Source organism: Python bivittatus, unplaced genomic scaffold (genome assembly GCF_059951505.1).
Source record: "Python bivittatus isolate LINGU-HERP-01145 unplaced genomic scaffold, Pbiv_v1 ctg000850_np1212, whole genome shotgun sequence".
In the NCBI taxonomy this organism is placed as follows: domain Eukaryota; kingdom Metazoa; phylum Chordata; class Lepidosauria; order Squamata; family Pythonidae; genus Python; species Python bivittatus.
In genome coordinates, this window is record NW_028277112.1 from 66,234,603 (window position 1) to 66,500,267 (window position 265,665).

Here is a 265,665-nt window from a genome sequence, read left to right on the forward strand (position 1 = left end):
GGCAGCACTATCAAGCTGGAGGAAGACAGCACACACTTGCAGCCTGCCACACAGTTGACTGAGGGTGCTGCTGGGTGTCCTTATGATACCCTCATGTCAGACTGATGCACTGCTTCTGCAGTCCTAAGGCTGCTCCTGGCAGATAATTGGTGGATTCCCAAAAGCACCCTACTGCTACATGGTCATGTACCATACCACTAAAGACATTTGAATGCCTAGGTGGGCAGTAGTTCCTGGCTGCTCTACCTGTGCATTATGGAACTGCTGGAAGCCCTACCCACTTTTCCCAAATACCCATCAGTGGAAACTGGTGAATGTCCCTGCTGCTAATGACACAGAAACTAGCAATACTAAGCAGAATTACTGGGGAGGAAGTCTTCTTGTTTCCCTACCCTCCCTTCCCAGGGATCCTGCTCCAGAACATCAGCAGTTGCTAAGAGGGTTGGGCAGACAATGAGGCTAATACCTTTAGTCTGTGTGGTAGAGAAATGAGGGAGATGTATATGGTGTGATTGTACCTGGTGTGAGACCATTGGAGCCAAGGTTCTTAGAGATCACTCAAGGTCACCTAGTGGCATTTACAGCTTAGTATACCCCACCCACAAGTGGGGAACCCAGATGCAGCAGCTGAGATGCTGCCTGTCAAAGAAGAGGGGATTAGTAAACTTTCATTTCTTCTGGCCCACCTGAACCCAGGTCCATCAACTCCCCTCCCCCAAAAAAATATGTTGGGGGGTTTGGTAAGCAGAAATGGTAGACAGGCTCACAGTTCTTCCCAGCCTTCCAGCAGTGCCTAGGCTACTTAGGAACTTTGGGAGAAAAATGTAACATTTATAGGACAGGGGGATGGGTTGGAGGCAGTTTTTACAACATATAATTCAAATATACAGTTCTCAATCCTGGGCAAGCTCTGAAAAAACTGGTTCTACATCTTTTTCAGGGCGACTCACTGGCACAGAGGAAGATTACATAGAGATTGCTCTAATTTGCTAGCACCTTACACCATCACCCCTTGTCAGCTGGTTTGCAATTCAGTCTGAACAATCTGCATTTTTAGGGTGAAGGATAAAGGCTGCAAACCTATGCTGCTTTCTTTGGAGTAAGCCTTTTTGAACATAATGAGGCTTATTTCTGAATAGACCAATGTAGATTTGTATTGTAAATAATTAAATGCATGAATTTAGTACCTTAAATAGAAGGGGAAGGAAGGGAGAGGCCAAGGGCCGATTGGAAGCCCAGAGAAAGGGAGACAGGGTGACCTATACGATGAGAGCATTGAAGCAGGAAAAGAAAAGCACGTTACAAGGCCGGATTAAATGCTTCTTCCAATTTTCTCATCAATGCTTTCTGAGGAATGAAAACATGGCCTGAAATCCGGGGTTACTGTTGTCCTTTCCTGAAAGATACAATTGGTTGGGGTTAGCATATGTGAATCCAGTCATTGTGGTGTACAGACCATGGCTGATGGGTCACCATTACATGTGAGGAGAGCCCGTTGGTTTGCTGAACAAATCGCAGTTTAGCACAAAATATCCTATCCGTTTCCAACTCAAGAGATACCGTAATGGATGAGTAGGAGTTTTTCTTCTCTCCAGACCAAAGGCGAGGTGAAAACCACTTCCTATAAGCCCTGCTTTTGCCACCAGTTAATTATAAACATGCTTCAAATTCTCCAGTAAACCTGGGAGGTTCTGAGACGCCACTCCCCATGCTGCGTAATATACCACAAAGTGATACTTATTAAAACTGGGGTGTATCCTCTTTAAATTAGCTCCTGGCCCCATTAAAACAAATACATGCTACGGAAACTGACTTGAGAACAAGAAACTTTTTTTTAACCTTCTTTTATTGTTGTCAGAAGCTTGGAAGGCAAATGCTTTTTAAATTATACCTCTTGGCCCCCACAGTCATATCTGATCTTGGATGGCTGGAATATTGGCAATGCTGCTGCCAGGAATAGCAAAACAAGAACTTTGCCACTGAAATGCAAAAGGGCAGATAAGTCGAAGGAAGGTTGAGACCTGCTTTAGGAAGGAGAGCAGATAAGGAGAGGGGAAGAATGGAAGGAATCTTTTCAGCACTGGATTTGCATCTGAATGCAACCTGGCTTTACTTTAAACAATGCACTGGGGCATTAGGGTTGGGTTCATGCATCATGCTAAGCCATGGTTGAATTATCTACATTTGTCTGGCTTCACATATCTAGCTAAGCCACTTGGCTTAGTGTGGTGTGATGTCATGGGCTGTAAGAGTAACCCTGAGGAACTGGAGGAAAAGCCGCAACCAAGACAACGGTCAGACAAAAGAAATTTGAGTCTAGGGCAGAAATGTAATTTGAGAAAGCATTTCAGGCCTGACCCTCCCTAGTTCTCTTATAGATACAAGTAGTCCTCAACTCATGACCACAATTGGGACTGGAACTTCTGTTGCTAAGCGATGCAGTCATTAAATGACTTGTGCCCAATTTTACAACCTTTTTTGCTGTGGTTGTTAAGTGAACCTGGCTTCCCCCATTGATTTTGCTTGTTGGAAGCTCCCTGGGAAGGTTGCAGATGGTGATTTATTTATTTATTTATTTATTTATTTATTTATTTATTTATTAAATTTATATGCACCCATCTCCCCCAGATCATGTGACCCCGGGATGCTGCAACCATCATAAATACCTGCTGGTTGCCAAGCTCCCAAATTTTGATCTTGTGACTATGGGGGTGCTGTGATGGATTAAGTGGCGGGCTGGTCATAAGTCACTTTTTTCAGCACTGTCGTAACTTTGAATGGTCATTAAATGAATGGTCATAAGTTGAGGACTACCTGTAAAGGGAGGGAGGGAAGAGGCACATTCAGAGTTGCAAGTTTCTGTTACTGTAACCTTATAATAAAAGTAGTATTAGCATTCATACCTTTGGTTTCCTAGTCTGGTCTACCTCAAAGGGCTGACAAGTGACTGCCAGTTTTGGGTCTTCCATTCTGATCCAAATGAGCTCTGTAGCCTCTGGTGATGGACCATGAAAGGCAGCATAAAATAACTGAAAAGCAGGTTCTATGAGCCACAGATCCTGTTCTTCTCCTTGCAAACACAACTTACTTTCATGTAAGGAAAGGATACTCATTAAGGGTTCCATCTTGGAGTTTTATGCAATCCATTCCTAAATGCTCTGAGAGACCTTTCCTCATTTTTATGTGTCTGCTTGGCTTTTAACAATCTTGAGATGCCACATTTGCCAGGGATTCACTATGAAGCCAACAAGGGAATACGATTTTTGAGTCCCCACCTGCACAGTAGGGAGGGCTGATACTCTGTTTTTAGCCCAAGACAAAATCTCTTTGCTCAGCCAAGATTATAATAAACTGTAATTGGGCTGCTGTGTCTTTTGTTGCTCTTGTTCTTCTGTTGCCCTAGTTTTAAAATGCTGCAAATTGTGGGGTGTTATGGTTTTAATCCTATTGAGTATCCCCACTTGGGAATTTGTAACCTGATAAAGAGCTAGAAAACAGTTGCTTAAGTGAGTGTACTTTACTTGTATTTTCCACAAGAAGAGGACTAGCCTCAGAGGGATAAAAAGGCAATTCCAAAAGTCTAAGATCCAGGATGGCATCGAAGCCTGTGAGAATAAGCCTTGCTCCAAGACAATTATGTATTTGTTGGGAGGAAAATAAAGAGCTAAGCGAAGCCTCATCATCATCTTCATCACAGTTTTTTTTTTAAATTTTAATTTTTACCTGTCTTTATCATTTTTATAAATAACTCAAGGTGGCAAATATGCCTAAGACTCCTTCCTCCTCCTCCTGTTTTCCCCACAACAACCCTGTGAGGTGAGTTGGGCTGAGAGAGAGTGACTGGCCCAAAGTCACCCAGCTATTTCAAGTCACTCCGTTATTGTCATTGTCATAATCACAAACGGCTACATTAGAAGGTTTTCCCCCCAATGCCTCTGGAGACGGCACCTGACAAAGCATCCTTCTGTAACACTCTGGACCAGTGTTCCTCAACCTTAGCAGCTTTAAGATGTATGGACCAACTCCCAGAATTCCCCAGCCAGCATGAAGTCCACACATCTTAAAGCTGCTAAGGTTGAGGAACACTGCTGTGGACCATATCTTCATGATGTGGGCTAAGTTTGAGAAGCCAGTGCTGTATCTTAAAGACGTCTTCTGCTGAACGGCTTTCTACCTCATGCTCCATTTAAAGAGAAAGGGAACTCCCTCTCTCTCAGTCCTGGGAAGAAGGCCATGGCAAGCCACTTCCAAAATCTTGCCAAGGAAACTCTAGGGACTTGTCCAGGCAGGAGGCAAGACTGATTCGAAGACGTGTGTGTGTGTGTGCGTGAGAAATGTTCTGCTTCTATTTAAATGCAAATGATCATTTTTAAATATGTTTCATACAAACCTTTTTTTTAAATGCACACTTTACATGACTGTGCACTCACATGCTTTGCCTCATATTTGGTCATTCATTTCTTCCTTTTTTTCATCAGGAATAAGTCATCCTCTAAAATAGTCTCTTTTTAAAAAAAAAAAGCATTGACATCAGCATTGCTATCTTCCACCAGCTAAGCACGTCAGATTGGGGCTGGCATCACGGTGTTTCTGGGAGGCAGAGGGAAGAGGAGCTGCCTTGCTTGGGACTTCCTCAAGTCTACCATCAGTCTTCCTTGATTCAACTGCATTTGCCTTTGAAAGGACATCTGTCACCCTCTTCAAAGAACTTGGTCCAAAGACAAATTCTCTTCTACAGAATGTAACATCGTTGGTTCCGTTCCTATTTCTAAACAGTATCCCCAATCTCTCCGTATAAATACATCTTTCAGTACATTTGACTAAGGAGAGAATATAGCTCAACACGTAGACTTTAATCATTCTATCTGCTTTATAGCATTGCCAGGAAATGATCTGCCAGGTGCTAAATTTAGTTAATGAGTTAATTAATCAAGTTAGATATCCTTTAGGTTTGAGACAATCTATATCCTGGCCTGTATTTCAGGCTCAGAAACAAAATTATTAGAATATTTAAGGGAAGACTAAAATAAATATGTTAAAAAAAAATAAAGAAAAGGGCTAACCAACAGTGGATGTTTTCAGTCCAATGGCTTCCACGGAGAGATTTATGTGTGTGTTCAATAAACTTGAACACATACTTAATCATACAATGAAATCAATGGAACTTTTTTAAACTGTGCCAATTCCCTGTAGATTTATAGCTCTTAAATATATAAATTCTGAAGTAAACAAACTCAGGCTCACCTAACTTGGGTTAGATTATATCAAATACTTAACATTTTAAAGCATCCTTAACCCCATCATTCTCACATTCTCTGAATCAAAAATGAAGTAAAATACTGGGAAGAACAGTTTGCATCTGAAGTTCTTCAAGATTTTGGAAGTTGGGGAGCCAGTAGGAAGAATAACACTCAGCTGTTTCTGTTGGGTTTTGCTACTATATGATACATCATATCTCATATGGGGTAACAATGCAAATGGAAAGGGGATTAAACACACAAATCCCTATTCCAATAACCAAATACGATTTATTACATTTTATCTCGGCCTTTCTCCCAAGAAATTTTAGGAAGCGTAATAGCACTTCTCCCAGCCCACAGATTCCAGTTCTGTCTAGTCAAGTAAATGGCAAGGGAGTAGCCAAAGGATATTCAGTGAGCTTCATAGCAAGTGGCACTTTGATTCTGGATTTCATTGACCCCCAGATTTCCTAAGGTGATGCTATTACTTGATTACATATCCCATCATTCCAAACCAACTTGGTTAAATTAATGAGCAACGATGGAAGCAGTTGTGCAACATTTCAGTGGATGATTCCTTGACGAAATCGATTGAAATCATTGTGCTTCCTGGCATCAAATTAATGGAACATCTATTTCAGCTAAATATTGACTCTTCCAGTCAAAAGGCCTGCCAATGACAATGAGCTGATGAGGGACCCTGCAAGTTGCCCAACAGTCATCTTCCCATCTTCAACTATCCTTATTGTCATAAGCAGTATTTCTCTATGATGCCTAGCTATTGCTTAGGGTTAAGATCAGGGCTAGCAGCCCTTTGTATTGTTTGAATGGAAATTACTAGCCTATTCAGGCCTTATGGATGAACAAGGTAAAAGAACACATAAATCCACCCTTAATACCCTTGAAGGTACCCTTTATGTCCCCAGCCTCCAGATTGTGAAGGAAGACATCTCCAAGAAATTCTGTTTGGCTTCACTCAAGTGGACCCTGGTTTATCCAAGCTCCTCACTATGCAAAAGATTCTATTTGTGCTTTTCCAGTAGCCAACTAAGGCTACTGCTAATTTTTATCCATAGCTATGGCTTATAGAAGTCGTTTGGTGTCTTCTTCACATTATTGTTTAGGGATGTCTTTTAACTGTTTATCCTTTATTTTTAAAAAAAATTGTGCCATTTGATGTATTTTTTATCATTGGTCCTATAAATAAACTAACTATGCTTTCTAGAAAGAAGAGGGTTATATATTTGTAATTGATATTAAATTTGGTTTCTTCATCCCTTCTAATAGTCTATATAAAGGGGTTTTCCCCATACCCTTATGAGGAAGCTTGCAATCTCCAGTTTGAAGTCTGTCTTTACATTCCAGGAAAAGCCTCAAGTCTGCTGAAGGCAAGCATACCATCTGGGCTTATGGCTTAATCAGTATGTTTTATAAAGGGAATTATCTTTTCAATGCAGATTACCCTGTAAATATTCATCTTTCGACATGGAAAATAACATCTCAGCCACGTTCTTCTTTGAAGAGGACGAGATGTAAAAACAACCTAAAACTGTATGCAAGCATTTTTATTGATGAGCCACATTGTTCCTTTTCTGGGAGAAAGAGAGAGTTTAATTTGAAAATGGCTCATTCAGCACCTCGCCTTTCCACATGAGTAACTTCACACTTTATCTTTCCTTTGTGTATGAGCTTCCAGATTTCCAAAGGCTAAAGCAGAAGACAAGCCACCGAGAAAATCAAATTGTTGTCTCCAAGAAAAGTGCATGTATAATAGCTTGGAGTCTTCATTGATAGCGAGTGCAATCTGTGTCTTGCTTCAAATTTTCGAGCCTTCTCGGATAATTTATTGGGCCTCTTTTCTTTGCAGATGAGAAATATATTAATGCCTTCCAAAAACAATCTTTTCAAATAATCTCGCAGAACAGGAAAAGGAAGGGGCTGAATCTTTACTGGCTGCACAGGAAAGGACCACAGTGATCTGTATCCAAGTTAAGAAAGACAGACTTCATTCATTGTCCTTTTCCTCTCCAAATAAGCCATGGGAGACAGAAGCAGAGAAATTGTCCAGCTGAAGGTGCAAAACTGGTAGGGAAGTTAGATGAATTTCCTGTTGATCCCTTGATATCATAATCCAATGGCAGTGATATTGTACAGTATCTGCAACTGATAAAATCCCTTTTCCAGGCAATGAAGGGACACTAAATGACCATAATCAAATGTAGAACTTGAATTAAAAAAAAAAGTTTATGTTCATAAACTGAGACCAATGATGAGCAGGATCCCATGGTGAGAGAAGTCAATGGGAAAAGGAGCTCAAGATGTGTGAGAATTCCTAAGAAAGAGATATTAAAATCACAGTTGTGAACAATTCCAGTGAGGAGAAAAAATGGAGGGCACAGACACTAATGTGGTTACACAAAAAACTAAAGGAGGATCTGAGAAGCAGAAAAGAGACATACAGGAAATGAAAAGAAGGCCGGGTCACAAAGGAAGAGTAGAGATAGGTAGTTCAGAATTGTAGAATTGATGCCAATATCTCCAGGGCCAGAAGAATTGTCAGTACTGAAGGAACTAGTGGAAATTCTTTCCAAACCATTCTATATTATTATAAGAAATCCTGCAGAAATAGTCAATACCAAAAGGCCTGGAAGAGAACAAATTTAAGAACACCCGGTTTACAGACAGTCCTTGGGAACAGAACTTGTTCTTAAATTCAGGACTACATGTCTTGTCCTATCTTTGAATAAGGAGGCAGTGGCATCTATGAGCCGGGAGAGGAGTCAAAACAGAAAAAATGTCAGATACAACATCTTCATCCAAGCCCCACCCCCACAATGATACTATGTCTGCCATCTTGCCTGTTTTGCCCCCTCCCGCCATGAACATTACTCCAGGTTGAAAGGGAAGATATAGAGAATCAGAGGGATGATCCTGAGGGAAATAGGCAAGAACCATTAAATAAGCAAAGAGGGCTGAAGCATTCCTTAAGTCCTGGGAAGCAAGATAATATTTGGAAGCCACTCAGGCAAATGCCTCCTGATTCACTGGGATATAAGAGGGAGGAGAAGCAGAGCCACAATCAGATTCTGCTACTATACTTATCACAATAAATGATAGCTCTATTCTTCCTGTGTAGTCAGTTTGCTGATCTGGTCTACCTTGTAAGGCTAACAGATGATTGAAGGGGAAAATGATAGCATCTTAAAATATGTAAAGGAATATTACACAGATAATTGTCAAGACACATAACAAGAGATAACAGATAATAAGAGAGCCAGTTTGGTTTAGTGGTTGAGGCACCGGGCTAGAAAGTAGGAGATGGTGAGTTCTAGTCCCGCCTTAGGCATGAAAGCCGGCTGGGGGACTTTGGGCCAGTCCCTCTTTCTCAGCTCACCTCACCTCACAGGGTTGTTGTTATGGGGAAAATAAAGAGGAGGAAGGATATTAGGTATGTTTGCCACTCTGAGTAATTTATTAAGAAAAATAAAGGCAGGATAAAAAATCTAAAAAAAAAAGTTGTGTTTTCTCACTCATGCAGAACTGCAGATCATAGAATAACAGATTTAAGTCATAGGAAGGTATATTCCAATTGAATGTTAGAAAAAAGTTCTAACAGGAATTAGGTATATATTTTAATATTTTTTACATTTTTTATTAATTAATTGAACAGTGCATCATTGTATTTTAGTCAGTATTTTAACCAGAATTATTTTGGTCTTTACTGTAAAATGGCCCGAGTCGCTCACTGAGTGAGATGGGCGGTGATTAAATTTGAAATATAAATAATAAATATAAATATTAGCCCAAAAATGGTTGGATGTCTCTAGAAGACATTGCACGTCACAGGTGAGGATTTGCCTTAGTTTTCTAGGCAAGGCGAGATGTTCCAATCCCTCCCCAATGCATTTGATCTCTAGCGTGATCTTGCTCTTGATAGCATTCCCCATCCAGTCTGCTACTGGACTTTTATATCCATTTATGCAACCACAGTGAGACATTTTGTGCCTTAAGTAGTTTGGTGCTCAAACCCTTAGATTTCTGGTTCAAAAGCTGGAGCCTTTTCATACTTGAGATTTTTTTGCAGCTACTTTCAGGCTTACATTCTGTCTTCATGCCTAGGGCTTTGTTCCTTGGGCCTAATTGTCCACAACTTGTCTTCAGCTGCTAATATTGAGTGAAATCTCTTTTTCAGCTTGGATGGCTGTGCCACGCTGAAAGAAAGAAAGAAAGAAAGAAAGAAAGAAAGAAAGAAAGAAAGAAAGAAAGAAAGAAAGAAAGAAAGAAAGAAAGAAAGAGACTCCAAAGCAGCAAATGTTTCCTATTGCATGCTAAAAGCAGCACAGTTAACAAGTCTAACATCAGTCTTGAACACACCCACACAACTATCCATTGTTGAGTAAGAAAAGTGCCATGTTCTCACCAGTACCAAGTCTCAGCAGGAAGGGAAGGAACAGGAATATAACCCACGCAATCTCCTTTGAAACAGTAACATCCTCTGCTGAAAGCGGTGTGACTAGTTATCATTTTCTGACCTCATAGCTGAACACTCCTCTTCCAGGATGGTAGTGTTCTTCCCTAATACTATTAATCAGATTTGACAAGTTAATTTCCAGGCGATGACAGACTGCAACACAAGCTTAGCCTCCCTAGAAAATGAGCTGGCTTCTCCTTCAGATATTAATTGAGACTCCCCTCTTTTAAATGAACACTGCTTTGATCAAGTGGCTGATATTAACCCCGATCCATGTTTAGACCCAGTTGGGAAATATTTCAAGCAATGGGACCTGCCAAGCATTCTGGGCTACAACAACAGGAGAGGAATTCACAATTGTGCACTCTCTTTCTCTCACTCATTCTCTCATTTCTCTACCCTTCTAAACGTCAAGGGTAGTCTTCCCTTCAGCCAGCTAGAATTGTCTTGCAATTCTGTAAACTAGCTGAACATGGAGCATTGCTTTTCGTAAAAATCCTAAACATTCAAGGCTTGGCTCTGCTGGGTAAGAGCTATAGGGCTAAGCCAGATGTTATATGCCAGTGCATCTAATATCGCTGCCCCAATGTCATTTCCAAAATCAGAAAAACTGATTAAGGCTCGAGGAAACACCGGAGCAGAGTCCATGTAAACATCATGGTTTTACCCCTTCTCTTCATCCTTTGTCCCACACTCCAGGTTGACTGGCCTATGGGGTAAGATGGGAAGTATGCTTAACCTTTAAAAAAGATTTTAAAAAGACACAATTTATGTCCATAAGAAATGGTTTTAAAATATCATTTTTTATCTAAAAGCTCAAACTTTTCATCAGCTTCCTTTGTCTCAATTTCGGCTTTTGAGATAATGATGTAATCAGCATAGTATAGATGTCAAGTTATGCTACTTCGGTTGCAATCTGATACATCCTTACTGAGAGTAAGTCCTACTGAACTCAACAGCATTTGCTTCCTAAGTACGCATTTCCAGAATTGCATAAGAAATGGAGAAAGGAGAGGAGAAACAGGCATCTTCTTTTTGCTAGTCAGGGAACCTGAATCTTTGGCACACAGTAAAGTGGAGGATGGATAGAAATACCAAGAAAATGACAAAACAGTAGTGGAAACTCCATGATTTCATAAGGAGGTAAACATGATAGTTTTTAACCAGAATCGTTTTGTTTTGTTTTAAATTTCTACTGATAATGAAAGTGAAAGTACTAATTTTCTTTTATCAGAAATCAGTTTATCAGATGTTACCTAGCCAGGTAATGAAACGTTTGCAAGAAAAGGACCAAGCTCAGAGAACCCCAAGGACTCCACAGTTCAACCCTGAGCTACACATATTCGCTTCTATTGGAAACATGAGAACTCTCCAGCAGTATCCTGGATGGATGATCAAAATCCACAAGATGGTGGACAGATCCAATGGAAGCCCTGTCCCTTTTGTATATGTGTTGTCATGGCATGCATGTTCAAAAGGGATGGTGCCTGCATTGCAATACACCCCCCCCACCCCCCCACCCACACACACACAGACCATGGGCACCATTGGAATTTTTTGTTCTCATTCCTCATAGGACTATAATCTGAAGATTCTCCGAGTTACAGAAACGATTTATGCTTGTTGATGTTCTTTCCATGTGAACATGCCAAGCTTTACTAGTTCTTCCTCTAACAGATTACAAAGTAAATGCTTTGGGAACATTTGGCCTGTACCATTGTTACTGTTTGCCACTTTATATCTTGATGGGTTTAAACTAACCAAACTGGTTAATCCATGAAAATCCTTGACTCCCTCAAAGATTGCAAGATGAAAATGTACCCATGCACACCCCCAGTTTTTAAAGGAAGAGCAGGGCTTTGAAAAAGATTTGAGGAATGAGGAGAGTGTGTACTATACAGTAGGGTTCCTCAACCTTGGCAACTTTAAGATGGGTGGACTTCAACTCCCAGAATTCCCCAGCCAGAAAGTTGAAGTCCACCCGTCTTAAAGTTACCAAGGTTGAGGAACCCTGCTATACAGGAACCCCCTAGAAAGCTTATAAAAGCAAGTACTCTTCTCTGCCTCACTGACCAGCAGCACTTAGTAATCAGAGCAAAACTTGCTTATGGGGGAGAGTCTATTGCCTCTTCAAAACAAGACCTTTGAAAGGGGTGGAGGAAGAGTAAAATCATCTTACCTAGCATAATAAATTATCTTCTGGGCTGTTGACTTCCATTCAGTTCACCCCACACAATCTTAGATCTCCAACAGTCTGAACACCTGCAGAAGCCTAGTATGATTCTTGTGTCTTTTCTGTTTCCAAACATAGTTTTTCACCTCTTGTCCTTTGAGATAATTAATTCCATCCTATGTGTCATATCTGTTTCGTTAAGAGTTCTACTAGTTTCCTGGTTCCATTTCAAAGCTCCTTTTACCTGCTAATGCAATTTCTCTATTTAACCATTAAAAGTTATTTTTCATTAGATTCCATTTTCTACATACAGATGCAATTCAACAAATTACCATAGCTGAAAACTTCCGGTCCCCCTCCCCCGGAAGTGCTTGTCCTCTTTGTCCACCCTAGAAACTGAATGTCAAGATAACATTCTGATATTTGTCAGGATCTAAGTTTGACTTTTCAGCCAAAAACAGTCCAGAACAAATATCTTACAAAATCCAAACTGTACTGTGATTAAGTACTGGATTTAGAAGTTCATAGTAAAATCCAGGTAACAAGTAGCAACAGAATTCCTAAAGCTGGGTTTTACAAAAAGGTGGAGGAGAATATGACAGCCAAAGAGGAAATTGGAATGTAACATTTTTGGAGTAATATTAAGACCCTTCTTGCTCCTTTCAGCACATATGTTACTTTCCCCCTCCCTCTTGATCTCAGACTCTTTCTTTTTGATTAAAACATGTTTATTCTGCCTTTAGAGGCAAAGCCATCCTAAGGCACTTTACAAGTTTAAAGTGTTGGACAATAAAACAAAAAGATATGGAGAAACTAAAACTAAGGGGCAGAAACATTAAAATAACAGCGGTAGTAAAATCTTCAAATACAAAATAAAATACTCATCCATTCATTTAAAAACAGGTTAGTATCTGGATCTTTATGCCCCATTTTAAAACAGCCAGGGAGGGAACAGTACATACATCCCATGGAAAACATTCCACAGAAGTAGGGCCATGACAGAAGAGGCCTATAGCTCTTACTGGCAGATAGGTTCACGTATGTACAACTGGTAGTGTAAGTTGGCTGCAAGCTGTATACAACTGGAACATATACTCTGTTTCAGGCTTAAAAAGTCTCATTTGGCTTTGAGTGGCTAGCGGGAGGCCACACTCCAAAAAACTCAGTTATATCACATTAATTCAACAGAGTTTACATAATCATTCCTCGTGTGTTTAATAATTTCTCCCCTTCTATCCTATTGGAAATGACTATTTGATGGGAACTTTCAGAGGGCCTTCAGAGACCATGCACTGTGTATCCCTGGACTAACGGTCTTAAACTGAAACTCTGGTGCGTTCAGTTAAGGTTATAAATTAAAAGCACACTTGCATGTGTGCAGTGTGTATTAAATTAATAGGCTGTGTTCACCTAGGCTTGGAAATTAATTGGCAGCTGCCATGCATTCATAAGCCACTTTTGCAACACTGCTTGGCAGTCCCGCAAGGCCCCTCTCATCCATTGGCACAAAGGCTCTAGAAGGCCTAGTTGACATCAACAGAGTCCTTTCCCCATCTCCAGGGTCATTCAAAGCTGGCTCATCCTTGGATAGGGTATCTTGTCAAAATGCTCTTAAATCAGAAATAGGCAACTTCTGTTGGGCCAAGACTCACCCTTGGGCTGTCCTCAAAAAAAGGAAATAGCATTAAGTGAAAAATGATTGAAGGATAAAACAGAAATGCTCCTTACTTTCCCCCAGAAAGCAGTGGCACTTTGAAAAAAACAAAAAAGTGGGGGGACATTAAAGCTGCACTTCATCAATTCTCAATGATGTGATAAGAAGGAAGTTCTTAGGGCCACATATATCTCACATCTCCATGACTGACCTCCCTTCTATGGACTAAGGCTAGTTCACCACCCCTGGCTTAAGGCACAGCTTAATGCTACACCACAGATGGGGTGGCCATATCTGGGGAAAACTGCCACTTCTTCCTCCCATCCACTGTGATTCAACTACATTTGTCAGGTTAACACACCCTCCCAAGATGAGGTCACACATTGTTATCCCCTTTTCATGGTTTGATATGACAACCATCACAGCACCTTAAGGCCTGTGGGAAATACAGCTTGTGATAAGAGTTACTAAGGCCGGTGATGGATTTAAAGTAGAGGTGATGCCTAGATATTAAATCTTGTCTTTCCACTCTTAACTTTGCCTCCTACTGCCATAACTCCGTTGCTCCTTTACAACCGCCTTCCTCCCGACTCAGTTTATTTCTTACATGGACAAATTCGTTATGTGCCATCAAGTTGCAGTCAACTCTTAGCAACCAGAAGGAGAGATTTTCTCCATGATGATCTGTCCTTAACTGGGTATTTTAGGCCTTAACAATGGTGCACCCATTGCCACTGAAACGGAGTCCATTCACCTTGCTGTTGGTCATCCTCTTCTTCTCTTTCCTTTCACTTTTCCCAGCATTACAGCCTTTTCCAGAGTGCTAGGTCTTCACATCATGTGTCCAAAGTAGGATAATTTGAGCCTCATCATTTGTGCCTTGAATGAGAACTCTGGGTTGATTTGTTCCATGATCCATTTGTTTGTTTTCTTGGATGTCCACAGTATTCTCAGGAGTCTTCTCCAACAGCAAAGTTCAAAAGCATCAATACTCTTTCCATCCTGCTTCTTCAAAGTCCAACTTCCACTTTCATAGCCCCGGCATCAACCAAACCAGCAATGTAATAAGGAGACAGCCAGTCTTTGAGAACTGAGCTTATTCTCATAGTTCCTCTACAAGGGATTAGCTTCTTTCTTTCTTTCTTTCTTTCTTTCTTTCTTTCTTTCTTTCTTTCTTTCTTTCTTTCTTTCTTTCTTTCTTTCTATCTATCTATCTATCTATCTATCTATCTATCTATCTATCTATCTATCCTGTTTGTATAGCTGCCCATCTCACAAAAAAGTAACTCTGGGCAGCGAACAACACCGTTTGCCATCTCAGCCAATAATCTCTAATGTTCTTCAGAGACTCACAACCACATAAACTTCCCAGTGCTCAAGGCTGCATGTTTGCAAGTAGGGTCACATGTACATCCATGTAGTGACTTTGTTTTGGGGGTGAATGACAATTAGAAGCATTTAGAGATATCCTAGTTTAAACTTTATCCCACAGTTCAGGAAAGAGTCAGGCCATTTCCCCATCAGTGACTTAGCAGCATAACCCAACCACTGCTGAAATGATATAAAGCCAGTCCTCATTACTGTTATTTTGGCAAATTGATGGTTGGATGACCCTAGCAAACACTGTAAGTCGCTAGCGTGAATATGACCACAGAACAAAGCCCTTTTTCCACACACCTGACCAGCCATCTCTACAAATATTGGTGTCTTCCAAAGTGCTTCTGTTACCATCTAAAATAGTCCCAGTATCACCTGGTCTACCGTGTCTGGTCCTTTTGATTGCAGCATCATTTTCTTCTTCTTGAAAAAAAACTTTAGGAATACTGTAATCCTATAACACATCAGGACCAAAGGTGGCAAAAGGATGTTCTTGCCATTGCGCTGTGCCAGACTGGGCCTTCAGGTTATCCCGGCATACAATTTGTGAGTTGCCAGCCTTAGATTTTGCTTTGGGGGCGAATGACAATTGACAGCATTTAATGATATCTTAGTTTAAATCTGACCTATTTGTATTATGTGGCTGGAGAAAGTTTTGCTCTTTTTTCCCCCCCATTTTGTTTTGAATTTCTGCCTGCAGTGTTTAAAGCCAGACCCATTCCAGAGTATAAGAGGAAAAGTTCCACTTTACCAAGTAAAATGTTTTTTCTTACGTGTTGTGGGGTTTCTGCCTGTAAATATTCATAGCACATGAACCAGTTCTGGGAAATCCATGGCAAGTGTCTTTATCCCAGAACCATAAACCATCCATCCTATGAGCTAAACATGCTACATGTAAATATTCCAGCTTTGTGATTATTTTTTTTCTGGGGAAAAAAACAGAGTTGAATCAGTGCAAAAATGAATACACACTGCAGAGAAGTAAAACAATCAATTTCCATTAGTAACACTTGTCACTAAGAATGAAGTCTTTGCCATGAGAATGATGATAAATTGCATTATTATTGTGGTTCTCACCACCAGAGTGCCATTTTCTCTTCACATCACATAGCTACAAAAACCATTTTGCCAATGTGTCATAGTTAATGCCATATTGCGTTCCCCCTGTTCGACTCTATTGTATCTGGAAGGCAGGATTTCCCTAGGCAGGGCCATAATGGTTCATTTTTAAGGCCAAGGCACCAAGAAGGCAACTTAAAAATGGTTATGGCATTGTAAGTTTTCATAGGGCTTGTTCACACCTCACAGTATGCCATGATATCTTTAAGTACGTTCTATATAATAAACCCCAGTCAGCTGGGATTCTACAATTCAGCAAACCTTATTTTACTAAGTCAAGCAGTTGGGGTTTACCTAACATGCCATCAAAACCAAACAACCACGTCATATCTCAGAGCAACAAGTAGTCAGTCAGCCGTTTCACAGATAGATGAAAGTGATTTGGAAGAATGCCCTAACTCAGTCCTACAAGTCATTTTCAGAGCAACTCTCACACCTGTTGCAAGTTATTATTTCCTGGGTGGCCTTATACACTTTGCCAAAGAAGAAGGCTAAAGGGTTAATTAGTCTATGCCTATGAAATAGATATAATTAATGTCCATCAATGCAATCTGTAAATAATTACTCTCATTTAAATAAAAGTGCAGCACATCTCTGCATGATGAATATGACTATGCCCGGATGACCTGAGGGCTTCCTGCTATATCTGATGCTGTTGGTAGACAACGTCATCCCTTTTTCTCTTGTTGTATATATGTACTTTTAAATCTGACTTTGGCCAGACAGATATTCAAGGAGAGGGTATTTTCAAAGAGAGATTGTCCTTTGTGAAGTAGGACACCTTTCACAATTCAGATGTTTATGGTCATCTATCTGTTGATTGGCAGTTTACTCTAAGTATTAAAACTACCAAAACAAAAAAATTAAAAAATGTTTAAAAACCTACCCCTAAATCAAAAGGTCAAGTACAATTAGCTTAGTGGAGTAAGCTAGTCAGTGGAATGAAATCCACTCTACCATGGAATTAGAAGTCCTACAATAACTTCTAAAAGCCATTTGTGGGGAAGGTTATGCATCTCAGTGACAAAATGGTTCTACAAGCTGAGGAATATATAAACTCAACTAATTGTAAACCATAATTAATGGTTAAGAACAATGTGTAAGGCCACAACTACTTTATGCCATGAGAGTTTTTATGGAACAGAAACTTAAAGTGGCAGAGATAGAGGCACCAGGACTAGTATGTGGGAGAAAATGTGGTCATGTGACCTCCCAGATGTACATTTCAGGAGGAGCTGGGAACTTCTTCCACTTCAGGCCCATGGCTTCAATGTCCTCTTCTTTCTAAAATATACTCTGCATCTCGGAAAGAATTAAGTGTAGTAGATTAAATAGAACCTGCAGGTATAATTTATTTAGACGTTTGATCAAGTTCCTTGCACGTGGCCATTAAAGGAAATGAAGTAACTCTGAAGTGGGAGTTTAAAAGTCCTCGGAGGGATTAGAGATGGGTTAAGAGATTGGAAGGAAAGGCTAGAAATAAATGGCTCAAACTACTCAGAAAGGAAGGAGACCCATAATGAGCAAGGCGGCTTGTGGGATCAAATTGAGGAATGCTGATACTTGGTAACAGTAATAACCTCTTAGACAGAATGAATAGTGAGCTGGCCAACTTTTTGCTGATCATGTGAAATTATCTAGGTTACTTTAATAGGGGGAGATTTTGAGGAAATCCCAGAAGAGCCAGCAAAACTAGGCAACCTGGAAAAGAGAAAGGAAAGAAAATTTTGGCAAAGGAAATCTATATCCTGGTTCTGAATGTCAGCAGGATTTAGTTATTTTCCCTGTGGGCACCAGGCGGTGGAGGAGAAGAGAGCTTGTCAATCTTTTGGGCAGAGCAGGGTTGAACCTAAACTATTCATTCTGGTTTGCCATTGAAAATCTCTAACTAAGAGGAGGTGAAGAGAGAGAGAAACTGTTTCTACTTCTTGTGAGAAGGGTGGGAACTTTTTCTTTCTTTCTTTCTTTCTTTCTTTCTTTCTTTCTTTCTTTCTTTCTTTCTTTCTTTCTTTCTCTCTTTCTTCTTTCTTTCTTGCACCTTTTATTCTTTTTCTCTTTCTCTTAGTTTATATTATCTTTTATTATTGTCGTTTAAACTTTTAATAAAAATATTGTTAAATAAAAAAAGAAAAGCTCTTGATCGTTTACAACGTTTCCCTGGACGTGTGTGGTGCCTAAATGTGGGGGTGTGATTATTAGGATATGTAGTTTCTCAGTGCAAATCTATTCCATTTTTGATGCTCTGCAACTCAAGTATATCAGAAAACTAGTCTTCAAGCTACAGAGATCATGTCAAGACAGAACAGTAATTGTTGTTAGGATTATTGGAGAAAATGAGATGTCAAAAACTGGCAACCAATCTCTTTGTCATGGCTAAAACTGTTTCAGCATGATGTTGAAGGGTAAACCAATACCAGGCTAAAAAATGGATTATAACATTTTCCATATAACTATACAGAACCATGGGTATGTGAATATTAATAGCTGTAACAAAAAACAGAGAAAAGTGACTGGTTTTTAAAATAACCTTTCTCGTTCTGTACAATAACCAAGTGACATGCTTGACCTTTCTCATTATTTGTATCTCTTATTGCTTTTACACACTGTATGCTTTGTAAAACTACAAATATCATTTTTAAAAAGAAAAAAAGGAAGCACGATATTTCAACAGCCTTCTTGCTTGCTTGAGATATATAAAATAATTCCCCTCTCACCCCTATGGGTGATACGTGTCTTCCTCAATCTCGGGTCCTCTACCAGGGGCCTGGGAGTTTGGGGGTTCTGCGCAGGATCTGAGCTGTTCCTAGCACTTCACTCCTCTGGACAGAGAGCTCTGAGGTTGTTCCTGGGATCTGTTGGAGCCCCTCTCCCAGCTTAGGGGTCACGGCCCCACGTGCTCCCACCACCACTGGGACCACTTTGGCCTTGACTTTCCACATATATTAGTTTTCTACAGGCCTTTTCAAAGATATATTAGTTCACATATATTACTTTCCACATATATTAGTTGTCATCCCAGTTGTCATTCAAACACGTCACACAGGGCTTGAACGGATTCTTAATAGAACTCCAGGCAGAGCCCGCACCAATTAAGTGAGCAGGAGGAAGAGAATAAAAATGTGGGCTATATTTACATACGTATATGAATACGAGGGAACCAAGGAGAAGCAGCTGAAAGGGACTTTTGTAAGGTTCAGCTGAAGCAACTTCCTCCTGCCTTGAATTTATCCACTATAAATCAAATCAAATCACGCTTTCCTTTTTGCCCAAATTTGTCAGGAGTGGGCAAATACAGAAGCTAAGCTTCTTAGAAACCAAATACAGAAGCTAAGCTCACTTCATTTTGTAAAGAAATTGAATATTCTGAAATAGCGCTACTTATATGTACCATTGACAAAGTACCTATGTTAGTGTTTTGCAGAAAAATCCTTTTTTTTTTTTTTGCCAGTCTGAGATGGAACCAGGAGAGATGTTTGGCCTTGGACTCTGGCTGAAAAGGGACAGTATATTTTTTTTTACTTTAAAATATAATTGTAAAACATACTTTAGAATATAACTTTATAAGTGTTCAAAACAAGTCTCAGGGCTTTTTTATATGTTGTAATTTTTAATTGTTCTTATGGTTGGGAGCGACAAAAGCTTGATGTGACCCAGCCATCTCATAATCTTTGAAAAGGCTGGTAAAGGACTCTGTTTTTTCAATTCATGTACAAATATTGTTTTAAGTAATTCTCATGTGGCCTTCTATGTGCTGGAGCTGAAAGCCCAACTGTCTGGGAGGGTGTGAAATTGGAGGAGGTGTTCCATGCATACTACCTCACTACAAGAGAAAGGAAGTATTTGCAGTATAATACAATATATAATTAACAGGTTTTGTTATTGGCTGCCCATAATAAGTGGGCTGTGCTCTAATTGGTGTGCTATCTCCTTAAGCAGTCATCACAAGCCAATACATTATAATGATACATTTATATTCAGGGATATTTCCTTATCGCACCTAGGACAGATAGCATCTTGTCATTATATGTGCTAATGTTGGAACAGATCAACCTTGCATTTGTGGTCTCTGTCACACTGTTCTTGCAGCAGAGACAATTTGTGGGAGGCAGACGGGTTGTTTTCCAATTTTATTTTCAGTAGGAGTGTCATGACTTACTCAGAAAATAGTCATCTATCATTACATTCTTTAGCTTCGATGGAAAATGAGGCAATCACAGTTTCCTCCTACCCATTTCTTTCTGAGTCTTGTGGATCTGTTGCCCTGTGCCGCTTTCAGCAAACAACAAGGAACCAGATAAAGAGAAGGTGGATAAAGAGAGATGAAAGATGAGAAACAGATTAAAAACAGATTAAAAACTTTAAAGATGTGTGCACATTTAAGGGGCTATAATCTGGTATTCTAAAATGTGAAACAGGCTGTGTAGCAGTCTTGTTCAACTCAGAACCCTCCAGATGACTTCAGCTATAGTCCCCATCATCCACAGCCAATGGCTGTGCTGACTAAAGATTATGGAGATCGTAGTCCATGCATCTGAAAGCTGCTGAATTGGAGAAGGCTGTAGGGCAATATAGCATATTCCTATAACATTATGACTCACAAAAATATTTTGCTTTCAATTTAAAATTCACACACTGCAAACCGAGCAACTAACAAAATGTCCCATATAAAAATTCATTTATTTATTTTATTCAATTTGTATAGCCGCCCATCTCCAACCAGTGACTGCATGGCAAGCAATCATAAAAAGAATTAAAACAGTTAAAACACAATACAAAAAAGAAATTAAATACAGATAGCAGCCAAGAGATGTTATAATCCATTGGTGTCAACATAACCAGGAAACTGAGCCCTTCACACACTCGGGAACCCAGGCCTGGGCACATAACCGCGTCTTCAAGGCCTTTCAAAAGGCCAGCAAGGTGGGGGCCATCCTAATCTCAGGAGGGAGGAGAGTCCAGAGGGCAGGCACTACGGCAGAAAAGGTACGTCTCCTGGTCCCCACCAGCCAACATTCCTTGGCTGACGGGACTCGGAGCATGCTCATCCTGCCAAAACAGATTGGACAGGGAGAAACAACTGGGAGAACCCAGGGAACCCAGTCCCAAGCCATGAAAGGCTTTAAAGGTGACAACCGGCACCTTGAATTGCACCTGGAAACCAGTGCAGCCCCCGAAGCAGTGGTGTTACGTGTGCCAAATAGCTGACACTGTTTACAACCCGTGCAGCTGCATTCTGTACCAGCTGAAGCTTCCGAATGCTTTTCAAGGGCAGCCTCATGTACAGTGTGTTGCAGTAGTGCAAACGGGAGGTCATGAAGGCATGAGTGACAGTGAGGAGAGCCTCCCGGCATAAGGTACAAACTTATACAAACAAAGATAGGGTGCTTGCAAGTTGCAAGCGAAACTTCATGATTGCCCAGAACATTTATTCAGTTTATAAATAGACCAATCCATAGGGCTTAACTAATATGGAATGGTCAGATTAGAACTGGGGAGACTCAGGTTCAAAACGCCATAAAACTCAGTGGATCTTTGAGTCAGTTAATATCTCCCACACCCACCGAACTGTTCTGAGGAGAAAACCAGAAAGGAAGCAGTGCTGAACATGCCATCTTAAGCTCCTGAAGAAATCACAAGTAAAGATACCCTTGAATCGAGCTCAACATCTGGTGGCTACAGGAAGATCCTCATGCAGCTTTCTTGGTAGCAATATGGTTGGCTATTACTTTCTTCAAGGGTTTGTTTTTTTTTAAATTTCCCAATCTAGTTTATAGCCCTGAGATTTCCCAACAGTCTCCATCCAAATGCTAACTAATCCAAGCTTGCTTAGCCTTTGTGGAGTCTGTTAGGCCATACATTGGCTATAGATGCTTGAAGAATAGGAGGTTATACATGGAAACAATGAACTTCAGGTAAAATGAATCAATCTTTCTCTTCATAAACATTTGAAGACCATTCCTAACTGTCAGTAGCTATGTTCACACAAATCAGATTCTTTGAGGTCAAGAAGTGTAGCCTCCTTTGCATGGGGTTCTGCTGGCAGGCAGCAGACTTATGAGTAGTTCCTTGGATACAGATTTGTCAGCCCTTCAGGTTAGACCAGACTGGGAAACCAATGACACGTAGGTCAGTATTACTTTTATTGTAAAGCAATAGTTATGGAATCTTGCAAGTCTGAATGAGCCCTCTCCTTCCCTTTGTGTGAACTAGGGAGGGTCTTGTCTGAGACGTTTACTCACATTACTTTCTTGGCCTGGGCTCAGGCCCCTTTTATCTGACTGTTGCCTTGGTAGCAGCTCTTCCTCCTGTCCTCTGCCCTCTACAAGATTGGTCGGCCTGCTGCTGTAATGACTGAAGTGATTTATGCATGCAAGCTGGAAGCCTGGTAAAAATCTCACTTTTGCTATGAAGTAATTAGGTGCTCTAACAGCAGCCATCCTTCTTCTAGCATCAGTTTCTCTGCCAGCCACATGGGAATAATGGCAGAAGCCAACTGTATATTGTCCTTCTAAGATTAGTGGGATTATGTGATTAAATCTACTATTACTGATGGATTTGATTCAGAGAGGGTCTTTTCTGCAACAGAAGGATTCTTCCCATTGGTGGCATTTTTGGAAAGTCCCCTCAAGTCTTTGGGACAGCTTTTCAGGAGATTCAGAGCAGAAAGAATGATCTAAAACTGACTCTCTTTTTTACCCCATTTCATTGAGCTGTGGCCCGTAAGCCAAACTTCACAAGTGGGAACTAGATTTAAGCCAAACAAAAAACGATATTGCCTTCATTTATTCCCAATTTTTATTCTTGACTGTATGCCACAAATCCAGGACAAAAAACATTTCTTCACATTGTGTATGAGGATCTCCAAAATACTGGCTTAGTGGGGAAGGTAAGAAAGATTACAAAACTTCCCTGTCATTTAAACCCTGATATTTCTGCATAACTACCACTGGTTTTTTAAAATCCAAACAGCATGATATTTCAGAGAATAAGTCAAAATATTTTGATGTGCTGTCTCAGTGTGTGCAATTAGTTATATTCTCTCTGCATTCTGTATTGAGTAAAGATAGCCTTGGCTCAGACTGATTAACACTGAGTGTAGTCTGTGAACCTAGCTCCTTTCTTCAACAGCTAGGTCAATTATGCATTGGATGTTGACATCTACAAACCATTCCCAAACTTTTCCTCTGTCTTCTCCCATTTCTGATGCTGATAAACAATGGAAAACCCAAGGAACATTTGACAGCAAGCATCTAAGAATTAGTTTACATCAGGAGCTCATTTTGAACAATGGAGGGGATAAATATGAAATGGCTAACAATGAGAAAAAGGATGAAAGAATGCAGTTCTAAAGATAAAAATGGGCAAACAGGCTGTTTCAGAATGAGATTTAATGGCAATACTGGGAGTATTGTTAGTGGTATACTTAACAAATTGGATTGCATCAACAGAAATTATAGTGATTGTGCTCTCTCCTTTCTCTCTGTATGTCCAACATACTCACAGCATTGTTGTTGTGAGGAATGCTATGTACACTTTTCTATGTACATAAAATGTCAGGGTACAGATCTAACAAAGAAAAAATATATTAATAATGTTTAGAGATAGAGGTCTATAGAAGAACTCGGGCTCTTCATTCAAAAGCATGGTGAAAAGCTACAAGTGTGAGAACAAAATATTTGGTACATATTCAAACAACTTTTATTAGACCATATCCATAGAGGTAAAATGTTCATATCTGAACTTTGCCAGGGTGGGAATTCCTAAAAAAAAAAAAAAAAAAACCCTAAAAGAGCCATTCCAAACAATTCCAAGGAGGCGAAAAAAGCATAAGCAGCAATATGATTACACAAAGAGTAAAGATATGAAAACAAATAAAAACACTTAGACAGGAAATGAAAATAGGGACAGGCCACCCAAACTGAAATAGATAGGCAACCCGATCATTTGGCAAACAAAGAGAAGATCAACAAAAAGGACTTCTTCAGATATGTTTAAAATACAATACAGAAGATCCATGCACCAGCTGCTCAGTGAAGACCACAAGATGTTGATGGGCAGCATAGAAAAATCAGAAATAGTCAACCCAATTTTGGCTGGAAAAGGATCCCCCCACCCCTTTGTGACCTACAGTGTCTTCTAGAGTCATCCAAACATCATTATGCCAGGAAAGAAAACACACTAACAAAAACAAGCTCATACTACCTCAAGAATGGTTGCATGATGCTGGAAGACACTGTAAATCATTAGCTGGGATTCAGTGTGAAGACAGTTGTGGACATGTGAAGATAATTGTGAGGAGTGCAGTGAAGGGCAGGATTGAAGTCTGAGATTAATAGAACTGTGGTCAGGGAATAACTAGGGCTCAATGAATTGCACCCCTCCCATTTGTTCATACCATGGCCAGAAGGCTGGTGGCAATAAGAAATCAATTGGGTGGGCAAGATCCTTAAAGCTGTAGTATGATTGCTGACTAGTTTGAACTGTACAGTAGTTCCCAAGAAGGAAAGCAACAGAAATTTCAAAACATAATAATTTGCTGCTTCATATGGCAATCATTTATCCAGAACTCCAGACTTGATTATTTACAAGTTGTTGCTGTAGAAGTCGTATAACGGGAAAGGAAAAAAATTGCTAATCCCAAATAGGATTGAGGGTCTTCTACTTTCTCCATGCTCGACTTATACATTGGTAACTGAATAAATGCTGCCAAAATAATTTGCCATGGATCCTCAAAATACTTGGTTCACAAGAATAACAAAAGAGCTTCTACATCAGGAAAGATTTGTGATGGCAGCAAAGCCAGCAGAGCCTTTAGAGAAATCCTTGGATTAATGGGATTACATTTAATGTTGAAGAAAGAAATTTAAGAAAAGGACCCCCACAACAGGAAGAGTTACACAACAAGATGTCACCCCAGCGCGTCTCCAGTCATAGATCATTTACCCATGGAGAGCCTGTTGCGTGGTCACATTAATTGGTGGTGTTAGTTGGTTTTTTCCCTGGCTGCTATTTTTGTTCTTTATAATTTGGTTATATTGTTTTTATTGTTTTTAACTATTGTTAGCCACCCATGGTTTTGAGATGGGTGGCCATATAAATTCAATAAATAAATAAATAGATACATTCTGTTTTTAAGCATTGTTAGCCACCCAGAGTCATGTATTTGAGATGGGCGGCCACATACATTCAATAAATAAATAAATAAATAAATAAATAAATAAATAACGTTTGTATCTAACCTCCCCGCAGGGTCTGCCATTCCATCCTCAAATCTCTTCAAGCCTATGAATACCTTCCATATATATGTAATTAAAAAGCAAACACCAAACCCACCTATATTTGCAGCAGCTCTTATGGAGCACTCACTGGATCTCCACTGGCTTCTTGATTTGATTGATGCTGGGTCTTCGATTCAAAATGGGCATGTCTAAATAGAAACACTTGGTTTGCAAGCGTCACCCACGCAGGGAGGCTTGTACATTTATCCTCTGTGAAGGATTTGTTAGTGCAAGCAGGTCTTTTTTGTCCACATTCAGGATGGCTCTGAAGAAATGGCATGGAGACTCCCTCCAGAATTTCAATCTGGGATGGAAGGAAATGATCCTTTGTCATGCAGAATTGGATGTTTCTGTGCTTACTTTTCTACTTCTTTCTGCTGCATTACCCTTCACTCTCTCTGCTTTCTCCTCCTCCATGGGTCTGATGTCCCCTTCCCCCCACTTTTCCTTTGATACGTGCCATACAGGATCTAAGGTTTTTGTAACTTTGTCACCAATGCAATTTGCCCCGTGGGGACAACAATCTGAACACCTGCGTTCACAAAGCATCTTCACTATATTATAGCTTCAGGGTGTTTCCTGGGATGTTAGCTTTCTTGGAAAGGGAGCAGTAGCAACTTGATTTGCATCTCACATAAAAAGAGACAGCCCCTGCTTTACATGATGACCATTTCCTTTGTGCAGTAAAGGTAGCAGTAAACCTTCTTGTCCAGAGCACTGAGGCTATGGATCCAACATATATGCAACAACATAAATAAATGCCCTGAGAAATTATACTTTGGCTGATTTGCTTTTTCTCTCCCGGATGCTTGTGCGGCCACTGCCCCTCAGTCTCAGTGTCTCTTCTTCAAATGCTGGGCCTACCGGAGCTGCTGCCACCCTAACCACATCGTCTTTCTCAGCCTCAAAGCCCAGGCTGTCCAGGACTGTTTTGGGGAAGAAGAAAGTTGTGGTCATCAAGAGCCAGAGCTGCCACTGCCATATACTGGAGGTTTTTCCATAATTTACAAAGGCAGCTGGATGGGGATTTAATGCCCCAAATGTAGGATATGTCCAGGAAGTACTGAACATGTGGTGGCCCTACATAGATGCAGCCAGTATGCTTATTAGGCCATCAGATACGCTTTACAAAAGACACACAACTTTCTGACTTTCCAAGAATTCTTCATCTGGTGAGATGACTAAAAGGGGAGGGAGGGAGGGAGGGAGGGAAGGAAGGAAGGAGCTGTATTTGGAGCCAGGTCTGCACCAGTTTCAGTTCTGAGGTGGAGTGAGGGAGAAGTTCCAAACATGGAACCAGATATACTATACATTAGGCTACTCTAGGGGCTTTTCCAAATCTTGCTGGGAAGTCAAGCAAAAGAGTCACTATGTCCCATTCTCGGCAACAAAAATTTCAGAGAAATTGTCATGAGCTGGGTCTTACTGTGAAGCTCTTCTTCCAAGGATTTCTTAGCAAAAGATGCTTATGAGAGGCTACCACCAATCAGGGTGAACTTCCTGACAAGCCTTAGCTGATCCAGCAGGGGAGTTTTTAGCTCTTCTGCCCAGAACTCTCCCTCCAGCCCAGCCCCAGGAAAAACACAGTGATATCCTCCCATTTGGATCAAGGGAAAGCCAGCCCCTAAGGAGATAGACAGCTGCTTTGCCCACTGAAGTGAAATATTCCACCTCTGAGGGGATGGGTCCGGGCATAAATTACCTGAGAGCAGAACCCACTTTCCTAATGACCTTTTGGATGAGTCATAAAAGTGCTGACTACTTTAAAAACAGTTATGCTGTTGTTTAAAAGAATTATATTCAAGAAGCTTTTGAAGGAGCATATTTACATAACATAAATAGCCATCATACAACTCCTTTTGGGAGGGGTAAACAGCATTATAGAAAGTGCAGCAAATTATTTACGGTCCCAGACTAATAAAACACAAGTACAAAATTTAAATAAAGAAAAACCAAACCTGAAACAATTAATAATGAGAAAAGGGTATCAGCCAGCTTCTGCTTACACCAGCATCCTACATCATACTTCTCCATGCTTTCTATTGTTGCAAATCATTCTTGCTTCCAGTCTGGCCATACACCACATTGTGCATTGCCTTTTGTTGTTTAATCTTCCCACTTCTCTCTTTTTGAGGATCTCTTTAACACTGCCCAATCGTTTCTTCCTTGGTCTTCCCCTTCTGCTCATTCTTCTTTCATATATTTGCTTTGCAATTTAATCTTAGTTCATTCTTCCTGTGTGACCAAGCTACCTCCATGTACTTCTTTTGTATTGGTCACTCACTTTCATATTTTATCCACCTTCATATGGCACCCATTCTATTCTTTTTTATCATATCTTTTCCTGTTTTACACACAAAGAAGTACTGTATTTTTCCATTAATAAGATGCCCCCATGTATAAGACGCCCCCCACTTTTCCAACCCAAAATTAAGAAATCAATATTTTAAAGATAAAGCAGAACACATTTTTATTTAGTAATTAGGTAACATTTACCTGATACACTCAGTGGGAGGAGGTCCAAACTGTCTCTCTGCAGCTCTATTTCCATGTTCTTTTGCGTAACTGATTACATTCAGTTTGAATTTTGCAGAGTAAGACATTCGTTTATTTTTTTTTTAATTTTCCGACATCTTTATGGGCTCAGAATGCTCTGACATTACCGGTCCCTGTCGCATCTGTGCGCTGCCTGCACGCGCTCCACTTCCAATGGGATGTGTTCCAATTGGTTCGTTCAGCATCAGCTGACATAAATTACATAAGGCTCCTGATTGGAGGAAGCCTGTTTGCAGAGACAAAGCATGGGCAGTTTCGCAACCATGTGGTTCTCTCCTCGGCTTACTTCCTTGCATAAGACGACCTTCAATTTTTAGTGTAACGATTTTAGAAAAAAGTATCGTCTTATACTCGGAAAAATATGGTAGGTACCCCATTCTCTCTCCATTTGGCTCCTGTGTGTCCCCTGATATATCCAACTTTCATTTCTGTATAACTAAGTGGGCAAAAGCATGGATGGATGGATGGATGGATGGATGGATGGATGGATGGATGGATGGATGGATGGATAGATGGATAGATGGATAGATGGATAGATGGATAGATGGATAGATGGATAGATGGATAGATGGATAGATCCATTTTCACTTCTTTGGAGTAGCATGCTTTCCTCACAACAGACCACATACTACCCACTATCTTTCTCCCAGCATTTACATGACTTGAAATGTTTCCACCCATCTATTCCACTCCATCCTCCCTGTTGAAATCTAAGATTAAAAAAAGATGGGATTAAAACAGAAGGGCCTTAGAAATAGTAGGAGCTTGCTGACAGCATCTGTTCAGCCAGACCTACACTGGGATAGTTGTTACTGAATTACACAACTAGATCCTTCCATTCCAAATGTTGGCAGGAATTACTCTATAATTAAATGCATCACTGTCAAATTCAAGCTACACCTTTTAAATTTCAATTGGTGCAATCACTACATATGGGGGGTGGGGGAGTTGCTTTGCAAAGAGCTTTTAAAGAAGAATCAGATTGAAGATCTATTTCTTCAATCAGCATAGAAGCAAGTCTTCTGACAGACAACAAGCTTCAACTGATACCCTGCAGATGTGGAAACTACAATTTCCAGAATTCCCATACAGCATGTATTTGGAGAGCATTGCACATAGGGAAGTGCCAGTTCTGAGAAAGCTATGGAAATTTTAGCAATATTAAAATATTTCAGGTAATAAAGGTAGCCTTGCTGAGTAACTTGTAATCTTAACCAGCAGTTTTCCTGCCAATATACCATCCAACTGAGTTGACCACATGTGTAAGCAGTTATTTACAAAGACAAGCTGGGGTGGGGGGAGGGAAAACACTGAGATCAGCAATCTGTGTTTCAGGAATTCAGTCTCTGCAAATTCTTATACAAACCAAGCTGATTCTTACCTTCAGGATTAATAGGTACCCACATAATTCTCAGGTGTAATAAAACTTACACAAAATATTTTTAAAGCAGGCATTTTGAGGGGAATAATATGCTGAGAGAGCTTATTTTGTGATATGCACACTTGGAAATGCATATTCTGGAGATGGGTAGGTAAAAAAAGATGTATTTAAATAGGAATTTAAAAGTAAATGTTTGATTTCAAAAGTGGCAATGGGGCCGAAAGCCAGGGACTGGAAATACACTGATTTGGTTTTGATCCCTACAGGAGTTCCTGAATACAGGAGCTCCTGTAGCTCCTTCACAGTTGCTGTATTGCAAACTGCAGCTCACGTATGCCACTTGATGTAGCTGTGGCCTGGCATCTTCTCCCGTGTATTGGCTGAAGCGCTGCAGCAGCGGCACCAGTTCTGTCCAGCCAAACATTGTGATTTTGAATGGAGTCAGTTCACATGGCCAGCTGCCAGTTACCTAGAATGTAGTAATCAACTCGAGAAATGAAGTGATGTACAATGCTTGTATTGTGAATCAACCAAACCTACGTGACGGAGCAATATGAGAAGCCCTCAACCACAGCTGATTTCCAAAAACGCCCGCAATTCTCCAATAGCACGTACAGCAAAACATGAGTGTCTGAATGGGGGAAAGGTGGGTGCCCAGGTAACCAGCTGTGGAATTATCCTGACTTCCAGAACTTACAAGTGGCTCCCAAGGCTATTGTAAGAAACGACATTCTTAACTTACTGTTGGTTTGAAGATCCATACATTGGAGAATGGATGACCTTTAATACCCGAACTCATGCCATCCACACAATAGGTGGCTTCACATCCTATGCTAAGCTACAGATTACAGAATACAGTGGTACCTTGGTTCACGAACTTAATTCGTTTCACGACTCAGGTTGCGAACCGAATTGGTCATGAACCGAATCAAATTTTCCCATAAGGTTCAATGTAAATACGGCTAATCCGTTCTGACCGCTACGAATTTGGTCGCCAACCAATTTTGGTCGCCAACCGAATGAAATTTTCCCATAAGGTTCAATGTAAATACGGTTAATCCGTTCTGAACCATATGTATTTTTTTAAAAAACCACAAAAATATGACACAAAGTACTGTACAGTACAGTATGAAGAGAGAGAACACCAAGTTGCTTGATGCGACTTCTGGCGTGGAGGACAGGAAGGCGGGTGGGGAGGCGGTTATTATTTGGAGGGAGAGTCCCCCTCCCTACAGGAAGCCACGGCCACGTGTCACAGCAGGGAAAATGGCCGCAGGTCATGTTCATCACCCGATGCGGACTTCACGAATGGAAGCAAAATTTTGCAAACGGAGCTGTTCGTGACCCGAATTGGTCGTGAACAGAAGCGTTCGTGAACTGAGGTATTACTGTACAGAATACTTTACCAGAGCCTGTAGAATAAACCACAGTTAACTAGATCAAACCATGGTTTACAAGCCCCAATATTTTTATTGCGCACAATACATTAAACCAAACCCAGACATTACGGCTCAATGCATATTCATATATTGAAATCTCTATTGAAATTCATGGGGTTTCAATTCACTCTTTGCACCATGGGCGTATACAGTTTTTCTTAACCTCTTGTGTTGCTATCAGTCCTAAGTTATTACACTACAGGGATTTTAAAGTACCTTCATTATTAGCCTAGTTGTAAAGAGGCCGATTCCATGTAAGCGAGTATAGTAGCCAAAGCGTTCCATTCTGCTGATTTACGCTTGACAGCCATTTTTATATCTGTCCAACTAGACATAAAAATGCACATCGGTGATGATGAGAGGAGGAGCAAGAACCTATTGGAGGACAGTTAGGACATCCAGAAGCAAAGAACAACTGCAAAATGCCCAAGCTGCTTTGAGGGAAAGTTTGAATTGGATTTCTTAATGGAAAACAGAGCAGGCCATTCAAACTTGCTTGTCTTTTGACAGGGATTTTAAAGGAGAATTTTAAGCCACAAAGAAGAGCAAATGGTAGTTTCAACTAAAGTGCAAGAACAGATTTAAGGAAAATTGTTGTCAGAGTCACCTCCTTTTTTTTCTGTTAGTGGCATCACTACTTTAGTTCTGAAAGAGCTCACCCAAGCAAGCCACAGCCTTCTCAACTGGCAGAGGAAAAATGGGAGGAAGTTGGCTTTGGCAGGGATTAGTAGTAAGCTCCATAGCTGCAATGGACAGGTGGTACTCCTTACAAGCATAACAAAGTGCAGGTTGCGGGAATTGCCTAACAGAAAACAAAACACCCTTTCAGAACCCACAGCTTCCTTGAGGGAAGGTGTGGCCAGAGGCAGTTTAGCCATACAAAAGAACATCAAGAGCACAATATACCTACTCATCTTTCATCTCAAAGTTTGAAATATGGCTCCCAGACATGGAGTAAGAAAGTCTTCCATTGTAATCTAACAGACAGCTTCCAAATACTGCACAGTTCTAGCTTGCTGAACCTAATCTGGCCTCCTAGTTTTCTGCAGTGGCTCACCAGGGTCCTAATAAGCCACCTGCCTTTGCTAGATGATGGAATTAACAAAATGGAGGCAAGAGGAGGATTGCCAGTGAGCAGTAGGTGATGAGCAGTGAGCTACAATTGGCTTGATGGGTTTCAGAGCAAGCTGTCTTGACTTATTGTTATATTAGCTGAGCTCAAAGCACCATAGCCACAGCCCTTATGTGCACTAAGGACAGACTGATGTCTTTACATGTCCCTCCTGGCAGATCTTCAGAGCCCATTCAGGCCCAGTATTCAACTCTGCTCTGGATTGCCTTTACTGAAACTCCTAAGAAATATCCCATGAAAATCAATAATATCACAGAATTGGCCATGAGACAACGAAACAAAGACATGAAAAAATATAACAGTGTTGACAGCTGGGGCTGGGTGCTACTAATACTTTAATTTTTCACAAGGCCTCTGCATGATGCTATCTTGGGGGGAATTTAAATGTTGGTGGTCCCTAGACTCAGTTCCTGAATGTTCCTGAGACCATGATGGCTGCTGCTTTCATCGGTCAGGAGGGAAGGCCATCAGCCTTCCAGGAGGCTGCCAAAGGCCCTTGTGATCCTTAAGCCAGTCCTAAACATGATGTTGACTCATCCGGACTGTAAGAATATCTGAGATGGTTTCTGAAGTGTCATCTGATGGCAAAAAATATATATAAATAAAAGGAAGGCCCTAAAGGACACAGAATAACCCCCAGGTTTCTTTCATCTGAGAAAAAAGAAACCCAGGCAGCTCTGTCAGACCTTTAAAGTGCAAAAGAGATTAACTCTTGCTTCTTTGGGTGTGAACAAGGGAACCTTTAAGCAAGCTCTGACTTAATCCCATTGATACCCATGGGAGTAAGTTCCTCTTAAATCTCTCCCATTGTTACCTGTGAGGTTGTCCTTTGTGATTTGGCAACATTTTTGTTGGTATTACAGTAACAGCTATAAATTTTAGTGGAGCCAAGCTGTCATTGCTCTGCAGTGGCACAGAGCAAGCCATTCTTAATGGTCCCTCTATTCTTAATTGAAATGCAGCTCAAGTTAAATGGAGATTATGGGCGGATACAAAAAAGAATTGTCTTCCCCTTGGTGCTAGAGCAATGGTTTTGATGTTCACACTTTTCACACTTCAGCAGTTGTTTGGATTAAGTGTTATGTTCCTGTTTAACACCCTAGCCGAAGGGAATGGTGTAGGGCAAAAGATTCATTCTTTAGATGCCTTAGTTCTCACTTTGTGAACTTCTGAAAAAAAGAAGACCCTTTTGCAACAAAGTTGAATTAGCACATTCAGGATCAATACATTATTGCAGAATATGTTGTCATAAACTAAAAAAAAAATAAAGAGCACATTAATTTGTTCATCATCTGTTGTACTCACATATTTTAAGTAGATGTCTGAATATAAAAGTATGCATAAGTCACCCCCTTTCTTGATTTGCTAGCTATCTTAGGCTTTTCCACATTTGTTAAACCACAGTTCTATTAATTCCAAGATAACATAGACAAACACTGGGAATTTGGGACTAACAAAACTAGATGACCTCAGGCTGGCAATGGCTGATATATTGCTCGATGATAAGCAATGCAGTCCTGTGCAGTACAAGAAAGTTCTAAGAACAGCTTCTCAAATGTGATATTTCCTGATGCTGGGATGATGAAAGTTGTAGTTCAATGTACCTAGAGGCCATCAGGGTTGGGAGGCTGGTTTAAAAAGACTGAACATGTACCTTACTATTTGATCTACAAGTCCACAAAGCCGTGAATGACAAATTATTTACAATGGTAAAAATTAATACTAATTTAAAACAGTAGACCAATGAAATGAGTGAAAGATAAATATAAGAGTATAGTTCCTACCTCTAACAAGAAAAACCAGGAATGGTGACTCAGGTAGAAAAACAATATGTAGCATCCTCTCTAGGCAGTTAATTCTGCAGCATCATTTTAGTCAAATGATTTAGTCCAATGTTGCAGAGTTGTAACAGATTTATGAAGCCCCAGTGGAAGATGATTTGTATCCCCAGCACTAAATCACGCAGAGTCAGAGCATGGGACACAGGTCTTTGTCCTTTTGATTATTTAACCTTTATTTTTTTTAGCATCTTTAATTATCCTCCGTTCACAGATTAATATGCTAAGGCGCATTACGGTAATCAAATACAGAATCAGGTTTATGGTGAGAAATATTTGGCAGCCTAGACCATTGCAGACTTGATACAGTTTCTTCACCTAGGGCTAATACTAAAACAACGAACAACTTCCAAATTGTAATTAGCCTTTAAATAACACATTCTACATGTCCTGAAAGGAGGGATCTAGATAAATCGTGGCAAGAACAAGAATAAAATGTTGAAGATAAGCATACTGAAGATACTATCCAACAAGACGGACAGCCCCTTTGGTGGCCAAGGGCTGAACTGAGCAGTTTTGGGGGACCCAAATGCTGCAAAATGTATGATTTATATCCTCCCTGGGGGGTGAGGCTTGGTCGTAGGGCTGGTCTTTAGGTGGTAAGCCTATTTTAGGCCTTTTATTATAATTTACATGCTGCCCTGAGTTGTTGGGAGTCAGTCAGCGTATACGTATAAGTTTCCTGGGCCAGAACAGTGGGAAACGAGGGGTTAGCTTTGCAGTCATGGCCCAAGGGGCTCCGAGATCCACTAAATGGAGATTTTGTGGACCACAGTTGCAACCCCCTATTGTACAGTATTGGGTTTTCTGTCTTTTATATATTGAGTCAAGAGATTAAAAAAAAACCCTACCTACATAAAACTACCACAAGATATTATGATCAGCTAAGTCGTTAAAAACTGATATTGCCATTTGCCCCATTTGTATTTTAAAAGCCCTCTGAGTTTATTATACATGAATATATAAACATAAATATATGTACATAAATAGAGAGCCAGTTTGGTGTAGTGGTGAAGGTGGTGGCCTAGAAAGCAGGAGACGGTGAGTTCCAGGCCTTCCTTCGGCATGAAAGTCAGCTGGGTGGCTTTGGGCCAGTCACTCTCCCTCAGCCCAACCCACCTCACAGGGTTGTTGTTGTGGGGAAAAGAGGTGGCAGAAGTATTAGGTACGTTCACCACCTTGAGATATATATCAAAAGGCGGGTAAAAATATCAGCATCAGCCTCATTGGTACAAATTATAAAGGCACATTAATGCAATGCAAATTGGGGGTCCCAAAAAAACTAAGACTGTAGTTCTGTATGCACTTATTATGTGGAGTAAGTTCAGTGGAACAGTGAAGCTTATTTCTGAGTAGGTACACACAGAAACACACCGTCACATTGTTTTTCATGCAACTTATGTTTTTATACAGCTTCTGTTAGGTTGTGTCCTCTGTCAGCCTGCAATAAAATACATTGAAAGTCAGTAAATTAGACTATTCCATCATTTAATAACTGAGAGAAAACGAGCATGACAAGTTGCAACCCCTTTTCAGAACTGTAGATAAAATTAGAGTAATTTTAAATTGTTCTGTCTGGGGAAATTGATGCAGCAGGTCTTATGTCAATGTTCATTCCCATGTAAATCTATGTAGCAATGAATGGCTTCATTTTATCTACAGTTCTGATTTGTGAAAGAGTATTGTTTTATTGCATTCAGGATTATGCATCTGGAGGTGGAGAGACATGAGGAAAAACAATTTGGATTACGCTATGAGCTTTTGAAGGAATGCGGTTAAGAAAATGTCCCTTGTTTACTGGAACAACGGACTTGAGAAAATGGAACTTCTACCAACATGAATTACAATATGTTTCTAGATCCAGTTCAAGATAATGGTTATTACCTTTAGGCAGTTTTCCACAATCTCCAGCTGGTGCCCTAACAGCTGTTCCTATAATCCCAGGCCAACTACCTGCATACTTTATAGCAAACATAGACATGAATAAATCATGATCTGCTGGTCAATTCCTGAATGGCCTGGAATGTGAGGATTTCTGATTTCCAGTTTAAAGCTATCTTTAAAACATGTAGATTTTCTGCTCTGTAATAACTCACATTGATTCAATGCTGGGTGTCCCATTGTATAACTTAGTCTTAGGCAACCATTGGCCATGCTGGCTTGGAATTCTGGGAGCCCATCTTACATATCTGGAGGGCACCATGTTGGGGAAGACTGGAATAGCTCAAGGACTGCAATGAATAATTGTCTCCGTTCCTGTGGTGCTGGTATCATCATCTTCACCATCACCATCACCATGCATCTAACTCTACACCTGTAATGACCTTCCAGGTTCTAGCACAATTCCTGCCAGTCGGAAGTCTGTCCTTGCCTTTTTTATGGAATGCTTCATTTTCTTTTGTCTATCCCATCATCTTTCGTGAGAAAGTGAAGTTTTATTCCATATTCCGTTTTTCTCAGAAAAAACAATTTGCTGAAATTTGGGACTGGACCATCTCTTTTCTTTGGTAGCTGTCATGGACGGCATGAACGGGGAAGATTCTGGCATGGAAGTTCAAGGTTGTCAGGAGGGGGGAAAGACATTCCGGGGCAAGCCCCTCCTCAGCCCGCGAGAGTGTGGGAAGACAAAGAGGATGAGGCTTGCCCCTCCCTAGAGTCTCATGGGTTATAGCATAGGTTTAGTCTGGTGAGATTCTGTCTATTAGGTGCGAGCTAATAAAGGAACTGAACTGTACTGGATGGCCTCATTGCTGTTTTTGGGCTGAACCTGACAGTAGCTCCCATCTAGGGAAATTTACAAGTTACCATTCCACTTGTGATCAGTAATGACTGGGTCTGTATTTCCTAGAATATCCCTAACTGTTCATGTTGATGATATTACCATACTTCAATTTGAATTGTGTTAATTAATGAAGTTTTATTATGCTGAACAAAGGGAGCGAACTTTATTTCTTTCCTTCCTGAGAAAAGCACCTCATAAAATAAAATCATAACAAATAAATGAAAGGGATTCCTTTCTCTTCTCTTTTAAAATGGCACACTGATTTCTTTTTAACTATTCCAAAACTAAGTAACTTCAGATACTTCAAAGGAGAGATTGCAGAACGGAATGTACCTCCAAATTCATCTAGTGGCCAATATAAACATGACAGTGTTAAGAGAATGCTACTCAGCTACAAATGAGCAAGCAATCTTCCCTCCAAAGGCATTTGGAACAAACCACAATGATATCATGTTCCAGACAGGAGATGCAATGGAGGATGACCTGATGCCTGGAGGTTCTCAGGGTCTGAATGACCTTGAAATGAAAAATAAGCTTAGGCTGCATCATAGCAAGTCAAAGTGGCTACGGATTAGAAAACTGATTCCAGAAGCAGTTCATCATTAGCTCTGGATGGAGTTGCAGTCCCCCAAACTGAGCTAACATCCAATTTTGGGGGTCCTGGACCCTTGGCTCCTGCTTAAGAAGCAGGGGGAGGCCTTGGCCAGAAAGACCTTTGCATAGTTACATTTTGTGCATCAGTTGTGGCCTTTTCTGGGACAGGACGCTTTGTCCTATCTTTGTCACCTTGTGTCTGGAGTATTAGAATTCTCTCTATGTAGGGCTACCCTTGAAGACCACTCAGAAGCTGGTTCGTGACCATCCAAGCAGCCACATCACAAGAGCTGCACTGGCTGCCAGTTAATCTTGGGATGCAGTTCAAGGTGCTGGTTATTATATGGTTCAGGGCCTGGATATTCCAAAGCTACCTTCTCCAGGCTGAAACTGCTCATCTAGTAAATTCAGGGCGAGATAACTTGCTAAGGATCCCTCCATCAGTGGAATGTCATCTACAGAAACTCTGTTGCCCAGCCTTCTCAGTGGCAGTCCACATCTTATGGAATAGCCAACCCCAATATATTTGGACTATCCCCTATTTAGTCTTCTGATGAGCAGAGCAAATAAGACTTTTCAGGAGGGCCTTTGTGGGTAAATGAACATTATTCTGTCCCAGGGTGATGTATCTAGTTGTGTTTCTCAGTGCTTAAAAGGTTTCGTTCTGTTTTTAATCCTATGTAACCTGCTTTGAACCTGGCAGGACTGAGCAGCACAGAAAGCAAAGTAAATAAATACATAAATAATAAGCTTTTCCAGTGACAGTATTATAACCAGTGAGGTTTATCCGAGGTGTGATTATTGGTAATTGAATACATAAATAATGATGTCATTGCACAAATGACATAAATTATGTCATCTGTAATTACAAATTATGGAATTCATATCACTTGCCCAAAGATATGTGATGCCCCTTCTTGCCACCCATGCTTCCCTCCCTTTCTATTCTTAGCTGAACTTACTGGGGCAACCAGGAATAAGGGAAGCTGCCTTACTTTCAGTCAATTCATTGGCTCGCGTGGCTCAAAATTATTGGCAATGGCAACCACTCTCCAGATTTGGGGGCCAGAATTTTCTCAGCATCACCTTAGGGATTTCCAAGATTGGTCCCGGCACCTTTGGCATGCAAATCATGTGTTCTGTGGTCCTCCCGATAAATAGAGCTACGTAGATATAGAAATCTTATTCTCTGATACTATCTCATGCAGTGTTTCTCAACCTTAGGAACTTTTAGATGTGTGGACTTCAACTCCCAGAATTCCCTAGCCAGCATGGGGAATTCCCTAGCTGGCTAGTGAATTCTGGGAGTTGAAGTCCACATCTAAAAGTTCCCAAGGCTGAGACACACTGATCTAGTGGCTGTCTGAATTTTTCCACCCTGTTTGTTGTAGCCCTACAAATAAATGATTTCACATGCTATACTTTGTGATAATGGTTACAGTTAGGTCTTTCCACAAGCATCAGAGCTAGCAAGCCATATCTTGGTTTGTTTACGGTCATGCAGAGTCTTCCAGCTAGAACTAGAATAAGCTGGAGAAAGTAGCAGCAAGCAAACCAACAGAAGCTAAGAGCTATATTGCATGTTTAGGCTTGGGTAAATGCATCATCCTGCATTTGGAACACTTCTGTGTTGGAGGACAAGAGGAAGCAATGTTGATTTCTTCATATGGAAATAAAATCTGAGCTGGAAGGGTTGTATTGATATTTACCATGAAAGTGACTATTACGAGCCAATGACAAAACTTTGTACCTCAAACCTGGAAATTAAGAACTTCAGCAACAAAATACCCTTTAACTTCATGTTATACCTTTCATATGTGTGAAAACCTTATTCCTACATAGAGACCATCAACATGTGTTATCATACAGGCCTACTGTATTGTTCAATCAAAACTTTAAAAAGCATTTCCCCCATTCTTGGTCAAAACATTGGTACATTCTTAAATAGGTCTATTTCTTCAGATCAATCTGGGCTTATTCCTAAAAGAAATTCAATGGACCCAATTAGGAGAGCATTAAATATAATATATTACATTAAATATAATAAAACTCCATTAGCTTTGCTACCATTAGATAGCTAAAGTATTTGAAAGAATGGAAAGTATATTTCTCAAAAATGTTATTAGAACTAACTTTATTTCTATAATCAATCATTTATGCTCACTTGCAAAAGCAGTAATTAGCATAAATGAATTGGATATGGAATCTATTTCAAATAAATAGGGGTTACCAAATAATGTTCATTCTCAAATATTTTGTTCAATCTCATAATTGGAGTATAAGCAAAGAATATTAGGAAAAATAAGCATATTCAACATCTTACTATAAAAACAGGACATTGCTTAATTAACTTGTTTGCAGATGATATACTTATTTTTCTTAGGAATCCAGAGACATACAGTATTTCATGTTCAGTTTGAATTAGGTACATTTCAAGCAATGACAGGTTTAGAAGTTATGTTGACTAGCATTGATAAAAAATCACAGAAACAACTTCAACATGTGGATTTTGTTATCTAGGGCTAAACTTTGCAAAAGATTAAAAATGGAATTATAATCCTCTTCTGTGCAAAATTATAGTATGGAACATACTATAAGGCAAGGCTTATACTATATTTCATTATCATTGCTTGGCAGAATAGCAGCAGTTAAAATGACTGTTCAACAAAAAAATCCATTTTTATTTCAGCCACTTGCTCTGTTGCCTATCGTTTGGTTTTGTGTATGGCAAATGTATACTTTATTATGAAAAGCATTGGATCAGACTAGGTCTACAACATAAACAAAAGCATGACAGCAAACATTATTTTAAACATTATTTTGTTATTTTTCAATTAAGACCATTCATATCATTAAAAACTTGAGGAGTAGTACAAATTGAGTTAGCACTGGATTCTTCTTTGGTTACAACAATATAATTCCTTCCTGAAAGTAAGAAATGAATGGCTACTATCTGAAATATATATTTAAAATATTAGAAGTTTGGAAAAGGTAGAATAACTTTTGTGTCCTGATCCATCTCCTCTTCTCACAGTCCTTGGACATTCATAAGAATCAGAATCAATTTGTTCAATACAGAAAGTAAGAAGTAGGACATTTTATAGAATTAGAATTAGAACCATCAATGGCAATTCTGTGACTTCTGAATATACTTTGGAAATTGAATGGATGTTAGTGCCAACCAAAGTTTATTATTGTACACTGCCCAGAGTCACTTTGTGTGAGATTGGTGGCTATATATATTTAATAAATAAATAAATAAATAAACAAGCATCAACTAGCAGTCAGAAGACACCATGAAAACTCCTTAATCTCGCCACACATGGACAAACTGTGAGCATCCTAGACCTAGCTAAATCCAAAAATGCTAGGAAATTCCTGGAAGCTTAACATTCAGACAAATCAGCCATCAAACATAGAAATAAACTATATTTACACACCATTCAAAAGAAACAATAAAAAAGCGAAGAAGGAAACAAAACAAAAAAAAAACAGAACACACCCTCTCCAGCAGCCAACACCCAGATAAGCAGGCATTAACACCAGACAAATCAAGCAGAAAACAATAAGCTAATCAAGGAACTAAGTACCAAGGAGAAAACCACACCCTCACCAGTACTGGCAGGGCAAGCTACTGTATATAAACAGAGAGGAAACCCCACGCTCACTCGCACTGATGATGTTACCTAGTTGGGTAATGAAATGTCTGCAAGCAAACAACCAAGTTCAGACAGCATCAAAGACTCTACTTGGAAAATCACCCAACAATCTTTTAAAATGAATCTTGAAGTAGGCTTATTGTTTGTGTTTTCTAATGCAAACAGATCTATCCAGAATAAGAAATGAATTCATCTTTATAGTTAGTTGTTAGATTTGTTGTTGCTGATCACTGGAAAATTAAAGTATATTTTTGTTGGATTAAAAATGTGTGAAATTACATTGGCCAAAAAATTAAATGAACAACAAGGGACTTTGAAAAGGTTTATAGTAACAGACAAATTCAGTCAAACGTAATATTAGATAAATTATAGCATTTTTATTTCTGTACAAATATCATTTTGAACATAACGTTGGATATAGATAATTAAAATGTGTTATTTCTACTGAAGAATATATGTATTTATATATGTCGATGTATGTGTGAATGTATGTGTATGTATGTTTTTTCAATATGCTACTGGGCTTCATTATTTTTTAAAATTCTGTATTGTTATTGATAGTTTTTATTCCAGTTTGCTGGGGGAATTGCCTTGCAAAATGGTCATTTCAACAACATTTTTCTAAAACAGAAGAGACTCTATATTGAATTGTGGTGATCTGCTGACAGTATATCTAACCCTGTATTGCAGATACCGGCGTGTACCAGCTCTTCAGGCTGTCTTGTAGGACTCTCACATCCTTACCTGGAGATGCTGGGGATTGAAAGTGACTTTCCTTTATGTAAAACATCTGACTGATACAATTAAAGGGGGAAAAAGGCTGGCAACATGGCAAACCTCCAGGCCAGTATTGGTCAAACGATACTAAATGATCAAGGTTCCTTCTGCTGCCTGCAGAATCGCCCTATCTTTCTAAATCATTAATAACATAAGCGGCATGGCTGCAAAAAATGGCATGCCTTTCATATATAAATGCTATCCTGTAATATCTAGAAATCTTATCTTGTGATGTGATTAGGCCATGTATATCTCCCTGTTTCTGCTCCATGTTGGTTACTCTGGGCTGGGACAGCGAAGCTCAGTGACTGGGCTCACACATCACGCTAAATCAGTCTGTTTAATGCTAGATTACTGAGTAAGTCATAATGGCTGGGGTCTCACGATACATTAAAGCAAAACCAAGCCCATATCATAGTGTGGCTTAGCACTGTGGGTGAATAAAACCACACTGTGGCTCAGTTCTAGCCATATACGAATGCCACTCACACAGTATCTAGGAACTGGTTTTGGCTATAGTCCTACATCAGTTTCTTAACTCAATCCTTCCCCAAGTTGGGGGTTTGGGGGGGTTAAATTTCATGTTCGATCCCAGCAGTGCTTATTTTTTATTTATATTCCTCTGTAATTAGAACTCAGCTCTGACATTCAGTGGGAATTACTCTTGATGCAGGTGGTTACCAAATTTACAAATTAGCATGGTCTGATCTTGACTGCCACAAGTTCAGCATTCTGACTGCACCAATGCTTATTCTGCACATAGGGAATTCATCTAAATCCCCCCAGGGTAAGTACCCAGTTTCATGAGCAACTAGGATCTTGAATATGTGGAGATTAATTATGGAGTTGGCATATGTAATTCAAATTCAAGTTCCCTTTTTCACAAGGGTTCAAGAGTCTACTATTTTATATCCCCCTAATAAAACAGCCTGGCACCTTTCATTTCCCAGACCATCACCTATTTCCACATCTGCTTTGTACACAAGTCTGGTTGCTCACTGTTTTGTCTCTGTGCTGCTTTCACTTTGACTTTCAATCTGCATTCATTCTGGCTTTTCATTTCTGTTTCATGAAATCTAATGGTGCTTTGGCAGACAATTAAAGGATATATTCTCAGTGGCATTAGATTTAGTCCATCAAAACTAGATTAATTTTCAGGCCTGAGAAATCCCAGGAATGATAAGCAGGAAAAGAGGCACAGCCAATCCAAAGAACATGAGCTCTAGAAAGCAAACTGTATTAGTGTATAAGCTACAGCATATTGCATTTGAGATAAATAGTTGAAAGGGTACATGTGAACCTGAATAACAGAGGAACAAGCGTCTATGAGAAGTATCCAGATATGGAAATACAATTGGTTGAAACTCTGTAAACTTCTCTGCCGTGTGTAAAAGGTGTCACTTTGAGAACTGATTAACAACGTCCACCAGATGCATTCCAGTTTTTCTGCTGGACATAAAAAGTCTGTGGTTAAGTACAGGTGATCCCCAGTTTAAGAATGAGTTCTGTTCCCAAGGTCTGTCCTTAGGTCGAATTTGCATGTAAGTCGAAACAGTATTATTGTATAATACTGTGTAAGTAGCATTGTGTAATGAACTCGAACCATTGTGTATTGAACTCGAATCATTGTGTATTTAACTTGAAATTTGCTACAATAGGCTCCGGTTTTAATTATGGGTCATCTGTAGCCCGGGCGTTCTTAACCCTGGGACTATCTGTACAGAGAGCTACACACAGGATCACAGAGAAGTGGGCAGGTGTCAGTTATGTGTTTACATATTTCCTTGCTCCTTCCTGCTTTACAAATGCTACACACTAGTATAGATCTGCAACAGGTTCTGTTGCTTGCTTGTTTCTCTGCTGCCATGCTAATTTTAAAAAAGAAATCTGTGGAGCTAGATAGACAGAGCTCTGCCTTCATATAAAACAGCTTGCTTCATTCTAGAACATTTTGCTGGCTGCCAATTTTTGTCAAAAAATTGTGTTAGTATCTCATGCTAGTACAGGACACTTCTTTAGGTCTTCCACTTGTAGCTTGTCTGTGTGTTAGGCAGTTAGTGGAATCTCTAGATTCCCTTTATCACTAACCTGCTTTAATGATGGAGTACTGAAGAAGCTGTAGGGTACAAAGTTACCCACCAATGCTCACTGAGTGACTTGGGCCAGTCTCCCTTTCTCAGACCAACCTACCTCATAGGGTTGTTGTTTTGAAGAAAAATAGTGCGCTACACATGCCTTGACTTCCAGGATGAAAGGCACAATAGAAATCTAAGAACAACAAAAATGCTAAGCTATAAACCATGCCACGATAGGTTCAAATGTTGCATTAAGCCAACACCAAATAAAACAGGTTATTCAGTGTGTGAACCCACTTAGCATGATATGAGTTCATGCTAACCTGCTTTTTGTGCACTTCCTCCAAAAGTGCACTCTATCTTTCCATGCAGGAGCTTCACACTGCCGTGGCAGATGTCCTTGGCACCCTGGCATTTCAGGTTGGGCAATTGCTTTGGCGGCTGCAGCAGCCTTTGCCTGCCCAGAAAAAGGAGGTAAGACTTCCTTGCGAAGACCACTTGTCATCGCAGTCCCTTCTATATTTCTATAACTATCCTGCAACCCCGTTTTACAGATTGGAGGTAGATTGATGAAAGGCTGACTGGCCTAAAGCTCTTAACAGTAGAAGACCTAAAAGTGACATTCTGGCCATGTGGACTTCATGCTTTTAGTAATGTCTTGTCTGTTTATATTGCCTTCCTTCCTCCTCCAACCTTTAATTAAGAGATTTGAAGATCCTGAAAGTGTATTTTTGTACACCCGGCTGGATAAAGTTATGGCTAATAGCGGTTCAGTTCTGTGTACCATTTTTCATAGCAGGCTTTGTGCTCCTCTTGCTAATTTCAAGGGGCGTGCGCCTCGCCTGTGTGTCTGCAAAGAACAGAAATCAGCCATGGAGCAGCTGCCCCCAATGAGGGAAAAGGAGAGGAATTAACGTGAAGGAACAGAGCAACACCTGTTACTGTGGTCCTAAAACAGGAAAGATTGAATATGGGCAAAGTATTCCCAAACATGTTCAGTTCTGGACTGAAAACCGGAAAGTGTCGCTTAGACAGATGCCTCTGTTCGCTGGTGGCTGAAAACCGCACGGAGCAAACGTTTGAGTGCGGGATTGCGCTTGTGCATCCACCTTCCAGCAGGTCCATCATCCCCTGGTTTAAAAATCTGTTCCTGTTACAGGTGCTTCGCCAACTGCAGGACCGCCTTTCGCGTACGCACACCGACAGCAGAAGACTGGGAAGCATAATCGCGCAAGGTGTAGCAAATCAACTTCGCAACCGCAGATGGCCCTCGGGCTGGGAGCGTCTCCGCCACGACCTTCGTCCCGGGGACCTCTCACCAGCGCAACGAGGGAGTCGCGGTCTTGGGCTCGCGCCCGCTTTCGCAGCCAGAATCGCCCGCTTACAATAGCAACGAAGCAGAGCGACAGCCAGCAGGAAAACGCACCCAGCCCTCCTCACCCTCACCGCCGAGAAGAAGGCGGGGGAACCTCGGTGCGCAGGCCCCTCCCCACCGGTGCGTGCTGAGCGCAGGCCCAGCTGGCTTCAGCAGGCGGGCAGGAGCCGAGACCAGTGCGAGGGGACGCGCGAGGCAGCCGGCCGCGACCGCGACCGCGGAAGGGAGCCTTTTCTGGAGCTGGATACGGCCGTCCGGGCAGGGCCGCGAGGGAAGGGCGCCGGGGAGGAGCCGGAGCGCGGAGGAGGAGCCGCTGCAGCCCCAGCCTGCGTGCGTCAGGTCCTGCAGGCAACTCGGCAAAGTTCAGGGAAGACAGGAAAGCGGCGCCTTTGAGGCGACAGAACAGGCGAGCCCAGCCCACCCGGAGCGAGGTGGGGGGCTTTCCCAGTCCTCGCCGGGGAGCGTGCGAAGGCATCTCCCGGGGAAAAGTTTCTGGCGTGGCCGGGAGCGAGCGGCTGAGCTGAAGAAGCGGGTCCCATGGAGGGACGGGAGCTGCAGGAACAGCCGCCCGAGCCGGAGGGACGCCAAGGCGTGCAGCCCTGAGCGGTGGCGCACGGCTCCTCGGTCTCCATGGGCGCGGGCGGCGTGCCTTAGGAGGCAGGCGGGTGCCCGCCTCGGCGCCGTCATGGCCAAATGGCTGAACAAGTACTTTAGCCTGGGCAACAACAAGACCAAGAGCCCTCCGCAGCCGCCCCGGCCGGACTATCGGGACAAGCGGAACGGAACGGCGGTAGCGGGCGGCGGAGGGCATCACAACCACAACCACCATCACCACCACCACCACCACCACCACACGTCGCCGTGCTTCCCACGCCACGACACCAGCGACCTGCTTCGCGCCTACCGCGCGCAGAAGGAACGCGACTTCGAGGACCCTTACAGCGGGCCGGGCTCGTCGCTGCGCAAACTAAGGGCGCTCTGCCGCGCCGAGTATTGCGCGCCCGAGGAGCTGCTGGTCGAGTCGGCCGGTCCCAAGCCCTTCTCGTCCTCGTCCTGCTGCGGCGGCAGCGGGGTGGGTAGCGGCGGCAGCAGCAGCGCCGCCGTCGCCTCCGCCCCCACCCCCTCGGTGGCCTCCGCTTCGCCTCAGCTCTTCCGCAGTCACAGCGAGCGCCGAGCCGCCACCCCGCCCGACTCCGCGGCGGTCAAGTACATTTCCCCCAAGCACCGGCTAATCAAAATAGAGAGCAATGAAGGTTGTAAGGGCGGCAGCGGCGTTCCCATCACCTGGAGCCCGCCGGGAATTGGCGGAGCCGGGCAGAAGAAGCTCAACAAGTGTGGCGAACAAGTGGAGGGCGGCGGTGGCGGCGTCTCCTGCGCCAAGAAGGAAAAAGTAAGTGCCCCTCTCCCTACTCCTGTATTTTTGCGGAGGAGTGAAAACGAAGAGAGCGAGCGAGCGAGCCTTTTCGTTCTCACGTTTGGTTCTCACGTGCACGATGAATTGCTGATTTTGCTACCTCTGAGGTTCCTTCCCAGGGGCATATGTAGGATTTCTTCCGACGCGCTGGATTGCAGTGCAATTGTTGGTTGATGTCTGGATGCATGGACTTTAATTATATTTGAGGATGCTAGGATTTTCGTATTTTGCTTACACTAGTGGCTAATTTACACTTGCCTGATCTTCACTTTCAGACTGTAACATCTCCCGGCTGAAGTGTTTATAATGCAGCCCTTTATGACTAGTGTTTGGATGAGCAAACCGCTGTTCAGAAGCATTATTTTTAAGGTGGTATGAAAGTTTATTCTGTGTCATTAAATCTTCTCAGGCTTGTTTGATCTCCCTTTTCCCATCATTACATTGTTGGCATATTTGTGTGAGAGCCAGTTTGGTGTAGTGGCTAAGGCACCAGTTAGAAACCGGGAGACGGTGAGTTCTAGTCCCACCTTGGGCACAAAGCCAGCTGGGTGACCTTGGGCCAGTCCCCCTCTCTCAGCCCTAGGAAGCAGGCAATGGCAAACTACTTCTGAAATTCTTGCCAAGAAAACTGCAGGGTCTTGTCCAGGCAGCCTCCAGGAGACAACACTGACTCAAAGGGACCCCACAAAAAAAAAAAAATCAAAAAAAATTGTGTGAATCATCCTGTGCATCCGACTTTCAGGTTTAACCCAAACTACAGCATGCATATTTGGTCTGGTAGGCAGTATGCTGGGAAATAGTGATACGGTTCAGCAGACTGGATGGAAAAGACAGATGGAGAATAAGGCTGAGGACGGGAGTGAGTGTGAACTGGTTAGGGCCAGCTATTGCAACACTGGTAGTTGCTTGAACCAACTGTGTCTCCTGCATGCAAAACGAGCCTATAACAGTCCTTTCTTGGTGGAGGTGTGGATTCCTGAAAAGTGTTTGTGTGGGTGTGTATGTTTGGACTTAGCCCTTATTGCATTCAAGGAGTGGAGTGCATGATGCTATGTATGTGCTTATCCCATGGTATTCACACACACACACACACACACGTTGCCTAAGTTATGTCAAGAGACGGTGACTTTTCCAAGGGCATCCTCTGAGCTTCATGGCTGAATCACGGTGTGAACCCTGGCCTTCCGAAGCAAATCTCTGCTATGCTGGGCCTACTTCTGTCTAGAGATAAATACATGCAGGGTGTGTGTGTGTGAACTTTGCCAGCTTACAGGTGTTGGACAGAGGTTTGTGCTTCTCTTACAAAGCCTGAATAAGAACCAATTCTTAACGGAGACCCACTGATTAAGCCAAATTTTGTGCCCCCACATATCCTCCTTTAGTATGCATTACACAGTTACCTGAACTAATAATTGTTAAATGTTAATATAGGTCTATTGAAGAAGTCCTCTTTCTGATGTAGATGCTACCTTCATTTGTTCCTCACAGGAGAGAATACTTTCAAGTATTTCTTTTTCTCTGCTGGGGAAACAGTTAACAACAGAGCTTCTGAGAGGCAGGTACCGAAGTGAACTCTTGAACCAAACTCCAAATATTTTAGACTCACAACTCCTTCCCTTTTTTTTGATGGACGCACTCTGTGTTGCTGTATCTGTCTTTAGACATGCCAGTTATGATTGGTTAGACTTGGATTTGGAACTTTCTATCCATTCTCATATCCCATGAGATGCTGGATTCTAATGTTCCTATTTGAAACCTTAAAAGTGGGCACCATTCAAATTTTTAGACTTTTCTGTTATACAAGAACAAATTGCTTGGTGACTCAGCTGCTTTATATCTGGCCAACTGAGAGTCCACATGACTTGCTGCAATTGTGGCAAGAGTATGCAACAGATAGTGGTTGTATTTTCAGATCTCTAAAAGAGAAAAGATGCTTTAATCCCTCAGATAAAGCACTAGGGAAACAGGGTTTGTTTATACTGCAATAACCTGAGTCATATGCAAAATAGTTCTAACTGCTTGAGTCAGTATAGATGCTACGTTAAGGGATTTTCTTTTTTTAAGGAGTAAACATCCAAGCATTTTCAGAGTCAATCTGCTGTTGCATGGTTTTTAATTTTTATATAAAATGTTTGTGTCAGCAGTTTGTCGGAAAGGTAAAAACATGTTTTAATCCATGCGGGTTTTAATTTTAACTCTTATATGTAATACATTATACTGTCGACAAATATTTTAGAATTAGCAGTTTGTTCAGGTGGAATGTTCATCTGTTCCCAGGTTTTTGACATTCTTCAGATTCGACATTTTTGAGAAATGCTTGTGTTCCAACAGGGGGAGATTCATGGCCTATCAGATGCTTTTGGAGCAGATCATCTTGTAGATAATTCTGAAGTTAAAACAGATTTCATCACTGCTTGACCAAGATCCAAAGAGCAGTTTTAAGCCATGGCTTCTGCATATCCATTCTTTTACAACATTTATTTCTTCAAAAACAGATATTCTGCCTTCAGGGGAACACTTTCCACATAGGCCTAAATGGAGAGATGTTGCTGCTGCATGTCTGCTGTGGGTTACTGGAGTGCTGCCCTGAGGATTTTGGAGAAGGTTCTTTGACTTGTGCTCCATTCTTTCCAGCTGCTGGCCAACCTGTTGAGCAAGAGAAGACCTCATATTGGGCCCTCTTGTGATTTTTCTTAAGGGGCACTCTAACAAGGATAAATATAGTTTTATTTTTAATTTAATAATTAAGTTAATTTTAATTTGGTGAGAATATAGAAAATTAGAACAAAATTCCTTTTTAAATTAATTTTATTAAAAGTTTTTACATAGCTAAAAGACAAATACAGAAGTATATAAAGAAAAGAGAGAAAAGAGAAAAGAATACAGTTAAAGAAAGAAAAAGATAGTTAAAGAAGTGACTTTGCCCTTCTTTACAGCAATTACAAATTCATTATCCCTCCTCCCTCCTTAACATTACAGTAATCCCTTCAGTCCCTTATTCAATCTTTTTTCAATCATCAAATCCAGAAATCACCATTTCACTTTTTTCCATTTTCAGAAAATTAGAACAGAATTCCTAACCAGTTACCCAGGAAAGTGGTGAGCTCCCCTTTGCTGGATATATTCAAGTGGGGGCTAGGTAGTTATCCATCAAAGAGATTTTAATTTGGATTCTTGCACAGAGAAGACATTGGATTTAGTGACCTCAAGCCATATCTATGTTATGTTGGATGTTAAGGTACAGCTAAAGTTTTTAAGGTATTTGATTTTCATGTACTTGGTAGATTTATCTTCAGCCTTTCTTCCAGAAGCTTAAGTACATAGTACTCCCTTCTCCAATTTTTTTTCCCCCAGAAGACTAATCCTGTAAGGTAATTTGGGCTGGAATACTATAGAGAGAGAGAAATTCAAAGTCTCCTAACAACCTATCTTGGTGCAGGTTGCCCCCTTTGCTTTGTTAATCTGACCTATCTAAAATATAGAGCACATGTGTGAAAATAATCCTCCTCCTCCTTGATGTTGCTGAGTTAACGGAGCAAGAAAATTTGTTTGGATCTGGATGCATGTAATATTTTTGTTGTGGCCTTATTTGCAATTATTTATACTTGCCTAAATGAATGAAATCAGCAGATTGTATGAGTATCCAAAAGAAGTAATTAAGCTGAATGAAATATTGCCAGAAGATGTCTAACTCTTCCCCCTGTTCCTGCATTGGTGTCCTCTTTTTTCTTTCTTACTACTCCCTCAGAATGTAACCACTGGTTTCCAAAATACCCTCTTCTGTAGCTGACCACTGCAAAGGATATTTTAGAATGGATGAACAAGTTATCCTTCACTTATGTATATTTGTCTTTTTTGGACCTCTTACAAACTAATTCCTGCTATACTTCTGTGGAATTCTGTATAGCACCACTTGAAAAAAAAAACATGAGACCATCAAAGAATAGAAAAGACCTATTCTTTAAAAAAAAAAAAAAAAGGAAAAGAAAACCTTGTCATGTAATCCCAGTGTGGGCTTTTTTCAAGGAATGGTACTAATCTGTGTAGGTCTCTGTATTCTGGTCCTCATAGGCAACCAAGGCAGTTCTCTGGGACAGTACTGATATTTCATGATCCTACTTTTGATCAGGACAGGTACATAGACACTCTGAAAGTAGGTTATGCTAAGATGCATGTATGAAGCTGTGTTATTTAGAATGAGGTGATGGTCCGGGCTAATCCTGGTTCTGACTTCTCTGGTTTCTAATAGGCAGTTGGAAACTGGTCGTCTGCACAGCCGTGTGAGACTCTTCTGCAAGGGATGAATTGGAGTCCTTTGGCAGAGGCAGCTGCTATTTTCCATCACTTTGATTTTTTTTTTAAATATAGGAATAAAGGACACTTAGCCTCTTACATTTTTCAGAAAGATTCAGGTAGATGTAAACATGTGGACTGTGTACATAGTCCCTTAATTATATCCAGAATAGGAGACAGAATAAAGTGCAGAGAAGCAGATCGTGATAAGTCTGGTAGAAATACATGGAAATAGGAGAAGGGGGAAAAATTCACAGAGGTAAGGTAGAGATCAAAGTTTAAAGGGCTATTAGCAGTTGCAACATATTTATGCTTCTGAGCTTTTCAGTGCAAAGGGACAGTATCAGAGCAAGTTAGTGCTAGAGGCATAAATAGAAAAACGTCTGCTTTGCTCAGAAGTATTTTTACATAATTACCAAATGTTGAAATCACCTCTAGATCTATGACTTTGGTGTCTGCCCTGTACTCAGTAGGGTTGGAGACCTCGCCGAAGCTGTGAGTTGGCTACCCTTGGTATATTAAGAAAGAAAGGTAGAGTGAGAAGCTATTTCCCTACATAGGAACTGTCAATCTAAAACAGTGGTTTTGATCCCTAGAAACACTAGTGTTCTGTAGGAGACTGTGGTGAATTATTCAATAAGGTTTTTTTCTTTTAAAATCAAACGTTGCAATTCTTATTTCATCTCATTGCCGTCAACATTTTTTTTTTCATGGAGCTTTCCATTGGCCTGTCTCATATTCTCAGATATCCTGTAAATTCCACAGCAGATTACCTAACCATATGTATCAGGACTACAGTTTTCAGAAACTCTTCACCCTGAATTTTTTGTGTTTTAGATACTGGAAATGGCAATTGGATCTGGGACTGTTGGCAGAAACTATATTTTTTAGGGGATGCATATATTGATATATATTTAAGTGTACCTTCTTTCTTATATTCTCTGACCCTTAAACTGAAAATAGCTGCATATTTTTCAGTATCATGATGCCACACACCACTTACCAGCTTAGTTCTGTATTCTGCCAAAGTTCTGAATATTTTTCAAGGGTAGCCTCACACAGAACACATTGCAGTAGGTTAGTTGTGATGCAGCCCAGGCTTGGAAAACTGTTTCCAGATTATATCAGCTCTGTAATCCTGTACTGGAGTACCTAAACCTGTGCTTTTTGCTACCACTGGAAATTTAGTGACAGAAGTATTTGCAGATTGCAAAGTTATATTTTCTTCAGAGAGGGAGCAACTCTTACTAGAGCAAGTTAATTCCAGTCTGCAAATCTACTGACCAATGGCACAAGTTTGAGGTGGATTGGGGGGTGAGGGGGTGCTGCTGTGTGAATATACAGTATGAATATATTTTCAGCTTGTTCATCTTTATCTAGTCTGTGCCTTGGTATTTGGCGACATGCAGCAGTAGAGTTAAATGATGACAGCATTATGAAGTACTTCATTGCAAAACACCATATAACTCTCTCAGTGGCTTCACGGAAATGGGGAAAAAAAAATATAAGAGTCAGAAATAGAACTCTGTGAGATGCATTTAGGCTCCTCAAATCAACAGTCATCCCCTGGCCCTTCTTCTGGACTCGGTCAACAGAAAGAACTAGAACTCCAGTGCCAGCATCACCAGACAATCTGGGAGTGTAACAGTGTCATGGTTATAGATATTAAAAGCTGCTGAGAAAGTTAGAAGTACTAATCAGGCTCAAGCAGTCATCCCTCACCTAAAGCCAAATTGATCCCACTGTCTTGCTGAAATCCCAAACTGAAATAGGACCAGATAATGAGTATCCTCTAGATGTATCTTCAGAAGTCAGCAAACAACTGAACTAACACATTTAGTTCAAATCCTGTGTGATCCAGTAGTTAAAAGTAACCCTTTAATTAGTAAGAAGCAGTCGGTAATAAGAAATCTATTACTACCACTATTAGCATCACTGCTTGTCATTTATGAGCATATGTTAAGTTTTCCTTACAACAACCCTATACAAGATCACTGATATTTCTTGTGTATTCAGTCTGAAGAGTCAGACTGAGAGAAAGAAGCTTATCTAAGACCAGGTCATGAGTTCATATTCATTCCTATACAGTATGCCAGTCTAGTATTGGATTATAATTCCCATTGTTCCCACCCAGCATGGCCATACTGTAGTCCAGAGGGGATCTGTTGGGGTAAGGCTGCACTGTACAGCTCAAAAATGAGGAAAACTCTGCTATTGACTCGTCAGTCAGGCACCCATTAAAAAGTGTTGGGCTACCATTTTCATCATCCCAAAGGAAAAAGTAAAGATTGTGCATGACAGTAAGGATTCTGAAAGAATCTAACAAAATGTACTGGGATCTTTTGCACTAACCACCCTCCAAGGAAGTCTGCTGAGGATGGTGGGAATAGTAGGTTGAGGAAAAAACGTATCTTTCACAAACTTCCCAGCTTTGGGCATTGAAGGACAAAGAAGTCTATTCTGTATAATCTTTCCTGAAACAAACGGAAGTAAAGAAGAATATACTTTCATGCATATGTCTGTTCTTTCCAGTGAAACCTGAGTGCCCATAGTAAATGGCATAAACTCTGGCATGCAAGGGCGTATAACACAGTTGACTTGGAGGATGACACATTTCTCTGATAATTCTGAGTTGATTACTTCCTGTTCACATGCAATTTCACCCTGCCACTATGAAAGAAAATTAAATAACTGATTAAATATTTATTGCTGTTTTAGTCATGCACCTTTGAATCACTGAATGGAAACAGTTCTTTTTGGGGAAGTGAGTGATTATGCTGGAAGAATTCATTCATATTGCAGTTTTTTTTTTAAAAAAATAGGCTGCATAGATTTTATTTGTATTTTAAAGTACAGCGCATTGATTATGATGCAGAGCTGTGTCTGCCTTGATATAAATCATGAACAATGTCAGTCTGGGTCATTTCGGAATGATGATCATTGACAGAGTCTCAGAGGTGAATCCTCCTGTTTTTTGAAATTGTCGTTCAACTCCTAAAATTTGTTTTGAAGTCAAGCTTGGGATTGCTGCAGTATCACCACCAGGGATTAGCCCAAATGCAGGAACCTGGGGCTGGTTCAAGCATATTGTGAACAAGCATCATGAACTTCACATGATTCTGAGCCAAGTGTATTGCACCTGAAGATATAAACTAAGTACTTCAAAAGCATTATGCTGAGATATTAACATGCAGGCTGGGGGGCGGAGAGGGAGCTGGGAAGGCCTTCCCCCTTTATTTATTTATTTTTAATAACAAGCCTGGCACCTGCAGATTGCATTAAAAGACAAGCTCAAACAGTGCCCCACCAAACTTTTAAGTTCATGTAACCTGTTAACGTGATGATGACAATCAATTTATCTGCACATGTATGTAATTTCTAGAACATTTAACACTTGTGTTCTGTTAATAAAAAATGTTATTGTTGATTTCTATGCTTGTTTTGCTGAAAATCCTTTTATAAACAATTCTGGGTGACCCTTGAGTGATGAACAGCAGTGTTAAATATATCTGTTATTATTACTACTAGCCTGTTACGTAAGGTATGTTTTACTTTTTCTGTGGGAGTTGTCATTGTTAATATCCTTTGTGGATCCTCTTGACTTGGTTGGATAGTTTACTACTCCTTGCTCAACGTTTACTGGGGAAATATGTAAAGTAAATTTCTTCCATTCGAATTAGGTACTTTGAAGTTTGAATGGCACAAGGGCTAAAATATTCTTTTTTAAAAAAATACTGAAATTGTTGTAGGTAAAGGCCTGTTTAATTATCACAGTTGGAATATATATTAACATTTTGATTAAGTCAAGCTTGGAGTATTTTAAAAAACATAAATCTGAATTTGTTGCTGACTACTTGTATCTGCAGCAAGAATTCTCTGAACTTTAAAGACACAGAACTTACAATGGAACTTTCCTTATTTTCCTGTTTAGAGAGATATTCCTCCAAACTTTTGTAGGAGTTGACTTCCTGAGCATTAGCATTCACAAAGGAGAATTACAAACTGTTCCTGCAAATTTTTTCTGTTTCCTCCTTAGTTATGGCAAGGAGATCTCTGTAGATTTTCTAATGCATAGAAGGGGTAGGGAAATTCTGAGATGTGATACTGATTAGCAGATTATGATAAAATGTTCTAGAAATACTTGAGAAAGGTCAAGTGCAAACTTAGTATTTCCTTAGCCACACTTAAGATCAAGAGTGCTTCTTAAGTGATAGAACAACAAGATATACAATAGTTCACACAATACATTCAGTGTTAATTTGTTACTAACCCTTAGGGACTATTCCAATAAATGCTAGGTCTGTACAAGGCAGCTTGGCTTTGCCTTGATGAGTCTCAGTTTCATCTTAAAGCCTGAGTTGGCAATTTTAAGAGTCTTCAGTAGATCTGTAGAAGTTTCTTCCAGCTCTTGGATCTTCCAGGAGCACTAGTCAGATTAAGTGTAGTGCAATAACATAGCCATTTCACTTTGCTCCTAGGAGCAATAGTGCCATGTTGCTTTGTGGGTAGTTCAGTTGAGTCTTTGTGGAAGCAAAGCAACCTTTTCATATTTTGTATGTACTATATTATTTCCGTAATGCAAGCCTGGTTATATTCTGTGAGTTCTGTAATGTAAAAATCATTCATAAATTCCAAATAAATCACTGAATGTTGTCATCCCTTCAAGGAATTATACACATTTTATCTTTATCAGTAATTCTGTTGGATAAATTTGTGTGAGAATTAATACTTGACCATATGGTTACTCTGTGAACTTCATGGTTGCAAGGACTCAACCCACCTCTCTCTCCAATTTTAAATCTGTCACTTTATTCATTGCCCCATATTTCCTAAATATTCTTTGTATGATCAGATGAGAGTTCGTTTTCAGGAATATAACTGTATCCTATCAACTGTGTTAATTTATTACATACTTCTTCCCCTTTACTTGAAAGATAAACCTTTAAAATGCTGAGACATATGATTCCTGATATAGCAATGAGAAAATTCATACCGATTCACTGTCAAGCAAACAGTCTCCATAAGTTTATGTGATGGCTTTGAATAACCTCTTCCTTTTCTAAGCAGCTCAAGAATGCAAACTTGTTGGGTAATGAAGTGGTATTAGAGTAACAGATATTAGATAAGTATGTAGGTCAGCTCAGCTGAGTCATTCAGAAGAGACATTCCAAAGGTGCACATTTCCATGATCCCAACACTGGTCTTCCAACTCTAATCTAAATAGAAAGGGTTAAGGAGAACAGCAATGTCTCCATTAGTTGTTGTTGTTTTTTTGATAAAGATAGTAGAAATGTATCATGCTAGGCCATAACTTAGTTAATGTGATTGATTTAGTATGATATGAAAACTCAGCCATTGTGCCTTGTAAACCATAATTTCCATTGTTGCTTATTCCACAAACCATGGTTAAACCAGCACTTGGCTTAGTGTAATGTACAGACCCAGTTCTTGTATCTGATTCAGTGCTGCCTTACACTCTGGCAACTTGTCTTAGAGGCCTTCAGAGAACCTTAAAGCTCAATTCCCATTGGGGAAATTGTTTACTTCCTGCAAAGACAAGCTACAGCAAGCTTCATGTACATGCATCTTCTCATCTATGTAAGGACAAGGAATTTAAAGTTTATAAACAGTGCAAACAAATTGGGATTTCAGCCTCATTTTTCCTTGTACTGCAAAACTGACGTTACCCTGAAGTGCAAATCAAACCTACTAGAGCTTTTTTCCTTCACGCATACTGTACATGCAAGTGAGTTGGTTTCTATTTTTTTTTCAACCTTGTGCCATCCAAATATCATACACTGAATCTTCTGTCATCCCTAATGATGATCATACTGATTGAAGCTGATGGGAGTTGTAGTTTGGAGGGAATCAAATTGTGGAAGGCTAATCTACATATCAGCGTATGATTGGTTTTGTGGCATATACAGAAGTAAGAATCCATGCCTGGAGAGTTTAGAGGCAGAATAAAATGTATTTAATTTTAAAATATGCATATTGTAATTTGAGTTATCGTAGTTTTTCTCTTCTCTACCTTAAACTCAAAAATCTTGGTTCTTGAAAAAAGCACTTATTAAAGGAAATTCCTTGCCTGTTTCTGTGGTATTGCCTAAATGTGCCATGGGCTTGAGAGGTGCTCTTTTACCTGCTAAATAATTCCACTAATATCTGAGTGCTTGGCAAATCCAAATGTGAAAGATTCTCATCAAATGACAGCTGTTGCTCGAGAGTCTCCACATTTGACTATTATAACCCATTGACTGTAGAATCAGCCTACTCCTCTCCCTGCCTTTAAAGTTTGTGATATGTGCATATTTTCATTTATCTATTTAGTGTCTAGACCCTATATTGTCAGCTGATATTGCAACTTCCTAAAGAGACATAAGCACAGAACAGTAGTTAGGCTGAACCACACCGATTATGTTTCTCCTGTTTTGACCAAATTTTGGTCTTTGGCTGTTGGAACTAGAAATTCTAAGGGATGCAGTTCCAGCATAGATGGAGGAAGGTCTGGTTGGGGAAGGCTGGTCTTAGCTGGTCTTCTCCAGAAAATGCTAGGTTTTTGACATGCAGTTGTGTTGAATGCACACAGAAAACCTTGTCTTTGTTGATGTGGATTTATTTTTCCAACATCCCAGAATAGCTTACAGATGCTCCCCTGACATTCTTTCATCGACCCAGGAGCATACAGGGTCAAGAAATATAATTGTATCATGTGCCTGCAGGCCAAGATGTTGCAAGGTATTATGAAGTAATCACTTGCTATGTTCTCTCTCAGCATGAATATGGAAGGTTGTGACATGTAAGAGTTATTTATGAGTAAATAAGAGTGTGACACTTTCCTTGCTAATACTAGCCTTAGCCAATTCTAGGCAGAAAGACAGGATATAAATTGAGGAGATTGTCATTGCTAACATGTGCTTTCTTCAGATGGGGAAAACCCTGTCTAGTTGAGGGCCTTCAGGGAGATGTTTTCCAGAAGAATGTTGGCTAGCAGGAAGGGAATTTAGCACCCCTGTTCACTTATCCTCAGTGTCCCATTGATGGTGAATATTCCACTCCTTTTTGGGCTTTTCAATTTCTTTATGAAGTCTATGTAATAAAATAATGTAAGAAATCAGTCTATTTTTAGGGCTGGTCACTCATTCTCTTCAAAACTTGTCTCTGGGCTTTCAGATTCCTTTATTAGTTCTGACACCTAGTCTTTATTAAAAATAGCATGTGTGTGTGTGTATGTATGTATGTGTATACATACACACACACACACATTATAAAAATAGTATAAAAATAGGAAGGTTTTAAATTCCCTCCTAAAAGATTCTTTTCTAGAGGCCTCTAGTTTCAGTGACCCCATGCTAGTAAAGTCAGAAGTGGAGGGGTAAGACTAAATTTAATTTACAGTGGCGGTGAAGACAGGTATGAAGTAGCCAGCTAACCAACCTAGGAAAAGGAACCTCAAAATCATATATGGAAGAAGACAGTGGTAAACTAGTTCTGTATTGTTGCCAGGAAAATTACGGCCATGGCTGAAATGCTTAGACAAGTTTAGATGCCAGATGCTGAGTCCCCCAAGTTGGAAGGCACTCCTTTAGTCACTGGGGAAGAACACTAAGCTTTCATGAGTAGATCTGGAGATAATGAAGTGGTCAAATGAAAGCCATAAGGAATTATGGTGGTAATAAGTATACTTAAGTGGATTGGAATCAACCACTTTCAATCAGAAGGTTACGTGATAATTCAGGGTATAACTCCATATAAAGGAATGGAGTGGCAGTGATGTTCAAAAGGGACATTACAGTATCTTCTTAGCTCTAACCCAATAAATGACATGTTCACTCAATACCCATTATTTATTTTAATAGATATGAACATCAGTATTAGCACAGATGGATGAGCCGTGAACAATTTAAAGTTGTTGAAGAAAAGACTGTTATAGTGCTAACAGCTCTATGTTAACAAATATGGAACAATATTATATGGCACAGAAATTAGAAAAGTTGATGTATATATCCATACCAAAGAAAGGAGATGAAAGAGAACATGCAAATTGCTAAACTACAGCACTAATTCCTGACCCAAGCAAAGTTTTATGTAAGATCTTACAAAGAATAGAGCCATTCGCAGAGAGAGAAATGCCAAATGAATACACATATTTCATTAAAGGCAGAGGGACATGAAATCAGACAGCTAGTGTAAGATGGATAATAGAAAGAGCAAGAGAATATAGGTTTATCGTTTTGTTTTTGTTTGTTTGTTTTTGTTTTGTTTTACTATAGCAGGGCCTTTGATAGTGTAAAAATCATGCCAGAATGTTAAATACTTTAGGACTAACCTGTGTGCCAATATGCTTGATTACTGAGGATTCTTTTGAGGTACCTTTATAATGATCCAGAAACCACTGTAAGGACTGAAATTAGAAAAGCAGAGGGGTTCAGAACAAGGAATGGAATGGGGCAAAAGTACATAACTGTCCTCATATATTTTTAAGACATAGTGAATATGGCAACATTGGAAGAGATAACAGGTGGAATCACAATAGAAGGCCAAAATGCTGAAGCTTTGAGACCCAGAGATGAAACCATTTCATTTGTTCAAAGAAACTGGAAAGGGGAAAATGAGTTCATGTTATTAAGAAGGCAGAAAAATGTCAGTCAACATACTTGGTGAATTGACAGTTGATGGAGAAGCGAAGGAGGTGAACAGTTAGGATGTGTATATTTCATACAAAAAATATTTCATACAAAAACCCTTCCATGCATGGAACAGCTGGCTTCAGGTTGTATGTGCCCGAATGCAAACATTAGTATTTTGGTTGTTCTGGTCTGCACAAAGAATAAATGGAGCTTCTTAAATTTTTGATATGGACCAAAACGTGGTTCTTACAGGCAAAAGTGTTTTCAGTTTAAAAAAAAAAAATCCAAGTGACCAAGAAGAGGCTGGGAAGGGAAGATGCTGCAAAGATTGGAGGCAAGATGGGTCAGTGCAATATGCTGGACTGAGATCTGTAAAGGGTAAGGGGGTGACACACACCAGCTTTGTCCTAATTGCTGCGTAAAACCATGCTGGGACCCCTCTGGATTTTGTTTCATACAAACCCAGAACAACCAGAATGTTCCAACTTTGTACTGAATTATGGTTGACTCCAGCAGAACTTGCAATGTAATGATTTGTCTGAGACTGGAAACTAAACATATAAACTAATGATAAAGCAGAATGTCTGTTCAGTCCTAATGGATAACTCAGCTTTATATTGCTACATATATAATTATATGTATGCATTATTTAAAAAACAGAAGATGATATTTAAAAGAATGACATTTGACATTGGCAATACGTTGTAAATAAGGATGTAAAGAAAACTGACAGATTTACTGTGGGAATACACTTTCAAAAAATATCACAAAGAACTCTACTAGGGCATGGACAACAGTATTGAACAGAGCCAGAAATTGGCACAGAAGGTTGTTTGTTAGAGATTTGTCTGATAAAGAGTGCATGTTTTTGGATTGTCCCTTCTCACCAGTCAAAGCATATTTCTCCTGCTGGTTTTGTCAAAAGCCCCCGAGGTTGTGAAAAGGTATGATCAAAACAAAGGCAGCTTTTAAAGAGGCAGATTTTTAAAAATGTTTGAAAAATTAAATGGGAAGTGGTTCTTGTAATACAGAAAGTAAAACAAAATGGATTCTTAATGTTCTGCACATCCTTAATTATAAGAATGTGAAATTTTGAATGTTTGTTAATTCAGTTGTCTTGACTATAGCTCTTTAAAAAGACAGTATTATGAAGTAGGCAAATGGGAACCTTCTCCAAGTTGATATATGCTCCTTTGGAGAAATACTGTTTTTTTTTAAATAGTAATAAACTGAGCTTTTCTTTGTTGATAAAGCACTGATGGGTGCCCCATAGCTGTTTTCTTGACTTTCCCCAGATAACTCTGGGGATATAAAAAATTATATTTCCACTAAAATCTCCCCCAGAGTATATAGGGTTGCTCATGCAGTGGAACACTTTGCTGTCAGTCTCCCTTTTCCAAAATTTGTCCTCTGTAAAGGTTTACTACAGAGGCAAAAATCTTATGTTTAAGGCCTAGATCCAGCTACTAGAAACTGCATTTTCCACGCTCCCAGCATTATTAGAAGCACAGGGATCCAGATATTTAAATACAAGACCTCTACTGCAAGCCTTTCCCATAAGAATAAACTTAGGAGAAAATGAGGCTACAGCAGATGATATTGGCAACTGAAGCATGCCCATAATGAGTTGACCCAAACTTCACTGGACTTGTGGCAACGTCTTATAGTGCCCTCTGGGAAGAGAGTCTTTGTATTATACAAATATTGTTGCCAGCACAGTGACAGTTAATATGACCTTAGGTATATTATCTAAGCTTTAGGTATAACTGTAGTGGCCAGATATGTATTCAGTTTATACTGCATAAAAGGCTGAGGTATTCATGGTTGCCCCCTACTGTGAAAGTGATTTTAAGATGTGCTGGTGGAAGACATTGCTTGTAGAGTAAAGAAAGCATGCAAGCAATTCCCCCGCAGGTAAGATTGACTCATACCATAGTGATTGCCTTCCAAAGATCAAGCTTTGGCATATGAAATACAGTTGTCTGGATTTCTCATATACTCAAGAACTTGTGGGCCCCTTGGGTAAGTTGTCCTTTGATCAGTTGTATTGATCTGTTGATAGTGTTCTGTTTGGGATTTTAAGGAAAGATGGGTAGACTTCTATTGGCTAGCACACTTTTTGGCTAACAATATGCAAAGAGGGGGGTGGACTTAAAAGTGCCTACCACATCCTCTGCCAGGATAAAAGAAACAATTTGCTTTCTCTTTGCTACGGCAGCCGTGGCTAAAACAAATGATGAACAGGTTGGTCTACCTATATAAGGCTTTATTCTTTTCTCTTCTGAGAGCTGAAGAGGGGGTTGTTTTCCTGTCTCTTTATTTGCTGCTCCCCCTAAAACCCTAAGAGCCAGGGAAATTGTGGGAAGACATTTTAAACTGGATTATACTTAATTTGTTCTGCTTGTTATAATACCACTGGTTTGTGTTTCTATTGCAATATTATCCATAGTTTTAATGTAGCACAGAGATGGACAACTACATATAACCATTGGTTGCACTCAGCCTCTAGCATGCATCTGTAGTTCCAAAAACAACAGGAATGGTGGTGATGATGATGTTGATGTCAATGTATAAGCCACTTGTGTTGCCAAATGTATGATATCTGTACAATAGCTCTAGGCAACATACAATATTAATAAATGACAAGACTGCAGCTTCAAAATTCAGAAGCAAGGTTGTTGATTTTGGTGGTACAGTTTTGCTCGGTTTGGGGCTACTTTAAGATGGGAATGCAAGCCCCAGACCTCTGAGAGGCCAGACGTCTTCTCAGTACCCTAAAATCTATCAAAAAGACCAAGGCTTAACTTTTTCAGCTCCACCCTTTCTCTTGCTACAGTAACATCGGTGGAAGGCATCCTGCAGTTTGCCAACAGGTCAGGAGGCAGCTCCTGTCACAGAAAATGTTGCCTAGCCTTCATTTAGGTAAAGAGCAGATACATATAATTTTAATGTGAATGGGGACTTGGTTATCTTATAAAACATAGTATGAGCCTTAATGAATCACATGATAATTGCTAGGAAAATTTAATAACCCAAATGTGGTGATTATGTTGACAAATCAAGGGCACATCTTACTTTATCCCAGCTCCAGCCCATTCCCTAACAATAGAATCAGGTTAGGCTTGTCTCATAAATTTGGCTATTGCAGATTATTGAGATGGTTCTCTCTGGAGTTGAAATAATGTGTTTTCTCTAAATTGTGGAGATAGAATTCCCTTAGATATAAAAACATTTTGTATGAAATACAATTACTCTGGTTTCACTATTTTATCACTTGCATGGGCAAACCTGTTCATTCAGCTTTCCGTAAGATGCTGAACAAATTAAGTAATATTTGTTTGTAGTGGATGAGTAAATTAATACTTCTTTCCTTACAAGTGCTGGGAACATTAAACTTTTCATAGCTTGAGAGGAACATCAACTAGTTGAACTGGAGTTGGCAACAGACAGGCTATTAGAAATGTTGGGGCAAGGGTGATTGGTGCATTTCCTTAATGGTGTGTTGCTTGGATAGAAAGGAGGAGGTTTGGCTCATAGTTATTGCCTGATTCCCAGACCTTGTTGCAGGATTTTGGTGTGTGGGATTGGTATTCTAGGGAACATCTGACCAGAATCTTAGTGGGGGACAGAATGGTGCTTGACCTAGAGAACTACTAGTTTGAACTCTGTAGTCCTTGGCAGGGCCGTCTGTCCCAATGTCATCTGCCAGCTGTTTTGTTCTGTATCCTTTTCTCTTAGCTCTTTCAGTTTCATCTTAAACATTCTTGACCATATTGCTTTCAGAGGCAGTGATGGCCGTACATTGTATGCAAGACTCAAGGTCTAAATTCTTGTGTTGTTGATTTAAGATTTGAGAAATGAAACTTTTAATTTGTAGTTATTGAAACTTACACATTTTTAATCACATGATGCGGCAATCTGAGAAATAATTGATGTTTTCCTCTCATAGGCACCTATAAATAAGTCAGGCGATAAAACCCTAAGAGAGGGATCTGCTGATTCAGACTGAGTCCATGTAGAGGAGGATTTTATTTTGTACAATGATTGGTCAGATAACCTGTGGGGAGCCCTGAGGCAGGGCATACTGCCTCCCCATATGGAAGTACGTACACTTAGCCTACATAGCCAATTAACTTTTGCCAGGCATCTGAGCTGTGCAGATTGGAAGGCAAAAAGGTGCTACAAGGGTACATTCCATAGCACCTGTCTGTAACTTCTTAAAGCAGCCTGCAGCACCTTTAACCAGGATTGGATGGCTCCCACCAACATCTGCTATATGATACCAGGATACACATTCAGCTTAGGGCCTTGTAGACAGAGTGCCGTGTGCATACTTCCATGTGCTCCAAAACAGCTTTTTGCCTTCAAATCTGAAATGCTGAACAATCTGCCAGGTCTATTCTCCACCAGCACTACTAATGTTTTCTAAAAGCCTTCCAATATAGTGGCCATAACTTTATTTTGTGGTAGTGAACTTCATAGTTCTGTAACAGTAGCTTTGTTGAATATTGCTTCCTTTGGTATGAATCTCTTATCAGGACCATGTGGCTGTGGATGAGGGACCACCTGAGTTGAAGGATTTCCATTTTTACTTCTGGATGGGGTTACACTTCCCCATTCAGGAGTGGTACACAATCTGGGGGTCCTCTTGGATTCAGCATCTGTTCAAAGAGCAGGTGGCAGCTGTGGCCAAGAAGGCCTTTGCACAGCTCCATCGGTGGTACCAATTGTGCCCCTTCCTGGATTGGGTGGGTCTCTAGATAGTCACTCATGCCTTGTCACCTAATTGCTCAACATTTGCAATGTGCTCTACATGGGGCCCTTGATGACCACTTGGAAGCTTCAACTGATCTAGAAGACAGTGACATGAGCAAAGGTGGGCTTGCCTTGGCAGGCCACATGACAGCCTTGTTTCATGAGCTGCCCTGGTTGCGAGTATGTTTCCAGATGTGATTCAAGGTGCTGGTTGTCACCTATAAAGCTCTACATAGTAGGGCTGCTATTTGAGGGACCAACTATCTTCCATAGTTTCTGCCCAGCCAGTACAAGCCAACAGAGTGGGCATTCTCCAGGGTCCCTTGATTAAACAGTGCCATCTTTCAGGATTCAGGAAGCACACCTCTTCTGTTGTGGCACCAGCCCTCTGGAATGAGGTCCCCACTGAGGTCCAGATGGTTCCAGCTCTAATGATGTTCTGGAAGACCTTGAAAAATAAGCTGTTCTCCCAGCCAGGGAAGGTAGGGTGGAAAGGGTACCATCCTCCCTACCCATTGGGGTAGGGTGGAAGGTGGATGGTACTCCTTGTTAGATGTATTTAACATATATTGCACATGTTTTTGGTGTTAGTTGTCCAGATTTTCCATCTTCTTATTTTTTTATTGTACTTATTTACCTTACTGTATTTGTATTTTGCTTTTTATACTGTGAGCCACCCAGAGTCAGGTGGAATCAGGCAGTGCTGAAATTTAAATAATTTATTATTTTGTTGTTGTTGTTGTTCAGTCGTTGTCATGTCCAACTCTTCGTGACCCCATTGCCATATTATTTAAGGGAAAGAAATCTCTTTCCTGCCTTCACCCTTCATTTTCCACACCTTTTATTATTTTGTACACCTCTCCGATTATGTGTTGTAGCCATCTGATCTCAAAACAGAACTAAGCCTTCTTGGATGAGAGACTATGAGGAAATCTTGTGAGCTAGATTGGGAACTGGGAAGTCAAAAAACCAACTGGAAGAAGCTGGTGGAAAACTACACCATCATGTCCACATAGTAATCAGGAGACAAATTCAGTTTGAGGTAGTATTTACCTTAGTCAGTAATGGCAGCTGCTATCAGGATCTGACCTGGTTCATCTACAGATTGGAGGCAATCAGGAAATTGCCAGGCTGTAGGCTACATTGGGAAATTAAAAACACTTTCCAGATAAAGACAATAGTTGCCAAAGAACTACATGATAGCGTTTGAGTGGAACAAACTCACGGACATCTTTAAAATAAGGTACTTTAACCCTTGATCATCAGTTGATAAGGACCAGTTCAGAACTGTATACTTACTCCATGTGCAGCTGCACTACAGATTCACATAAAGGCATGTAAAGGATATTTTAAATAGTGATTCAGTTTTTGGCCTGCATTTGAATGGTTAGTGAACCATTCTAGATCAGCTGAAGCTTATAATACAAGGATGATATAAGTTGTATGTCATGGAATCTTCCTTATTTCAGCCATTTTCAGAACTGAATCTAGAAGCCATAGCGTTGCAGTGGTGAACAAATGATTAAGGAAAGCAGAATGGTATTTAATCATGGTTTGTTCTTGTAGTCTTTAGAACTCAAAACATATATTAAAGCAACCCATGACTTAGTGTGGTACCTGAACTGAGCCTCTAACTATGCAATTGAGTTTGTTGAATATTTCTGGAAATTATAGTGTGAGATAGATAGGCAGAAGCACTAGTATGATAATTGGACAGCTGTTGTTTTGCAAATGTGTTATATTTTCTTCATGGTGTTGCATTTTTATCTGTCAATTTGGATAAACAATCGCAATCTCATGTTTGTGTTGGAGGGCACACCACCTTATTTTCTTAAAGACAGACTTTTCATGCATACCTGTAGTGTCTACAATTTTCGTACTGAAGTTGTCTTCAAATATAAATTTCTACTAAAATTGTTTCTGGCACTTGCTATTTTTTTCCTTTCCTCCATCTTATAGAGCCTGCTAAGAACATTTTTTTAAAAAATGGAATAATGCCAATCATAGAGAATGAATTTAACTTCTAGTAGAAGAAGGTAACAACAGCATCCTTAAAAATACTTTTCCATGTAGATTTCCACATGGCCACTGTTACCTCCAGATTAACACTGGGAAAGATATTCTTTGGCAGAATACATTTGAAATGCTAGGTATAATTTTCTACATACATGCCCATTATATTATTTCCTTTCAAGGTAAGCAGTGTAGGAGTAAGGAATAAGAAATAATATGTCATAGAAATTAAAGGTATGAGAAAAGAAAAGGAAATATTGTTCAATCTAACTTTCTCACCAGATGAGTTCATTGATATTTACTTCTCCTGTTCATCATGATCAGTCAAGACTTTCAGATAATATCTTGTACTAAGAGAAGATTACTAGCCCTTGTCATACCCATGCCATATGCAGGATCCCCTACTAATGGTAAGGAAGGTACCAGTCAGTTTTAGCATATTTTTGCCAGTATGCCAGAAACACAACCAGTGCCCCATTCTATCCTAAGCATATGTTCACCATTTTGTGCAAGCTTGGATCTCTAATCGAGAGACACAGTGTTGCCTACAACCTAGCAACTCAGAGCTACATGCAGAACTGACACACACTCCATTTTTCTTCTTCTTTTAAAAAACTGCCAAAGAAAAGACCTGACTTCAGTTATGTTTCCAAATTCCAGAGGCAGTTAAATAGTCTGATGCTATCTGGGAACATTTTAAAAAATCTGGTCAAGCAATAAATACGTATTTTCTATCAATCTGCTTAGCAGGCCCATACTGAGATTAAAGATTTCTTCTTGGCACTTTTTATCTAAGTTGTAAAAATGCTAGCAAGATCAGGTAAGTTAAGGCTGCAGTCCACCACCAGTTGAAGGTGCTTAAATCCATTAAAATAATGGGCTTAAAGACCACAAACTAATATAGAACTGGGTATAAATAGTGCTCAAAACCTTCCAGAAGTGAAAACTGGTAGACTTTGGGCACTTAGTAATTCTTCAAGACCTCAGAAATTAAATGTATTTTTGGTAGGCAATATTTGTGCAGCATATAATAACTAAAAAATGTAGATTTAAATCTACTTTTTATTAAAGAAAATTCATTTCTATTCATCAGGCTCTGTACTGTAAATATTTCTAATAAAAATTTGGAATGCAGTGGATTTTGGTAATTCATTCCTCTCCTTTTAAATTTTCTCCTTCCTGCTTTCTAACAATGTCTTCCAAACATGCAAGGGAGAGTGTTCTGCTACTTGCTCAGTTTCTTAAGAACATCAAAAGCTATTACAAACTTTATATACCATCCAAGTTTGTTTATGAGACCCTTGGGCTATAACAAGTTTATACATATAAGAAATAAATAAAATCCTTCCACTGCTGAATGTGGAAAGTTAAGTTTGTGTCATACAGAATGACATAGCAAGAGTTGCCAGAACAAAAGCTGAAGGAAATCTGTAATTTATTTGAAAATCAAAGGGGCGCCATCTTTTCTCTTTTGAAATGTCTACGCTTGAAGCTGCATGTACCAGAAATCTGTGTTTCCTAGGGTTTGCTGTGGCCATAAGCTAGATTTTTAGGAAGTTCCCATCAGTACATGGTTTTATGTGGATATTTGTTGTGACACAGAATAAACAACCTTAGGTTTTGCCAAGACTGAGATCTGTAGATCAGATGGCTAAAAATGTGAAAATGATAGGCGACAACTTTTTCCCTTTTAAATAATGCCTGAATCACAGCAGCGCAGCTCTGGTTAGAGAGTTTCTGAGCAAATGTGAACATTCCTTTCTGGATGTGTGTGCCCACAGAGTCCTGTGTCTCTAAAACTGATTCTGCAGTTGGTGTAAAACTTGGAGCTATGCTCTGGTGCATTTGGAACAGCAGTGGGAATTAACATTAGCCTATTTTTCTTTGAAGTATGGCTTAACTTTTGGGGGGGATAAAGATCAAAAGCATCAAGGCTTATTCACTCAGGGATTGCAGCCTGGCAAGAGAGCCGCTTCTTATGGCCTTTGAATTTGCCTTAATTACCCTGGGTTGGTTCCCTACAATAAACATATAACATTAACAGGCCCAGGAGGCCATTTGGGATAATGGGAGTTGTCCTCTTGCACATATAGATTGCAACAAATTTGGAAAGGATCTTGTATGTCTTCAGTAGATGTATATGGAAGCCCCTTGCGCCAGCATACTAGAGCTTCCTGGAAGACATCTCGGTGTGTTTAAGATGGATCTCTACAGTTTAAGATATGCCAGAAATTACTTGTGTCTTGCCAGATGCTCAACACATTCATTTGCATCAATTTTGCATTTTCAAGTAAGAAAGCAAAACAGAAATGAACCAGCAGCTATAAAGCAACATGAGACTTCATTTAACTACTGAAGCACATCTAACCTTTTGCAATTACAGGGTTTGCTATGGGAATTGTTGGTGAAGTAGAAATGGTTCTTATTGCTGCTTCTGTCACAGTGAGACCAGGGATAGCCCACTAGGATAGCAAATGGCTATTGTACTGTACTCCTGCTTGAGCTCTGACTGTGGCCACAGGTCACCAGCCATGCTCAAAATGTAAAAAGTGTGTCCTTAATGAGGCGAAGGATTCATGATGCCCTGCATACCACCTCCTACAGCAGATTTCTCTAGGAAGCTCATAAGAAGGGGAGGAAGGTGGTTGACACTCTCCTGTTGAACCAAGCACCCAGTAGACCAGGGTCCCTCAACCTTGGCAACGTTAAGACGGGTGGACTTCAACTCCCAGAATTCCCCAGCCAGCTGGCTGGGGAATTCTGGGAGTTGAAGTCCACCCGTCCTAACGTTGCCAAGGTTAAGGGACCCTGTGGTAGAGAAGACACAATGCCTTTGAATATGGAACCTCCATTTTAGCTAACACGGCTTACAGCGCTGATATCACTCTGTGATTTTGTAGTACAGCATAACTTGTTCCATGAGTAGTAATGCATTGGGTTTGTATTTAAAATTTTATAATTCCTTCATGTTCCCAACTAGCATCCTCCTCCTCTTTTTTGTCTAAAGTAACACCTCTTAAACTTTTCCTCATTAGAAGAGTAGTGCCATATCCCTGATCATGTTGGTTGTCCATTTCTGCACTTTTTCCAGCCTGATTTAAGTTATATCAAATATAGCAGCACTACAGAGCTGTATAATATTGTTGCAATGGTTGCTGTTTTCTTTTTGGTTCCTATATGTTTCAGACTTCTGATCATTACACAAACTCTCTTAACCTCAGTGCTTTCCAGCCATCCGCTCTCAGCTACATAAACACAGGATGCAAATGCTGTTGCATCTTTCTAGATGGGCCTGCAAAAGCCACACCCACAATTAGGAGTGCTCTGTATTTTGCAGTTTTCTTTGCAACCCTGTTTCTGCATGGTTCAAAACATCTCTGAATATAGACTGAATGAAAGCAGATGGCCAGTGAAAGTTTCTGAAATTCATCTTTCTCCCCTTCCCCCATTTCCCTTTTAATGTATCTACTAAAGTAATGAGCTGGCTAGGACTTACATTGAACTGACTGTCTGCAATTTGAGCCAAAAATCTCCCACATCAGATCTCTCAGAAATGCAGACTCTCCCTTTGCAGGGAGCTTAAAGCCTGAAACTCATCTAAGGGGATTTGCTGCACCTGGCAGCTCCGTATCTCTGGCCAAAGACGTGCAAAGCTTTAGCAGTCTCCTTAGAAGTTAACACCAACAAATCCAGCTGAGACAATTTCTCTGCCAAAACACTGTATGTCATCCAGTGATGCTGTGCCTGCTTTTGCTTCAGGAAGAAAGAAAGTGGGGAGAGGGGAGAGAGATCCTTTTCAAGTTTGTCTCAGTATATTGGCTGCCTCCTAAAATCTGCCTTGAAGTTTGAGAGGAGTTTGCAGAGGACCATAAAAGGAGTATTAGTAGGCTCACCTGTCATCTTCAAAACCAGCTTAAGTTGTAAATGTTGGTTTTTCCCTCTTGGACAAACCACTTCAAAGATAAAAGGTTACTGTAGTTTTGCCATAACTTTAAAAAATAAATTCTTATTATTTGGCTGTATACTAGAAAGGCTAGTAAACAGTGCTAGTCTCGCTGTACCAATTCATTATTGTGTACACTAACTTGGTGATACTTTAGATGCTAACTTTGGGACATATTTAATGCAAAATGTAAACAATTTCATGTTGCTGACATGTCTTTTCTACCAATGTAAATTAAAGATACTTTTTAAATTGAGTCTCCATTTCCTAAGTAGAGGAATAAGGCCTGTGTCAAGTGTTAGAAGAAACCTCTTAATACTAAGGTCCCTTTATTGATAGATATAATTTTCTCTGACATGGAAACGGGTCAAGACAAAAACAAAACAAACCCAAAAACCAAAAAACCAGGATGCCTTTGGTTTAAAGTGATGTGATTGATAGAGAAAATTGTAAACCTAAAGAGATGACTTTTGCTTTGCTGTCATGTCACTTGTCAACTTATTTATTTCTTTTGCATCTTGGGGCTAGAGTAACATTTTATCCACACAACAGTTGGTAAAGAAGGTTACATTTAGAGATAAAACCTATTAAGGGCTTTTCAAGTGAATTTTGTGGAAGAGTAGAGTAAAAACTGGATCCTCTATATTCAGATTTAACACCCTAGCTGCTACATAATATATGAATTATACATTTTCCGTCATTATACACAGAAGCACGAACCAAATAGAAATAAAATGAAGCAAACAGGGTAATAAGCTCATCTATAACATGCACAAATTCTTTGTCTCCACAAAGGTAAAAACATCTCCCACATACTTATTCAGCTTGACTTCCCATTTAGGTATTGCTGTGCTAAAGCACCGTTGATGTTATGTTAGTTACAAATCCATAGAGCATAATTTTCTTGTTTGTATCATTGCCTTAATATCTATTGAGTGAATTTACAGATGCATGCTAATTTTTGTGGCACAACGTGTCTCTGCTCTGGTGCATTTAAATATTTAATCTTCTGGATCCAGGTATAGCTAACAATGTTTCTTTACTGGGTTTTCTTCCAGATTTTGTGAAAGAGAAAGGATGAATATTACATGACCGAAGCAGTTGTGTAAAGCAGTGAGGCCAAGTTGGAAGCCATTTCAATCTTATTTATTTCAGATTAATCTGTTATTTAAAATGCATAATTTTCCATTAAAGTATGAGACGATAATTGAGTAGATAAACAGCTAACGTATGCATGGATTGATAGCTTGCTGTCTGGGAATGAATAAGGGCATCTGAGCTTGGGAGGGGTGGAGGAATCAGATGGCAAAGTGTTCATTTGGTTTGCTGGAAGGTGTGGAGTTGAGAGGGGGGTGACTCATTCCATGGCTAAGGAACATGGTGTGAACTCTGCTTTTATCTCTGTTCTTTCTAAATTCTTGAAGGGAATATCTGCAATTGGAATGCCCTTCCAATCACAAGCATCTCTTTTTCTGATTGTTGGGATTAAATTAGGTTCGTTTTCATGTTTTCCTTTTTTTAGCTAACAAACCTGTCAGGCAACAAGGGACATTTTGCGAAAATGTTAAAGGTCTGTTAGGCTTCAAAGTATATTAAAACAAAAGATTCGGTCAGGGCCTTACCTCCAAGAGAAATTCAAAACTTGCTGCTCTTGTTTGTCTAATAGGCACGTTAGTCCATATTCAAAGGCAGAAGTGGCTTATGCTCACAGAGGGGAGTTTCCATGCTGCCTGAACTCTCTCCTGGTTGATAGACCTTCCAGAACAAAGGATGGCTACAGTATTGGCTCATAGCTGATATTTACTGATACCAGTCAGCATTTTTCTGTCAGGTTTATTTGAATAGCCCTTCTAGCTGTGGGGTTCAAGGGGACAAGGGGAAGAGTTCTTCTCCAAGCTTCATGCTGGTTGGGAATTTTCTAACCAGAACTGTCAGAAAACAGTGAACTATCTATTTTGTATACAGGAGATTACATAGCATGGGGGAATGTATCTGCCTAAAGCTGTGTTTCTGTAATCCTGAAAGTATCAAGAGAACATACTGGAATTAGAGTTACGGACTGTACGCCCTTAGATTCCAAGTGGTGACTTGGGCTTCCCTTCTTCCAAGTCTAAAGTTCTTTTCATAGGTTAGTCTGATATTTATACTCCATTTTTCTGTTTCTGAAAAGCCGGAGCAAGCTGAACCTAGAGAAACACCAATCAGTCAAAACAAAAAAAGATCAATAATAAAAGGAGAAAAACTAGCAGAGTGGATGAAAAAGTTTCAGCATGTTATTCTCCCAGCAGGTTTGGAAAGAATTTTATCATCTCATGCTTCACAGTCTATCTAGAACCATTTTTCATTCATTTTTGCAAATCCAATTAGAAACTAAATATTTGAAATTTAAAATCTAGGGCAAGTAAACTTTCATCCCAACACAACATAATATACAAAAGGCTGCTAATAAGACTTTCTTTACAAAGTAAATGATCCTAAATAGCAATGAATACATTTTGTTTATCAGTGTTGATAATTCATTAGTCACTGAACATGGATGAAGTCAGCTGTTAGGATGGCCGCTTACAACTTGTATCATATGAAACACTTGATATATATATATAGTTCTTGCTAAAAATTGGAGAACAGAGAGGCCTCACTCTTGTCTTTGCAATTAAAAAGACTGGCTGTTGTATAAACGGAGATATTTTAGGCTTCGTGGAATATTTCAATTGCAGTTGGATATTGTCAAGCGTGGTTCACAAAAACCTGTTCAAACTCCGTTACTGTTCTTCTGCCTTTTCAATATTTGCCCCCTGCTTCTTTTGGAGCTAAAATGTGATTGTATGTACCCCTATTCAACAAATCTAGATTCATAACCAAGTCTATTGATTTACTAGTGTAGTCTTGCACTTATCTCAACATGTTACTTTGGCTCTTTGGCAAATTGTTCTTTCTCATTTTGTCAGCTTATATGAAGAGCCGATACATCTCTCCGTTTAATGATTTTTAGACACTTAGCTTTTTACCATTGGTAATATTGAAGACCAGTGACTGATTGACTTCCATATTCAGTGTGTTGCAAGTGAGAAGGCAAGAGACTGCCCATCACATCCAATTTGGAATTACTTTCATTGATTTTTTAAACTGGTTTAGAAAACCTGTAACAAGTTTTTGATTTTGATTTTTAATATTGCTGCCATTACCAAGTAAACCCACCAGTGCATACTGGTGGAAGAAAGGCAATAAAAACCCTGTTCACAGGCATCATCCTCACATCTAACACATCAGAGCATCCCATGGTTACAGTTGTTTCCTTACAGCTCAATTCAAATTTGTTGCACCGCCCATCACTACTTTTTCTTCCTGTGTCATCCACACCTTGCAAAAATCCATTCAAATGCATTTCTTCCCTGCTTTTACTGTCTCTTCAAATTAGTTGAGTTTTACCCCCCTGCCTGTCTCCATCCCCACTAAATACCTTTTAATTCCCTTCACAGCCCATCATAAAATTGGAAGCTGTGAGCAAATCCTCAATAAAGCATGAAGGCTGCAATTTAAAGCCCAACGCTTGCAAATGTAGCAACTAGAATGTAAAGTTGGTACTTTGGAAAATACCTGGGGAGTGTGATTGCACAAACAAACTGCAGAAAGAGAATAGCTATTTATGATTCCAAGGTTCACAGAAGCACAATTTTAAAAACCAAAGCCACCCACTGAAAAGGCAATAGCATCAGCTTTGCAATCCATCTCTTTAATCACTGGCAGCCCACTCCTGGATTGTGACACACACACACATAAACACAGAGAGACTAAGCTCCTCTATTCTAGGCCAAAGGTGTTCCCCTCAGTATACTTAGCCATCATATTCCTAGTTATAGAAAAGAAGAAAAGGCATTTTTTTTCCAGACATCCTAATGTATATTTATAGTAACTTTTGTTACAAATGTTTTTCTTTCCTTTAATTTGTTTTAATTAATCTGCATTAGCTCACTCCAATATTCTCATTGTCACTAATACAAATGGAAATCCATCTGTTGTCCTCTAAAGCAGTGTTTCTCCCTTGGTGGGATGGAGAAGGATCCTCTGTAGGAGTTGATTTACCCACACCCCCAGCTGTACACAAGAGAAGGAAAGTTCTGAACCCTCAAGTTGGCTTCTTGAATGTGCCTGGTGTAGTGGTGTTGCAGGGAGCAGGAGGAATGAAGGCAGTGAATGGCCAGTGAGCACATAAGAAAGTCCACAGTTGCTGGTACAGTTTGAGGAATATTCAGATCAGAGGTGGGAAGAGATGCTTTGATTCATTATGGGGAACCTGTTGTCTCTTGTCTGCTCCTTATGGAGCCATGCTTTCCCTGAGCTCTAGAAACTCATTTAGCGTGAAGGCAGCTTTCAACTTCACCAGCAAGCAAGGAAAAAACTAGTTTTCCCCAAGCTAACATATTGAGTATTGCACATTTTTCTAAAGTTAACAGTTTAAAAAATGGACCAATGTTGAACATATAAAAAAACATTAGATAGCATTTTAAAATGTTGGGGGCAATTGACTTCCTGCAGCATTTAAAATTGTATCATATTCACTAGACAAAAGACTACTTCAGTTAAATCAATATTTCTGTGATAAATTTCTCAGAAAGACAACTCTTTGCATTTCATTGGGATGAGAACAAGTAGGAAGTGCTATTGAAGTATCTTGAAGCGCAACATGGACAAGACTCTACTTTGTTAGATCAGCAAATAACCTTTCTTGATCTCAAAACTGAAAAAAGAGGGAGGGGGATAAAAGGTGTGTGGGGGGGATTTCCAACTATTCACTAGGGAATTTTTTTTTCTCAGCTGGCTAAGCCAGCCTTCCCCAACCTGAGCATCTTCCAGATAGCTGGACTTGACTCTACCTTTTATAGAGAGTAAGGAAGATGACCTTGATAGAGTTCTGAAGGAACCATTACCTAGGCAAAAGGAGCTGAAGCAGTATCTGAAGAAGATAACATTTGGAAGTGACTTAGGCAGAGGCCTCTCCAATTCACTGAACTATAGGAAGGGGGAGGAGGTGCCACACAATCAGACTTGCAAGATCCTCTTATTATAGCCACTCTCAGTAAAAGTAGTTTTAGCCTTCCTGTGGAGTTGATTTCCTGGTCTGGTCTTCCTAGTGGAGCTGATACTTTTGCTGAGAAATCTGGGAATTGAATTCCATATATCTGAAGGGTGCTCTGGTTGAAGAAGGAACTGAACTGGAAAAATAGGACAAATTCCCAGTTTAATGGAAGGGAAAATAGCTTTATGACATCAGCATTCATTAGACCAGTACCAATTTTCAATTCAGTTATATCTGCAAATGACACAGCTAAGTGAGGAGATTAAAAAAGATCATGTGTTTAGACTGATGGCTGGTGTCACAGAGGCACTGCTTTTTCATGGCTATCATGTCTACAGGAATTAGCTAAAATTGACAAGTTCGGAAAAATTTACGAAAGGGAGGAAATGAGAGTCGGAGATAGGAAGAAAGAGAAATAGATGGGGCAACAGGCATAGCGGTCTTAAGATACAGCATGAGGAAGAAAATGGGGAAGAGGGCAAGGGAAAGAAAAAGAGGTGAAAAGCAGCTCATCTTTATGGTTTGCCATACTGTTTTGAACATTTCAGTAGCTAAGAATGATTACCGGGACTTGGAATATTTCCATACATGTTGGAAAATATAATTTTCTAATGTCATTGTTCGCAGCATATCAGGTAAGTAAAATAAGTCATGCTTAAATTAATGAATTTCATGCACTAAAATAAACGTTTACATTTCCGGTAATCCTTCACTATTTGCAGTTTCAAAAGCTGACTATACCATATATGTTGTAGCTCCCCATTTGCCCGGAATAGACATAAGGCATCAGAGTTTTGGATATGTAGTCTAAACTCCCCACTTGACCTTCACTGAAGTCTATGGGTAAGCAAAACAGGCTTTTTTTAAAAAAATGAATTGGTTTGGCATCGGCTTCCTGGAACATGACACTCATTCATTCAATATATGGGGAAACTTTTTATGTGGAAAGATTTTGTGGATCTGTAGCAGCAGTCAAAGAAGTACTATTAGCTTAATGAGCAGTTGTGATTTGGGTTTGACCCAGTTTTCCAACAGAATAATGATCATTGAGCTGAACAGCGGTTTTCAGTCTTTTGTACCATCAGGGAAGTCTTTCTGCACAACCTTGCATGCTGAAGAACATCAGCACGTTGCAAAGGGTTCTGGGATATATTGTAAGCTGCACGCTGAGTTTATATGGGCTGCTTGCCAAACCAGTGGGGTCTTACTTTCATTCTGTGGGAATCGACAGACAACTTTCCCCAGCCTGGGGGGATAGGAATCCTGGGAGCTGCAACCCCAGCATATTTGGAGAGCATCAGGTTGGAAAAGGACGCTGTACAAGAAGATTAGACTGATGCTTCGGGTAGCACAGTTGCACTTTTCGTTAGTGATTGGGGTCTCCATAAGTGGCTTTTTAGTGTGAACATTCTTCAGGTTTGCCAAGAGCGTTTTATTTTAAAACTTCTTTAATTCAGCTCCTGTGAATGTGTTTTGAACATTTATATTATTAGCTGGCATGTGTAACATCACAGATTTATTTTAGAAATGTTTATTCATGTCGGTTGCCAAAGCATCTGCAAGTTGTGCAGAAAATTACAAAACAGAATGATCATGTAGCTCATTTGAAGCCACCTTAGCTATCAGTTACATGGCATTGTGGCATCATTAAAGATGTGTCAACACAGTTGCTCAAGCAAAGTGTTTTGGTTTGTTTTTTAACCTCCATTCTGAGGAAATATGCCTATTTGCTCAGGCTTTTTTGGAATAAGTTGATTTTTCATACTGATTCCCACTGAGCATGGTGAGCCCTGAGCTCCCTCCCTCCCACCTGGAGCTATAAGAGAAGATGATCCTTCCCTCCTCCACCCCCCGTCCCCAAAGATTTATTTTGGCTCCATGCTTGCCAGGAGTTTGGATTTGGCAGAAACTGGAAACTTTATCAGTTTGCTGGGCTCCTGAGCCTCCAGCAAGGTGAATGTCAAAGGCAACGGAAAATCTCCTCTGTCCCCTTTAAGTCAGCTTCAGAGGGGAGAAAGGGTTTGTTCAGGCGCAACCTTTGTTGCAGGGTTTGTTTCTGTGGGGATTATAGAGTCTTCTGTTACATGCAACGCAGTGGTGATGTTCATTTATTTAATAGTAATACGTATTTAATAGTAATACTGTACATATTTTCAGTCCCTTCTTGAAGATGGTCTGAAGTGCAAAATGATACTGACTTCACATGATTTGAATGGGAATCAGACTGGAAATGCTAGATAACCCATTTCAAATTTTAGAGAAAGTACAGGGAGTTAACCCCGGGGGGGTTAAGAATGCCCCATTTACGGATGACCCATAGTTAGAACAGAGCCTGTTGTAGCAAAATTCAAGCTAAATACACAGTGATTTGAGTTAAATACACAATGGTTCGAGTTCATTACACAGTGCTACTTATAGAGTATTATACAATAATACTGTTCCAGCTTACATACAAATTTGACTTAAGGACAGACTTTAGGGGCAGAACTTGTTCTTAAACTGGGGACTACCTGTAAAAGGTTGGTTATAAATGAATAAAGGGCCATTGCCTGAAATAAACCAAGGAGAAATTCATGCTCAACTGCCCCCTCCCCATTTGTTGTTGTTGTTGTTTGTATGTTTACAGGGCTTTTGAAAAGGTTCCTTATGAAAAAAGATATGTGAAGCAGACGGAGTACTTGAAGTTGTGCTAGATTTAATATTCGTTACTTCTCCAACCTAGTGCCCTACAAAGTTGGCTAGGGAAGCTGTGGTCTGACCTTGCCTGTGTTCAGAAGGTAAGATGGGTTGGGTCTAGTTCAGCGATGATGAACCTGTGACACACTTGTCAAAGGTGACACGCCACATTTTGAGTGACACGCCAGAGTTCAACACCCGACAACTGCTATTCTCCCTGTTTCAGTTACCAATGAAACTGAGTTTGTTTTACTCGTACTTCATTTTTGTAATTATTTGACCTTTCTTTATATAATACATAGCACCACACATGATTGCACTGTATTTTTTAAAAAATAAATATGTAAAGAATTGTTTCTTTTTTGTTTGTGGGGGGGGGTGACATGCCAGCAGAGTCAAGTTAGGCATTTTCTGAATTTTGACATGCTGAGCCCAAAAGGTTTGCCATCGTTGGTCTAGTTAGTACTTTGATAGGAGACCTCCACGGAATACCTGGGTTGTAGGCTTGACTGGGAACACCTTAGAAGAGGTAAACCCAGTTCTGTATTGCTGCCAAGACAATTATATGAGCATATCCATGAAATCACTAGGAATTACACACGCACAAGCACTACATCTGATCTTAGCTAAAAGGCCAAGAAGTGAGGAATTCACCAGGAACTGAGTCTGGCTGGATTGAAGGAGACCTTGTTTTAATTCCAACGTATGTGGAAGGCACCAGTTTGGGGAGCTCTTCCTTGTTCTTTTACCAAGCACTTCCTTATTTGGAACCTTTTTTTTTAATCCACTCTTGGCAGTGGTGGCTAGTGCTTACTTGGGTATAGCATAGCCATTTATTCCAGTTGTATGGAGGAACCACTTCATTGTAATTTTGGATTTCTGGCAAAAGATAAAGAATTCATGTCTACTGTAAAATGTCTCAGCTTGTCAGACCCTTAAGTGCTCTCACGCCATCACTTAGCTTGCTATTACTCATCGGTAGGTATGATTCAGCATGTTCAGGTGGTACATGAAGCCAATCTATGACGCTCAGGGCAGTGTCCTTTGAAAACTGGCACAACCACCTTTCAGACTTGAAAGAAAGTTCTTTCATGACAGCTGTACATCTAAAGCTCTGTGCCTTGCAAACAGCTTTGCATTCGTCAAAATATGGATTCATGTTAGGTAGAGAGTGTGGCACGTTTCTCTTCCACACACATGCATTCACACACTCATGAACAGGATCCTTTTAATCACTGGAAAGCCAAGAGCCCAGGGTTATGGGTCTAAAGCTCAAATAAGAAGGCTTCTGATCATAAAACATGGGGCTAATGCATTTGGTATGGCTGTAGTTTTGCTTCGTGTGCGCGCGCATGCACGCGCACATGTTCAGTGCATAGTGAGCCATGCAGTTTTTGGTTTTTGTATTGCATTGGCCCAGTTTTATGTTGAGAACAAGCTGAAAATTAAGAAATCAATAATTCTAATATTTCCCTCAAGCTTACATTTTTAATTTTTGTTGGCAGCACTGATATGAAAGCCTAGTGGTCAGAGAGTATGTCTTGGCCTAGAGACATTCCTGGTCTTGAAGTCCAGCAGCCTCTGTCTTCTACAATAAAAGTGTCCATAAGTGGTAGATAATGGATTGGCTAGGCTGAGTATAAATACATGGAGTCTTTCTGTCCTCATTGTCAAGTGTAGTGTCATCTGAAGATCAGCCTTCAAATTTCAGTAAGTAATCTCAGAAACCTTATAATCTACAAGCCAAAATAATCCTTTTTACACACATAAATGCTAAACCATACATTGTTTTGATTGATTTTAACTTAGCATATTGTGTGAAACAGCTACTCTGGCTTATTCAACAAACAGTGGTAAAAACAACCATGGTTTAGTGATGTATGAATGTAGACTAAATCATGGTTTAATCAGTAAGCCATAATTGCTGGATTAACCATTTGTCTTTGGCCATAAATCGAATTCAGCTGAGGGCCATATTTTCTCTCAGTATAATATATTGACTAAACTGGGCTTTTATATGGCAGACTAAGGTAGGAGTTACAGCTATCAGTTGCAAATCACAGCCTAGATTTACACAACACAGAGAGCCAAAATCAAATCAGTATAACTTGGTACATATGGGTAATTCTAACAAAACACAAAAATTAAATTTGCTGAAACTGCTCTTCATAAATCAGAAGAATCAAGAAATCCAGATGTGCATGCAGTTCACTGGGATTAGGCACATGAGCACCACGCTCTGCAATGCATCACTACACAGGGGAGTTGTAAATCAGACCTAGTGACTGAGTGGAAATGCAGTTCTTAGCCTCAACAGTTAAGAATTGTTTTCATGTGAAATTTATAGTGTTTCTTACCCGAAATGTTGAGACAAGAACTTTTCACTGGATCTCCAGTCAGTGTTGGTGAACTCTTTATTGAATCAAAACTTGATGGGGAAGTATTTGGTGGTTTAAGCATTTCCCCCTTCTGCTTCCCCTCCTCCTCCTCCTTTTTAAAAGACTAAAATCTGCAGTGGTTTTGCCTTCAGGAATTATTCGGCATCAGCCAGAACAAATTAGGTTTGTTTGATACGGTCCTGAAAAAGATTTGAAAACAAGTGACTGCATACATATAGAGTGGATTTACATCGGAAAAATATCTAGCAGCATAAATACTATAGTTGGTATATTTCTGGAATAGACAGCCAGAAATGTGGATTATATGTGAAGCCCTCTGTGTAATGAGCTGGCCTAATCCACCTGCTATTCAGTAATTAATCATGATAAGATTATACCCAGACTAATCCCTAAGATTAGGAGAGCAACTGTGTTAGAACACAAAATTAATCCAGTTGCTAGGTTTAAGAATGCCAAGTGCTTAGTTGAAAATGAAGGCAAGCCCATGTGTTCAGACAGCTAACAGGGCTCTACTGTGTTACAGACCATGAGTCTGTGTATATCTAAATGGGTATAAATAAAATCTTATATTGGTCAGTGACAAACAAGATAGGACAGAAGATAAGATCTAGGTGCAGTGTAAGAAACATAGGAGAACAAAGTAAAATTGTACATTACTAAAATCAGAAAATTAAGAAAATAGTTTCCTGCATAGGGCAATGGCAGCTGAGATAAAGATTATTAACATTAAAAAGCCATGAAGCTAGCACCTGCGGGATGGGAATCTTCTCAATAAGAGCCCACCAGGTTGGCCTGCATCCTGCTTTAGCAATGTAGCACTCTGCTAGGCTTAATGTGTAAACCAGCTGTCTGGGAGGGATGGGAGTTGTAGGCGAGCTATCTTGGAGGAAGTTGCTTTAAAATGATAATTCATAAACCAGGTGTATATACTTGTAGTTCTGTTCTGGGTTATCAGCCCAGATGGAAATATTACTTACAATATTTGAACTGTTTTGTTTTTAATACAGTTGCCCTGAATTTGATTTATACAAGGCATTTTGTTCAGCTTAGGGTTAGTAGTTACTACTTATTCCAAATCACTCCAGAGGCCACTGTTTTCTAGACTGTCTTAGACCCTTGCCAAAAAAATTGAAAAAAAATTGCCTTCACTGGATATAACTTTAATCAACAAAAGATAGAGATATAGATAGTACTACCTATAAGTCTGGATGGATGTACTTTTTGTTCAAAATTAGGAAGGACATGTTCGTTGCATTGTATCTTGCCGTCCTCCTAGGAGTTCAAGGGGATTCTTGGTACGGAATCCAGTTCTGTTTTGTCTCCTGAAAAGAAAAAAAAAATGATGTTCCTATTTGCATTGAAGACACTAAAAAAGAAAAAAAAACTCAGCAGAAATTAGGCACTTGCAGGTCTTGTATTTGTGGCTATGGAAATGTGCAGGAAAGGTGACATATTTTGTAAAGAAAAATGCAGGAAAACCCTTGCTGAAAGCTGTATTGTCAAAGTCATCTATATTTGACTATATTTGCAGACCAGTTAAATATCTGAAAGCGTTGATGACTTGGAAAAATGCTGGCAAAAATCCTTCAGATAAGAAATTGCTTAATTTTTTGTAGCAGTAACAACCAGCCAAGAAAAAGTCAGTGGAAATGTCTATTATATTGCTGCCTAATATTCGTGCAAAGTGAGCTTTATATGTAATTCTGTGCGAAGACAGGTGCGTCATTGCATTTTTTTTCTTCACTGAATCATCTAAACACAACTTGACACCTACCAGGTATGTTTGAACACAGTTCCCATCCCCCAGTCAACACAGCCATAGGCAATCTTGCTGTGGGTGATGGGAGTTGTGTCCAACACACGTTGAAGAAACCAGGTTGGGGAAGGCTGATCTAAAGCATAGGCCCAGTTCTACAGCTTATGTCATCTTCGCTGCTTGTTCTCATGGAAATTTCACTCCTCCGCTCTGCTTCATATTTATTAAGTGCGCTGTCTTTTATACTTTAATTGGACATATGCTATAATGAACATAGGTATTCATCCTTCACCTGTTCACAAGCATTTTAACAAACTTGAAAATATTAGGACACGTGATACTGGGGCCCTTGCCAATAATGCACTCACAGCTTCTTCACGGTTCAATCTGAACCTCATCAAAACTTGCACTAATTTTTTTCTTCCTCCCCAGCTTCTTAGCCTCTACTCCAAGACAATAAAAGGGTAAAAGGGATGGGGGGGTGAGGTGGGAAAGGGACAGTATTAACAGATAGGTTTCATCACATTTATAACTTCACATTTATCATATTAATAAGTTGCTGTTTTTTTAAGCCTACTGTACAATTTTTACAGTGGATATAAACAAATATGTGGATTTAATATACTGGTTGGCACATTGAAAAACAAGTTACCAAATGCTGAAAAGTTTAACTGTGGTTGTGAAGAGTCTGAAGAAGGAAGAGACAAGTGTTAACACTAACCAGAAAATTATCCAGTAATCCTATGAGATTTCTTTTTAAAAAATAACCCATCAGATAGTTATATTGTCTCTTTATTATCTAAATGGTGTGAATTATCCCCAAGCAATTTGCTAGAGCTGAACATTGGTACGGTAGTGTTTCCTCTCAAATAAAATTCCATATTCATTGACAATCTTAATGTTCTTTTCTTTGCCCGATGAAAATGCCATTTAGCTTATGGATAAACTGGATAAGGATCAATTTCTCCATTAAATGTTCATGCTCTGGGCTAGTATACCAGACAATTGAATAACATGGAAAGGCACATTTTAACAGACATGTTATGTTGGGATATTTTATTGTGCTCATCTGATGTCTGTTTCTGGGTATGAGTTCCTCCCTTGCTGTTGTTGATTTCTGCCATCTGCCTCCCTGTTCCCTAATTTGTGCTAAATATTGTTTATTATCTTTACAAGCAAGATTGGTCTGCATGTTACCTTCTCAGGGAAGAAATATGCGTTGCTGAAAATTCACTATATTTTGGTGTCCATCAAAAGCTATACCCTCCTTGCTCAGCAGTCAAGCAAACAGGAATAACTTTGAAGCACATTCATACTTTCTTCCTGTTATTTAGCTTCCTTAAAGTTGTTGCTCATCCACCACCCCGTTTCCTTCTCTGTTTTGAAAACATCTATTCATCTCTGAGGATAGTTAAATCCATTATTTTGTGTCCTGCACTTAGAACAAGATTCATCATTTCAAGTACAGTACATGAAGAGTGCTATCATATCCTCCCTAAGTCTCCTTTTATCAGGACTAAATATATTCAGCTCTTTCGGACTCTCTTCATTGGACTCTGTTTCTAGTCATTGGATCATCTTCATTGATTTCTCTTGCTCTCTTTTTCTGAATCCTTTTCAAAGTGTGGCACCCAGAATCGGACACAGTACTCAAGGCAGGGTATGACCAGAATAGAGCAGAATGGTTACTTTTGTGAAATTTGGAAATTATACTCCTGTAGATGCAGCCTAAAATTGCATTTGCCTTCCTTGCAGCTTCATCACACTGCTGGCTGTTCAAATTTTAATCAACTACTCTTCCAAGAGCTTTTTTCCCAAGTACTCTTATCAAGTCAATATTCCCTATCCTGTATCTGTGCATTTCATTTTTTGTTGCCAAGTGAAGTCTCTGTTAAATTTCATACTGTTATTTACAATTCTGTTCTTTAACATATTACTTCTCTCTTCTAGAAGTGCTAAACTTTGCAATACTGTGATTCCTTAAAATAATCAATAAGCTTGCATGACACCCCTCCTACCCAGTAAAACAAATGAAATCATTGTGGATAAGATTGGAAAAGAAATAAATATGCCACTTACTTTTAATAATGAAATTTTATACATTACCTGAGGTTTTCATATGTTGCAATATCATACTTACTTACTTTGGGATGGCAAAGCCCAGAACAAGTTTTGACAGTGCTCCCATTTTTCTTGTGGAAAGTGCTACAATGCACAAGTTGAGAATGCTCCTTTTCTTGAGTATTACTATATCGCCCAATCTTGTATCATCTGCACTCTGATCAGCATTACTTCTATTTCTTTATCAAAATTGTTAATGAAAATATTGAAAAATAGAGGCGCTAGCACTGATCCTTGTTGTAGCTCCGTTGATACAGTGGGGCAAAAAAGTATTTAGTCAGCCACCAATTGTGCAAGTTCTCCCACTTAAAAAGATGAGAGAGGCCTGTAATTTTCATCATAGGTATACCTCAACTATGAGAGACAAAATGAGAAAAAAAATTCCAGAAAATCACATTGTCTGATTTTTAAAGAATTTATTTGCAAATCATGGTGGAAAATAAGTATTTGGTCACCTACAAACAAGCAAGATGTCTGGCTCTCACAGACCTGTAACTACTTCTTTAAGAGGCTCCTCTGTCCTCCACTCATTACCTGTAGTAATGGCACCTGTTTGACCTTGTTATCAGTATAAAAGACACCTGTCCACAACCTCAAACAGTCACACTCCAAGCTCCACTATGGCCAAGACCAAAGAGCTGTTGAAGGACACCAGAAACAAAATTGTAGACCTGCACCAGGTTGGGAAGACTGAAGCTGCAATACGCAAGCAGCTTGGTGTGAAGAAATCAACTGTGGGAGCAATAATTAGAAAATGGAAGATATACAAGACCACTGATAATCTCCCTTGATCTGGGGCTCCATGCAAGATCTCACCCTGTGGGGTCAAAATGATCACAAGAACGGTGAGCAAAAATCCCAGAACCACACGGGGGGACCTAGTGAATGATCTGCAGAGAGCTGGGACCAAAGTAACAAAGGCTACCATCAGTAACACACTATGCTGCCAGGGACTTAAATCCTGCAGTGCCAGATGTGTCCCCCTGCTTAAGCCAGTACATGTCTGGGCCTGTCTGAAGTTTGCTAGAGAGCATTTGGATGATCCAGAAGAGGATTGGGAGAATGTCATATGGTCAGATGAAACCAAAGTAGAACGTTTTGGTCTAAACTCAACTCCTCGTATTTGGAGGAGAGAGAATGCTGAGTTGCATCCAAAGAACACCATACCTACTGTGAAGCATGGGGGTGGAAACATCATGCTTTGGGGCTGTTTTTCTGCAAAGGGACCAGGACGACTGATCCGTGTAAAGGAAAGAATGAATGGGGCCATGTATCGTGAGATTTTGAGTGAACACCTCCTTCCATCAGCAAGGGCATTGAAGATGAAACGTGGCTGGGTCTTTCAGCATGACAATGATCCCAAACACACCGCCCGGGCAACGAAGGAGTGGCTTCGTAAGAAGCATTTCAAGGTCCTGGAGTGGCCTAGCCAGTCTCCAGATCTCAACCCCATGGAAAACCTTTGGAGGGAGTTGAAAGTCCATGTTGCCCAGCAACAGCCCCAAAAGATCACTGCTCTAGAGGAGATCTGCATGGAGGAATGGGGCAAAATACCAGCAACAGTGTGTGAAAACCTTGTGAAGACTTACAGAACACGTTTGACCTCTGTCATTGCCAACAAAGGATATATAACAAAGTATTGAGATGAACTTTTGATATTGACCAAATACTTATTTTCCACCATGATTTGCAAATAAATTCTTTAAAAATCAGACAATGTGATTTTCTGGATTTTTCCCCCATTTTGTCTCTCATAGTTGAGGTATACCTATGATGAAAATTACAGGCCCCTCTCATCTTTTTAAGTGGGAGAACTTGCACAATTGGTGGCTGACTAAATACTTTTTTGCCCCACTGTAGTTCAAAAGAATATTATCATCTGAAAATGTTAGCTTTTGTTGCACAATCATATTTATATAGTCCACTACTTTCTCCCAAAACTTAATAAGCATAGGACATTGTGAAAATGTTTGCTTTAAAGAGGCATTGCCCTCCATATCTCCAACAATCCTTTTTGACAATCCTTTTCTATACAGACATAGTGGAGTCCAATAAATCCTAAATATTACTTTTTGTTGTATAAGTCATAGTCTGAGGTTCATTGACACCCTTGGTATAGAAGTTAAGATACTCTTCCATTGTCTAGGCAATATAGAAACCTCTAATTCTTTATTCCACTCATCCCTTAGCATCTGCATATCAAACTGATTTATTGATGCAAATATCTATGCAAACTAATAGGTTTTTTAGTTTTAAAGGATTTAATAAGTTGTTCTAATATCTCAGGTACCTCAGAAGTTGAAAATGCTGCTGGTCCAAAGAGTGTTGTTAACAAATGTTGTAACTGTAAATATTGTCATTGGGTTACATCTGATACATGATATTTATCTCTTAACACAGAATACGTTTATAGATAATTCTCCTTATGGTCTGCTATAGAATCTTCCTAAATATCAGTGTCAGACTGATTGGTCTGTAGTTTATCAGATCATTCTTTACCCCACTTGTTGAAGATAGGGATAATATTTGCTGTCTTCTAGTTAACTGTAATCCCAGTTTCTCAGGATTCCTCAAAGATAATACATAAGAGTTTGGCCAGGATTTCAGTTAGTTCCTTCGATACTTTAGGATGCAATTCATCTGGTCCTGGAGATTTAAACTCATTCAAAGAAAATAGAAAACTATCATTTGCAAGCTGCAATCTTGCCTCTTCGTTCTGTTCTTCATAATTTCCTGCTGGACCACGTACTTCTTTTAGAGTTAGATGTAGGCTAACCAAAGTAGAACCAAAGCAGAAGTTGAGGAACTCTGCTTTTTCTTTATTAGCTGTTAATATTTTGCTTTCTTCACTGAACAGCTGGTTTAAAAATCTTTCTTTTCCTTTTATTCTGAACATATCAAAATAAGACCTTTTGTTATTTGTTTAGTGTCCTTCATGAACCTCAGCTCATTCTGGGGTTTGACTTTCGCAGCACCAATTCTGTGCTACCCCTCTGTACTCTTTCTTTGTGATTACTAGGTTTGATTTGTGACTCCTAGACATACCATGTCTTAGAAGTTGTAAAATCATACCCAAAAATATAGAAGCTGACCATTCTCAGCTTAATTTTCTGAAGCTGCTTTGAAAATGTGCCTGATCAGGCAATATGTATCGGTGTGTGTGATTTCAAACACTGATCCCTGAAAAAAGCAAAGAGCATGAGAGATAGAAGGCAAATGAAATTGCTGAAATCTCTGTACAAAAGCAGGAGAGCTGATGATCTTACAGAGGGGCTTGCTGAAACTCATGCTGTTAGTCAAATTTGATGCAAGCAGGATCTCTCACAGGAATTTTTTTCTTGCTGAAAATCAGAGTTACCCAAGAAAGAGGCTCAAACCAGCTTAGGGTTGGAGGGATGTGAAAGAGATGAATCTGCCATTTTCCTACTTCTCATCCAATCTAGAGTGGTGTTTGTTTTGTAGGTCACTGCATGTCTGGAAAAAGTCATAGAAGAGTTTACACTGGGCAGCTGGATGGTAGCTTCTTAACAAGGCCACATTGTAAAACCAGGAGTAGGCAATTTAAGAAACAAAAGATAGCTTTTATGTAGTACTTTGGAGGTGCTTGTGCAAATTTTGCAGGCATGTCCCTCTTTCCTTAACTCAAGTTATTATAAGGGGGAGGAGGGATAGCCCTGCCTATTGAGCTACAAGCTTTTTGGAAAAAGGATGTATAAAAGTGTATAAAAGGGTGTACATGTGGCCGCACTCTTGTATGAGAACTAAGCTCTGAAAAATAAATTTTGCTTTACAAATGGCTGTATTAATTTCTAAAGTTAAAATGGAAAGGCTTGTTTAGGTTCGGTCTGAACCCTGAGAAATGTTTTTAAATGGCACTTAAGAGTCTTTTTTTGTTGGAGTGTCCTTCATCTCCTCTCCCAAGTGTCCACAGAGCTACTGCTCCCAGGGGCTAGAGCTTCATGAAGGAAAAATCTATCAGAAGTTGCTTGACATGAATCTTAATGGAGATGCATAACTTCCATTAGGTGTAATTGCCTCCGGTTTCTGAGGCAGTTAAACAGATTAGAAGTGGGTTTACACCTGAAACATGAATGTTCTCCTTGCTGAGTAGGTAAGGGCACAATAGAAAGATGATACTTGCTCTATTGATCAGAACGCACAGTGGTCTTAGGAGCCTTATTGTGACTCAATGAAGTGCCACCCTGCCATGGCTAGAACCAGTACATGAACTGCAGAAAAGCAGTTTGAAACTCCTAGTTTCTGGCATCTGCGTTGAATTTGTGGTTGTTTTTTGAGGTCATGCCCAAGGAAGCCAGCAAAGGTGCTCTTTGCCAGATCAGTAAAACCACACGATGTATATACCCCAGAAAATCCCTGTTCTTTTCACTGTTGAGCCTGTTTTGTAAGTGTGATGGGTTTTCTGTTTGAAAAATCTTGTAATGGGATGCAAACTGGTGAAAGTTCACAGTTCCGCCTGGGAACTTGGTGGAACGGCAGTAGGTTTCTAGCTAAAACACTTCAGCAATTGTGTGTCTATAGTCCAACACTTTTTGCACATAATTACTCTTTTGCATTGATCTCAGTGGTATCCACGGGGGAACAAGGGGGGGGGGCAAAGTGATGAAAGAAGCATCGTGGCATTGAAGTACAAGCCCCACCCTTTTTCTACATGCCCTGTGGTATCACACTCAAGAAGGGCAGAGCTTGGGCTGCAACATTACTTTTGTCATTCTGATGAAAAGAGCAAAATTATGTGGATGTTGTTGACTGGTTTCCTCTCCTTCCTTGTCCTCTCCTATTGGAAATTCAGAAGTGTGTGTGTGTGGGGGGGGGGAACATTTACGAAAGTGTTGAAATTTCCAGTTTGATATTCACCTTTGTTTATATGCTTTTTGTATTAATGAGAACCTTTTAAACCAAAAATGATTTGATATATTACAAATGTCAGAAGACCTTTGCCGGAACAAACCAAAGCTTCATCTAGTCTGGCATCCTGGTTTTCAGAGTAAGAAACCAGGTGTAGAGTTGGAGGTATTAACCATCCCTTTTTCATAGGAAGCAAATCTCTTGTTATTGCTCCCTAGTATCTTGTCTCTGAAACCTGAAGGTAGCACCATCATTAATAGCAATTCATAAGTTTTCCCTCCATGATTTTGATTAACTTTTTAAAGTCATCTAGGCTGGTGCTCATCACTACGTCTTGTGTAAGATTGTGTAGCAGTCATCCCCAGAATCTTAACAGAAGAGTGGGGACTAAAGAAAAGCTAGTTACATTTTCACTGAAAGCCCTCATTTGAAGAGCTAGGTTTGCTTAAGGTGGATGCCACATGGGCTTCCTTGGGAAAAGCATTTCATAGGTGCAACAAGCAAAATTTTTTTTTAAAAGTCCTGTTCTGCCACATTCAGTTTACACATCAGTGAGAAGAATCCCTGGACTGACCGGAGTGCATGAAAGGATACACAGCAGTTCTTATGATTTGCAAGGTTTTTTTTTTTAAATTTACGTTTTAAACCTAGGAACCATCATGTGTAAATGAATCTAGACACAAATAGGTAATCAATGAAGATGCATATTCTGTCTGACCAACCCCAGGCAGCAGCCCAGCAGCAGCAACATTTTAGGGCAAATTAGTTTCTCATTGAGTTTAGGATCTGGCTCAGAGAATAGAGGGTGGATTTCTCTGTTGGCCCAGGAGCCAAGTTAATTTTTGTTAGAAATAAATACTAGTCAGGGTGGACCTTGTTTGGCTTTATATCTGAATTTGCTTTTAAAATCCTCCAACTGAAAATGCATTATTAAAACTCAGCCACGCAAACAAAGGGAAACCCTCCCCAGTCCCCTATGTTCCAGACTTAAACTTAAAAAAAAAAAAAAAAAACTGTAGGCAAGTATGAAATAAACCATGTGTCAACACAGGCCAGCTGCTTTATCTAAGCTACAAATTCTAAATTGTAATTTAAACGGAAATAGAATTGGGCAGCTGGAGGATCTTTTGACAGCTCTTGATTTGTATATCTAATTTTAATAAGAATGGAGATATGTAGCTGCCTTAGAAAGAGACCAGGTTCACCATGTTTATCCAGATACTGGATTATCTGATTTTCTTTCTTTCTTTCTTTCTTTCTTTCTTTCTTTCTTTCTTTCTTTCTTTCTTTCTTTCTTTCTTTCTTTCCTTCCTTCCTTCCTTCCTTCCTTCCTTCCTTCCTTCCTTCCTTCCTTCCTTCCTTCCTTTCTTTCTTTCTTTCTTTCTTTTTCAGTGTTATGCTTTCGCAAAAGTCTAATCCCTTGATTAATTTAATATATGGATTTTGTAATTTATGAAAGGTGTTTTTAGAAGCATTCACCACTCTTATCTAATTATTACTCAAGTTAAAAACAGACCATGGTAGTTAAAACATCAGTCTTGGTTTACTGAATTTGTTTATTCATGAGTCCAGTTGCAGTGAGTGATATTTCTCACTGAGGATCTCTGAGTTTTGTGCTTTGGTTTGGATCCACCAGTTTCTTGACAGCCTTTTATTTGACTCAACTCAATAATGATCAAATATTCTATGAAGTTAAGAATACTCTCTTGTAAGCAGCAGCCTGACTTTTTCATTTGCTTAATCGTATTATCTGGTAGCAAAGGTGAAGGCTTTTGTTCCAGACCCCATTGTTAGAAGTGGCTCAGGATATATTTGTGTATAAACCACGTGTGTGTTCTCTCTCACAAAGGTGCATACAGTTGAGGAGCAACTACTCATTAGTGTTATAATATCTAAATACAGGTATTTGTTAAACTCAGTGGGTAACTACTGTCACTTTTCTTTCTCTCTCTTTCTCTTTGGTTTTCTCCAATAAACACCCGGAAGAATTGTTTAGTTTCTGGAACCTCGCATCACAATTTATATTTACAAAAACATTGTCATCTAGCAGTAATGGATTTACTCAATTCGCAATTGAATTTCGTTGTTTTATAATGACCTAACTAAGGCTCTGTTTGTGGAATTTAGCTGCTGTGGTCAAACAGTGAAAAATGAACAGTTCCCCCTGCAGGAATGAGATTGGGCAGATGGCGGCGGCTGCTGCTTCAAAATCACATTTTGTGAAGTCTCAGTCCCCTGCCCCATTCAAAGGTGTTTTATTTTGCAAATGTTACCTAAACTTAAAAAGGCAGACAAGTCTGAGGCGTGTGCAGAAGAAATGCTGAATTGACAGTAAAATCACCAATATGTGTCATTGTGTTGTTAAAGTGGGGAGCAAAAGAGCAAGTGGCAAGGACTTACTTCACAGGAGTGGGTGGAGAGAAGGGGAAATACAACCCCAACAGGCATCTTCTTTTCTTCATCAGTGTCTTGAAATACACTGTGACTCCAGTGGATGTCTACTCTTGCCTTCTCTTCCAGCATTTCAACACTTGCAACCCAGTTGCGATTCCTATCCTGGCTAGGAATTCTGGGCCTTCATAATTCCAGTACCTATGGAGGGCACCAGATTGGACAAAGCTGTGGTGTGGTGCAGGCTTGAGAATGCATTACAGGAACCCTTAAACAAAACCAGCATTTAACATTAGCCTGTTTGACAGGTTTTTATAAGTTTAATTTACTCCTTTTTTTTTTCATTTTTGGCACATGTGAAGGCTGAATGATCAAATTTTAAAAATGCATTACTCATCTTAGGCTTCCCGCTCACCCCATCTCATGTCATTTTAGTGTAGTCTTTTTTAAAGAAAGGCAGCTATTACGGTGACAGCCTCTGTGCTGCAGGGGGACGGGAGAGCACCCAAGATACTTATCTATCAGCAGCCAATCAGGGAAGTAAATGGATGGTGTTTTCAGCTGCAGGGCTTCTGCAGATAAAACCTGCTCTTGTTACCGGGAGAAATTACTCTTGCCTGATGCACACTGTTGTCTTTGAGCTAAGCACCCGGCCTTTGACACAGCTCTGACAGCACTGCTGATTACAGTTTGGACCCACATAGACAGAAGATACGGAGCAGACGGTCTTTCTTTGAGTGAACTGTTAAAGTGGCAATAATAAGCCAGTCATTACAAATGCTTATGGGGAGGGAGGGGGGAAGAGAAAGAAAGAAAAAAGAGAAGGAAGGGGGCACCCCCTCATTTTGCACTTGTCATCTTTAGCAATTTGCATTTAATGAACCCCTTGAATACAGCTTAAATTACGTGTCAAATGAGGGACAGAGTTGGCTTACACTTGAGTGGTCCAAAATACCCCCCCTCCCAAAAAAACCCACCCTGAAGATGAAACAATAATTACTCTGGAATTGTCATCCTGTAAGAGTAGGGAGGAGTTGGCAAGGGCTTTGAAGAACATTAGGGTGTTAAGAGCTGCTTTGCTTAATCACACAAAGGCCTCTCTAGCTCAGCTGTACTCATGTCTTGTTTCCTGTTAATCTGCACTCTCCCTTCATACATAACATTTGGCCATGTTACTGAAAGAAAGAGATTTGCTTTCGGAGCTAGATTTCCTAAGATTTCTAAGTGTTTCCTAGAATTCTCTTTCTTGGGAGTCCTCTCTCTATCTGTTAGGAAAACCTAATTTATCTTCTTCAACACCATTGTACTGTATAGGGGATTCTGGATAAGTTATAGGACAGTTCATGTGGAAGATCAGACCTGTTTGATACTGTACTTGCCTTGCTGTGTGATGGGTATAAAGCAGGCAGTTGCAGAGTGTCTTTACCATTACTGATCTTCAGAAGAACTTCTCTAGAATAAATGTAGGCAGACGTCCCCCCTGTTAACTCAAGTCTGATATGAAGTAATGGCTAGGGCCTGGGAAGGCCAGATGTAAAGTGGTAGCACAGGCAAGTGAAATCTATTGCATTCTGCACCCCATCAGTCAAATAATGGAATGACCTAAATTTACAAATACAAATTTATATCTGAGATCAAGGTCTTTAACAAAAAATGAAGAGGGAATGTCTTTTTGTTGCTATTATAAAATAATTTGGAGTTAGAAACCATTGGCAATAAATTGCAAATCATATCTCTCAATTGATTGCTCACCCACTGGTCTTTGCTATAGAGCATTGTTAAAAATCACTATCCTAGATTAATTTGTAAACAACTTTATTGACAGTTCATAGAAATAATAGGTATACCCAATGGACAATAACATGAAAAATGTTGGGGCTTAAATCTTTTACTTAAATGACATACTAAGCTTGATTAGAACTTTTAATTTACAGTTAAATTATATTTTAGAGGCCATCTAAGTAGATTTAAGAAGCAGTAATCATTAGACTCAGTAAAGTTTGTTTCTGAATATATCGTTTTGCTGCTAAAATGGATACACATGTATTAGAAAAGTAAACAGATCCTATATAGTAATTAGTAAATTGCTTTAGACAAAATGCTCACACAAACACATAGAATATTTCAAACACTTCTAAACTGATTCATATAAATTCTGTAATGCATTAAGTATCTCTTGATGTTCTTATTAGGAAGCCTGTTAAGTGTGGTTTGGATGGCATGATAATTAAGTGGATATATAGCTGACTTGAAAATTGTGTTCAGAGGACACTCAGTGGTTATTGTATTTAGCAAACTGAAGGGAGGTATTGAGAGGGAAGCCCCAAAGTTCTGTCTTACACTCTTCAACTTTTGTATTGATGTGTAAGATGAGGAAATAGATGGAATACAATAATGTCTGTGAAAAAAGATCCTGGAATAATGGTTGATAGCAAATTGAATATAAATAAATAGTATTATATAGCTGCAAAAAAGGCAAATGCCATTTTAGACTGCATCAACAGAAGTATAATTTCTAAATCAAAGGAAGTAATTATGTTTATTCTTTGTTGGTCAAGTACTACATCCAGTTCTATGCTTTAAGTAAGATTCAGACAAATTGTTTCAGATTCAGAGAAGGGCAATGGTGATGATTGGGGTCTTGAAAGTAAGGCCTAAGAAGAGGGATTAAAGGAACTGAGAATACTGATCTTTGAGATCACCAAAGAGGGGGATAATAGCAATCTTCAAATATCTACAGGGATGTCACACAGAAGAAGATCAAGATCTTTTTTTTTTAACCCAGAGGGATAATTATTTCGAGTTACAGAAAGGCAGATTCTGGTTGGTGGTTAGGAAAAAAAACCTAACAGTAAGAACAATGGAATCAGTTACCAGGTTACTGGTAGCCTCTTTTTCATTTTATGTATTCAAGCAGAGGCTGGACAATCATCTGTTGGAGATGCTTTAATTGGATTCTTGCAGTTACCAGACATCCGGCAAAAGGAGGACATGTCCTCTTTTTTGTCTTCATCTCCTCTGTCTGGCAGGCATAGCCTTAAAATCAAATATTGTCCGGCTTTTTGAGTATCTTTTTTTTTATTTTGGACTGTTTTCACAACAGTAGTCACAACTTTCGTGTATTGTGACCTTGTAAAGTATCTACTTCTTTCTTTCCCTCATCTGTCAACAGGCTCAGCAACCTGGATTTACATTATTTAATTTATTTCCTGATTCCAGCGATCAGCTTCAATCCAGCCTTTTCAAATCTATGATTACTGTAGCTGATTCTGTCAAAAGAATCATTCTTATCAAATACAACATGAAGAAAGTTACCTGTGAGAAGTTCCATACGTGTGTTCTAGAAAATAAATATTTGTTAGAAATATATTGGGATTGAAAAAAGTTGTTCTGATGCTGGAAAAAGGAATTTCATATACATGTAGCCTAAATACCTTTTTTTTTTTTGCCGTTTTTGCTGTAATTATTGTCTGTAAGTTAAACAGTGTGTCCTCACACACACACCCATTTCTCCTCATTTCCAATAGTCTATGTCCTCCTTTGCTGGTGCAGATATCTGGTAACCCTAAGTGAGCAGGACATTGAATGTGATGGCCTAAATGGTCTCTTCTAACTGGGTCTTATTATTTTAAAGACAATAAAAATAAAGTTGTGGAATGTCTTGATAATAACATTGATTTTATTTAACCATAGTTAGCCTTTCATGAACACATCTGTACAGCTAGTCAATTTTTTAAGGAGCGTTGTGTTTAACCAAAAATTAACTGGAGCAAAACGTTTTGTAGCTCTGTGGAAGTGTTCAAATATCACTTGCCTAATGTCTGTTGGCACATATTTTGGAGCTTAGAAGCATCATTGGTAAAGTCCTTTTTCTCAACTGATGAATCTACAAAGACATTTAGAAAGAAATTGATCTTCTATCTGCCACTAGAGTACATGATAATGGGGTTATAATGGCCTTCTAGGAGGCTATTTAAAGGGAATGGAGAACTGCATCCTGGAAATGAACCTTGTGAGTTTGAACCTGTGTTGCTTTGAAGTGTTTTAAATAACCTGAAAGACTTGTTTAAAAATAGTATCCAAAGCTAAGAGAGCTTTTCTCTCTGTTTCAGGTTTTAATAGCGGATGACTACTCTGATCCTTTTGACGCCAAGAGTGAAGTCAACAAAACGGGCAAAGGAGAAAACACTGGCTATATGGAACCATATGAAGCTCAGAGGATCATGACAGGTAAGGATGTCACAAGGAGCATCTACAGTGCTACAGAAGCCACATTTCTACCTGCTTTGTTTCTCTACAACTGACTTTTCAGGAGGGTTTACTTAACCGCAGTCTCCAGGGCTGATATATTTTCTACTTGGAGGATTTATGTTGGTTAAGTTATTATTCTCAAACATCATTATGCTCATTTTTGCTTTTCCTATTAATCTGGAGAGTTTCAATGTATGTTTCTAAGTAATACCTTCATTTTCTTCCATCCATGAGTCTTTATGTTGCATTTACTGTACAGTGTACGTGCTGAATATATACAGTCTTAATGGCTTGCTGTTGTTTTTAAGGTGCGACAAATAGGTTCTTGTTTTTTAAGTCTAATGCAGAATCTTTCATTCACTATAGATAATGACACTTAATGTCTTTAACTTCTGCTCTTCAAATGTTAATTATCACTCTGAATAAGAGATTCATAATAAATACAATGTAAGAAAAGCCATGAGGGTTGCATTGCTAATCATGATGTACATTAACAACCATGTCAGACAAGACAACAGCTGTAAATGTGTTGCCATTTTATGAGGTTTAAGCAAGTTGGCTGTGCAGCTAATTTATGTGCAGAGCTGTAGGGCTCTTTGGTATGGAGGCATAACCATTTCTAAAAATCCGTGATAATTGATGAGCAATTGCACTTTCCATTAAAAGATTAAAAATACACATATTCCCCAAAGGATAGGCATATATTCTGAGCTTATAATGTCATGCCCCTGAGCACTAAATCCCCAGCAACACCTCTCTCAGTGCCTGCCAAGCTATACCAGGGTTCTTTTTATATATATGTGTGTGTGTGTGTGTGTGTGTGTGTGTATTCGTTTCTTTTAGTTAAATAAATAAAAGGGAAACAGGCCTGTTGCAAAGCATGGCGCCTGTCTCCAGTATCGTTCTTTAATTCTGAAAATGTTCCTAGGTGTCACATAGAACCAGAGGCATTTTTACAACTAAAAGTAATTGGGTGATTGCATCCCAGTGCTTCTGGAAAAGTATGCCCAACTTTCCAGAAAAAAGATAAAAGGTGAGCTCAGACAGTAGAGAGTATCCAGAGGGTTAGAAGGACCTTATCCATTTTAGGGGTGGCTATGCCTTCTATGCCAGCCTTTTTGAAAGAGTACCCATGGCATATTCTGAACATTCCAAATATGCCGACTGTCACAAAAAGTTTGGGAATCTCTGACATACAGTACATAATGGAGAACATATAATGCTACAGGGCTTACTGACAACACAGCTGTTGATATCTTCTGCTTTAGAAGCTTGTATTATAGACTTTCATATGGCACTTTTTCCCCTAAGTGGAATTCCTGTATTGAGTCATCCCTGTCCAGCTGTATTGTTTAGTTCTTAGTGTGTAGACTGGGGACTTCATGCTTCTCTTTCCTGATCCTCATGGTTGGAAGAAGAGGGCAGGGAGACACTACCCTGTGTACAAAAGTCTAACCTCATAATAAACACTAATAGACCTGAAGGAAGGAATGAAGATGACTTGCCACATGGGTGCAGTTTTGCTTGTGAGGATTGCAGTGTGGAAATAATAATAATAAGACCTGAGATGAATTGAAAGTTGAAGGTGAAAGTGAAAATGCAGATCTGCTGCTCAGTATTTAAAAATAACTAAGGTTATGTCAACAAGCAATGTCAACACAATGCAAACAGGCAGAAAAGATGAAGTAGTACAGGTTATCTTCCTAGGCTGAAAGATTCATAGGGATGCAAACTGTAGTTATGAGATAAAGAAATGTCCCTTACTTCAGAGAAAGACTATGACAAATTTAGACAAATTATTAAAGTTTGGATTGACAACAAAAGTGAATATTGTCAAAGTCAGGTTTTTCCCAGTTGTAACATAGGGCTGTGAAAGCTGGATCATTGGAATGGCTGGATGGAGAAAAACTTACATTTTTGAATTGTGGTGCTGGAGAAAAATTTTTGGAATACCTTGAATGCAAGGAAAGCAAACAGTTCAATACTAGACAAAGTAAAATCAGATTGTTTACTGGAAATTCAGTATTCAGTAATACTGAAGCTAAATCTTAGATATTTTGGACACGTATTACAGAAGAAAGAGATTGGAGAAGACCCTATGTGCGTGCTGAAAATATGGAAATGTGGTTAGTAGTGAAGAAATGATTTGTTAAAAGTTTGTTGACTGACACATGGCAAAGAAATTCAATTGGCTCCTTTTAAATGTATTTAAATTTACAGAACAGCACAAACAGCACCCTGTTTGGAAAACTAAATTAGGATAAGCTGCCCTTCTAGAATGAGAGCCTTTGCTGTTGCTGCAAGAGGGTAAGCAGTTAGGAATAGATCAATTTCCAGGGATCCACAAAAATGTAAGAAAGAAAGAATCATTTTTATTAATTCAATATGCATTGCTAATTTTAAAAATTCAAATGTTTGAATGTTTCTCACTTTGTGTTTTATGTTGCTATTCAAACTGCCTTGAACAGGGATATAAATATCTTGAACCTGGAATTTCTACTTCCTTGCATGTGCTCTTTTTTCTTGTTAACTATATGTGCAAAATAGCTAACATGATAGGGGGATTCCCAGATTTACAGGTATTGTTTTGATGGGTCAGGTTGTTCTTTCTAGTAGGTGCCCTTCCTTGATCTCATAGGCTCTTGTAGCTGAACTTGACTCTGCCCTGTCAATATACATTTAGTTTGCTTAAGATGTAGAAACTGGGAGACTTCTGTTAAGCACAACATTTTGTAATTAACATTGTTCAGGGCAGAGTGATCAATTCTGTACTGCAGGATCATTAGAGAGGGGTATTAAACAACCTAAGCAAAATATTGGCTTGAAATTTAGAACTGTGCTGTTTTATTAAAAGCCTCTTAATTTATTCAGTTAATCTTTGATATTTCTACACTTTGGGGTTGGTCAAAGTGACTGGAAGGAGAGATGGAGAAGATACAGTGGAGCACAAGCTGGTCCATGGTTGTAGATAGAAACTTCTCATCCTCTTTGGAAAATGAGGCTTTGTGTAGACCTCTGTTTTGTTGTCTTCTATAATCTTCTTGAAGGAGCATTTCCCTTTAAATATAAGAGGATAAAACTTCACTTGCCTGATTATTTTCTGTCAACCAATAAAAATGGCTCTTTTTAAAGCAAACATGAATTCATTCATTTGTGCACAGGAAGGGCAACACATCAAGAAGCTGGTGAATCATGATGGATTGAAGACTTTAAAAAAATTAGAAGTAATATTCACCTCTACAGTCTATGATAGTAGTAAATAAAGCCAAAAGGCAGTTTCAGATACAGTACTGCATCATTGCACAACTTCTTGGCTGATTTATACTCTTGCCGGCCCCTTAATCTTGTGTAAATCATTCTTGCTGCATATTTGTTGAAGAACACTTCTAAAAATTTCTTAGGGTTACAACAGTGGAAAGGTGAGTTGGAGCATTTTGCTGGCTTAGACTGCATCTCCTACCTGGCTGAGGTAGATCATTGTATACATAAAATACTAGTTTCCAAAACATGCATTATCTCCTTGAGATCTTGGCATCTTTCCATCTTGCTGATTTTTGAGATCATGGTTTTGTGTAGCATTTTATGGTCTAAGTGTAGCATCCCTGTTGGTATTCCAGTATATACCTGAGAGAGATTTGGGCTTAGCTTTGCATTTAGTAATGAATTATCCAGAATCTGATGAAAACAGAGAGTCATTTTTATATGAGAAAAAAAAAAAAATTCAGTGCAACAGTTTTAGAGCTGTTCTTGAGACAAGTCTGTATATCACACACTCACTTTGCTATATATGTTAGTTGACTGTCACAATGTTAAATGGTATTTTCATACATTTCACTTTATAATCACTTATTGTGCTTCTCTCTCTCTCTTTTTTAATGGCCTTATTTATTACATTTCTTAGAAGGAATGAAGAATGCATACATGGGTTTTCCTTCTTTCCTGTGGTCACAAATAGAATTTTGATGTTGGTTAAAGTTTATAGCCATGTCTTTTAATGTGCTTTAGTTCCTATGAAGCCAAAATCAGGAGCCATAACTGGACCTTTTTGCAGTGTTGTTTATGCCCAAGACACTTTATCTGAAGCTGTAATGTTGGAAGGAACTCCTAGCAGGGTAGCACATTTTAGGGGAGATGTATGGGTATGTGTGTGTGCATGTGCATGTCTGTATTCCAGTTTAACTGCATGGGGGAAGGGAATGTCTGTCCGTCCATCCATCTGTCTCCCCTTCCTTCTCCAATGCAGTTAAGCTGGAACAGGTTTTTGATTGCAGCAACAGTGGTAACACTCAAATATATACAATTTTGCAAGAGAATATTCTGAGTCACTCAAAGCACAATTGTATAGGCAAAGTAAGAACAAAAGCAACGTAAAAAAAGAAAAAAAAAAGGATGTTAATGTCTCTATTGATTTCTCTAGAGCTAGACAGCCTGCTGTTTAATTATGTCACAGCAGCACTTAGGCAGTGGTCTTGTTAAGATTATTTAATAGCTTGAGCAGTGGGGCAGAACAATAAAACTGATTTTTCATTTGTCTTATTATGGCCACCTAATCTATAGTTAAAATGACAAAAAATTCTCCTTGGGCTGTAGCCCTCTAAATGTGTTCAGCAATCCTATTCTTGTTAAATTTATGCTCTTTACTTTATTCCAGATTTGCTTTTAGTTTTTCCCCTGAGGGTGCAAAGTTTAATGGATATAACGCTTTGAAAAGTCTTCTAATGCATTTCTCAAGCCCTGCCAACAATGGAATATTAGCTTAGACTCTGTCATGGGATCTTTGTTCAGTCTTCAGGGAGATAGAACATCCATGAAAAGGGAAGAATTACAGTCCTCTCACTAAAAAGTCCAGATGTAAAATCACCACATCTATTATTAATGACACACTTAAAATATGGTTGGGCTTGGGTAGCCATTACACAATACTATGTATTGGTGCAGGGTATCTCTGAACAGAACATCTGGGGAATCTCTGTAGGGGCAAGCCTTTGTGTATCTCTTCTGTATGAATGTTCCTCTCTTCAGAAGTAGAAAGAATAGCCAAGAAATGTTTGTAAGCACCTCAGCGTGCTACACAAAGCAGCAGACGGATAGGCTTAATTCATCTCTGTATCTGCTGTAGAGAAATCTCCACTAGCTTCTCGGAAAGGGAATCAGCCCCAGCTACCAGATGTGTCGCAGTCCTTCATTTGTGTAAAGATCTGCAGGTACAAAGTGATTTCATTTCAGGAGATAGGCAAATTTGGATCCATTTTGAATTAATTTTTGATCCCGGAGATGTCTAGAATTCACAGTGAGGCCCCTCTCGGTTTGGAGCTGGGTGTCATTCCTTTGCAAGAATCAAACATTTTTTTATATATCTCATCCTCTCCTCCCCATCTGCATGCTCCAAGATGAGTTTCATGACCTAGGTGAAGCTACTGCCTCATCCGTATCTGTACTAATCTGTGTAATTATTTTTCCAGGGCAATTTGTATATCTCATTCTCCTTTCCGGTTTATAACTACATTCTGTGCCCGAATTGTTCTGTCTCTGAGAAGGCTGCCTTGTGTTTTTAATTGCCATTTTTTTTCTTTTAAATAGCCTCTTAGTGTTTGGCCTAATGTTAAAACAAACCATCTCTGTAATTTGGGGGACCAGTACCCAAATTCATGCTAGTGTAGAAAAAAATGTGCCATTTTTTTATGGCGCTTACAGGGTTCAGACAGTCAAATCAGATTCAGTATTCTAAAACAAATTTTGAAGTACAATAATATGCTCGGAAAGAGGCTTATTCAACAAAGCTTACATATGATTCTGTTTCTTAGAGCAACAAAGCTATATGTAATATGAAAAGTTGGTGGTATTTTGCTGTGAATTATAGAAATACATGTGAGAGCTTTGGTAAGCCATTCTGAGTGATATTTTTCATAAGGTGGAGTTCCTTATACATCTGGATGAACTCATGTTTTTATTTCTGTTATTTTGTATAAAACCATAACCTTATCACAGATAGTATAGATCTGTGTATTTTGGGTGTCAAGATACAAGAAAAGATGGTGTTTTAGTCACCATGCCCATTGCAGTATTTAACATTGCACTTTAGAGAGCACAAGATACATTACAAACATTTTTTCAGGAATGTTGTGTCAACCTTGTCATGGTGACCAGTATTATTCCTAGAATAAGAAAGGAGTCAGGGAGAAGGAATCATTGTTCACCGCTGAATATCTAGTGAGCTCAGGGTGAAATTTCAGTCAAGGCACTTGTACCCCAATCTTCTTTAAGTATTGTACCACGCCAGTTCTCAGCACTGAGTGAGTGCAGCACCAGCCTATCTTCTGATGTTACATTGAAGTGGGATCTTTATTTGCTTCCAGGTTATATCCTATATGCTTGCTATAGATCCTGTCCAGACAGGGTTTGTTTCTTGTTCTTCAGGTTTGTTTGGTGATGTAGCACACTTCCAGGAAGATTGGGGAGCTTGTCTGTGAAAAGCTCCTCCTGTGCTGCCCTTTTCCACTTACTTGCCTCATCTGCTGGCATTTGCAGCACCTCCTTTCATGATATGGGTTTGCTTGGTAGCGACAACCTTGCGAGGTAGGTAAGTCTGTCAGCTGGAACTCCTTTTTACCCTGGTGTCTGCATCGGGGACCGAATTTAGGAACCTTGTGGCTAAAGATTGGGTGAGATACCTGCTCAAGGCTTCATACCGTCTTCAGGACTAGGGATGGATTTATTTATTTGTTTCATTGAGTGATTGATGTTTATCCTGGCTTTCATTTAGGAGCTGAAGGCCAGGATTTGTAGTACTTCCTTCTATTTTTCCCCACAGCAAACGTGTAGGGTTGGCTAGTCTGAGAGCGAGTGACTGGTGCATGGTCACCCATAGAGCTGCGATGGCTGAAAGTGGACTAGAATTGGGTCTCCCTGCTGCTAGTCCAACACCTTATCCACTACAGCATGTTAACTCCCCACTGAAATGTGCAGCAGCAGTCCCCACAATTGGTAGATAGGCTCTCGATTGGCTAGCCCTATAGCTTCTTGGAACTGTATTTCAGCCCATGCTTGATCAGAAGAGAACCTGCTAAAGTAAGGATGCCACAACTGACTTTAGTGTATCTGGACTGAAGAATGTAACGTTGTGTGTGTGTGGGCGGAACCACCTTATGGCCTATCCTTTATAATGTTCATACATTAGAAAACAACATTCTTTATTGAGAACTTGTAGTGGTTAGTTAAAGCAGTACTCTTGGTCTCATAAGACAAGATTCTTTGGAAATGACTAGCGGTCTTATAATAATCTGCATGATACCAGCAATGTGGTCAGCCCTGTTTACAGAAGCATGCATGTTATGCTTTGACCATAAATGATACAGCTGCCTTCTGATTGCAGTTTCCTTTCAGGAACTGTATTTGAAATAGCCTGGGAGTGCAGGAGAACTGGCCTTCCCAGGATCCTGCAAGTACTTGAGGCAAACTTTTAGGTGCCAGCTCTTTTGCAACTATTTTTTGTCTGAACATGTAATGTCAAGCTTTATGGCAACCCTAGATGTTTTAAGTTCCCGTGACTCACTCCTTGCAAAACCCTTAATCTACACAGGTGTCTCCTGGATTACTAGCTGTGGATTTTTGCGTCATCTCTGCAAGAGAAGAAGAAAATTGATTAGGCATCAATATTTCATTTTTCCCAGGGCTCTTTTCACTGAAATTCTTTGTTTCATGATAACAAAGAGCTGCAAAATGAAGGACTCAGACACAGACCCTTTCAATTTTCCAGGCAGTTTCATGTTGGCAGCTACGCTAGAGCTACATAGGCTGCTATCTTATTCCACAAAGCTATATTTTAATTATCAGACCCTCTAAAAGGGACTGCCTGACCCCCAGTTGCTAACTTCCTGTGTACTAAATGGGTGGCTCATAGTGGCCACCCATTTTCTTCTGACTAGAGCTGTACAGAGATATTTTAAGCCAACCTTCCCTAGCTGGGGGATTACCAAATGTGTTGGATTAAAACTATAAATCCCAGCCAGTCATTGTATATTCTGCGTGAAGGGGTTTTAGTTCAAAACATCTAGAGTTCATCAAGCTGAGGGTGTTCTGATGCTTCTTTTTGCCAGTTTAATTTGATTGGTGCCAAACTAATTGCTCTTGATTCTTCCCCCCTCCCTCAAAATGAAAAGAAAATGCTTGCCAAATTCTCATTAATTTGTTTTAATTCCAAGCTGGTCAAGGGCCATTTGTGAGAGTTTGGTCTTTCATTGTACAGTCATCTATCCAGCAGTGCCCAGTCTCCCTGGATTCCCATGGTTCCATTAAAGTGTCAGAAATAGGGATCATGATGAAACTCCATCTGTGGGGATGCTGCAGATCAGAAAACAGGAGCAGACAGCAAGCAGCACTTTTGGCCATCATGTACAAGAAAGTTAGCTTTAAAATACTACCAAAATAGATTTCTTTTCCAGAAACAATAATAGGCAAAGTAGTTTTCTTCACCATTGTACCTCCTGCTGAAACCCTTCTAGGTTTCAAAGGGCACAGATGCGCAAATGGACTAGTGACATGAAAGCAACTACAGTGAAGATTTGGACTGGCAGAAAGTTAGAAAGGGTTAGAAATAATTGAAATGTACCCTGTTTGATGTCTGCTTTCTTCTAGGTTTAGAAAAAGTTATACTTTGTTTTATCTGCGTGGCTGGGTTCACAGAAGACTGGGCATTTTCACACCACCACTTCCCAATCCTCCAGAGAGTTCGTAAATGACCTGCTGCTCTGTTCACTTCGGTTTGGCTTGAAAAGCTGAGATCACCATGAACCTATCAGCGCTCCTTATAGCAGTCCCGTAGGAGAACACAAAATGTGTTGTTCTGCTAATATCCTGCCCCAGGCTGCTATGGATCGCAAAGAAACAAAAACTTCTGCACCTCTTGGTTCAGTGTGAAAAAGGGAAATAAAATAAATTGCAAGCATCTTTTCCTATATACCCACGCTGCTTTGAAGGGAAGCTGTGTGAATGATGGTCTGGGGAAAAAATGATAATAAAAAAAGCATCCAAGTGACTGTGCCAGCATTAGTGCAACATCAGTAGTTTGTCAACCAATATCTTTATTTCTCTGATATCTCTAACCACGATTGCATGCTGAAGTGGGGAAAAGGAGATAGGTTCTAAGCAACACACACAGGCTCCATGAATTCTACTTTAAAATACAATCATGCTTGACCGGGATTATTTTTACTGACTATATATCCTTGCACTTCTTCCCACTCGTACATTGTGGCCTAGGAGAGGTGAATAGGAGTGAAATTGGCCTTCTCTTTGCCAGGAGAGTCATCCTGCAAAGTGCTGAGCTGCTGCTTGTTATAATTATATTTTTATTTATTTTTTGAGTGATTGCGTTGAAACAGAATGGCTTACTTCAGTCCAAAAGGTGGGAGGCAAAGAAAGTTCCAACCAATGGGAGAATACATTGCTAATAAGCTTCAGTGTTGCAAAAGAAAATCCAAGAGCTTTTCTTTGTTTTTAAATAAAGTGACTTAAAACTAGAACTCAGATCTTCAAAACAAGTCAACATGATTTTCAACTAGCACCTGTCCCCATAGGAAGATGCTTTTAATGGATTCATTTTCCCTAAATATAACCTTTCGTATTTTTTTATGGTTTAGCATATTATGCAAACAAGCCTGTTTCATTAGTTTATAATTTAATGTATTATATGACTGCAGAAAATGGATTAATTCAGAAACCAAGTAGAGGAAGGAAGGAAAGAATCACAACCACTGTGTGTAACATGTAGCTCTAGCCAAAGATGATATAAACTGAATAAGGCCAGCACTACAAGACTACTGTGATCTTTCAAGTTACAAAGATCAGAAGAGTGTATGTTGCTTGTGGACCCCATAAGAGTGGAGAGGCTATCATGGCACCTGCCCTCTTCATCCCCCTGGAAAGGCACATGATCCCTGCCTTACTGGCCTTCAAAATAGCATTAATAACATGTCTCTTCCCCCATGCCTTAGATTAGGGTGATTGGAGGGTCTCTTTGTCTGTTTTTATCTCTCTGGGTGGGAGAGAGTTGGTGGCTGTTCCCCCCAGATGACCCTGTCTTTGGGTGTGTTTTTCCCCCCTCTTTTTTATGTCAAGTCATAACTTAAAGAGTCATTGGAGCTGGGTAGCTTAACCTAGAAATTTTAAAAATAAACAACTAATAAATCAGAGATAAGCAGTTTTGTGAAATGCATAGCTTCTGATATTCAGAGATACACTTCCTTCCGTACAGAGGCTCCATTTACTGTGATAGTTATGAGATGTTTGCTCTAAGGATTGGTTGGGTTCTAATCTTTTGATTTTTTACTTGAGGAGATGTATAAAATAAATGATGACATTATTCCACCCAGTTGCTCTGGAGTAATTAAATATCAAATTGATGGGTGCTTAGTCTAACTGTTCAGTATAATTTGTTCCCTCATATTAGGTTACAGAACTAAGCTGAATTGATGTGACAAGAAACACAAGCTGTGCACATTTGGATGTCACAATCCTTGCCCTTTCTAAGGTTTCCTTTTTCATATATTAGAAATACAGAATTCTTAAAAATAGAGACTGAGAGATAGAGAAACACGTCTCAACTTAGTCATCTTTGAGCTATTGGGAAAGCAAAAGACGATTAAGCAATACGATTCCTTCCTTCCTTCCTTCCTTCCTTCCTTCCTTCCTTCCTTCCTTCCTTCCTTCCTTCCTTCCTTCCTTCCTTCCTTCCTTCCTTCCTTCCTTCCTTTTTTTTAATTACCTTCACCTTTTGTTGTGGTAGTATTGTGGTGTAATAACTCAAAGGCTGTTTCCATACAAACAGACCTTACTTCTTTTAATTAGACGTGCCCTGAATCACATGGTAGAGGAGGAGATAGTGGCAGGGTGTCCCATTTATATGGTCATCTAATAGAAATGCAGCTGTCCTTGTCAGCTCAAAAAGGTTAATGCCACAAGAGTTAATGGATAGTACAAGAAGCTGTAATTTTTCTTCGTAGACAAGCAGAGAGAGAGAGAGAGACAGAAGTTGTGCCTTTCTCAAAATGTCTGTTTCAGCCAACGATGCATTGTGTAGGAATTTACACATACTATGAAAAGGAATAGAGCCATTGATTCCTTCAAAATCTACAAATAGAAACTTAGGAAATTAAAATGTGCATTGCAGTGTGGTGCCTGCTTGAGGAATTTCTAAGGATTTAGAACAATCTAAGACTGCAGTTTGTATAGAATCCCTAAAACCCTTGGAAGATGGTTTGGGGTCAGATAACTCTTAGACTTGTTATTTGGGAGACAGGATACTGTGCCTTCCTGTAAGAGGGGTCTCTTGACTTAAGAACTACAAGTCCCAGAGCCCCATAATACGTGTTGGCCTTTGCTGTGCAGTGAACAATTCACTGAGGAGGCATTTTGCTGTAGGAGAGGAAAGAAGCTCAGATAAGCAGATACATTGATCTAGAATGGGAGTCCTTGAGTCTTTGCTGCTGCTATAATGCAGCTCCTGTAGCTTATGTAGGTAAATAGCATAGCCTTATAAATTTTAAACACCCCAGGTCCTGCCCTGCTGCCTCATCAGGGCAGGGGTTTCCCTGGGAGGAAAGAGCAAAGAATGTACACCAAGCACATGTACTTCCAACAGGATCACCCAAGGTGTAAACGTTGTTCCAGCTGCCCAGCTAAAGCAAGTAAGCACCTATATTGGATAGCAACAATATAGGAAGATGCTGAAGGTGTGTGATCATTTTAGTGACAACCGCAAAGGCATACTTTCATACTATGGGGGAGAAGGCAATGGTAAACCACTCCTGTATTTTACCAAGAAAGCCACAGAACTAAGGAACTTTTGGAGTACTAATGATGTTTATGACATGGCTAGATTAAAGCCTTTGGGACGTCTAGTTGCCAGTGTTGCTATGCAGGAAAAGAAAATCTGAATCTGCAGAGGAAGAATTACTGTGGGAACATGGTATGCAAGAAACGTTATCATGGAAAACCTCAGCATAGTGAAACATTACATGAATCGACTACACATTGACATCTTCAGCTTCAGTGAATTGAAATAGACTGGAATTGGACACTTTCAGTCAGAAGATCATACTATTTACTAAGGATATGAAAAACAAGGAACAGTGTTGCTTTCATAGTCAGGAAGGGTAAAGCAACAGTGCTTGGGTATAGTGTAGTTAGAACTGGAATAATATTAATTCATGGACAGCTCTCTAATATGACAGTTATTGAAGTTTATGCTCCAACCACTGATGCAGAAGAAAATGAGGTTAATGAGTTTTATGGTTAAGTTCAATCTGAAATCAACAGAACATGCAAACAAGATGTGCTGCTTGTGGTTGGGGACTGGAATGCCAAAGTTATTAAGGAGGGAAATGTAGTTGGACACTATGCCTAGGAAACAAAAATGAAGCAGGAGAATGACTTCTCAGTTTCTGACAATTTAATGATATCTTCACTGCTAAAGTTTTCAAACAACCCAAAAGATGCCTCTGTGTGTGTGTGCGTGTGTGTGTGTGTGTAGACATCACTAGATGAAGGACACAGAAATCAAATTGACTATATTATTAATACAAAGAGATAGAAGAGCTCAGTTATAACCCCAAAGACATGGCCAGGGCCTAACTGTGGAACGTGTAGATCATAGACTGTTGAGATGCAAGTCCCAAGTCAACTAAAGCAGAAGAACAAAAACCATAGTTTCCATGGTATGATCTTAAGCATATACCCACCATTTTCAAGGAGAATATCAGGAATTGCTTTGAAGTCCTGAACCTCACAGATAGAGAACCAGAGGAACTATAAAATGAAAACACATCAAAGGTAGAAACAGACTTGGAAAAACAAGGTAATATTTATGAACTCAGGAGATTCTAACCTCAAATTGGCATGTTAAAGGATGCCAATAGACAGTATCTCATTCAAAGAAGATCAGAATGGGAGTATACTGAAATTCTGGATAGTAGAGATGTCAGTATCCAAGATACCATAGGAGATATTCCTTGTTTACAAGAACATCTAGTACTAGAAGATGAAGTTAAATCAGCACTCCGCTCATTACCAAGTTGGAGGGCTACAGGAATTAATGGAATGTCTACATAAATTTAGAAAGCAGCAGAAGAAGAATCAGTAAAAGTACTATGTGAACCAATCTGGAGAATGACACGGTGGCCAATAAATTGGAAGAGGTCAGTCTACATGCCAATACCAAAGAAAGGAGATTTAACACAGTGTGCAAACTTACAATAATCTTAATTTTACATGTTAGCAAACTAATGTTTGAGATCACCCAACACAGATTGGACCACTACATGGAAAGGGAAATGCCAGATGTTTAAGCTAAAGAAAAGACATTATTGCACCATGGGTAATTGAGAAAGTTAAAGAATACCAAAAATAAGTCAATATGTGCTTCATTGATTATAGAAAGACCTTTGATTGTGTTGGCCATATCAAGCTGTGGAATGTCCTTAGAAAAATAGGAATCCCAGAATATTGTCTTCATGTAAAACCTATACATAGAGTAGGATGTCAGGACACTGGAACAGACTGGGCCAGGGTCAGCAAATGAGTGAGACAAGTCTGCATATTCTCTGCTTATTTATTCAAACTATCCAGTGAAGGGGGGAGGCTGAGTTGCAAGAAGATGAGTGTGGTTTTAAAATTGGAGGAAGAAACATCAATAACCTGCACTATGCTGATGATAGTACTTTGACAGCTGAAAATGCAAATCATCTGCAAGTTCTAGTAATGAAGGTCAAAAAGAATAGTAAAAAAAATGGGACTACAATTAAATGAGAAACCCAAAGTAATGACAGGAAGTACAGGAACCAGCCTTTAGACCTGGCAATGAAAATATTGAAATGGTAGATACCATATATACTTGCAGATAAGCCGACCCTCAAATTTTTAACCAAAATACCATGAAATTTTCATATGTTTTAATTTTCACAATTGAAGTATCTATGGATGGCGCAGTATAATGGGATATGCAGGTACTTTTAAATATTATTGTATACATTCACAGATAAGCAAAACCCAATTTTTGGGGTGAATTTTGGCACCTAAAATTCTTGGCTTATCCACGAATATATATGGTAGTTTCTGCCGTTTAAGATCGATTATCAACATGAAAGGAACCAACAGTCAAATATGCTGCAGTCTAGCACTCGATAGGGCAGTAGCAAAGGCCTTGAAAAAGATACTCAGATTCTATGACACATCCATACCTTCAAAGATCAGAATTGTGCAGGCAATGGTGTTCCCTATGGCAGTCTACAGAAGTGAAAGTTGGACTTTGAAGAAGCAGGATAGAAAGAGTATTTACTCTTTTGAATGTTGGTGTTGTAGAATACTCCTGAGAATGTCATAGATAGCCGGGGAAACAAACAAATGGATCATCAGAGAAATCAATCCTGCTTTCTCACTTGAGGCACAAATGACCAGGGTCAGCTTATTGTACTTTGGACACATTATGGGAAAACCGAGCTCTCCAGAGAAGTCCATGATGTTCGGAAAGGTGTAAGGAAAGAAAAGACAAGGGCAACTAGCAGAAGGACTCAATTACACTAGTGATGGGCACACCGTTGGAAGACCTGAAGGGCCAGATTGGGGGCAGATCATCCTGGAGAAAGTCTGGCTATGTGATTGCTAAGAGTCGTCATTGACTTGATGGTGTATACTCAATACATTTTAAATAAAAACTTTCAAAGATTTCTACTGAGTGGGATTTTATATTAAAAATGGTTAAAGATCATGAACATTTTTCAATTAGCACTCTATTCTAAACGGACAGCCTTTTAGAGTTAAGAAGCAAAAAATTAATGAAGTGTATAAAAACAGTCACTGAGTTTCAATGAAGTATAAACTATTAAATGTAAGACAAAAAAAAATAATAATACTGCCTGATACTGAATTGCTTTAATGAATTAATACTACTAAAAATGCTATATGAGATTTAAGAGCCATCCCCATTTACTCATATAATTAACCAACAATTGTCTGTGAATAGGGTATCAGCAATCATGGCCTACCATGATTTCTTACTGTATTCAGTATATTTATTTCATACTTTAAATGTTTTAGTAATTATTTTCTAGTTAAGAGCATCATGTGTAGAGATAACAGCATGTTTATTTTTGTTCATGATTCATAAGCATGTATTGACAGTGTAGTGTTACTATAATACCCCATTTGTATTATAGTAACACTATACCAAGTGCAACACTCCAGTTGCATTTTAATGTAACACTCCAGTTGCATTAAAAATTAACTACAGTGAATGTGTCATGAGACGTTTATGCATACTTTTGTTTCAGCTTCATTTATAGAACTAAATAATTGTTTTAAAAATGCCTGATATTTCATGCTTTGGGAGTGGGGGACTAAATTACCCTCAAACCCCCTGGTCACCAGAGCCTCTTCAGAAGTTGTCAGTGAGTTGTAATGTTTTAATATGAAGAATTGCAACATTAAATACATGAGGAATAGTCATGCTGACCATATTTAATTTGTATGCTTCAATTTTAAGTACATTTTAAAAATTCAGATTTGGTTTTGCCTTGACCCCACACATTTTCTCCTACTTTTTAGAATGTAGCCTCTGGCACACTACTCAAAAGGTAGGATAGAAACGGTTGTTGACATCTGATTTAGGAATATATGCAATCAGTGGAGGGGTACCTCTTAGGAGAATCCAGGCAATGTTCTCATGTTCAATATCATTATATTTCACTCATTTTCACAATATGAAAACACTAGCATTACTTGGCTGAGATGCCAAGACAAGATATCTAATCTTCTACTGGGAGACAAGTGGGCTTTCTCGTGCAGTTGGTTGGCCACTGTGAGAACAGGCTGCTGGGCTAGCTGGCCCATGGGTCCGGTCCAGCAGGGCACTGCTTATGTTCTTAATATTTTTATTAAAATGTCTTTCCTTTTTTTCTATGGAATTAAATGTGGTATTCTATTTAGTTACTTTCAAGAAAGTTGATGTTTATATATCTTTTGGATTCATATGAATTTAATGGCTTAAACTAACCTGCCAGTCTTTTGGCTACAGCCTTCTAGGAGCTCTATTCACTGTAATTTTATTGTGAGTTTTTTTTTATCTCAATTTAGCTGGAAAATTTCCTGTGCAAGCCACAGTTGAAGAAGACTTGCAAAGAAAATTTTCCAGCTAAATTGAGATTAAAAAAAAAAAACTCACAAAAAACGAGAATACAAGAGAGAGAGAGAAAGATACATAGTAATAATCTTAAATGATTTTGAAGAAATAGGTTTATAAATCATAACTGAATACATAGGAAATGTAGTGATTAGGGCATCTTTGGCCTCCTCCAGCACACAAGGTAAATTTGGGGACTGTAGCAATAGGTGGCCTCATACTCAATGTTGCCATGAGGGCTAAATTGGGGTTTGCACCATATTATGGCATAATACCAGTTAAAATAATGAAAAAAATAAGTGTATTGTGATGAGTCCAGTCTTTCTCTTCCTATGTACTTAAATCTCACTGAGTTTATTGAGATTTCTATCTGAGTAAATATGCTGTGTTTATACTATAAAATACCAATCTGGAGAAAAATGGGTTCTTTTTTAGCTACAGTATTTCTTATCTTTAATTACACTGTTCTGATGGTAGATGCATTAAAATATTTTGTGTTCTTATGATGCCCAGATACCAAAGCATCCAAGCAAAGAATGGGACGTGAAAGGAATTTCAAGTGAAAAGGCTGCTATGGTGTGTGTGTGTGCGCGTGTGTTTAGAGTGGGGGGGAGGGTTGAAAACTGATCAGCCTTGATTTGATGGTTTCAGTTGGTTGGTTTTTAAAAAGTACACTCCCCTAGAGATATTGGCTTGAGATATCTGCTAGTATAAACTCATTTAACTTCTGAGTTCTTGAAATCTAAAGATAGTTTTAGGTTATGCTGTCAAAGATGCAATATATCTACATTAGTGTTGTATAGATAAGGCTTACCAGACACCATATGTCTGTTTCCTGTGCTATGATAACAGAAAAAGAGGTGTTATTTTATCTTCCTTTTAACTCTAGTCTTTTGATCTTTGTGTAATTTTGATTGATCATTTTATCTTACTTCAGGGTAGCACTGTGAAGCAGCTACAGTTTTAAGACTGTTGATTCTAGCTTCTACATGATGATGGGTTTGGTTGAAACCCCACTGGAAAAAAATGTAATCAATGAATTATATGATTTATTAGTCAAGTTACATTTATTTGCATATGCATTGAACTATCCTGAATAAAAATATTTCATAATTTTTAAATGATAGAAGTTTATTTCATAGTATGATTTAAAATGTTACTTTTTGTTTCAGAAATGGAGAGGTCTTCTTTCTTCCTACCACATTACATATATTCATCACTGGCCTGGGAAGGATTTTTGCCAAGCTCAACTTTTGAGGCCCATAACATCTAAATTAGCTCTAGCATGCTTGTTCATATTTCATGGCTGCCACTAACTTGCCAGAAATGAGCTCATGACAGAGATGAGCATTAGATATTTTTTCCTTCACTCTATCATGTTCCTAGTATAAGAAAAGGAAATTAGTACAAATCTGTGAGATTCAAGAAGATGACAACCTGAATATGCATAGCATTAATAGCTTAGATATTAGTTTTATAATAGCTGTGGTAGATAACTTATTATGGTTATAAATAGATTAATCATTAAAAACAACTGATGTTTGAAGCCAAGATACCAAGATAATTATAACTAGTGGAATTGATATATCCTGTTTATTCTGAGGCTCATTTGGTTTTGCTCATTGTATTATAATAAAAGAAGGAAGAGTAAATATATAAGGGCTAAAAATGTTGAAGATAATCTTTGTTCTTAATCAGGGGAGTGATGGTTAAGAACGGTCTCATTTAGAAAGTAAGTTTAGGTTATGCTTCTGGCTCTATCCCCTGTATTTTTGTTGGGAAAATCCTATGCTTGTAAAGTTCTGGTATATGTTCTGGAACATGTAGACCAGTGTTGTCCAAACTTGGCCACTTTAAGATGAGTGGACTTCAACTCCCAGAATTCCCCAGCCAGCCCATCCACTCGTCTTAAAGTGGCCAAGTTTGGATAACACTGATGTAGACAGTCTTCATGCATAAGGGTATGCACATTAGCTTCTCCCTGCTTAATATAAAGATATTACAATGGGGCCAGTGATTTTGATTGACATGCACATGATTCATATGTGAAGTGACTATCGAAGCCTAGCCATGTACAACTATTTTGCTGATTTCTTTCCATGTTGACTAGAAAACCTCTGTTTTGTTGCTCTGCTGCGATACTTTTAGATTTAATTTTTTCGGCACATGTTCCTTTTCTTTTGCTAATATTCTAAATACATTACATTTCAATGAAAACAGTTGTGTAATCCCTAATAAGCCAGATATGACTGTAATTATAAAGAAACAAGTATGGATAATAGACATTGCAGTAGCTTGAGAAAGAAGGGACATTGAGAAAGAACTGGAAAAAATAGGGGAATATAAAGACCTTCAAAGAGAGATTGAGCAAATGTGGAAAAGAAACTTGTAGTGGTGCCAGTAGTGATTGATGCTCTTGGTGCTGTATCAAAAGATCTGTAAAAGTACTTGGACATAATAGGAATGGATAGAATCTCAGCTCATCATTTACAAAAAGTTGCATTACTTGGAACAGTGCATATATTATGACAATATCTTCAGCTATTCTAAATCCTCAGGAAGGATCCAATAGTCAAAAGTACCAAATCCAGTCAGATCTGGTAGACTGTGTTCCCCTTCCTCCTCCTCCTCCTCCTCCTCCTCCTCATCATCATCATCAAATGCTTGTGTTAACCTTTAATGTGTTATATCAGGCACCATTTCTCAAACATGTATCACTGCCTGCCATGTTTTGATGGTTCCCAGTATGGGGTGAGACAAGTTGGCTGATTGAGAATGGATTTAGTTTGGTATTCTCATCAAGTGGCAGCCTGAGTGATGTGGCTAAACCTGTCTGGTAATTTTACAGCTGAGTCAGAAAGCAGCAGGTTAGAGGCATCTCTAGTTTTGTGATGATTTTTGCAATACAGTACATGGTGAGGCTTTGCTTTCAAAAGTGAATGCTGGATACTCAAACTAGTAATTATGGAATTGAGGCCAAGATTACAGGAAAAGACTTCTCCACAAAGAATATTTCTAAGAGAAGTATATTATTTTCATATTCAGAGGAGAGCCATGTGTCTAAAGCAAACTGCATAAAGAAAGTATCCGTAAGATATTCATAAAGATAACACATTTTCTTAAAAGGAGTACCTTTTAAAGCATGCTTCCTCTCCCACATGAGAATCAAACTGTTCTGTTTGTTTACGTGCAGGGAACATTCTCAGGAGCACCAAAAAACTGTAGGATATAACACTGAGCATAACATTCTTCCTCCTGAAAATGTCCAGCTTTCTTTTTCTTTTTCTGCTCTTCATTTTCACTGCAAAGAACAAGTTTTTACTTGTGACTACTGACTCAGAACTTAGACTGTTGCCTGAACAAGATTTCCAGTGATCAAAGCTAAGGTTGTGTAGACTCCTCTAGCTCCTTATTCCATAGTACAGTTAACAAGAGTCAAATGAAATTATGCACTTTGTACAGCTGAATTCAACTTTTATATAGTTCAGTTTTTTTTAAAAAAGCTTGGAATACAAATGTGTATAAAAGCAAAAGCTTTTGTAAGCAGTGAGATGTTGAATTTCCCTGATTGTATGGAGACTAGTGAGCATGAGATAAGTTGTATGTGTGAAAGGGTTCTGCAAATCCTTTAAGTCAAAGGCTTTCCATGCACATTCAGAGACTGCTAGGAGCAGATTTTGAAGCAGCTGTGCCAGTCTGGAAAAAATGTAGCTTCAGATTGCAGTTTGAGTTGCTTTGTTTGTGTTTCCTTGTATTGTGAAGCATCTTTGTCAAAGAATTTGTACAGCCCTAATGTATAGTTAGCCAGCTTGGGTCTTCATGTCTGCCCTTTGCCTTATCTTTCCATATGCCTGTTCTTTGCCTACCAACTGTAGTTACAGAAATGGTTGCCAATTTCCCCATGTACAGCCCTGATCATACTACTATCTCATGAAATGTGAATTGCCTTCTGTGGCCTCTTTATAGAAACATTCTTTATACCTGTGGAAATCTTATAATAAACAGCCTTGCCTCATTGTGATTCTGCCTGAAAAATGAACGTGTCCAAAAATACTTCCCATGACTGCTATATTCTGGATTACCTGGGTAGAAAGGTAATACATTAGATTAGTATTGTTTTGAAGAAAACAGCTTAATGCAACCTTTCCCATACTGGTGCCACCCTGATATGGGTTGGACTGTTTCAAGGGCCCTAGTTTGGGGAAGGCTGCTTGCCTACAGAAAGCAGAAAGGAAAGATCTCTTGGCCTCCTCTGCTCACTTCCTGTGCTGGTATATAAAAATGCTGCAAACTTCATATAGCTTTTTTTATATAGAGAGAGGTTTCTTCTGTCATAGCTATTTCATTGTGTAATTGCCAGCTCTTTCTCTGAATTGACTCAGAGCCTGATATTTAGGATGCAATCAGAGGGTCTTCAGATGTTAGTGAAGAAAAAGCAGTGCTCCAGGATAGGGCAACTTACATTCTCTCTTGTTTCCTGCTGGTACCTGGCTAGATCTGAGATGATCAACTAGCAAACCTTAAATTGGTCATGAGCATGCACCTAAGAAATGTCCCTTCTGCTCTTGCCTGTCTTCTTTCTCACTGTATGTATGAGTAACAAAAATACTGCATGTTCCTGTCACTGTCTCCATACATCATGTCTCCTCTAGAGTGCAGATCTCTCTTCTTTTCCATCCATCTACAGCACTTCTTTCATGATTTCTGTAGTTGCTTCTGTAAAGTCCACCTTGGAAAAGATGCAGGAAGGTATGTGTTCATTGATGCCAGATTCAACATTTAATGTTTTGTTTTATTTTGGAGAGCACTGCCTTGTGCAACTGAGAGAAAGTGAGGTATATGTTTAAAATCTATTCCCATTACCAGGCCTCAACCCCATCACCTTTTTTCTCTCCATTCTCCCCCATTCTATTAATTGTGCTTACCAACTCTGGTTTTGAAGTAAAATGTCACTTTCCGACCTGAATTTAAAAGAGAAGGTCATATCACAAGTTGTATCTTAAGTTCGAAATGCTGTCTCTTAAAAAGTTTGGCCAGTCCAAAGTTCCTTTGGAGTTAAGATGTATTGTTGATTGTGGGTTCTTTTTGTTTTGTTGAGCTCAAATGCGGTTGCTGACTGAAGGACAGAAAAATCCCGGGCAATGTGGTTGATGCTATCACATGAAAAATAAAACCAAATAATTACTTTTTCCAAGAATGATGGGGTAAAATAAAAACATTTTTGTCTTTGCATAAAAATCTTGCTTTTGCATAAATAATTACATGTGTTTTTAATTTGCCACTACATTGTTGCAGAATGCTGCTGCTGCTGACTTTGGATACTATCAGGAGTAAATATATCAGAACCTAAGGCTGAGGAACAGGGAGAGAGTAGTATGTAACCCATTGGGTCACTCACTCACAGTTCATTTTCCTACAGCAAAGATAGGACATCCAAAAGTGAGTCATCTCCACCTGTCTCACTGTGAAGGCAAGGGTTAGAGATCTTTTGAGTCCACCTCTTATAGGAGGGAAATAGCCCATTCCTCAGCTGACTGTTTCCCATTTTCTGAGGGTTTTAATAAGGTTCTCAAGTGGGAATCTCCATGGGCAGTGAGGGAATCTCCTTCACTACCAAGGTTTTCCCACATCCTGATGTACAACTTATCAAGTCCCTCTAGCAGACATCCTGTGGCAGCAATCGTCTCAGGGGCCAAAGTGAATACCGACTGAGAAAATAATCCCAGGGACCCACAGTATCAACAGGGCTCTCATTGCTTTACCCCATTCCCCAAGTCATACACTGTGGCAAAACAGTCCTGAGGGCCATAAATCAGAGTATTCAGGTGACCGAACATGATGATATATATTTTCCAGCTCATACTCTGTATTTTTTATTCTTTTGAGGAAGAACAAAGAATGATGGATTATTCTGCACCTGAAATGGATGAACTACCATATCAGGAAGGAAAATCCGATTTGTATCCCACCACAATTAGAAACAGATCCTCAGTGGCTCACAGTAACAACAAAACTTAATAATGCCAAAGAACATATCCAGCAAATACATAAAAAATAAACAAACCAAAACAGTACTTGGGGTCATCCCCCCCCCCCAGGCAGATAATGTTGGGGGCAAACAAGCATCCAAGGGAAGCCATTCCGGGAAGCCACCCATATCATAAAGAAGCAATGTGTCAGCCCTATAGGGTAGACCAGATTAAGAAACCAATGCCATATAGGTCTAAAGCTACTTTTATTACAACAGCGGTAGTTACAGAATCTTACAAGTCTGAATGTGCTTCCCTTCTCCCTCACTTTACTGTATCTTTGTGTGATTTAGGGAGGGGCCTGTCTGAGGCATTTTCTCAAGTTAGTTTCTTGGAATGGGCTCAGTCCACACTTGTCTGATTGTATCTTTGGTAATGGATCTTACCACTGTCCTTCAAGGCCATTCTCTCTTTCCTCCACACAGTGTCCCAGGCTTCAGTCCCCCTAATCTCCTGGAAATAAGGAACAAATACCTGCTTCTCCCAAAACAACCAGACTGGTCAGGCTAACTCTAGTGGGGAGATGCGGTCCTGCAGGTATCCTGCAACTTGTTATACAGTGGTACCTCGGGTTACGAATGCCTCTGTTAACGAACTTTTCAGGTTACGACCAGCTCCGGCTGCAAAAATTTACCTCGGTTTGCGAACTTCGCCTTGGGGTACGAACAGGATACGCGGCCATTTCCCCCCCCCCCATGACACGGTCCGCGGCCATTTTCCACCCCTGACACGTGGTCCGCGGCCATTTTCCCGCCCCTGACACGTGGTCCACGGCCATTTTTCCACCCCTGACACGTGGTCCGCGGCCATTTTTCTGCCCCTGACACGTGGTCCGCGGCCATTTTCCGCCCCTGACACGTGGTCGTAGGGAGGGGGACTCTCCCTCCAAGCAATAGCCGCCTCCCTGTCCTCCACGCCAGAACAGATTAACAGTAATTACATTGAACCTTATGGGGAAATTTCCTTCGGGTTGCGACCAATTCGGGGTGCGACCAGAGTCACGGAACGAATTAAGTTCATAAACCGAGGTTCCACTGTATCTGATTGAGGATATCACTTGAGATTCAGCTTCTGTAACCTTCAGGTTGGGTTTCTGGTTAAAGTTTTAGTATTAGTGGCAGGATATCTAAGGTAGGGTGAGCAGAAGACCCAGCTGGAAAGATGAGAGCAATGAGGTAAAAAAAGCTGGGACTGGGAAAGGAAAAAGCTAAGGATGAGAGAAAGAAAATGACCAGAGAGAGAATTTGTGTCTGAAGAAATTGCAACGGTAACTTCATTTCTCCACATACATCCACATCCACATTTTTGTTTTCATTACTTGTTGTGCACTGAGAGCTTGGGAAATCTTAAACTTTATAAGCCTTCAGTAATTTGCTTTGTGGTTCATTTGTCAAACACAGTTCTTGCAAGATGTGAAATATACCACACTTTGATTTCTGCTGCAATGTTTATTCATGCCATGCTTGGCCCAGTACCAAATGATTACACACTTTTTAAATCCCTAGATAGCTTCCTCCTTAAAGACTGTAGGAAATGCTGGGACAGAATTTCCATCACATGCCAGCTTTTCTTGTGTTCTGTCTAGGAAGGTGAGCCAAGTCCTCACACTAGTCTTCGGTACCAGAAAGTGACTCTTATCTAAGTAATTACCAGAAATATTCCCTGCATTCTCAAAAAAGCCCACTGAGAATGCATGTACAAGAACTTCGTTACTGATTGGGTTGTGCTAAAATACTCCAGGTCTACCATATCCAGACTCTTTCAACCATAGAATGGCAGCAAGGAGATACAGAAAATTATCACCATCCATTTTTTAGCAGACTGGCTCTTGTAGCCATACTTACAGTTGCAGTTGTTGATGATGAACTAATTTGTGCGAATTAGACTCCTGAAAAGCAATCCCAAGTTACTCAGAACTGGTAGAGAGGGAGCTCTCTTCTCTATGAATCCTATGTTGCTGTTTCTTTATTTTAAGACATTTATTATTTATGCCTTCAAGTCCATTTTTGACTCATCGCAACTGCCTGGACTAGTCCCTACAGTTTTCTTGACAAGGTTTTTCAGAAGTGGTTTGCCATTGCCTCCTTCCTAGGGCTGAGAGAGAGTGACTGGCCCAAGGTCACCCAGCTGGCTTTGTGCCCAAGGTGGGACTAGAACTCACGGTCTCCCGCTTTCTAGCCTGATGTCTTAACCACTGCACCAAACTGGCTCTCATTTTAAGGCATTAAGGTTTTACATTTCAGTGTTAAGGTTAAAGTTAGCCAGAATGCTTCTTCAACCAAAACTTAATGCAAAAGTGCAAATTAAATCTTACTTACTCTTTTACACTGGCTAATATTTGTGAACTTTGAATTGTGAAGGAGACATTTGGTATTGAGAGAAAAAGGATCGTAATTCCAAGCCTGGCTCTGGATCTTGCTCCTAAATGTGAGAGCCAACATGACTGCTGCACCTGCCTTATGGAATTAACTGGTTCAAAGGAATTCATTGTAAAGGTGTGTGGGAGAATGGTGTGTGAGGGAGATCTCGTACTGGACTGAAATTGTCTCTTATTCCAAATTGATCGCCTTCCGTTTATTTTTTGGTGCCTAATTTCCAAAAATAGGGAAGTTTGGGGGCTCAAGCCTACCCTGGAGGCCACATTACTGAACATGGCTATGGAATAGTCAGGGAAATCTTTTCATCCCATGATTAAAGGTTCTTTCAGATAGGAAAAGTTCAGATATTGCTGGCGAGCACAGTAATATGTTTCAAGAAATACCTGGTGCTTGAAATGGATTGTAGGATTGTGCCTTCTCTCTCACTCTCTTCTTCCTCCCCTCATTAATTTATTTGCGGTGGTATGTCCACAGTAAGTTGCTTCTCCATGGCAGAGCACAATTCTTTTTGGCCAACAATCACAATGTGAGTTGATGTTGCTCTTTTGATAAAATGTATAGCTCCATTCTGGCATGTCTCTGTGATAACATTCGAAACAACTATCTTCCGAACAGGGTTTCCAGGGAAAAGGGGAAAATTTGTCTGGAGTATCCATAAAACACAGTGGGTTGCAGTCAGATTATAGTAGCCTTGGCCTGGCGGCAGCTGTTCCTACCTTCTATAATTCTGTGACTAATTCTTCAGTAGCAATTCTCTCCAATGTTTGTCGTTTCCTCCTTTAAGGAAAGCTACTTCCTTGGGATGTAATAGTGAGTCTGGAATAACCTATCACTCCTGTTTTGTGTTCTGTTTCTTTCAGGGGAAAAAGAAAATGCCCTTTCACTTGTTGCATTTCTGAACAGAACAAGAGATAGACCTGATTTACCCAACTTCAGATCACTTAGACCAGTGTTGTCCAAACTTGGCCACTTTAAGATGAGTGGACTTCAACTCCCAGAATTCCCCAGCCAGCCATGGCTGGCTGGGGAATTCTGGGAGTTGAAGTCCACTCATCTTAAAGTGGCCAAGTTTGGACAACACTGACTTAGACACTTTCTTTTAAGGGAAAACCAGAAACACACTTCTTTCTTACATCCACTAAAATTTATCTTTGCAGTGTATCAGTAGGAATTCTGCTCCTTCAGGAAAGTCTCCGCTTTCCTTGTAGCTCTGTTTGTGCTTGTTTTCAGACTGGGAAGAGGCAACCCTTGAGCATGCTAACGCCAAGGAGAATAGAGCAGCCTTCTCTGAGGACTGTGGATTACGTTACGTCTCACTCTCTTTATCTTGAATAATCAAGTCACACAAAATGCAGAAGAAATGTGGCTGAGTGGGAACTGAAAGGAAAAGGGGCACTGAATCACGCAGAGTCAAAATAGGCAGACTTGGAGCCCAAAGGAGCTTTTAATTAACGTATGGCCCATAGCGTGCCACCTGATCATTATTCCTGCAGCCTATATTCCTTACCTGCTTATTGGTTAAATCAAGAGTGGTTACTCTGTGTTCCTGGTACAGAATTGTCTATTCCCTGACGATCTACAGTGGAGATAAGGTGTTCTGTCATTGGCTGGATTTTTGTGTCATGCTGCTAAAAATACCTTGTTATGAATACTTCATCCTCTTTTTTTCTCCTCTTTTCCCTTTTGGAGGAAATTGAATGGGTTGTCTGAAAGAGGCAATAATACCTTTTATATTGGAGAAGAGGATGGTTGCATAGCCTCTCACAGCACTGATATGAGACAAAGACTACAGGAGGGGAACCCAGATTCGATAATGAGATTTCCCCACCACACACACATACACAGACACAGACGATATCAGAATGATCAGATGAGGTACTTATTTAGCAGCCTTTCCAATGGATTCCCCTTTATTTCCTCCCATTTAGATGCATGGCCACTATTCAGTCGCATATGGAAAAATGGTTTGCCCCTAAGGCAAATTGGCTGCCTAATTTGCCTAATACCCAAAGCAGGGTGGGCAAATTTTCCACAGCCAATAATGCTGATTGACCCAGCCTATGTTATAAAAAGCCATAGATTGTAACCAGATTGGTACATCTGATGACAGCGTTCGTGCAGTTACTCATTTTGGTTGAAAGCTATTGAGGGAACTGGACATAATAACCGTATACAATTAATGATAAGTAAAGTCACTTTTCCATCAGACACTACATCCACATAGTTTTATTGCCAATAGTGTGGAAACACTTTTGCCATTGCCTTCTTCCAGAATATATTCTTTTATTTTCCAGTCTAACTTACCGGTCTGGGATTCCCTATTGCCCCCCAACCTATCAAGGACGGCTAAGTAATGCCATTTGGCTGGTCAGTTAAGACCAGTGTAGTTTTAATGTCTCTTCTTCCCAAGGCAAATAAAATGGTACAAGGTATCAATTGTACCAGAAGCTTCATTTTCAACACGTTATCACTACTGACAAATCAGGTTAAAGAAAAACTTACTTAGCAGTAATTTCTAAAAATAAACAGAAAGTAACAATCTCAGTCATAATAGGAGCACAGGTACCAGTGTTATTAATAATCTGAACCTGTGGGCAATATATGTAGATGCATGTCTTAACAATGATCTGTTGAGGTCAGTGCATTTTGGAGTCTTGCTCAGGACTGAATCAGGCTTGTTTTAATTGCCATCCTAATGGCAATTAAAGAATAGTCAGTTCTTCAGAGCTATGCATCAAGAGGAGAGGGCAGGGGGGAATGGTTACTAATTACTAGTAAAATAGCAGTCATTGTCCATGAGCAGGATTTACATAGGAAGAGCATATAATTATTATATTACTTACTATTAGTATTATATTTTTATCCCGCCTTTCTGTATAAATAAGTCAAGGCGGCAAACATGCCTAGTACTCCTATATCCTATTTTCCACACAACAACTCTGTGAGGTGGGTTGGGCTGAGAGGCAGTAACCAGCCCAAAGCCACCCAGCTGGCTTTCATGCCTAAGGGGGACCTAGAACTCACCGTCTCCTGGTTTCTAAGCCACCACCTTAACCACCACACCAAACTGCAGAGATGCTACGAAATGCTTCTGCAGTGCGTCATACAGCATAGAATCATTCTCTGACAATAAGGGTTTGCCATATTGTTCCCAGTGGCAGTCATTTGCTACCACTGGAGAAACAGTCCATTAGATACAGTATTGGAGTGGAGTTAAGCCAATTCCATTATTCGCATGATCCTTTCTTCTGTCTGCACTGCTCTCATCCAAGTTGGGGAAGGATGCAGGAAGTAGTTGCAATATATATCCAGAAATACAATATGATGACAGAAGCATAAGCAACACACACACACACACACACAAATTGTCCTGCTGTTCTAGGGATCCTCTGTCTATGTTAAGAACAAAAGTCTCCTACTGACTAAACAGAAGATGATCAGATTCTACATGTTGTTCCCATAGTGGCCAGTCAGATGCCTTTCGAAAGCCTGTAAGCCAGACAGAGGTATATTAGGGCTCAGATATCAAGCAGGTGTTGGTGAGAGTCAGTCTGCCTCTGACACTGAAGGAATTTTAGCTGTTTCTAGCTTTATTTCCTATTACCATGATTTTTTTTCCATTGAAAGCAGTCTAAATTGCCAATTGTCACATCATCGTATGGAATTCTGAAGTTTAACTAGATGCTTTTGAAGAAGGACTTCCTCTTTTCAGTCCTGAATCTGCCACTCTTTAAATTCTTTGCCTGAGCCAAGTCAGAGTATCTCCATGTCCATTTTTCCATGCCATGCATAATTTCAAAATGCCTCTACAGTATTGGGATTCCTTTTCTTTTCCAAGGTAAAAAAATTATTGCAAAGATGTGTTGGGGGGCGATGTCCATACTTGGAATACCACAATTGGGAGTGACCTTCCCTCATGGGTGGCTACTCACTTCAGGGAGCAGGGACACCCACCACACACCTTGACCTTAAATTCACGGGTAGACACAGAGAAATCCAGATAGACAGACAGACAAAAACTTTATTTTCTGTCTTTCTGTCAGATAGTCTGTCCACCAAGATAGTTATCTGACACCACAGTTTGTGCCAGGGGAAGTTTCCTGGCATTTGAATAGCATGACTCAGATGACTCTGGAAAGGGGAATATGCTGCTAGTTATTACCATCAGTGACTCATTCAGTAGAAGAGCTGGATGAATAGAAGAGTTGGATGTGTAAACAGCACCTCTTCAAGAATTTGCAAGATTTATTTCCAGAACATTTAACTTTCACCAGTGAAATTCTCCAGATGTCCTTGGACGAGTTGCATATTGTTGATGTAACTCCCCCATAACAATGTTAAGATAAAATAAAATATGCCTAAGAATGATGCTTTGATTTCCTGGAGGAAAAGGCAGAATGGAAATGTATAATATCAGTCATATCATATCCAGGGGGCAAAGGTTAAAATAAAATTAGTAGACAAGTAAATGTAGAATGGTAATCATCATGCAGGAAAGTGCTAGTCTGGACATCCCAGTTTAATGACCTACACCAGCAAGTTACATTTTATTTAACATAACAAAATCTAGATGGCTCCACTATTGAGGTAGATGTACTTTCTCTCTCTCTGCTTGGGATTTGTATATATATTTTAGTTTTAATTAATCTCTTAATTGATTAAAATATCTTTAATTAATCTTAATTAATGTTGACTTCTTATATTTTTAATTGCTTGTTTTTATATACGTATTGTTTTTATTTAATTATTCTACGAAGCCCACAGCCACTTCTCATGAGATGGGAGGGAGGCTATATAAATTTGATTAATAAATAAATAAATAAAATTTAAAAGAATCCATTGTATTGTTGCCAAACTCAGTTTGCTTAATATCCATGATTTTACAGACTTTTTCATTAGAATTAAGAAATTAAAAGATAATATTAATAATCACAAATCCTAGACCATGTGATGTAATATTCAAAGAAAATTTGAAGTAGCTTCTGCAAAGCCTTTTTGTTCACAATACTCATTTGATTTAAAGCCAGAAGCCCTAGTAAGTTGAATTACTACACATTACAATTCCTCAATCATACCAAGATGCATTTTAAAGCTTAGAGCAATAGTAGCAATTGCATGATAAATTTCATGATAAAAAGTATCCCAGTTCTACCTCTTATGCAGAGTTGGTACTTAGATATTCTGTACCAGGCAAAGCTGTCAAAATCCATCATGTTAACATAGTGCTTGGAGCACAGCTTATAAAGGGGAAAGTGTCTTTTGATAACACTTTCAGGGAAACCCTTTACACCTACTGAATACAATTGAAATTCAGAACAACTTAAAGGTGTTTTGATATCTGTGTACCTAAACTGGCTCTATGCAAATACAGCACCTTGCCGTCATTCTTCTGTTTTTCTTGAACCATGGCATTATAACAACTAGCAGGCTATAATACAAGCTTCATGACCTGTATTAGATTCGTTGGGTTGTAAATTATTTGGGCTTTTTCTAAAGCAGCCTTCCCCCACAGACTGCTTCCAGATGTGTTTGTGGGAATTTTTAGCATTGTTGATCATCACATCTAGATGCCAGCACATTGGAGGAGCATACTATAGGCCAGGAAGGTGCAATTTCATCAGCTCAGGGGCTGCATCAGACTGTGTGTGTGTGTTTGTGCATAAGAAACCAGGACTCTTTTTGGCCATTTCAGGAAATTTAAGGAACGAAATGTGTATCTAAACCTCTGAAAGACTGAAGGAATTTATAGCCAAAAAAAAAGGCGGGGGGTAGATGAAAATGTTGGCCCAGCCATTCTGGTGGGTGCAAGGAACTGCACAAGGAATTCTGGTGGGTCATACCTAAGTCCTTGACTTGTGCTTTCTCCACCTCTACTCTAAAATGTTGCTGAAATTATAGAAACCTATTTCCTATAGATTCTTAACTTTCCTGGCATTTTGGTTGAGTTACATTGCCATCTGGTAAATTGTTATTGGAGACTTTGTTCTGTTTCTTCTTTTTACAGTATGAGAGAAGCTAAATTTGGAAACCTTTAGCAGCTTACATATCCACACTGTTCTTGTTGCTGTTTGTTTAATGTTTATATTCATCTCCCTTTTAGTAAGCTGCCTAGACTTTTTTTTTTCTTGCCTGCTGATGGTAGCAGAAAAATTAATCCAATTATTTTCCCATTTTGACAGAGTTACAGAGGCAAGACAATGTGAAGCCCCAGCAAAAAGACATCCAACTCTATGACACACCTTATGAACCTGAAGGCAACGGTGTGGAATCAGATTCAGAAAGTGCTGTGAGTCAGCGCTTAAGAGAGAGCAAGTTGCCACAAGATGACGACAGGCCTGCAGATGAGTATGACCAGCCGTGGGAATGGAATAAGGTCACCATTCCTGCCTTAGCAGGTGAGATCCTCTGGAGGAAATCATTGCAATTCTGTTTTGTGTCTTGCAGGAGACATTAAAGTATGGAGTGTTGGTGCTGTTTTTGAGTACTGTATAATACTGTAGAAGGATTTTGTGGTATCTGGTGTATATTATTGTGTCTAAGAAAACCAAACAGAAATCTTTGCTGTTCGGAGGCAGCGTGCTTCTGAACAACAGACAAGGGAAATTGTCAAGATTGGGTCATAGCTACAGGGCACTCTGCACAGATTCAGACAATGGAATGTACATTATCCTGCAGAGGACCATTAAAAGCCTTTTCTAGAAGCAGGCATAACCCCGCATCTGAATTCTTATCCCACCTTTGGTTTTATCTGGTAACATGGCTAGGTGTTAGAAGATACTGGGGAATTGTGGTCTATTCAGTTTGTAGTCAGTTTGTCAGTAGCTAGGTTTCATGATGTGACATCTGCACATAATATAGCTGTCTCTTCAACCAAATCTGTCAAACCTTCCGAAGCTGAAAACAGGGGGAAAGAAATCATAGATAGGAATCTGTCAGTGCTATCATGGATGGATTTGTGGTTGCAGGACTGAATTTCATAGGGACAGAACAATCCAGTAACATTTGCTTACTGTATGTTTTATTAGAGCCAAAATAATGATGATTTTCAAGGTCTTAGGCCTGTTCCATGTTCAACTTCACAATTACTAACTTAAATTTTCATAAAAGGTTGGATTTTTGAAGGAGTGACAGTCATGGAGAGAGTTCTTAATTTTCTCTTACCTGAAAGTAAAGCTTTTTGAAAGTGAATTAATCTGACAACCCAAAAGGCAGAGATTATGGTTTAGTATCAGTCATGTATAGGCTCAGATTACAGATACACCTGCTGCACAGTCATTTAGAAGATTATTCAACACACCTTGTTGTGAAGGCCTGATTGATCAGAAGCCCATTATCCAGTATATCTTGAAGCGCATGTAAGATAGGAAATGGGGCTCTATTATATCAGCTGAGAGAAATGGGCACATTAGATGAAATTTCAGGAGCAGTTTTTAGTATTGCTTTTATCACATTGCAAAAGTTACTTTGGCTTTCAGTACTTTGACTCTGATGCTACTCTGTTTGGTGGGGGAATTCCTCTCTCACTGCCATTTTCTATATACATATTTGTATCCAAAACCCCTGATAGATGAATAGATTATAGCAGATAGGTTTGTGCCTTGATGTGCCCAGGCATCTGCTACTAGAGTCTGTCCATACCCTCCCAAAGATGTATCACAGAGCACATTTGCCCTTCCTTACTGTGTCCTTCTGAATTGAATTTGAGTCGTTTTAAAACCCTCATTGCTTTTTAATTTCACATACATTTATTCTCCTACAAAAGCTTAACCAAGCTGACTGGCAGGAGAAATGAACTCCCTTCCTTATTCATGGAGATGCAGACTAGAGCTGTAGATCCTTCTGCTGTCTAAGGGATTGCCTTTCTGTGTATAACAGTATTTCTCAACCTTGGCAACTTTAAGACGAGTGGACTTCAGCTCCCTGAATTCCCCAGCCAGCGATGCTGGCTGGGGAATTCTGAGAGCTGAAGTCTACTCGTCTTAAAGTTGCCAAGGTTGAGAAACACTGGTGTATAATAAGCCTTGAGGAGATGCTACCTCATTTCCTTTCATTTGAAATGAATGCTACAGTAACTCATAAATATATGACCAGATTCTGGAATGATTCCTTATTGTTAATTGAATTCCTGGTACAAGTGTGTTGAGGCAGTTGTTGTTACAGAAAAGATTCCCTAACCAGATTTCTGGGCAGAGGGTTATATTTTGATGTTATGCTTAATTTGGCTGCAATTAATGAGACAACATCTGTTTGTTAGAAATTGTTCTGTAGAAGAGAGCAGAACTTCTAACCTGTGTGAAACTGCATTTGTAGGAGATAAAGAGCAATTTATATCAATGGTGACTTTTTCTGTGCATGTCTGCTAATGCTTTGTGCTGATTTTCTGCTTAACTGAAGATTCTAATTAGCCGTTTTGCTCATCCAGTACATACTAAGAGTAAAGAGGTATTTAGTACTCAGGACTGTAGCCACAAGGAAGAAGCCAAATGCCCTCACGAATATTGTAGATTTCTCCTCTAATTTTTTAAAGATGTCATGGTGTTTTAAGAATGCTCTCATTTTGGGGAGAGAGACATATACTCAATGGGTCTTAAAAGTTTGTGAACCCTTTTGAATTTCCAATGTTTCTGCATAAATTTGACCTAAAACGTGATCTGTTCTCTACACAAGTCCTAAAACTAAATAAAGAGAACCCAGTTAAACAAATGAGTCAAAATATTATGCTTGTTCATGTATTTATTGAGGAAAATTATTCAAAGCTACATATTTGTGTGTGGCAAAATTATGTGAACATTTGTTTTCAGTAACTGGTATGCCCCCCCCTTGGGCAGCAAGAACTGCAGCTAAACCTTTCTGATAACTGTTAATCAATCCTGCACATCAGCTTGGAGGAATTTTAGCCCATTCCTCCTTACAGAACAGCTTCAACTCAGAGATGAGGGTGGGCTTCCTTGCACAAATTGCCCACTTCAGGTCATTCTGCAACATTTCTATAGAATGTTCAGGATTTTGACTTGGCCATTCCAAAACATTAACTTTCTTCTGCTTTAACCATTCTTTGGTGGTATGACTTGTGTGTTTTGGGTCATTGTCCTGCCGCATGACTCACTTTCTCTTGAGTTTCAGTTCATGGACAGATAGCCTGACATTTTCCTGTAGAATTTGTTGGTACAATTCATAATTCCATCAGTGATGGCAAGCCAGCCTGGTCCAGAGGCAGCAAAGCAGGCCCAAACCATGATACTGCCACAACCATGTTTCACAGGTGGAATAAGATTCTTATGCTGGAATGCATTGTTTGTCTTTGCCAAACATAATGCTTTTCATTGAAGCCAGAAAGTTCTATTTTGGTCTCATCCATCTACAAAACGTTCTTCCAATAGCCTTCTGGCTTATCCACATGGTTTTTGCAAACTAGATGGGCAGCAGTGTTCTTTTTGGAGAATAGTTACTTTCTCCTTGCATCCCTGCCATGCACTCCATTATCATTCAGTGTTCTCCTGATGGTGGTGTCCTGAACACTGACATTTGCCAATACAAGAGTGGTCTTTAGTACCTTAGATGTTACCCTGGAGTTCTTTGAGACCTCCTGGGGTATTACACACCTTGCTCTTGGTGTGATTTTGGTTGGTTGACTACTCCTGGGGAGAGTAACTATGGTGTTGAATTGACTCCATTTGTACACAGTGGACAGGTGGAGTCCAAACTCTTTGGAAATAGTTTTGTAACCTTTTCTAGCCTGGTGAGCATCAACTGTTTTTTAGAAGTCCTCAGAAATCTCCTCTCTTTGAGCCATCACACATCCCTGTGTTATGAAGATCAGACTTTGATAGTGAATGCCCAGAATCCTGTTCTTTAAATAAGGCAGGACTTCACACACTCACATCTCATTATCTTCCCATTGATTGAAACACCCGACTGTAACTTCCCCTTCAAATGAACCGTTCATCCTAGAGGTTCACATATTTTTTGCCACACACAAATATGTAGCTTTGAATAATTTTCTTAAAATAAATTGATGAACAGGTATAAAGCGTTTGACTCATTTGTTTAATTGGGTTCTCTTTATTTAAATGTAGGACTTGTGTGGAGAGCAGATCACGTTTTAGGTCATATTGATGCAAAAATGTTGAAAATTCAAAAGGGTTCACAAAATTTTAAGTACCACTGTACTCAATTGCTTAGAATTAAGCCTCTTCCAACCAGTGTTTCAGCAGGACTGTTTGGAAGACTGACAGGTATTCGACATTATTTTTATTATCAATGAAGGCCCAAAACATTTTACTACTTGAAATGACTTCCTAGCTGTCATCACTGAGGTCAAAACGTTAAGCAGTTTTGTTCATTTAGATATCTTCCTTCTTTCTTTCTTTCCTTCCTCCCTTCCTTCTTTGGGCAGTCTGAAACAGGTTACTCCATTCTGCTGCATGACTAGGCCTGTTCTGTTGATTAATTAAAAAAGAAAACACTGAGCATTATTTTACTAATTAAATTATTTCTAGTCAAACCTATTCTCTTAAATATTTCACTTCTTTCTCATTTTTAAATTATACTAAGCTACCACAACGTTACTTCTCAGGACATTAATATAAAGAACCAAATATATCTATATATTCAGAACAACCTGCTCTCAGAGCAAGGTTAAAACCATCAAATTACGAAGCAATGGCATCAAGGCTTAAGCACCTGGAACAAAATAACCACCTGTTACTTTCCAGCTTGGCTTTCATAAAGGAGAAAAATAGATTTTGCTCTAATAATCCTGGTTTTACTCCCGCAAAATTAGTCTTTTAAATTTTTTTTTAAAAAAGATAACCATCACAACTTTAAAGCTTATTGCCACTGTGAGTCCATCCACCTTGCTGCTGGTCATCCTCTTCTTCTCTTTCCTTCCATTTTTCCCAGCATTAGAGCCTTCTCCAGAGAGTTAGGTCTTCGCATAATGTGCCCAAGTAGGATAATTTGAGCCTGATAATTGAGCAGGAATAGTCTGCCTCAAATGACCTTGGGTTACTGGCACATGTAAGGAAACAGTGATGGATTTCTGTGGCAGGAACTTGCCTCAGTTTGGGTATAGCTTCGTAGTTTCCTGCTGCATGGAATTGTTCAAATCGGACATCATGTGAAATTATGGCTTCAGCATCTAAACATGCAACAGAAACAGCAGTCAAAATTGGTTTATTGCTCAATAGAACAAAATGCACCATGTCTGCTCCTTTTTCATGAATTAAGTGATATTTATTCTAATCCACACTTAGGGAGCCAACAAGATGTCTTTATTGCTGTGCAATTGTGATTGGATGTATTACTTGAGACTTTTTAATTTTCTTCAAACCAGTTTCATATTAAATACATTAAATGTCTTTGTACCCTGCTGCTTCAGTTGGTAGTATGAACCTGGATAGATTTCTGTTTGAATTCAGTATACCTGGTTTAATCATATATCCTAAGCGTAATACCTGCAGAGTGTGGCAGTTCTTTATCTAGAGCAAAAAAAAATTATATGGATTTGCTCCATTTGTATTTGCTCAACAGTAGGATTATTTATTTTATAAGGTCCCTGGATAGAAAACAGACACTGTTGTAGCAGAAACAGAATAAGTTTGTAACTCTTACCAGAAAACTTTAAAAATAATACGGGAAGTCATGCCAGGCAGCCAAATGAATTATTGGTTCCATGGACAGTGCCACGAATGACATACAGATAAGGCTTTCGTTACCACTTTGTTTCATGAGCAGACATTTTTATCTGTCCAAGCAATTGTTGAGCTTTGCTGTCTATAAGGAGAAGAACTAAGAATGGGGGGGGGGTTGGTCAGAAGAGCCAGCTGGAGATGATCCTACTGCTATAGGATCTCTTATTTATGGTGGGCAGTTTTCCCTGATGTGATGTCTTCCAATTGAATTAGAGTTTAGCTGTCAGATCTCTGTGTCTTCAAGAAGTATTCAACTAGTTGAGGCTGGAAACTGAACATTGGACTAAACGTCTCTAGTTCAACAGGAGCTTTATTTATATTAAAATATATCTAACATAGAGGCTACTTTACCTAAATATGGCATGGGAAGCCCATGGTGGCTGGGAATTCTGAGAGTTGCAACACATTTGGAGGGTGCCAGTTAGGGAAGACTAGACAAGAGGTCTGGATCGTGAATCCAAGGCCAGGCATATGTAGATTCATTTTCTAAAAAGCCTTGATAGCTTTAGCATAAAAGTGAAAGTCATTAAAAAAAATAGTACGTTGTCTTTGTTCTTTCTTAGTCACTGACCGGAATTCTGCAAGTTAACAAAATAATTAAATGGTTTCTATTTCAGGTAAAATTATAAGTAGGTTGTTGTGGTGATCAAGAAATGTCACATTTTACAAACTGTGTAATTTTTTTTGCCATATTCAAGGAATCACACAGGTCTGACAGTAGTAATTGTACATAAATAAATCAGAATTGTCTAGATACTTCACCAAATAACAAGTTATGAAGTGGGCCCTTGAGTTCTTATAATGCAATATAACAGGTCACAGGCTATGGATTTAATGGGTCCTTCCCAAGAACACGGCCTTGGCTCATAAAGAACTTTTAAAATTTGCCCTCAAGAAGGCATTTAAATGTACTAATGTTCATGCTCTTTGGAAGTTTGGTGATGGTTATTTGATTTAAATATCTTGGTAGACTGCTCAGAAATACATTCCTGGGTAGTGCAGAAGGTTCAACTGACCTTCCCAGTCTCTAGCATATTGTTTGAATGCAAGAAGCGTTCAATTATAGTCCACTATCAAAATAACATATTTTGAGAACCCATAGTGTTCCAGTTTTTACCAGAATGACCTTTGCCATGTTGATTCGTAATTATCTGCTATAATCAAAGAACCTAAATCTCCTGAAATTAAATAATAACTTAAACCAGTGGGCAGTAATAGATCCATGCACCTACTAATGCAGGAGAGGAACAACTATCTATTTACAAAGATTCATGGTCAGAAGCCTGGTTATGGATCTCATGCTGCTTCCCAAATTGATCACCCCAATGCTCAATCTACTGTTACTCTAAACTGGCTCTAATGATAATGAAAGAGCATCCCTTCACGCTAATGGCAAGCAGAGAGTGCTGTTCCCCCCAATGCCTCCTGTTGGGAACTGTGATTGACTTCTGAATACTCTTAGAATACTGGCTGTCTTCTCATGGAACATCACAGAATGGAATGCCAGGTCTAAAGACTCCATCTTCATGGATTATGCTACCAAGTTTGATGTCCCATCTCTTTGGAACCAATCCCAAATTAACTTGTGAGCCAAAGTAGAAGCCTACCTAAGCAACTTCATACTTACCTCCAGTATCTTCTAAAATGCCATTCAAGCACTTAAGCTGTGGAAATTGCTATCTTTCTCTTCCGATGCATACCAACGTTAAATATGAGTGTTAAGTTATTATTTTCTCTCTGTTCTGCTCACTACATACAGAATTGAATGCTATATGTACTTATAGATATGTAGGCAACCATGTTATTTTGATACATAAAAAACAGAGGCATTCACTTTGGAGAAGCATAGGCAAAGCATATGAGCCTACAGCCAGCTTTTGTATTTTGCCCACATAGGATGAGTGAAGTGATTACATCCCAAATATGTGTTGAGTAGATAATCATGTTTTCCTCTTCTTGTTTAAAGCAGAAGCCAAATACTGACATTTCCCCATAAATCTTATAGAAATAACAAGTGAATCTTTGGAAATGCTAGTGCAGTGATATGCAGAGTTGCTTGGAAGTAGCCTCGGTGAACCTCTTGGAACTCAGCTCAGGGTAAATTAATACACAAGGAGACTGTTAGTCATTGTGAGCTCTTCCTTTTCCATTTAAGTACCAGCCATTCTTTCTACTTGTTTAAATGAAGTATAGAGTTATTACAGTTTTTCTATATTCCCCTCAACATACTGAATTAATCTGAGGGCAAACATTATTTGTAAAATGCACTGCTTCCATATGAAAAACCAACAGTAACAGGAGTCTCACTGTAGGAGTAGCATCTCCATACCCTTAGAAACCTTCTGTAGGTAGGTAAAATTGGAGATGTTCATTTAACTTCACCCACTCATTCATCCAAGTTTAGCAGCATTGCAAAAATGCACATTAGAAATTTATCAAGAGCTCTTTAAAAAAAAAAAAATCCTCAACGCTGTTTTCTTCATCGCAGTTGACAGCTTTATGTTTTTAAAAATGCTACTCTGTAGATTGATTGCAGTTCTTATTCTAATGCATTATTCTATTGCACACCACATAGCAAACATAAAAATTCTTTGAATTGTTTTCAAATGTTTGATTGTTTTCCAGAGTTGGTGAATGCTTGAACAGGGTGTGATGATGATTATATGTGATTTAAATAAGGTATTTTTTTTCTTCTCATTTGGAGGCAATATATGACAAGAAGTTGGTCTGACACTGAAACAGCCATCTTGATATTTAATATGTGATTTTTACAATAGCAAAATACCTACAGCAAGAGGACACATTCATATGCTGAAAAACATTTTTGAATTGTCAGTAACAAAATATGTAAAATCTCATGGCCTTGAAGCTGTCTTCTTTTTTATGAAGGGGAGGAGGAAGTCAGACAATGTATTTTTATAAATCATTGTCAGGCATGTTGATCACAAGTACAATTTGGCTTAGAACATAAGCCTGCATTTTTGCCTACCTGTCTAACACTGTATCTCTGCCTACTCCTCAGCACGACAGAGATCTCTCAAGTTGAACACTGTTTTTTGGTGGCCACATGGACATTTTTCTTGGCAGTACAGTGGAACCTCGGTTTACGAACTTAATTCGTTCCGTGACTCTGGTCGCACCCCGAATTGGTTGCAACCCGAAGGAAATTTCCCCATAAGGTTCAATGTAATTACCGTTAATCCGTTCTGGCATGGAGGACAGGGAGGCGGCTATTGCTTGGAGGGAGAGTCCCCCTCCCTACGACCACGTGTCAGGGGTGGAAAAATGGCCGCGGACCACGTGTCAGGGGCGGAAAAATGGCCGTGGACCACGTGCCGGGCGGAAAAATGGCCGTGGACCACATGTCAGGAGCGGAAAAATGGCCGCGGACCACGTGTCAGGGGTGGAAAATGGCCGCGGACCACGTGTCAGGGGCAGAAAAATGGCCGCGGACCACGTGTCGGGCAGAAAATGGCCGCGGACCACGTGTCGGGCAGAAAATGGCCGCGGACCACGTGTCGGCGGAAAAATGGCCGCGGACCACGTGTCAGGGGTGGAAAATGGTCGCGGACCACGTGTCAGGGGCGGAAAAATGGCCACGGACTGTGTCACGGGAGGGAAAATGGCCGCGGATCCGGTTCGTAACCTGAGGCGGACTTTGCAAACCGAGGTAAATGTTTGCGGCCGGAGCTGGTCGTAACCCGAAAAGTTCGTTAACAGAGGCGTTTGTAACCCGAGGTACCACTGTATTACTGAACTGGTTTATCACTGCCTTCTTAAGGGATTTTGTTTTGTTTTTTTAATTTCCCAATGTAGCTCTGGGATTTTGTTGTGGTCGCCTATCCAAGCAGTAACCAGATATGGTCCAGCTTAGCTTTTTCTAAGATCAGCCAAGATTCCAACTGCAATTTTTTGTAGTCCTAAGCAAAAAGCCAGGGTAGAAAATATTGAACAGATATTTTAATTTCATATAAGGCAGTTTCATATGATATTTGAAGAAATATAAATGTATGTATTATGAAGCTCTCAAATATCAGCAGGGATTCTAGCACAGACTTTTTTATAATTGGGAGAAAACATCAGTCAATGCAGTTTTTGCCAAGAACATCAATACATGCATTTCTTACAATGATCATTTACATGGCTAAGTAAGAAACTGGATATTTATGAATTGTTATAAAAGGGATCCCTTCTTCTTCATTAAATTTTTGCTAAGAAAAAGAGCAGAAGGTGTAGGGGCTTCTTGCTCCCTCCATCTCCGTGTCACTTTTCTTCAGCTGATAGATTAGGTTTGCTTTCCCGTATCCGATGGCCTCAAGGTGGATTCATTGGAGTGTTCATTGGAAATGATGGGACTTGCAGAACTCCCATCACCTCAGGAGATTCAATCCAGTACTGCCTCCAGAGGGGAAAAGGCTGGAATAGAACAACACACACGTTTGGTTTTGTCTAAATGAAGCAGTGCTCTCATAATGGAGAGAGAGATAAAACTATAGTATTTGTTGCACTTTCCTTCAGTATGGTTTAGAGTTGCTTAGGTGTATATGGATCTTCTTGTTGGGGGTGGCTTTGTACAATTTAAAGATTACAAAATGCTTTTTGACTTCTATTGCTGGATAAAGCTTTCGTTTCGGAACGATACAGTTCTGTCTGTAGAAATCCCATGCTGATCTTGGCAAGCTGGGTCGTTTCATGAGGCTTTTTCTGTTCTGAACTGCTAATTCCCATTCTGTGTGCCAGCTGGAGTATATTAGTAGTAGGCCATAAGAGAACTGCTAGTGGGCAACAGTATATATTTTAATTAAGAATCCTGTGAGCTCAGTATACCCAGAAGATGCCAGATGTATCCATATAATTCACTCATTTTTCCTCTGTCTGATCAGTCTCCCCTAAAGAGAAATAATTTTGCTCCAGCCATGTATTACATATGATAATCAGTGGTATCTCAGCAAACTGCAGTGGCACCAAAGCCATAATACATGACCTCATCATCGCATAGATGCTGCAATTACACACTTTCTTCCTATTGTCTGACACGATATGAAAGTTGCAACATTTTCACAATGATGTCACACATGTTTCATCATTTGCTCTCCCTTGTACCCCACTGCAGATGACCATGGACAGGAATAGTTGGTCTCTTTCGATGCAGACACATTAGAGTCAGCTACGCAAAATGCACTTTACGCTTGCTCTCTTCAAGACAAGAGACCTACAATGAATAATAACGTGTAGAAACACAACAGTTGGCATTTATGTGCACTCTAAAACCATTTATAATGTAAGAGCAGAACATGCCTCCAGCTTTAATTCAGGAAATTGTTCCTTAACAATCAAAAAATCTGGAAGTGCTCTGGAATCATGCCACATTTGATGGACAGATTTCCATAGTAAAATTACAATCATAGTAACCTTGGGAAATTTTAAATGCAATTATGTTTTTTAAACTGTGACTTCCTTATCTTCACACAGAGTTGACAGAGTTTCTTGTCTGACTTCTCCAATTTAATGATTGCTTGCAGCTTTTAATTATGTACAGATTATTGTAAATGGATTACTGTCTGCTAGCAGTATTAGGTAGTTTAATTATTATAGCAATAATTTTAAGGAAATATGCATATACCTCTCAACAACATTACAGAATATTGCTATTTTGCAGAATAAATATATGGAGTTTAATTCAATTTTGTGAATCATTTGAGCACATTTGCTTCTTGATTATTGTTCTGTGAGTTTTAGAATAGTTTAATTTGTATGAAGTATTTTTATAATTTAATGTAATGTCATTCAGGGCCACCTCACCTGAATGACAAATGAGACTTCCTGTGTGGGTATTATATCCATGTTAATGATCAGCACATATGTGTCTATTTTTTGTATAGTCACAGGGCAAAGTAGACTTGAACATGTAAAAGTTTAGGCACCCCTGGTCAAATTGTATGTTTAAATGAATCCCTGAGTGAACAGAAACTGTCACAACCTCTATATGGTACAATGTTAAATACACGTTTCGTCAAATCTAAATGTATAGCTACTATCTTTGTGTAGTAGTTTACAGATTCAAATAAAAATGCTAAATATGGTACCCTAACCCTTTCATTCAATCAAATCAAAATTATGGTCATAGACCAGCATAAGGAGGATAGGGTGGAGTTAATTAAAATGCATAGTATTTCACTCAATGTTTTTGCAATAGCTCCTTGGGCAGAAATAACAGCTTCCAAAGATTTCAAGTAGCCAACTAAGAGTCTTTCTATTCTTGCTTTTTGAATCTTTTCCCACTCTTCCTTGAAGAACTCTTACAACTCAGAAATATTCTTAAAACTCCTTGCATGCACTGCGTGCTTAAGATCTCCCCACAGATTCTAATTAATATTCAGGTCTGAGGACTGTGAAGACCATTACAATATCTTTATATTTCTCTCCTAAAAGTACTTCATGGTTTATTTGGAAATATGTTTCAGATTGTTGTCTTGCTGAAATATCAAACCTCTTTTCAGCTTCAATTTCTTCCCTGAGTATGAGGCATTAGATGCAAGAATATACTGGTATTTAGCTGAATACATTCTTCTATGCACACAATATTTCCTATGCTCCTGGTTGTCAAAGGGTAATAGAGCAATCCCTATATTTAATGGTTGGCAAGGTGTTATTTTCTTCAAATGTTTTGCACTTTTTGCTGCAAATGTTTCTTGCGTGGTTGAGGCTGAATCGTTCAATTTTTGTTTCATCATTCCAAAGCACTTTGTTCCAAAACATTGCAGGCTTACCAGGGTTTTATTTTACATACTTTAGACCAGTGTTGTCCAAACTTGGCCACTTTAAGATGAGTGGACTTCAACTCCCAGAATTCCCCAGCCAGCATGGGAGTTGAATTCTGGGAGTTGAAGTCCACTCATCTTAAAGTGGCCAAGTTTGGACAACACTGCTTTAGACAATGTCCTTTGTGATGAGATCGGAGAAGAGGTTTCCTTTTGACAACTGTCCCATACAGAAGATCATTTTTGTATAAGCAACACTGTACTGTGGACAGTTATTCCATTTTCAGCTAAACTTTTCAGCAGATTGTTTGCAGCAATCTCTGGGTACTTTTTTGTAGATATGACTATTCTACCAGAGTTCTAGCAGAGAGTTTTCTTGATCTTTGAGAACTTCATTTGACTTCAACAGTTCTTTGTAACTTCTATTTCTTAATAGTATTTCTCACAGTTGGAATTGCCAGCTGGAAGCATTTAGGGATTTTTATAGCCTTGTACTGTTTTGTAAGAGTGAATTACCTTCATTTTCAAATGCTCAGGCAGTTGTTTAGAAGAGCCCACAGTAGTTAAAGGTAGACAGAACAACAGCTCTAGCCTGAGTTAAAGGACCAGAATATTTTATTACCTATAGGATTGTCTTCACCTGGCTAATTGTAGGCTTAACAAGACTATCACTTTTGGGGCCTTTATTTACAAAGTTACAATAATAAAAAGATAATTAATAACAGTCGCGCTGAATCAACCAGAAGGCTGTCCAAACTTCTTCATATGACATATTCACTTTTCTTATTTTGAATCTGTACAATTACACATAAATTGTAAATATGCATCCAAATTTGCATAAAGATGTTATGTTCAACTTTGTTCTATGTAAAAATAGTGTTCCCTTAGGGATCCATAGAAACATACAATTTTGGTAGACTTTTGCATGCAACTGTATTTTGTTGCACATTTAAAAAGTACACAATTTTCATATGTGGGTCTAATTTTACATAAATTATCTTCTAAGTTGTACCCCTTATTTTCCCTCCTATATGTTAGGTTGGTGGTCTAAGTAAGCGTAGTCCAAATGTTCTTTAAATTATTTAGACCTGGAAAAACACTGTTACCCCCATACTGCATGACAGATACAGTATTTATATATTGTATATGGGGTTTTTTTCCCCTGACTTAGTGAAGACTTTGGTTAGCTGTAACAACAAATTGAGATGTAAAACTACAGTACTTTGAAGTGAGATTGCAAAGCATTATTTTATTAAATCTGGTTTAAAATGTAAAACTACCTAGCAAATAGTGATTTAATGCTGTATGCCTCACTTCCTTCAATCTTCCTGTATTCAGGTTGGCCACAATTGTATTAAGCATCTATTTTGTACATAGAAGCACTAGGGTATTTTTCAGACACTATTCATTTAAGCCTAGACCCCGCCTTGCTAAGTATAGTTGTCAAAACTAGGATAGATTACATTTTTCCTGATTCATACAGAGAATTCTGGCTCATTACCTCACATCTAGGGGGACAAGATGCTACATAGATAAGGCATTAAATAAAGCTTAACTTACAGCCATTTAAACCTTTAAGTAAATATATTTTGTTAACCAGCATTATTTCTGTTGCGGTTTTATTTATAACTGACCATTCTAACTTTCCCTCTATGGTGGAGCATATCTTGGTGAAAGATGATTTCATTTAGAGTCTGAACAAGGCTAAAACAATAGTCCTGATTAAATACACTGTAACTCTGATTTTTGCCTCCTCTTTCCTATTAATTTTAATTTTTAATTCATTTTTAATTAATTTTAAACACTTTTGTTAATAAATCAACCAACAGCTCTGACTAGAAAGATACTGATGCTGATGCTCTTTTTTCATTATCCTCGTATTGTTTTGCTTGACTAAAGAAAGAATCTAACCAAATGAGATTTTTAAAAGAGCTTGAGTCTGAAGCCTTGCTGTGGCTGTGGTTGCACATTACACTAAATCATGATCTGATTTATTTGGCTTTGGCTTAATATATTATATGAAACCAGCTAGTGTAGCTTACTCAAGGTGCCATGTTTAAAATTAATCATAACTTTATGCAACATATATGAACCTTCTATGTTTTCATACTGTGAACGTGGCAGTTCTTCACTTCAGTGAAAACAGTATAGCCAATGTTTCACGAAATGTAATGTTGAACCTTCCACTAGTTTTAATGGATCTGAGATGCATGGTGGCATGCAGAATTCTTTAGTTACACAAAAAAAGAATCCGTGGTTTCAAGATCCTCACTGAAACTCATTGAACTCTCTCCTGTATGGGATTACTATGTGAAATATAGCCTTGCCTAGTAAGTACTTTCTCTACTACTTTTCTCTTGTTGCATGTTGGACCTTGTTTTGCTTAAGGACCTTGGTTTGCTGTTGAGGTCACACTTCCTGGTCCTAGGTTTGTTGGGTGCTTTGCTTGGTAATGAACCATGAAATCCAACTTTCCAATGGTAGGAAAGTCAGAGCCAATGCAATCCTAATTCCCTGCCACATGTACTTTCTACCCTGGGCTTCCATATGAAGGTGGTTGAGGACAAATATTCCATTAAACGCCCTGAGACAATAATATACCAGGCTTGTCTTGTTTATGTATCTTTGATTTGTACTTGGTATTCCTGTAATGGCAAGCCTTGCTTTGATAGTAGGGCATTTTATAAAAATCTGTAAAGTTAAATCACAGTTGGTCCCTTTAATCTCCCTCCTGTTATAACCATCTAAAAAATAAGCTACCAGTTAAATTAAAAAGCAGCTCTCTGACCCTATAATGAATATTAAAGGGCTATCTAGCTTTCTCACCCCTTTCTCAAATATATCTATTGTCTTTACCATGAAGCATTACAAATATCAGGACTATTGTGTTTCATAACTTCATAACTAATAAAACAAGTGATATTAGAACATATTTAGTCTCATTACCTAGAAATATCCCTGATTTTGTATCCAGTTAGTAATAACTGCTGAAAATCATTTCCTGTCACCCAATTTCAGCTAGCAATCGGTTGGTTTTGGGGGGGGGGTTAATTACTTTTGCTGAGATATTGGGATCTTCTAATTCTTCTGGCCTTCCTGTGTTTGGGGATAAGTCTCCTGTAAAGCTGTTTTCATCTGTTTTATTTTATTTAACTAAACGTTTTTACTCCATCTCTTCAACCCATGTAGATAAAGTTGCTCAACTCATTAAAAACAAAATCCCTGTACAGATTAACAATGTACAGATATTCCTCACTTAATGACCACAGTGGAGACCAGAAACTCCATTGCTAAGTGATGTGGTCGTTCAACAAAATGTCACATGACCGTGACGGACTTATGACCTCACTTCTGCCACAGTCACTAAGCAAATCACCCATGATCATTAAGCTAGACATCATGTGACCGTGACTTGCGATTTTACTGCTGGCTTCTCCATTGACTCTACTTGTTGGAAGCTGGGTGTGAAGTCAGGGGACACTGTGATGGTCGTAAATGCCCACCAGTTGCAAAGTGCCCAAATCTCGACCATGTGACTGCAGGGATACTGTGACAGTTGTAAGTGCAAGGACCAATCGTAAAATTACTTTTTCAGCACTATCTGAACTTCAAAATATTGCTAGACAGGGCAGTTGTTAAGCAAAGACTACCTGTAAAAGAAAATCTAGATCTTGTACAACTTTGAATGACTGCTTAGCTATCCATTCTTAACTAAATTTTCCTGTGTAATGGAGTGGAGACAACTGACTTCATAGTGGCAGAAGTTGAGTAACTCTTCCCTCCAGTCTCTGCTTGCCAAATTTCCACTCACACTCAAGAGCAGTTCTCCTGAACCTTGAGAAGCTAGCAGGATGACTGAAGAGTGGAAAAATTGTCCCAGAGAGACAGATGCAATCTCAAATAACATCTGTTATTTTGCTTGTGGTAAAATCAAGGTAAACACAGAAATTCTGTTCTCCTTTGTTCCCCCATCCTGCAACCAATTTATGAACTTCTGGGAATGATGGAAAGAGAAAATCCTAATATTTGGGTGGTTTGGTAGCTATGTCACAGACTACCTCTGGGATGGCTCCATTCTTTAGAAACATTAGAGGCAGGAGGAGTCTGTGCAAATAATGGGACTTGGCGAGGGTCTCATGTGTCTGTGTACTGCTACTTTTGTTGCGCTGAGGGATGTGGAAATCATGTGCATAGAGATAGATATGTAGGTCTATTCAAAGCAAGACATAAAAGTAGTAATTTAAATGTGCACATACCTGGACAAACACATACACACACACTTAAGCTTTAAGTATCTAGATGTGAATAATTGCCCAGCAATTTTTTTTTTTCCTTCTGAACTTGCAAAAAGGCAAAATCTAGGTTCAGATATGCACAGGTGTAAGCATTTATTGGCATTTTGGGTCAGCTTGTTCTGCACTTGTTATAAACAAATGCTGACATTCCGTATTTGCTTCAGCTGGAATTCAATGTTCTGAAGCCGAAAGATCTCTTATATTAAATTAATTGTAGATTGGTGCTAGATTTAATTTATCACTGTTAATTGAGATAATTCTTTTTTGTCTTCTTTCAAAATTAATCCTTGGAGTTCTGTCCCTCTCTTTTCTGAGAGAAAAGGTGATACGTGCTGTCAGATTCAAGTGATGGCCTCCAGATGACTTGGACTAGAGGAATCCGAATTCTCAATCATCATGGTTAAAGTGATGTCCTGGTATTGTGTGTTTTGAGTCAAATCAGACCCTATGCTGATCCATCTTATGAGGGTAGCCAGATAGAAGACCAGCATATAAGACATAAGCAGAACAGTGCATGAACACCTACAGTGTCTTACTGGAATGGACTGACTGCGCCTGTGCCTGATTATTTATTTGAGCCTTTTCTGCCAGCATCATCTGTGATATAACAGAATAAGGCAACTAGATAAGACAGCAGAGAGCAACAACAAGCAAGGATTTTTATGAGTGCCTTTTGGGAATAAATACAACTAGGAAATGGAGGCTCACAAAGAGCAGTTTGAGGGCTGATTTTCTGCCAGCTAAATCAGTCTTCTGCAACCTGACATGACCTTGATTCCAAATTCCAAGTCAGCCTGCCCTTATATTGAAATGAATAAATAAAACCATACTTTTAAAATGTTGCTTTGTTTCACTGACACTTGTCAGTATTAAGGGATGGAGTGGAGAACTATCAACCACGTTAAGGAATTCAGATTGGCTACTCCTTACCACCTGAGATCAGATCAGCCCCAATCCTGCCGATCTTCCAGAAAACATTGAAAACCTGGTTGTCTCCCCAGGCACGGTGGTCATGAAAGTAGTGACGTCTGGGTGGATTGCTGTTAAGTTATGTTACATTATATTATATTGTTTTTACTCTCAGCTGATATTTCCTTTTTGAATTATGTTTTGAATTGCATGTATTAATGTTTTTTTTTCTTATTGCGGCTTCCATTTAAACTTGTTCACCACCCAGAGTCACTGCAGCAAGAGGGGCAGCCATATTAATATAATATAATATAATATAATATAATATAATATAATATAATATAATATACTTCTGTTTGTTTTAGAATCAGTCATTTCTGTTCATTATTTAAAATTCTCCTGGGTGTTTCCTAATTTGGAGGTAATAGTTTGCTTGACTATGTCTTACAGCCCAGTTCAACGGGGGAGAAATAAGGCAATCTTCACCTTCTCCATCTTCAAGTGATCGGCGCCGACAGCTTCGGGCACCAGGGGGAGGTTTCAAACCCATCAAACACGGTAGCCCAGAATTCTGTGGAATCCTGGGGGAGAGAGTGGATCCAACTATTCCGCTGGAAAAACAGATGTAAGTTGCTGACACTTGGTGCAGGGAAATGTCGGGTAGCAGAAACTGACATCAAAGTAATTTTGTGCAGATGTTGGGAGTTTGCAGGGCTGTGTCCAATACACAGTCACTTTGCTTTGTCTTGCATACTTTATGCCTATAACTGGATATGTTTTTCTTTCTGTGCTTCCATGCAAGGGCCATCTCACTTACACAGCAGAAACACATTGATTTGTCAGAAAACATACAACAGAAGAGTGTAGCCAGGACCAATTCCCTGTAGCCAATCCCAGTTCGTAGCAGTATGAGGTTTTCAAACATGTGTAGTCAAATTTTACTTGTTTCCACAATGGACGGGGCAGCCTTTAGATGCACAGCTAGAAAATATACCTATGAAGTGACCCTTAGAATATATCCTGTGTCTATAACATAAAAGGGCGTTTTGGAGCATTTGGGCTGCTTTTCAGATCCGTGGACATTATGTGCCTTTTTCTAAAAAAATTTATTTTATTTTATTTTTTTTGGTAACACTCTGTTTTAGATACGAGCAAATTAGTATCAGTGACCTTTTCTCATTTTTTTTCACCAAGAGGAGATTGTTGCCTGGATATACTGTGTACAAAGCAGAGTCTACTTTAATGAAACCGGAAATCTTCAAGCCTTCCATCTAATATAGTTGAGGGAAATTATGAGAACCGGCACAGTTTAGTCCAGTTCACAATACAAACACACAGTTTCATGTAGTTGAATATATATATATATATATATATATATATATATATATATATATAAAGGAACCTAAATCATAACCAGGGTTCAGAGCTGTATGAGCAAACATTCCTGGATGATTGAAATTTAAAAAAAGGGGAGGGGATATGTGCTGGAGGGGGCAGAATTTCCCAGCACCCTTTCTCCCTCAAGTGATGAAAAAGAGAATAGTTGTCATCCAGTGGATTAGCAGTATGTTAGGCTTGACATAAGTGTTTATTTACAGAATATATAATTGGCCAATTCCCAGCTTTAAGATGTCGTGGTGGTATTTAACTCAGTGTTTAAAATGAAATACAGAAATTCATAGAATAGACCTATCAAGAGTTATTTGACAGAAAATAAAATACCATAAATTGAGTTGGTATAATTCCAAATAGCAGGTACTGGGAAACAAACAACAAGGATGGCTACCAGCTTTATGCTTGTTTGGAAATGTCTTCCTGAACTAGTATCCCCCCGATATAGAATATCTGGATGGATATTTTAAGAGTTCTAGCTCCAGCACTGTTGGAAGACATCAAGTGAGGAACATTAACTACTGACAGTTGATTGGCAGCTGAACTAGATGAAGTTCGATCTGCTGCAACAAGGAAGTTCTTTCATTTGTAGTCTGTGTCAGACGTTGGATATATATGAAATGGAACTACTGTTTGAGAGGAATTTATTTGAGGCTTTTGCTCTAACAGAGAAGATCAGCCTTCTATAACCTAAACCAGTTGGCTGCTCTACAGTACCCCTAATTCTCAGCCATTATAACCATAGTTAGGTATGGCTGAAATAGGTCTAAAGTTCTGGCATACCTGGCTTCTGCAGAAAATAGTCGTCCAGTGTTGGGGTACTTACAACTGGAAGGAGAATCTTCACAACCACATTAAAGGGATTTTTTTTCCATTGTTCATAGTCACTCGTGCACACACAGGAGTGCACAGACCACTTCCAAAGGATTCCAGAAGAATACTTTGTAGACATGATTTGACATTTCTATCCAATGTTCATGTTCAGCTTCTGTTACTAATTAGTATACTATCTGCTTTGTTTGTTGGTTATAAACTAGATGTGTTAACATCCATATTTATTCCTCTTTCAGTAGTATTTTATAGACTGTCTTCTGCATGAAGCAGTCCTTTACAGTATTAAGCTCAACCAAATCTCAAGTAACGATAAAACCAAATAAATATTCATAACATTGTATACAACTGTTGTAGTAAATTGCTAAAATTCAGAAAAATGTCTTGTTTTTATTTGCTTTCCTGTCTTTGCTTGCCTTTTTTTTCCCCCAGTCACCAGAAGAAAATTGGGTGGGTGAGTCCATGGAAGAGAATAAAGGAGTAGAGTGGCCCATATCACTTGGCACTGTACTTGGGGGCTATCATTTTTAATTCTCCTTTACTTAAAAAAACATCATGAACAGGATATTAATATTCCTGAAGCAAAAGTTCTATTTCAGCCCTTGGAGAGCTTGTTTTTTGTTTGCAGAAATAGAAAAGAGAAGGAGCACTCAAAATTATGATTTGCTGCCTCAAACCTCAATTGGTGTATTCTATTCTGTCATTGATATGTGTGTAAAATTAAATAAGAGATTAATGGATAGTCAAACTACAATGCATTTTAGTTCAATCTAAGTTGTTACCTCAGATATGTTTAGATAATATATATTTGATTTAAACATGAAGCAGAACTGGATGGTAGATGTTCTTAGGTGGAATTCTGGGGTGTTTTTATTCAAATCCCCAATGTAAGTGACTTATATCATCACTTTGAGAAATCTTTGTCTGTCTGTCTCTCATGCATGCACCACAGAGACATCCATACACATGCACACAATCTAAAAAAATGGTACAATCCAGAGTTATGTCACCTTATTCTGCATGATTTCCAAATGAATAACTAATGCTTATTGTCCTGTGGTCTTCTATGATCAGGACTTACGCTGATAATGAGTAGTCTGATTGTTCTACTTGACATATTAACACTTCTGCCTCACGTGAAATGTTCAACCTATTGAAAGTTATAGCACTAAAGTTGCCTATATTGTTCTATGGATGTTACTAATAGTTAACCCTTTCCGTCTGAAATTCCATTTAGATATACTAGAGTGTCCTTTAAAAAAAACTCTCAAACTTTAAAGTGAATTTATTCTAAGTGTTCATTGTTTGTATTTTTTGTAGATGGTATCATGGAGCAATCAGTCGGACAGATGCAGAAAACCTCTTGCGCTTGTGTAAAGAATGTAGCTATCTGGTGAGGAATAGTCAAACAAGCAAGCATGACTATTCGCTTTCATTAAAGTAAGTATACTTTAAACAAATTATAGGCACGATGTTAAGCAGATTTTTAGGGTGCAGTAGCAGCTACCACACATTCCTTCAACTTGACACTAAAAAGGCCTCCCCATGCCCCATAGGAATTTTAGAATTCCAAATGTCAGACTGGATTGCTTTGAATGACAGTTCTGAGATTTGGTTGTAATGCTCCAGGGACAAGAACCGGGGTTTTGTTTTGCTTTGTTTTGTTTTTAGTATTTATCTGGCCCTTTTATCTCTTCTTGCTGTTGATTAAAATGTTTCTGTAACTCTATCTTTTTTTTCTCTCTCAACATTTAATAAACTGATTGGGTTGCTTGTTTTTCCTTCTCTTTCCCTGCTTCGACAACCATTTAAACCAACAAAGCACAAAGAGATTGTATTGTACGGAATACAGTGAATGAAAATATTAGACTTATTGACTGGTAAAATACCACGTAAAATTTCTCCAAGTAAAACAAGCAGTGGAGATTGGGGTGGAATAGAAAGGGTTCTGTTCTTAGGGAGATATCAATGGTTACCTTAAAAAGAATGAGGAAAAAGTGTAAGTAATCATTTAAAAAAATCAATACTACAAATTTTTGACTGCAGCCATAAATATATTTACCTGAGATTAAATCCTATTAAATTGACTAACATTTATTTCCAAATAAACATGCAAAAGATCAGATTTTTAAATATTTTTTCCGCAATCAATAGTATCTACAAATATATGAATTGGAACAATTGTAATATTTAAACATTCGTTCTGTAAGACACCCAGAGTCACTAGGTGACATGGGCAGCTGTATAAATTGAAGAAGGAAATAAAACAAAATGAATGCATGCATTATATTTTGTGTTAATGAAAATGCAGCATCCCATTCTCCTTATATTTTATTGAATCAATCTGTTGTAAATTCTAGGAAGTCTTGGTCTAGGCCAATAACCAGTTTTATTCTTCCCATAGTCATGGAATTATTTCTTTCTAATTAACATCAATCCAAAATTTGTTCAGGGGTAGTTTAGATAAGCAAAAACAGTTATTTGAGGAAAGGCAACAATATCATCTCACTGTCAGCATTAGAGTCCCTGGAGGGTTCTTTTTAATCAACAATAAGCAACATTACATTATTATTTATACATTTGACTGATTTGCCACAACAGAACTCTCAAGGATCGTGGCTTAGCAGTGGACAAGAATCTTGCAGACGCTCCCATGTCTGCCACCCGCAATTATAGCTGGACAAAGGACTGGTCCCTTTGTGACCCATAGCTTCTTTCTCTGGCTCATTCCTCTGGAAGCAAACAGGAAATCGTATTTAGTGAGGCCCTAAACAAACCATGGAGGGTTTGCACCTACCATTGGGAACACCTAATAAGTTATTAGAGTAACATGTACCTGCTCACTTCTTATTCAGTACTGAACCCAAACTCTTGAAAATCTTGGCTTACCATGTTTTTCAAAGACAATAACTCCCTTCACAGCTAAAGTGTAAAGCCACATTCTAGCTCTAGCTCTTAACACTTTTTTTTAATGCAAGCATACATCTCCGAACATAAAAGAGAGAATTCTTTTCAAGGTTATTTTGGTTAGCATTGATGCTAAAGTTTGGGTAGTGTAAAAGCAAGAAGTTTTTGTTTTGCTAAAAACACCCTTAAAACTCAATACACTATTTCTGGCTGAGGTTTCTCTCTTCTGAGGTTAGTAGCTAGCTGTTCACTATATATGTTCTTATTCAGATAAAAACTGTGGGAAGGGGTCATAATTCTGTGGTCCAGACCTTTGTATCGAAGGAAAGGGATCTCACATACCAAGCTAAGAAAATCCTCTGCTTAAGACTCTAGACCAACCTTATCAACTCTAAAATGTGTGGACTTCAACTCCCAGAATTCCCCAGCCAGCCATGCTCTAGACAGCCACAACCATTTGGTGTACATAACACAAGTTAAAGTAACTAATAGTGTTACTCATATACTTTTGTGCAACGTGAACTTCACTTAGATATAAATCAAAGCAAGACCTTTCAAATCAATGTCATTGAAGCATACTGTAAGGAAAGGGTTAGCTGCTGGCTTGATGGGCCTCAGACAAGATGTCTTTGGTGGGATTTCTTTCTCTTTCTGGGAGAATCCATTTCCTCTTTGTTATTGTCATCATTAACTATTGTTCCCCCCCCCCCACACACACACACAAACACACACCGGGCATAAATGAAGAGTGGAACATAAATGAGTCTTCTGAATTTTTCTCTGTTTGAAAGTAGAGTGCAGGTGAATGGCCAGAGACAACAAGGGGTAGAAGGAACAGAGCCAGGAGACTTTGGAAGTCCCCAAACTGGGATGTGGGCCTCAACCTCCCAATACCAGCCCTGGGTTCAGTTCTAGAAGGAAGAGGAGGAAATATGGTGCTGCTAAAACAGTAGCTATCTATAGCTTTGACCTGTCCTTTCTTCACTTCATCTAAGAGAGTTTGGATGGGTGAAACCTAAAACCTGGGGCATTTTGAGGGTGGATATTTTCCTAGTTCAGAACCATGAAATACACTCCCAGCTGGACTAGGAAAGTTAAAAGGCAACACGCTGCTTTACAGTAGTTTTACACTTCAGAATAATGTTTTGAAGGCTTTTTTCTGCCATCACATCAGTTTTCACAAAACATCATCTGCCAGCATTATGTACAATAATTTTTCCAAAAGAGATTATATATGTCCTGTACCATATACTCTGTATAATGAGTATATTTTAGGCACTCCTTTTAAAAAGGAAATCAGGAAGAGAATTATTTTACCCCTAATGACTGATCTCTTCTTCCAAGGGTTCCCCTAATAAATAGATTATTTCAATAGACTCCTACCATCAGGTAGAATCTCCCAACATATTCTAGTCTATTCAGCAGGAAAATTTTCAGCTACCAAATATTTGTCCCTGTAGCCCATCTCCGGGAAAAATAGAAAAGAAGGTCCTCCCCAAAGCCCATGAGTACAGAAGTTAATAAAACCTTATGAACATTTTGAAAACACAAAAGGTAGCTGTGCAATTTTACACATTAGAAAGGTTGTAATAAGAAATTTCTTTTTCAAATAATCTGGCTCTGTTTCTCAATTCTTCAATGAGTTTATCTCAGACAGAGGAATAACAGGTAAAACAAGGGAAAAGGATGCTCCCAGAAACAGAATTCTGAATCAAATCAATGTGGCACTAGTCATGCTATTAGTAGAAGTTGCTTGAGTTGGCACTCAGACTTTCAGCACAGATGTGGCGTTCACTGCAGAGCAAATACTTGGAGAGAGAGCTTCTGGGCTTCTTATTATTAGTTCCTGTTGATTCCCCTCATTGGGAATCAGGAACTTAGTCCTTAGCCATTAGAACATTAGAACTTAGAACATTAGTCTCAGAAATTTATAGAAAGCAGAGAAAGCTGACCTCTTAGGCGAGATTGTTGCTGTGCCCAGTTAAACAATATGCCCCATCTCTGATTGCCCAGGTCGAGCTAGCAAATTACCAGGTGTCTGAGCCCATCTCCTAGTGAACCTATAGTTGAATGCCAAAGCAGCTGTTCTGTTCCAACTGGTAAAAGTAGTTTTTGCTTATTGGCAATGCAAGTTTATATGTCACATATATTTAAGATTTCTTTTCATTAATTTTCTGAAATACACAAAGATAAAAAGTTACATATATGCAATTTATTTATTTATTTATTGCATACAAGAAGGACCAATATATTTAAAACTGATGTTCTTAATTATATTCTTTACACTTAGGATGGAACTGTATTAATTGAGAATCAAATTATCTGATTATCAGTTTATCTGGACCCATTCCAGTCAGGTTTCAGGCCAGGGTACAGTACAGAGGTAGCATTGGTTGCATTTGTTAATGACCTGCGGCAAAGCCGGAGTGGTGCTAGTGCATCCATCCTGGTGCTCCTTGATCTCTCAGTGGCTTTCAGTACTGTTGATAGTATCCTTTTGGGCCAGCTTTGGGTGTTGGAAGTGGGAGGTCCCATCTGCAATGGTTCTCCTCCTTTCTCTGTGGCCTGTTTCAGTCAATATTGGTGGGGTGTGGAGAAGAGATTGCACCCATGACCCCTCACTTGTGGACTGCTGCAAGGTTCAACACTTTCTTCCTTCTTGTTTAACATCCGCATGAAACTGCTGGGCGAAGTCATCCATCAGTTTGAGGTCATGTATCATCGATGTGCTGATGATATCAAATTGTACATCTTGACCTTGGACTGACCAAGTAATGCTATCAAAGTCCTGCTCCACTGTCTGGAGGCTGGGTGAGCCTGGATGGGGAGGAACAGACTCAGGTACAATCCTGACAAGACTAAGTATCTAGGTTTGTTCTGGGAATATTCCATCTTTAGGCTTTGATGGGGTTGCACAATCTGGGGGTCATCTTGGACTCATAGCTCCTGTTTGAAGAGCAGGTAGCATCTGTGGTTAAGAGGGCCTTTGCACAGGTTAACTTTGTGTTCCACTTGCACCCATTTCTAGACTGGGAAGCCCTTCAGACAGTCACTCACACCTTGGTCACCTGACAAATGGATTACTATAATGTGCTGTGCATGGGACTTCCCTTGAAAACCACCCAGAAGCTACAGCAGATCCAGAATGCAGCAGCATAGGCAATGATGAGTGGGTCACAGTATGTGTCCCCAGGGCTTAGTCAACTGCACTAGTTAGCTTCCAGGTGTAGTTCAAGGTGCTGATTATTACCTATAAAGCCCTTCATGGCATAGGGCCTGACTATTTGAGGGATCACTGGTCTCCAAATGTTTCTGCCCGTCCATTGAGGTTAGGCAGAGTGGGCACACTTTGGGTCCTGTCAATTAAACAATGTCATCTTGCAGGATCCAGGAAGCATGCCTTCTCTGTTGTGACACCTGCCCTAAGGAATGATATCTCCCCAGAGATATTAGCTCCCACCTTAATGACTTTCAGGGAACTATTAAAAACGTCGTTGTTTTCCCAGGCCTTGGGAATCCCTACAGTTTTATTTCTTTTAGAATTGAGTTAGCCTTCCATTCGGTTGCATTTTCTTCTGAGATGTGTTATTTCTTTTTTGATTGTGAGCCACCCAGAGTCATTAAGGGGTTGGGCAGCCTCAAAATCAAACCCAATAAGCTAATAATAAATAGAGCTAAACCAAAAAGTAGTACATTGAAGTGGTGGGGCAGCATTAAGATGGTGGTGTTCATCTGTCAATTGCATGTGATCTTTCTGGAAGAAAAAAATGTATTGCATGAATAGTTGATGTACTTTGGTTATTTAAATAACCCAATCCTGTAAGTGTAAATTATAAATTAAAGGTTATTGAAAAGCACTGCAGGATTTAATCCTGGTCTGTGCACTACTAAGTCAAATACAACGTATGATCTAAATTCTGAACAGTTCCAGGCAGACAGCAAATCCAGAAGACTTGATGAACCCTAATGGGCTACCATACACATAGAGTGGATTCCCATTGGCTGGATGGATCACAGGTTGCATGAGCCTAGTTTGGTCTTTAGTAATGCCTAATTAAATGGAGGATGGTTTGTGATACTGGTGAATTATTTCTTTAAAAAAAAACTGCCAGAACAAAACAAAACATCAAGTGATTTTCACTAAAGTTGTCAGCCTAGAACAAAAGGAATTCAGGCTTTTCCACTGAATTTTAGAGATGCCCTCAAGTGTGACAAACTCTCCTCTGGTGGTCTGTGACTCTTAGCCCAAGCACATGAAGAAATGTTGAGTCATAAACAAATCCATCATGTTCCCTGCTGTTGCACCACTAAGCCCTCTGATTGTTTTACTACATGATTTTTGTAGTATTGCATTTTAGGTAGGAGTCTCTTGGGCTACTGGAATGTCAACAACAGCTGAAAGGGTAGAGGGAGGCTGGCTGGTCTTTCAGACCAGTGGAATTGAAATGTGCAAGGTATGCTATCTTAGAAGGAAGATACACTTTTGGGACAAGAGGGGTTGGGAAGCAAACTGTGTTATCCCACTCTTAGCATTTAATGTACCAAAGCAAATCCTGTGGAGTGCAGAAAAAAGCATTAGAAGAAAAATCTATAAATGTGTCCATAAAGTTACCAAGCTCATTTTGAAGGATATTTTACTTTTATCCTGTTATAGGTTGGAGAATGAGTCGTGCAGTATTGTAGTCTACTTGAATCTGTGCAGGAAGGCCTTTTAACTGGCTGTGTTGTAGGAATGCAAATATCCTTCCAGTAGAAATAAGATTAAGCGTTTGCACGAAAGCACTGCTCCATAACTTACCAACTATAAAATAGTCTGTACATCAGGTGTTATGCGTATCATTCTCCAATTTCTTTTTCTTTCAAGAGAAGATGTATGTGAAAAGTTGTTCATTAACTCTTGGGTAGTGTCACCAAATCCCTGCATGTACTGAACTCCTAAATTAAATTTCTCCAATCTTGTGGACCCAGGTGTACTAAACTAACATTCCCAGAATTCCCAGTCTCTATTATAGCCACAACACATCTGGTTGACTGATCTTTATTCTTAAATGAAGTAAGGGGTAGAATTCTGGCTTCCCTGTCTGTTTCTCAAGATAGGAAGCTCTTTCTTATTAAATGCTTAGCATGCCATATATTCTGATGTACTTTATAAAGAAGAAGTAGCAGTGTTTCAGGTCTTTATTTCTCCTCTCCCAGAACATATTTGTTTTTTGGATTGCAGACACATTTGGCTTTGTTCTCTTAAGTAGAATTAAGCTCTGATGATGACTGTACTGGCAATACAATTGCAAAATCCTATGGAGTTGAGAGAGAGGACAGTTCAAAGATCTGCACTAGCAGTTAAGACTTAGAGCAATTTTCCTGTGATAATTTTAAAACACTTTTAGTACTTATTCCTTTTGTTTAAGAGAACCTACAGGAATATGCCTGTAATATTTGCTCCCACCAAGAGTTCAGAGTTTTATACTTGAAACTGACAGCTGTGTCAGAATTTTTGATGTATCCACTCTCAAATGAATAGACGTGGAATTAAATCTTCTTCCCATTATTAAAGAAGTGAATTTCACTAATCCTCCAGTCTTCTAAGCTGGTAACATAGCTGCTGGTGATAGCAGGAACAATACCAGAATAGGAGGGTAGGAGTGCATAGGGTTGGGACTGAAAGATGCTTATTTCTCACAGAAGTGGAAACATTTTAAAGTCCAAGCACCAGTACTAACATTTGCAATCTTCTTTCTCAGGTCCATTTCTGACAGCAGATTCTGACAAATAGAGATTAGGCAAGTGTTTTGATCTAAATTGTTTTCAGAGGGGCTGATAGGCAATTGTCTGCTCAGTGTTTCCTCCCGTTTCTCCACACAGCATGATTTGGTTCATTTGCCCCAGGACAACTAAGCTAAAAAAATAGCCTATAAACTTTTGCTTAGCTTGTACATCAAAACAAATGGATTTTGCATTCCCAGAACAGGAATGGCAAGTTGATGTATTCATTTTTTAACAATGCTTAAAGTAAAGGTATATGCAGCTTCCTCATAATGAAACATGTCGCTGACAGTAGGCATCTCTGTTCTGTTGAATTGCATCATTTCATAATTTACTCTTTATGACTAAAGGTGATTTTTAAAAATCTGCTATTACAGCAATTTGGGTGGCAGTCCTATAGTCATTCACAAGATATACTCTTTCTTGACCTCAACTCATGAAAAGTCACTAGAGTTTTCTTGGCAACAGTTAGGAAGTAGTTTGCCATGACCTTCCTTCAGAGTGTTGCTTCAACTTCCTAGTTCAGCATACAGCCTTGGTTTCCCTTATGTTCTTCCATCTTAGTTACCAACAGGTCTGACTCTGCTCAGCTTTTCAACATCAGCCAGGGTTAGCTAGATGCTGCCTATTTGCACTTATGCAAATGTAGGTCATATTAAACTCAATAGGACTTAATCTGAGAAGATAGGGATATGGTTGTCATATAAGAATATTAAGTCTTGGTTCTGAAAAAAAGCAACTTGCTTTGTAAGCAAGCAGCATTCCCTACACCATTCCCTACCCTTTCCTAAAGAACACTTGTAATGTTGCTGATTTGATTCCCTACAAGAAATTCTAGAAATAATGTAATTGATTTTGCCTGAATTTTTGAATAAAACAAAATAATTTGGAAAAATTACTATACATGTACCCACTGAATAGGATTTATAACATTAATGATTTTGAAACCACAGAATTGTTGTGGTAGAAGTAATTTCATCTTTCATAAGCACAAAACAGTTTCTAGGAAAACAGAAGTAAGAAATTATAGTTGAGTAATATAAAGGATAATACTGTCAACTTTAAGAAACTAGCAGGAAATTATTGGAAACAGAACTTATCTGGGATATCATGGAATACAGAATCATGAAAAATATATCCTGTTTTGGATTCTTCAGAAGCATGGCAAACTTTATTGCAAATATCAGAATTTTGGAATGACATTCCCTTTCTATATTCTTTCCTGTTTCTATGCAAGGCATCTTTCCTTTGGAATGTCCTTTTCTTTCTCCATTGACAAGTTTGTTATTTGGCTATAGGCACAAAGAATCAGCTGTGGCAATTTCAGGACATACAGTGCAGTCTATGCTTTCTCTCTTGATTTATGTTACACAAAGAGAGTTTATTTTTTTCTTCCCAGTGGCAGCTGCATTCTATTCTCTTCAAGAACAACTGACTATAAATCTTGATTTGCAGTGTTTGAGTTCTGAAGAACAACACAATTTTCTTCATTAAAACACTCTATCAGCTGACCAAAGCCTTTATAGTAGTAAATAAGCAAGGTAATGGAAAGGCACTGCCTGCTTCCAATTTGTTTGCAATGTATGAAGTAGATAATAGAACTACAGAACAAACTTACAAGGTCAGAGACTCAGGCTGAGCTGTCTGGCTTTGACCTCCATGTATAGCACAGGTCAATTGCATTTCCTTCAGTCATTTTTCTGTATCAGGCTAGCTAAGCTGAATTCTGCTCCAGTAATCTTCTAGAAAGGTTTCATTTTTGAAGAAGGGTTGTGATCTTAAGAAAAGCCATCCTTTTTCCCTGAATGGTTGTGTCAGTTTAATTCAGAATGTCCCTTTCATATATTTACATTTTATCAAAAGATCTGGGTACAACAATCATGTTATTTTGGCAGAAAAATCAGGGGACAGGTAGGAATGACTTTTGCTGCCTACTAATACAACAACATTCTAGTTGGTTTCAATTAGAAGGGATGATGAAGAAAAGAATAACTTTAAGATCACTGATAGATTATCATATTGTTAAAGGTAGGGAGATCTTACGTGTTTCCTTTTCCTTGACTAGAGTGAGAGAGGTTATAAATAGTTTGTGTACCGAAATCATCTTTCATCTGCCTTGGACAGATGTTTAACAGAGCAAAATGCTAAAGCTTTTCCAAGAACATATTATTTCAGGTTATAGATTAATATTTCTGTGTTGATCATTCCATCTTAAAAATAAACTTTCTGTTTACTTGGAGACCTACTTTGTTGAAGAGAATTTAGAATCAGAAGTGATCACAGCAATTACCTAGCTGAATTCCCTGATCAGTGCAGGATCCCCTAGAGCAGGGTTCCTCAACCTTGGCAACTTTAAGACGGGTAGACTTCAACTCCCAGCCAGCCTTGGGGAATTCTGGAAGTTGAAGTCCACCCATCTTAAAATTGCCAAGGTTGAGGAACCCTGCCCTAGAGCATCTCTGGCAGACAGCTATCCAACCTCTGAAAACCTCTAGCAAAAGAGAACTCATCATGTCAGGTGGAAGTCTGTTCCACTGGCTGACTGCACATACAGTCAGCAAATTTCTCTTGATGCCTAGCCTGAACCTCCTTCCTTGTAATTTTAACCCGCTGGTTCTGCTACTGCTGTCTGGGGCAATAAAGAATAAGTCTACTTCCTCTTCTGTGTGACAGCCCTTCAGAATAAAGATTGCTAAAGCATATCCCCTTACTTGTCTTTTCTGCAGTCTAAACATGCCCAAATAATGTCATTGTTCCTCCTAGGGCTTGGTTTCCAGACTCTTCACCATCTCGGTAGCCCTGCTCTGAACTTCTTCCATTTGTCATGGTCCTGGACGCAGTAGTCCAATGAGATCTGACCAAGGCAGAGCAGAGTGGAACAATTACTCCTCGTGATATGGATGTTGTGCTCCTGATAATGCACTCCAAGATAGCATTTGCCTTTTTTAGCAGCTGTACCACATTGCTGGATCATGTTTAATTTGGGGTCAGCAAGGACACTCATATTCCATTTGCATGTACCATGCCAAGCCAGGTCTCCCTCATCCTGTACTTATGCCTTAAAATTTCCTATCCAGATGCAAAACTTCATATTTTGCCCTGCTAAATTCCATCCTATTCTTTTCAGCCCACTGCTGAGCTTGTCTAGATCTTTTTGAATCTTCTGTTTCATGTAAAGTATGAGCTACGCCTCCCAGTTTTGTGTCATCTGCAAACTTTTAAGTGTTCCCTCAATTCCCCATCTAGTCACTGATAAAAATATTGAACAACATGGGGCCTAGAATCCATTCAGTACTTCACTCCAAGCTGAAGTGGAGCCATTAATGTTCACTCTTGGGTACAATGATTCAGCCAACTGAGTCCATTAAACAGTAGTATCATCTAGCTTATATTTTACCATTTTATTAAGGAGATTATAATTAGGCACTCTGTCAAAGGTTTTGCTGAGGTCCTGCACTATATCTCGTATCTACAGCATTGCCTTGATCAACTAAGCTAGTAACTCTATCAAAGGAGATATGATTAATCTGGCATGATTTGTTTGCAACAAACTCATGATCTTCTCCCTGATGTGCAAGCTTTTTATATTCAGGGAATAATTTCTACATTTCTGATTTCTAATTACATTCAAGCGTGTAAGTCCTCACTTGTCAACTTGATTTTTTAATTTGATTTATCTCAGATAAGCATGGGTGTGCAAGTGACTCCAACTTCTAGACAGCATTATTTACTCCACTTGTGTGAAGGGGATAGTGAACAGCTAAAAGATACCTAATGGATGGATTACTGGAATATTATTTGAGCTGTGTTTTCCAGTTGATGTTCTTAACCTTCTTACTCCATCATTTCTCATTTGTCAAGAATACAACCAGACATGCATTGTTGGTTTTGAATGTGTATAATTCAGTTTTTCACCTAGAACATAAAATGAGCATATGTACTTGCTTAGACTTGATTCCAGTTCCAAATGGAAGCAGGAGGATTAAGGAAGGGCTTTATAGGCGAGAATGACAGAAAAACCAAAATCAATTCCAGTAGTACGCTGCCAAGGTCAACATGCACAAAAACAATGAAACACACACAAACAACCTCTAATTTCTCGTTTCTCCAAAATTTTGGAATTTGGCTGGCAGTAATGATGCTCAGATCTTTTCTTTTTCACAGCACAGAGACTATAAACTGGTGTGATTTTGTGGCTCTGACTGAACACTGATTATACCATCAGGAGTCTTCCACAGGCCAAGCTTGTTTAAGTCGGCTGCCAGCGTATCATCAGAATGACAATATCCAGTAGACCAATGATGCTTACTCACAGGCGGAGCCTATTAAGTAGGAATTCTTGAAGAACTGTTCCAGCAACTTCTATTTCAAACCATACTCAGGAAATGACTGATTTAATGCTACTATTCTGCCCGGCCTTGTGGAAATGCCCTTCCAGCCTGTGTTTGCAGTTGCCAGCAAAGTTCTTGTAATCAGTAAATCGAGCCTGATGAATTAGGAGTGAATTTCCTGATCGCATTCCACAGATGGAAGAGGATGTGTGAGTGAACATTTTCCAAAACGATAGCCAAGACAGAGCATATTAATTTCCCCCAGTCTTCTGCACTCAGATGGCTTTCTTGAAAAATGCACAGATTATAAACCTTCAGTGCAGCCATTTTTTGGCAGGCAAGCATATCCTGCCACTTGCAGGAGGCTAAGTAATTAGTGTTACAAGTGGTACTGCAGGGAATTATTTATAGATACTCTGTCATTCATACCTGCTTATTGCAATATTTACAACACACTGGAAGGGCATAAACTGTCCTCCTTAATCAGACCAAATCTGTTACAGCAACCTGCCCTTCACAGTCACTATCCAGACGGATATTTAGAAACACACTGTCTCTGAGCATGAAGATTACATTTAATTGGCATCCGCAACTTCCACAGGTCAGATTTATATCTGCAATATTTTTTTCCCCAAATCATTATCTGCAAATGGGGTGGGGGTGTTGTTGTCTTACACTCAACAGAAGAAGCTGATGAAGAGGTACAGATCCTTCAGGCATCGTTGCTGCAAAGCTCGGGTGGCTTGGAAGATTAGCTCTTGTGTGGGAGGGACGGCTTGCCTGATGAATTTAACCCTGCTGTATATTGGCAGCTGTCTTTTTTCTTCCATATCCAGCTGTTTCTCCCCCTTGCCTCACTTCTATGCATTTTTCATCTTTCCTTTTCCCTGCGTGATGAGCAACCTATGCCTCATCACCGTCATAGTTTTTATTCTTTTTTCTCTTTCTCTTAGGAAAAGGTAGAGGACCGTGGATGTATATTTGTATGTTTCTGTGTGAAAGAATATACATAAGGATCAATCAGTTTTTTGTTTTCATTTGTACTTGTTCAGATGTATATTACATTTGTTGTTATTGTTCTGCCCCTGCCCGCTTTTGGGAGGAGAGAGAGTGGCTTCTGGCAGGTATACATATTGTGCACACATACCTATGTGGATACATACAAAGGTGTATCTGTAGAGAGTAAGGAAGATGATCTTGATGGAGATATGCAAGATCCATTGCCAGGGGAATGGGGTGGGGTGAAACATATTTTAAGTCTACAACAAACAGATCATATTTGGAAACGGGTCAGACACCTCCCTAATTCACTGGAATACAAGAAGGGGGAAAAGGTACAGCATGGTCAGACTTGCAAGATTCTGTTGCTATAGCCAGTCTCAATAAAGGTAGAGGTAGTCCTTGGTTAACTACAGTAATTGGGACCAGGAACTCCATTGCTAAGCAACGCAGTTGTAAAGTGAAACATCGCATGACTGCACCAATTTACAGTGGTAGTTCTGGCAGTTCCAGTTGTGGTTATTAGGTGAGACATCACATGATCACCATTTGTGACCTCCTGCTGGCTTCCCCGTTGACTTTGCGTGTCGGAAGTTGGCAGTGAAGGTCGCAAATGGTGAACATGTGAATGCAGGATGCTTTGACAGTCGTAATTACAAGCCAGTTGCCAAGTGCCTGAATTGCAGTCACATGACTACAAAGATACTGTGACTGCCACAGCTTCAAGGACCAGCCATAAGTCTCCTCATTCAGCGCTGTCAAAACTTCAAACGGTCGCTGAATGAGTGGTTGTTAACCAAGGACTACATGTAGTTTTAACCATTCTGTGGAGTTGATTTCATGGCCTGGTCTACCAGGTGGGGCTGACATTATCACATGCACATTTTGGCTGGGGGAATGTGGTGCAACTCCAGGACTGATCTCAGCAACCGTAGTTCAACGAGGTAGAGAAGCAGAGGATTTAATTTTTTTTTTCTCTGTTTCTCTTCCTTTTGAGAGTAGGCATTCTCTTAAATTCATGGTGATCTTCCTTTCAGATAATTATGGTACTTTAAAAAAACCATGTGATTCCATCGCTATTAACCCAGCACATTACAGCAAGTTCCATGTTTACTTTATTACAGCCAAAGGCCAACCAGGTAGTATGTGTAACAGTATTAAGTGATAATATAAAAACAGTAAATCACTTACTAAAAAATATACCAGCATAATCAAAGCTGTATATACACACACATACACATTTACAGTTTAAAAAAATACTATATGACAGAAAAGATAAAAATTACATTGTGAGCAGCTGTCAAACGGCCAATTCACAGAGGTGAACTAGATATTATCTTGTGCCAGACTCGGCATGCCATCACACAGAATTTTGCCACATTCTATTTAATGAAGTCATTTTTTCTTTGTTTGACAGCAGTAGGGGAACATAAAATTGCTCTAATCAACTTGGAAAATGCAAGAGGAAAGGTGTAAAATATTTAGTGCAGTAGAGGAAAACACAAGCAGCATTTTCTATCATTCCTAATCCACACAAGGTAATATGTTCCTTAGAAGGGATATTTCAAAATCTGCCCTGTAGGACTGCCAATGGAAGCACATCAAATTTAATTTTTGCAAATGCTCTCCATTTGGAAAATAGAAGAAAGGAACAATGGCTGGCAGGCTCTCCTCAGAGATATGTAAACCACTTTTTAGTTTCCTCCATCTGTGAGTTTCATTCTTTTGAAAAGCTATAACCTCAATTTGTTACCTTAGTGTTACTTTGGCTTGCTCAAAATTCAGGGAGAACCAGGGAGCAAAACTTTAGAGGCTTCCATCTGGATTGAAAGTTATCAAGAAACACATGCGAGACCAAACCCATGGGGAAGAAATTATTCTTCAAGTAGTAGTTGGCAGTTAGTAGCCCAGATCTTGTTTTTGCCCCTTGGAAGTCTGACTTGGGATACATCTAGGTGGAAAACTGCTGTTAGTTTGCACCAATTTGAGTAGTCAATAATTGGATAAGAGCCAAGGTGTGCCCCATTAAACAGCTGTGGCAGGGATTTTTCCAGAAATATTTTGATGGCAGCAGGTACCAGCATCTCCTTTTGTGTGAAAGAATTTCAGAACAGCTGCTGAGTTCCCAGCGCTACATGTTCCATTTCGGCTTTCGTGTTCCCAGAAAAGTGGAATAGCACTCCAAGATACTTAAAACATTTTACCTGTTCTCTCTTGTGTCCACTAAAGGACCAGTTATGCAACTTAGGCTTTTGGCAAAGACCATTATCTTTGTCTTTGAATAAAGAGGGGCTGTTTCATCCCCATTACATTGACCTGTCCCACTCAGGTAGGCAGGGAAGGTATGTTATGGACCCCATCGATTAAGGAATGTCACTTAGCGGGTTCCAGGAAGACAGCCTTCTCTGCCGTTGCTCCCACCCTATGGAACACTCTCCCCACAGAGGTGAGGTGGGCCCCCACTCTCCTGGCCCTCTGGAAAGGGGTAAAGACCTGGCTCTGCCAGCTCTCATGGGGCTCAAGGAGAGGTAACCAACCCTGGGGTTGGTTGGCACCCTGAAGGCACTCACAGAGATGGTATTTATTTATACCATTTATCCCTTGGATTATCTTATTTATTTTTGATTACTGTTTTTATTGTATTTTAATTGGGTTTTATTCTTATTTATTGTAAACTGCTCAGAGTTGCTCATTGAGTGAGATGGGTGGTGACTAAATTTGAAATATAAATAAATAAATTTAATTGCAGATACTCTTCTCTGCATTGCTGCACAAAGAGTTCTCAAAGCCCTCCAAAGACCAAATGTTATGTTAATTATGGACACAGAGGACGCAGGAAATTTTCCTTTTAGAAAATGTCCTTCCTTTCCTGCAATGCTCACTTCAGTTGAATAGCAGTTACATATTACTGAAATTTAATCAGAAGGTCCATGCATAATTTTTAGAATAGATCTTGCTACCTGATATCAGAAACTAGGCAATCCTTATACATAAGGCAAGGTGATCATAATAGCCTAGCGATATCTGTGGCTTTTGAGAGTGGGGTTAGTAAGCTTATGCAGAACCAGAGTTTCTAGAGCTCTTTCCCAGTTTCACTCTATAATGCCCATTGTTATAGAGTCTTGCCTGTGACCATGTCAGGAGTTTGTAGACCTACCACATTTGCCAACACTAGATTGGGAAAGGCTGCTAGATATTCGGCTTCCTGTTAAATCAATACCTTTTTTGCCCATCTATCTTCCACACATAAATTCACACATGCATGCATGTGTAATACAGGTAGTCCTCGTTTAGCAACTGACTCATTTAGTGACTGTTCACAGTTATGACGGTGATGAAAAAGTAATTTTGCAACCAGTCCTTGCATTTACGACCTTCACAGGTCTGTGAGCAAAGGAAAGCTGAAGTAAGATCATAAGCACATTTGCTATTTCATTTAGCAACTGCTTCACTTAATGACCACGATGCTGGTCCCAATTGTAGTAGCTAAACAAGGACTACCTATAGTTTGTTCCAGTATAACACTGGGTTCATATCCTTACAAATATGGTTCTTGAATGACCAAATGTATAGATTAAATGTCAGAAGTGATGGTCATAATTAAGGAAGTTGGAAATAATCTCCTGGAGTTGGGGATCCGTACATATGCTCACTAAGCTCCTGTAGATTCAGGTCTAGCCTCAGAATAATCTGAAATAATGTTCTCCCAATCCATTTCCCTGCTCCAGACGTACCTGCCCAGATTCAAGTAGGCACCCCATTTGGTCTTGATTATGTCTACATGTGCCTGGAATTGTGGAAATAATTCTCATAGTTTTTAATGCTTTCATATGATCTATCACACTGAGGAGGTTAAAGGCAATTCATTTTTTATTGGGTTTTGAAAATAATCTGTTTTACTCAGGCTTCCTAATTTTACATGGTAGCCACATTCTACAATCTCCCACAATCCCCATTTTTCCTCTTCTATCTTTTCTTTTCATTGGCCTTAAAAAAAAAAAAAACTGAAATTTACCCTAGGTACTTTTAGCATGTTGGTGTGAAAGTATTTGGTATTGTATTTATTTATTTTGTATTTATTTATTTATTAAATGTATTTATTTATTTTGCTGCCTCTGTGCAGATAAATATTAACATTTTAAATAAACGATGTGCTTTTTAGGGAAAGTAGGCTGGAGAATAGGCTTCCATAGCTTATTTCAATGAATAAGTGTATGATATTTCCCTTGTTTTGTCATACACCAGTGTTTTTCAAATTTGGCAACTTTAAATGTGTGGACTCCAACATCTTACAGTTGCAAAGCTTGAAAAACACTGTACACCGTACTTGTTTGTATTGGTACCCTTTGCAGAGAAGTCATGAGAACACAATTTAAGTCTGGATAGATTTTATGGCTTTAATTGCACCCTTAAGCACTTCCTCATGGAAAAGCAAGGTAGTGGTATTTGTAAAAAATGCATACATTGCTATTCTGACTTGGGCACAAGTCCATTACAGTGAGGGCTGAAGCGCAACATGGCTAGCAGGAATACCAACTTCTGACCCAGTAGTGTTGCATGGTGGACCACAGGAGGTCTAATCAACTTTGTGGCTGTGACCAGTTGCCTGAAAGTGCAAAATTAGAGGTGTTATCACACATTTACCAAGCCACTACCACATAACTGGTGGTTGCATTTGGTTCGATGAGATCAAAAATAGTGCAGGCCTCCTCTACAGTCAGAAAACATAAATCTTCTTTTAGCTTCTGAGGATAACCCTGTACCACAGCTTGTTGTTATCTCCCCGCCCCCCCCCCTGGCAATTGTATTAGTGCACTAGCCTGCCAGCCTTTGCAGTTCATTAGAACAAATTCCCAAAGCGGCAATTTATTGAATTTCTTCTCAGTGTTGTCTAGTCAAGTGTCACAGTTTGCAGTTATTCATTCCAAGCTAATAGATTTCTTTTTCGGCAAGATTATTTCACTTAGGAATAAGAGTAATAAATGCAGCACCATGGAAACAGCTTAATGAAAATGATGTTAAATGCCTGCAATTGCTCTTTGGGTGTTTTAATTAATATGCTCTGAAAATGGCAGGGTTATTTATGGGATGGGCATAAATAATCCAACCCGTAAATAAAGGAAACTGAAGTTAGCTTGTTATATATCCATTTCAACGCTATGCTCATAAAGGAAGTTTGAATACCGGAGGACAATTAAGCTGCTCTATCATTTTACAATTTTCAAAGCAAGATTTTAAAGAGTAGAAAATGATACCCAGAGCATCAAGATCCCTTTTACTCACTTATCAATCCGAACAAACTATTTGTCTCTGTTGTTTCTTAACTTCTACTTTTAGCTGTGTCCCAGTTGTGAATTCGAATTGTAGGTACACTTCATCCAAGACAGATTTTCCTTTTCAAGCACATAACAGATCGCCCATTCTCGAGAAAGCCACTCTCTGTGTCTTTCTCAGAGTTACTGATCCTTTCTGATAGGAAGGAAGCTATCCCAAAGCTTTCAAGTACAGGAGCAACAGAGAGCCTCCTCTGTGGATGGATATTTTGGGCTTGCATCTAGGAAGTTTACTTTTTGGAGTTTATCTTTCAGCACTTAATGCATTTCTATTGCAGTATTATAACAATTATAATACAAAACTTGCTACCTGGTATGCAGTGTGTAATGTTTTAGATATAAACTTACAAGACAGAAAGGCCTGGATTCAGATCCCAGTCGTGTATTCTTCTGGACTTGGCAAGTTGTTAGAAATGGATGGAATATGGATTGTTCATCTGTGTTCTCCTTACCTTTGGGTATTTTGATACACGGGCATTCAAAATTCTATATGTAATATGGCAAATTGCCACTTGATAAAGGATTCGTCTGTATTCATGACTCATTTTTGCATTGTCAGCAAGAAATTCCTCTTAAACTTAATACCTTTTCTCAGCAAACCAAAATTTAAAATGTTAGCAGTTAATGGTATGGCTTTATCAACTGAAAGGGGAGAATATGGCAGCCTGTGTGGAAACCACTGAAAAATCAGTTCCTCATTAAAATGCGTAAAGCTATCAAGCTATTAAACACAGAGGGAATAGCTGCTGTCCATGCATTGTTGATAGCTTTTAAGGAAAAGTTAAAATGTTATTATGAAGACTATAAAATTCAAGGTGCTGATTATCACCTTTAAAGCCTTGTGTAGCACAGGGCCAGGTTATTTGCAAGAACACCTCTCCTTGAGAGTATCTGCCCTCCTCTTAAATGTTGTCATCTGGTGGGACCTCAGCAGTGGGCCTTTTCTGTAGCTGCCCCAGCCCTTTCGAACAGCCTTCTGGGAGGTAGTCAAGACCTGGCTCTTCCCCCAACCACCGAGCTAGGATGGAAGCGAGCCCAGCAGATATGGACTTAATGGGATGCAGTGTCACCACGGGGGGAAGTCTGATGTGTTGTTTGTAAGGGTTTTGTGAGAATTGTTTACTTTCTGTTGTTATTGCCTGTTGTGAGCTGCTTAGGATTATTGGATCTAAGATGGGTGGCCATATAAGTTTTATACCAAAAAATACAAATTTTAGACTTTTTCCAGCAGCCAGGCTATAGACACCTGGAATTAAATAGGCATATTATTGTGGTCTAAATGATAAAACATAAGATATTTTGTTGTCTATTGGTACATAAATCAATTGTATTTGGAAAGGACAAAGATGTAAATTTAATTTAGGAAGAGAAAGAAACCACCCTGTGGAAATCAATTGTCAAGAAATTGATAGAATACCAGCCCTGAGAGGTTTTGCTATCTGAAGCTCAAATTACAAAAAGATGAAAACTGACCTTTGCAAATTGCGTTTTCCAAGCTGCCCAAAGTCAGCTGAAGTGTTTGCATACAAATTCCTGGAAGTGTGATCTACCATTTTCTGACTGTAGTTGATTAAACTATGGAGAGATTCAGATTCTGAATGCAGCTGTTGGATCATTCTGGCACCCATCCCGAGCAAAGAAAAACATGTAAGAACTAACAAAACAAGCCCAAGTTTACAAAAGGAAAAGACTTAACAAAACTGAAAGAGCAGAAGCAGGGCATTAAATATGAAACACTGAAAGTCCTAGACAGTAGTACGTAACTTGAGGTCCCAGGGCCCCGTGTGACGCCCCACAGTCATGGAATGTGCACTAAGAGATCTCCAGAGTTGTTACCAAATTATAGTTGTGAATGCAATAGGGAGATGTATAAAAGGTATGACTGGAGAATTATTATATTAACTATTTAATTTTAATTAAATATAAATGATTTTTTTTTGTGGCACCCCCAAAATGTATGTATCCCTGTCCTTGGAAACTGAAAGAGCTTTTGAAATATAATGATAGATAGCAAGTCATTACTTTAACTTGTTTCAAATGTTCTTCAGAATAAGTCATTCCTTTCAGAATGTAAACAGTTCCTGATTAGGATATTGTAATGTAAGATTTCAACCAATTAATTACTGTACTTTGTAAAAATTCAAAATAGGGATGTTGTCTTTCTGGCTGAAAAATGTCATTGCTCTAGAGCAGTGTTTCTCAACCTGAGCAATTTTAAGATACGTGGACTTCAACTCCCAGAATTTCCCAGCCAGCATGGCTGGCTAGGGAATTCTGGGAGTTGAAGTCCACATATCTTAAAATTGCCAAGGTTGAGAAACACTGCTTTAGAGCCTCATAGATCCAGGTTCTGCAAGGACCACTCTGCAAATTCATGTGCCTTCAGTTCACTGGTTAAAAGGCTTTCCAGAGCTTTAAGAAATCTCCATACAGTAGTCTCCGCAAGAGACTTGTCCTGATGGCTGACACCGGCCACATTTCAGCAGTTTCTGAAACAGTAGTAGCTAGAACATTTTAGAGCAGCTGAAAATAAAGCTTACCTTCAGCCACAAAGTAAAACTGAAACACATGGAACCTTTCAGTCTATAAATCACTGTAGCCAATTAATTGTACAAACAGCATCTAGCCGACCAGAAAGAAATGTTCTGCCTGTTGCTTTTAATGCTGGTCAGAGAAGCAAAGAACAATTTTGTTTCCAGTGCCATCCCTTCAGTCAGCGTGCAGTACTGTTTTTTAGCTAAAATTATGAGCCTTCTGGCACCAAAAATAAAAAGGAATAACTAACAATATGATGTAAGCCCATGTCCTGCTTTGTCAGTGCAACATGGTTGTGCAGGTAGAGAACTCTATGTTGCATCATTACAGAGGATTGTCAAGGGTGAAGAATAAAGTTGTTATTTACAAAGAAGGCAAGCTGTGTAAGAAATGATTAGGTGTAGCCCATTATTTCAAAAGATTAATAGTCTCACTGAATGGTTGAAACCCAGGTACAATTCATAATTAACTGTCAAAGTAAGGTGTACGTAAACACCTGAAAAAGGACAGTGACTTTTTCTAATAAGCTATCAATTCCAAAGTTCTCTAGACCCCATTAGACAGTGTCATTTTTATGTTTCAGCTGTTAAGACAGACTGTTTTCCGTCGTCCTCTGCCCCCTTCTCAGACAGCCTGAGTCTGTCTTCCACCTTGCCTTAAAAAGAATCCCTTGGATATCCTCCAAAATTACCTGAAACAGTTGATGTTATGATTATCTTAACTGTGTTCAATTCTGTCTTTAACTTTTGGGTAGATATAAAGCAACTTTTCTTAATCTGGGGCTCTCAAACTGTATTAAACTATGGCCCTTATAATTTTCAGCAAGTATTTGGCTATAATGTCTGGGAACTGAGATGGCTATAGTCCACCTGGAGGTAGGCAAGGTTAAGAAGTTAGATTAGGATTGGGAAGACCCAGATCCAGCCATGGAGTTTTACTGGGTGACCTTGACCAGTCACTCATTCTCAGTCCAGCCTATTTCAGGTTCTTGGAGGACAAGCAGGAAAGAGATGAACAAGATTACAGAGTAACTGGGGCAGTGATGCTTTTTTGTTAGAAAAGCAAGAGAGAAAACACTGGCCAAATCGCTGGATAAATATAAGGTACAGTGGGGTAAAAAAGTATTTAGTCAGCCACCAATTGTGCAAGTTCTCCCACTTAAAAAGATGAGAGAGGCCTGTAATTTTCATCATAGGTATACCTCAACTATGAGAGACAAAATGGGGAAAAAATTCCAGAAAATCACATTGTCCGATTTTTAAAGAATTTATTTGCAAATCATGGTGGAAAATAAGTATTTGGTCAATATCAAAAGTTCATCTCAATACTTTGTTATATATCCTTTGTTGGCAATGACAGAGGTCAAACGTGTTCTGTAAGTCTTCACAAGGTTTTCACACACTGTTGCTGGTATTTTGGCCCATTCCTCCATGCAGATCTCCTCTAGAGCAGTGATCTTTTGGGGCTGTTGCTGGGCAACATGGACTTTCAACTCCCTCCAAAGGTTTTCCATGGGGTTGAGATCTGGAGACTGGCTAGGCCACTCCAGGACCTTGAAATGCTTCTTACGAAGCCACTCCTTCGTTGCCCGGGCGGTGTGTTTGGGATCATTGACATGCTGAAAGACCCAGCCACGTTTCATCTTCAATGCCCTTGCTGATGGAAGGAGGTGTTCACTCAAAATCTCACGATACATGGCCCCATTCATTCTTTCCTTTACACGGATCAGTCGTCCTGGTCCCTTTGCAGAAAAACAGCCCCAAAGCATGATGTTCCCACCCCCATGCTTCACAGTAGGTATGGTGTTCTTTGGATGCAACTCAGCATTCTCTCTCCTCCAAACATGACAAGTTGAGTTTAGACTAAAACGTTCTACTTTGGTTTCATCTGACCATATGACATTCTCCCAATCCTCTTCTGGATCATCCAAATGCTCTCTAGCAAACTTCAGATGGGCCCGGACATGTACTGCCTTAAGCAGGGGACACATCTGGCACTGCAGGATTTGAGTCCCTGGCAGCATAGTGTGTTACTGATGGTAGCCTTTGTTACTTTGGTCCCAGCTCTCTGCAGATCATTCACTAGGTCCCCCCGTGTGGTTCTGGGATTTTTGCTCACCGTTCTTGTGATCATTTTGACCCCACAGGGTGAGATCTTGCATGGAGCCCCAGATCAAGGGAGATTATCAGTGGTCTTGTATGTCTTCCATTTTCTAATTATTGCTCCCACAGTTGATTTCTTCACACCAAGCTGCTTGCCTATTGCAGACTCAGTCTTCCCAGCCTGATGCAGGTCTACAATTTTGTTTCTGGTGTCCTTTGACAGCTCTTTGGTCTTGGCCATAGTGGAGTTCAGAGTGTGACTGTTTGAGGTTGTGGACAGGTGTCTTTTATACTGATAACAAGGTCAAACAGGTGCCATTACTACAGGTAACGAGTGGAGGACAGAGGAGCCTCTTAAAGAAGTAGTTACAGGTCTGTGAGAGCCAGACATCTTGCTTGTTTGTAGGTGACCAAATACTTATTTTCCACCATGATTTGCAAATAAATTCTTTAAAAATCAGACAATGTGATTTTCTAGATTTTTCCCCCCATTTTGTCTCTCATAGTTGAGGTATACCTATGATGAAAATTACAGGCCTCTCTCATCTTTTTAAGTGGGAGAACTTGCACAATTGGTGGCTGACTAAATACTTTTTTGCCCCACTGTATTCCAACAACTAAACTGGTAATAGCATACCAAATTGATTGGATGAGGTTTCTGCCCACTATGTCTAGAAAGTAGCCAGACAGCCATGTTTGACCCTCGCCCCCCTCCATCCCCCATGTATTATAAAATCCTCATTATGCAGTGTGTGTGTGAGTAAATATTTTTTTTATTTAAATTGTATCTTGTATTCACCATGTCTTGGGTATAAGAATCACTTTGAAGAGAGTCATGTACCCTTGTGGAACAGGGGCAAGTAATTCTCAAAACCAATGGATGAAAGTTGGGGTCAAATAAGTGTCCTTAGAGTTTTTCTCGGGCTTTGCAGTGGTTTTGATTAAGTTCAGTGAGTTTTTCTCTCTACTGAGGACAGCAAGATCACCAGAACCTGGCCGAGATCCAGAAATAGCCTGGTAGAATAAGGCTCCTTTTACCTCCTAATGGATTCCCAGTTTGAGACATCCAGAGTATGATGTTGATCTACTACTTTAATCAGTTCTGTCCAGATTACTAAAAAGATAAAAATCTTTGTCTCATGGAGGCTTGGAAAGTGATGAAACCCAGAGAGAGAGAGAGAGAGAGAGAGAGAGAGAGAGAGAGAGAGAGAGAGAGGAAAATCAGAAATATTTCAATTCTCTTTCTGAATAGGGAGCTGCTTAATTCCTGATCAGACCCTGTCCGTATTACCCAGGATCATCTGATCTGACTGAAAACAACTGCACAGGTTCCAGATGTGACACATCACTGGCCAGTTATTTGATGTGGCCATCAAGCAAAAATGTGGATCTAATTACTCAAAACAAATCCATGGATTGCTATTTTGTAAAAATCTGCCAGTCAGGGACTAACATTGCAGTAGTCACTCTGTTGAGTTTTGTGCAACGTTTTTTTCTCCCCCCCCCCCCACCATGGAGAAACCTGTTTAAGAATTCTTGTGTCTTAACATGAAATTGATATGGATTTACAGTGAATATCTGTGGCATGAACTTAAGCTCTCATCTCCATATATTTATTTTTTTGCAAAGATATATTGATTTTCCCTTTCAACACAGTATTTTTCATGAAAATTCCCATTAGTGGGATAAGAGGGGAACTTTATAGCTTAAATCCTAACTAAACATCTATGAATGAAAGAAACCCTTTTGTTCATAGATTAGATAGAGGGTCCTGCTGGGAGAAGATTTTTTAGCCAGCTCTTTCTTTCCCTGCAATATCACTCCCATTCCAGATGGTTTCCCTGTGTACTCAGGCAAATATTTGGGGGCACAATAAATAGTTGGAAAGTGGGGGTAGGCGACAGTGTCAACCAGCAAAACTCTGCTCAGGGGCACTCCCATTAGCAAACTAGAACCTGGACCTATGTTAGCTGCAGGTCTTTAAGCCCCAACAAAGTTTTAAGACTTTCACAGCCAATATAAGCTTGGATCCAGAAGCAATGTCATTGTTTGAACTCCAAATGCTTGAAATGTAATAATTCAGTGTGGGATTCAGGGGAAAACCATAAGCACTTCACATACCTCTCCAAACATTTCAGCTGAAGGGCTGATGCTTAAACCATACCCCAAGTCCACTTTGCATTTACAAAGAAGTGACAGAGGTTCCTGCTGTTAGCAAGTTGTTGTTGTTGTTTTTAACCAAGTGTCCTGTTATCAGAGGGGATCCCCTAGATTTCTCCCTGTTTTCAGAACAGATGATAAAAGCTCTTCCTTTGAAAAGCAGCTGATTCTTTGTTTTTCTTTCCCTCTTTTTGGGGTGAACCTACAGAGAACCTACAGAGAAGCATAGCCAGGAGGGAGGCTCTGGTGTTTGCTATATCAAGGGAATAGCCGTCCAATACTTAATCAGAAACTGCTCCATGTTTGTCTTGGGGTGGGGAGGGATGAATTATCCTCCCTAATTTGCTGGGCACTTCAGGTGGGTCACTGTAATTTTTTTTTTTTTAACCTTGGAGTCAATGTTGACTCCTGGTGACTGCCTGGACACGTCCCTGCACTTCTCCTGGCAAGATTTCAGAAGTGGTTTGCCCTTGCCTCCTTCCTAGGGCTGAGAGAAAGTGACTGGCCCAAGGTCACCCAGCTGGCCTTGTGCCTAAAGTGGGACTGGAACTCCCGGTCTCCCGGTTTCTAGCCTGGTGCCTCAACCACCACCCCAAACTGGCGCTCCATTGTAAATTACCATGCTTTTAACTTTGGACTCTGTACACTTAGATCCCCCCCACCCAAATTTCATACACTCTTTTAAAAAGACAACTCTTCCAGGTGTAGGGCATTCACTGAGGGTTATTTCCGATCACTTTCCTCGTCCTGTATTCTGAAAAATAGCACAGCAATGCTGCAACCAAATAGTTTCATCGGACGCAAGTCTGGGCTCGCCTCTGACAGAGTTCTTGCGTTGTTTGACTTTTGCCATTGACATATTTAACGCACCATTCATACATTTAATATAACCCCCTTTCTGTCCACTCCCACCGGACCAGGATGGGTATTGTAGGCATTTCTTGTTTGCTTCCCTACCCTACGTGCTTTTGGAAACAATGATGGATTGAATATATGAAATTCTTTTGTGTTACAACAGACCTTTTATTTTCTCACTGTTTCCTTTCATAGCTCAGGGTACTAGAGAGCAATTTAGTAATAGATCTAAAGTAATCAAGAATCAGGTGAAAGGGGAATGTGTGGATTCAGTTTCCAGTAAAACCGTATTTGAAGTAAATAATAAGGTTAATTGCAGCAGTGTAGCAGAAGGAGTGGCATTTGGACGCGTCCACACCTATGTGTGTGAGTAATGGCGATTGCTCTTTGGACTTCCAGTAGTACCTACAAATTCTGGCAAAGGCATTGAAGTTCTGGCTTAGCTGTCAAAACTGTGTGTTCAGCGTTGCCTTTCTGCATTCCTCTTGCCCTTCCACCCTCTTCAGGGGTGGGGGGTGGGGAATGAACTCACATTTACTTTTTCCCCTTTACTTTTTGTTAATGTAAAAAAAAAAAAAGCTGTCATTGCCATTTAGTTAATTGGAGGCTGTTCTCTTGTGGAATTCAACTGCATTCTCATGCTAAACACAACATTTTACTGAATAGGATGAGAGCTGTAAATCCCAGGAAATAAATGAAGTGAATAGATAAAAATGTCAGTCAGTTTGCAAGATGTAGGAAGTATGGGCAGGGACCATGAGAGCCTCCTGAGTCGCATCATTCTTTTCTCAGATTAGAAATCTACCATCTGACAATGTTCTAAATAGGAAAGCAGTAGATGTTGTAGGGGAATAACAGCATTGAGACCAACAGGACACCAAAGTCATTGCTCATCGTTATAGCGAAGAAGAGCTTTTTGGTCATGCATCTTAATGATGAGAGGGTTTCAGGATCATTGTCAGTAGGGATCTCTCTAGCAACCTAAAATTCAACTGATTATTGTCCTAAATAAAAATTCTAACGTCTTTCAGAAAGAACACGGTCCTCCCACAGCAGTCCTATTAATACACATTTCAGGGGAGATCACGTACTGTACAGTAATATGAAAGTCACTTGGATTGAGATGGGTGGCTATAGAAATTGCCTAAATAAAATATTGTCTCAGTATTAAAACAGATCAATATCATTGTCCTTGTTACTGCAGGTGGGGAGATAAAGTTAAGGGGCTGGTGGTTTGAAGGAGGAGCCACTTCTTGGGAGTTCATAGCAGAGATGAAATGTGTATTATGGACCCTACCCTCTTAGGATGGTCCTCTGAGGGCTGGTCCCAGAAACAGCCCACAGTTTTGCTCTCTCCCTCTCCCTCTAGTGCTTGGTCAGACTTCTCCATATTGTCATTTTATCTCACCTGCAGTATCCTGTGATATGAAGCAGAAGTAGGAAAATAACGTGTGGCTGACGATGAGGAAGGAGATCTCTTAGTAGAACGCAGTTGTCACGTCCTGCCCCTTTGCTAACCCTGCTAACCCTCTCAAGCATGACTTCTAGTGATTCTTTTGTTTTTAACTTCTTAACAACAGCATAAATGAAATTGAAGGAATTGCCTAGACATTCTTGTGCTTTTTAAATCAACACAACCATGCAGGGTCTTCACTGTCTGGGAGCTTACATTTGCTTTTTCTTCCATGTTGAAACTAGTAGAGTTGGCTGTGATTGTGAACTATGTCTAGACATGTGCCTTCTTTCAGATTATATCATACTTTTCTCATTTTTTGTAGTTTCTGAAATTGCAGTGCAGCACCCACACAGATACTTTCAGTTAAGTGTTTTATTGCAAAAAATCTGCCATATCCTATGTGGATTCCAGCCAACAAATTATGATAGGACATACAGTACTTAGATGTCTTTTTTTTTTTAACTTGCCCCCTCAGCCTCTTTTTCCAGCCTCTTCTTTTCCATGTTCACTCATAGCAAATATAGCAGAAGTTGTGAGCAGTGCACAGGTGTTTCTCCATCTGCACACTCTTCTCTCTCTTCTCCTCTACACAAAATGTCTGGAACTCCAAAAATACAAAATACTCATTGGTAACTGTACCTTTTGGTGAGTCCTCCTTATATATCAGTAATGCTGTGTTTTCTAACCAGGAAAAATCCCTTTGATCATATTGGTATCCCTGTGTTTTGTAATAAACAATCATTTACAATGACGTTTTTTAAAACGTACAGCTACAGGACTAATGACAACTGGTAAGGTCTTCCTAGAGTTCAGTTTTTGGAACGTTACCTGCTAGAAGGTTAGCAACTGCTTTGCCTACTTTTTTTACCTCTTCAGAAACAGTGTTATTCTGACTTTTTTTTTAAAGAACTTTTACTTGCCCATAAATCATCCATTCCTGTTAATCCACGGGAAAATGGTCCTTCTGGTTTGAAAGCTGTTTTTGCCACTACACTGTAAAAGCTTTTCTAAAAAAAAGTTTGCATTTAGTTGTGTGAAACACCTGTGCGCACGCTGGAAGCAACTTGAGAGTTCAGGGAAAGAAAAGGACCAGAAGTGATCAATGTCTCTGCTGAAACTGAAGCTGCCACCCACCCCAACCAACACCAAAGGAAAGCAGAGTACAACATTCCACATTCTGAGAAATACACTTATGTTTCTGTTTTTCTCCCTAAATGGGTTTGTTCCACTGGGGGAGAAAGAAATACTGTAGCTAAAAAAATCTAAAACATGGGCTGATGACCAAAGATTGATGACATCACGTGGATTCTCCATGAATTCACTGTAAGTAGCCTTGATTGTCAGTCCTAAGGACCCCAGTTCTTGCTACAGAGACTCACTAAGCTGAAAATCTGTGATTTCAGAAGTGTGCAGATGTGTACATGATAGAGCTGAGCAATGGCCACTTTGTAATTATGGCTTATTATACAACCAGTGTGATTGTGATTGAGAGTGAACATTCTCTTTTTCCTTTTGAGATGAAGTGAGCTTCACAATGCATGGGATTCCAAGTAATAGAGTCATAATCATTGAGCCCATGCTCTGCCTCCAATTGCATAAATGTTACGTGTGAGTATTTTAAAGTCATTTTATCGTGAAAAAGAAGGCAATTTAACATAACTATTACCCTGTGCTCTTCATGAAAAATGCATTAAGCAATTATAACTGAAAGTAAGAGGTCTTGGGAAGCAACCTACTGCTGTGGGCGATGTGTCCCAGCAGCTGCAAAAAAGTGTGAAGCCTTATTAAATGCCACAATTATTAGGAAGGTGATGGTTCATGTAATGGTGGGGTGCAGGCAAAGAAAGTGTGCCTGCCATGTGGAGTATTTCATAATCCTTTTGATGAAAAATGTTCAATTTGTTTTGTTGAAACAGAACTATGTTTTCATAGGCAGGAACAGCATTAGTAGTAGTGTGACTGAATACTATTAAGTAGATTCCTTGAATTATGGTTATGAATTAAACACACTCTCCTTGTGAACCATGGCAGAGCTTTGATCCAGTTAATGCTTTGATAAAGTGCTGGGTTGTGTTATTGTCCAGATCCAGTTCTCAAGTAATTTTTCCAGTGCTTTGACTGGATAAGTCTGATTGTATGAAATGTCTTTTACAAATCAGCAGCCATGGACAAAGCTAACTCATCACAATGAAAGCTGATTTTCAGCCCAAAGCAACTTTTCTGAGTAGAATTGCTTATTTGATAGCTAATGATGCTGCCAGTTTAGATAATTGTCTCCCAGATGTGGATAGTTTTGGGACATTTTCACTCCCTTTAGTGTTGGCCACTATGTGGTCTCTTGACATGGAACTCTGCCCAACCACAGCTCCCTGTTGAGCATGACTGCAAATGCATTTTAACTCATTCATGCATTGCTTTTTAAGAAGTGCATTTTAACAATCTAAGAATTTCACAAAAAGAATGTAAAATTCTGGATTGTAGGACAATAGATGTAGGAGTATAGTTTCAATGTGTTCTTCCACTTTTAAAAGCTCTTTGCATATTGTAAATTATCCAATCAGGGGTACTATATAGAATCCTTTCCTCTCTAATGACCATAACATGTAGCTTGCAGTGCTACAATTGAAGGGTTTTAGAATGTGTAGAACAGCTCTTAAAGCAATGTCATTCTCGCACTACATTTCCTTACTTGCAATATGTAAGCACTTGTAGGAAATAACCAAAGATAAGTATTGGTCTGATGGTGGCAGACCTAGATGCAAGTATAACATTATAAGAGTTACAGAAAAAGGCTCAGGACCTTTTTATTATATACATAAGATTCCCATCTGATTGCACCAATGTCTTGGCCATGTTGTTAGAAAAAATGCAAGGTTTCATGTTATTGAATAGTTCTGGGTAGATGGGACACTCTTAGATCTGGAGCCAGTGGATCACAATTGCTATTATTATTGTAATTGATGGACTGTTGACAGAGTTACATGGACTGAAAAATCATCACTTTATTTAGCCAGGTTTCGGCAGATACTGTTTTGCTGAATTGCTACAGCTAGCAACTCCTGTCGGTAGCCTGCCTCTAAACCTTTCAGTCCTGTCCAATGGCCTCCTTTTTTCTGTCCTTCCCAAATGCAGCTGTCAGTATCACTTTTGTGGTTCCTTTATTTTTAGAGAGAGAGCTTTAAGCCCAGCTTATGTGGCCATGGTCAGCACAACATCACTTGGTTGCTCAAATACTTGGAGATTATTTGTCAAGGCTCCTTACTAGGGGAATGCAACATTTGTCAGTGCTAGAAAATTGAACTTGATCATTTGAAAAGCTTAACTAACATTTGAAGTGGTTTTGTGAATCTACCCAGCAGTTTGTAATAGAACTGTACTATAAATGTAAATGAATGAATGTATTCTGCAATTTCACACGCGAACACAAATCCTACACAGTGGCTCTGTTCACGCAACACACTAAGCCATGCTTTGCTTAACTTTGATTTACTGAATAAACCACAGTTTTTACTGGTGTTACACATTGAGCAATTCACCATGACCTACACATTGCAGTGGCTAGATTCAGAATATAAACTGGAACCAAAGAAACAACGTGATGGCTTTCCATGGTGTGTGAATGAGGTATGTCAAAGAGAATCATGTTATATGTGAATATGGATAATTTTGTATAGAGTATATATAATTTCCCTATTTATAGGGTGAAATATCCCAAAAAGTTCTGTTAGTCTTTGAAATCACTTCATAAGTTCACTGGTTTCCTATCATGCTATAGCTTTGGAAGGGATCTCCAGAGTAACACAATATGTAGTTTGTCTTCTTGACTTGATGCTCTTGAAATACGCTGGCCTGCAGTTTTGATCATTCTCCATCAGCAGTGGTCAAGATTCCAGGGAATTACTGTAGCTACAGTCCAGGGGTTCCAGAAGGCCTCAGTTTGGGGAAGAGGAAGCCTGATGTAGTGTATGATGGTGGAATTTATGAGGGTTTATTAATCCTTACCAATTATTAGCCAGCCTGCTCCTTAGCTACCAAAACAAGAGGAGATTTCGTAAGTTTGTTTAGTCATTCTCTTTCTGCCTCCAAGACCTTTTGTAACACTGCCCTTATCTAATCACATAGGCTGTTTCCTTTCTAGCAGAGATGCCAACTTTGGGCTTTCCTTTTGCCAACATTCTCCCACAGACATCTCTGTGTGACCTATTGCATCCAATGGGTTCCCTCCTCTAGTTACTCATTAAACTGCTTTTCTGGTTAGCCTTTCCTGGTTTTATTTGCTAAAGTTTCTCCCAGCCTGCTTTTAATGGAGATTCGATTTGGCAAGAAAGTCCACAAATGTTACTGAAAAAAGGAGAACCAATAATGTTCCAGATTCCCAAAGGTTTCCTTCCTGTTAACTTGGAAATGATTTAATCATCAAAGTAGCTATTTTGCATGCAGACATGTTTTAAGTAGGAATTTCCCAGGAAGCCTTCTTGAAGAATTCATCTGGCTGTTGGTTTTTTTTCACTTTGTAGCATATCTTCTATAGCATATGTAGATCCAGATGCAGTAAAGTTCAAGTGATTAAGGAGATGTGGCTGAGAAATTAGCATACGTGGCTTTTAAGGGTACAACATACTGTGGGGATTAAAATTAAGGAGTGTGTTTTAACCATGTCACTTTGTAAGTTTGGCATAGCTGATTGCAGGGAAAGGACTCTTTGAACCTTGGGAGTCTACAGGCAAGAGGAAGCTGGGCAAAGTTATACAGGGTGGAAGACAGTCATCTCGAGATGAAAGATTAAGGCTTCTCAGTTCACAGGTACTCATTGTATCTGCAGTTAGAAAGGCAGACTTGCTGTCTGAGCAGATAGACTGAAAGACTTCTGAACAACAGACCCCAAAAATCCATAAAAATCTTGCAAGGACACCAATTGGAGCTGAATATGGGTCATGAACAGCAAACATTGCAAGGGAGCACAGAAACACAAGTTTGAACTCTTAAGGCAGAGGGCTGTATCTAGTTCTTTGCAATTCATGCAGTCAACTGGTTGCTCATGGAAAGCATTCCATTCAAGTTCCCTATTTGATTTCATGTCATATTAAATCCTGTTACTAACCAAATCAAGGGTCCTGGGAATGGGGGAGGGCTGTTTTGGTTTCTTACAGGTGTAAAAATACAAATGGAATTATTGTTGCTTGCAAAAGTTGAAGCATCTTTAGTCAAAATGAATGTTTCAATGACTCCCAAAGTGAATAGAAGGTAACGCAGCCTCTGCATTGTACAAAGGTAAACACAGATTTGATTGTATACTTACTATTTACTTGCAGTTGTTTACAGATTCAAAATAAGAAAACTGAATACAACAGGTGAGAAAACTTGGACACCTTTTCAATCAGGACTTTGTAGCCCCTTCTTTGGCAGAAGAAATAGCTTTCAAATATTTGCTATAGGCAGCTAAGAATCTTTTTATTCTTGCTTTTGGTATGTTTTCTCACTCTTCCTTGCAGAACTGTCCTAGTTCAAGAATATTCTGAGGTCTCTTTGCATGCACTGCATGTTTGACATCTCCCCACAGATTGTCAGTGATATACAAGTCTGGGAACCATGAAGGCTATTCCAAAACCTTTCTCTTTATTTCTTGTAAATGTTTCATGATTGATTTGGGAGGCTATTTTGAATCGTTGTCTTGCAAACATTTCCAAACTCTTTTCAGTTTCAGTTTCTTTGCTGACTGTGAAACATTAGCTTCTTGAATATGTTGATATTTAGTAGAATCCATCCTTCCGTCCACCCGCACAATAATTCCTGTGCTCCTGGGGTGCCATATAACCCTCTTGCTTAAAAGCTTGCAAAGTGTCCTTTTCTTCAAATTCCTCAGACATTGTTCTTCAAATGTTTTTCATGTAGTGGCTGAAAAGGTCAATCTTGGTTTCATCAATCTAAAGCACTTTGTTCCAAAGGGTTTCAGGCTTATTAAAGTTTGTTGGCTTATTTGTTTGCATCACTTAGACAATGACCTATGATGAGATTAGAGAAAATATTTCTTTCTGATAACTCTCTGATGAAGATTATTGTGGTATAATCAGTGCTGCATAGAGGACTTTTGGACAACTACTCCATTGTCAGTTTTGCAGTGATTGCGGATTCTGCTTTGCAGATCAATGTCCCATAATCAGTGAAAAAGTGAATCTAAAAAAATGTTGGCTATTTCCAAGATTTAGGAATATTTCTGAGTTAGAAGAGTTCCACAAGGAAGAGTAAAATAAAAATCCCAAAGCAAGAACTAGAAGACTCTTAAGTGACTATAGGAAATGTTTTGAAGTTGTTATTCCTGCCAAAGGCAGTAGTGACTGAAAAGGTGTGCAGTCTTTTGGCCTGCCATATTCACTGTCTTCTTATGTTGAATCTGTAAATAACTACACATACATCATAAGCATACTGTATGTACTCACATTTTCAGAAAGATGTTGTGTTTAACTTTATACCATGTAGAGGTTGTGTCAGCTTCTGTTCAGTTCAGGAGTCATTGATATAAGATTGGACCAGGGGTACCTAAGTGTGTACAACTGTAGAAGGTCTGGAAGAGGACTTTATGGAGCAGTTAGTTCAAAGCTTTGTGCATTTAGCAGGATTCCTAAAGCATGACTGTGCTGCACGATAATAGGACAACCACTGAAAACCCATATTCACGTCATATTCCTATCTCTAACAAGTAAAAATTATCCTGTGACGAGACATCATGGGATGCATTTTCATGTCTTACACAGTTACAAATACAGTGGAGCCTCGGTTTACGAACTTAATTTGTTCCGTGACTCTGGTCGCACCCCGAATTGGTTGCAACCCGAAGGAAATTTCCCCATAAGGTTCAATGTAATTACCGTTAATCCATTCTGGCGTGGAGGACAGGGAGGCGGCTATTGCTTGGAGGGAGAGTCCCCCTCCCTACGACCACGTGTCAGGGGTGGAAAATGGCCGCGGACCACGTGTCAGGCGGAAAAATGGCCACGGAACACGTGTCAGGGGCGGGAAAATGGCCATGGACCACGTGTCGGGCGGAAAATGGCCACAGACCACGTGTCAGGGGCGGAAAAATGGCCACAGACCGTGTCATGGGAGGGAAAATGGCCGCGTATCCTGTTTGTACCCCGAGGCGGAGTTCGCAAACCGAGGTAAATTTTTGCGGCTGGAGCTGGTCGTAACCCGAAAAGTTCGTTAACAGAGGTGTTCGTAACCCGAGGTTCCACTGTACAAGGAAATGTAATTTGGTAATATAATATGTTTCAGGGAGGTAGTCTTGGGACACTGGATCTAGGAATGTGGTTTTCTTGTTTTCTTTCTAATATTTTGTTCTGCCACTAGGAATCCTGTATAAAATTGGTAGTGAAGTAGCCAACCCTTCAGTGGCTCTTTCAGCCCTTTCAATATAATTTCCCCCATACAAACAGATAAACACTTTCATATTGTCTGAATATTAAGCCATAGGTTGTTTATTCACGGCTGGTTGAGTGATCCACAGTTGGCTGCATTCACACATCATGCCAAGCTATAAAACATGATTTATAAACCATAATGGCCAGTCATAAAAAAACTAAGCCAAAAACAATCCATCATGACCTACTATGTAAACTAAATCCTAAACCAATCTTACATGTGATCCAGAGATCAGTGGATAATCATTCTAACTACAAACACACGAACAAATTCAACTAGTGTTTTCTGTTCTTGCATGAAATCTAAAAAGACCTCTCATCAGATTGGCCTCTGCTCTAGTCTTGAATTAATATGCACCTGTTTTTACAATCCCATTAATTTGGTGTCAGGATCTTAGAGCATTTACTAGAGGAGAGTAAAAAAAACATAATAAACTGAAGGGATACAACAATATATCTGCTCATAATAAGTATTTAGAGATGTCACCCTTGGCTTAAAGGAAATCGTTTAGAGAGCAATTATGTTTCAAAAGAGAATCATTCTTGTAAAGAATTTAAATTTAAATCAAGATTTTTTTAAGCTTGCCAGAGCTATAATTACAACGCCTGCAGTGATTTCTGCTCTATAGAGAAGGGTCATTTCATCACAAAATTGCCTTGGAAAATCTGAATAATGTGAGCCTGAAATTTGCTTCAGCTTTTTCATAGGATGGAGATATCCCCATGCCCTATGAAAAAGCTGAATTTTCTCGGGCAATTTAAGAAGGGATAAAGGCGCTATTCTCAACTTAAAATTATCTCTCCTTTGTGCCCTTGAGAAGCAAACTCCAACACCTTTCCTGCAGTCTCTCAGCCGCCTTTCATTGCCTGCACAGCCAGCATTCTCACTAGGTTTTTTTTCTTTTTTTCTTTTTTTACATTTTGGCTGATTATATCTTAAGTGGCAGGCCTTGTATGTTTCTTTGGAGACAACGTCCAACCAGCGTTTGTGTCCCCTCAAATTCAGTTAAGCATTTGTGGTCTGAGATATTTGTTTAGACTTTGCAAAAGGGATTCACAGCTGAATGCAGGAGCGGTTGCACATTTGTCAAAATCCAAAGCCACCCGTAGACTGATCTATATTTTTATCATGTTAACCTAACCTGGGTACATTCATAGGTTCATTCTAATGGGGGATAGAAAATATTTATTTATAGCATCGTTCTCAGTAATGTAGTGCACAAGCAAACATTTTAATGATTGGCCAGTACCAACACCTCGTTCTCTTTCTTTAGTCCTTAGAATACATCCTACTCCTTAATAGGGGTCTGCAGTGTTACAGAATTCAGAAGCAGAAAAAGGGAAATATAGCGTCTGTCTGCAAAATCTTAAACCAGATGCATCTTCTTCTGGGATCCCTTGACAGCTCCACAGTTCTAGGAAAAGGCACCGTTGCTTCCAGGGGTTGCAGGCAGATGCTGCTTTTCATCATAAAATTGCCTTGCAAAATTTGAATAATAAATAATAAGTAAATAAGTAAGTAAGTAATAAAAGGGCTTTCAAATCCAAAGCACTGAATATTCCGTAATCCCTTAGGCAGCTGCAGGCAGGTTACGCTCATTTCAATTACTGACCACCTTGGAGTTTTAAAGCAATCTCTTTAACCAAATGCTTTGCTTTGTTTTTCTTTGTTACATATGGTGCAAAAGGCAGATGGGAAACTCCACTATTTTTTAATAAACTCTTGCATGTTCTGCATTCATATTTTATAATATATTAGTCATCAGGGTCCCTAAAAGATTTTCATCAAAACTGGGTCAGATGGTAGCTTGTGGAGATTTCTTTGTATATCATAACTTTCTCTCTCTCCCTCTCCCTCTCCCTCTATCCCTCTCTCCCTCTCCCTCTCCCCCTCTCCCTCTCCCTCTCCCTCTCTCTCTCCTCCCCCCCTCTCTTTCCCCAACAGGAGTAACCAAGGGTTTATGCACATGAAGTTGGCAAAAACCAAAGAGAAGTATATTTTGGGTCAGAACAGTCCTCCGTTTGACAGTGTGCCAGAGGTTATTCACTACTACACCACAAAAAAACTTCCTATCAAGGGAGCCGAACATTTGTCACTCCTGTACCCTGTTGCTGTCCGGACCTTATAATTGTTCTGCCCGCGCTCCTTCCTGTGGATTGGAGATGAAGGATGCAGCAGCGGAAGGATCCCTCCATCGGCTTCTGCAGCATTTCTTGGAAGCAGATAACCCCTTCGGCCTTTCCGGAAACAGACTGTTGTACAGTAGTATGAGTGGAATTGTTGCACTACTTTGCATGTCCCGTGTGGAAATGTTGGCTTCTATTTATACGAGAGAAAATGGACTCAGGCGTAAAAGAAACGCATCCTTTTCCAGGAATCCCAACCCATACTCCCAGGAATGGAAATCTTGCCAAACCCAAAGAAAGCCCTTCGAAACTTTCTGCCTGTGACCAACAACTTGCTCCCCTCCCAGCTGTGTTTGGGGAGAGAATAACGGACATTCAGACCAAACCTGCAAACGGACACGCACTCTTCTGGGAGTGGAGTGGGGGCGAAGAGAAAACCAGCTTTGCTACACCCTCCAGGCTTGGGAACTAGGTATTACACACTCAACCCCAAATTTGCGTTGTTGTTTTCATGCGCAAATTAACCCAACACGAAGACCCCCCCCTCTTTTTTTGTCATAATGAGGATGTCATTTTAAAGATCTCAATGAGTAATTTTGCAATGGCAGAAAGTGTTTGGTTATTTATGAATAGGGTATGTACTTAAATAGTGGTTTAATATATATACATATATATATATATTTTTATTCCCCTCTCCTTTTTTGGGGAGGGGGGTACAACAATAAAGCTCTAAGGTTTTTTGTGCCGATTCCTAGATTAAAGGCGGTGACTCAGTTCTGTTTTTTGTTGTGTATGTACAATGTAAGTGGTGATGGTTCAGTGATTTCCCATGGAAGGTCAGGGTGATGAGGGTTGATGTTTACATGACCATATTTCAGACCTAGTGACCCTTCCACAGGACAGGCTTCCTCCTGTTGATAATGGCTTCTGTGTGAAGAGTGGCCCCACCTCAGGGATATGGGGAAAACCCATGAGTACCTTTTTCTTCTCTTCTCTTTTTTCTTTTCTTTTCTTTTCTTTTCTTTTCTTTTCTTCTCTTTTCTTTTTTGTTTGTTTCTCAAGATTCATAATGAGACAAGTAGCAAAATTTAAATCAGGCCTACTTTCTCCCCCCCCCCACACACACACACAAATATTTTGTCATGCACAGAAATAGGAGTAGTTACTGTACTCCACACATCCTGTCACTTTCTTCATAACCATTGGAATAATTGCATCAAAAGCTCCTATCCTTCACACTGTCACTACACTTGGCTTCTACCTCATTTATAAAGTATAGGCCCGTCTCTCATCTTCTGCCAGGTCTGGCATGTATTCTTTTTGCCTCATAAAACCTATTTAATTGGCAGCCTCTTGATGTGTTTCTCCTTCTTCCACACCAATGGCAGATACAACTTACCAGGGCATGATTTTTTCTCTTTGCAGCATCCAGTGAACTGGATTTAAGGTAGGGAGAAGCACATCATACAGGTGTCAGGTCTGCCTCAAGCAGCCCCAGTTTACTAAATTTGTTAAAATACTGAGCCCAATCGTCTGCATCACTCTTGTTTATAGCACGACACATTTCTACATTGGTGATCTAAGTCAAGATTCAAACTTGCGGTTTTCACTGTGTCTTTGTTGCAATAAGACTGTAAAATTAACATTTTAACTAGACTGCCTTTGAAAAATACCACTCCCTTTCATTCATATGCTGGTTTAGAAGTATAATGGAATAATTGTTACTCCAGTGACTGTGTAAAATACTGCTTTGTTGTACTATACAATGTGAAAAAAGTCCTCAGATGATCTGGTTTATAAATAGTATCTTTATTGCCTGGTTCATTTTAGTCCCATATAGACCATTTTTCAGTATGGTATTAATGACAGATTTACCTGTTGGAGGACAATGAAATAAATCTCTGTAAAATGCGTGTTGAATTGGCTGCCACTATTGTAACAAGAATGTTCAGAATAATTTTGCATGCCAAGTGTCCCTGTTGCTGTTGGTTTTTTAACAGATACTGTGGGATTTTCTCCCTAAATGAAGTAAAAAAAAAAAAAAACATTTTTAAATGAAACAAAACAAAACCAAAACAGTTGAATTCCTTCTTTATTTTCTTCACAGCTTTTCCCCCATAGAATGCATCCTTGCTCCAGATAACTTCTAGAATCCCCAAGGTTAGCTACAATTTAATATCTCTTTAAAACATGTAAACAATTACAGCACAATTGGTTCACTTAAGGTACATTCAGCCACTGTTGGAAGTATTTTCATAGCCACGTTGTCAATCTGTTGTAGAGCACAGGCTAAATTTTGTAAAGCCCCTGAATTCTGTGAAGAAGTTGGTGTCCATATACCACTCTCTGCCAGAGTACTTAATTGTTGTGGGGGCTGTTTGTTCCTGGGCTGCTGAAATATCAGCAGGAGTAAGACAAGTTTTTACCCTGCCAATAAGATGAGAACACTCTGGTGTCCCTTTTCCAGCCACAACAGAATAAATCAGTTTATTGAAGGCATTTGTATGCCACAAGATGTAATACCAATCTCCAACATGACTTCAGATAAACATTCTTCCCACTAGAAGAACTTAGAAAGCATCAACTACTATTCAGGAATACCATTAGCAGTTCTTAGGTTTGGAATCCACTGTGCACTAACTAAGCACTTGATACCAGGAGTAAAAGAACTTTTGATTTTCAGACATTGAGTTATAGGGGATTTACTTCAGCTTTCTCATTTACCGTGTCTCATTTAAGTCTTTTCTTTATGTAAAATTCATTTGCCACATCTGAACTTACCTCCTGCGGGAATCTATTTTAGCCTAGCCACTTACTGTGGAGAACAACATTTCCAGTTCCTCATGACTGTGTAATGATATAGCTGTGTAAGTATACTGTGCCACCTGAATCACAAAAAAAATTGAATTGGCCCAAAGGCAAGAGGAATCCATGGGTGATAACACTTGCTCCAAAACTACGACTTCTTCCATCATATGCAGATTATCTCATTCTTAAATCTTTTCTTTCGATTTTTGTGATACACTGTCATCTTTGACAGTCATTTTTTTTTTTTTATTCTGAGAAAATATGGACACCTGGAACTGCTAGAAAAAGCAGGTTCACCACATGTTTCTTGGAAGTCAATACTGGCCACTTGCAGGAGGTTATCCAAACTGAGTTGTCTTCTCCCTCTCAAGAGAGATTCCCCCTTTCTGAATGTGGAACCTTCATCTAGACTTGTCTCATCCCTATTTTGAATCACTTCCCAATACTCTAGGCCACTGTTGTCCAAACCTGGCCACTTTAAGATGAGTGGACTTCAACTCCCTGGGAGTTGAAGTCCACTCATCTTAAAGTGGCCAAGTTTGGACAACACTGCTCTAGGCTCTAGATATGAATCTTTATACTCTGCACCAAAACAATTAAATTCTGCACCCAATCAAGTTGGCTAAAAAAAAGATGGAGCATATAGATTATGCATGTAGGTTTCGGTCCTCATTTTGAAGAAAAGTCTGGCTTTACTAACTTTGGAAGAGTCACGAGCACAGGAGACCCACCCATAAACATTGAGTCACATCTCTAGTTCAGACATCAGGTCATTGTCACTACTTCTGTAAGCATATATATGCAACATATAAAGCAGGTAGATGTTCTGTCCACTAGTATGTTTGTGTTTCATCGGGCTGGGGCCACAAACACTCAGTCCTCACTTCTTTTTCCCTCCTGCAGAGCAGCAACACACCCTCCTGTCCTCATTATCACATGTAACTGCATACAGAGGCAGTACCTAGCTGTCCTTGGCATATCTCAAACCAAAAAACAAATAAACCCTAAGCAGAGCTGGTTAATGCTTGGCTGGAAAGTCCCCAGGAAATCCCAGGGCTTAAGTTCAAGAGCGATAATGGCATACTACTAGGTCCCTCTAAATTCACCTGGAATGAAGCTTGACCTAAGTTTGTATCTTTTCTCCTGGCTTCCACCCTAGGTATCTAGGGGGAACAGGCAGAGAAAGCCGAATATGTTCAGTCTAAAGAGGCAAGTTTACAGCCACCGTCGCTGTTTTCATGTCTCTTCTCCTTTTGTGCCAGAGGGGCAATCTTCTTTTCGTTCTTTAGCCCTGACTATTCCTTGGCAAGCTTCCTTCAACATTTTTACCTCTTGCTTGATCTACCGGCACAGCATTTCCTAGGTTCTCGATGCCAGCAGTATCTCTCACCCAGTCTGGTCTGGTTTTTAACGGCCATGTCAATCACAGTGCATGAACCGCTGTACTAGAGAGATCTCAGATTGTTAGTCATCACCTCATATGGTCATTTTTCAGCAAGTCTCCATCAATAACAAATTCCTTTGACCTTCCATGAGCTGTCCAATCTGTATGGGCAACAGAATACATTCATTTCTACATTAGCCTTGGCTAATTTTGACTTGCAAATGTGTGAGACTTCACATTTGAACTGAGAAGGCTGGGCATGTTTTAAAACCATCTTCCCATGACTAGCAGTTATGAGGGGTCATTTTCTTAGGATTTCACCCATAGAGACTGATCTATCCCATTTGCACATTAATTTGCATAGCAGCTAGTCACACCATTGGTGTTTAAATTACGTCTGCTTATTTAAATTACTTTTAGATGCATTTTTCACTCAAAATGTGTATTTGGCATTCTATTTTTATGCTTTTTTTTTTTAAAAAAAGCCAAGAACTATTGCCAGAGGACTTGCAAAATGAGAAAGTGGCAAACAGTTCTGATCTGAGGTGAGCTTGTATCAGAATTTGCAAAACCCTGTTCCTTGAGCATCCTTAGATGCAGCAACGTAGCCAGACGGCCCTCAAAGCTTTGTCTTTGATTAGTTGCTATAAGTCGCTACTGCAGCCTCTGCCATCATTCTACTGTGCATTTTTCTTCCAATACTAATTATGAATGTTGAGCTGTTATTACCATGGATCGAATTTCAATTTTATAATTGTAATGTGATTAAACTTCAATGGATGTTAGCGAAGAAGGCCTTCTCAGCATTGTGTGGTGTGTATTTTCTTCACCCCGTCCCTTAAGATAGCCTTCCCTAGCTTGGTGTCTTCAAGCTACGTTGGACTTCCATTGCCATCATTCTCAGTCAATAGAGTCAACATTCCTGTCAGCTAAGAAACAATGGAAGCTGTAGTTCTAAGTATCTGGAAGGGTCAGTTAAGACTGGCTGCGTTAATCTGGGCAGCAGAGAACAAGGTGTGAACATTAAATACTGTAACAGCTTTAACAGGAAAGGCCATATGAGAGTTTTCCGTTGACCTTAACATGACCGTAGCATTTATTTATTTTTAACAAGGTAAATTTGTCAGAGGTATGACATGACTGCGACAGTAACTGAACCTCTCCTTTCATCCCACCTAGTTGTCTCTGCTTTATTTCAGTGACTCTACAAAGAGTTTTCCTTCTCACCCACCCCCTCGCCCCCGGTTTTTAAATATTTCCACTCAAGAACGACCATAACAATCACTGTATGGCAGTGATTTGTGCTGTGGCTTATGGCTGAGAGAAAGCAGAGGGCCTGGGCCTGCGTGTAGTCCCTTAAAAGTTTACTTTAAATAAAGTAATAAACCTCTCCCTTTTCTTCCTCTCATTGTGGCCACTTCCTCTCTGTCAGGGTGTATTCAGCTTTTCTGGCGCACGGAACAATTGAAACTATTCTTCCACCCCAGAAGCATCCATGTCTGGGTGCCTTGATTTTCAGGACGCTGCTGGGTCGGCCGTTAGCGGTGGGCATGGGAACAGGAATGAAGCTGAGCAAGATCTCAGCCGGAAAACCTGGCCTTTCTTTCCAAAGCCTCATTCCCCTCAGTAGCTCATCCTGCAACAACAGCTTTGGCAAACAACATGCATTGGCACATTATAGCCCAAGGCAAGTCAATTAGCACCTTTGGGGATGAGCAAGGGAAGTTGGCAACAATAGACTCACATGCCCTCCGCCCACCTCGAGGCGGCTCTTGAAACTGTAGTGCTGTCGGGGCTCAAAAGGGCTTAGAAAGGCTGAGGTTGAAATTCCTAAATGTGCAGGTCGTTCTCCCTACTTCCCTTGGAAGAAAGTAGACCCATATGTATAATTGGATTTTTATTTTATTTTATTTTTTTAAAAAAGTTCTGAGTGCCTTTGAGTCAGTGTTGACTCCTGGTGACTGCTAGACTAGTCCCTGCAATTTTCTTGGAAATGTTTTCGGAAGTGGTTTGCCATTGCCTTCTTCCTAGGGCTGTGAGAGAGTGACTGGCCCAGAGTCACCCAGCTGGCCTCGTGCCTAAGATGGGACTAGAACTCATGCGATTAACTTTTCAATCTTCCTCCCTCCCTCTCGGAGAGAAAGACAGACAGACACAGAGATAGATAACACTCCTGGAGGACCTTAATTGCGTGATCATTTAACTTGCCTTCATTTTCCTTTCCTCCCTGAAACTGCTCAGGAATACCACACCCAACTTGGATTGGCTAGGGATCATCCTGTTCTTTGTGTGTGCCCTGATTGGGTGGGAACATCCATATGATTAATCCTATCTGAAGAAAGGAGAAAGTAATTCATAAAAGGATGGGATGTCTGCCAGGGAAACAATGGTGCAATAAAAAACGAAGGGAAAAAAAGTGAGGCAGACTATTCAGAGGAAGTGTCCACCTCACTAAAACAGCTAAATCTAGAAAATACTGAGTTCCTTCCTAATTTTAAAGCAGATCAAAAAGTGTATAGAAAAAAGTGTTCTGTGCTTGACCAATGAATTATTTTCAGAATATTATACTTCTTGAGACTAGCAGCTTATTCGTCATCTATTTTCAATCCGAAGTGCTAATTGGGTTCCCACCCACCCCAGATGATAATGCGATAAAGAGCTGCAGGCTTCAAGTATGATCAAATAGCTCTATTTTCAGAGACAGAACCAGGTGAGCAATCAATATTTGGGCTTCCAATTCCCATCAGCCCCAACCAGCATGCAGGTATCAGTTGCCTATCTTTGGATTAAGGGAACCATAGTTTCCATATAAGAATGTTGCGGTTCTATAAATGACTAATAATAATAATACTGATGGGGACCCTGCAGATGGTGTGAAGAGACAAGTGCTGCTGAACTCTCCACATCCAAAAGTAGAGTGATTTTAGGCTTTGTTACTCCGCTGCTCATTTGCCTGGTTGCCTGCTGAGATACTGTTATCTATTTAATGTTAATTTAATTTAAATTTCCTCCTCCTCCTCCTCCTCCTCCTCCTCCTCCTCCTCCTCCTCCTCCTCCTCCTCTGCCTCCTCCTCCTCCTCCTCCTCCTCTTCTTCTTCTTCTTCTTCTTCTTCTTCTTCTTCTTCTTCTTCTTCTTCTTCTTCTTCTTCTTCTTCTTCTTCTTCTTCTTCTTCTTCTTCTTCTTCTTCTTCTTCTTCTTCTTCTTCTTCTTCTTCTTCTTCGCCTTTGAGTCACTGTTGACACCTGATGACTGCCTGGATAAGTCCCTACAGTTTTCTTGGCGAGATTTTGGAAGTGGTTTGCCACTGCCTCCTTCCTAGGGTTGAGGGAGAGGGACTGGCCCAAGGTCACCCAGCTGGCTTTATGCCTAAGCCAGGACTAGAATTCATGATCTCCTATTTTCTAGCCTGATGCCTTAACCACCACACCATGCTGGCTCTCTTATCTATTTAATTTAATTTAATTTAATTTAATTTAATATTTTATTTATTTATGTGCACAGTCAAGATAGCTGCTTTTCCATTCAGAATACTGTTGGTTTTCCCCAAATGAAGCTGCTGATTTTCAGTTGGCAATTTTAGTATCAGGTGTAAGAGCTGTTATGGATGCCCTGCTCCTTAGGTTATAATGTATATTAGGAATCTGGCAAACTAGCCCTGCCCAGCATATTCCGCTGAGTGGTTTCCTGGGCCTTCTGCCTGAAGTCTTATCCTGATGGCCACTCTGATTTAGACCATGAGTTCAAGAGGATGTAAACCACAGGTGACACCAGGCTTTGTGAGCTGTGTTAACGTCCCGCTCCAAAAGTGGGCAGAACTAAGACTTTCCTCTTTTTAAGAGAGAGTTGTAAGGATGAAATGTATCCTCCTCTCTACAATCATTTTTTTAAATTATAAACTTTATTAAATTTCAACAAGAGTAAAATATAAAAGAATTAAGAAGAGAAGAGAAAAGATCAGAAAAGAACCACAAGAAGAGAAAAAGTAAGGGAAAAAGATAACTTCTGACTTTTTTTGGTACAGGCATAGACGTATAACACATTCACCTCTTACTCTAATGTTTAAAAGAATGCATAATAAATCTATATCAATAACAGATATAAGAACTAATACAAAGTATTTCTATAATTATAAAATATATCAGCCATCAAACCCCAAAATTAAAGTTTCATTTCTTTCAGTCTCAAGCAAAAAGTCCAGAAGAAGTTTCCAAATAGAAACAAAGCCAATCAAAGTATTTTCTTTAATCAAAGTAGTCTACTTTGCTAACTCCACCAGTTCCATTAATTTCACTATCGATTCTTCAGCTGTAGATATTTGTAAATCTTTCCATTTCTGTGCATATAAATGTCTTGCTGCTGTTATCATATAGAGAAATAAATTCCTATGTTTTTTTTCCATCTGTTTGTCCATCATACCTAAAAGGAAAACCTCTGATTTCAATTGTACATCCATTTTTAAAATTGTCTGAATCAAAATACATATCATGTCCCAATATTTCTTAGCCTTCTTACAAGTCCACCAAAATGATAAAAAGTACCTTCACATTGATTACATTTCCAACATATATTTGACACCCCTTTATACTTCTTAAATAATTTATCCGGTGCTAAATATCAATGGTATGTCATTTTATAAAAATTTTCTTTCAAGTTGTAGTTAAGTGTAAACTTCAAACCTTTGTTCCACCTGTTTTCCCACTGAACCAACATTATATTATATCCAAATTTTTTTCCCACTTGAGCATACAATCCTTAACATATTCATCTTCCATATTCATTTTCAGCAGGAGCTTACGCATCTTAGCAATAACATGTTCGTCATTCATACATAAAGCAAGTTTGAAGTCAGGCTTCTCATAGGTAAAATCATAACTCTTCTTATCCAATTTAAATCTTTCCAACAAGTGTGCATAAGTAAACCATTGGCAAGTATAACCTTCCAATTCTAATTCTTCTCTCTTCTTCAATTTAGGTTTTCCTTCAGAAAAGGTCAATAAATTCACATATGTCAACCATATTTGTTTAACTGTCATTTCTCTCCTTTAAAAAGCTTCTTGAGGTGACAACCATAAAGGGATTTTAGGAGACAATCTTGCTTTATATCTGTTCCAGACTCTCAATATGGCACCTCTAATAAAATGATCCTTAAAATCAATACTAACTTGATTTCAATATCCTAGCATAAATACCCATGCCATCCAAATCTTAAGTCATGTCCCTTTAGTTCCAATAATCTCCTGTTTTTTAAAGTCACCCAATCTACAATCATATTTTTGAGGACTGTCTATTATATATAGCATTCTGAGTGAAATCACATCATGGATATTTTATTTTATTTTATTTTATTTTATTTTATTATTTGTGCCTTCAATTCACTAGTCCCTGCAGTCTTCTTGGCAAGATTTTGGAAGTGGTTTGCCCTCGCCTGCTTCCCAGGGCTGAGAGAAAATGCCTGGCCCAAGGTCACCCAGCTGGCTTCGTGCCCAAGGCAGGACTAGAACTCAGAGTCTCCCGGTTTCTAGCCTGGTGCCTTAACTGCTGCCCCAAACTGGCTGTCTCTCTCTTCCATCCCAGGAACAGACCATTTATTCCTGCATGTCCATTAACCATGAACTTTAAGCAATGCCTTATAGACCCCCTCCTCTTAAGCTGCATTTGTTTGGAAGCCTTTCAAAAACCTTCTTGAATGGCCAGGTTAACTCTGCCAATTGGACTGCCCCATCCATATGCTTGTTGACACTCTCAAGGGATTCTAAGAGAATATGGAAGAGGACTAAATTTTACAGAAACCAAATATTCCAGATATGGATTTGGCAATGTGTGTGCAGTTCATAGTTATGTCTGCTAATGCGAGCACTGTCTCCATCTCTTTGGTGTGAATCACTTCTTATCTTCCCAGACATTCTCTATTGAGCGCAAACAAATCTCAACACTGATATCCCCTAATTAAGAAAACATAAAACATATCTGTCCATGAATGATTGGCACACAGTATCAGGCAGCTGTACAAAATCTAAGAAAGGGGCTGTGAACCTTCTCTTTAGAATGGGAAATTAGATTTCTGCTTGGAGAAACTTTGAAACTTTTGAGAAACTATTGAAAGTTCTCCCTTTCTTGATTAGGAAAGTACCTCAAGGGGATCCTGGGTTGGCTTCTTTGCTGATGAACAACCTAAAGGACTGCACCCTTCATTTTTGGAGAGATCCAGTAGGGCAAAGGGCAGGTGTTTATGAAAAGTTGTCTTTTTATGGACACTCATATCTCGGATGGAAGAGAAAATTCTGTGAGGATGAATTATTATTGAAGTATATCCAATACACACCACCTCCTGGATCAATATGCAATCTGGAATTCACTTGCATACTACATACATACATACATACATACATACATACATACATACATACATATATATATATATATGAAAATTATCCAAATATGTTGTATTTGGCATGTATCAGCTGTGAAAATACTAGGAAAAATGGGTACAGAAATGAATATATTCACACAAAAAATGCATATAGATGTTTGTTCTGCTAGGTTGCTTTCTGTACTCTTAACTAGTTATCATTTTTTCACACACATATTGGTCATTTGTTTGCTTCAATATCAAGTGATGAGAACTACCAATGTGCCAGGATGGCCTAGGGTAGAATTTCCATAAGAAATGGCTGGTCATCAAATATAGAGAACTTAAAATGTCAGTGTCAGATACCAGCCACTCCTCCACCCAAAATCTAAGAATTATATTCTCCCTGTCCACAGCCGCCCTAGTCCATGGCCAGTCAATTCACTTTGCTTGCAATGCCTCCCTCCACAGAAATCCTCTTTATCATCTGTGGCATTTGCATGAGGCTGATTTATATGCATGGAGTGCTCTCCCAAATTAACAGCTGGGAGTCCCAATCTTGGAATACTACAGATAGTACCTTCAGCTACGTATTAATATTCATAGTGGGAGATTGTATTTTTTCATATTTAATTGCCACTTGTTTCTCTGCAATTGAAGGGGAAGGGGTTGGTAAATTAGTCCTATTCCAATTATACTTACGTGTTGTTTTGTGTACAAGGAAAAGAAGCACAGATGAACATCGTCTCTCTTCATTTATCTCTCTCTCTCTCTTTAAAGCTTTAGGTAATATCAGGAACTAGGAATTAAGCTATCAGATATGGTTATTTCACTCTCACCTATTTTGTAGGTGTGCGCACGCATTCTGATTTAGGGAAACCTACCCCAGGGGCATCGCTTTATAATTCCCATGCCACTGGCCAGCATGGCCACTGCCCACTAGTGGAGGCGATGGGGGTGATCATCTCGCACGTCTTGACTTGAAGGACACTGTCATAACACTCACGGCGTTTGGGAAGAACAGGATCTATCATGCATTTTAGGGTGCGTTGTTCATTGCCCTATCTGAATATTTCCTGCTATATCTGATGAGTCAGAAAGTAACAAAGATAACCCTGGGAGCATCCATGACGATCTTAGTTGGGATTTGGGGTTTCTTCTCACTGACTAGAGAATGAACAGCAGTTCAAGAGAGAGAGAGACACCAAGTCAAGGCTGAGAAGGGCCAACATCCAGCCTATTTTAAAAGGCGTTTCTCCCTCCTCACACGTGCAGTAGGTCCACATTGCCATCAGACGTAAGTAACCACAGGGCTGAATACGAAAAGATACCAGCATGGCCAAGGAGCCTCTAAGGGGCAAGATGCATTTTGCTAGCATCTATCCATGTTTGACTAAGCAGACAAAAATGCACAAGAAATCAAGCCAAGAAAGAAATTGATGTACAACTTGCTAGAAATTTATTTCATCATATACTATGAAAAAGACTACCTTTAAATATGTATGCCTGGTGCAAGCTAAGGAGAGCTGCAGGCCTAGACAGGCTTACAGGTATGAGTAACATCCTAAGAAGGGGGTTGAATTAGATATGCATCTAACTGCACATTCCTTCTCCCACCCCCATTGCTTTAAATGGGATGCATGTTCCAATGTGCATGCAGAATTCTTGCACAACTGATCACACACTGTCTTGTTTATGTGAAAATAAACCTGGATCACGGCCATGCGAGAAATGAACCAATACAGCAGCGTGATATTGTCGTAAAAAGGAAGATGAAGCAAACGCAGAAAAGCGAAATGAAGTCTTTGCAACCCTCCTTGGCGCTTGCTGGCGACGTTACGTGGCTCTGCAGCTGGTTCTGTCAATCACAGAAAATCAGGTGAGAAGCTTTGGAGTTACTCATTAAATATCAGTCAGTTCCCAAGATGAGATGGCTTTCTCCTAGACTCCTGCTGCCTTAGAATCTGATGCAATTCCTCCATCTGTGGCTTCAAATCTCTGCCCCATGCAGAGTCATTCTTGTCAGAATTCCACCCAGCTCTATGTCCACCAATGGCTGCTTCTGGCCAATGGAGTTTTCAAGCAGCCTGATCTCCCATTGGCTAACGCAGCTCCAAAGGAGCCAATAGACAGATGAGACCAATGAGCTCATCCTCCAAAGCATGATTTTAGTGGACGTTGAGTTCCCAGATCATAGTGTCCATGCAAATGCCTATTTCCTCTAAGCCAGTGTTGTCCAAACTTGGCCACTTTAAGATGAGTGGACTTCAACTCATGGCTGGCTGGGGAATTCTGGGAGTTGAAGTCCACTCATCTTAAAGTGGCCAAGTTTGGACAACACTGCTCTAAGCACACTCCTCTCCTCCTCCACCACATTTTCTAGGAATCCATCCGCAGGGGGCTGTGAGGGGGGAGTTGCACACCTAGTGTTTTACTGATTCTCGACATTCCTTCAACCAAGGAGAGCAAGAGGGGGAGCAGTGAGAGAGACCCAGAGAACGGGTTCAGTGGGGAACTAAAAAGAAGAAGAAAGGGGTTAGTAGGGAAAGGGGAGAGAAAATGCCAGACACAGAGAAGAGAGGAAGAAAGGGTCACAGGGGCAGGAGTAGGAGAAAAGAAGAAGAAAAACGAGTCAGGAAGAAAGAGCTTTAGAGAAATAGAGAACGAAGGGGTTGAAGGAGGGAACAGGAGGAAGAGAAAAAGATGGGAACAGAGATAGTGAGAAAAGGCTGCAGGAGGACTCCGGACCCACCCACCACTGCCATGAAGCTCCCACTAGATTTGCCCCCAAAGGGAAAAAGCATCCCCCAGAAAGAGATTTCTCATCTTGCTTTTCTAACCATCCGGTCACATTTCTAGCACATCCTTCTTTGGATCGAATGACTGCTTGCAGTTGTAATAGCCCTCTTTTATTCTATCTTTATTTTTGTCTGTAAATTGCCCCGTGATTGATTACGAAAAGCAGTATGTTTGAACACAGGCTTTTGCGATGCCTCCAGAAGGCCAGGGGATGTTCTCCACTTCAGAAATAGAACTTTAACTAAGGATTCGGCTGGTACAAGAATACCCTCAAGAGAACAGGCCAGTGCTGTTTCCAGATGAAAAAAGTTGGGCATAATGTACAAACAGCATCAACAATACCGAATGGCTCCACTGCGTTTAAATGCACAGGTCTTCCCACAAGAAATGGTGAATTAGATATTGTGGAATGAATGAGGGAGTCCAAAGGACAAAGAAATTCAGCTGCGAGGCTCCTATGCACTTCACCGAGAATTGTATATGCAGCCATTAAAGTCAAGCATGCTGTGTAAACTAGGTTTAAAAGTCTCACATACAACCAAGCCTTTATTACAATCAGCATTTATTAAAAGTAAAAATTCCTTCAAATCCAGCACAATTCCTGTCCATGGTGTTTCCTTGTCAACTATACAGAATCACCTTGTGACTGCCTTCTTCCAGTTTCTAGAAACAAAACATCTCTCTTTCCATTCATCTGCAAAGGTGAGAGAAGGAATTTCAATCTCAATTTGTTGCAATCCTTCTTTTTTTTCTCCTGCTACATTGCTCTATAGTTGGGTTCATGTCTCATACCCAAAGTGCAGTTGCCGCACAAATGTAGCTGAGAAATTAATATTCCATGCCAGCCAACTCCATTTGACCCCAGTAACCTTTTTCCATTACTTTAACACCTTCTATCCATATAGTATCTTAACTACTCTTGAAGTGAACACATACACAGACTTCTTGTGCTATTCTGCCATCTTGTGGGCTTTTGTAATAATTGCAACCTGAACTTCAGAATATAGAATAGCTCTGCAGGATCTGTTCTAGGCTCCTTTTAGACCAGCGTTTTGTTTCTCACAACCACCAGCAACTTGTTACTGTGGGACTTGCAAGCAGAAAGTGGAGACTCAGCCTTCTCTTGTTTTGCAAATTTGGGAGACCCGCTGCCCCTAACCTTCCTAGACTTGTCCTCCATGAATGTATCCAATCCTATTTTAAAGTCATCCAAGTTAGGGGCCCTCTCCACATTGTGTGATAATGAATTTCACTGATTAATTATACACCGGTTAATTATGGAGAAGTAATTTCCTTTTGTCTGTTCTAATTCTCCTTCCTATGAGCCTCACTGAATGACCACTTGGAATATTTTGTTGTCACTATTAGTGGAAGGTCGGGAAAAGAATCCTTTGAGAAGCTACTAGAAGAGTTTACTAAGTATTTACATGCATTCATTTCACATTTTTAGGGAAACACACTTGGAAAGTTGATTTAGTGAACGTTTGTATGTTTGAAAAGACATGTGATGATCCAACAGATTATTTAGATCTTAGCTGTCAAGTTAGTTATATGGAGTTGCCAGCTGTTAGTCAACCCTGATAACAGAATTGAAAGAACCTGAATTTCATGTCATGTAAAAGGATTTACCAGCTAAATTTGAAAGCACAGAAGAAAATGCACTGAAGAAGAAAGGTGATACTAATTTTACAGATCATCTAATGCTATACAGATGTTTTGAACCTCAACCCTCATCGTTGGCCATCTGGATTGGGGTGATGGAAGTTCTGACACATTTGAAGCACACTAGATTCTCTATTCCTAGTTGTAAAGATTTAGACAGTGGGTAAATTAAGACATGTTTCTATTTTGTAGTAATGTAGGCCAAGACAGCAATTGTTCTGGCTGAAATAACCCACAATAAAAGGGCAAGAAGCGCTCAAGGCTGTTAGCATACAATATTAAATCACCATATTTACTTTCCAGCTGCAAATAATATACAATGACTATCAGAGCCATTGTTTAGAATACAATTACTTCTGTGAACCTGTATTTTGAGGATAACATCTTTCTATGAGGTTCTTAACAGATAACATTCCGGAAAAAGATGATCGATTGATCAGTTGACAGATACTGTTAACTATCTAAGACATAATTGGTCCATCACTGCCCCCAAGTGGTTTGATTTTCCTTTTTTTTAAGTACACTGCTGCACACTCTATTACATAACTCTCTGTGGAAGCCAAATAAGTAAATCAGAATCTGAGCAAGACTGACTGAGATGCCTTGTCCTTTCCCAGGGAAGAATAATTCCAGTTGTGAACATGACTTAAAATTCTCATTGGACAGAAGTGGGTAAATCAGTGCTCCAGGACCTTTGCCATCAACACAGTTGGTCTAACTGTATAATTGCCCCTAATCAGCAATTGCTAGATTAACAATGGTCTTCCGTGACATTTTGAAGTAGGAAACATAAAGTGAAGGTTAAACCTAGATATACTTAGCAGTTAAGAAAACAAAGACAAGCTCTACCCCGTGAGGGGAAAAATCCAAGAAAAAAGGAAAATCTTAAATATCCCAATGGCAAAGTTGATTTCTAGTTACCTACTAATAGGGGGAATTTCTGGAAGGTTATGCTGATTCATTATCTAACCAATGTTGAAGGTCACCCAAGCTTCAGTTTGCATTCTACTTTCTCAAAAGACACGATTAACGTTTTTGAAGAATTGAAAGGACACATACTGAATCTTTTGGAGTAATCAGAAAGACCAAAACCCACTTCCTAAATACTCTTATTTGAAGCCCATTCACCTGCTCTATTTCTGCACTTGCAGTGACGTCATCAAGGGGAGGGCCATAACTGGGTCCCTCAGTGCCTGGCAGGACTGAGCGGCTCTGGCACTCTTGAGCAAGAGGCTGGATGAAGACTTGCCTGACTGGGAATGTTCCCTTTTGTGGCCCCTTCAAGCTTTTCCTCTTGAAACTTCATTTCTGGCTGGAAAACAGAGCCTTGGAATGCTACATGTTACATCCCTGGATTACTAGATATGAAACTAATCCTCAGCACACACACCCAGAAGTAAGACCCATTATTTTAGTGATCCAGGTGCAATTGGCAAGATGCACACAGCACATGAAGCCAGCCATCAGCTATGGTTTACAAATCCCAATGGCTGAACTGGGGCATCTGGAGCCCAAACCACACCAGTGTATATTATGAGTGAGTATGGAGCCCAAAGCCACCCAAAGAGGCTTATTATAAATGCATCCACAAGTGGGTCAAGCCCTCAGGGATTATGCTCGTAAGAGAGTTGGGGGTCAAAAATGTCAAGATGGTGCCCATGATTGCACAATCAAAGGTACCTTCTTGATTTTTTTAAAATTATTATTCTCCTCTACAGAGATCCCTGATGACCTAGATGAGAAAACATTGCTGACTTCTGCTAACTAGCACCATGTTGTGCATGTTTACTGAACAGTCTCGTTGAATTCAAAGGAACCAACTCATTTGTTTATTTATTCATTTATTTTATTGTGTTTATATACCATTGGATTAAAAAAGTGACCCTAGGCAGTGTATACCATAAAAACACAAAACCATAAAAGCCAATAAAAACACAAGCGACCAGAATAGTAGTAGGCATAATGGTCATCATTCATTCCCCAAAAGGCCTTTCAGAACAACTCTGACTTTAATCATTTTCCGAAGGCCAACAATGAGGGTGCCAATCTAATCTCACGAGGCAGGCTGCTCCATAGCACGAGATTCATGCTAGCAGAACAAAAACTGATCATTCATAAATCAAGAACTGTTTATGGGCTACTTAGGGGTTTCAGTCAGAAATGCATATTTATGATGCTCATTCTCAGAGTTACTATTAAAAAGGATTGCAGAGTTTCTATTTCCAGGATACTCCATTACATAATCCCACCCATCTTGAATTTTTCTCCCAATAGATTCTATGCCTCCTGGGAATGATTAGTCTTTTGGAGAGGGAGCAGGGAATAGTACTTCCAAATATTTTAGGGTACTTCTGCAAAACACAAAAATTCCCCCAAGTGTGCATATGCCTCATACTTGGCCATGAACAGCTTCGTACGGACCAGCACTGGAAAAATGAGATTACAACCAGGAAATGTGATTGTGACTTTTCATAAGCAATTCTACGTACCAGCCTTCCCCGGGTTGTTGCCTTCCAAGTGAGTGGAACTACAGCTCTTATCATGTTCAGCAATTGATGGGGAGAAGTATGGAAGTTGTAGCCCACCACCTTTGTAAGGCACCAAGTTGGGAATGCTGTTTTAGGCCATCACTAGGGCAGGACTAGGCAATTCCTACTTGCGGGGGATCTTGAACCCAACACAAAGCTATGAAAGAGATGAGTTGAAATCGCAAGGCACATGCCTGTACTTGTGCAAAACCACAGTTGAGGAACCCAATACTTTTGTTTGCGATTCATGTCAAAAGAGAACTATTTTCATTCCAAACCAACAGATGGATAGAAAGTCAATGGACACGTGTGAAAAACACTAAGATGCTTCTCCAAAGTCCACCACAGATCATTACAGTAGGATGAGAGCAATATTACTGTACTCTGTGCACGCAACACACTGAAACACAAACCATCCAACCACAATTTAGCCTAATGGGTTGCACTTGTGGCATTCATTACTGCATATTGTTAACATCGTGCCAGTTCTGGCAACAGAGCTTTAATACATTTTTCACTAGGCTGGAAGAGCTTTCCTGGGATCAGAGCTTTGTGTATGTTTGTGTCTATGTTTAGAGGTTCTAGCTGGGGAATAGAGCTCTCATCTACCTTTGACCAAAGGATGGTACACTCCTTCTATCTGGGATGATTGTCCTCTTCCACCAAGCACACAACTTTGGGAAGGGCACAGGAAGCAGGGAAGGAGGAAGGGAATACACACACCTGGATAGTCACATCCCTCAAATCACTCCTGATGATCAATGAAGTGACAGATGTCATAACCAGATTACCTTCACATCCTTTGTCTGCTATGTTGTTTATCTCATCATTCAACTTTAGGACCCTCCTTCTCATTGTCCGAAAGTTTAAAAAGTGTGGTAGTGGTGATAGTGGCTCAGCTCTGTATGCAGCACAACCTTAAGCACATCATTAGTGTTCACCTACCCTTGACTTCAAGATGCTGCAGTAGAAAGTAGAAATTGGTAAGTCCAAATAAATGGCCCCACATCATATTGAGCCATACTGGGAGGAGAACTTTCTTTGCAGAATCTTTTAAGTTAAATTCTTGTTTTAATATTTGGGAGCATTTCAATAATTCAATAATTCCTATTTTTATGGAACGTTCCTATACTATGCCTTTTGTTCCAGTTTTTTCACTTTTAATTAAACATGGTAGATACATGATTTGTGACCTTTTCATATTTTTACATTACAGTGGGTTTCCTCTGGAAAACCTGCTCTGCGTATCAGACAAGATACGTTATATCTGACTTAGAGCAAGCTTCTCCAAGGACAAACAAAAGATTTTTTTAAACCTTACTTATCATCCTGTGATAACAAACCTGTGGTTCCCACTTTTAATATATGAGTCCCTTTGGATCTTGACATTAAAAGAGCAGGGGATGTGAAGACTCCAGACCCTGTAAGTTGCCTGATTATAAAGAGGATAATTAATAGAAATTCTCCATCCAGATCAGGAGCAGTTTGTGTCAGATTAGTGACACAAACAGCTGCTGCCCTCTGGCATTTTGTATCTATTTTAATTCAAACATACATTATTTTTTATGAGTCCACTGGTCTTTGGACAAATTCTTGACTTATTCAGGCTCAGATTGAATGCTATACCTATATTCTGCAATCCATGGTTTGATGGGAAAACAATCAGACCAGAAAAGGTGTAAAACTCATTTCCAACAGAGGCTTAAAAAATCATTCTCATCCTCGATTAGCATATAATAGCCAATTACTTGCATATAATTGCAGCACAAATGTGCCTGCACGGCCATTTTTTTCTGCTATGGCCTCCTCACGTTGCCTTCATCTGTTCCCCAGCCCACATGTGAAGCCACCTTAGGTTGTCCTTAGCTGAAGGTCCACTCCACCTTCTAGGGAGACACCTGACTGCAGAGATTGGTTGGTGCAGCCTGACAGATTGTATCCCCTTTATCCCAACACAGGGTAACAACTGTGTATCTGTCCTGTTTCTCATCCAAAGGTTTCACTTAAACCAGGTCTAAGGATAAGGACCAGCTAACTCCTGATCATATCCCAATCAGGAGTATCTCCAATTGGAGTTTAAAGTCACAATGGTGGCCACGGCCACATGATCAAAGTGCCTTTCCTTTATTATGTATACCATTTGTGTGACAGTTGTAAAATAAAAGAGTGGGGCTTTGATCATGTGGTCACAGCCACCATTTAAATTTTTTCACCTTCAGGATACGCCCAATTCCAACTCAGCATGGGTGAAATAAGGATGCATTTTGGTGCCCTAATTTTGTAATGTAACACATATATTTGTCCTCCATAAAATGTCTTCCTCCTCTTGCAGGGCATCAAATTAGTTTGGTTTTACTTTATGCACATAAGATGATCTTTCTTTGTGGAAAAAAGACAGTTTGGCCAGTATCAACATCCATCATGTAGATACAAGTGTAGTTTTTGGAAAACCATCAAAGACGTTGACATGATCTGCCAAGGATTTGCAACAGAACAATGTAAACAGATTAATACTTGGGTGCATATTTTAGTGAAACAAGATCTTGGTGAGTTCACACAGATTATATTTAAACAACATCCTTATTTTAATCAGTTATTATATAAATGCTTGGGGATTCCATCTTTAATGGATATATTTATGTGCTTCCTTTCTTATTTATGTGAAGCGTTTATAATCCACTTTCCCCAAATCTTTGAAAACAGTTTACAATGAAATTTAAAAACAATAATAAAACAACTGATTCCTTTACACGTTGCTCTGTGCAACATTCATGTAATGGCCTCTGGCTTCACATGTAATAATCCTATGCTTGAAATGAATGCAGTCTGAATATTTGAAAGGAAGGTGATCTACCACAGAAGCAATCATATTCATCTGAATCCAACTCAACTGGAAGTGGGTTTCAATACAGTAGAAATATCCATAACAAATATCCTTCAAGATTTCTTCATCACCATATGCTTCTAGCTGACTAGTAGGTAGTCATATGCAAAGGACATGACATTTTCTCTGTTCTGTTCTGTTCATTCTACTGCACTTGTGGAACCACCCAACCCTATTCAGGCAAAACAGTGCAGTGGCGCACTTCACAGGCTTAGATCCTCATCTCGGCTTCCTGAGCGCAGAGAGGCAGGGGTTCTTTAGAAGGGTATAAAGCAGCAGCCATCTTGTCCTGGCCTTCTTGGACACCCTAAAATCTAAACAAGAAAGGACTAATGTTTAATTTCCATTATCCTAGTGATTCTTTAGCAATGCCCTAAGGCACATTGCACTCTGACTTCACCCACCTAACTATGAACTATTATCCGCACAGTCCAGATTTTTCTAGCCTGGTCCCTGTTAGATGCACAGGACTTCAACCCTGATCATCCTACAGTCACTGGTTTTGGTGGCTGAAGAAAATGGAAACTGATGTCCAATAGCTCTGGAGATCACCAGGTTGGAAAAGGCAACTCTGTTGCCCCAAACCCTCTCTCATCATGGCTCAGACCACAGAAGGTGCATGCAGTCAGTTAAGGCACCCCTCCTCCTGCCTTCAGCTGTGGAATGAGACAAGCATTGCCACAGTCATCATTTTCCCCCTTCCCCATCTACTATGTTGTTTGAATGCAGTGCAAATTTCCTAATCTTTGAGGTATATAAATAAATGCAATGCCTTCTGTCATTTTCTATTACACGTAAGCCCGATTTTCAAAGGCCAATATTCACCTAACTCTTCTATCTATTGCAACATAAAAATGTATCAAACCATATAAGGACCTACCTGTTAACTGATCGACGTGACAAGAGTATGTGTCTTTTTGCTGCTGATTCTCTCTACTTTTGACTGCAAGAAGGTGGCCAAAGCAAAGAAGAATGGGATTTGTGTGATAGTGGTCCATAAAAAGCATCCCAATCCACGTCTTATATCCTGCAAGAAAATAGCAATCCCTTTACTTGGGAAGAGAATGCAGCTAGAAATGGATAACCCTATCTGGTTGTACTCTTAGAAGGTTGCAATTTCCTGTAGGTAATTAATCTGATACGTTCTTTAGAGAAGGGGTAAATTCCAGACGATGAGGTTGGGTAGCTCTGTTCAGTTCATGGGTCTCAAGTGAGTCCCACCCATCTCCCCAAAGAGTTACCCAACGGTTCCCTCAGTGAGAAGGTATAGCTGTCAGTATAGTTTTCCTGATGCTTCACCCAACCTACACTTTTCCCCAAAAGGAGCATCAGACTGGATGAATGAAGCTCTCACAGGGTCAGGACTTGAAGGCATACCCAGTGAGGAGGAGTTTCAAGTGACAGCAGTTCCCTAGTACTCATCACTCCATGCCTTTCCCCTTTCAGGAGAGAAGCAGCCAACTATAAGAAATGATGCTGGAAAGGTTCCCTGCAAGAATTGATGCCAGTGCAGAAAGAGGCAGGTCATACAAAATTTATTATGGCCCCCCACTCCAAAGGATCTATTATGGACACTCACTCCAAAAGATTATCAATCGTCTCTCAACTGCAAGTGGCTTCAAGGTGCTCTAGGCACTTCCCAGGAGCCAACTGTATCTGTGGGAGCAGCTGTGGATGGTTAAGGGGTTAGTGATACCGTGGACGTGTCTGCAAAGAAATCCTGTCTTTGGATCAGGTTGTGTTCCCCACCTTTAGTTTAGAGATCTGATATGGATAAGGAGAAATGGGTTCAAATATACTATTGTGACTGGGCTGGCCAGCACTGTAGTCTGCCATTGGCCCCAATTTGTAGGAGGCCCTTTCATCTGTGAAGTCTTGCAATAACACTCCATGATTGGTTCAAACTTCAGTGAAGCTACCAGTCAAATGGCATTATGCAGTGGTCATCTCTACCCTTCCTTCATACATAGATTTGTGGTAAGAAAAAAGTGGTAGGGAAATATAGAGGGTCAAAATATGGCAGGGTCAAAGCCTAGTCCCAAAACATCTTCCTTCTAATTAATAAGAACTGTTGGGGAGTTGAACCTTACCATCTATTTTTAGCTTCCAGACCAACTAATTAAAATTAACCATACCTCATTAATCAACTAAAATTTATTCAATGAAGTTATGTGTTAAACTGATGAAAGGACACAACCTGAACTGATCTCTTGGTTTGCTTGTTTTTCCATTCAGGGATATCAAAGGAACGTCTGGTCTCAGATCCCCAAGAAACTTAGGCCCTTACCCATGTCAGCCACTTCATAGCCTTTAGGCATGATGGTCCTATCAATCCGAGCAATCAGCCAGGCTCCCATGATGCCACTGCACAAGAGCCGGAAGAGACAGGCACTCAGGCCGAGCATTACATTAGAGAAGAACAGGAAGTAGTTGAAATTGTGGAACGCTTTTCTGAAAGTACAAATAAATAACCACTGGAGAGATTCACATTGGTTCATGGCTGAGGATCCAGGTGTGGAGACTGTGGATATCTGTCAAGGGGTCCCTGCTTTTCCTGATGTTTACTTTTTACTTTTTGTTAATTATTTGTTTAATTTTTGTTGATTATTCATTTAAATAGGAAGAGTTTCAGAGGAGTATCCCTATTAGTCATGGAGAAGATATTCTCCTGAATGTGCTCGTATGTAATTTAGGGTAGCTCCAAGTGAAATGTGAATTTAGTTTATACCTAAATTATGTTATTTTAAATTATCATTTGGTGCTATGACATACTCATTTACTTCAACTTTATTTCAGTTTCAGAAATGAGGTAAGTATCCCTCCTGAAAATAAAGAGTTGCGATCTAGTTATGGGCACTTGCCTGTTGTCAAGAGCCAAAGGCTTTTCCTTGTCATCTGGCAAAATCTTTGGCTGAAGAAAAAATCTGCTGGCTGTCTTCATCTGCAGCACAAGGATTCCTATGACAACGGCAAGAGTGAAGCTGAAGGGGAGAAGGCACAAATCAGCTGTGAAAGTCTACATCCCAGATGAAAGGAGATACTTTTATTTATCTATATTTCTTTATTTTATATATATCTTATATGAGAGGGAGAGGGAGAGGGAGAGGGAGAGGGAGAGGGAGAGGACCAAAGTTGAGCTGACCAAGGTGAAGGCAGAATAAAATCTAATAAGGAAAGACAGAGATACATACACAAACACATTTTTCTTTTTTAAATTCCAATTGCTCATACCAAAGACACACTGGCAGCTAAGCCTAGTCCTCCCTGCAAATAAATGTCTTAAAACAATGAGATGTGGAGGACTTCACAAGCAAGTCATAAACAGGGGTGGGGTAAGGTTGTCCTCTAATATTTGTTTCACGAATATGAGAAGCATATTTTATGAACTGGCACAAGACTTGGACTAACTGAAAAAATATGCCTATTTAGACTGGGAAGTTGATGTTCTGAGCCTGTGTATTCAATCCCCAAAACTAGAATCTCTACAGCAGTGCTCCGCTCCATTGAGGGGCAGACCGTTTTCATGCTCCAGAGACTCCTCACTGCAGGCCTGGCCTCTCCATGTGCCCCACCAGTCAGCTGGTTTGTGAGAATGTATCTGTGACTGAAAACTGGCTCACTGAAGTGTAGAAAGGAAAATTCAGAAAGCTGTCAGTAGTGAGCAGGTTGGTTGTGAAGAGGATATCACGGTATTATCTTGAGTTTCTTCAAATAAAGGTGGAATAAAAATCAGAGCTACTGTATTTCTTGCAGATTGAGAGGTAGGGGACAAGGGACAGTAAGGGACCATTTTTCTGGCAATCCTAGCAAAATCAAAGGCACTTACATCCCAGTTCCCAAACTTTTAGCCATTTCTATCCCCTGACCCTTCTTGATGGGCAACACCAGACCATAAATGAACATGACCCCAAAGAGGCATTGCATGATGTGGATGATCAGGTAACCTAGAAAAGAAAGCACAAGCCAGAAATTAAAAAGGTAATATAAGGACACTCCCAATAGCTAGGGAAAAGCTTATGTTCACAACAGAGATTACATACCCCAGAGTAGATAGGCAATCTGCCAACCAGAATACCTTGCAATTGCTACCTGTTAATGTCAAAGCAATAGAAAAGAAAGAAAGAAAATAGACCAATGTTTATATATTATATATATAATTCATTTATTAGCCAATTACAAATTCCACTGATTTTAATTGAAATAAAAATGCATGGTTCTTATCCAAAGAACCACAATGTGCCTTTTGAAGTACCAAATACATATAATGTAAGACAAAAGCTACCACCCCCTCCTGAAAACTTATTGAAATTACCTCTTTTCCCTTTCCCATCATAACAATGCATCAACACAAACAACCACCTCAGCGTACAATCAAGTCTGCCTCTCCTTCAGAGCCTCACTGACAAAAATCTTTACCCATTAAAACTGACACACACATTCAGATGACTTCCAAACCTGGAACCCCATGTGCTTACTGAGAATGGACAGGAGTAAAAGAAAAGTCCAGCCGTAGCAAATAAGTAAAATTAGTTCAGGATGGAGTTTGCTTAGAGCTACCATATCAGGGCTGCAAAATCCAGACCGCTACGAAGACAGAAGAGATACAGAAAATTCTATTTCTTTGCTTCCATCTAGAGGTTGTCTATTTTTGGCACATTTGGTAGCTCTAGTGTAAACCTCACTGTACCATTGCACTTAAGAATAGCAATGTTCAATATTTATAGCATAGTTTAAGGCAGTGTTCCTCAACCTTGGCAGCTTTCAGATGTGTGGACTGCTGGGGAATTCTGGGAGTTGGAGTCCACACATCTGAAAGCTGCCAAGGTTGAGGAACACTGGTTTAAGCTATAGTAACAGGAACTTAGTAACAGGAAATCCTTCAGTTTACAGAAGGCAGAAGTCCATCAGCTATATCTGCTGGAAATGTGTGTGGATGGATTGTGGAGCTGTTGCATTTCTCCCTACACAATTACTGTAGTGTAGGGAAAATCTGGGGGAAGCATTATGTCTTATGCATATGTAATATGCATAATTTTTCAGCAGGATTTCCATTAAGTGATTGGAGAAGGTTGCGATCAAGCAATTGGGATTGTCTGCAGCTTGGACGCATCCCTAGCCAGTCCAAATTTTATCTGAAAGACGAATGCAAACTGTGGATGCCAAGGACAATGATTTTTAAATACAGATAAGTAAGTGAAGCTTAGCAAATTCTTTATATTTTATGATGGGTGGATATTAAGTATTTATTTCCAATCTCTTTGTCTTTTGAAGCACAGGTCAACATTGGAATAGATTTTATTCTCGCCTTAAAATAAAGGCTATTTTTGGTTATTGTGAAGTCTGCATATATGCCTGATGATTAGAAGAATGCTGTCATTGTTCCTCTATACAAAGTGAAAGCTAGAAAGGCCAAATACAAAAACTGCAAGGGGATCAGTTAGAATTAGGTAGAATTCTGATCGAAAGGATACAAAAAAGAGTTTGCTTAAAAAGTAAGATGGACACGAAGGAGAAGTTAACCAGGATTAGAGAAGGGAAAACTAAGAACTCACCACGCTTTGAGAAGATGAAACTTTGCTAAATAACACTGGAAGGAATTGCTTCTGTCCAGCCCGTAGCCTCTTGATATGTTTTCTAGAAAACAAAGGCATTAATGCACATTTTTGAGGCAGAATTTCGTAACTTCTTTAAACCATACATTTTCATATAAGAACCCTGGCCTGCAAACAGATGTACAGTAGATGATCACAAACTCGGGAAGAAGATCAGGGCATACCTGTAGCAGACTAAGATATGGAACACGTAGCTGACACTTGTGAGACAGGCAGAGCCAACAGTGAAGATCCAAACACCTACGGAGAAGCAGCTTTGGTGATTTATTTTGTCTACAATCCCCACAACCAAATGCCATATCACATTTCCATACCCAGCAAGCACAAGCATGTTAAAAAAAACAACTTCAGAGTAATTTCTTTCATCTTTGCCCTGTTACATCTCAGTTGCTTTTCAATCCAGAAGTGAAACTGGAGATGTACAAAGGAAAAAGCTAGCATTCTTCACTCTATTATGGACAACACCTATTCTTCCTTGACGATAGTATGCCTTCTTAGCATAAGGAATGAGAAATAATTCTCTCTCCCTTTAAAAAAAAATCATTTTATTTTATTTTATTAAACTTCAAAAACACCACAATTAACATTTTCTTTAAAAAACAATACCTTTAAAAAACTATAAAGTGAAGAGGGGAAAAAACTATACTAATTATCCCTACAGTAAACCTGAAAGTCCTAAGGCATGTCGCTCCCACATACACACACACACACACACACACACACACACAAAGAAGCCAATGGTATGTGTTCCTGGTCATTTCTGGACAAATCTATTATCCCTAACTATTTGTAGTATCTACTGTTGTTATTGGAAAAGTAGTCTTTGAAGAGATGATTTTCAGCTTCCACCCAGACTGAGAATTAGAAGTTCCCTGAAAAAAATCTCACCCTAAAACAGGAGAAATGACCAGGTAGAGCAGATCAAGGAGATCCTTTATAGAATCCCATCCCATCACTGAAACGTTCCTTTTGCCTTTTTGATCTCAAGACTGCCTTACTCTTTCGTTATGTGTGCACCAATGTAAGCAAACATAAAGAAGACAATCACATTTCAACTGAAGATCTATTGTAACCACTGTATTTATTTCAAATGTGAACATGAAATCCATAAAACATGACTCAAAAGGCACCACCCATATTAGTTCTGTAGCCATTATTTACATATGTAATAAACCTGAGATTTATTTTAAAAGTTTGATGTCCTCATGACTATACCTTTCACAACTTCAATGAATTCCTTCAAGGGTTGGACATCTGACACGTTGCTGGAAGCTGGAAGCATCTCAGAATTTGACATCAGAATTACCAGCGTACATGAAACAAGCTTGTAAACATAACACTCAATCACAACAAACTGGAAGAGAAAGAGAGAAGCAGTTATTCAGTGATTTAGTGATATTGCTGGCAATTTCCCGGTCCACAAACAGATGCACAACTTGAACCCACAGCTCAGACATGAATATTTTATGTAGAAGAAAGTGAATCAAGAATCAACAGCCATCACTGGCTAATATCTCTGAGAATAACCAAAATTAACCCTTCCCAGAGGTCTTTCTTATGATGTGAGAATAGCATTAAGGCCAGTGCTATAGAGTAGGGCTGTTGAGAACTCAACCTTATGTCTCCCCATAAACAGATATTACAAAACATATTTCATGTACCTTTGTTCCTCCTACCCACAACAGTTTCATTATGTTGGGCTGCTCCTGCAAAGCAGACTGTTTCTTCACATTTTGGGTAGGAAGGTGTTATACAGAGCAATGGAGAACTCAAAATTCTCTTCACTCAGGAGAAAAGAAAATCTGTCAGATATTAAATAGGCCCTTTATTTATTTAATATGAGTAGCAGATTAGGGCTTTACATGAAAATCTCTATAGTTTTGAGGAACAAGAAGGATGACTGCAACAACACTATTTTAATACGGCTAAATTATCATCAATTTGGAATAAATTGATTGGAATTGCGCCCAGCACCCAGAAGACAGAGCCCTACACCTTACCTTCAACAATCCCACACCTATTCTTTGGATTGCAAATAACAGCTGATACTCAGAATGCCTTGAATTTAAGAATAGTCAGATAAGATTGGAAACACCCATGGTTTCCTGGCTCAACATGTCATGCGTGACCCACAACTCTTTGGCTTACCATGTACAGGCAGATGATCGCAAGCACCATTGTACTGATCATTCGGCTGGGAAATTGAAAGTAAGGATCCCATTCATAAATGTTCTGCTGGATCCAAGATTTCTGAGGCTTCCTGTTTTTAAGGAAGACAGTATGGACAGCATTGGGGAGATGGGTAACAAGAAAAAGAGAACAAGACTTTCTTGCCATCATTCACTTTTTGTCTTTTGTCACCCTTAATCAAAATGCAGCCTTCTTCAATACCACATGCCTTTGTTCACGATTATATAAACCTATTATTGAGCTTCTATATTAGCTTGACTGTCAGTCAGTTCAAGCTATTTTCTCTTTCCGGGGAATGGTACCTAAGATGCCACCTTTCAGGAAACGCAGTAAAGGCAAGGGGAATGGATTGGGACTAATCAAGATACTCCAATGGAATACCAATTCTCAGCCCTGGATTAACCATTAAGAAATATAAACACAAGCTTAGGGCAGCAAGGGAAGGGAGGCACCACAGAGTTTTTCCCCCTAGCTGTCATGTCCTTAACTTAGTGTTTCTCAGCCTGGGCAGCTTTAAGATGTGTGGACTTCAATTCCCAGAATTCTCCAGGCAACATGCTGGCTGGGGAATTCTGGGAGTTGAAGTCCACACATCTTAAAGTTGCCAAGGTTGAGAAACACTGCCTTAATTCTTTCACTGCCACATGAGACTTAAGCCAATTTTTCTGTCATTGTCCTTAACTACCATGTCTGGCTTTAATCTGCATAGTTAAAAAAGGAGGTGTTTTTTGGCATGGTGAGTAAGTAAAGTTTAAAAGTTTGAGTCTTAATGTCTGGTCAGTTGAGCAATGGAAGGGCAGAAGGGCAGCATCATTGGGCTGTGCTTAGGGCATCAGTTGGTCTTAATCTGGCCCTGCCAATCCCTTTCAGAACTAGATATTAAGGGCACCACCAAGATAGCTATTCATGACTAATATCTTCATCCAGATATGTCAGTATATCCCAAATGAAAACAAAGACGTGTATTTCTAAGTCCCTTTCCCCACATCAATGGCTAGGTCATTGCTTGAGATTATTTACTGTCAGCCCTTCAAGTTAGACCAGACTAGGAAACCAAAGACATGCAGGCCAATATTACTTTTATTATAAAGATATAGTAACATAATCTTGCAAGTCTGAATGTGCTTCCCCACTCCCTTCCTTTATCTTCATGTGAACTAGGGAGGGCCTTGTTTGAGATGTTTTCTCAAATTATAGTTCTGTCCTGGACTCAGATTTCTTTTATCTGACTGTTGTCTTGGTAGCAGCTATTCCTCCTGTCCCTCAAGGTCATTCCCTCTTTCCACTATACTCAGCGCCTTGATAGAAGAGGAAGGGAAGAAGAGGCTAGTGCTCATTTACATATATATGTTTATTCCCCAGAAAACAAAATATGGATTATGAGGGAACTGCCCCTAGAAACTAACAACATTTGGTGTATCCTAAGAAATGTTCCTTAAACAAAATGACTGTCCTCACTGCAGTGGAGGTTTTCTCAACAATTGCTGGACATAGTGAGCCTGATGGGTCTCCAGTAAAGTAGTGTTGTCCTGCAGGGAAGGTAAAAGAATTATTTATTATTCCAGGGCTTACACCTTTCAATTGTCAGACTAGGAATAAAGAACAGGATCTTCTGAATGGTGACCAGTTAGAGAGAACACAACTTAGAATCAAGAATGTTTTGAGGAATCTGGGGCAGGGAGGTGTGTGTATGTGTGTGTGTGTCCATCCATCCTATAGAATTGCGCTTCTCTTTTCAATACTGTTATCTCTGGGAGAAAAGAAAACATTTTAAAGGCTTTCGAAAAAGCTGTCTGCCAGCACTTTTCCAAGAAAATGGGTACAGTTACAGGAATGTCCAACATTTAATTCATATTTAGAGTGACTATAAAAATGTGCCATTGTATTAAAAGTATCTTGAAAAACATCTTCACCATCCACAAAATATTTGTGTATGGCAGGGGGAGATGGAAGCAATGATGGGTGCTACTGCCTGCAACGTCACCAACTACTGCCTCCCACTTTTCCTGGGACAGTTTCGCAAGAAGATAAAAAATAAATATAAATTCAGCAGGACCAAATGCACCATCAATCAATCTAAAAGAATGTCTATGTGAATACAAAAAAAGGTGAGCAATCGATCTGAAGAACTTGACTGAAAGCTGATACAAGTAGTCCTCACTTAACGATGGCAATTAGGACCAGAATTTCCATCACTAAGTGATCCAGTCATAAAGTGTGACGTCACCGGACTGCATTGCTTAGTGATGGCAATCCTGGCAGTCCCCATTGCAGTTGGTAAGTGAGGATTGTGGGTTGTTAAGCGAGGACCTCACATGACCGGGACTTGCAACTTCCTGTCAGCTTCCAACAAGCAAAGTAAATTCCAACAAACCTTTCCTTAGGCAGCTTGCAAGCAGGCAAGCAGGCAGGTGAGGGCTATGGAGTGCAGGCGGGCAGGGAGGGTGCTGCAGCCTGGTGCAAGCATGGCCAGGCAGCGGGGGGTTGCTACGAAGGGTGGGCAGGTGCATGGGAAGTTGCTGCAGGCAGGTACGCGCTACAGAGTACGAGATCCCCAGGATGTCATGGCAATCTCAGACCGACAACAAGCAGCCAATTCCAGAGTTGCCAGACGAACTGCTGCCTGAGGAGCTGCAGACAGAGGAGGTGGGGCTGTCCGGTAACCAGCAGGCACAGCTGCCACCAGTCTCTGAAGATGAGGAGTCTGAGTTGCCACCAACCGCCAGTGCAAGGGCTCACCATGCAGAGAAGAGACCAGTGCAAAGACGCTCTGCAAGGCTCCTTGCAAGAAAGGAGCCTCGCCCTTCCAAATGAGGAACACTGGGGTTGCTCCTATTTAAGAAGAGCAGCAAGCGCATGCCTCTCCGTTGGCAACAACCATTTATTTACCCAGAAGCCATGTGCCTTGACTCCCAACCTGAGGCCTCATGACTTTGACTCTGAACCTGGACCAACTGACGAACTTTCTACAAGTTTGGACCCTTGGACTTCGCTTGACCACTCTTGTGCCTTCTGTTTTGGACTGGAACTCTCTTAAGGCAAGCTTACTGGACTTTGGGGGACTTGTTTCTCTGCTGTGTGCGCATGTGCGGTTGCACTCACATTTCCTTTGCCTTTGTTTATTGACTTCACAGATTTATCAGTAAAGTTTGCAACTGCCCGTGTGTGTTTGGGTGTGCTTGGCCTGGGACAGGAAACGGGATCTCGAACTCTGTAGTGGGGCTCCTTAGGAGAAAAAAACAGGAGGAGCAGGAGCAACTTCCAGGAGCAACTTGCGATCTTCCCTGCCAGCTTCCCATTGACTTTGTGGAAAGCTGGCAAGGAAGGTTGCAAATGACAATCATATGACTGTGGGAGTGCTGTGACAGCTGGAACTTCAAGGACCAGTTGTAAGTACCACTCGTTCAGTGCCACTGTAATTTCAAACGGTCACTGAATGAATGGTCATTAACCAAGGACTACCTGATTAATCAGCTTTCACATATTATGTATAAAGCAACCCCAAAAATAAGTGTTGCATAAAAAAAAATTGTTGTGGCTGTTAGTAAGAAAGTGCCATCGTCTTTTCTCAGAATTAGATGTGTAAATTGAAAATAATTCAAGATCCTCCAAAACAAAGATGGGGCCCTGTGGCCCTCCAGACCCTGCTGAATTCTAATGTCCAACACTCCCAGCTAGCTTGGGCAATGTGAGAATATTGGACATTGTTCCTGAGCAACATCTGGAGGACGCAGGATACTCACTCCTGCAAAGGGACCCACGGAATGCAAAGGAGCAGAAAATGACCAGAATACTCACAGTTGTAAGTCCTGTCTGGAGTTGGGCCCATGACACTTTTATTAACATGTGAATAAATTTCCCTAGCAGGAAAAGCTGGCAGACCAAGGAAGGCCAATAGAAAATGATCTTCTCATAATCCCCCAAAATCTGTGCAGAGAAAAGTAGAATCAAGCTGTTATCCGCTGGTGCTACAATGAATCATTTCTATGCCAGACTGACTCCTAACAATTAGCCCTTCGGCCACAGGATCCCATTATGTTCCCATCAGCAGAAGCTGGCCACGTCTCTCTTCCTTCTGAGCATCAGCATTCACATTTTGAATGTGCACTTGGACCGCAGGCTCTGAATCAATCTGGAGCTTTCAGAGCTCAGCAGAACGGCTGGCCTTCTGCCCTCAGTTTGTCTGCCAGCAAATCCATAAGTGGCTTTGCAGGTGCCAACTTGAAACATGTCTAAAACACGCTGGCTTGATGAGAAAGGTTTTCCTTGTTATTTGTGTTAGCTGGAACCTCTGCAAGGCACACTTTGAGAGTCTTTTTACATCTTTGACTGGGCCGCATCTGGAGCTACGTAGAAACATCTTAGAGTTACATGATGGCACTTGCTCATACCTCCCTTTTTCCCCATAAAGGAAGTACCCTGCATCGTTTTTGATGGTGTACCTGAGAGACAAGTGAAGAAGAGCTGGATGGACAGGGACAGTTACATTGCCGGAAGTGTAAAAGAGACTTATCCATCAGGGAAACAGCCATTTCTCACTATTCTCCAGTATCCTCAAAAAAACTGAACAGGCTATGGAAATCAGAAGTCTTTGCTTTAATGAGGGATGAATTATTTTGCACAGCAATTCTCTCCTTGCAGTTGAGGAGCAAGAAAAATAACTGGTTAAGAGACTTTAAAGGAAAAGCCTGCTAACTAGCAACATTTGTAGCCACAATAGTATATGCTCCATATTGGAGCCTGATTCTGTACAAATGTGCAAAAAAAAATAATAATGCTCTCCTCTGGATGTCAGCCAGCTCTACAACCTAGCTGCTGTAGCAACCATGACTAAGATTTTGGCCTTCAGTATCACACTCAGGGATGTAAAGGAGTTCTCTTTTGTTCCTTGGCAACCTGTAAGCTCCCGGTCCTCCCTGATTTTCTTTTTTTGCATTTGTGTTTTCATTGTTAAAAAAAATAATGTCAAAGCTAGCATGCTGCAAAACAAAACCAAGCCTCAGGTATATACTCTGGATCCAGCAGGGTGTCTAGGCCACATTTAGATCCCAAAGGCATTCTTAGACATGACAATGGTGGAGTTGCTTTGTTTGTCTTCTGATACATGGGTGTTTTGTGATTGGTACAAACACCATGGCCACCATTTTATAAGTTTGCTCTTTAAATTATGCCTATTGTCCTGGAAAAGTTAGAGGCCTCTCAATTAATACAATGGACAATACAATAGGAAGCCCCCAATATGAGTCTCACTTTGCTTTCAAATTCACCATGGAGACTCAGGCAAGTCAGAACACTGAGCATTCTCTTGCTTCAAGCCACCTTTCTTCCCTATTTATTTATTTATCTATCTATTTTATATGCTACCTTTCCTTCTGGAGCTCAAAGTGGCATACATAGTGCTTCTATTTCCAAGCATGAAAATAAGATTATTATATTACTCAATAAAGTTGTAAGTACTTCCAAGCAAATATATTCTCAGATGTTTTGAGCACTCAGGGAAAGTGTTGAAAATTCAATATTTTATCAACTTCATTGCAGTAGAGCAAACATCCCAGTATTTGAATTTCATCTGATTTGCACTAAACTTTTAAAATCAAATTCCTTCAGTTAGAAGAATAGCCCTATCATATTCTCTATCACCAGCTGAAAATCTCCTGCTATTAAACATGAGTTCCATAAGAGGACACTGAACAACTGTAAGGGACAGTAGCTGTGTCTAACCAAGTATGTGCATTCCAGTGTCTACCTGAAAGGAAGGCTTGTCCACCCCCCCACCCCCCTGCAGATAATTTGTTTTTAGAATGGAGAAACATCTTGGGTTTTCCCAAGAATACAATCATGGAAGTAGATCTTTTGTTTCCTGATCCTGTCTAATCTTTCCTTTTAGGTTGGTCATCTTCCTTTTGGGTAAGTACAGTTGAAGGCCTGGTGCAGCTTTTCCAATTGGTTGCCCTCAGCAAGAGTTCAGTTACAGCTTCCACTTTACACTCAGACAATATAGCCATTGCCCATGCCAATATTGGGATTGAGAGGACTGTAATCTAACATACAGGAGGATAGAGGTGGCTGACTTGTAAGATAGCCAAGATGGACATTTATAAATTGGAGACTATACTGTACTTACCACTATGACTGATATAGATAGATGATAGATAGATGATAGATGATTAGATAGATAGATAGATAGATAGATAGATAGATAGATAGACAGACAGACAGACAGACAGACAGACAGATAGATAGATAGATAGATAGATAGATAGATAGATAAGGGATAGGGATGATAGATCTGTTGAATAAAGGATCTATATACTGTACATCTATATACATCTATACATCAACATTTTGAACTGTTATTAAATAGGTACACACTAACCTGTCCATGTGGGCACTGTCCAATCTGCACAACTATAACTACAAACCTGTTAAAACAAAAAGAAAAAAAGGAAGGAGTTCAATTATGAGGCATAGCCTAATAAATCAAAGTCCTAAAACTAGATCCAATCACATCAGAATCTTATCTAGCCATAAAAATTGACCAGCACCAATTATGAGGCAAGATTAAGAATTAATCAACGTTTTAGAACAGAACATTCAGGCTTTTTTCCTAACCTTTTAGCTACTGAGGGGGTAGAGGAAGTAAGAAACAAAATATTAGGCTTAGTCATGACTATGGTGGAATCTATGATCTATCAGTAAGATTGGAGGAAAACCCAATGCAGAAATTCATTCTCCTCAAATCCAAGTAGTTACATCATAGTAATACAGAAAAATGTAGGATATCTAATTGCAGTGATGCAATCCAAGATCTTAGACGTGATCTTTGATTTGCTTTGATTTTTGTGGCATTTTGCATAAACATCAGTAGGAGCCATGAGGCCCCACCTCTCAGCTAAGGCAGAACACCAGTATCCACCATCACAGAAAAGCAATTGGGGGGAGAGTTAACATGGGGGAACCAGAAATCATCAGTCATGTAACATCTTAATATATACAACACACACACACACAAACACGCACACATACACACAAATGAATAGGTCATATACAAAAAATACATTAGTATATGGTATATGAAAATATACTATTGAAGGGCATTGTTTTGATATATGATTTTATATTCCATATATATATATATTTCACGTAGTGTGTGGGCATGCATGTGACAGTGCACTCTATCTTACTTATAAAGGGTTAACTTGCTTTGTAAAGAGCACACCATTCCCCCACCCAATTTCCTTTAGAAGCAATTAGCCAGATGCCTGACTGTCTTTGAACCAAGCAAGCTGTAAATCAGCTTGGGGCCAGGAAAGGAAAGCTGCCAGAAGAGACCTTGAAATTCCAAAGAGGAACAAAGAAGAGATAAGGACCGACATGGGCTATTCCCTTGGTAACCAGAAGAAAAAAGTTAAACTTAGGTTCACCTCTTTAGGGCCCACCTTTACTCCTCCCTGGACCATCCCAAAAATCCTTTATATGGACATGAGGGGATGTATGATCTGATTACATTTGTAAATGCCTATAAAATCTTTGTTGCTTGCTTTGCAAGGTGTGGTTCTCCTCAACACCTTACCACGGTGTTGAATGAGCCATCCAGAATGTTTCTTGGCTAATAAAACTTCTGTTAACTAAAAGCCTCGTCTCAAGTTTATTTGGTTCTCTGAACTTGGGTAAACAAATAAATAAAGGCTAGTGCCTAACACTATGATAATAACTATATTTATATAGATAGTATCATATTCAAATTGACCTTGATTTTGGGTGACTTCATGGACATATTCCTAGAGTTTTCTTGGTAATACTTAATTGGAAGTGGTTCACCACTGCTTTATCCTGGGACGTTATTTCCAACCTCTAGTCTTGATATTTCTTGGAAATCTCCCACCCAAATATTAACCAGCCCTGAACCTGCTTAGTTTTTCAAAATTAGCCAAATACAGCTAGATGCTGCTCCCAAGCTGGCCTATATTTTATATATTCATATATATATATATATATATATATATATATATATATATATATATATATATATACACACACACACACACACACACACTAATCATCACACTATTTCCTTTGCTATTCCTCAAAGTGCAGGAAAAAGTAAGTAATAGAGAGTAAAATAATGCACTGACAAGATATATGAGAAAAGGAAAGAAAATATTACTAAATCTAGTTTACGCCAACCCTGTTTAGTACACCTCTCCATATCCTTCTCTCCTTGTAAATCTTAGTTTTCATTGTATCCATACACTGATTCATGAAGGAATGGATTTAGGTACTAGGAGAGGATATATTATTTAGTTATTGTCCTCTCTGATCACGTGAGTGAGATTAGTAGAGTACCATCCTTTTGCAGTATAAACTTGGAAGCTTAAGACAAGGTTGGTTTAACCTTCTAGAAAACAGTAATCCAGGATGCTTTTAGGCAAACTGGATTTTTCCTGGTATTACCCCTTTTTATCCCTCAAAATAACAATCACAGTTTTGTGAAGAAAAAGAAGTAATATTTACTCACATAAAGTAGGTTTCAAACAGCAGTTACAATAGCAAAATAAAGGCAGGTTTAAACTACTAAGTTACTAAACTAGGCCAAAAAATGGCGTCTGAGCTGAAGAACTCAGACATGTGACTTCAGGTCGAATGCATGGTGAAGAAGAGGTAGACAGGAAGTGATTTCACAGAGTCTCCGCCTCCTTTCATGTGCCTATCTAGCAATACATGAATTGTTGGTTTTGACTACAATATCCCATAATTCATACATCACCTTTTGTTCTTTAAACCTCCCCCTCTGTCTTTTTGGCAATCCCATCAGCTTCATCCAGCCATGACTTCCTTCCTTCCAATTCATTCAGTCTATTTTCATATATCTGAATGATCCTCATCCACTCCCTCTGTGTGACCAAACCACCTCCATGTATTTGTTGCATTGATCACTTTTGTATTCAATCCACATTTTTTCAGCAGCCATTCATTCGTGATTCTCTCTCTTTTTCTTTTACTACACACACCTCTTGAGTACCTAGTCCCACTGGATCCAATTCTATGTTTCTCTTAACATATCCAACTCTCACTTTTATATGATAACATTTGCAGAAGCATGCCGTTAAAGAGCCATTGTCTGGCTGAGTCTTGTGAGGATTTGTAAAAAAAAAAAAAAAAATGCTGCAAAATAAATAAATAACTTTTCATGTCTTTCACACAAGCAAGAAATGACACATTGTGCACTGTGCGACTATTAGCATTTGCACATCTTATAAATTTCGCTGTTTCCCTATATTGGTAAACAGCCTGTTAAGGTACAGAGGTCACATTTTTTTTCCCAATTCATGTATAACTCGCAACAATATTCTCTATTTTTACTGCCAGAGGCAACCAGTAGAAACATTTTCAGATCCACACTCCTTGTTTCATTATACAATCTGTCTAATATTTACTGCAAATCATTTGGGTTCTGAGTCATCAATGTGACATTGTTTGAATAAAAAAATGCATGCAGAGTCACATCCTCAATCAACACATCTCTAACATCCCCACACACATTCTTTTTCATTTATCCATAAATACATGAAATGGTCGGGGACATCATTTATCTTCGTCTTACTCTCTGCTCATTGTTGAACCATTTGCTAGGTATTCTATTTATTCTCATGTATGATTTACTTCTGTTATATCTTTCCATTTTTTCACAAAGTGTTCCATAATTCAAGCCTATTCACTTTATCATATGCTTTCTTTATATCAACTAATATACCATAAACTTTCTTATTTACTTATTTATTTATTCTCAAGGACATTTGAACAGCAAAACGTGAACCGTGCAACCTAGACCAATTTAAAGCAATTCTACAGTCCCCAAAGGTTGCTTATTTTCACTCAGAATTCTGCCAAAACTTACATGAATCCCCCTGTAGTTTTGTGTTTTCACTTTTTCCAGCTTTCCCTTTGCATAGGGAGCCAATGACAGGATTCTTCCAATTGTCAGGCACAGATGCAGACTTCACAGTCACCCAAAATAGCCTTCATTTTAAAGTGAGAGTCAAGTCTGTTCCAGTTCTGACCTGTGCTTCAAACGCCAAGGGGATTGGAAATTAAATGCTTAATATCCACACATCATAAAGTTTAAGAATTTGCTGGGCCTCATTTGCTATTACATATTAAGAAGTTACAATAATTTGCACCCACCATTAGCGCTAGTGGGTCAGATGAAATGTGGGATGGGCGTGGAATTATCCAAGCAGACAATCCCCAATCACTTGATACCAGCCTTCCTTCATTACTTAATAGAGATGCCACTCAAAAAAATATCTGTAATGCACCTATACAAAGCATAATGCTTCCCTGGATTTTATTTACTAAGGTAATTGTGCAGGCATAAATCTGATAGGTCCACCATCCATCCACAGTCACTTCCAACAGATAGTTGAGGGATTTCTGCCATCTATATATTGATGTAAAACCCATCATTCTTAACAGTTCGTGTTATTATAGCTTAAACTACTTCATGCCATACCTGTTATGCTTAAGCCATCCTACGGCACAGTGACGTTTACAGTAGGGCTAGCAGATCTGGGCTGCAAAAATCTAGACTGCCACCAGATGAAAGCAAAGAATTAAGAGTTTTCTCCCTCTTTGCTGCCTTCTAAGTGTCATCCAAATTTCAGCACCTCAGCTCTGATAACCCTATTGTATAAATGTCACAGTAATTTGAACATATTGATATGCCAAACGGATGTTTGATCGATTTGCTTTTTTCTTACTATTATTTTAAAGCCATATTATAGCCTATGTTGGTATAACCAGCCAAACAGTGAGAACAATTGCCCTGCTCCAAAGCACACTTTCCCTTATTTCTACTGTAGTTTCATTGCAAAGAGATGCTCCTTCTAATTTACTATACTATTAAAGTGAACTATGTCTAACTACCTGGCTTCTGCTGCATCTGAATTGATTTAAAACTATTTTTATTTTCTGCTAATTTGTTGCTCCATGCTTTTTACAAGAAAAGAAGGAAATTGCTTTGTTTCTGCCTTGCAAGGAGAAAGCATTCATGGAGGGACATATACGTGAAAGAAACCCCACAGTTCTGTTATTAAAGAGAAAAATCATTTCTCTGAACCTGAGAACAGCTTACACTGATGATCTAAAGTTACAGGCTGATTGCTGGACTGATATAGGATCATATTTATTTGAACTGCTCAGAAATTGGACTCAGCATCCAATTTCCTCTAGCATAGGATGGGGAAAAAAAATTTTCTTAGAGTCAATCCTCACATCAGTCTATTCCATGAACGAATGAATGAAACTAATGGAAAGTTTGAGAATTCTTAACACTAATACAACTTAATATCTATTTTTAACTTTTTTTAAAAAGCAGATCATCCCAGCATTACAAAGATCTAATTATCATTTTAAATGTTCTTTTCTTTTCTTTTTTTTTAAGGTATATAAAAGGTCTCCTCTGATGTGAGCTTGACTCCTAGTGACTTCTCCCCAGAGATTTCTTGTCAGCAAGACGGAAGTTGTTTTCTATGGCCAAGTTCTGAGAGGGGACTTCCCTCCACCCACCCATCTCCTCTACAACCATGGGATTTCCTGTCAGTTTCCCATCCAGTACTTTTTTAAAAATAATTTTATTAAAGATTATAATTGCAATAGTAAAAACTAATACAAACTAAAAGAAAGAAAGAAGAGTAGAAAGAAAGAGTAAAAACTGTAAGGGAAAAGAAAAAAATGTAGAGAAAAGAAAGAAGAAAGAATGAAAGAAAAGCAAAAATATAATAAAGAAAGATAAAGAAGTGACTTCCAAACTTTATCCAAATATAAACAATTTTAGTAACTTTTCACCTCCTCTTAATTTACAGCCAATGATCTCTTCATCCCATGTCCCATCTCTTATCTACAAACAAATCCATAAAGCATCACCATTTCAGTCCTGGTGTTAGCAAAAGTCCATTAAGGGTTTCCAGAAATAACAACATATCTATTTAAACCTTGATCAAATAAACCAACTTTATATTCCTTCCTTTTACTTCTAACAATCTTAATCTTTAGTCCATTCAAGTACTGTCATAGAACTTGATTTCTTTTCATTTCTTTTTTGCCCCTTCTCACATGATTCATCCAAGCTTTAACAAACCTCTTTTGTAAATCCAATATAAAAGAATTATCCAGGTCACTCTCCTGGTATATTATTTGTAATTCCCTTTTGATTTTTAAAGCATCAACTGATTTCTTTTGTATGTCCAATGAGACATCTTTTTTTCCATGTCTATTTTTTCAGTGATTTTTCTCCTGAGTTCTGACAAGGATCAGACAATTCATATCACTAAACATTCTTTCATTCAGAATTCCTTTCAATATTTCTCAAATGCTCAGTCTGTCAGGTCACATCTTCTAGTACCCATGAATCACTTAAAACAATTACTTTTTTAGCTGCAACATTAGCTGGCATTTGCTTAGTGTGACAATATAAGGACAGAGTAAGCTGTGGCATTTCAGTGTTAGCTGTGGTGTGCTTTCAAAAGCACATGAGCCATGTTAGGAAGAAATGGTGGAAAGTTACTGGCATTGTTCATGACTAATAATTGAACTTGAAAAGAAACTGGGATAGCCTTCTGTGATAAAGCTGGGCTGGTAGATCTGAACAGTAATGAAAACCCTGACCTATTTGAACATCTTCCCCTCCTGGAAACGTGTGACCTGTGGGCAGACATTCTATCAGGTTCTCTCACTTACCCCCCTGCCCTTCTGGTGCTCATCATTTTATGAATGACAATCAGGCCCATTTCTCAGGTTGCTCACCAAGCTCCCGTGTAAAGGAATCCAAGTGTGGCCCCCGTGATCTGGACATTTGTTGAAAGGCAAGCAAAGAAAGGATAGGAGGAAAGACCCACTTCTGTGGCACCAATCAGAATAGCAATGGCTGTAAGAAGATAGAAAATGGATAATGAAATCCCCATAATGGAAGGATAATGGGCAGGCATAAATATACTGAGGTTTAGTCTTAGGAAGACTCATAGCTCAATAGTAAAGCGCGGGCTTTTGCGGTAGAAGACAGGAAGCTCATTTCCTGATGCTGACACTGATTGCTGTCACCTCCAGTCTGGATGACAAATTCCAGAATGCATAGTCAAAGTGGCTGCATTCTCAACAAATCTGCAGGCACCAAGTTGATTTATGTGACACAGGAAGGTTATAGGGAAAGTGAGTTAACTGTGAGTTCACACTATCATACTCCTCCTCCACTGCTTCTGCTTCTGCTTCTCCTCCTTCTTCTGCTTGTTTGGGGCAGTGGACTGTGTATATGAAGAGGTTGTAAAACCAACCTTCAACCTTCCATGTCTTTATTCTCACCTTCCCCAACTAATGCTGCTTAGACACTTTTCTCCTCCCAAAAGAGCTTTTTTCATCACATAATCTCACCAATATTACCAATCAGAAATCATTTATTAAAAAAACATGACATCAGCTCAGAGCCAATCAGATCTGCCTATAAGGAGTCAATGAAACTCTTATATTGTTCACATTCTGACTGGGGAGGAAAGATAAGAATACAATCATATCATGAGATTTATGCTTCCCACTTTTTTATTTCATGACAAGATTTTTATTCTTGCCCATTTGTTATTAGCTGTCATTATTTTCAACAAAATGTGCATTTTCTTAAGTTCAGGGCAACAGCCTCCACACATTTTTTTTTTAAATTATTTGTGAATTTTTGAAATCACTTGTCTTCTTCCATCACAGGCAGTTGCACTTAGCTACCTGAAGATAATTCAGATGGATGAAAAATTGCCTTTACTCTAAACAGTTTTTGACCATCAGTAACACATTGTCAGGTCTGATTATTGATGTGTTGACATCACCATAACTGTTAAGAAAGATTATTTTAAAATAAAACATGGTCCTAAAACAACAGCTGATTATGTTGTCTATAAATTTACAATACAGTCATTCACTGAGTTCTTCCTAAGGAAGACATGGCCTTAATATGTGCAACCAAGAGATGGATACCAACAACCTACATATCCACCAAGTAGGAGTTGTCTGTCTTACTACTAATTTTGGTTAAAGAAAAAAACCTCAAATAGCACCATAATTGAAAGGGGGACTCTTTCTAATGTTGGAGAGAGAATTTCCACAATGGTCTCTTAAACCATTTGGCTGTACCCTTATTCTAACCCCCCTTTTCCCCCAATTACATCAGAAAGATGAGGACTGGTCAGAATCTGAAATGAAGTGATTCAGGCTTTAGGCCAGTGTTTCTCAACCTTGGCAGCTTGAAGATGTGTGGACTTCATCTCCCAGGATTCCCCAGCCAGATGTGTAGACTTCATCTCCCAGAACTCCTCAGCCAGATATGTGGACTTCGTCTCCCAGAATTCCCCAGCCAGATGTGTGGACTTCATCTCCCAGGATTCCCCAGCCAGTATGCTGGCTGGGGAATTCTGGGAGATGAAGTCCACACATCTTCAAGCTGCCAAGGTTGAGAAACACCGCTTTAGGCTAAAATGTTCTAATAGAATCTTTTACCTTTAATCCACTGTGGCAGCACTCGCAGAGGGAAATAACCATCTGCAAACAGAATCATGACTTTGTTCGCTGTTGCTCCAAAGGCAAAACCCATTGCCCACCGACTGCTGGACACTCCCATTAAATCCAAGGGTCTGTGAACAAAAAGATGTTCAAATTGCATGTTCAAATTATGAGAAAGAGGAAGTGTCTAGATGGGATGAAGTATTTGACAGTAAAACAGGCTGCAGTAGTAGGCAAGGGGACTCTCTTTTTCCAAATGGGTACCAATTTTAGATGTCTGTAGCATCTACTTTGCTAGAGTTTTGCTTGTTCTTGTAGATTTTTGCTAGATCTTGTAGAATCTTGTAGAACTTTAATTTTATTATTTTATATTTCTGTTGGGAGATTGTTAACAGGTATACGCCTCCTTCATTATGGTAAAAGTAAATAACTTAAGAAAGATACATATAATATTAATAACCTAGCAGTGAAATCAAGATGGTAAAGCCATAAATCAAAGTAAACACCAGTGTTAGGCCTGTTATTCTAGATTGGGAACTGCATGATTGGAAGAATGTGCCTAAAAATCTAAGGACAATATTTTAGTTTGTGTTAAGGAATGTGATCAGTGATGGGATTAGTGAATGAATGAAGAAAAGAAAATTGTCTTCTAGGCTACACTTGTGCATATCCCTGGAAAGGTCTGAGTACATCTATGAATATTTCTATTTAAACATTGTTTTCATCTATGCCTATAAAGTAGTATTTGCAAATTTTATGCAGACTTGTATTTTCTTTATTTTGGACAATGTGTAAGTAGCCAACATAATTAGAAATTTTGTTTATAAGCTCCAGCAGCCTAGGGGGGCTCTTTTGAAATGAACTTGTTGATCTCAGTGGAGATTGATTGATTGATTGATTGATCGATCAACCTATATTTGTATGTTTTCTATTCCTTATGAGGCTGGGTAGCTTTATGTTCCAATCCAAGAAAGGTGACTCCTCATATATCCTACCAATGCAGAATTAGAAATTGTCTATAGCTCTTAAAATCTGCCTGATTCTCTACTTCTCCAGCCTAAAGTATGCTGTAACTGTGCTCAATTATATATCTCCATCCCTGGTGAGGTAAGTGAGGCCGTGACCGCCCTCTCACGGTGCCTGGAGGCTGTAAGGGTCTGGATGGGGGACAACAGGCTCCAGCTGAACCCTGGTAAGACGGAGTGGCTGTGGGTTAATGGCTCTTCTGTATCCGGGACGTTGTCATTGTTGGTGCTGGATGGGGTAGCCCTGCCCCAGACAGAGCCAGTGCGTAATTTGGGGGTCCTCCTGGACTCACAGCTCCTGCTTGAAGAACAGGCGGCAGCCATGGCCGGGAGGGCTTTCGCACAGCTCCGGCTTGTGCACCAGTTACACCCTTTCCTGGATCTGGGTGCCCTTTGAAAGCTCACTCAGGCCCTTATTATCTCCCAGATAGACTACTGCAATGCGCTCTACTTGGGGCTACCCTTGAAGAATATCCGGAAACTTCAGCTGGTCCAGAATGTGGCCGCGCAAGCTATTTTTGGGGTCCAAAAAAGGACCCATATAACATCATTGCTCCGTGAGCTGCATTGGGTACTGGTTTGCTTCCGGGTCCCATTCAAGGTGTTGGTTATCACCTTTAAAGCCCTCCAAGCATTGGGGCCAGGTTACCTGAGGGACCGCCTCTCCCCCACGATTTCAACCCGTCCCACCCGATCACACAGAGAGGGAATGCTCCGGACCCCCTCGGCAAAAGAACTCCGACTAGCGGGGCCCAGAGGCAGCCTTCTCTGCTGTAGCCCCTGCCCTTTGGAACATCTTGCCCCCAGAGGTGAGACAGGCCCCCTCACTCCCGGCCTTTCGGAGGGACTTGAAGACCTGGCTCTGCCATCTGGCCTGGGGGGGGAGGGAGGTCACCAGATGTGGGGTTGGCTAGCCCCCTAGAGGCCTGGTGTTGCTGCCTTGAATCATCGGCCTCCTGGATTTTTTTCCTTTTATTTCTATAAACCTGTACTGTTATAAATTTTAATTGTATATTTATTTATTGTTTTAATATGTTCTGAGCTGCCCAGAGTCCCCCATTGGGGGGAGATGGGCGAGGACAAGTTAAATAGATAGATAGATAGATAGATAGATAGATAGATAGATAGATAGATAGATAGATAGATAGATAGACAGACAGACAGACAGACAGACAGACAGACAGACAGACAGACAGACAGACAGACAGACATACTTACATAACAACCCCACACCTCCTGTTGAGGAGATGACATTTTTCATCAATGACATTTCTCCTGGCTTTTTTTTCAAGACAAGACAGCACCACAATTATGGCAATCTGTAAAAGAAGGAAAGAAAATCCATGAGTTCCAGGAAGTCAAGGAATGCTGCTTGCCAACAATGGTAAGTTCTTATCATTTTACTTACTGATGGAAGAAGTGAATAATGCAAAAAAGGTTCCAGGTCTGTTGGGCTTGTACAGGTTTCATTACAGGTTTTATTTTGGGACTGACTGCATAGAATACACAAATGCAAATAACAGATTTAATTGAAAGCTGCATTCTGTACATTAAATAATAGTTTCTGATGGAAAAAAATGGAGAATGGCTCTGTGGGACCAATGAAGAAATGCAATCTCTAAATACATGGGTAGCCCAAACTTTCTTGATTCAGCTTCCGTCAAGTTAGGGGAAAGAGTCCAAGCGCAATAATACAGTGGGTGTTTTGTATGCAGAAGAGCTGAGCTTTTATGCCCGGCATTGCCTGGTAGGGCTAGAAAACCCCTCATTGTGAAACTTGGAGGAGTCTTAGCCTGCCCATAGGCAGTATGTTCAAACTGGATTGGAGAAATGTAGGGCACCAGTTTGGGGGAAGGGTGATTAAGTATAGGTGTGAATTAAAGTTTACCTCTATGCTCATGTACATGTGCTCTATATTGGCCCTTGAAAGAGTCTACCGAGAAGTTTTGAGGAGCCACTTCCTGAACCCCTTTCTGCAATGGCAGGCAGCCCAGTTCTTTGTAATGATGAGAGTAGGGTCAATCTTTCAAGGGAGCTACATTGATTTTGGGCTATCTAAACTGGGCTGCAAAAAATCTGGATGACCACTAAATGACAGCAAAGGAATAAAGAAAACTTTAATTCTTTAGTCTTACAGGTAGTTCTTGTTTAGCAACGACAATTGGGACTGGCAACTCGCTTGTTAAGTGAAGCAGTCTCTAAGTGAAAGAGAGACTGTGCTTATGATCTTACTTCAGCTTTCCTTTGCTTTACAGATCTACGAAGGCTGTAAATGCAAGGACTGATTGCAAAGTTACTGGTTCATCACTGTTGTAACTGCGAAGAGTTGCTAAACAAGCCAGTTGCTAAATGAGGACTACCTGTATATAGCAGTTGCCTGGAATTTTGCAGCCAACTCCCAATTTTGCCAGTGGGATTGCAGTCTATGATACTTTACCATCTATTCTCATCTATGCAGCATTCTAAGTTTCTGACCGTGAAAGATAGAGAACATGTCATTTGATAATAGTTCTGTCTGTCTACCTACCTACCTACCTACCTACCCACCTACCTTCTTTCCTCTCTCCAGGGAGCTCAGAGTATCATGAGGAAGTCTTTCTCCTTTGCTCCCTGAACTACCCTACAAAATAAGTTAGGCTGAACTCTAGAGATTCACCAACGACACCCACTGAGCTTTATGGCTAAGCAGGGGGTTGAACACAGGAACCTGCAGACCTGGTCCAACATTCTCTCATCAGCACCAGCACTTCCACGAACTACTTCTATGAATTAATCTTATTGACCATGCTCAGAGGAAATGGTTTCCATTCAGGACTTGATTCATCATTCTGTAAGCCACAGACTCTTCACCAACAGAAGAGCTTTCAGAGGATTAATAAATAATAAGCTGTCAGCAGATACTTGGTCAAGAACAAGGCCATGTATAGCTGCTTAGTTAGACTGATGCAAAGAAGACAGGGTGATTCTTGAATATACTGGAGATGGGGACCACTGTATTTCCTGTCTGAGTTAATAAGGATATTTGGTTGAGGCAAGTAGGCGGCAAGGGAAGGCAGTAAGGACAGAGTTTAGAAGAGCAGGCTCAGCAAAATCACAGAGATAAAAGAAGCAGGGCTTTTGAAACCATTTTTCTGTCTGAGGTGGCAGGCAAGATGTGTCTCCCTCCGATTTCCCATAAGGAAGTCAACCAAATCTATAACTGAATCTTCCTTTAACATTAATGATAAGACATCATCTACCATCATATTTAAGGACACTAGGCTAGCTTAGTGGGTACAACTCAGACCCTGTCCTCCAGGAGGGTTAGGAAACCCCAAGAAAGGCTGCCAGAAATGTATTCACCACTACCTCTCATGTCCCCACCCCAAGCATTTGCCCTGAGGCAGCCATCTCACTCTAACCAGAGTTGTCCCCGTTGCTCAAACTGGCTCATCCTCTCATTCATTACTGAAGCTCCTAACATCATGACTTCGCTAACAAAGTGCAGCAGATGGAACAAGGTGGGCACAGGTTTCTTCTGTAGGACTGCACTTGTACTCTACTTAAGTTGTCATGGCAAAATTGGACATGAGAGATAAACTGCAATCCAAGGGCTGCAGTCCAAGGGCTCAAGCAGGGATGGTGTGCAGGGCAAAGATTGACGGAATCTGGAGTAGTAAGAGGTCAGAAATGAGAGAGGAGGGCTAGGAAGGCCTTTTCAGTTATTCTTCAAATGCACTAAGCTTTGCACTGATTGAAAATAAAAAGAGTATTATTGTGGGAATATCATGCAAAAGCTACGGTATCCTTCAAATAATATGTCAAGCAATCTAGGATACAGGCAAGCGCCCTACACCAGATACTACCATCAAACTAGTGCCTCCTAAATCAGAGAAACGATGGAGAAAGATTTCTATAAAAGACTCAGCAGAAAGAGATTGGTGCTTCATCCTCCTCTTACTTATCTAACCCCCTTTTAGCCTGGGGTTCAAGTCAAATAGTCCCTCTGCAATTGGCCAGATGCATCTACCAAGGTTGCCCTAGGCTTCTTTCAGGGGGCGGAAAGCTGCAGAAGAAAATAAGTGGTTGAGAGGAGGATTAAGCACCCCCTCTAACTTCCTGATAATCCCTGCAAATACCCTCCTTTCCCCCACATGAGCATTGTGAGTTCAGCAAGTCTCATGGTTGTATCTCCCCTGCTCTAAACTTACCATGCCTCTAGAGAGGGCATCATGGCCAGGCTGAGAAAAGCTGTGTCAGTTAGATGGATGCAATTCTATAGGCCACCAGAGGAAACGATATGATGTCTCTGTCTTCTTTGTTTCATGTTCCTTTCTTAATCCTTCTGACGATTGGAGATTGCAAAGGTAATTCTAAGGTTGTTTGTAATTCCAACAGAACTGGCCGCTCATAAAGCAAACATTTGGTTAAACATTTGCCTGTCATGAGGGCACAATGAGGAAGTTGTGTAGGAGCTAACCAACCAGGAGAGTCTCCCAGTTATCTGCAGACACCACAGTTAGCAACCATAAGTAAAAAAAAAAGCCTTCCAATCAATGACACTGCACAGAAAAATGCAGTACGAAGTTCAGATGAGAAATTCAAGAGGGCGTGCAAGATGCAAAACAATATGACTTGAACAGCACAGGCTGAGTTGATGATATCCGGTGAGTCATTTACTGAAAAGGCTTTCCAGACTAATTTATGGTGCCCTCAACCTTAGTGGAATCAGGTGCTTTGTTTTGTTTTATTAAAAAATTCCCTCTCACCCTTATGGGTGGTATGTGTCTTCCTCAATCTCACGTCCTCTACCAGAGGCCTGGGAGTTTGAGGGTTCTGCATAGTATCTTAGCTGTTCCTAGCACTTCACTCCTCTGGGCAGAGAGCTCTGAGGTTGTTCCTGGGATCTGTTAGAGCCCCTCTCCCAGCTTAGGAGTCACAGCCCTGAGTGTTCCTACCATCACTGGGACCACTTTGGCCTTTACTTTCCACATCCTCTCTAGTTCCTCCTTCAGGCCCTGGTACTTCTCCAGCTTCTGATACTCCTTTTTCCTGATGTTGTGTCACTTGGCATCGCTACATCTATCACCACTGCTGTCTTCTGGTCCTTGTCTACTACCACAATGTCTGGTTGATTGGCCAATACCTGCCTGTCCATCTGGATCTGGAAGTCGCACAGGATCTTAGCCCTGTTATCTCCACGACCTTCTGTGGAATCTCCCATCTGGCCTTGGGAGGGTCTAGCCCATACACTGTGCAGATGTTCCTGTACGCAATGCCAGCTACTTGGTTGTGCCGTTCAGTATATGCTGTTCCTGCCTGCATCTTACACCCTGCCACTATGTGTTGGACTGTCTCTGAGGCCTCTGCACAATCTGCACCTTGGGTCCTGTCTAGTGTGGTAGACCCCTGCTTCTATGGATCTGGTGCTTAGTGCTTGGGCTACTATGATCAGTGCCTCAGTGCTGTCTTTTAGTCCAGCCCTTTCCAGCCACTGATAGGATTTCCCAATGTCAGCCACCTCAGCTATCTGTCAATGGTACAACCCATGCAGGGACTTGTCTTGCCATGGTACTTCCTCCACTTGAACTTCCTCCCATGTCTGCTGCTGCCTCAGGCATTCTCTCAGCAGCTTATCTTTGGGTGCCATCTTAGTGATGTACTCCTGGATGCTCTGGGTTTCATCCAGGACAGTGGCCTTAACACTCATCAGACACTGCCCACCCTCTTTACAGCTGGTGTACAATCTCTGGGTGTTGGACTTGGGGTGGAAACCTCCATACATTGTGAGGAGCTTCCGGGTCTTCACACCGGCAGCCTCCATGTCCTCCTTTGACCAGCTCAGTATACTGGCAGCATATCTGATGACTGGCAGGGCATATGTGTTGATGGCATTGATCTTGTTCTTCCCATTAAGCTGGCTCTTCAGGACCTGTCTTATCCTTTGGTGGTGGGTACGCACTGGGTAACTAGTTGTTTCTCAGTTAGTGTGGATGTAGGTCTTCTGTCCATCCATAGTTCCCTCATATGTTTCATATATCCCCTCTCATTATGTCTACTGTTGTAGTAGCATTCCATCAATTCCAAGTTCTCTTGTCTCATCCATATATGGTTTGTTCCAGTAGCCCACTTATCGTCAGATTCTCCTGGTTCCCCAACATCTGATGTAGACCTTGTTAATCCAGGTGATGTCCGAGCCGGCATGACTCTTTTAGTTTGTGTCACTCTCACATTTGAGGTTGGCAGGTGAAGCGTTGGGGGGTCTTTGCCCAAGGACCCCTACTGGTAAGGTAGATACCAGCTGGGATTTGAACCCAGAGACCCCTTTGATGGTCTCCTGCATCAAAGGCGGTGCTCTAACCACTACGCTGTCCAGCCGCTTTTATATATAGAAATTTTAATTAAAGAATAAAAACAATACCATTTGTGTTGGCTTAACATTTCTTGTCTATAAAATGCTTCTTGTGCTGACAGCCACAAAGGTGTTTTCAGGCACAACCTGGATTTGTATCTGTTCCACATTCTGAATATGACATATAGTGATTTTTAAAATCCACGTTAACCTTGATTTTGTTGTACCACAAATATCCATGCCACCTAAATCTCAGGTCGTGTCCTAATTCCAAAAGCCTTCAGTTTCTCAACAGCACCCACTCTTTCATCCAAACCAAACAGCAAACTGCAAAGTAAAATTTCAAATCAGGTAAACCCAATCCTCCTCTTTCCTTGCCATCTTGTAACATTTTGTATTCAACCAGGGTTTTTTTTCCCCCTGCCACACAAATTTAGATAGATCCTTCTGCCACTGTTCAAACGGCGCATCAGTTGTCAAAACAGATATTGTCTGAAACAAAAACATCATTGTAGGTAAAACATTCATTTTTGTCATAGAAATTCTCCCCAACAGTGACAAGTGGCTAACCTATTGTAAGATACTAGAATTTTGTCGGGAGAATGTGAAATAAAATCAAGAGAAGAACTGGTGGTAGAGGGATACACTTGTCAATGGTTCTCTTATTTACAACTATTAGAAAGATTTAAAGTAGACCCAAGAATTTATGGTTCTGAACATTCTAAGACTGACTTCGAAATAGTATACATCATTGTATACAAATGGCGAACATGTAATTGCTAAAATGTATAAACTTTTATTGAAATTTGAAACAGAAGAAGAACAAGTGAAGGAATGTATGATGCCAATAGAAGAGATTATATGTAGCTCAGGGTTGTACTTATAACTGCTGCAAAGAAAATCAGAAGCCACTTTTTTGTATCTTTTTCTTTCTTTTCTATTTTTTCTTTTTTCTTTCTTGCACTTTTAGCTTTCTTTTCAATCTTTCTTTTTCTTTCTTTTTTCCTACTATATATGAGTTTGTATTAGTTTTTTATTTTCTTTTTACAAGTCTTTCATAAAATTATAATTTAAAAAGAATAAAAACAATACACATTTTGAAAGAGAAAAGGAAAAGGAAGGAAAAGTAATAAGTGAAAAGAAGTGCAAAGAAAGGAAGAGAAGAGAAGAGAAGAGAAGAGAAGAGAAGAGAAGAGAAGAGAAGAGAAAGTTATAAAGAAAAAGCTTTAATTGCTGTCCTCCTAACAGCAACTAAAAGTACATTTATATTTTATCCTCTCTAAGGTTACAATATAATTTCCTTATTTCCATAATCTACCCTTTCTAATCATCACACCCATAAATCACAAGTTCATTTTTTTCCTTTTCAGCAAAAAGTCCCTAAGGGGTTTCCAGTCACGAATAAATGCAGTTATTGTCCTTTCTCTAATCAAACAAGCTGATTTTGCCATCCCTGCTCATTCTGTCATTTTCACCAGCCATTCCTCCATTGTGGGTATTTGAGTGTCTTTCCATTTTCGTGAATATAATACTCTCACAGCAGTTACCATATATAAAAACAATCTTCCATAACTCTTTTCTAACTGTCTATCCATTCATCCCAACAAGCAGAGTTCTTCAAGCCCCCACCATGGCTGTTCGGTTTCCAAATTAAAATAGTAAAAACAAGTAAATAAAGGCTGTGTACCTAACCCTCACAAAGTTAGAGCTCTCATCTCATCCCGAGAGTGGAATCCAGAAACCTGGGATGGAGATATGTGGGATTCGGATGACGAGGAATCCAGTTTGACAGAAGGGGAGGATGAAGGAGATAAGAATGCTTGGGCAGCTGAGGCATGACCTATGGTCACTAATAAATCTACGGGGCCACCTGGCAACCCACAGGCTGCTTAGGCAACATACACTGTCATAGATTAGTGTACACTCAGCAGAAGCTAGCTGATATGTCTAAAACTAACAGGCAGAAGCCAGGAGAAAGGCTAAGCCAGTGGTGAGTAAGATTGTGGGATCAGGGAGCTAGCAGCCTTTCCTTAATTGGAGAGGAATTAGTTAAGTTGGGGGCATGATCCAGAGACACCTTGATGAATCAGTATTTGAGCTTGCCTCAGGTGGGTGTAGCAAGGTCTTTATTTCATTGGGGTGTACTGGCCATGCATGCCAGACCTCCTGCTGCTATGGACTGGGAATGTGAGAGATGGATAAAATATGTTATTATTGACAAATAGTAGCTTGAGCATACTAAGAGTGCAGCTGTGTGAGAGATAAGGAAGTAGTGTTAAGTGTTATGGTTATCAAATAGTGGCAGATGGAGAGGAAGTTGTCTCCCTGTGTGGGACAATGTAAATAAAAACTAATTTAACCTGGGGCAGTCTTTATCAGTATAATGCAATTAGCTGAAACCTTGAGCAAATTACCATAGACTTGCAATGGGGAAAAGAGGAGGGACCAGGAAGAAATCATAGAGCGGCCGGAAAGACTGTACACCCTGAGTACCTTAGCCAATGGGGAAAAGGGGAGGGACTTGCGATCGGGAATGTATATAATTAGGCTGGAGTGTGTATGTGGGCGTGGCTTCTTATTTGCAAGGAAGCCCACCAGCCTTTGCAAACGCTTCCAATAAACTTTACTTCTGACTAACCCACAGAGAGATTTGTGCTGCTTGTTTCGCACAGGAAGAACAGGTGCCTCCATAGCATACCACTGAAGAAGCAGTAGATCAATTCAGAGGAATGGCCATGCAAGCAGGGAGGTGCCAGCAGGGGTTTGCAGGACCTGGCGTTCAACATCTCACCACAGGGATGAGGGCACGTTTCATGAAAGGGGGCCCTTCCCATATGCGTGGCCCTTTGCTGGCATTACTGGATCCAGCACAGGGAACAACCGTGGGGGAGGCTGTAGTGCTGATAGAACAACTAGGAGATCTATAGAGAGAAAATGCTCCCAAATGTCGTACTTGAGTGGCTAAAGAGGGAGAAAGTTCTGAGAAGAAAGAATTGGATAATAAAGTAACACGGGGCCAAATGTTTAGAGACCTTCTTCAAATAGGGGTGTTCAAAGCAGACATAAACTACATTTCGACCCTAGAGTTGTATAAAATATGGAAACAAAAATGTGCCACTGACCAGAAAGAGGGTCAAGGAAAAGCACAAGCGAGGGAAGTGACCCCTACAGCCCCACTGAAGAGCAATTCTATTCTTCTCTACCTAGAAAAGGCATAAGGGGGTGGGAGATGCCCCAGCCTCTGGATTAGGGCTGTGATAAAACTCCAGTGCTAAGGCTAATAGACCGCTCTCCCTGGAGACCAATGCCCCCATTTGCCATTAACAATTTACTGGGCTCATGGAAATGCACAAGAGGTGTTGGCTGTGAGGGACCCAGGGTCAGATGTGACAGTCATACATGAGAATCCTAACAAGCGTCAGGGTGTGAGAGATGGATAAAATATCTGTTATTATTGACAAAGAAATAGTAACTTGAGTATGCTAAGAATGCAGCCGTGTGAGAGATAAGGAAGTAGTGTTAAGTGTTATGGTTATCAAATAGTGGCAGATTGGAGAGGAAGTTGTCTCCTTGTGTGGGACAATGTAAATAAAAATTAATTTGGAGCAATCTTTATCAGTATAATGCAATTAGCTGAAACCTTGAGCAATTACCATAGATGAGGTGGGAGGGACCAGGAAGAAATCCTAGAGCGGCCGGAAAGATTGTGACCTCAGAGTACCTCGGCCAATGGGGGAAATGGGGAAGTTTGAGTGTCGGCCTAGGGTTGTATAAAATGTGCTGAAATCTGTAAGAAGCGTGGCTTCTTATTTGCAACGAAGCCCACCAGCCTTTGCAAACGCTTCCAATAAACTTTACTTCTGACTAACCCAGAGAGATTTGTGCTGCTTGTTTCACACAAGGGGAATATTGTATACATGAATGCATATGGAAATGGGGAGGAGCGCACTACACAAGTGAAGGATTTTTTGTCTGTGGCCATGGTCAGAAAAGATCAGGAAAGGGAAAGTGTTGGCAGGACGAATGATAAGCAGTAAAAGCTGACCAGCGAATGCTCCGACCGGGTGGCTTTTTCTGGGAGCCCTTAAAGGGGCAGGTAATGAAAAACAGAGTTTGAGGGAGAAAGTAAGAAAGTGCAGAAGGAGTTGGCACAGAAAAGGAGATTCAGTTGTTCAGTTCATTTGGTTTGAAGCAAGTGAGCATATGTTGTGTGTAGAAATCTGATTGATTATTGTACTTGTCTTTAGTAATGCATGTGAGAACCTTGTAAACAAAGGAACCAAAGAAGAGATGAAGTTTTATAGGCTTTTGCTCTGTAAAATTTAGGATCTGATTCAGTGTGTGCATTTGGAACTGCTTGCCATTGCAAAGGAAGTGGCAGGTTCTTGTCAAATGTGTGTTTTCCTTCCTTTCTTTTCTTTTGAAGCCAAGGAGAGGAAGGGCTAAGTATTTCTTGTGGAGAGCCAGTTTGGTGTAGTGGTTAAGGCACCAGGCTAGAAACTGGGGAACTATAAGTTCTAGTCCTGCCTTCATTGCACGGCATCCAACTGGGTGACTTGGGGCCAGTTACTGTCTCTCAGCCCTAGGAAGGAGGCGCTGGCAAGCCACTTCGGAAAGACATGCCAAGAATGCTGGGAGTCAAGACTGACTCACAAACACAAGAGAGATTAGGGGATTTTCTCCAGCCTAATGTCTTTCAAAGACAGGAAAAAAAGCCTTATGAAGGGTTTCCTACCCTTCTTATGGCTTTGGAGGCTTTAGTTGACTGAGTAGCAGAAAAAGTCTGAGAGAAGTCTGAGACAAGAATAGAAACAAGAACCAAGAACCGGTGAAAGTAAGGTTATATAGAAGAGAAGCTTTTTTGGAAATGAGTTAACAAACAAAAAGAATTCTGTTTATTTAAACCTGTCCGCATAGAGTCAACTTGCCAGATCCTTTAGAAAGCAATACCAAAACATGGAGGTTGTCAGAACAGTTCTTACCTCCAGAAGGGAAGTCTTGCTGTTTCACTGTTTCACATATCATGTCCTTTCTCTGGGCTTCTAAGTGGAGAGGTGGTCTTTTTTTTTCAGACTGGGAAAGCAAACACAGCAGGAATGGGAACAGGGGTGAGATGGGATAGCATGTTGCCTGGATGCCAGTTTGTGCATATCTCCCATCGGTCAGTTGGAGAGAGTGCAGCTCTCTGGTCATGGGAAACTCTATACCTAGTGAGGAGAGCAACAGGAAGGCAGCGTTTGCCAGATGATGTGAAAATGTTTCTGAGGGTTTGAGGATGAAGCTGGTGTCTCTGCAGAAATGTCCCTAAATCAAACTGCTGAACCTCAGGTGACAATGCCCATCAGGTTAGGTGGAAGTGTCAGTGATCAATGATGAATTGTTTTCATGGCTATAATGTATTTCTGAGCCTCCAGAGTCACAGGTAGCAGAACTCACAGAGCCGTTGAGGGAGAAGGACAGTGGGAAAAGGTCATAATCCTCCTGCCCGCAAGTGGGAGCTTCTGGATTGAAATGATGTGGCTGTTGTATGACACCGAGGGCTGGATGAAACGGGCCCATGAGTCTCAGTCACTTTCTGGGTGTTCCTCGAAGTCTATCAATGGCTTACAGACCTGCGGGTACAAAGTTTAAGGATGAATTGGCCCCATCTGCAGAGAGGGAGGGAGGCAGACTCCCTCCACCACCACCACCCTGCCTTTTCTCCCATATGCAGACAAATACAAATTCTGTTATAAATTCCATGAATGTCCCCTAAGAATTCTTTCTACTTCGTTACCCCAGGAATGACCATTTACTACTCCATTTTATCAACCAATGTCAATCCTTTCTGTGTAAATTGCAGACTTTGTGATGAGGTGGTTGCCACATTGGAAGGACATAGCATCTGTGTAGATCTGTCCAATATAGGATGCCCACCATCTCCTCAGGATCCGAAGATAGCAATGGAAGGGAGAGTTTTGCATCATCTTTGCAGTAATAATGCCTCAGCCCGACTACTAGAGGATATTGTCCATGAGAGTTTCATGAAGATACTAGACATGAGGAGGGAGGGCAGGACCAGAATGTCACCTGCCAGCAACCATCCGTGAGCTGATGGCGCTGAGGTTGAACAGCCATCCCTCTCCAGTGTCTGAATACCACCCTCTGAATCCTCACCTCTAAACCGGACTGGAGACACTACCACAGCCTGTTCTGGCTCCATGGTTGAGAGGAGGATTCAGCATCCACAGAGCGATCAGAGGGAACGATAGCTCTATCCCGTCTATTCCCAGGCATACCTCACTGATCAAAGCAATCTGGGCAGTCTCTGTCCCAAAACCCTGACCAGAAGCCAGACTGAAATGGATCAAAACGATCATTGCCATCTGAGATGCCCTGAAATTGCCAGGACACAATGCAACTTAAAGCGTACTGTTAGAAGCTGACACTTTTCAGAAGTGATTTTCATTCATTTTTCCAGAACAGCTTCAGCTCCAGATGTACTTTATTACTGAACAGTGGATTTGGAAGCATTCCTTGTAACAATCAGGAGGCTCCATGTTTCATGCACAACTTTTTGGATCATCTGTTATTTTCCTTATACAACCAAACGACACAGAAGTAAAAATCTAAATCCAAAGTTAGGTCCGAATGTGTGCAAAAGTAGAAGAGTTAATTTCAAGGTTGTTCTTTTAATGATTTGGTCCATGGATACATATGTAATTTAAGCACTGTTTTATCTTAGAGGAGTCACATACAAGAACAAATAGGCCCATAAGAATTTCTATTCTAACCCATGATGCTTGAGAGAATGGCTCCACTGTAATTTGTTGAATTCCATAACGTGTATATTCCCCTGAGAGTTCTGCTTGACTCTTGGTGACTTCTCAGACAAATCCATGTAGTTTTCTTGGCAGCAGTAGGAAGAAACACTGACAGAGCAAGTCCCAAATGGATAATTCAATAAGCAACATGATTGGATGATTGATTGATTGATTGATTGATTGATTGACTGACAAAAATTGCCTACTGCCCAGTAACCAGAGTCTAGGGTTCACCCAAGCAAAATATTCATATTTTGGGACTATGATATCACCATGAAGAATTTATGATTTTGATGGCTTCATCTATGATAATGGAGGTACACGTTCAGATGAATTCTTCAGGAAAATTACATCTCTAGCTAATAAGTGTTCACTTTTGCAGAAAAAAGCAGTATGTACAGCCTTATGTACTGCGGGGCACAACCATTCCAGAGGGCGAGTGATTCACTGATCTTTGCCGCTACTCACTCTACCGTAGTGTTGCCAGCTGAGGCAGCCGCAGGATCCCAAAGGCAGAAGGAATGACAGGGGCCAGAATGCCCACAATTAGCAAAGCTTTCCTGATTAATTCTGCATCCCCTTCAGAGAGATTCTGTCCCAATCAACTCTGATCGGCATGAATAAGGGGAGAGGGAAGCCAAGACAAGCCCCTCCAGCAGGCCGCTTGTGGCAGGTGTTACACATGCTGCTCCCAGGTTCGGCTTATGGTCACTCACTCACACACTCACAGCCTGTTGAGGCACGCGGATCTTGTCAGCCCCCCTTGCTTTCTACCTGGGTTTCCAGATAGGTGCGGCTGGAGCAGACAGACACACAGCCCTGGTCAACAGCCGGGAAATAATTAGGGATACACACAAATCACTCCCAACCGAACACTGAGGCACAAGAGGTTCTTTGTAATACACGGAGACCCAGTGAATTTACAGTAACAGCAAAACTTTACTGGTTGCAAGGTACATTTGCTCTTTCTCATACACACACACACACACGTCCTCATCCAAACTTACCCACGTCCTTCCCAACTAGGCTGCCAGGCACTAGCTAGAGGGACGGAAGCCGCCAAGTCTGGATCCAAAGATGACTCAGATGACTCGGAGTGGGCGGGCTTTGGGACCTCTTTTATCCCCAAAAGTACAAGTTGATGGGATTGGGGTGAGGGCCTCCATGTGCTCAGGCCCAACCTCCTCTTTCTGGTTCAGGTCCTTTGTTTTTTCCTTAATTTTCCTTAACGACTTGCTTTCTTCTTATCTACCTCCCTGAAGGGATCTCATAGATAAGTTTCCTGGCTTTTCTCCTCTCTGCTTACATGCCTGCTTCATCTTTAGGTTATGGCAGCTTCAGCCTAGTCTCACACAGGCAGGTTTATGGCCTGCTGTTCCCTGTCCACATCTGGCTCCAGAAAAGCAGTATCAGGAAAAGAAGTCAAGCAGCACCTTTGTCATTTGCATATCAACAAGAAACAGCTGCAGAGTTTCTGTGAAAAGAAGGAATAATCACATCCTTTAGATAACAGGCAGGAAAGTTGTTATAGTTTTTAGGTTAGAGCAGATAGATTGTTGTGGTTAGGACTGCCAGTGTTAAGAGACTATGTGCAGTTCCAAAAAGGAAAAATAGGAAGACGTTAGCTGCACCAGTCGAGAATTCGTATGATGGTCTTTAATACCTCTTTAATCTGCTATTGAGGACTGACTGCCTAACTGTTGTTTGCCTAGGCATCTCTGGGGAAGAGGGGCAAGGGAAGAAAGTGACGTCATGATGTCACACTGTCAATCCGATGGCTTCCATACTTGTGTCAGACCTTGGGAATCCAAGAACAAAAGGACAAGCTTCGTGTGGTGACATCACAGCATTTGTGTCATCTTTTTTCTATCCTCCAGACCACAGGCAGTCACGGAGAGTCGAGGGGCCGAGGGCTTCCTGAGCGGCGCTCTAGCCAGTAGTAAATCATCAGGGAATGGTAAAGTCCCCTGCAGTATGTGAGTAAAGTATGTAAATAAAGTTTAAGGCCCAGTAAGTAAGCTACTACGGTAGATAGAGATGATAGAGAGATAGATGAGAGATAGAGACAGAGACGTAGATTTTGCTGGTTTCATTGCTAACTTGACTCGGATTTCTGTATGGCTGTACAGCTCTGTGATGTGGGATAGAATTTGCCCCGTCCATTAGGGAAGCTTTCCTGAAGACAGAAGGTAACCTTGTTGCTGTCAGATGCCAGGACTGAGCCATTTTTAACAATTTTTTTTTTTAATTCTCAAAATTGTCACCTCTCAAAAGGTGTCGTCTTCAAGGGCTGTTTCTTCCAGAGCGGATAATCTGGAAACCAGTCACCCCTTATCTACTTCCATGCCATTTTTACCTCTTTAGTGTTTTGTAAGTCAGCCAAAACTGAATAGCTGTTCCATACGATGGTACAACTTCTTAGATGAAACTGAAATATTTAGCCAGTTTCCCAAAGCACCTTTTTTTGTCCTGTCTCTGCAGGTAAAGAAGCCTTCCGGGTCATCTCATGTTGAACATCTGTTGGTGTGTTTCGTGCAGTGGAAAGGAGGAGGAATAGCCAAAGAAGCCGCAATTGTTGCAAGGTTACAGCAGAGGGGAGAAATAGCTGGAAATACTGGGCTGGAGGTGTGCTGGCACTGGATGTGAAGTCCGGTGAAGGGAACTGATAATCTGAGTCAAAGTGAAAAGCTCAACCAGATAGGGATAACAGCAATCTGACCGGACAAAAGGAGAGCCACGCGTCTTTGATCGCTGAACGGCTAAGACATGACAGGGAGCAGAGGGGAGAGGGGGCTGCTGCTCATGATCCTGGGGGCTCTTTGCAGGTTTCTTTCTTATAGCCTGCAGACCATCTCCCAGATTTGGGACTGAAGACCATGTTATCACTCAAGCTGTCCTATCTCGGCAGCAAGATTCAGAAGTAGTGAAGGGATCTCTCTCTTTACGATCCCTGGCCTTTGGGGGCCTCCAGGCTCTCTCTCACTTCACACCCCTGCTTTTTCATTGCCAAGACCTGCATTTCTCAACTTGCTACTGTGCGAAACAAGCAGCGCAAATCTCTCTCTCTGGGTTGGTCAGAAGTAAAGTTTTATTGGAAGCGTTTGCAAAGGCTGGTGGGCTTCCTTGCAAATAAGAAGCCACGCCCACATACACACTCCAGCCTAATTATATACATTCCCGATCACAAGTCCCTCCCCTTTTCCCCATTGGCTAAGGTACTCAGGGTGTACAGTCTTTCCGGCCGCTCTATGATTTCTTCCTGGTCCCTCCCCTTTTCCCCATTGCAAGTCTATGGTAATTTGCTCAAGGTTTCAGCTAATTGCATTATACTGATAAAGACTGTCCCAGGTTAAATTAGTTTTTATTTACATTGTCCCACACAAGGAGACAACTTCCTCTCCATCTGCCACTATTTGATAACCATAACACTTAACACTACTTCCTTATCTCTCACACAGCTGCACTCTTAGTATGCTCAAGCTACTATTTGTCAATAATATTTTATCCATCTCTCACAATCCACCCTTTTTCTTTTTACTCTTTTATTTTGACACTGTCAAGCTCTTGTAGCATTATTGCAACTTCTTGTCGCCTTTGGCTCCTGACATTTCTAAGTGTGTGATGAGGTACCAATCCTTCCAACTCGGAAAGCGTATTTTCACATTCCCTTTCTCTGGGGTTCTCTGCTAAATCTTCTAAGAGGAACCTACTCTCACTGTAAGGTGGTGGTTTCAGAGGCATTTGTTTGGATATAGCTGTTTCAATCAGCCTCTGGACTAAGCCCCTAACACAGGGAATTATACAGCATCCCAATGCAGTTAAAATCCCTATCACTACTATCAGGGAAGCTAGTATTGATACCACCATATCTTTCCACTTCCCAAACCAAGATTCTGGCCATCCTGTCAGGGAAGTATCTATCCCTGAATTCTCAGCTAATTCCTCTGCCTAAGTGGTTAGCCCCTGTAAGGCTTTAGTTATTGTTCCATCAGGAGCGGTTGCTGGTTGTAATAAATGTAGTTTATCCAGTCCACATTCTTATTTATGGTTACCCACCAAAACAAGAATGATTCAAATCCTGCAGCTATTTGATTCCTAGCCTTGAACTCATCAGGAACTCCCCTGGGTACCCCTATAGCGTCAATATTAATTCTGTCATCAAAAGATTTTGCTAGGGATACCCTTTTAGCTATTGCTTCTTTTTCAAATGCCAAGGTGAATGGGATAGCCAATTGTACAATTGCACAAGTGCCTGTCCAAAAGGGAGGAAGTGTGGATCTCAAGGTCTTCCCCCCACAATACCACCATAAATCAGCCCTGGGAATTTTCAGGTTAGAGTAATTCCCATGTCCATCAATTATAGTGCAGGATTCTAATTCTCCTACAGCTGTGGTGATTCCTACACCTTGCCTGGTAAGGCATGCCATGTGGTTTCCATACGCTGCAGAGAATGAGGGTGGCATTTTCCTCTTAAATTCTTTTTCCATCCCAAGGGAAAGGGGACCACTTGAGCTACAGGTTTACCAGAGCACATGCATAGCAATTGCTCTTGTTTAAGTTCTTTTACTGTATATTTGACCCATTCTACCCAGACATTTGCATCTCCATACCCTGTCTCTATTTCAATAGTTTGTTGCAGATCAATTACCTCAATTATTTTTACTCCTACTGGATCACTAGTTAATCTTACCTTAGATCTTGGGTTTGGTTGTCTGACTGTCTGCCTCTGTTCTATGATTAGCTGGAAACAACAACCTTGCACTAGTGTTGTCCTGTGTAATGACTACCACAACAATTAGTTATACACTTATAATCACAAAACACACACATTCACACACATTGGTCCTTTCCACACGATCTGTTTCCGTCTTCCCCACAAAAGAACTGACGTTCCACACAGCAAACCACAATCAACCCAATAATGACTAATAGAACAAACCCCCCATCCCCAGGACACCATACTCCAGCGTGACTTTATTTTCTCTGGAACTTCAGGTCCATCGGGTCCTCTTAAGGTTTGGATTGTCTGCTCAGGTTTTGGCTCTTCCACTGGGCCCTTTACTCTGGTGTAGTGGGTCCACCCTTTTTCTCTTGTCCTTACAGATGTCTCAGTGATTAGGAGCACTTGGAATGGGCCTTCCCACTCTGGTTGCAGTTTAGACTCTTTCCAGGACTTGATCAGGACCCACTCTCCTGGTTGGATATTGTGGACTGCAAATTCTAAGGGTGGTGTTTGTGCTAGAAGACCTTTATTTCTGGGAAAAGATGAAGAGGACAACCCCAGTATATATTCCAACACAGCCATACTTCCTAAGCATTAGATCATTCCTTGTTCATCCCAAATTTTTCCAAACCACTCCAAATGCATACTTCGAGTCTGTATAAATAGTACCCTTCTTCTTTTTTTTTATAATTGCAAGGCTTGATTTAAAGCATACAATTCACAGGTTTGAGCAGACCATGTGTTCGGTAGTCGCCCTGCCTTCTCTATATTTTGAGCTTCCCCATTAACAATTGCATATAAACAATCATGTTCAAGATCTTGGTTCTCCTTTCCACATGAAGGTGGCTGGATTGAGGCAGGAATCAGTAGTTAATTGCCTCATATTTCAGAATCCTTGCATCTGTAAGCCACCTGCCTGCCCTTTGAGTTAGAATTGTTCTGACTTGGTGGGGGTGCTTACCACCAATGCTCCTCCAAAAGTTTACTTTCTGCTTTCCTGCACCAAAATAGCAGTGGCTGCAACTTGCCTGTACACAAACTGGCCACCCTCTGATTACTGGGTCTAATAGTTTAGACAAATAGGCCCCGGTTGTCACTTACCTCCCCAATTTTGAGTTAAGACTCCTAAAGCTGCTCCTCTGCTCACAACTGCAAACAGATGGAAGGGCTTGTTTAGGGACGGTAAAGCCAACACGAGGACAGTAATCAAATTTTGTTTTAAATTATGCACCAATTCTTCCTCATGAGGTCCCACTTTTAAATTTTTCAAGGGTTCTTGGTGGGACCTTAAGTTAAAAAAAAAACTTTCTGACTCCCCTATTCACCATCCCCAAATGTCATCAATGGAATGACTCTCTCTTCCCTCTGTAATTTAGGGCAATGCTGCATAAAATGCCCTGGCTCCCCACAATGGAAACATTTTGCTGGGGGTTGAATGGGCCCTATTCAATTTCCCCATCTCATATCTCTTCCATTCTCATTCCCATCTCTCTGCCTCTATTCTCTCAGCCTCTGTGAGACTAGGCTGCAGCTGCCACAACCTAAAGATGAAGCAGGCAGGCAAGCAGAGAGGACAAAAGCCAGGAAACTTATCTATGAGATCCCCTCAGGGAGGTAGATAAGGAAGCAAGTCCTTAAGGAACAAAGGACCTGAACCAAAAAAAAAAGAAGTTGGGCCTGAGCACATGGAAACCCTCACCCCAATCCCATCAACTTGTACATCAACCCAGCAAGGACTTCTGGGGTCCCAAAGCCCGCCCACTCTGAGTCATCTGAGTCACCTTTGGATCCAGACTTGGCAGCTTTCATCCCCGCCAGCTAGTGCCTGGCAGCCTAGCTGGGAAGGACCTGGGTAAATGTGGATGAGCGCGTGCGTGTGTGCATGAGAAACAGCAAATGCACCCTGCAACCAGCAAAGCCTTGCTGTTACTTCAAATTCACTGGGTGTATTACAAAGAACCTCTTGGGCCTCAGTGTTCGGCTGGAAGTGATTTGTGTGAATCCCTAATTATTTCCCAGCTGTTGACCAGGTCAGTGTGTCTGTCTGCTCCAGCCGCACCTATCTGGAAAACCCAGGTAGAAAGCATGGGGGCTGACAAGATCCTCAACAGGCTGTGAGTGTGTGAGTGAGTGACCATAAGCTGAACCTGGGAGCAGCCTGTGCAACACCTCCCTTTTAACAAATCCTTTCTGAGCTTCTTTCAACAATTCTTCAAGTGGTTTCTCATTCCAAGCATCTATTTTCTGAATATCAGGCCATGCTTTGGTAACAAAATGGACTTTTAACAAACTTTGATTTACTGGGTCCCCTGAATTCATACTTCCTCTGGAAGTATATAAATATTTCCTCATTTGATCTCTCAGACGCTGTAAAAACGCTGAGGGTGTCTCTCCTTTTTCCTGTTGTATCTCAAATACTTTATTAAAATTTTGAGACTTAGGCACAGCATTCCTTATGCCTTGAATCATATTTCTTAGATCTTTCATATTATTTCTCCCATTTGGATTGCTGTTATCCCAGTTAGGGTCCATACTTGGGAACTTCTGATCTCCTGCTACTATTCCCTCCCCTGGGGATTTCTCCTATCCCCTTCCACAATAGCTGCATGTCTGATTAATCCCCTCTCTTCTCTGAACAGAATACTCATAACAGACATCAACTAGGACCAAGTATATAAATTTGGTCCCAAAAACTGATCCAATGGTTCTGCCAATCCTACTGGATCCTCTATGAGATTCATTTCCTTTTTAAAATTCCTTACTTCTGCAGCCACTTAAAGGGGTATTTACATATCCAATTTGCCCCTGTCCCATAGGTACTTCTCTTAAGGGACACATTTTATTTTTCTCAATGTTCTTACTTCCAGACCCCAGGGGGAAATTAATTAAATCCGTCTGGCATTGCAACAAGAGTTAAGACAATCTTGGATACAAAGAGGCCATTGCTGTTTCAGGTCTATCCACACTCTGCCCCTATTCCATAGGTATTTCTCTTAAGGGCCTTATAAGGGGAAGAGGTCCAGCCTCATAGTAATTTTCCTAAAGGGCCTTCTGGATCAATCTTAAATTCAGGGTTTTTTTGGATCCTCTTAACACATTTTCCTTACTCCAGCCTCCTTCCACAGTGCTTTACCACAAACTACAGTTTGCTAGGCACACAGGTGGGTTACTGTGGACTGCTTTACCACAAACTACTAGGCACTCCCCCACAGTGCTTTAACACAGTTTGCTAGGCACTTCCCGGACCTGAAATCGAACCCTCTGTAGACCTTCTTCGTGTTGCCCTCCTGTCTGAGCACCTCCAACAGACATTGGATTCACCATTAGTGAGTTTAAGGGGCCCACTTTTACGGTTGCCATTCACTGTTGGTCTCCCAGCACGCACTGGCTACTTTTAAAGACCAACCATTCCACTTCTACAGAGACTTACACACACATTGCTTTGCTTTCACGCTCTCTTTGCACTTTACCAGGATTTTCACCATCCCTAGGTGCATCTCACCATTCAGGTCCCTTCCCAGAGGACTACCCAACCCGCCAACCGCCCAGGAGGTACTTTCTTTTGCCGTTCGCAATTTCTCACCTGGGTTTGTGCACAAAGTTGCCCGGTTGATTTCTCTGAGGCTCTCTTTTCCGGGGGTCCCTTTACTTTACTTCTTCACCGACCTCTATTTAGCATCCTGGGATCCTTCACGGGTACCGGACCTGGAGCAAATCCTGTTGAAGGACTGCTGAACTCAGCAGGGCGTGCCTTCCTTCTCTGGGGTGCCCCCAGGCTACCTGGAGACCATTGGGATCCCGGACGAGCCCCCAATTGTGCGAAACAAGCAGCACAAATCTTTCTCTGGGTTGGTCAGAAGTAAAGTTTTATTGGAAGCGTTTGCAAAGACTGGTGGGCTTCCTTGCAAATAAGAAGCCACGCCCACATACACACTCCAGCCTAATTATATACATTCCCGATCGCAAGTCCCTCCCCTTTTCCCCATTGGCTAAGGTACTCAGGGTGTACAGTCTTTCCGGCCGCTCTATGATTTCTTCCTGGTCCCTCCCCTTTTCCCCATTGCAAGTCTATGGTAATTTGCTCAAGGTTTCAGCTAATTGCATTATACTGATAAAGACTGCCCCAGGTTAAATTAGTTTTTATTTACATTGTCCCACACAAGGAGACAACTTCCTCTCCATCTGCCACTATTTGATAACCATAACACTTAACACTACTTCCTTATCTCTCACACAGCTGCACTCTTAGTATGCTCAAGCTACTATTTGTCAATAATAACATATTTTATCCATCTCTCACACTACTGCCCTTTTCCAAGCAGGGAGCAAGGCACAGAGGCAGACCGCCTCCTTCTTTGGGAGGGGAGGAGAAAGTCAGTGGAAATCTTAACTGCGAGGCTACAGGAGACCCTTTTCCTTGGTCCTTTGTAGGAGGCGGCAATTATCCGATGGACAGCCCAGAAACAGATCTGGCCTCTGTTACACACGCTGCTCCCAGGTTTGGCTTATGGTCACTCACAAACACACTCACAGCCTGTTGAGGCACGCGGATCTTGTCAGCCCCCCCCTTGTTTTCTACCTGGGTTTTCCAGATAGGTGCAGCTGGAGCAGAAAGACACACAGCCCTGGTCAACAGCTGGGAAATAATTAGGGATACACACAAATCACTCCCAACCAAACACTGAGGCACAAGAGGTTCTTTGTAATACACGGATACCCAGTGAATTTAAAGTAACAGCAAAAGTTTACTGCTTGCAAGGTACATTTGCTCTTTCTCATACACACACACACATGTGCTCATCCACACTTACCCACGTCCTTCCCAACTAGGCTGCCAGGCACTAGCTAGAGGGATGGAAGCTGCCAAGTCTGGATCCAAAGGTGACTCAGATGACTCAGACGACTCAGAGTGGGCGGGCTTTGGGACCTCTTTTATCCCCAAAAGTCCTTGCTTTGTTGATTCACAAGTCTGGCAGTTGTTGATGGGATTGGGGTTTCCATGTGCTCAGGCCCAACTTTTTTTTCTGGTTCAGGTCCTTTGTTGTTTTCCTTAAGACTTGCTTCCTTCTTATCTACCTCCCCGAAGGGATCTCATAGATAGCTTTCCTGGCATTTGTCCTTTCTGCTTACCTGCCTGCTTCATCTTTAGGTTATGGCAGCTTCAGCCTAGTCTCACACCTCTTCAGCAGCACTGGAAAGATCTCGAGGGGACAACCACCACCCACACCCTCGTTGCAGTGCTGATGCACGTGGAAGATGTTGAGGAGAAGGTGTTGGAGGTGAGGGCCCGGCTCATTGGGTAAAGAGGGTTGCACCTTGGCTACCTGACTCACTCAAGGAAAACAGGAGAAGAACGGAATCGGCTTTTTTCTCTTTTTTTCTTTTACAGGCAACAAAGGATACCCTGCGGCACCTGGCGACGGCTCTCCGGTGGCACCTTGGGGACACCCTCCTGGCGAGGGGGACTTACAGCCTGCAGGAGCTGCTCCATCAGATCGCCAAGCGCCTGGTAGGAGCCCTTCTCTGGCTTCCATTACCCTCTAGGGGTGAGAGGCAGGGGTGGGGTATGGACCACTTGGTGATCTCCCACCTCTGTCTTTCTGCCTCTTCTCCTAGATCCGGTTCCATCCATGTGCTGCTGGCCAAGGTGGCACACTTGTTCCTGGATGAGAAGCAAGCAGGCTTCAGTGAGGAGAACAGCTGCTATGTTCATTGGTAAAGGAGCTTCTTGTTTCCCCTGGGATGAAAGCCGCAGACCATTCTGGGATTATGGCTGCATTCAGTTGAGAAGTCACCTTTGAAAGGGTCAGTGATGTGTTTTTCTCCCTCCTTTCCTCTTTAGGTCACCTGCTGCACCTGAATGGCAGCCTCCTCACTGGCAGGACGCTTCCCATCTACCTTTCTTGTAACCAATGCCTGTGCAAAGGCAAAAGAGGAACGGCTTTGGGTTAGCAGTGTAGAGCAGGCAGGCAGGAAGGAAGGAAGGAAGGAAGGAAGGAAGGAAGGAAGGAAGGAAGGAAGGAAGGAAGGAAGGAAGGAAGGAAGGGTGGGTGGGTCCAGGATGCATTTTGAAACTCTGGTCTAATGGTTATCTTTGCAGATGTGGACAGGTTGTTTGAGGACCAGGACCCTGCAGTCAGGCGAATCGCCTCTCTTACGAAAGGTTTGGTGAAAAAAGCCTTCTTCCTCCATGCTCCAGACGGATGGTGGCTGCCCTCCGGCTCTTGGTGGCAGGCTGTAGGAACCAACGAAACCCCCCTGAGTATGAAGGCCTTTCCACCTGATGGACCGGTGAGGGAAGGTGGGCAACGAGTGCCTCAGGTGTAGGATGTAGGGGAAGCAGGGGAAGAGGGACAGGAGTTTCCTCTTATGGGAGGGGACTCGCCATGGCCTGAGCAACTTTGTTCAGGTGGGGGCCAAAAGCAGAGGACCTTCCAAGGAAGGGAGGAATGTCCACTGATGGGCTTCCTCCGAGTTAAGGTTGAAGCCAGACTTGTGAGCAGAGAAACCGATGGCCTGATATCTCTTTTTCAGGAATTCCAGCTCTTCTGCGGCAGAGAACATCTTGCAGAACCGCAGAGAAAGACCGCTAGGGTGCCATACCATCCCCTTCCTTCGGACGAAAGTCAGTCGCCGGTTGACGGGGCTCGGAAGGAATTTTACCCATAATGTGCCGTTACGCTCAGCCTGTGGGGTTTTTGCCTTCCCCGCAGCAAGGGTCACCCAAAGTTGCCTGTTGATATGTTAAAGTTGTTCAATAAATACTGAAATGCTACTTTTGACCATGTTGCTTTGGTTATTTCATGGGTTCACTCCATTCTGTTTCTTCATTGGTCTGCCTCTGATCCAAGGGTAAAAATGTTGTAAAAATCAGCAAGAATATTGGGGTTGAACTACTACTAACAGTGGAGTGTTACAGGTGCTCCCAGGTTCGGCTTATGGTCACTCTCTCACCCATCGCAGCCTGTTGAGGCGTGCGGATCTTGTAAGCCCCCCTATGCTTTCTACCTCGGTTTTCCAGATAAGGCCAGCTAGAGCAGACAAGATGCACAGTCCTGGTCAACAGCCAGGAAATAATTAGGGACACGTACAATCACTTCCAACCAAACACGGAGGCAGAACAGGTTCTTTGGAATACACGGAGACTCGGTGAATTTAAAGTGACAGCAAAACTTCACTGGTTACAATGTACATTTGCTCTTTCTCACACATGCACAGACACCGACGCTCACACACATCCTTCTCAACCAGGCTGCGAGACAGTAGCTAGAGAGAAGGAAGCCGCCAAGTCTGGATCCAAAGATGACTTAAAAAGTGGGCAGGATTCAGGACCCCCTTTATCCCCCAAAGTCCTTGCTGTGTGGATTCACAAGTCTGGCAGCTACTTTTGCCTTCTAAATTTACAAGGGTGGTAGCTGTTGATGGGATGGGGGGGGAGCGGTTCCATGTGCTCAGGCCCAATTTCCTTTGTCTGGTTCAGGTGACATTTTTCCCTTTGTTTCCTTAATGACCTGTTTCCTTATCTCCCTCCCCCAAAGGATCTTTTAGACAAGATCCCTGGCCTTTTGTCCTCCCTCCTTAGGTCCCTGCTTCATCTTTAGCTATGGCCTCTTCAGGCTAGTCTCTCAGGAGAAGGAAGAGAGGTCAGGGCTGCTCTCTCTGCCAGTCCCTTGGGAGGCAGGTCTGGGGCTGGCACTTGGTCCTTGGCAGTTGGTTGCTATGATAATTTACCTGACTGTTTGGCGGTTCGTGTGTCACCTGTGCTTATCCAAGGTGACCTCCAGGATCCAGCCCAAAAGTACCAATGCCTGGAGGGCAACTTTTCTGCTTTCAACATCTTCATGTTTGTAATGTTATAACCCAACGTTTAGCTAAGTATGGACAACTGTGAAAAAAGACCAAATTTCAAACATGGATTTCAGTTCCTGTGTTTACAACTATAACCAGTAAAGTTTGTCCCTCATTAATGGATTAAAATCAAATAGAAGAAACTTAACTTTTTTAGAAGAATAAGTATTGAATGTACAAAAACCTAAACAAGATTACTTGTGAATCTTTAACAAACATTTAAGTGTAAGGATTTAAAAACATACTTTAATACAGCTAGTAAGCTGTTTTCCAGTTTTTTTTAATTCCTTAAATGATTGTTAACAGGATATAGATTATTGTGATCAAAATGTAAAGAAACTCTGGAAGCTTCAGTTTTTCAATGCTGTTATATATATGAACCACAGCTACAATTTCTGCTGCACAATCTTTGAAAGCCTGTCGGGTCCAACCCCCAAATGCCCCTTTAGAAAAGAGTACTGTGCTCTGACTGATCTGTGGAGTCTTCCACTTGGTCTCCTTCCCTGCTCCCCTCCTTCCTCTTCCAGTTTGGTGCAGTGTCTCCTGGGACATGTAGCACTACGCTACAAGTCTGGCTGGGCAAATGTCGGTATGCTTATTGTGGAGAATGGAAGGGGGCTTTATAACCTTCAAAAGCGTGGCGCTCCTAAAAGAGGAGGACTGGGTCCCTACCATCCGTCTCAATCCTCTAGAAAAAATTACTCCAGAGGATTGCTCTAGGTTGCTTGGGAAAGCAGGTAGCAGCCAAGAATGCATGCCATGAAGACACCCTACTTCTTCTGTACTCTCAGCAGTCTCTGGGTACAGAGCAGCCTTCCAGTACTCAAGAAGAGTTGTCTGTGAGACCTGATCGGATGAGTGCTGCAGACGGTGCCTGCTGGGTTCTTCACATTTATCTTTAGTACAATTGAGAAATGCAGATGAGATCCTTCTGCTAGTCTTCTCCACAGAAGCAACTGGCAGATGGGCTTACAATACAGAGGCGCCTCATCAAACCAGGGGTGCTTTCAATGAAGCTGAGGGTGAAGGTCATCCTCCCCAAAGTCAGTGCTCCAACTAGAGTTCCCACGAGAGCAGAGAGACAACCAGAGCACTTTCAGAACCTGTAGCTTTGAAGTCCTTTCCAGGCCATGTGTGCAAAGAAGTTGAGGTGTGTGGTGCGTACGTTCCCAAGATATGGGGGACTGCTTCCTTACATGGACCAAGATCTTCAAATTCAGCAAAGGAGCTATGGTTGTAGGGTTCATTTCTTTGATTTAGAGTACCTAGCTTTCTGAGTACCATTTGATTTCTGAAGAGAAGTCATCCTTCCAAGGAGAAAGAGGATGTTTAGTTATGGCTTATTTAATAGGATTAAATTCCAAGGCTCAGAGCCATCTTAGAAAGATACAGCCATACTAGGTATGTTTATGGACGCTCCAATAAATGAGAGAATCCATTCAAAATTTTATGATCAATATGGAATAACTCACATACATTGCTGAAAAAAGGAGATACTTTCAGTGCACCAGAAATGTTTGTAAAAAAAACAAATCCCACGTGCATACATTTGTGAATAACAGTTAATAGATATAATGTAAAGCTTCTCAATATTTCTGCCTAATGTCCCCTCTAAAATGTCAAATTTTGCTGTGTGCTGAATTTGAGAGAAAAACATCTGTGGCTGTTTCGTAAATGAAATCTTCAGTATCCAAGTTGATGGTGTCCTTTTCACTATCTTAACTTTATTCTGCAATCACCATGTGTAATACAAAAATTTACATGGTGTTCTTCTGTTGCTATCTTCCAATTGTAATTCCCTAGTTTTCCCACTGCATCTTTACTTGCTTTTACCCCAAATGTTTACTTTACTTGCCTTTACCCCAAAATTATTCCAAGAATGGAATAATTGCACAATGCATTTGTCAGGAAATATTGCTATTGTATATTTGCATCCAGACATCTGACCCCAGTATGCCATTGTGCCTTATTTGCCCACTCTCCCCTCCCCTCCATGGTGTCCACAGACTCTGGTTGCTATAACCAAAATGATGAAAGCAGCATCATGCCACAAGCTCTGTCCTTTGGGGTGTGGGGCTGGGTCGCAATGCAAGTAGAAAAGATATGGGACTCAAATTACAACAGCACAACACTTTGCTTTGGTCATCCTACTCCCCCTTCACCCTCTCCCCTGGCAGATGCCACTGCTCCCCTGCCCCACCTAATCCTAAGGAAAGTGACGGATGAAGGTTTTCTCGCTCGAAGGTTAAAGGGAAAAGAAAGAACCTAGGGGAATCCATCCCTCCTTTTCTAGAACAGGCCCTATTCACAATGAATAAAGGCATCACTACTGGGTGGAATCATGCCTGTAGTAGGATAGGGACCAGCAAGGGGGGAGAGCAAATTTTACTCCAGTATAGATTTTTGCCAGCTGAAGTATGGCAAGGTAGCACTTTGAAGATGCTTTGAGGAAACACAGATCGCTAAAGGCTTTCCTTTCCTCCAAAGCTATCTTGAGTGTACTTTGGTAAGTAGGAATTGGGAACTTTGAACAATATCTGAAGTAAGAAATCCATCTTGTAAGAATCAGTGTAAATATAGAACATCAACACTTCATGGATGTTACATGTTCCAGTGCCTAGAGGCGGTGAAGATCTAGATGGTGAGAAACAGGCTTAAACTCAACCCTGACAAAACAGAGTGCCAGTGAATTTTTGGCTCTCCTGGTATCAGGATACTGCTGGAGGGACACTACCTGCTGATGAGCTTCTGGATCTAATTCAAAGTGCTGGCGTTGAGCCACTAAGCCCTTTATGCCATAGAGCCTGGTTACTTGAGGGACTCTCTTTCTCCCATTCTGTCTGCCCACCCTGTAAGATCTGGCAGAGTTGAAATGCTTTGGATCCCATCCTTCAAAAAATGCAATCTAACAGGAAGCATGGCTTCTCTGTTGTGGCATCTCCCCTCTGGACTGGGATCCCGCCCCCTCCCCCCCCTGGAAATTTGTGTTGCCCAACCTGTCATTCTTTAAGTGAGTCTTGGGGAAATGTCTCTTCCCCCAGGCCCTGGGATGAGGTGTTGTACGGTTGAATCTTGTCTTTTTGGTTCAGGTTATTTTTATTCTGGGTTGGCCATCTTATTGGGTTTTCTTTATTGGTAGTTTTTATTGTAAGCTGCCTGGAATGGTCAATGGGTGGCTCTATACATTGGATTAAAAAACAAACAAGCACTTACACAAAAAACATTTTCTACCTCTCCAGGGACAATAAAATGGTGTCCTATCATATCTGGGATTGGTCTGAGGACTTCAGGTGAATCAGACTGTTTGGTCAACTATAGAACTTTTCGCCCTTGTTTTTGCCTCATTTTCGTCTAAAGAGATGTGCATCTCCTTCATCATCTTAAGGGCTGTTGTAAGACATATTCTTGGCATCTGATTGATGAAATCACTTGGATGCGCTCTAAGTTATCTGAGTTTTTACCATTGGTTTTTAAATCTGTTTTGTATGTCATCTTGACTTGCTCACAATTAGGTGGCTGAGTAAATTGAATAAAATTAAATTAAATTAAAATATCCATATTTAAATCAAATAACCTGGAAGGCAGAAGCCTTTGGAGCAGCCTTCTTAGGATTATCCAATTAGAAAGGGGTATTACATTTTTGTTTCCTTTTTCCTTTTTATTATACTTTTTTTCTCTAGAGGGCTTAGGTCTGGCTGTGCTTTTTCCCCATGGATGGACAGACAGACACAGTCAGTCAGTTAGTCAGTCAGTCATTCTCTCCTTCCTTCCTTCCTTCCTTCCTTCCTTCCTTCCTTCCTTCCTTCCTTCCTTCCTTCCTTCCTTCCTTCCTTCCAACAATGTTCTCTAACAGACATTGATGGGTTGTTCAAATGACAATTACATTAGTAATTGTTACTGTTTCCAACTGGTTTTCTCATTCATCCTTTTTAAATGTGTATATATGAATATTGTATTTTTAATATTTCCTATGGACATATATACATCTTTGAATCTGTATCTCTTTTAAAGTTGTGAAATAATATGTGAAGTTTCTAGGTATTTCTAACAGGAGAAAATATATTCTTACTGAATTTAAGAGGACTGAGGCCGACACTGCATTTTTACAAGGAATACAATGATTTGGAAGAGAATAGAATAAGAATTAGGGTTAGAATAAGAATTAACTACTAGGTAAGAAAGGTTTAAGTTGGTGATTTACAAAAAGGAAGACAGGGATTGCCATGATAATATATCACGGTGCTTTCTTTTCTCTTCTCTAAGCGATAACAGAATTTTGTCCAAATATAGTGATTCTGTCATTGGAAAAAATAAATTGCTTTAATACTTGTATCGCGTCACAAATTCCTGGTGTATTTAAGCCATTTCACAACAGTGACAAAAGGCCACTGAGCTGAGCGTCAAACATTTTGTTCAGTCCAGATGAAAGAGAAGTCTGGCAATATTTGCCACCACAGATGTTTTGCCTAGAGGAGGGAAGCTGCTTGACATTGTCTGCAGACCAGAATCCCGCCCTCAGACGTCCTAGGAGTCTCCCATTGAAATACTGGCCAGGACTGGCTCTCCTTAACTTCCAAGCCCAACCAACTTTGGCCATGTGACCTGACAAAATTCTCATGCTACTAAAGCAAACTATACAGTAATAAAGCCAGAACGTATATTTTGGTTACAGGACATGAATGAAACTCACTGCAATTCTCTGCCACACATCTATAAGAATTTGCCATTCCAAAATTATGACAAAGATAATCTATAGATAGTATTACACTGCACTAAAATTACATTTTATGAAGCCAGGCCTTTCTAGAAAATGTCTGGGGGAGTGTAAGCAAATTACTGGCTCATTTCATGGATGCATATAAGGAGCTAAAGTGTTGTCCAGGATTCCTGTGGACTCCAGAAAGTACAAATAAGCTGAAGATACGCAGAACAAGCAGTATTTCTTCCTCGCGGAGAGCAAGACTATTTGAGTTTATTAGTAAATCTTCTAGTTTTAAATAACACGAAAGCGTACCCTCGTCCAATTATTGCATTTGATATTGATCAGGTCTTTGATAAACTCTACTGGCAGTACCATTTTCTAGTTTCTGAAAATGTTCTTTTCCTGAGAAACTTTGAAAATGGATCACCGTTTTTAATCCTTTCCAAAAGTGGAGGTGAGGAACAGTGGAATGCTATTTGAAGCCTTTTCTCCTGGAGAGCTACGGAAGACAGTCGTGCTATCTTCGCTCAAAGATATTTCATTCGTGCTTGAAACCTCCAACATGTCTCCTTACAGTATTGAGATCCACGGTCTGCCACGTGCAGGTAAACGGCAAAAAAGTCAGGTTGACAGAGGATGGCATTAACCGAGAAATCTGGGTCTTCACCAATGTGAATAAAATGAATTGATGGTTCTCCAGTACTCTTTGGGCCCAATCCTGGACTAAGACAACGGTTAGGAAGGTGCAAGATTTTAAAATAGATTCAGTTCAAGCATGCCTAATAGCTAACATTAACTTACAAAAAGTCTCATCACGCAACTGATTAACTCTTACTGCCTATAGTCAAGACTTAAGGCTGGGTTTAAAACTGAGCCGCGTCCAATACATGCAGTACCTTCTGGCCTCTCTTGCACTGTAGAAGCCGGTCCTGAGTTCAAGAGTTCATTCCCCAAATGAGCTCCTAAGCTGGATGCTTTTCAGCCTTTACAGGGATAATTCGTTTCAAACGTATACTGTAAACCTCCCATCTCAAACGGGGAAACCTCCGGGTCTTTTATTTTTATTTCTTGCTATGCTTCTTTTGAAAGGAGAGGCAGACAGGCCAGAGCAGGCAAAGGACCAGATGCCGCAGGCTTCGAGTCACGGAGAAGAGAAGACGCGAGCTTTTGTCATGGCAGCCCCGCTCCTGCCGTGGCTCTGCATCTCTGCTGAGCGACTGGTGGCCCTCTTGGGCTTCCTGCATGACCACCCACATCCAGGCTGGCCAGCAGAGAGGGGAGGTGGCTTTCAATGACGTGGCAAAGGCCGCCCCACCCAAACTCTGCTGCCCCTCTTGTACCCCGGGCAAAAGGAAGGGAGACTCTCCGCTGAGCAGACAGGACTTGGACCCGCTCAAAGGTGGGCAGGAGATCCCAGGCTGTGCTGGCCTGAAGGGGAAAGGAAGATCAAACGGCCCAAGAGGCCCAGGAGAGAAGCAAGGCGGCCCCTCTGGCCCCTCTCTGTGTTTTGTGCCACGTGTGATTGTGCTTTTGCGTTGCTCACAAACAGACAGCTTCCCACATCAAAGGCAGCGGACAAAGGCCACCAGGAATTGGCCACTCCTGGCCTTGTGAGAGCCACCATCCTTGTGTGGGTTCAAAAAGTGGCTGTTGGGGATGTTTCTCCAGTTGCCAAGGGAACATCCCGAGCCTGCCTGTCCAGCTGCCATCTAGGGGTAGGTTCAAAAAACGGCCATTGTGAATGTTTCCCCGGTTGCTGAGCAACCACGATGGTCTGCCCACCTATAAAGGCAGTGTGCCCAGGCGGCTCACTGTCTTTCTGGACTTGCCACGACTTGCCAGGACTTGCCTGCTGGCTGGCAGACGCTACTCTTGGCGTCTCCTGCTGGTGGGCTGTCTTTGCGCCGTCTGGCATTTTCTGCGGGGCGATCCAGCCTCTGCCAGGATGCTACCAACCATGTTCAGAGTAAGTGTGGCCCTCTCGGCCACCAAGAAACCGGTGGGGGGGAGGAGAAAGTCGGCGACGCCGATTCCCCCTCCCTGACTCCGGTCCCTTTTTCTGTTCCCCCTCCTCACAGAACATCTTGAAAAGGTGCCCATGTTCCTGCCTTGTGGGCACCACGGTGGAAGACCTTCCAGGGACGCCTGCCAGGTACCAAGGCCTTCTCCCAGGCCTCCCCCCCCACCGCTTCCTGTACAGAAGGGCCTTGCAGGGGAAAAAAGACCTCCAGGCGGACTGGCTGACCGGCTCCTAAAGCATCTGTGTGGCCACGCTTGAAAGAGGGTCCGTGGCTAATCTTGATCTTTGGGCCCTTCAATCTCTCCCCAGTGATGAGGAACCGGAGCTGACGAGCCAGGGGCTCTTCACGTTACAGGAGATCTCCTTTGCATCGGTAAGGCATGACCAGCCAGCCGTTCACCCTTGCGATGGCAGAAGCCCCGTCTCTGTGGGTTTGAAGAGATGCAGCAGCGGATGGAGGCTGGAGGGACAGTTACGGACACACCCTGGAAAGGACAGGCTACCTGTCGGAAGTGCGCTCCTGCACTCTGTGGTTCTCCTTCATCCTCCCTCCGCTGCTTTCCATCGCCCAGCGCTGCCAGATGCCCAGTGGTGTCAGCTAGCTGAGATAGACGGGGGCCTCTGCAAGTCTGGCATTTAGCTCCCGGGTGGATTTGGGAAAGGGGTCAGCAAAGGAAGAGCAACGTGTCCTCGCAGCTCCTTTTCCCACTGAAAGCTCCACGTGGGTTAACCGAGGATGGTTGCATCTGCCAGTTGGCACAATCTTCTCTGCAATCCGGCTGCCAGATGCCCCTGACCTTGTTTGGTTTCTACCTTTAGGATTCCTCAGAAGTCACGCTCTTCTCAGACAAGGCCAGATATCAGAGGGGCGTGAAGTGGGAAATGACTCCCGATCCGTCAAGGTAGGAGGCACCTCGGAGAGTGAAGAGGTTGTGGCAGCTGCCCAAGAGGAAGGGCTCAAAGGCTTTGGGGCCTGCCCAGGCAGATGAGTCTGGAATGAAGCGTGACTCACCGAGTGGCTTTTTTTCCTCCTGTGTGTCCAAAATCTCTCTTTAAAATTACCATATCCAAAGGTGCTTTGAAAGAGGTTTTGCTCGAACCCAGTGTCCTTAAAGGCTCTGCTCCACTCCATGGCCTCTCCTTCTCCAGAGAGGCCTCTCTGGCCCAGACTCGGTGCCAGGCAACTGGTCTGCCCTGTAGCCCCATCTCTGCTCCCTCGGAGATGCCCAAGTTTGCCACAGTCCTCACATGGAGGCCAGAGGGGGGGGTGGCTTTGAAAGACACTGGCAAGGCTGCCCCACCCCTCTTGTGCGTCCCCCCCAACTCTGATGCCCCTTTTGGACCCATGGGCCCCAGGCTGGCAGAAAGAAGGGAAATTCTCCTCTGAAGGGACAGGACTTGGGCCTGCTAATTGGTGGGCAGGAGATACCAGGTGGAGGTGGCCCGAAGGGGAAAGGAGGGTCAAAGTGCCCAAGAGGCCCAGCAGAGAAGCAAGTCGGCCCCTCTGGCCCCTCTCTGTGCTTTGTGCTGCCTGATTGTGCCTTTGTGTTGCTCACAATCAGACACTTTCCCACATGAAAGGCAGAGGCCAAAGGCTACCAAGGGTTGCCACTGCTGGCCCTGGGAGGGCCACCATCCTTGTTTAGGTTCCAAAGGAGGTCGTTTGGGGCCTTTGCCCGCTTGATGAGGGAACCAGGTCTCAAGACCGCCTACGAAGCGCCTGCCTCTCTCAGCACCAGGCTGGGCGGCCTCCCTGTGCCGCCTGCCAGGCACCAAGGCCTCTCCCAAACCCTGGGCATGACGGGGCACCATTGACAGGCCGTACGGGTCTACGGGTCCCCCCCCCGGACTACTTCCTGTCCACAAGGGGCTTGCAGGGGGAAAAAGACTGACAGAAAGACTGGCTGGTCTTGGAAAGGGGAGGCTGAGCTAGCTGGATGTTCTTCCACATCTCGCTTTCTTCCTCCTGTCAGGACCGAGGAGGCAGAGGGGCGACTTGAGGAGCAGGACAGCTCTTATGATGCAGACGTCTCTTCTGCCTCATGGGTAAGGAAGGTCTGGCAATGTGGCCAGTGGGAGTTCATGCTTCAGGTCCAGGGTGGAAGGGAGGAATTCTCCCCTGGGAGGCCCGGCCAGGCTGGCAAACTCTAGAACAGGAGCCCCTGGGATTCCTGGAGAGGCCTTTACGGCTTGGAGGGCAAGAAACAACAGTTCATAGCAATCCTCCAGCTTCACTTGTGTAATTCTCCCAGGCACATTTAAGGGGCAGCTACTCTGAACCTCCTCCTGACACTTCCGCCTCTCCTGGATTGAGGAGCCTCTTCCTCAATGGTCCTGCTTCTTCCTCCTCCATTTTCCCTGGCTCCTTTAGATTTCCCATCCCCCTGGCCCACCCTCTGGAAAGGGCATCCGAGGGCAGGGACTGGCAGTGGACTCATCTCCTTCTCCCCTGGCCTCCCTGCCTGGCTTCTCCCCTGTCCCCAGTGCAAGATTCCAGATAGCGGCTTCTTAACTAGCTGCCAGATGTCAGGTCACGGCTGGTGGAGGGGCATCCAGTGACGAAATGGTGATTGAGGAAGAGCTGAGTGCCTCACCATCACTCTTTTCCTGTCCCCCTCCAAGGCAAAAGGAGAGAGGGATCCGTCTTCCAAATGGTGGAAGAGTCGTCGCGAAAAGAATGCCAAGCACCTGACTTTGAGCATAGCTTGTTTCGAGAACAGCCGCTCCTTACTCTGGAAGCAATATCCTCTTAAATTACAGCTTCTGAACGGGTTCTTCCTAGGGGGCTGAACCTTGTGCCCTAGGCTTTAGCCATCCTACTGGGGTGCAGAGAGCTTTCCATTTATCTCTTAATATGAATGAATGTCATTTGCAGGACTTCCAGCGCACTTCCAGGACCCACAGCCTGGAAGATGTGGAGACCGCTCCCGATTGGGCAAGGTACTGCTCTCAGCTGAGGGAGTCTGAAGCCCCCAAGAAGAGGGCTGTAGTACTGTCTTGAATAAATTAGGCTACGAGTAATGCCTGCAGAGGGGAGGGATAGATTTCTATGGGATGCACGCATGAAGGTCGAGGCACAGGACCCGAGTCTCATTTCGGAGAGGTGCCCTATTTTTGGCTGTAGAATCATTGACGAACTGCTACCCTTCCCCTAGAGCTCACTGCAGAAAGACATGGGGTCTTTTACACTCATTTATTTAAAACAGCGTTTGATGGAAGCCTTGCGAGATGATGGCTATTGTGGATAGAAATGCTTCTCTTGTCTCTTCTCACAGTAGAGTGAAGGACCTCCGGGGAAGCTGGTGTGCTGTGGGTGTGAGACAAAATGTCACTTGACCAGTGGATGGCAAAGAGACCTGTCCAGGGAACAGAGGGGCCCTTGGCTGGATCCTGCACAGTTCTATCTGAGCTTTACTTCTCTGTCCTCCTCCAGAACGTTAGTTAGAGATAACTCCCTTTTCACAAACTGACCCTTTATCTAGGTCTAATCATCTTGTATCTCTCTGCTCAACAGCAGGTCCCCAGAAACAAGGTCTGCTGGAACCTGGGATTGGGCCGAGACAGCCTCCTTGCAGTTATGTTGGGTAAGGTGTGACACCCAGGGTTAAACTGAAGGCTTCCCCAGAGACGGACCTATTCCTGGAACCTCCACTTCGGCCGTCACGTGGAGGAATTGGCCTCTAGCCATCCCCTTCCATTTCCTCTTTCTTTCTCCCTTGCACATGCAGGAAGAGCTGAACAAAATCTTCCACCTGGCCTCTACCCCCTCCCTTGGAGAGAGCCAGGTCCTTCCCTCCATAGATGTCGTGGCCCAGAAGAACCTGGAACTGGCCACGTACCGCCTCTTAGAGCTCCCGTGGAGGTAGGCAGGGGTGTAGGTTCTTCCTCCCTTGAATTCCAGGCCGACCCTTCCAACATCAGGCCGACCCTTCCGTATTTCTCCCTGTGCACCTGGGATGGACAGAAGGGTCCAACATGGTCTCCTCTTGATTTTCTTTCCAGCACCTGCGGCGAGCTGCTATGGGCCATGGTCACCTCGCCGTACTGCAGCGGAGATATGGTCCTGTCCCTCCTCCTGGCCAAGGTGAAGGAGATCCCTTGGCCACATCAAGGAGGAGAGGAAGAGTCCAGACATCCTCTTCCTGCAGCTACGGTAGGGGTACAGCTTGGAAGGAGGTGGTCCTCTTGTACGTGCAGACTTAAACCTCTCCCTCATGGTGTCAGCTGTGTCTGTGGGCTCCCCGCAGGCCAATGTGAAGGCACTTCTTGAATCCAGTTGAGAAGGAGCTTGGGAAGGAAAGTTTGGGTGGTGAGGTTGGCCGAGAGAGCGATTCTACCAAGAGGCAGGGTTGGCTCCATTAGCCAACTTGCCTTAGGAGCTCTGTTGGTGAGGCAGACTCTCCTTCTCTCCTCAGGCCAGAGCGATAAGGCTCATAGGAAGGATCATCCGGTCCGGGGAGCGTCCTGTGGTGCTGGAGGCTTGGTTCCCCGACGTTCTGCTCTGCCTGGTGGATGTCATCATCAAAAGCGCCAGGCAGCAGAACACATCGGCCCGTGAAGGGGACCTTTGGCCTCTAGAGTAAGCAATGGCACTGGGAAGGAGAAACCTCCTTCTCCTTCTTGGGCTTCTGAGTTCCTCCTCCTTTTCTCTTCGCACGCCCAAGCAGCATTTCTGGTACGGCAGTGACTCTGTGGCCCCACAAGACCTCCCCTCAGATAGGCCATGGCATTGCATAGCCCTCCAGGCCAGGAAGAAAAGCTCTCACGAACACAGTGCTCCTAGCTTAGGCGCCTGGCTTTTCTCGTGAGGCTTGTCCCTAAGCTTTAAGGAAACGGAAGAAAATGGAATCTCTGGCCTTCTTGAGGTTTCCAAATGCTGTTGGGGTGGGGTGGAAAGAGCGGTGGACGGCTGCAAGGAAGAAGAGAGCTTCTCCTAGAGCTTCCTCCCCTATTTGCTGTTTTTGTGGCATTCCAGGGAAAGGAGGGAGAGAACCTGGGGAGCGAAGCTTCCCTGTGGGCATAGCACAAAGCATTTCTTTTGCCCTTAGACTGTGGGATCGTGCCTTGGTGACTCTGGCCTTCTTTCCTCTGCAGAGAGACAGTAGACATCATCCAGGTGCTGCTGGCCAAGGTGGCACACCTATTCCTGGATGAGACCAGCAGGGAGATGTTGTGCCACCCCAGCCGCTGCCTCCATGGCGTGGCCATCTTGGTGACGTAAGTCAGAGGGCAAAGGGGCCCTTTTCTCCCCAATGAGAACCTTTCTTCTGCTCTTCAAGCCCAACCTGGCCTGTCCATCTGATGGTTTTTTCTCAAAAGAGACTTGGTGTGTTGCAGGACCCTCATCCAGACCTCCTCGTCTGCCACGTGCACCCTCCAGAGACATCTGGCTTCTGTCTTGGAGGAGGAAGAGGCAAAGGAGCATTCAGCTGCAGCGGTGGCCTTCTTTGTTGAGGTAGGAAAATGCCCACCTTGTTCTGTAGGATTCTGAGCCAAGGGGGCAATGGC

At 40.4% G+C, this 265,665-nt stretch overlaps 2 protein-coding genes, 1 long non-coding RNA gene and 1 pseudogene across 4 annotated transcripts; 3 read left to right on the top strand and 1 right to left on the bottom strand.

Annotated features, from left to right (window-relative positions):
* The first annotated feature begins 37,782 nt into the window (after window positions 1–37,782).
* Window positions 37,783–37,905, top strand: LOC112540722 (U4 spliceosomal RNA; annotated as a pseudogene).
* Window positions 37,906–45,058: 7,153 nt separating this feature from the next.
* On the top strand, window positions 45,059–187,255 carry SHB (SH2 domain containing adaptor protein B). The gene is made up of 6 exons (XM_088129830.1): window positions 45,059–46,310; window positions 95,367–95,484; window positions 126,263–126,478; window positions 144,192–144,366; window positions 147,285–147,404; window positions 183,769–187,255. The coding sequence occupies exons 1-6, from the start codon at window positions 45,606–45,608 to the stop codon at window positions 183,950–183,952; spliced, it is 1,518 nt and encodes a 505-aa protein (XP_087985956.1). The 5' UTR covers window positions 45,059–45,605; the 3' UTR covers window positions 183,953–187,255.
* A 16,737-nt stretch (window positions 187,256–203,992) lies between these two features.
* Window positions 203,993–232,087, bottom strand: LOC103066752 (stimulated by retinoic acid gene 6 protein-like). 2 transcript variants are annotated; one of them, XM_015888221.3, is made up of 18 exons: window positions 231,921–232,087; window positions 229,139–229,223; window positions 228,949–229,049; window positions 226,703–226,836; window positions 224,972–225,092; window positions 218,544–218,589; window positions 215,966–216,094; window positions 213,626–213,696; window positions 212,126–212,237; window positions 211,193–211,331; window positions 210,142–210,217; window positions 209,918–209,999; window positions 208,406–208,454; window positions 208,192–208,309; window positions 207,227–207,346; window positions 206,653–206,816; window positions 205,246–205,392; window positions 203,993–204,679 (listed from the first exon to the last, which is right to left on the bottom strand). In XM_015888221.3, the coding sequence occupies exons 1-18, from the start codon at window positions 231,941–231,943 to the stop codon at window positions 204,585–204,587; spliced, it is 1,812 nt and encodes a 603-aa protein (XP_015743707.3). In that variant the 5' UTR covers window positions 231,944–232,087; the 3' UTR covers window positions 203,993–204,584. The 2 variants fall into 2 exon arrangements, with proteins under 2 accessions (XP_015743707.3, XP_025022954.2); XM_025167186.2 differs by lacking the exon at window positions 229,139–229,223 and having other exon boundaries at window positions 231,921–232,086.
* Window positions 232,088–232,200: 113 nt separating this feature from the next.
* Window positions 232,201–244,074, top strand: LOC148213870 (uncharacterized). Its single transcript, XR_015793810.1, has 3 exons — window positions 232,201–232,376; window positions 242,742–242,840; window positions 243,346–244,074. It is a non-coding gene; the product is annotated as an uncharacterized LOC148213870 (long non-coding RNA).
* Window positions 244,075–265,665: the final 21,591 nt, after the last annotated feature.

Bases quoted from the DNA above. Each gene is read 5' to 3' on its own strand.
- SHB (XM_088129830.1), top strand. From the start codon at position 45,606: ATGGCCAAATGGCTGAACAAGTACTTTAGCCTGGGCAACAACAAGACC. The intron at 95,485-126,262 runs GTAAGGATGTCA...CCATTTTGACAG, and splicing joins AGCTCAGAGGATCATGACAG to AGTTACAGAGGCAAGACAAT. The intron at 126,479-144,191 runs GTGAGATCCTCT...TATGTCTTACAG, and splicing joins CACCATTCCTGCCTTAGCAG to CCCAGTTCAACGGGGGAGAA.
- LOC103066752 (XM_015888221.3), bottom strand. From the start codon at position 231,943: ATGATGCCCTCTCTAGAGGCATG. The intron at 213,697-215,965 runs GTGAGTATTCTG...CCTTCCCTGCAG, and splicing joins TCCAGACAGGACTTACAACT to GACAACACTACTTTACTGGA. The intron at 207,347-208,191 runs GTAAGTGCCTTT...TCTCCCCTTCAG, and splicing joins AAAAGTTTGGGAACTGGGAT to CTTCACTCTTGCCGTTGTCA.